Source organism: Pogoniulus pusillus, chromosome 5 (assembly GCF_015220805.1).
Source record: "Pogoniulus pusillus isolate bPogPus1 chromosome 5, bPogPus1.pri, whole genome shotgun sequence".
Lineage (NCBI taxonomy): Eukaryota > Metazoa > Chordata > Aves > Piciformes > Lybiidae > Pogoniulus > Pogoniulus pusillus.
Window position 1 is genome coordinate 20639869 of NC_087268.1, and position 284903 is coordinate 20924771.

At 46.6% G+C, this 284903-nt stretch overlaps 8 protein-coding genes across 22 annotated transcripts; 4 read left to right on the forward strand and 4 right to left on the reverse strand.

Annotated features, from left to right (window-relative positions):
- Positions 1-47062: 47062 nt before the first annotated feature.
- Positions 47063-78733, forward strand: PHC1 (polyhomeotic homolog 1). Of its 8 annotated transcripts, none has more exons than XM_064143450.1 (15): positions 47063-47273; positions 52178-52333; positions 52951-53061; positions 54454-54531; positions 56442-56591; positions 57516-57671; positions 58758-59256; positions 59570-60318; positions 73047-73194; positions 73304-73512; positions 74077-74191; positions 75511-75619; positions 76198-76348; positions 76919-77150; positions 77478-78733. In XM_064143450.1, the coding sequence occupies exons 2-15, from the start codon at positions 52220-52222 to the stop codon at positions 77630-77632; spliced, it is 2976 nt and encodes a 991-aa protein (XP_063999520.1). In that variant the 5' UTR covers positions 47063-47273; positions 52178-52219; the 3' UTR covers positions 77633-78733. The 8 variants fall into 8 exon arrangements, with proteins under 8 accessions (XP_063999520.1, XP_063999525.1, XP_063999524.1 ...); XM_064143455.1 differs by having other exon boundaries at positions 57540-57671; XM_064143454.1 differs by having other exon boundaries at positions 52183-52333.
- Positions 78734-79642: 909 nt separating this feature from the next.
- M6PR (mannose-6-phosphate receptor, cation dependent) lies at positions 79643-87510 on the reverse strand. Of its 2 annotated transcripts, none has more exons than XM_064143460.1 (7): positions 87234-87510; positions 84979-85152; positions 84607-84779; positions 84407-84516; positions 84084-84214; positions 83403-83529; positions 79643-82428 (listed from the first exon to the last, which is right to left on the reverse strand). In XM_064143460.1, the coding sequence occupies exons 2-7, from the start codon at positions 85149-85151 to the stop codon at positions 82306-82308; spliced, it is 837 nt and encodes a 278-aa protein (XP_063999530.1). In that variant the 5' UTR covers position 85152; positions 87234-87510; the 3' UTR covers positions 79643-82305. The 2 variants fall into 2 exon arrangements, with proteins under 2 accessions (XP_063999530.1, XP_063999529.1); XM_064143459.1 differs by having other exon boundaries at positions 87217-87502.
- A 6768-nt stretch (positions 87511-94278) lies between these two features.
- Positions 94279-108884, forward strand: LOC135175615 (killer cell lectin-like receptor subfamily G member 1). Its single transcript, XM_064143947.1, has 6 exons — positions 94279-94386; positions 98011-98098; positions 103512-103604; positions 104832-104983; positions 107943-108046; positions 108773-108884. Exons 1-6 carry the CDS (start codon positions 94279-94281, stop codon positions 108882-108884), a joined length of 657 nt encoding a protein of 218 aa, XP_064000017.1.
- An 11182-nt stretch (positions 108885-120066) lies between these two features.
- On the forward strand, positions 120067-122362 carry ENOSF1 (enolase superfamily member 1; the record flags this gene model as incomplete). Its single annotated transcript, XM_064143948.1, is given in 5 exon segments — positions 120067-120186; positions 120549-121706; positions 121708-121843; positions 121846-122079; positions 122082-122362. Coding segments are annotated over 5 exon segments (1929 nt in total), but the record flags the coding sequence as incomplete, so codon positions are not given.
- An 805-nt stretch (positions 122363-123167) lies between these two features.
- Positions 123168-161060, forward strand: A2M (alpha-2-macroglobulin). Its single transcript, XM_064143461.1, has 36 exons — positions 123168-123372; positions 125043-125226; positions 127825-127984; positions 128841-128893; positions 129349-129369; positions 129681-129849; positions 131367-131451; positions 132687-132810; positions 135043-135157; positions 135397-135506; positions 135983-136141; positions 139400-139627; positions 139964-140027; positions 140468-140610; positions 141362-141511; positions 142674-142838; positions 143953-144094; positions 146164-146272; positions 146607-146835; positions 147084-147210; positions 147857-147978; positions 148908-148959; positions 150077-150160; positions 152246-152422; positions 152903-152987; positions 154910-155066; positions 155384-155458; positions 155998-156163; positions 156794-157017; positions 157548-157766; positions 158050-158177; positions 158486-158576; positions 158736-158804; positions 159476-159578; positions 160093-160134; positions 160880-161060. The coding sequence occupies exons 1-36, from the start codon at positions 123290-123292 to the stop codon at positions 160903-160905; spliced, it is 4440 nt and encodes a 1479-aa protein (XP_063999531.1). The 5' UTR covers positions 123168-123289; the 3' UTR covers positions 160906-161060.
- Positions 161061-166574: 5514 nt separating this feature from the next.
- On the reverse strand, positions 166575-224235 carry LOC135175395 (alpha-2-macroglobulin-like). Of its 6 annotated transcripts, none has more exons than XM_064143466.1 (36): positions 224042-224235; positions 210030-210213; positions 207860-208019; positions 207029-207081; positions 206413-206433; positions 202588-202756; positions 200253-200337; positions 199463-199586; positions 198017-198131; positions 197768-197877; positions 196619-196780; positions 193953-194180; positions 192786-192849; positions 190037-190179; positions 189409-189558; positions 188792-188962; positions 188014-188113; positions 186777-186903; positions 185444-185672; positions 184321-184447; positions 182614-182735; positions 178953-179004; positions 177249-177326; positions 176955-177131; positions 175738-175822; positions 175063-175219; positions 174559-174633; positions 173307-173472; positions 172453-172676; positions 171704-171922; positions 171300-171427; positions 170901-170991; positions 170673-170741; positions 169899-170001; positions 169623-169664; positions 166575-167262 (listed from the first exon to the last, which is right to left on the reverse strand). In XM_064143466.1, exons 1-36 carry the CDS (start codon positions 224125-224127, stop codon positions 167228-167230), a joined length of 4431 nt encoding a protein of 1476 aa, XP_063999536.1. In that variant the 5' UTR covers positions 224128-224235; the 3' UTR covers positions 166575-167227. The 6 variants fall into 6 exon arrangements, with proteins under 6 accessions (XP_063999536.1, XP_063999537.1, XP_063999532.1 ...); XM_064143467.1 differs by having other exon boundaries at positions 166575-167660; XM_064143462.1 differs by lacking the exon at positions 166575-167262 and adding an exon at positions 167667-169026.
- Positions 224236-240349: 16114 nt separating this feature from the next.
- Positions 240350-249905, reverse strand: ASMT (acetylserotonin O-methyltransferase). The gene is made up of 8 exons (XM_064143949.1): positions 249834-249905; positions 247895-248069; positions 246633-246762; positions 244717-244785; positions 243587-243705; positions 242711-242851; positions 241143-241265; positions 240350-240564 (listed from the first exon to the last, which is right to left on the reverse strand). Exons 1-8 carry the CDS (start codon positions 249903-249905, stop codon positions 240350-240352), a joined length of 1044 nt encoding a protein of 347 aa, XP_064000019.1.
- Positions 249906-256367: 6462 nt separating this feature from the next.
- AKAP17A (A-kinase anchoring protein 17A) lies at positions 256368-264812 on the reverse strand. 2 transcript variants are annotated; one of them, XM_064143469.1, is made up of 5 exons: positions 264711-264812; positions 263127-264331; positions 260901-261049; positions 259560-259800; positions 256368-258325 (listed from the first exon to the last, which is right to left on the reverse strand). In XM_064143469.1, exons 2-5 carry the CDS (start codon positions 263886-263888, stop codon positions 257432-257434), a joined length of 2046 nt encoding a protein of 681 aa, XP_063999539.1. In that variant the 5' UTR covers positions 263889-264331; positions 264711-264812; the 3' UTR covers positions 256368-257431. The 2 variants fall into 2 exon arrangements, with proteins under 2 accessions (XP_063999539.1, XP_063999540.1); XM_064143470.1 differs by lacking the exon at positions 264711-264812 and having other exon boundaries at positions 263127-263869; positions 264211-264449.
- Between the last annotated feature and the right edge of the window lie 20091 nt (positions 264813-284903).

The following is a 284903-nucleotide window of genomic DNA, read 5'->3' on the forward strand; positions in this document are numbered from 1 at the left end:
ATTACCACCCCTAGCACCCAAAGTGGTGTTTGGCTGAAGCAATACTGGGCTGCAGCAATACTGTTCCGCAAGGATCAGTCCTGGGCCAAATCCTGTTCAATATCATTATTGATGATCCAGACCAGGGAATTGAATCCAGCATCAATAAGTTTGCAGATGACACCAAACTAGGAGCAGGTGTGGAGCTGTTGGAGGATATGAGAGCCTTGCAGAGGGACCTGGACAGGCTGGATGGGTGGGCAGAGGCCAATGGGATGAGATTTAACAAGGCCAAGTGCAGGGTTCTGCACTTTGGCCACAACAACCCCAAGCAGCACTACAGGCTGGGGACAGAGTAGCTGAGAGAAGCCAGGAAGAACGGGACCTGGGGGTGCAGGTAGACAGTAGTTGAAGATGAGCCAGCAGTGTGCCCAGGTGGCTAAGAGAGCCAATGGCATCCTGACCTGGATCAGGAGCAGTGTGGCCAGCAGGATAGGGGAGGTTCTTCTTCCCCTGTACTCAGCACTGGTCAGGCCACACCTTGAGTGCTCTGTCCAGTTCGGGGCTCCTCAATTCAAGAGAGATGTTGAGGTACAGGAATGTGTCCAGAGAAGGGCAACGAAACTGGTGAGGGGCCTGGAAAACAAACCCTATGAGGAGAGGCTGAGGGAACTGGGGCTGTTCAGCCTGGAGAAGAGGAGGCTTGGGGTGACCTCATTGGTGTCTACAACTACCTGAAGGGAGGCTGCAGCCAGGTGGGGTTGGTCTCTTCTGCCAGGCAACCAGTGACAGAACAAGGGGACACAGTCTCAAGTTGTGGTGGGGGAGGTCTAGGCTGGATGTTAGGAGGAAGTTGTTGGCAGAGAGAGTGATTGGCATTGGAATGGGCTGCCCAGGGAGGTGGTGGAGTCACCGTCCCTAGAGCTGTTCCAGAAAAGCCTGGATGAAGCATTTAGTGCCATGGTCTGGTTGACTGGACAGGGCTGGGTGATTGGTTGGACTGGATGAGCTTGTTGGGAATGGTAGGACTTTTAGTGTTGTGCAGCTGCTTGATCTTGACACACTGGAACATAAGCCATGGGTTCAGAATGTGTAAGTGGAAAAGTACTGGGAAAGTGGAAAATAGAGGGTTGAAACGACCTTAGAGGGTGTTGCAACAGGTGAAACAATGTAAAGCATGAACTTGCTGTTTTTGTTAATCCTTTCTTACCTAGTTGCTAAGGTACGAGGTCTGTCTTGATGTCTGTACTGAGGTCTGTCTTAATGACTAATTAGGATTTGGCACTATCTTTTAGCTTGTATGTTAAGGTTTATAGCCCAGTGCTGAAAGTGTAATAAAACGGAACTTAGCTTGCATCAAGCTGCTCCCCATCTCTCATCGCCGCAAATGGTGACACTCAAGTGACACAGGAAGGAAGACCGCCTAAGCTAGGCGACCAGCTGTAAGTCCCTTGGAAACTGGAATCAGCTGCTGAGAGGAAGCAGGATCGGGCCCAACTTCATTGCCTTTCCAGAACAGAGAGGTGAGCCAAGGGAAACTACGGGGAATCAAGCCTCCTCAACAGAAGGAGACATTTATCAACTGATGAAAGAACTCCTTAAAAAGCACGGCAAAGCTCTTTCTGGCCATGACTTGAAACTGGTCATGAAGTGGGTATAAGTTAAGACCCCTTCCATTTCTGCCTCTAATATCTTCACTACAGAGCTATGAGATCAGGCAGGAGTAATGCTGTGGAATGCAGCTACAAAGGGTGATACTGATGTACAATGACTTCTCCCTCGGTGGCGAATTATCTCTGAAACATTGAAAACCCAAGAAGGGAGAAGGGGAACAGAAGGGACCAAGGACTTGGATGAGTCACCCACAATGCCCGCAGCCCCGCCTCTGCTCCTGGAACCTAAGCTACAGCCACAGAGCTCAAAGCTGTGCCCAAAACCTAAGCCTCGTTCAAAGATTGTTGTTACTGCTGTGAAAAGATGCCCCCCTGAGGAAGATTCCTTTGATCTGGGCCCCTTTGATCCTGAAAAGGAGCCTGATCTTTATCCCCCTGATCCACATGAAATGTGGGCAAACATTACACGAGAGGCTCTTAAGGAAGGAGATATGGAAATAGCTAATCTGATCGTTGCTCCAGTAATACACCCTGGATGAGAGGGTAACATACAATGGGAAGCCCTCTCATTTTCAGTTGTTAAGGAGCTCCATTGCACAGTGTCAGAACACAGACTCACTTATCCCTACTTCAAGAGTCTCCTTACATCTGCTTGTGATGCGCATATTATGAATCCCTATGATCTTATATCCTTGGCTTAGCTCATCCTTACACCTACACAATTTATATTGTGGGAGTCACAGTGGGAGACAGGGACTCCAGGTGTTACAGCTTACTTTTGTGGGTCACAACAACCCAGTGATGCAGGCTTTAACATTAGACCACCTCATGGGAATGGTTCCGCATACAGATCCTGCAGCACAAGCAAGAGATTGCCCCCCAAGAAGCCCTAAAGGCTGTCTGAGAAGAATCTAAGAAGGGACGTCACTATGCCAATCAACGTCATTCTAAGTATGATTTACAGGGCCAACCAATCTCAGGAAATGCCCAGCAGAGTGTGGGATGGAGCCGTACTCAGACACAAGTTTCATGGCTGAAGAATCATCAATAGGCAGGACCATCAGCGCCACCATCCTCTGCCCTGCAACTAAAGGAAGCACAGGAGTGGACTTGGAAATCTCCTACAATGCAACTTTACTTGATTCTTCTGTGCATTTACTAGAAACTTATATTTCTGGTCCTTTACCCTTTAATATATGCACATTGCTTACAGGTAGATCCTCTACAACATTGTCAGGACTTTTCATACTTCCTGGAGTAATTGATTCAGATTCCAAGGAGATTAAGATCACGGTGTGGACACCATTTCCACCTTGCACAATACGCCAAGGTAGCAAAATAGCACAGTTAGTGTTATTTCCCCAAAGCATAGAAGAGTCTGACAGTGACTTGGAAAGAGAACTGGGTTTTGGGTCAACAGGTATCCCAGAAATATACTGGGTGCATTTTATCTCTCAAACATGCCCCACATATCAATGCACACATGTTAGGGGGTCCCAAGAACTTGTTCTAAGTGGAATCATAGACACTGGAGCCGATGTCACTGTTATTTCCCAAGCTAAATGGCCTCCTCAATGGCCGCTAACTAGGGTCTCTCAGCTAGAAAAGGGTCATATTGTTCCTTCCATGAATCCATGGAATTCCCCTATCTTTATTATTAAAAAACAATCAGGCAAGTGGTGCTTGCTCCATGATCTCAGGAAAATTAATGATGTGATGGAACCTATGGGGGCTTTGCAATCTGGCCTCCCCTCTCCAACTATGATCCCAAGACATTGGCATTTGACTATTATTGATCTTAAGGATTGTTTTTTCAACATTCCACTGCATCCAGATGATGCTCCTAAATTTGCTTTCTCAGTTCCAAGTATTAACATGCAATCCCCGTTGCAAAAATATCAGTGGGTTGTACTGCCTCAAGGGATGAAAAACAGTCCTACGATTTGTCAGTGGTATGTGGCTAGGGCTCTTAGCATGGTATGAATGGAAATACCTGAAGCTTTGCTATATCATTACATGGATGATCTCCTTGTGGCAGCACAATACCCAGAGATCATGGAGAAAGCTGTAGCCCTTGTCATGTCCACTGTTTTTAAAGCTGGTTTGTGTACTGCACCTGAAAAGGTTCAGACAGTTCCCCCATGGAGGTACCTGGGGTGGAAAAACAGAAGCCAAACAACTGTACCACAAATGCTGCAAATTAGTGAAAAGATTGAAACACTTCACGATGCACAAAAACTGCTAGGAACCATTAACTGGGTCCAACCCCTATTAGGAATTTCTAACTCTGACTTGTCTCCTTTGTTTGAACTACTCAAAGGAGACACTGACTAACAATCACTTAGGTCATTAAATTCAAAATGTCAAGCTGTTTTGTAACATGTCTCGACAAGCCCATAGGTTTTCTCCCGATTTACCCTTTCTGTTGATTCTTCTAAATACTGACGAACAACCTCATGCTTTAGTATTCCAACGGGATTTGGAGAAAGATGATCCTTTGCTTATAATCGAGTGGATCTTTTTGCCTCACCAGTCTCCCAAAACTGTTTTTTCACAACAGGAGATGTTTGCAACATTGATCTTAAAGTCTCGCAGTAGACTCCTCACTCTTGCAGGATGTGACCTTGAAATTATCTACCTTCCTGTAGTAGATGTTTATTTGCAGTGGCTGCTTAGGCAGCCTCAAGCCTTTCAGATCGCCCTTGAAGCATACCCAGGGCAGCTTTCAATGCACCCTCTTTGCGGTGAGGCAGATCTCGCGGAGAAGGGCTAATCTCAAATATGCAAGGACACCGCACAATCCAATGTGGATCAAAAGCGAGTGACAACTTTATTTAGTAGACGCGTGCTTATATGTGTTACAGATAATATATGCATACATGTAAAGAGCTAAATGGCTGAATATCTAAATACCCCATTTGCATGGTGCACCTACTTGCTACGTGCAGCTGCAAACAGCAAACTACTTCTTATCTTATTCAGAGTTAGCTGTATCCTGCTCTGCTTGAGTTGTCCGCCGACTCATCAAGGACAGTGCCTCCCTAGCTAGCTGTATTAAATGCTGCCTTTGTTTATTCAATATGTCTTTGTTTCTTCAATGTGGCCTTTGTTTCAGTGTGGCCTAGCACAGCCTTAATTTAGTTCCATATACTCATCCTGCTTGCCCACCTCTAAGTCATGTCCATTTTCCTTTAGCCATTCTGCAACACCTCTTCATAAACCTTAACTTTTCTTTAGCCCCACTACCAAAGAGAAGTTCAGTACCTTTGTCTGCTATGACTTTTTTCACCAACAGATTGTGAAAAACACATAAGTCTGCTATCAAATGGTAGGATAAAACTTCTGAACAATTGCTAATGTATGTTTCTAAGGTATCAGGTTCTCAGATAGTGGAGTTAGCTGCATTGGTCAGAGTTTTTCGCAATAACTCTCGACCACTTAATCTTGTTACCAATTCTGTGTATGTGACAGGAATAGTTCAACAAGCAGAAGCAGCAGTTCTTAAGAACCTGGCCAATCCCCAGCTGTTTTCCCTATTACAGGAATTAGTCTTCTATTTAGATATGCACTTGAATCCTTACTTTGTGATGCACATTCACTCACACACCTCTTTACCAGGGTTTATTGCTGAAGGGAACAGGTGTGCTGATTTCTTCACTTACCCAGTTCAAGTATTGTCAAACTGCTTACAGCAAGCAAAATGAAGTCATTCTTTTTATCATCAAAATGCTAAAGGATTAAAATGACAATTTGAAATCTCATCTCAACAAGCTGCTGATATTATTGCCACCTGTCCAGATTGCCAGAGATATAGCTTTCCAACAGGCATTTCAGGAGTGAATCCATGGGGACTTCAAAGCTTACAGCTTTGGCATTCAGACGTAACACATTTTCCTGAGTTTGGCTCTCTTAAATACATATATTCATCCATTGATACCTTCTCTGGTGCTCTTTATGCTTCTTGCCATACTGGTGAGAAATCCAAAGGTGTTTGTAGACACTTTTTATGAGTTTTTGCAACTCAAGGAATCCCTGAAAAAATTAAAACTGATAATGGACCTGCTTACGTTTCAGCAGCCACTCAAACATTTTTTTCCACTTGGGAGATTACTCATGTTACAGGCATCCCTCATTCCCCCATAGGGAAATTGATTATTGAATGTGCCCATCAAACACTTAAACGTCTCTTATTGCAACCGAAAGGGGGAATGGGGGCAGCCATCCCAGAAGAAAGACTACAAAAGGCCTTGTATGCTTTTAATTTTTTTAACTGTTCCTTCATGGATAATAATCCCCCAATCATTGGGCATTTTAATGCCAACGATTCTTTTGAGAAAAAGGAGAAGCCACCTGTTATGGTTCATGACTTAGAATCTGGGAGAATTTTAGGTCTGTATCCATTAATAACATGGGGCAAAGGGTTTGATTGTGTCTCTGCAGAAAAAGGACCTCAGTGGCTTCCAGCAAAGAACGTATGACCATTTTGAGAGGGACTGTCGAACACTGAAGATTGAGTCTTCAAACTACAGGTGAAGTCCCTGGCAAAATGTCATTTGCAGAAGGGAATTTTGTATTATGTATCCTGTCTACACATGTAAAAAAAAAATCTTTCTTCTCCCCTTACCCTTTTCTTTATACAAAACCAATGTTTGGATCACCTTTGCTAATGTAACGGGACAGAGCTCTCTTTGCTTAGCCACTGCATCCCCAGAGAACCCCTTTTCAACATGCCTGGTAGGTTTGCCTTTTGATAATTGGCCTCTTCCAGAATATTTAGCTAGTACAATCTGACAAAATAATCAAAAATTGACTGATGCTTGGGATCTCTGGGTAAGTCAATTACCAAAAGCAGGATTGGAACCACAGGAGCTTGAAATTTTGGGATCTGTAAAAATGGATTATTGTCTGAAGCTGAATTATGTAGGGAAAAATCAATCAAGCGCTTGGGATGTTTCACCACATCATCCTGCAATTAGGAATGCCTCCTTGTGGTGTAACTATACGTCATTAAACACCTCTAAATCATCAAATGCACCCTTACAATTACCTTCAGGATTTTTTCTTATCTGTGGAGATAGAGCGTGGCCTCCATTCCCTTGCATATAAAAGGAGGACCGTGTAGTCTTGGATGACTGTCTGTCCTAACCCCTAATGATAGGCCCATTCTCCAATTCCATAAAAGGTACTTACCACATAAATCAGTACGGCACAGCGCTCACGTCTTTACTTCTGAATGTGATGATAATCTCCATCTTTGGAGCAAAGGCCAACGTTTTACAGCCTCTGTCCTTTTACCATGGGTTGCTGCTGCTAAAGCACTTAAAACTTCAGACCAACTAGGATGCTGGCTTGCTAAACGAGGAAATGCTACCAGTACTGCACTCTCTGGAGTTTTGTTAGACAGTAATAGCACACACAATGCTACATTACAAAAGAGAGCTGCTATGGTTTTTTTACTGCTTGCTCAAGGCCATGGCTGTGAAGATTTTGAAGGAATGTGTTGCATGAATCTATCTGATCACTCAGAGTCAATTCATGCAAGCATTCAAAAGATTAAAACAGGAATTTCTAAATTAAGAGAATCAGATAGGTGGGACTGGCTTAGTAGGATATTTGGAGAATGAGATTTAATGGGATGAATTAAGAGCTTTGTAAAAACTGTCATTCTTCTCTTATTTCTTTTTTTGCCCTGCTTATTGCAATCTATTCAGAAGATGATAGAAGGCTCCACTGCTAAGATCCTTATTGTATAATAGAAAGGGGAAAATGTTGGGAATGGTAGGACTTTCAGTGCTGTACAGCTGCTTGATCTTGACACAGGGTTCAGAATGTATAAGTGGAAAAGTACTGAGTTAAGTAAAATAGAGGGTTGAAATGACCTTAGAGGATGTTGCAACAGGTGAAACAATGTAAAGCATAAACTTGCTGTTTTTGTTAATCCTTGCTTACCTAGTTGCTAAGGTATGAGGTTTGTCTTGATGTCTGTACTGAGGTCTGTCTTAATGACCAATTAGGATTTGGCACGATCTTTTAGCTTATATGTTAAGGTATATAGCCAAGTGCTGAAAGTGCAATAAAACGGAACTTAGCTTGCATCAAGCTGCTCCCCATCTCTTCATCACGGCACATCGTAGCATGAGCTTGGAGGTCTCTTCCAACCTGGTTGATTCTATGACTCTATGATTCAGCATTGACTCCCAAAGCTACTTGAAATGCATGGCAAAATAGTTCTCAGACAGTTATATCTGTCTGTATTAAAAGGTGAAGTTACAGAATGAAGAGATAATTCAATACCTTGTCGCTACAGCAGATGGGCTTCCCACCCCTCTAGACTTCTTTTATCACAATTGAACTTAGCCATTTTTTCCCACCCATATCCTCCTGGTCAGATTTTGCTGGGCTAGCTCACTAATGCAGCAGTGAATTCTGATGTTGTTTTGTTTTGTTTTGTTTTCCTTGAGGTTCTGCCAAGACAGTGACTTAAACTGATTTATTGCAGAGTTGTAGTGACTTGTAAAAGCTAAAACAGAGGAGTAATGATTGGCAGGAACAGTGAATTGCAAACTCACCCTGTACCCTCCCCTTTTGAAAGAGATGGACCCAAGCATTAATGACAGCTATACAGGTACAGCAACATTAACATCTCTTATTCATGTCTGATTGGTCTGCAAAGGCAAAATTTATGTTTAGTACACTTTCTCCTACCAACTGATCATCCTCTTAAAGCATGGCACGAGAAAGAACAGTACTAAACCAATGAATTATGTAAGTGAACTTGAGAGGTGTGATGGTTTAGGTGTTACCTGCCCCACTCCAGTTAAGAAAATCACCCAGACTAGACTCGGTGGCTGGAAATGAAAGAATGAAACTTTATATTTAGAGCTGAGCACAATATCCAAGCAGGGATTTACAATCTCTGCATCTATAGACAGACATAGACAAGTTAAAAAGCAATGCAGCCCTCCCAGAAACCAGAGTCCCCAGCAGGTGCTCCCAACCACCCTTCGACCTCCTTTCCACTCCTCTACCTTATCCCAAACTTTGCCTTACGTTCAAAGTGAGTTTGGAGAATCGGCCAGGGGGGTTAGGAAGCAGAGGGATTAGCAGGTTAGAGAGAGAAGGGAGCAGCCAGAAGCCAGAGAGCAACTCCCTTACCTATATTTATGTTCTTGTTCTTACACATCTCAGCAAGCCAGAGTGCAGCAGACATCACCAATGTTTCCTTTTCAGAGCCTGTAACCTAATTCTTCTCACTAAAATATCCCATCTAGGCTCAAACTAGCACAGAGGTTGAAGCTTGCTGAGTGTAAGGACTAATTTTTCATTCACTATTGTGGGTAATTTTCATTCAAGCAAGGGAAATTTTCAAGATATACTTCCCTAAAAGAAAATAGCACAGTCACTGAATTTGTACGCCAACCAGGTACACCAGTGAAATGAGCCTCTGTCACCTTTTAGGCCCAGAGAGAAACCAAACATCATTCAATCTCTCTCTCAGTCTTCTCCCATGCCCAATGAACTGGGAGAAAAAGGTTAAAAGTTTAACAGAATAAAACAAGCCTGGAAGAAAAACAGCAACAAAAATAATACTGATTAAGTTCTACATTAAGCAAGTGATACATAAAACTGCAACTTGCTGTCCAGCCTCCCAAGCTGGCTGTTGCTCAGGTTATTCATACTTACCCTGACCAGCTCCACCACCACCAACCCCTCCCACCCCCCACTTAGACAATGACAATGGTGTGAGTATGGGTTCTGCACTATGGCCACAAGAACCCCAAGCAGCACTACAGGCTGGGGACAGAGTGGCTGAGAGAAGCCAGGCAGAGAGGGATCTGGGGGTGCTGGTAGAGAGCAGCTGAAGATGAGCCAGCAGTGTGCCCAGGTGGCCAGGAGAGCCAATGGCATCCTGGCCTGGATCAGGAATAGTGCGGCCAGTAGGACAAAGGAGGTTCTTCTGCCCCTGTACTCAGCACCAGGCAGGCCACACCTTGAGTGCTGTGTCCAGTTCTGGGCTACTCAATTCAAGAGAGATGTTGAGGTGCTGGAATGTGTCCAGAGAAGGGCGACAAAAATGGTGAGGGGCCTGGAGCACAGCCCTGTGAGGAGAGGCTGAGGGAGCTGAGGATGTGCAACCTGCAGAAGAGGAGGCTCAGGGGTGACCTCATTGCTGTCTACAACTATCTGAAGGGAGGCTGTAGCCAGGTGGGGGTTGGTCTCTTCTGCCAGGCACCCAGCAACAGAACAAAGGGACACAGTCTTAAGTTGTGGTGGGGGAGGTCTAGGCTGGATGTTAGGAGGAAGTTGTTGGCAGAGAGAGTGATTGGCATTGGAATGGGCTGCCCATGGAGGTGGTGGATTGTCCATCCCTGGAGGTGTTCCTGAAAAGCCTGGATAGTCTGGTTGATTGGACAGGGCTGGGGCTCGGTGCTAGGTTAGACTGGATGAGCTTGCACTTCTCTTCCAACCTGGTTGATTCTATGATTCTATGGTATCAAATAGCCTAGTGGCTGGTTCAATTTGCTATCCTGGCTGTGGCACCTCCCATAGGTAGCTAACTCTATCCCAGCAAAATCCAGGACGTTGTCCACCTCTTAAATTCTATACCATTTGTGTCATGCCCAGATCCTACACTTTCCAACTATTTACCACTACTTTTCTTGTCCTACATAAATACATACATATACACAGATATAATTTTGTAATCTATGGATCTGACTTATGGGAAATGAGACCTCACAACATACAAAGTGTTAATAGGTAAGGCATGTTTATTCAGTGCTGGGCGACAAGGGGAGGTCATCCTCCGAAGCCCTTGCACACCTTCACCTTGTTCAGGTAGAATATTTATGCTACCAAATCATACATATTCAGTACAGAGGTAGGGTTATTACAATTAGTTCTGGGAATAGGTGGAGATATTATAGTCAGTTCCTGGAACTCATTTACATACTGTCCCACCTCTTCACACATGCTCATTGCTACCTGGTGATTGCCTTCTGGGGTCTTTGGGAGTCTGATGTCTTCCTCACTCTGAACTCTCTCTACCTTTCATCCACCTGGCATCAGTTGTGTGTCACATTCTTGGCTGGAGTCTCCAATGATCTCCTCTTTGAATACAGTGTTCTTCCTCTCCATGAGAGTGTTTCAAGAGCCTCTCAAGCTTAACCTCCCTCCTTTGTGTTTATCTGATTGATGATGTTTGTATCAGTGCTCACATAGTTCATTATTTAATTAGGTTCCTACACTCTATGTTCTCTGTCCCTTTTCACTTACCAGATCATGCCTCTAATATGTCCATTGAATTAATTTCATCCATAACTTTGGGGCACCCTCTGTCATTATAGTCTTTCTGGGCAGGACACATGGTGTTGGACTATTGCATGCTGCATCCAGCGCTCAAGGCTGGTGTATTTGTTTGTATTGATTGGTCTACATTGTATATCCTACACTATTCTGAGTGACGTTTGTGCGTGAGAGCAGTGGGTGTTGCTGGGTTTGGTGAGGCTTGGGGGATGTTATGTAGTTTGTAAAGTTCCTTGTTCCGGTGTGAGGTGCTGAACTTTTTCTTTTCAGTTTCAATTTTATGTGAGGGCTTGCCACAGCTATTTCTAAGAGTTTTATTGGGTGTTTTCATAGAATCATAGAATCAGTCAGGGCTGGAAGGGACCACAAGGATCATCTAGTTCCAATCCCCCTGCCATGGGCAGGGACACCCTACCCTAGAGCAGGCTGCCCAGAGCCTCATCCAGCCTGGCCTTAAACACCACCAGGGATGCAGCCTCAACCACCTCCCTGGGCAACCCAGTCCAGCCTCTCACCACTCTCATCCTGAACAACTTCCTCCTCATGGACACTCTGAACCTACCCATCTCCAGCTTTGCTCCATTCCCCCTAGTCCTGTCATCCCCTGAGAACCTAAAAAGTCCCTCCTCAGCTTTTTTGTAGGCCCCCTTCAGATCCTGGAAGGCCACAAGAAGGTCACCTAGGAGCCTCCTCTTCTGCACACTGAACAGCCCCAACTCTTTCAGTCTGTCCTCACAGCAGAGCTGCTCCAGCCCTCTAAGCATCCTCGTGCCCCTTCTCTGGACACGCTCCAGCATCTCCACATCCCTCTTGTAGTGGGGGCTCCAGAACTGGATGCAGTACTCCAGGTGGGATCTCAGCAGAATGGAGAAGAGGGGGAGAATCACCTCCCTGTCCCTGCTGGCCACACGTCTCCTGATGCAGCCCAGGCTCTGATTGGCTTTCTGGGGTTCAAGTGCATACTGCTGGCTCATGTTGAGCTTCTAGCCCACCAGTACTCCCAAGTCCCTCTCCTCAGGGCTGCCATGGAAATGAAAGCTCTGCAACAAAAAGCATCATGTCCAAACTGGAGAAAAGGCTGCTTTGCTCAGTGTACAATGCTAACTAGCCACACTAAAGCACTGCAGTATGAAACTTTACTGTTTATTGAAACTAAATCAGATGTTGGCATAGCACTAGCTCATCATAGAAATATACAGCTTATTTGGTAGGAGCTCATGTGAGACACCGTAAAGGTATCTCAGTGACTTGTGTAAACATACCTAATCCATCACATCCTAACTTGGAGGAAGGGCTGTACCAAGGACTCATATGCAATTATGTGTAGTATAAATGAGTTAACACTATTTATGAAAACTTTCATAGTTCCTCAATCCTTTTCATCTATATTTCACTCTAAACTTTAAAACATCATCTTGCAAGTTGCAATTGTTGCCATATTGCTTTTAAACACTGAACTACGAAACTACTCCAATTTGAAGAAAAATGTAACTAAGGCCAGCACCAAATCAGAATCTAAAGGTCACTGAAGTAAACAGAAATATTCAGAAGACAGCTCATCCACACCAGTAAGAATTTACTTCACAATCTAAGTAGTTTTCTTCCTATACAATTATTTATTATTATCGATAATGTGGCAGCTCCCACAAGCCTGATCAGAAAGCAGGATTCAGTAGTGTTAGGTGTCAAACAGAATGAATGAATGAATGAATGAATGACCGTTACTGTCCCAAGCAGATTGTCAATTAACTAACCGGAGAGCAGCCTTGAGGAGAGGGACTTGGGGGTGCTGGTGGTTGAGAAGCTCAACATGAGCCAGCAGTGTGCACTTGCAGCCTGGAGGGTCACCCAGAGCCTGGGCTGCATCAGAAGTGTGGCCAGCAGGGCAAGGGAGGTGATTCTCCCCCTCTACTCTGCTCTGCTGAGACCCCACCTGGAGTACTGCATCCAGTTCTGGAGCCCCCATTACAAGAGGGATGTGGAGATGCTGGAGTGTGTCCAGAGAAGGGCCATGAGGATGCTCAGAGGGCTGGAGCAGCTCTGCTGTGAGGACAGACTGAAAGAGTTGAGGCTGTTCAGTGTGCAGAAGAGGAGGCTCCTAGGTGACCTTCTTGTGGCCTTCCAGGATCTGAAGGGGACCTATAAAAAAGCTGGGGAGGGACTTTTTAGGTTCTCAGGGGGTGACAGGACTGGGGGGAATGGAGCAAAGCTGGAGATGGGTAGGTTCAGAGTGTCCATGAGGAGGAAGTTGTTCAGGATGAGTGGTGAGAGGCTGGAATGGGTTGCCCAGGGAGGTGGTTGAGGCTGCATCCCTGGTGGTGTTTAAGGCCAGGCTGGATGAGGCTCTGGGCAGCCTGCACTACATAGGGTAGCCATGGCAGGGGAGTTGGAACTAGATGATCTTTGTGGTGCCTCCCAACCCTGACTAATTCTATGATTCTATGATAAAGACATGATTTTTAAATGTGAAATCAAAACATACTAGGATTTCAAGTTTCACTTGCAGCTACACTTAGAACACAGCAGAAAAAATATTTGGAAGATAAAGCAAAACACATAGTGTCATATAAATGTATGACTTGTCTCAACATGTCCCAACATTTTATGACCTGATACAGCAAGACTTTTTATTCATATCAGATTGAAGTTTAATGGTTTCCTCTTTCACCTCATCTTCTTGTTCCTTTAAAAACCTATAGAAAGGAAGCAATACTTCTGAGAAAATTGCAAATATCCTCAAAGAGATCAAAACAAAAGACATTCCAGCCAAGCCTATATTTTTTCCAGAGATGAAGAGAAAATGACAGAATTTTGCAAGCTAACAAGCAAATAAACAAAAAAGTACAATTATAGTGGTCCCACCACAAACTATCTTTATTCAATTATTTATAGAAATGTAGCTGGTGCTAATTGTTAGCATTTATTGTATATTACAGAAGCTCAAGACCATACTTCTCATTTGGTATTTTTGAGATTGCAACAAAAAAAAAAAAAAACCCTGCATCTGCCTACCTAAACAGTTATCAATTATCATTCACATATTAATTCACATCTCACAGTCACCAAATTTCACTAACTTCAGCAACAGTTATCAATTGTCACTCACATATTAACTCACATCTCAATTAACAGTCAACAAATTTCACTAACTTCAGCAACACTATTCAGGATCTGTCAGTGAAATGCCAGTGTTATGAGCTCTGTAAGCAGTTCAGAGGGAACAGACTCACCTATCTTCATGGAAGTTCAAAAACCCACCTCTCCCTCTCTCCCAGGTCCCAGGTAGATAGCAGAATTTGAGACGTAATGAGCAGAGAAAAGGAACACATCCAGTGTTCTGCTGCAAGGGCTCAGCAGCATCCATTTCCAAGCATGTTTCTCCAAACATTCCAGAACTTGCTGCAAGCAGCATCACAACATCCCAGGCCCTCAGCCTGTCCAGTAACAATGATTTTTTTTCTGCAGCTCACGAGAAGCTCAATGTGAGCCAGCAGTGTGCACTTTCTGCCACAGAATGCCAAGTTATTGCAGCCTCTAATATTCTTTTTCATGCCTTTTATCCAACTTTAACTCCTCACATGTTTGTAATTAAGGCATCAGACACCTGGCTCATATTGTGATGTCTGAAATGTCCTGTTGCAGTGTGACATTTGTTAGTTTTTATCCTCTTGATTTGTGATGTTTTAAATACAGTGTCTCAGCTCATAGTTATTCTTTGTTCTGCAGGAGGCAACCAGGGAAAATATACCTGTCTTTTTGTTAGGTAATAAAACTGATTATGAAAAGGAACTTGAGGTCCCTATGGGAATGGGAGAGCATCTTGCTAAGGTGCTATGATGGGATGGGAACTCCTTACAAAACTTGAGGGCAAAAGTTTTAAAACGAAGTGTGCATGTGTCAAAATCCATCTAAATACAGATTCATTTTAAAGCTTTTTTAAGCTTTAATGGTTTTAATTTTAAGTAATTACAGCTTAAGTATTTTTAAGGATTAAGGGCCTCACCACACTGAGTGATGTAAGTGCTGATTATAGCTATTATAAAACTGTCTAAATTTACAAAACAGTGGTGCAAAAAATATTTAAGACTTAATTCTCATCACTCTTTTCTCTCTCTCCTCACTTTTCCTTTGTTATCTCTATTTTTCCCCCCTCCCTTCTCTTTCAGTCCTGCTTGCTTTTCTCTGCAGATGGATTCTTAACAGATAATTTGAAGACCTTTTTCCTCTCCTACCTCATGTAAAACCACAGAAGACCATCTGTTATCTCCTATGATAGAAGGAGAAAACATGTTTACTTTTAGCAACTTTCCATCAAGGAGATAAAATAAGGAGAGTTAACAGTCTATATCTGCCAGAGCACTGGTGATCCACAGGCCATAATTTAAGCATGAAGGGATTGAAAATAGCAGATAATTGTTTCTATTCCTGTGCTTCCATCCCTACTAAAGAAAAATCTCTCTATAAAATGCAATATAGTTTGAACACATCCAGAATATTCTGTTGTTTTTTTTTTTTCAGAAATAAGTTATATCAATATTCCTGAGAAAATAACTGAGCTAGTAAGAATTCGCCTAAATTAAACTACATGTTGGATTTCACATACAGATTTGTTTCTCCTTGGAAAATAGGTTTACAGCTCTGCTTCCTGGTAACCAAAAAAGAGATTTTTCAAATAAATGCAGCTGAAGTGTTCTTACTTTATTGGGAAGATTGCTCCTGGGAACCTCTTTATCGCTGCATATGTTTTTTTCTTTATAATTTGCATATTTGAATCTGCTCCCTGAAGTAGCTAGAATCATAGAATCAGTTAGGGTTGGTAGGGACCAGAAGGATCAGCCAGTTCCAGCCCCCCTGCCATGGGCAGGGACACCCTACCCTAGAGCAGGCTGCCCACAGCCTCAGCCAGCCTGGCCTTAAACACCTCCAGGCATGGGGCCTCAACCACCTTCCTGGGCAACCCATTCCAGCCTCTCACCACTCTCATCCTGAACAACTTCCTCCTCACAGCCAGTCTCAATCTCCCCACCTCCAGCTTTGCTCCATTCCCCCCAGTCCTGGCCCTAGTCCCTGATAGCCTAACAAGTCCCTCCCCAGCTTTTTTGTAGGCCCCCTTCAGATCCTGGAAGGCCACAAGAAGGTCATCTGGGAGCCTCCTCTTCTGCAGACTGAACAGCCCCAACTCTTTCAGTCTGTCCTCACAGCAGAGCTGCTCCAGCCCTCTGCTCATCCTTGTGGCACTTCCCTGGACAAGCTCCAGCATCTCCACATCCTTCTTGTAATGGGGCTCCAGAGCTGGCTGCATTACTCTAGGTGGGGTCTCAGCAGAATGGAGTAGAAGGGGAGAATCACCTCCCTTGCCCTGCTGGATACACTTCCCTTGATGCAGCCCAGGACATGCTTGGCCCTCCAGGCAGAAAATCATAGAATCATAGAATTAACCAGGTTGGAAGAGACCTCCAAGATCATCCAGTCCAACCTAGCACCCAGCCCTATTCAGTCAACTACACCATGGCACTAAGTGCCTCATCAAGCCTTTTCTTGAATGCTACAAAGACTCTGACATTATATGTTTATAGCCATTGCTCTTCTAATTATATAGGACAGGAAAATATCTGAAGACTGGACAGGAGCAGGGGAACAGGCTCTGCTTACTGCTCCCTGCTATAGGACAAGAGCAACAGGTGTAAGTTGCATCACAAGAGGTTCCGCCTCAACACAAGGGGGAACTTCTTTACTGTAAGGGTCCCAGAGCACTGGCACAGGCTCCCCAGAGAGGTTGTGGAGTCTCCCTCTCTGGAGACTTTCAAGGCCTGTCTGGATGTGTTCCTCTGTGATCTGTGTTAGATAGGATTGTCCTGCTCTGGCAGGGGGCTTGGACTTGATGATCTCTTTGGGTCCCTTCCAACCCCTAACATCCTGTGATCCTATGGTCTTTACCTTAGCAACAGTTTGCAACAAAGCAAAGTAGCAATTAAAAGATGAGTGAGCTGGCAGAAATATTTCATTGTTCACAAAGTTCGATTTTCCTGCATCAAAACCTGGAATTATGCTCTAACTTTTTTCATACTGATTTATAGCAATTAGAGATTTGTTAAGATCATACTTTTCTTCATCTTTAGGACCTTGCTTGTTATTTGTTTATGACAATTGTTTCATTTTGTTTTGTTTTTTAAATTATTTCATATGCCCTGAGCTCTTAATTTTCTGAATAAGAAACACTCTTTTCCCTATTAAAACACAGCTTCAAATGATGTGCAGTACAACTTTAGACCTAATTTCCTATAATCTTTAGATGTAACAATCTCTCTTTTCTATTACTGTCTTCTACTTCCATTGAGTTTTTGATTGTTGATGAGGAGGGACATTGAGGCACTGGAGCAGGTGCAGAGAAGGGCGATGAGGCTGGGGAGAGCTGAGGGAGCTGGGCTTGTTTAGTCTGGAGAGGAGGAGGCTGAGAAGGGACCTTATTGCCCTCTACAGCTACCTAAAAGGAGGTTGTGGTGAGAATAGAGCTGGTCTCTTCTCCCTATTTATTAACAATAGGACAAGAGGAAATGGCCTCGAGTTGTGTCAGGGGAGGTTTAGGTTGGCTGTTGGGAGGAAGTCCTTTACTGAGCAGGTGGTCAGGCACTGGAAGAGGCTGTCCAGGGAGGTGGTGGAGTCACCATCCCTGGAAGTGTTTAAAAGGAGAGTGGATGTGGTGCTTGAGGCTATGGTCTAGTGATGAAGGACGCTGGGATGAAGGTTGGATTGGATGATCCTGGTGGTTCTTTCCAAACATAGCAATTCCTAGTGATGAGATGTGCTGAGGGATTTGGTTTAGTCAAGGACTTGTCAGTGTGAAACTAATGATTGGACTCGAGGATCTTGAAGGGCTTTTTCAATCTGAGAAATTTTGTGATTCTGTGATTCTATTGCTTTTCACTGGGGAGAAAAGATCAATCCCGACCTCACTCCAACCTCCTTTCATTAACTGAAGCTACTCAGTGGCATGGGCTGTGATGTTGTTTTCATGTGATTGTGCTAGTTTGAAGCTAGCTAGAATGTTTTGGTGAGAAGAATTAGATCACAGGCTGTGAAACAGAAACAAATGGTGATATCTACTTCGCTCACAGGCTTGTTGAGATTTATAAGAACATAAGTATAAACATAGATAAGGTATTTGCACTTGGGGCACTGCCTGAGCTCTGGCCATTTCTCTCTCTCACCTCAGCTGCCATCTCTCTGATTAATCGATTTGCTTCCTAAGCCCCCTGGCTGAACCTCCATGCTTCCTTGGGGCACAAAGCAACGTCTGGGGTAAGGTAGAGGGGTGGGAGAAGGTGGAAGGGTGGTTGGGAGCCCCTCCTGGGGACTCTGGTTTTCTGACAGGGCTGCTGTGTTTCTGTATTTCCTTTTAACTTGTATATTTCTGTATATAGCTGTTTATTCTGTAAATATCTGTTCGTATATTGTGCTAAACTGTAAATATAAGCTTCATTCAAATTTCCAGAGCTGGCTGAGTCTAGCCTGGGTGATTTCCAAAGTGTGGGGGGGTGGGGAACTGCCAAACCATCACAGTGGTTAAAAGGATGATCCCCAGGAAACTGAACTGCCTACCATAACACAGCATTAGGGCACTAATGTAGATACTACAGCTTTAGGTTTATGAGATGTTGAGATACTGGAAAGGGCAGCAAGGCTGGGGAAGGGACTGGAGCACAGTCTTGTGAGGAGAGGCTGAGGGAGCTGGGGTTGTGCAACCTGCAGAAGAGGAGGCTCAGGGCAGACATCACTGCTGTCTACAACTACCTGAAGGGAGGCTGTAGCCAGGTGGGGTTGGGCTCTTCTGCCAGGCAAGCAGCAAGAGAACAAGGGGACACAGTCTCAAGTTGTGCCAGGGGAGGTCTAGGCTGGATGTTAGGAGGAAGTTGTGAGAGAGACTGGCATTGGAATGGGCTGCCCAGGGAGGTGGTGGAGTTGCCATCCCTGGAGGTGCTCAGGAAAAGCCTGGATGAGGCACTTAGTGCCATAGTCTAGTTGACTGGACAGGGCTGGGTGCTAGGTTGGACTGGATGAGCTTGGAGATCTCTTCCAATGATTCTACAAAAACCTCAGAATGTACACTGATTATGTCTGGGATAGAGTTAAATGTTACTGTAGTAGCTTGTGCAGGGCTGTGATTTGGCTTTGTGATGAAAACAGTGTTGGTAACACACCATTTTAGTTAATGCTTAACAGCATTTACACAGCATCAAGGACTTTTCTGCTTCTTAGACTGACCCACCAATGAGTAGGCTGGGGTGCACAAGAAGTTGGAAGGGGAACCCACCTGGAATAGCTGACCCCAGCTGACAGAAAGGATGGTGGTCTGTGGGTTATTTGATCTTGGGGAACTTTATACTGCTCCGGGTCTGCTAGCAACAGGCAGGGTACATCTGTCTCAGAGTGGGAGAAAGCATCCTGGCACGTGAGCTGGCAGGGCTTGTTGAAAGGGCTTTCAATGCTGGAAGGGGGAGAGGGTTAAACACAGCAGTACTAGTGACAAACCAAAGGAGGCAGAGCATGGTAAGCCAGAGATAGGGTAAAACCAGCAGCCCAACTGAAGTGCATGAACACCAATGCATGCAGTATGGGTAACAAACGAGAAGCTGAAGGCCTTGACAAAAACTATGATGTTGTCACCATCACAGAAACCTGGTGGGATGACTCACACAACTGGAGTGCTGCAATCAATAGCTAGAGACTTCAGGAGAGACAGGCAAGGGAGAAAGGGTGGAGGAGTGGCCCTGTATATTAGGGAGGCTCTGGACATCATGGAAGTAAAGATTAAGGATGATCAGGTTGAGTCCCTATGAGTAATAACTAGGGGGAATGCCAACAAGGCTGACATCCTAATTGGAGTCTGTTCTAGATTACCCAACCAGCAAAAAGAGGTCATCTTGAGTGCAATCACACAGCACGTACAGGATGGCCAAGGGATCAGGCCCAGCCAGCATGGGGTTAGGAAGGGCAGGTCCTGCCTGACCAACCTTATCTCCTTTTATGATCAGGTTAGCTGCCTGGTGAATGTGGGGCAGCCTGTGGATGGAGTCTACCTGGACTGAAGCAAAGCCTTTGACACTCATCTCTTGCCAGAGATAGTGATTGGCATTGGAATGGGCTGCCAAGGGAGGTGGTGGAGTCGCTGTCTGGATGACTGGATAAGGCATTGTGCTAGTTTGAAGCAGGCTAGAATGTTTTGGTAAGAAAACTAGACCATAGGCTGTGAAAAGGAAAACAATGGTGATGTCTCCTTCCCTGAGAGTCTCGCTGAAGAAGAATGTAAACATTAGATAACACTCTCGCCATTTTCCTTTGCACTTTCTGGCTGGGCTCGGACTGAGCTGCATCTCCCTAACCTCACCTTCCACTCACCTTTGCTTCTTAACCTCTTGGCTGAACCTCTTTTCTTCCTTAGGACTGGGGTAAGGTTGAGAGGGGCAGGGGGAAGGTGCAGGGGTGGTTGAGAGCCCCTCCTGGGGACTCAGGTTTCTGGGAGGGGAGTTGTGTTTCTGTATTACTTTTACCTTGTATATTTCTGTATATAGCTGTATATATTGTAAATATCTGCCTGTACATTGTGCTAGCTGTAAATAAATAGCTTCATTTATATTCCCAGAGCCGGCTGAGTCTAGTCTGGGTATTACTAAAGTGTGGGGGCGTGGGTAACACCCAAACCACCACAGGCATTTAGTGCCATTGCCTAGTTGATTGGATAGGGGTGATAGGTTGGACTGGATGAGCTTGGAGATCTCTTCCAACCTGGTTGATTCTATGATTCTATTCCATAATCTATACCAGGAACACAACACTGCCTGTCCAATGCTCTCACTGAGTCTCAAATTACCTCCACAGAGCTCTTGTTAGCCCCTAACAATTTGTTTTCCACTGGTCCCAGTCCCTTCTGGTGCTCCCAGAGTCTTTCTTTGGAGGAGCTGGAAGCAAATGTTTGCATTTTTGAAACGGGCTTTTTTCTCAGCCGAATAGCAACAAAGGTGAACATTGGGGGTTTATAAGCTAAAGGAAACCACCTAGCCCCAGATTTCTTTTTCCAATGCATGAGAATCCTGGCAGCAGTTAGAATGATGAACTATATTCATATCTAACCCTTTTCTTGTAGGAGCTGGAAGGAACTGCATGCTTTCTTAAAATAGGCTTCTTTCTCAGGCAAACAGCAACTAAAGTAAGCATGAGGGTTTATAAGCTAAAGGAAACCACCTAGCCCCAAATTTCTTTTTCCAATGTGTGAGAATCCTAGCAAGGGCTAGAGTGATATATCATATTTGTGGCTACCCATTTCCTTGTAGGAGTTGCAAGCAAATATACACACTTTTCAAACAGGCATGTTTCTGGGACAAACAGGAACAAAGGTGATTTTAGGGGTTAATATTCTAAAGGAAATCTCCTAGACAAGTATTACTTTTCTCAATGTCTGAGGATCCTGGCAAGAGTTCAAATGGTGCATCGTACTTCTGTGTCCAGCTTGCCTTGCAGGAGGTGGAAGAAGCTAAAGCATGCAGTTTGGAAATAGTCTTATTTCTCGGCCAAATAGCAAAAGAGGTCAGTATTGGGACACGAATACAATACATCATTCTAACTGCTGCCAGGATCCTCACACCCTCAAAAAAGAAATGTTCAGCTGGAGGGTTTCCAATAGCATGTAAATCCCCATGCTAACCCACGGTGCTATTTGGCCGAGAAAGAAGCCTACTTCAAAAATGCATAGATTTGCTTCCAGCTCCTCCAAGGAAGGACTCTGGAAGCACCAGAAGGGACTGAACCCAGTAGAAAAGGAATTTGTTAGGGGCTAACGACAGCTCTGTGGAGGTAATTTGAGGCTCAGTGGGAACATTGGATGGACAGTGTTATGCTCCCAGAAGCAGTGTGAAAGGTTTTGGGGATCACAGGAGGAGCTGGGGTTACAGCGGGGGCATATTTGGGGTTTCCTGTGAGCAGTACATAGGGAAGCAGCATGGCTCAAGGGAGGTAATGGTTCAGAATTTGGAGGATGAGGTTTAAAATAGGTTTGAAGCACTTGTGTGGGTGTGGCAGTGTAGAGAGGTTGGAGGTGCTACCGCAGATCAAGCATGGGCATGGCAGTACACTAAAGCTCTCGTGAGGACCAAGAAGTATGGATGCGGTTCTCCAGAGCGGGGTGGGAGCTGTGGCTTTTTTCTCGTCCAAATAGCAACAAAGGTGAACACTGGCAGTTTATATTCTAAAAGAAACCACCTACTCAAAAATTTCTTTTTCTAATCTGTGAGGATCTTGGCAACAGTTAGAATGTTGCATCCAACTCGTGTCTACTCCTTTCCTTGTAGTAGCTGTAAGTACATGCACGCCATAAAGAAATAGGTGTCTTTCTGTGCCAGAGAGCAACAAAGGTTAGCACCACACTTTGGCCACAACAACACCAAGCAGCGCTACAGGCTGGGGACAGAGTGGCTGGAGAGCAGCAGAAAGAAAGGGACCTGGGGGTACTGGTAGATAGTAGCTGAGCTTCAGCCAGCAGTGTACCCAGGTGGGCAAGAAAGCCCCTGTACTCAACATCGGCCAGGCCACACTTTGAGTGCTGTGTCCAGTTCTGGACTCCTCAATTCAAGAGAGATGTTGAGTTACTGGAATATGTCCAGAGAAGGGCAGAAAGGCTGGTGAGGGGCCTGGAACACAAACTCTAGGAGGAGAGGCTGAGGGAGCTCAAATTTTTGAGGCTTCTATTTGTAGCACTTCAATTTAAGGGCTGCCATTTTAAAAATTTCCAAAATTTTTAAGAGCTCCATTTTTTAAGGTTTCCAATTATTTCTCAGAGCTTAAATTTTTAAGGTTTCTAATTTATTTTTTTAGAGCCTCAACTTTTAAGAGACTTCAATTGAGGAAGCTATGTCCTCCTGGGTGGATGTTTGCATTGTGAACATAGCCATAAACAGCAAGAACTTCTGGAAAACTGAAGCAAGTAATTTCTCCTGTCCCCACCCAGTCAGAGTGGCTCTTCCTACATGGGGAAAGCACAGAGGTGAGCAGCAGAGCTACAACAGAACTGCTGCAGGATATAAAGCAGGTGGAAAAACAACCCTTGTACAACACCGTTCAAATTGTCAATTGTCTTGGGTTCACTTGCAAGTTCCCAGAGACTCTAATAAATTTAATGGACCCAATGACAGTTTATAGAATTTATAGAGTGCCCTCCCCTCTTTTCCCTCCTTTCCCAAAAAATAGAGATTAGATACAGGGAGAGAGAGAGGTAAGCACACCCAAATAAATCAATCTCACTCGATTTGGAAGTTAAAAAGGAAAAGTTTAACAATAACTTAGAAAAGGTATTGGAGGTAGGGAAGTTTACAAAGGATAAGGAAGGGAAAACAGCAAAGTACAAAAAAAGAATGGATACAACCCGAGCAATGTGATGGTGTCTCTGCCTCGTGGCTGCCACGTGGTGTGCTGGTATGCAGTGTGTGTGTGTGTGTGTGTGTGGAGAGGGAGCGAAGAAAAGAGAGCGAGCAAGGAAGCTCCTCTGTCTTTTATAGGACAGGAAGTGGGGGGAGTGGGCTAAACGTCACCTGGAGTGTGGCCCACCCCTGGGGAGGGGCCAAGACCCCTAGGATCAGGTTCAGGGTTACGCCCCCCTCCCTGGAGTGTTAACCCTATACATTCCACCCCTTGGTTAGACCACTTCCACCTTCCTACGAACAGTCTTCTTCTCCAAAAATGGGAAAAAGTGTCCATGGGTTAAGAGTTCTTGAAGTCCTTCTTGGTCCCCGGCTGTATCCCGAGGTGATGTGCTTCTCTGGTCCGGTGCAGGTTGGTGAGGTGTGAGCAGGACAGGAACGGAAGAAAAGTCAGTGAAACAGGAACAGTTCTTGTTGGAACTCAGGGAAGAGTCTTTTCCCTCTGTGAAGAAAACATCAGGAACAGTCTCTTGGTGTCTGGCATCAGGGGAACAGGTGTAGATGAGATGGCTGTAGACATCCTCTGGAGGGAAATCAGGAACAGTCGCTCACTGCAGGGCATCAGTGACGAATCAGGTGCAGGGTTCTGGTTGGACGCCTCATTGTGATGCGATGCTGTAGGACTCTGGATAGCTGCTGCTGTGATGTAGGTTCTGTTGAACACCATGTAGTGGTGAGGGTATAACTACAAAAACAACTTGTAACCCCTTATGAACTATAATACAAGTATTACACAACTATGATACAACTATTATACAACTATAATACAAGATAACCTGAAATATCTGGAACACATGGAATCAACTCTGAGATTTCAAAACCTTTTCAGCTAAAGAGAGATTTCTCTGAGGGACACACTCGATAACACCAGTTTCCATCATCACCCAGTATGTGTGACCAGGACCCTCTGCAGATACCACCCCTTTGATAGGTTTTCCCCCACCAGAGGCAGGAGCAACCCACACAGTCTTTCCCAGTAGATTCCTTTCACAGACTACAGGAACTCCATCTCCCTCAACTATGGGCAGTAGGGCAGACTGAGCAGGACCAGCTCTGTTGACTGATCCCCTGCTATTCACCAGCCAAGTGGCTTCTGCAAGGTGCTTCTCCCAGTTTCTGAGAGTTCCACCTCCCATAGCCTTCAGGGTGGTTTTTAGCAGGCCATTGTGACGCTCAATATTTCCTGCAGCTTGAGGGTAGTATGGGATGTGGTAAACCCATTCTATCCCATGCTCTTTTGCCCAGTTGCTTACAAGGTGGTTCTTGAAATGGGTCCCGTTGTCTGACTCTATTCTCTCTGGGGTACCGTGTCTCCACAGGATGTAGCTCCGCAGACCCAGAATGGTGTTACGGGCAGTAGCATGAGGTACTGGGTAGGTTTCCAGCCACCCCGTGCTTCCCTCCACCATGGTTAACACATACTGCTTGCCACTGCGAGACCGAGGCAGAGTGATGTAATCGATCTGCCACGCCTCCCCATACCTGTACTTTGACCACCTTCCCCCGTACCACAAAGGCTTCATGTGCTTAGCTTGCTTTATGGTGGCACAGATGTCACAGTCATGGATAACCTGAGTTATGGCCTCCATGGATATGTCCACGGATGTGTCTCGGGCCCATTGGTATGTGGCATCTCTTCCTTGGTGGCCAGAAGAGTCATGTGCCCACCGAGCTAAGAACAGTTCACCTTTGTGTTCCCAGTCCAGGTCTATCTGGGAGATGTGGGCAGCCAGGTCAGCTTGGTGGTTATGTCGCTGTTCTTCAGTGGCTCTGCTCTTTGGGATGTGAGCACTGATGTGTCAAATTTTAACTGGTAGTTTGTCCAGGCGTGCAGAAATGTCTTGCCAGACATCAGCAGCCCAAAGAGGCTTCCCTTTTCTCTGCCAATCATTTCTCTTCCACTCCTTCAGCCACCCCCATAAGGCATTTGCTACCATCCATGAGTCGGTGTAGATGTATAGCATTGGCCACTGCTCTCGTTCTGCAATGTCCAGGGCCAGCTGGATGGCTTTCACCTCAGCATACTGGCTGGATTCACCTTCTCCGTCCCTTGCCTCTGCAACCCTGCGTGTGGGGTTCCAGACGGCAGCCTTCCATCTCCGCTTGCTGCCTACCAGGTGGCAGGATCCATCTGTGAACAGAGTATATGTCTTTTCCTCCTCAGGGAGGTCACTGTATGGGGGAGCTTCCTCAGCACGGGTCACTGCCTTCTCTTCTGCTGGCTTTCCAAAGTCAGTGCCCTCTGGCCTCTGGTGATGACCTCTACAATGCCTGGGTGCTCGAGAGTCCCCATCCTAGCCCTCTGAGTTATCAGAGCCATCCACTTACTCCAAGTGGCATCTGTGGCATGGTGTGGAGTTGAACCTTTCCCTTTAAACATCCAAGTCAGGACTGGAAGCCTTGGAGCTAAAAGGAGTGGTGACTCCGTCCCAATCACCTCAGAGGCAGCTCTGACTCCCTCATAGGCAGCTAGGATTTCTTTCTCTGCGGGGGTATAATTGGTCTCTGAGCCTTTGTACGCCTTGCTCCAGAACCCGAGTGGGCGGCCTTGTGTTTCATCAGGAGCTTTCTGCCATAGGCTCCAGCTAGGACCATTCTCACCGGCTGCTGTGTAGAGAATGTTCTTAATCTCTGGGCCGGTTCGAACTGGTCCCAAGGCCATGGCATGGACCACCTCTCGTTTGATCTGGTCAAATGCCACCTGCTGCTCAGGTCCCCACCCAAAGTTATTCCTCTTTCCTGTAACATCAAAGAGGGGTTTCACAATTTGACTGTACCCGGGAATGTGCATCTTCCAAAAGCCCACAAACCCCAGGAAGGATTGTGTCTCCTTCCGGTTAGTGGGTTCCACCATAGTGGCCACTTTATTCACCACATCCATAGGGATGTGGCGTCGGCCATCCTGCCATCGAACTCCCAGGAACTGGATCTCTCTGGCAGGCCCTTTCACTTTGCTTCTCTTAATGGCAAAACCAGCATCCAACAGGATATTAATGATCTTCTCACCCTTCTCGAGGACCTCCTCTGCTGTCTCACCCCATACAATGATGTCATCAATGTACTGCAGATGTTCTGGAGCTCCACCCTTCTCCAGTGCAGTCTGGATGATGCTATGGCAGATTGTAGGGCTGTGCTTCCACCCTTGAGGCAGTCTGTTCCAGTGGTACTGGACTCCTCTCCAGGTGAAGGCAAAGCGTGGCCTACATTCTTCTGCAATGGGGATGGAGAAGAAAGCATTAGCAATGTCGATTGTGGCATGCCATTTGGCCTCCTTCGTTTCCAGTTCATACTGCAGCTCCAACATATCAGGCACAGCTGCGCTGATTGGAGGAGTCACTTCATTCAGGCCTCTGAAGTCCACAGTCAGTCTCCATTCCCCATTCTCCTTCCGCACTGGCCATATCGGGCTGTTGAAGGGCGAGTGGCTCTTGCTGATGACAAGCTGCTGCTCCAGGCGGCGAATCAGCTGCTGTATGGGTAGCAGGGAGTCTCTGTTGGTGCGGTACTGCCTGCGATGAACTACACGAGAAGCAATGGGTAACTTAACATCTTCCACCTTGTGGGTACCAACCACGGAAGGGTCATCTGACAGGCCAGGCATGATAGACAGCTGCTCTTTATTGGCAGTCTCTACAGCTGCTATGCCAAATGCCCACTTGTTCCTCTTGGGATCTTTAAAGTACCCTTCCTGGAGAAAGTTGATTCCCAGGATGCAAGGTGCATCAGGGCCAGTTACTATGGAGTGCTTCTCCCACACATTCCCGGTGAGGCTTATCTCAGCCTGCAGCACAGTCAACTCCTGAGACCCCCCTGTGACTCCTGCAATTGTAATAGTTTCTGTCCCCCTGTGGCTGGAGGGGATCAGAGTGCATTGGGCACCGGTGTCTACCAACACTCTGTACTTCTCGGCTTCAGAAGTGCCAGGCCATTTCACAAACACGTCCCAATATACTCTGTTATCCCTGGCCTCCGCCTGGCTGGAGACAGGGCACCTATAATGCTGAGCAGTGTGACCGCATGAGGCACATGGACCTGAGTTACTGGCTTCACCACCCCTTGGGCGAGAGGGCTGCCTGCGGGACACTGGGGCAACCCCTCTTCTGGAGGAGTTATTCCCTGTGTTTGTCCCCTGCAGTTCCCTTACTCTGGCCCATAGAGCTGAGGTGGGCTGGCCATGCCATCTGTCCATGTTTTCCTCATGTTCACACAGTGTTCTCCAAAGTGAACCCCTGTGTGTACCCTGTCTGCTCTGGGCTGGTCTCCTGTGGGGAGGAGGAGTACGGCGGTGTGTGCTCCTGACAGCTGAGACTTGCACCCATTCTGAAGGTGAAGAGCAGTTGTCCTCTGCCTTCTGCAGTTCAGAGAAAGACGCTTTCAGCTCGTTCACTTCTTGGGTGAGGGTCTCTACAGTGGTAATTAAGGTTTTCCTTGACAAACTGTCTTCAAACTGTCTCAGGTCATTCACAAACTCCCTGATTGTGGGAAGGTTGTTGGGGTCTCTGCCCAGCAGCAGTGCTCCCAGTGTAGGGGCATATGTGGAAGGGGCAAACTGGGTCAGTTTCTTTAAGAGGGCTGGCTTCATGCGGACATCATCAGGGTCCGAGGGCATCTGGCCATCTCCATAGATTATCTCCTGTACAGTCATTTGCCTCAGGTATGAGATACCCTGCTCCATATCTGTCCATTTAAGGGGATGGAAAATCATGTCATCCTTGGTGGGATATCGGTATCTCACAGCTATGAGAAGCCTGGCCCAAAGTGAGTGGGTACCATCGAACCTCCCCAGCTCTTTATCTACACCCCCATCCCTCGACAAGGATCCCAGCTGCTTTGCCTCCCTCTGATCCAGGTCCACGGTTTCTGCTCCTGCATCCCAATATTTCAAAAGCCAGGCTAAAAGAGACTGTCCGTTTGCCCTTGCATACTCTTGCCTTGTGTGCCTGATTTCCTTTCTGGGCATGAAGCTGATAAAGATAACTCCATTATCAGGTCCATTTCCAGCTGGTTGCTGTTGCTGGGGGGTGCTGGTTCCCGATGAGGTACTTTGCCCTGGATCTGTGTCTGTGGGAGGGTTCGGGTGTGATCTAACTTGCCACGTGGTGATGGGAGCGAGTTGGACGGGGCTGGGCTGTGTGGGGAGGGTCCAGGGGGCTGCTCTGGGTGGGACTGGAGGCAGAGTTCGGGACGGAGCTGCGCTAGGGGTGGTGCCTGTGCTCGGGGCTGCCTGACCCGTCGGACTGGTCTGACCTGTCGCCCACCCCCTGCAGCTGCAGCCAGGGCAGTGTGCGCCCCTCCCCCTAAGCATCCTAATGGCGGCGCCCACATGAGTTTTCCACACATTCCAGCTCAGAGCTACAATGTAAATTCCCAAAACCACATTTAAACACAGTGAAATCATGGCTATCCAGTACCAGTTTTCCCCCAAAATATCTGGAGCTTCTGTGTCCCAACACACATACTCAGATTGATTCCATGTTCCAGAAACATTTCTAAACACAATGAGATTACTAACAGAATTCAGGAAATAGGCATAGACTCGGACAGGCAAATGCTTAGAAAATTCCCAGACCATATCAATGACTATCCAGAAGACATGGTAACTTATAAACTTTAACACCCAGGACCAAAACAGCCATCCAAAAGCTTGAATGATTAAGACTCTCAGAATATTAATTTTTTAACTTCCAAATCTTCTCTGAAAGAATTCTACCTAGCCCCACGTTGGGCGCCAAATAAATTGTCTTGGGTTCACTTGCAAGTTCCCAGAGACTCTAATAAATTTAATGGACCCAATGACAATTTATAGAATTTATAGAGTGCCCTCCCCTCTTTCCCCTCCTTTCCCAAAAAATAGAGATTAGATACAGGGAGAGAGAGAGGTAAGCACACCCAAATAAATCAATCTCACTCGATTTGGAAGTTAAAAAGGAAAAGTTTAACAATAACTTAGAAAAGGTATTGGAGGTAGGGAAGTTTACAAAGGATAAGGAAGGGAAAACAGCAAAGTACAAAAAAAGGAATGGATACAACCCGAGCAATGTGATGGTGTCTCTGCCTCATGGCTGCCACGTGGTGTGCTGGTATGCAGTGTGTGTGTGTGTGTGGAGAGGGAGCGAAGAAAAGAGAGCGAGCAAGGAAGCCCCTCTGTCTTTTATAGGACAGGAAGTGGGGGGAGTGGGCTAACCATCACCTGGAGTGTGGCCCACCCCTGGGGAGGGGCCAAGACCCCTAGGATCAGGTTCAGGGTTACGCCCCCCTGGAGTGTTAACCCTATACATCATTTTCCCAATGCTCTTTAAAAATAGGCTTCAGCAAAAAATCTTGCCAGAATCATAGAATTTTAGAGGTTGGAAGGCACCCTCAGAGATCATTGAGTCCAACCTTCCTGCCAAGAGATGATCCTCTAAGGTTAGTTTGCTCGGGAATGCATCCAGGCAGGTTTTGAAAGTCTCTGGAAAAGGAGACTCCACAACCTCTCTGAGCAGCCTGTTCCAGGGCTCTGTCACTCTCACTGTAAGTAAGTTTCTCCTCATGTTGAGGTGAAACCTTCTATGTTCCAATTTGTAGCCATTGCTTCTTGTCTTATTGCTGCCAACGAGTGAAAAGAGATTGACCCCATCCACTTGACACACACCTCTCAGATCATAGAATCATAGAATCAGTCAGGATTGTGGCATCTGTACTGCTGTGGGGTTTTTCAGGCTGCAGGGTATAAGAAGGATTTTGTGTCCTGTCTTGCTGTGCTGCATTGTAGCTTGCAATGAAATTTCACCTCTAGTAACAAGCAACCTCTTGGCTGTGCAACTGAGCTGCCCACACTGCAGGAGAAGCTACCACTGAAATGGTATTTCTATGGAACTAAACTGATTTCAGTATAACTATGAGTCTGGGTGCCTGTACCTTCTATACTGGACAGGCCAGAGGTCACAGCTGCACCACTCACCCCATATCAGACCTGGACACTCCCCGGGGAGGGCCAGCAGAAGCTCCCAGGAGCCCTGCCTGCACCCATTGCACTGTGGCAGATGTAGGTCTGTTTGCCCTAAGACCACAAGCACCACGTTGGAGAGAAAAGGGAGCTCTGCCTTTCCAGAGTGTTCCGGCTTAGGGTGGATCCCTCCTCCGGCAGAATAAACTCACCACAACACAGATTGATTTTTTTTGAAAGTCAAGGGAAAACGAAATTGTATTTCTTATAGTTGAAATATAACAGTACAAGGAGAAATAAACTACTAGAGAAATAGAATAACCTTAAGGAAGATGGGGAAGGGGTCAAGTGTCAGCGAAGCAGCAAAAGCAGCAGCAGGGCAAGACAGCAGCAGGTGCAGTTGATGCGGCAGAAGCAGCAAGAGGAAGGTCCAAGCTGTGCTTCCAAACATAAAGCTCTTGATGCTCCAAGGAAATGATATAAACTTACCTGTTGTTGCCATTCTATGGCCTGTCCCTAGAATGTTCACCTCTCCCCTACGTTCAAGCTAGAAATCTAGCCCAAACGGCCACATAGAGGAGCTGCTGTGCTGCACAGGAGGCTAAGCCCACCTGTTTAAGCCACCTGGTCAAGGCCCCGTTCCCATCTTTTAGCCTCTGGCTGTCTGCCTTCAGCTCTGGTAGCTCAGGTTTCAGCTCTGGGAACTCAGGTTTCTGGGAAGGGAGTTGTGTTTCTGTATTACCTTTTACCTTGTATATTTCTGTATATAACTGTATATACTGTAAATATCTGCCTGTATATTGTGCCAGCTGCAAATACAAGCTTCATTCATATTTCCAGAGCTGTCTGAGTCTAGTCTGGGTGATTTCTAAAGTGTGGGGGGGTGGGGAAGACCTAAACCATCACAGCAGGCTAGAAGTGAAGAGTTAAAGATTAGGAGACTTTGTTTGAACTAGATGCACTGATACTTGGTGCTGCAGCCCACAGGCCTCTCAGCAAAAGCAGTTACAGCAGAGTGAGGAAAGTAATGAAATACTTCAAATTTCAGAGAAAAAACTAACACCTTTCCAGCCTCCTTTTTTCTTCTAAATGGACTTCACACCCAAGGTCCTGGATAAAAGCTCAACAGCCTTCATCTAGCCATGGATAAGGAAGAAAGGGAGCCTGATTTGGTTCTTTTCCCTTGTGCATCTTAACAAATGTCACCTCTGCCTTCCAACGAGACCTCAAAGGAACTCCAGGAACATCACAGTGCCCTTTCAAGTCACTGCCTAGGGAGCTGCAGCCTACAGCTGTTAACTCTGTACAAGCAGCCCCACGGAGTGGTGTATTTCCTGGTGAACTATTGCAACAAAAAAGCTGTTGTTGGAATTTAGAGCTTGAGCACAACCCATTCTGCAAACTTCTGAAGAGAAGCTTTAATCACAATTAAACTAACAGGTAGAACAGGTAGCAAGAAAAGATTCTAGAATCATAGACTCACAGAATTGTCAGGGCTGGAAGGGACCCCAAGGGTCATCCAGTGCCAACTGCCCTGCCATGGGCAGGGACACCTCACACTAGATCCGGCTGCTCACAGCCACATCCAGTTTGGCCTTAAAAACTTGGCACAGCTGCACAAGGTTTGGACTCAATGCTCTCCAAGGGCATCTCCAAGCCAAACGCCTCGGTGCTGCTATAGCAGCGCTGCAGCACATGGCGACGGTCCCGGCGCCTCCGCTTGCTGCTTGTCGCCCCAGAGCCGCAGCAGGGCAGCTGAGGGGCCGCGGGGTGTGCCTGGAACCCCCGCTCAGCGATGGGATCTGGAGAGCGGCGCTGCTACGCAGAGAGCAGTGCCACGAGGGTGGTAGGAAGGGGGGAAGTGATGCAATGATGCCACGCCCACAGGCGCAATCTTTGTTTTGGACTTCACCCAACTCCAGCTCGGCAGGGCGGGCAGAAGTGACGCAATGAGTGCACGCCTGAAGGCGCCGTGCCCGCAGTTCTGAGGTCCTGTTTTGGGTGCCGTTGCGTCCTTGGGCAGCCTTTTGCGGTGCTCGATGACCCTTCTCAGTGCAGGCATCTTTCCTGATCTCAAACCTAAATCTTCCCCTGTACAGCTCGAGGCCGTTTCCCCTCATCCTGACCCTCGCTACCCGGAAGAAGAGGCAGGCCCCCACCTGGCTCCAGCCTCCTGACAGGTGCAGAGAGCAGTGAGTTCTCCTCTCAGCCTCTTCTCCTGGCTGAACAAGCCCAGGTCCCTAACCTGCTTCTCTCCAGACCAGCAGAGTGCTTCCAAAAGTGTGGACTTACCTTTAGTTAGTCATTGTGAGAAATGAACTCTAAGTATAAAAGGTTTATTATAAAATAAAGGCAGACAGCACTGGGTGCAGAGCACATAACACAGTTGCTGAGGGCACACAGTAACAACAGGTAACAATGCTTATATATTCTATGGGATAAGCACTGGAAAACATTGCATTAGCTTGGTACATATTCATGAATATTCTTTTACATTTTCTCAGCACTACCCCTAAGCCGCCTTAACCCTCACTCTTTAGTCCTTTTGATCAAAACAACGCTGCTCTTTACAAGCAGAACTTGCCCATTCGTCTTTTCTTTGAACATCAATCAGAGGGGCCTGCTGGATCCTCCTGACACTCACTGCAGCAGCGTTATCTTCGGTCATGGGCACCCTGGAACCTCCCAAGACCACTGGCTGCCTTATGATTGTACTCATTAAGTCTTACCGTGCGAAAGCCAAACCTCCAGGTATCACATCCTTGTAGCAGGATGGGTGGTAAAGCTGAAACAGAATTGAGATGCCTTGAACTAGAGAGCAAGGAAGGAGAGCAGCTGGGAACAGAGCAGCAGCAGCTGCTGGGCAGGCAGTGGCAGGAACAGGCCAAATCTCACTGGGAAAGGACTTTGGGAGCCTTTGGTTAGGAAAAGTGGCCAGACAATCTGCTGGGTGCTGAGAATGTTTTGTGCCCAGATGCAGGGAGAAGTGATGGAACCAACACCCATCCCCATCTGCAGGGACATTCCTTTGTCTGCCAGCACTGCAGCACAGGGGCAGGCTGGGAGCCTGCACTGCTGGGACCAGCACCTGGAAAGCTTCCAGAGGCTGAGATACTGATGTCACTGGAAGGCAGGAAGAGTGAGGTGGGAACCCTTCAGGAGAGACAGAGCACTGGGCCCTGCCCTTTGGCTCTGGCTCCTCAGAGCCTGTGTCACAGCTGAGCATCCCCTGCAGAGCAGGGCAGCTTACCTTGGCATCTACTCTGATGGCACTGCGAAGGTACCACTCTTCCTCTTCATCATCCCAGTTCTGCTCAAACTGCTCCTGGCAAATCTCATAGCTCTGGACAGTTATCAGAGGGACAGAAATCAGTGTGGTTATTGCAGCCATTGCTTCCACAGCTCAGCTGCAAGAGTCTAGTAGCAGGCAGAAAGGATTCTCTGAAGCAGGGCTAAGAGCAGTGAGACTACAACAGCATCTCTCCTCTGGCCTTCAGCCAAGTTTGCGGCCCCGGCAGTGATCACCACCTGCCTGTGAGGACTGTTGTCACCTGGGAAAGGACAGCTCTGCCCTTCCAGCCAAGGCTGCTGCCTGAAAGCACTTCCTAGCAACCTGCTGCTCTTTTCCTGCCCCATCAGACAGTCCAGGGCAGGGGATTTAATCTTTTGCTTTGAGTTTCTTTCCCTGGCATTGTCTTCACTCTCCCTTGTCCTGCAATCTCAAGTCCATGGTAGAACTTTCTGATGCAGTGTGGACAGCTTGAGTGCTTCTGTGCAAAAGAACCACCTGGGAGAAGAAAACACAGAAGTGCTTTGGGAAATGAACCCAAAGGCCTCCTCCATGGCGTGAATCCTGCTTTCTTAGAGGCTCAGCAGGCCGGAGCCAGTGCCCATCCTATCAGCATTTCACCTGGAGTGCTGCATCAATTCCCTGCCCAAACCCCCAGCTAGTGCTGACTCCAGCCTGGGAGCTGTCTTGCAGACTGAGCTGACAATGATGGCTCTGACCCTGTCTGCTACCAAGGAAGACATCTCTGGGTCACAGCACCAAATGCCAGTGCCCCTAATCCTTCTTGGAATGGCAAAGGTCCAGCTCCAAGCCTTTTGCTCTCCTCACTCTCTCTGTGGGAACATTCAGGATAGGACCACATTTGCCCATCCCAGCTCTGCTCCAACAGGACACTGCCCATGGGGGCAGATTTTGTGCAGCTGCAGGGGCTTTCTGCTACCATCTGCCCATGGGCAACAACCACTGCAGGCACAAACCCTGCACCTGCCAAAGGCCTCCACAGGACTCCCAAGAATAAGACTCCTGCTGCCTATGGCCACTCTGTGCCAGAATGCTGCAACCTTCTGGGCACTCTCAGAGGATTCTGTGTCTGGGCTAAGAGAGGCAAAGTGAAGCTTACCTCAGTTGCTCCGTCTGGGACAGCAGGGACACGCTGAACCTCCCCCTTCTTTGCAGCTTCTCGTGCCTTCAGCAGAGCTTCTTCAAATACCTGGCTCTGGGCAGGCTTCTGCAGATCAGCTTCTGCAGATCCAATCCACTCCTGAGGAGAAAGTTGTAACTCACACTCAGACCCTGACAGCAGAAACATCTGCAGAATGCATCCCAAGGAAACCAATAAACAAACCAACAGCAAAAGCCCCACCCTGAAAGTCCCATCTTGAGAAATGCTTCTGCATTAAGGCTAGAGTGAGTGCTCCTCACATACAGCAGCGGCACAGTGCAGCTTCCTCAGGAGGCCACACTTCAGCAAAGCTCTTTTCCTGAATAAAGCCTTCTCCTGCAATTCCATTTGCAGGGAGATGCAAACAGAGGGGGTCCATAGGGTCCACAGTGGTCCATAGGGTCCTTAGGTTCCATAGGATATAGAGCAGTTCATAGGGTCCATAGGGCTCCACAGGGTCCTTAAGGTCTATAGGATCCATAGAGGTCTATAGGGTCCATAGCCTACATAGGAGTCCATAGAGTCCATAGAAGTCTGTAGGCTCCATAGGAGTCCATATGGTCCATGGAGTCCATAGGGTCCTTTGGGGTCTATAGGGACCATAGGGAGTCTATAAGGTTCTTAGGGTCTATAGGGTCCATAGGTTATGCAGAGGTTCATAGGGTCCATAGGGGTCCATAGGGTCCTTAGGAGCCATGGGGTCCATAGGGGTACATAGGGTTCCTAGGATCTATAGACGTCTAGAGGGTCCATAGAGGTCATAGGGGTCTATACGGTTCTTGGGGTCTATAGGGTCCATAGGGGTCCATAAGGGTCTATAGGCTTCATAACGTTACATATAGTCTGTGGCATCCATAGCAGTCCATAGGTCAATAGGGTGCACAGGGTCCATAGGTTCCATAGGGTGCATAGGATCCATAGGGGTCCATAGGGTTCTTAGGATCTACAAGGTCCATAGGTTCCATAGGGTGCACAGGATCCATAGGGGTCCATAGGGTTCTTAGGGTCGTTATGCCTGGTTGATTCTATGATTCTAAGTTGTGCTGGGGGAGGTCTAGGCTGGATGTTAGGAGGAAGTTCTTCCCAGAGACAGTGATTGGCATTGGAATGAGCTGCCCAGGTAGGTGGTGGAGTTGCTGTCCCTGGAGGTGTTCAAGACTGGATGAGGCACTTAGTGCCATGGTCTGGTTGATTGGACAGGGCTGGGTGCTAGGTTGGACTGGCTGAGCTTGGAGGTCTCTTCCAACCTGGTTGATTCTATGATTCTATGGGTCCATGGAGGTCCCTAGGGGTCCACAGATTCCATAGGGGCCCTTAGAGTCCATAGGGTCCACAGGGTTCCATAGGGAACTCAGGGTCCTTAGTGTCCATAGAATCTATAGGTGTTCATAGTATCCATAAGCATCTATAGTCCATAGGGTCAGTATGATCCACAGGCTACATAGAGGTCCAGAGGGCACATAATGTTTCATAGGGTCCATAGGGCCCTAGAGTGTCCTTAGAGTCTATAGGGTCCATAGGATCCATAGGGGTCTATAAGGGTCCATGAGTTCCTTCAGAGTCCAAAGGGTCATTATGGTCCATAGGGTGCATAGGATCCATAGGGGTCTATCGGGTCCTTAAGGTTTTATAGGGTCCTAATATTCTATAGGGTCCCTAGGGTCCACAGGTTCCTGAGGAGTCAGTAGGGGTCTATAGGTTCCATAGGGGTCTGTATGGGTCCACAGGGGTCCATAGGATACATAACGGTCTATAGGGTCCATAAGGTCCATAGGGGTCCATGAGGGTCCATAGGGACCATAGGGGTCTGTAGATTTTGAAGGGTCCACAGGGGACCATAGGGTCTGCAGAATTCGTTGGGTCCATAGGGTTCCATAGGGTCTAAAGGAGTAGAAAGGGTCCTTAGGGTCCCTAGGGTCTGCAGTGCTCCAGAAGAGGCTGTAATGTCCATAGGGGTCCTTAGTGGTCTATAGGTTCCATATGGGTCTATAGGGTCCATAGGTTACACAGAAGTTCATAAGGTCCATAGGGTCCTATAAGGGTCCATAGGTGTGTCTAGGGTTGATAGGGTCCTTAAGGGTCCATAGGGTTCATAGGGTCCACAGGATCCACGGGGTCCATAAGTTTACATAGGGTCTGTAGGATCCATAGGGGTCCAGAGGGTCCAGAGGGGTCACAGGCTCTGTAGGGGTCTATAGGGTTCTTAGGGGTCCATAGGGTTCAAAGGGTCCATAGGATCCATGTGGTCCACAGAGTTACATAGGGTCCATAGGATCCATAGGTGTCCAAAGGGTCCATAGTGGTCTACAGGCTCCGTAGTGGTCCTTATGGTCTCTAGGGTCTTTAGGAGTCCATAGGTCAATAGGGTCCACAGTGTCCATAGTTTCCATAGGGTGCATAGGCTCCACAGCGGTCTATAGGGTCCACAGGGATCTATAGGGTGCATAGGGTTCTCTAGGGCTCTTAGAGTCTACACAGTCCATAGGGTCTATATGGTCTATAGTGTTCTATAGGGTCCATAGGGTCCATAGACTCCACAGGAGTTCATAGCATCCATAGAGGTCCATAAGGTCCATAGGGGTCTATAGGGTCCTTAGGGTCAATAGTGTCCATACAGTCCATAAGGGTCCATTGGGTTCTCTAGGGTCTATTTGGGTCCATATGGTCCACAGTGCCTGTAGGGGTCCATAGAATCCATAGGGTCCTTTGGGGTTGTCCCGGGTTAGGGCAGATCCCTCCCCCGGGGAGAAATAAACTCACCACAACACAGACCCTTTTTTTTGAAAGTCAGGGAAAGATTAAATTGTATTTCTTATAGTATAAATATAACAATGTAAAGAGAGATAATAACTAGAGAAGGAAGAAAAAAAAAACCCAATACAATAACCTTAAGGGAGATGGGGAAGGGGTCAAGCGGCGGTGAAGCAGCAGAAGCAGCAGCAGCCAAAACAGCAGCCGGGGAAGATAGGCAAAGCTGAAGCAGCAGAAGCCAGCGGGAGAAAGGGGGAGAACAAACTGTGCTTCTAGACATTAAGCTCTTGATGCTCCAATGAAATTATACTAATTTATCTGTTGTTGCCGTCATGTGGCCTATCCCTGGAGTGTCCATCTCTTCCCTATGTCTGAGCTAGAGAATCAGCTCAAACGGCCACAGGGGTCTACAGGGTTCTTAGGGTCTACACAGTCCATAGTGTCCATGGGGTCCATAGTGGTCCATATGGTCCATAGGGTCCACAGGGGTTCATAGCTACTTAGGGGTCTATATGGTCCATAGTGTGCATAGAGGTACATAGGCCCATAGGGTTCTATAAGGTCTAAAGTGGTCGATAGGGTCCATAAGGCTCCAGAAGGGTCTATAGGGTGCCTAGGGTGCCTAGGGGTGCACAGGGGTCTATAGGGCCCACAGGGTCCATAGGTTCCATATGGTGCAAAGGATTCATAGGGGTCCATAGGGACCATACTGATCTATAGAGTCCATAGGGGTCTATAGGGTTCTTGGGGTCTATATGGTCCATAGCATCCATGGGTTCCATGGTGGTCCATAGCGTCCAGAGTGTCCATAGGGTGAATAGGATCCCTAGGTGTCCATAGGGTACCTAAGGATCTATAGGGTCCATAGGGCTCTATAGGGTTCTTAGGGTCTATATGGTCCATATCCCATTTCTCACTTTTTCTGGCTTATTGGCCGAGCAAAGGAAATGTTTCAGAAATGCTGACAGGTGCCTCCAACTGCTACAGGGAAAGGCCAAAGCAGGAATAGGGTGCAGCACTCTCACCCTCGCTGGGGTACCCACACACTGGGGAAAGAATTCTGTGCCTAGGTGGTTTCCTTCCCCAACCCTCCATTTCTCACTTTTCTTGATCATTCAGCCGAGCCTGTTTGGCGATGCAGGCAGATTCCTCCCACCCCTCCAGCCAATGGCCTAGGCAGGAATAGGGTGCAGCATTCTTATCTTTTCCAGGGTACTCACACACTGGGAAAGGGTATTTGTACCTAGGTGGTTTCCTTCCCCAATCCTCCATTTCTCACTTTTCTTGCTTGTTGGGCTGAGCAAAGAAGCGTGTTTCAGCAATGCAGGCAGGTGCCTCTGGCCCCTCCAGGGAAAGGCCTAGGCAGGAATAGGGTGGCTATTTAATGCACCTCCAAAGATGAGGCTTCAGCTATGTCCCTGTGCAGCCTGTTGCAGGGTTTGAGAATCCTTTCAGTGAAGCAGTTTCATCTCAAACCACCCCCATGCAATGGAAAGGGCTTCTTCAAATACATTGCAGGGAAAAGTAACACTAGAGGCAATGGAGTCCCACTGCTGAACGAGGTTGTGACAGAGGATACAAAGAAGGTGGAGCTACTGAACTACTTCTTTGTCTCCATCCATACCGCTAGAGACTGTCCTCAGGAGCCCCAAACCCCTGAGGCCCCAGTTGAAGATATGACAGAAGAGGAGGGTTTTCTTGGTTGATGAGGACTGAGTTAGGGAAGAGTTAAGTAATCTGGACTTCCATAAATCCATGGGTCTTGAGGTTGTGGAAGACTTCAGTAGGCTGGAAAGATGGGCAGGGAGAAATGTAATGAAATTCAAAAAGGACAAATGTAGCACCAGTATAGCTTGGGGACTGACCTGCTTGACAGCAGTGAAGGGAAAAAGGACCTGGGGATCCTAGTGCATGGAAGTTTGACCATGAGCCAGCAATGTGCTCTTGTGGCCAAGAAGGCCAATGCCATTTTGGAGTCTTAGAAGGGGTGTAGTCAGTAGGTCAAGAGAGGTTCTCCTTCCTCTGTACTCTGCCCTGATGAGGCTGCATCTTTGATATTGTGCCTAGTTCTAGTTCCCTCTGTTCAAGGACAGGGAACTGCTTGAAAGAGTCCAGCACAGACCACAAAAAATATTAAGGGAGTGGAACATCTTCCTTACGAGGAGAAACTGAGGGGGCTGGGGCTGTTTAGTTAGTAGAGGAGGAGGCTAAGGGCTGACCTCATTCATGTTTACAAATATGTACAGGGTGAGTGCCAAGATGGAGTCAGGCTCTTCTCTGTGATGCCCAATCAAGGGGCATCAAGGGGCAATGAGTGGATGTCGAGGCATAGAACATTCCATGGAAATATGAGGAGAAAATTTTTGCTGTGAGGGTGATGGATTAGTGGAAGAGGCTGCCCAGGCGGGTTGTTGAGTCTCCCTCTCTGGAGATATTTAAAACCTGCCTGAATGCATTCCTGTGTCATCTGGTATAGGTGATCCTGCTCTGGCAGGGGGGTTGGACTAGATGATCTTTCGAGTAACATTCTGTGATTCAGCCTCCCTTGGTGCAACTTGAAGCCACTTCCTCTTGTTCTATCACTTGTAACTAGGGAGAAGAGACCAACACCCAGCTGATTTCAACCTCCTTTCAATGAATTGTAGAATGAGAAGGTCTCCCTTCAGCCTCCTTTTCCCCAGACTAAAGTACTCCAGTTCCTTCAGCCACTTGTCACAAGACCTGTTCTCCAGACCCTTTACTATCTTCATTGCACTTCTCTGGACACGTTCCAGCACCTCAGTGTCTTTCTTGAACTGAGGGCACCAAAACTGAACCCAGTACTCAAAGTGTGTCCTCACCAGTGCTGTGCCAATCACTTCCCTGGTCCTGATGGTGTTTGCTTTCCTGCCCACCTGCCCACATGTTGGCTTATATTAAGGTGGGTAATGGTCAACACCCCCAGGTCTTTCCCTGCTGGACAGATTTACAACCACTCTGTCCCAAACCTGGAATGTTCACAAGGTTGTTGTGACTCAAGTGCAGGACCTTGCACTTCATGGAATCATAGGATCAGAGTTAGAAGAGACCACAAGGATCATCTGATTATCTAGTTCCAACCCCCTGCCATGGGCAGGAACACCCTACTCTACATCAGGCTGGCCAGAGTCCCAACCGGCCTGGTGTTAAACACCTCCAGGCATGGGGCCTCAACCACCTCCCTGGGCAACCCATTCCAGGCTCTCACCACTCTCATGCTCAACAGCTTCCTCCTCATGGCCAGGCTGAATTTCCCCACCTCCAGCTTTGCTCCATCCCCTCAGTCCTGTCACTCCCTGACAGCCTAAAAAGTCCCTCCCCAGTAGGCCTCCTTCAGATACTGGCAGGCCACAAGAAGGTCACCTGGAAGCCTCCTCTACTGCAGACCGAACAGCCCCAACTCTTTCAATCTGTCCTCACAGCAGAGCTGCTCCAGCCCTCTGCTCATCCTCATGGCCCTTCTCTGGACATGCTCCAGCATCTCCACATCCTTCTTGTAATGGGGCTCCAGAACTGGATGCAGTACTGCAGGTGGGGTCTCAGCAGAGTGGAGTAGAGGGGGAGAATCACCTCCCTTGCCCTGCTGTCCATGCTTCTCCTGATGGAGCGCAGGCTCTGGTTGGCCCTCTGGGCTTCAAGTGCACACTGCTGGTTTATGTTGAGCTTCTCCTCCACCAGCACCAAGTCCTTCTCCTCACGGCTGCCCAGCCTGGATTTGTGCTTTGCATTGCCCCAACCCAGATGCAGGACACTGCACTTGGTCTTGTTGAACCTCATGAGCTTGGGTTGTTCCCGCCTCTGTAGCCTGTCCAGGTCCCTCTGGATGGATCCCTGCCCTCCAGCCTGTCTGCTGCACCACTCAGCTTGGTGTCGTCAGCGAAGTTGCTGAGGCTGCACTCAATGCCTCTGTCCATGGCGCTGACAAAGATGTTGAAGAAGTCCCTGAGGGACTCCGCTTGTCACTGGCCTCCACTTGGACATTGTGTTGGGGAGGGGAAATTAATTAATTTGAGATTATATTTTCCAAAATTAATATTGTTTATTAATTTTGCTATTCAGAACTCTGCCACCCCCAACCACTAATTTTAATAATATTTTGGTTCTTACACGGTCATGGAAGCATTCTATGGATAATATCTACATCTAATGTAACCAGCAAAATATATAAACATTAATTGAACTGGAAGAAAAGATTCCTGTGGTCAAATGCCGCTTGCGGTCAATACGCCATGTGCCCAGTAGATGGGCCCAAGCTCTTCCTGCTCTTTGCCAGAAGGCAGTAGAGAATTACAAAGAGGCATTTAAGCATTTACTCACAAATTATTAATATTACCCTCGTGGGGGCTAGCCACAGTCCAGACAGTGCCCAAATGCTTTCAGGGGGCTCTGTCTTATTGGACGTTGAGGCTTGACTCTTCCCAGCTTCTGGGGAAAGGACGCAGACAATCTCTGATCTCATTCTCCTGGCTTCTTCTGGACAATCTGTGTATATGTCCAGGAATTCTAGGCAGGACCTTCAGGTGCAGAAGGCAGATGTTGTGCAGTCTCAGCATGATGTCACTCTGGCCACACAGGCCAATCACCTGCAGACATCCAGGGTCTACTCCTGGTAACTCGCGGCAGTGGAGTTTACCAGGCAAGCAATAAGGCAGTGTGCAATAGCAGCACAGCTGGGCACAGCAGAGAGAGCAGGCAAAGAGCAGGGAAGCAAAGCAGGGAAGCAAAAGCAGGTTGTTCACCTGCGTATCTCCTTTTATCAATGTGGGCCGAGATTAACTGCCCCTTTGGACACAGAATAGCCAATCAGGGTGGCAGTTAGCCAAACCATACCATATTAGGCAAAGCCACAGGCTCACTTTTCCCTAGTTTTGGAAAAGCACAGGCCTTGCACTAGGCAGGCACAAGCTAAGTGTGTGTACCTTACACCACAGGACCCTGGGCAGGCCAGACTCAGTGGTTCCAGGTCCTTTTGTGTCTGTTTCCACCCTTGCCTCTCTGGTGGAGCAGAAAAACATGCCTAGGCAAGGCAGGACATGTATAAGCCTATTTTGGGCCTACGAGGCCTACCACAACACATGGACCCATTAACAGCCACTCTTTGGGTGCGGCCGCCAAGCCAGTTCTTTATCCATCTTGTGGTCCACCCATCAAACCCATGTGCCACCAGCTTGGAGACCAGGATGTGGTGCGGGACAGTGTCAAAGACATTGCTCGGGTTCAGGTAGATGACATCAGTTGCTCTCCTCTCATCTATGAATGTTGTGACCTGTTCATAGAAGGCCAACAAGTTTGTCAGGCAGGATTTGCCCTTGGTGAAGCCATGCTGATTGTACCAAATCACCTCTTCACTATCCTTCTGTTTCAGTAGTGCCTCCAGGAGGATCTGCTTCATGATCTTACTGGGCACAGAGGTGAGACTGACTGGCCTGGAGTTCCCCAGCTCCTCCTTCCTAACCTTGTTTGAAAATGGGAGTTCTGTTTCCCCTTTTCCAGTCAGTGAGGACTGCTAGGACTTTTGGAATAGAATAGAGAGGGATTTAGCAACCTCATCTGCCAGTTTCCTCAGCACTTGTGGGTGTATCCCATTGGGTCCCATGGACTTGAACACTTTCATATTCTTCAGGTGATCACGAACCTGATCTTCACTTCTGATGGGCATCTCTTCCTTCCAGCTCCTGCCATTATCTTCCATGGCTCCAGGAGTGTGGCTGGAGTCCTTTTCAGTGAAGACTGAGGTAAACTTGACTTTGTTGAATCTCATAAAACTCACAGACAATGTGAATCCAGATGGCACAATATGCAGACTCAACCTTATGCAGTGCTGTTTACATACCGAGGTTCATTTGCTGTTATGGCCTTCCTCATAAATTGGAAACATCACGAACACAAAGGGTGTGCTTTTCCTGCGAGTCCACTGAGTGTCACCATTGCTCCGTGGCTTGCTCTACTAAGATACTGCTACTCCAGCAAAACTACTTTGCTAAAATGGGCTGAAATAGAAAAGGGGAAAAAAAATCACAACGAGGCAATGGAATGAGAACAGGCCCTTTTTTGGTGAGGTGCTGGGAAGATCTGCATTTAAAATGTGAGCAAGTGATCCTACCTATGAAATAAATCCTGGCTTGACAGGTTTCCAGCCAGATCCTATAAGCTGGTCTCATAAAGGGTGCTATGAACCTCAAGGACAACAGTTACAGGATGGAACAAGTGCTTCATCAACAGATGCTGAAAAGGCTGTGATTCCCCCATCTGGTGAGCGAAATGATCAGAATTTGGTGGTCAGATGAGGTGTCTGGGATGTACAAAAATAATGAAGGTGGTAGAGAAAGTCAATGGAAAGCTGAAAAACAATGAAGGTGGTAGAGAAAGTCAACGGAAAGCTGTTTGCCAGCAGATCTTCCCATGCCAGACTAGGGTGTGTGTGTGAGAGAGATAAAACTCATTGTAATCAATTTAAATCAAACAAAAAGGTACTTTATAAGAAGAGGACTTATCAAAGTCAATAGTATTAGCAACTTCGCAAAGTTCATAAACTAAAGGAAAAACTGGGAGTATGTTGTGATGTGTGCTCCACATACCATGCTTGGATGTGGGAACAGAACAAGGGGAATTGACTGTAGACATTAGTCAGGTGCACTTGCTTTCCCTGAATCTGGTGGGATGAAAGATCCAGATGCTTCTTTTCTTCCTGGACCAACAGAGATGGGTGGGAGGTCCTTACTTCAAGTAGGACAGTACTTTAGCATTATTGTTAGGGTGGTGTCCAGCTTGAGAACAGATGTGCACATACATGGGTGTACTGACAGGAGACAGTACTTAAAAGACACAAAAAACCCCACAGGCAGACTCAGGAGCCTGATTCTATTCCCGAAGTGTAATAGGTGATTGTAAATTGTTTAATAAAGAAACATTTTAATAGAATTGTAATAGGTGTTCGTAATTGTTTAATAAGGAAACATTTTAATAGAATTGTAATAGGTGTTCGTAATTGTTTAATAAGGAAACATTTTAATAGAATTGTAATAGGTGATCGTAATTGTTTAATAAGGAAACATTTTAATAGAATTGTAATAGGTAATTGTAATTATCCAATAAATAAATATTTTAATAGAATGTTAAGCATGCTTAGCTGCAAAAGGCAGTGTATATACAGCTGTTGCAAATCAGGAGATATGCCTAACCTAGAGGTCATGCTATAGATGGTAATGTGCAAAGAATAAGCTAGTTAATTGCTAAGTATTTCAAAGACTAAAACTTTAGGTACATCCTTAATTTTGAGATAAGAAAGAACATGCCATATGTGGGACTCGGGACATTAATCAGTCATACTCCAAGGACTAAGCTTTAGGTGCATCCTTAATTTTGAGATAAGAGAAAACATGCCACATGTGGGACTCGGACATTAATCAGTCATGTTCCAAGGACTAAGCTTTAATTTTGAGAAGTGGGATTCGGGACATTAACCAGCCAGAGGAAGTCCATATATGGAGATGGGTTAATCAGAGGACACCTGAGGAGGACTGCTTACTTCATCTTCAACGACCACCAGAAGGGAAGGAAGACCCCAACCCAAAAGAAGGAACATGCGCAGAAAGGATGGATTTATGTAATTTGCAGGGCGGAACAACGCAGACAACATAGTATAAATATAGGCTAATTGAGAGACTTGTCACGGCAGTTGGCGGAGCGGTGACTCCCCTGTCGTCCAGCGCTGTAACTTTGCTCATATTCTACTTGCCTAATTGAATAAATTTGTAACCTGGACACTTTGATTTTGAGTCATTCTCAATTTATAACAGAAGGACTAGAGCACATAGAAACGTGGCCTTCACAGGTCACTTGGGATACTGGGCCCGTAAACTATTCATCCTACTTGCTGGCCACACAGACCACAGGTTGTTATTGTATCACACAAACACGCACACAGTAAAGATCATAACCACACAGGTGAACCGATTGCATGCGATGCAGATTAGGTCACCCATCTCCATTGTCACACACTTCTTTCCCAATCCACCTTGATCCCCTCATTTCCCTGCCTGCAATTCTTTACCCAACCATACCAACGCAGTCTTCCAAATTCTCAGATTCTCTTTAATCGTTCCAACATCCGCCAGTAGCACAGATGAAGCACTCCCCTATCAAGTCCTAAAGCTTATGCATTGCAATAGTTCCCCTTTGTTTGCACAAACCAGCATTTCCTCCCTTGAATATACTTCAGTGGAGTTTGGAACAGAGACAAATGGCTGTGCCATTCACCCAGTCGTTAAAGGGTTTTAGGAATGGCTGTTTCACAGAGATTATGCTGTCTGGGTTCCCCGCCTAGACATTGTCACTTTGATCACTATCTGACTTTTTATTCTGAACAGCTTTAAAAGTCTTTGCCCTCTCTCCCCCGGCATGCTCCCCCAAGATAACCAGCCAGATTTCCATCTAAATTAGAAAAGACACCCCCACACATCTATTATAGAATCATAGAAACATTTTGTTTGGAAAAGATCTTCTAAGATGATCAAGTCCAATTACTTTGAATCCAACCATTATTTAAATCTACCAAATCTGATGCTAAACCATGTCCCCCAGCACATCTCTGTGCCTTTGAAACAGAATGGGGACTCAACCACCTCCCTGAGGAGCCAAGGCTCGAGAACCCTTTCAAGTGAAGAAGTTTCTTTTAATAGCCAACCTAATCCTCCCTTGCTGCAACTCGAGGCCATTTCCTCTTGTCCTATCATTTGTTGTTAGGCAGAAGAGACCAAAACCCAGCGGGAGCTGTTTAGTTAGTAGAGGAGGAGGCTAAGGGCTGACCTCATTCATGTTTACAAATATGTACAGGGTGAGTGCCAAGATGGAGTCAGGCTCTTCTCTGTGATGCCCAATCAAGGGGCATCAAGGGGCAATGAGTGGATGTCGAGGCATAGAACATTCCATGGAAATATGAGGAGAAAATTTTTGCTGTGAGGGTGATGGATTAGTGGAAGAGGCTGCCCAGGTGGGTTGTTGAGTCTCCCTCTCTGGAGATATTTAAAACCTGCCTGAATGCATTCCTGTGTCATCTGGTATAGGTGATCCTGCTCTGGCAGGGGGGTTGGACTAGATGATCTTTCGAGTAACATTCTGTGATTCAGCCTCCCTTGGTGCAACTTGAAGCCACTTCCTCTTGTTCTATCACTTGTAACTAGGGAGAAGAGACCAACACCCAGCTGATTCCAACCTCCTTTCAGGGAGTTGCAGTGAGCAATGAGGTCTCCCCTCAGCCTCGGTTCCTTGTATCAAGTTCTTGGTGCCTCGGTTTTCCTCCCCGACAAGGTTCTGCAGGAGGCCTGTACCGGCGTACCGAGTCCCCCTTCTCGGCAGGGCCAGGAGGCTGAGCGGAACGATCCCCACTCGCGCACTAGACGACGCTGCAGCCCGGGCTCTCTCGCCAGGCCCCGGCCGCCGTCACCGGGGCAACGACAAAGCGGCGGCCGGCGGCGCGGGGGTGTGGCAAGGCGGTCAGGTGACCGGAGGTGCTTGGCGGGAGGAAGTGACGCACCGGGGGGAGCCCCAGACGCCAAAATTAAAAGAAAGGCATTAAAGCTGCAGGGAGCCCCCAGAGCGCCCCCAGGCAGAGCAGGGACGTGCACAGGCACTAGTGGACAGGAGAAGCCGAGTCGGCGGCCGGCTCTAAGTCCCGCGCAGCACCGTCTTGCCAGCCCCTGTCTCCGAGGCTGCTGCTGCAGGCCGCGGCCGGCCCGGGCCCGCCGGGCGCCTCCTCGAGGTAACGCCCACGGCTCCGCCTTCTCCCAAACAACGGCACCCCCCCGCCGCCGGGCACTGCCCGCCCCGCCCCTCCCGGCCCGTGTCCCGTGTCAGGGGGGCGTGTCAGGCGGCGGCGGCGGCCTCAGGGGCTCCGGTAACGCCGCAGCGCGGGGTGCTTCGGGCGGGCAGGTTCGTGGTGGTGGCGGTGGCGGCGGCGTTGCTGCGGCAGCCGTGCGGAGCGGGGCAGTGCCGTGGTGGCTGCAGGTGAGGCCGGGCCCGGGGAACGCGGGCGGCTGCGGAGGGGAGAGTATCCCGGGGCCGAGGCGAGCTGGAAGTTGACAGTGGCGGCAGAGCGGCCATTGTCTGCCCGTCCCCGGGAGCAGCGGCCGAGAAGTGCCCCCCTCGCAGCCCCAATTCCCGCTCCCAGGCAGATGCCGCCGCCGCTTTCCCCCGGCAGGTAGCCGTGCATTAAACACGCGCCTTTCTTTAGCTCCCTGGTGGCGGGCATCCTGCCGTGCATCCCCGCCTCCCTTGTTGCGGGCAGGGTTCCTGCACGCTCCCTCTCGGCTTAACTTTGCTGTTGGAGTTGCCGGCGGCCTAGAAGGCAGAGCTGCCCTTACCGCCCACCCTGCCGGGCGGCTGCAACAGTCCCGCTCGGCAGGGAAAGGCGTCCGACGGGCCAGGCACTGCTCTGGTTTGGGGAACAGGTTTGTACATGGGTCCGTGCACCTCTCGGGAGTCTTCAGCTTCCAGAGCATCCCAGAGCACAGTGGATGTGCTCCGGCGAGTTTACATGCCTCTGCTTTAAGGAGCTGAGAGGCTGTTGTAGAAAACTACGGTTAACATAGCAAGGAGTGAACTGTGGTCGTGGTTGCTAATTTTCTTTCTCCTCAAAATATGTAGGCAGACCCGTGCAAACGTTACTTGTTCGTTAGTTTTTCATGGATGAAACAATTTATGAGATTAGAAAATGTTCTGCTGGCAACAGTTGTACACTGGGGGAAAGGGATGGGGTGAGCCAGCAAAACTTTGCTACTTTCTACCCTGTGTTGACTAGAGTAGATGTTTGACCAGATTCTTTTGCTCTTGCACTTGAGAAAGGTCAGGAACTCGTAGATCAGCCAGCTGTGGTGTATGCTAAGGTCACACAGGGTCTGGACCGGCCCATGTTGTCATACTGCTTCACGAGCTAGTTTTCTTCCTTCCCACTGTGCTGTCATTCGTGGCTTTTTATCCTTCCCTGTCATTTTTAGGGATGCAGTTCTAGCTGCTGTTGATAGGTTAATTTAAAGCAGTAGACACGTTGTTACTCTATGTTGTTGGGTTGTTTTTTTTTTTTTTTTTGCTTGAGTGAGGACTACTAGTTACTTTTGCTAGGTGAGTTGGTTAACTAAATATTTTGGAAAACTCCTGGTTTAGTCATCATCACTAGGTTATCCAAGTTACGGAGCAGCAGCTAGAGGAGTCAAATGAGCTGATAGCCCAGGGATCACTACATTTTTGGAGGGTGCTAGAAGATGCCTAAGGAGGAAGGGAGTGTAGTCTGTGCTGTTTTCAATGGGCATAGCTTGTATTTAGATTGGATTACACTATCACAGAGCTGCATCTTTAGGTGAATTCTTTTCATTTCTGTGTTTGAAGAGTTTTGCTGGATAGCCCTGCTTGTTGCAAGCAACTTTGAATTCTTACTGCCCTCTGCAAAGGGAGACTGATGATCCATGTCCCCCCAAAGCCATCTCCCTACACTGAGATCAATGTTTTTTGATGTCTCGTCCCAGAAACATTTCTGCAGGTTTGTGCTAGAACCTAATTTTAAGAAGAAAAAATGCTGGAAGCTTTAAGAATCAATTATGCTGTTTGCTGGGAAGCACAGATTGGTAGACCAGAGCACCAGAAGGCAGGTTTCTCCTCATGCAGCTGCTAAGCTGTTGATATGTGCTACAGCTAAGCTGAACCTTACTTAACTTCCTTTCTCTCTCAGTAACACTTTCAGCATCCCAAGTGAACTAATTCAACTTGCTGACCAGGCAGAAAATGCTCTTCGGTGTAGCTATTCTGAAAAGTTACCAGATTGATCTAGTGAACACCAGAAGCAAAATAAATGTTGCGATGCTGAGGGTCACAAATTCCTTCTTAATCATAGAATCAAACAGGTTGGAAGAGACCTCCAAGATCATCCAGTCAACTAGACCATGGCACTAAGTGCCTCAGCCAGGCTTCGCTTGAACACCTCCAGGGATGGCAACTCCACCACCTCCCTGGGGAGTCCATTCCAATGCAAATCACTCTCTCTGGCAAGAACTTTCTCCTGACATCCAGCCTAGACCTCCCCTGACACAACTTGAGTCTGTGTCCCCTTGTTCTGTTGCTGGTTGCCTGGCAGAAGAGCCCAACCCCCACCTGGCTACAGCCTCCCTTCAGGTAGTTGCAGACAGCAATGAGGTCTGCCCTGAGCCTCCTCCAGGCTGTACACCCCCAGCTCCCTCAGCCTCTCCTCACAGGGATGTGCTCCAGGCCTCTCACCAGCTTTGTCACCCTTCTCTGGACACCTTCTAGTATCTCAACATCTCTCTTGAACTGAGGAGCCCAGAACTGAACACAGTACTCAAGCTGTGAGTGGTAGCTAAGCTACTGGTTGACTTGCTGTAGCATGTGTAACCTCACTCTGACTTGCATTTAACCCTCCCTCAAAGTACTTAACTTACTGACCACAGTTTTTCTTTATTCTAAAAAGTCTGTTCTCTCCCTTCTCAAATTCTTTCCAGGCTCCATTTACATTTTGAGGTGCTGCCCCCTGAGAAAGATATTTAAGGCAAATTGTTTTCTCCAGAGCTTTTATAGCCTAGATATGACCCACTGTTTTGACCTGTAATAGGGTTGTGTCTGAAGATGGCAGTGGCCTGGTAGGAGAGGGTGCCTCTCAACTGAGATGACTGTAGGTCAATTACCAGTGGCTAAAACTGAAGCCAGTGATGGATTAGGAGGGAGATGCCTGGGCAGGACTTCTGAGTACAAGTAAAGGTGTATGGGGAAGACAAGAATGGGTCAGAAGTTATCTGCTCGTCCATGACAGAATTTTCCAGATATTTAAGGAGCAGGTTTGTAGCATCAGTTCCCTGATTGAGCCAGCCATCCTCTGCAGCGGTACGGCTGCTGCCCTACTTTAAAGTCACCTGTTGCTCTTAACACCATTCCAGAATTTTAACAGTTGTCTGGTTGAGGCTATTGTTGGACCTCATTTTCTATGCTGCTCTGTTTTTTTTGTTTTGTTTTGTTTTTTAATGTACCTGGAAAAAGTTGTGTTTGGTGAAGGCTGTGAAGCTCAACCTCTGGGTTTGAAAAGGTCTAGACAACAGGCTCTCATTTAGAGGCCTCTCGATATGTTGCAGGGGAGCTGGCTGGTGTTTTGGAAACCAACAGACCGACAGTGATACTGAGACTACCAGAGCCTGCTTTTTTGTTTTTTCCCATATGGTATAGTAGTAGTATTATTCTAAAAGGTTGGGGAAAAAAAAAAAAGGAAAAAAGATTTTGGTACAATTATGTTGAATAAGCACTTCTGCACTTTCCCTTTAGAATCATAGAATCAACCAGGTTGGAAGAGACCTCCAAGATCATCCAGCCCAACCTAGCACCCAGCCCTGTCCAATCAACCAGACCATGGCACTAAGTGCCCCATCCAGGCTTTGCTTGAACACCTCCAGGGATGGTGACTCCACCTCCTCCCTGGGCAGCCCATTCCAATGCCAATCACTCTCTCTGCCAACAACTTCCTCCTAACATCCAGCCTAGATCTCCCCTGGCATAACTTGAAGCTGTGTCCCCTTGTTCTGTTGCTGGTTGCCTGGCAGAAGAGCCCAACCCCCACCTGGCTACAGCCTCCCTTCAGGTAGTTGTAGACAGCAATGAGGTCACCCATGAGCCTTCTCTTCTCCTGCCTAAACACCCCCAGCTCCCTCAGCCTCTCCTCATAGGGCTATGCTCCAGGCCTCTAACCAGCTTCGTTGTCCTAATTAACGATTCTAACCCTTTCTATTCCTTATGTAGTCTGTGTTTCTTGCTATGGGAAATGCCTTGATCTTGCCAATGTCGTAATCTCTTTCTAAGCATTCTCAGTGTTGCTTCTTTACCCTTTGGCTGTTGAAAGCCTTCTCCAGTCCTGGTGATAGCCCTTTGTCAGTCTTGTGTTTCACTGCAACTTGTCTTTCTATTGCTGGAAGATCTCCCTCTCCCAAACTGTTTTTTTTAGCAGCTTTCACCTCCAAGTGTTGCCAGTGAACCCTTCATCTCCTCTGCTTCTAATTATCTGCCTTCTGGAAGCAACTAGACACCATGGATATCAGCTTTCAGTCTGATATTTAAGTTAGTTTCTGCCAGGAACAAGAATTAGCTAGAAAGTCCATGGGATCAGAGAATTAACAAAATAGTTGAGGGCTGGGGGGTAAAATGGGAGACGGAGGACTGAATTGTTACAGCTGCAGCAGGGCACTGGAGTTTGGGGAAATTTATAGATCTCATGGGACTGGAGGAAGAGCAGATCAGAAGTTGCCAAAGTGCAGTTCACCTCAGTTCAGTAGCCTCCTTTGAAGGAGAAGTGATCAGGTTTGTTAACTGTGGTGATTTTCTACATGGGCTGCAGCTGCTCCTTTGCTGCCTTTATGAGAGTTAAGGGTGCTGTAGATTCCAACTGTAGCATGGCAATAAAAATATGAGAATGTGTGTTACATTCCTGAGAATGGAAATGAAAGATTTTAAACAGTATAATTTCTGGGTGCTTTCAGAACCCTGTCATACCCAGTTCCTGTGATACAGCAGAGCTGCACAAGGAGCCTGGAACTGAGATATTCCAGTAAAAAAGCTGTATAATGCAGTGAAATATGCTTTGGTTCTTTCTCTAGCCTGACTTAGTTTCAATTCTTTCAGTGCAGATCTGGAGTCTGCTTGAGTTCCTGGGATCCTGTCACCATGGAGACTGAAAGTGAGCAGAACTCCAGTTCCACCAGCGGGAGCTCCAGTTCTGGAGGAAGCACCCGTCCCCAGATATCGCAGATGTCTCTCTATGAGCGACAGGCTGTACAGGTGAGATAAAATTGTGTTCTGGAGTGGTGTGTGCATCAGGCGAAGGTGGTGGTAAGCCCTTTGGTGTTCCTCTGAGTTGTGTATTGAGGTGGGAGCATGTTTGAGGGACAGCTGTGTGTTCAGTTTTAGAAATCCTTGTGTTAGGCCAAATGTTTAGTTCCCATAGGCTGATACTCTGCTTCATAATTTATAGACCACTCCTCCAGTGTCCAGCCTCTTAGATTTAATCCCTGCTATGATCCTGCCTGATTTTAGCCTGCTGTTGTAGAGCAAATCATTCAGTTTATCATGCCAGTTCCTCTGTGTAGCATATATCCTCCATATATCTAGTACACTGTAACACTTGTCTGTCTGCTTGAGCACACACATCCCCAGATTCCTGGAATTTATTGAAGTCTTGCCAGTGTGCTTCCTGCTGCCTTGAAATACACCTGGGATTCAGTCTGTTACCAAATTTGTAGCTGTACTACATATTTTCATGTGCCAATCTAGTCACTTTGCTTTTTTTTCATAGGTCTAGAAATGGTCTTGTGGCTGTTACTTATTTCTTCATTGCTCTCTAATTGCATTTCAAGGGCATGCTATTTTTGACAATTGGATTTTTCCTCTATCTCTAGGCCCTGCAAGCACTCCAGAGGCAGCCCAATGCAGCCCAGTACTTCCACCAGTTTATGCTCCAGCAGCAGCTTAACAGTGCTCAGCTTCACAGCCTGGCTGCTGTCCAACAGGTGAGTTGCCAAGGGGCAGAAGGAGAAGAATTAGGTTGTTTGCCGAGATCAGAGATTTTTCTGCCTGTACACCAACAGGTGTTCCTGATCCACAGTGAGACAATAAGTCCTCAGACACTTTGTTTAAAGCTAATACAAACAGCTGGTAAACTGGAAGCCTGATTCAAAGAGGTGTTTGGGTTACAGGTACAAAGCAAGGTGTGCTAGTTTGAAGCTAGATAGAATGTTTTGGTGAGAACTAGATTACAGGCTGTGAAAAGGAAGCAGTGGTGGTGTTTACTTCACTCATAGGCTTGCTGAGATGGATAAGAACTGAAACATAGATAAGGCAGTTGCTGTCTGGGCTTTGGGGCTGCACTTCTCTCTCTAACCTAACCTGCTGTCTGTGTGACTAAATCCATCTGCTTCCTAAGCCCCCGGGCCGACCCTCAAACCTACTTTAAACATAAGACAAGATCTGGGGTAAGGTAGGGGAGTGGGAGGAAGGTGGAAGGGTGGTTGAGAGCCCCTCATGTGGACTCAGGTTTCTGGAAGGGCTGTTGTGTTTCTGTATTAACTTTTAACTTGTATATTTCTGTATATAACTGTATATAATGTAAATATCTGCTTGTATATTGTGCTAAGCTGTAATTATAAAGCTTCATTCAATTTCCAGAGCCGCTAAGGTGTTTTTTTCCAAAGTCAGGGCGGGGGGTGGTGGGGTGAGGAACACCCAAACCATCACACAAGGGAAGATAAAATTTGGCATCCACATCAAGAAATTTTCTCTGACCAGCAGCTGCGCCTTCTGTAGATACACAATGGATGATAGTGGTAGATGCAGTAGTGTTGAAAGACTGTATTAACGTGAGCCATGGATTGTTACTTCTCTGAGAATAAACGTGGTCTTGTGTGAGTGAAATTCCAGGCAGTATCCACTGAATTTTCTGTCTTGAAACTTACAAGCCCATGTTTTCTTTTTCCAGTTACTAGCTAGAGGAGCATGTGGTAGATCTTGTCCAGCCAGGAGGGTGTTTCTCTGAGATATACAAATCATGATAATTTATGAATGCTTAATTGTTGAGTGATTTTATTATTTGTGTTCTTTAACAACTTTGCTCACCTGTTTCATCCGTTAAAGGTGGATTATGTCTGATATGAATACAATTCTGTCTGTGTAACGCTATTTCCATCAGTAGCTGTTCCCTTTGGCTATTAGTCCCTGTTGCAGTGGTTCTGAAAATCTGTGGAAGGGTCTGTTGTCCACTGCCTTGCATAGTGTATAGAACTGAACTGGAGAAGAGGAGTTACCTTACTGAGTTGGTGCACCTGATCTGTAGGGCACAACAGACATTTGTAGTGGTTAGAAAAGTTTGTTCCAGGTATTCATTTCTCTGTTAATCTCTCTTGCAGGCTACGATTGCAGCCAGTAGACAGGCCAGCTCCCCCAACACCAGCACCCCCCAACAGACCACCACCACTCAGGCCTCTGTAAGTAACTGGTCCCTCACATATGTATCAAAATTGCCCTGCTGTCCCCTGCCTTGCTTTTTCTCCCGTTTGTGTTTTAGGAGGGTAGGTCAGCCAGGGAAACACAGCTTCTGAGAATGCTGGGAGTCCTCAGGATGCAGATAACTTTGAGGATTTGGGGTGCTGGCATTGTTGGAGGGGGTTGAGGAGATCAGAGGTTTCCAAGTGGGAGAGGCCTCTTAGCTGGAAAGGTAGACACTGATCTCTCTTTGCTGAGGCCTTGGGGATATGTTGTCATGGATTAGAAAAGGATTAGGACTTTGAAGGAGGAGTCAGGAGCAGCTTGAAGGGGAAAGCTTTTGATTTTTGTTTTTGTCTTGGGCATAGTAGTTGTGGTGTGGTTTAACCCCAGCTGGCAACTATGCACCATGCAGCTGCTCATCCTCCCTGCTTCTGGTGGGAAAAAGACAGTAAAACTCATGAGATAAGAACAATTTAATAATGTAAATAGATAAAAATATTATGATAATAATAGTAATAATAGAATATACAAATGAATAATTCACAGTGCAATTCCTCAGCACCCACCAGCTGAGGCCCAGCTCATTTGTGGATAGCAATTCTTGAGGAGAAAGTCCTGAAGCTATAGCCCTGGAAGGGAGAGCTCCAACGTCCCAACTAACCTGTGCTCAACTGAGCATGGTCTTGTATGATACAGAATATTCCATTGGCCTGTTAGGGAGTATAGCCAAAGCAACAGATCCGGCCAGCTTCTGGGGCACTTGCCCACTAGCAAGACATGGGAAACTGAGAAGTCTTTGATTTCTTAGCAACAAATAAAAACATCAGTATATTATCAACATTCTTTTCATACCAAATTCTAGTCTGAAGCCAAACCACAGCACTATTCTAGTGTTCCTGTTTGGGCCACGAGCATACCTAGTTCTGGAGAACAGAATTGACTCTTACTGCTTTGCAGAAGCAAGAATGAGAGTACTGTACACTGATTGGAAGTTTAGAGAGAAATTCTATTTATAAAAGAGCATATATATATATATATATATGGCAATCAGGTAGAATTAGTATAAAATCCACCAGACCCAAACTGGGATTCTAGAATCCTCCACTCCTTCCACCTCTAAGGTAAACTGAAGCTGCTCTCCCTCCCAGGCTGGGCCTACAAGGCCTCAGTGGCCCAACTCACTGCTTGCCAGCTCCCCCATGAACCACAAGATCAGAGGAATGCATGCTGTTCCGAGAGAGGAGAAATGGAAGCAAGGAAGGCAGGGAAAGAACGGAATACAAGTGCAGTCAGGCACTATCTTTTAAGCTGTGATAGCAGAAAGGGACTAGAATAACAATATTACAATATCCTGGGATGAGCAGGTCCATCCCCCTGGGCTGGGCTTCTGTCCCTATGGTTTTGTTTAAGGGGGACCCAGAAGCCCTCAGACTACCACATCTAGCTACTAAGAATTAAAAATTATTTCTGTCCTAGCTGAAAGCAGGATGAGTAGTTTGCTGAATGACAGCAAATCTGATTTTTGTAGTGACTGTTGAGGAACTGGGATTCGTCCAGAGAGCAGGTTGGTAGAGTAGAGATTGCTTCTTGTGGTTTTTTTTTCACTTTTAGTTGAGAGGCTGGAGAATATGTATTGCTTTTGGATGCTTTATTACAGTTGCATGCCAGCAGTGATACTTGGGCTTAGCGTACAGATGAGGTTAGCATCCACAGCTTTGGCTAGTTCAGATTCCGTAGCCTCTTACAGAAGCCCTCTAAGACAAGAACTCTTCTTTTGTTCTTGGTCCTCCTATGATATACAGGAAGAAACTGAAATGTCTGCTCAGGCTGTAACTCACTAAGAGAACTTGTAATTATTTCTTTGGCTTTGTCTCTTCATGTATGATTTGAGGCTTTTCTCTGTCCTAAGATCAACCTAGCCACCACATCAGCTGCTCAGCTGATCAGTCGATCACAGAGCGTGAGTTCTCCCAGTGCCACGACCCTGACGCAGTCTGTGCTCCTTGGGAATGCCACCTCGCCTCCTCTCAACCAGTCACAGGCCCAGATGTATCTCCGGGTAAGAGATGTGTACACAAAATGTGGCCTGACTATGACCTCCACTTCCTGGCCACATCAGTCGTTTCACTGTTTGGAATTACAAATGGTTTTGCACTAACTCTAGCTTTAAGGATACCTCAAATTGGAACGAGGAAACCTCTTGTCCATGAAACCAAAAATTTGACTCTGGGCTCAGCTTTTGAGGGTGGATAAGCTTTGTATTGTGTGGCTCAGGTGGGATGGTTAAGAACCATTTTTATCTCTGCTCTGTATAGATGTTAAAGATCCCTTGGCACTTCTCACTAGAACATAAATGTGAAATATATGTCTTAGAGAAATCAGCTACTCTTGGTTCAATGCTGGAACAGATGTATCAGTATATCAGGTGTAACAGTAAATCACTCTCTTCTACCACAGCTGAGCTCAGCATGTAAGTCAGAATTCAAGTAGCTCTAGAAACAAAAATCAACATGAACAGTTGCTTTGATGTGCTGCTAAGTAGAAAATATTAGGCTTGACTCTATAGTCAGTCTGGGCTTTGGTTACACACTTGAAAAATATTTTCTGTGCCTCAGTTGACAGGTTGTAATCAATTTCTTTTCAAGCAACCCTGGTCTTGGATGTATGTCTTCTATCACTGTTTTTCAACCAGTCCCAGATACACATCTGAACATTCAGTAGTACCTTAGTTTAGTCTTCTAGCTAGTCTGTGAGAGCTGGCTCAGGCCCATGTTTGATAGAAGAGTGCTCATTTTCATATGGAAACTGTTTTCAGTTTCTTCCTCCTCCAGGGTTATGTTACAGTGCAGTGGAGTTTGGGGGTTTTGCAGTGTGTGCCATTGCAGCCTAGTGTTGCTTTGTAATCTGTTTGCTTGTGGTTCGCTGTCTGTCTTTCTTCCCCTCCATTGCTTTCATTCCACATCACCTGACCCTCCCTCAACAGCCACAGCTGGGGAACCTGTTGCAGGTAAACCGGACCTTGGGCCGCAATGTGCCTCTTGCCTCTCAACTCATCCTGATGCCCAACGGGGCTGTGGCCGCTGTCCAGCAGGAGGTACCACCCACTCAGTCTCCTGGGGTCCATGCAGACACAGACCAGGTCAGTGACACCCCCTCCCCTTCCCTTGTTCCTCCATCACCCCACACTCTGGTCTTTGTCTCCAGCCATCTTTCTGTAGCAGATTAGCTGTGTTTTATTAACAACCTGTGTTCCTATGCAGGCAGGAGATTCTGTTCTCTCTTGCCCACCTTTTTTTCATGATTGCTTCTGCCTTCAGACATGGGATTAATTTTTGCTTAGATTTTCTGGGCTGAGCCACAGATTAGTCCTGTCTTCACAGTGTCTTGGTGTCATGTGTGAAAAGAATTGAGTTCTATGTCCAGTTTTCAGTCACTCTGCAATGGATAGTCTTTGCCAGTGGTAACATTCTTTAACCCAGTTGATGTGTTGTAAAAATGCCAAAGACCAAAGAGGCCACAAAGTCTTAGCTGCTGCATTCATCTATCATCTGTAAGTAATTCTCCAGGTCAAGTTGCTGCCATTGCTTCCCATTTCCATTGTCCTAGCCTAGCCATTCATGGGACTTCCAGTTAGTTCATCTTTTTTCTTGTCGCAGACTTGGGACAACCAAGTCAACCATGATCAAACTTAAAGATAACACTGTATTTGGAGGAGGAGTAAATGCAGAGGGTGGCAGTATCTAAATGCAGAGGAACTGTTGAAATTAGAAGGGCTACATGCCATGAGTAGATGTGTGGGCCTGCTGAGTGGAAAGCCCTTCACAGGGAGAGGAGATAAGGTGGCACAAAAAAATGAAATGGAGTGGCTGGTCAGCACTTTCAGAGCTGTGTTAAACTGGGTCCTACCAATGCAGGTGCACAGTGGGCAGGTCTGAAGGCTGTACCATGCCTTGGAGAATGATAGTATGTTCATGTGTTCTTCAGAAAGTGCCAGGAGATCTTTAACTTCCATCAGAGATGGGGTCAGAACGTGTTGAGGATGATGTGTTTCCTGGGGAGGGCTGCACCTGAGCTTTGTCCTGCAGCATTAGGTAGCTGCCCATGTGAGATTTAAAGCATCACTTTAGCCTGCATCCCTGTAGACTGCTGCTTATGTGTTTTCTGCCAAAATTCTAGCAAGTAACCTGCATAAAGCAAACAGGTTGTTTTGTATATGTGTTTCTAGGTGCAGAACTTGGCGGTGAGGAGCCAACAGACCTCAGCCACTAATGCCCAGCTCCAAGGCTCTGCTCAGAAAGCAGCTCTGCCAGGAAGCTCCCAGGCTTCAGGCTTGACACAGTCCACCAGCACAGGCCAGACCTTGGCAGTGGCTCAGGCCTCTTCTGTCAGCACAGGCCAGTCCATCAATTTGAGTCAGGGAGCAGCAGGCAGCAATGGTGTTTCTGGGGGTGTGGTGGCAAGTGGTGGGAGCCAGACTTCAATGGGATTGAGCCAGACCTCTTCGGCAGGTGTTCCTGGTAGCTGCCAAAGGAAAGGCACGGGGGTGGTTCAGCCGTTACCCATAGCAGCTACCCAGGCTGTGACTGTTAGCCAGGGGAGCCAGACAGAGACAGAGAACGCAGCCACAAAGAAAAGTGAAACAGACAGTGGTGGACAGCAGACAGTGGGCATGAACCTGACCAGGACTGCAACGCCAGCACCCAGCCAGACGTTGATCAGCTCAGGTAAGGGCAGACCTATTCCTTGTTTCGGAGCCCACCGGGCCTTCACAAGAGTGAGAAAAGCCCAGAGATGAGAGGTTTTCCAACATATCTCCCAGCCTCTGGGCTCCAGGAGGCTTGCCTCTAGGGATTATATCTCTGTATTAGTAAGACAGATTGATTTAGTGTCCCTTGTCCTCTGCCAGTAAAGCTGTCAGTCCTTTTGGAGCTTAATGATTCAAACTAGTGCAGTGGCTGCTTGAGTTTTGTTGCTCTTCCCAGCTGCAGCACTGCTAACTTTTGTGCTCCTCTCTTTTCCAACTCTGTGTTTGTATAGCTACGTATACACAGATTCAGCCACACTCTTTGATCCAGCAGCAGCAGCAGATCCACTTGCAGAAGCAGGTGGTGATTCAGCAGCAGATTGCCATTCATCACCAGCAGCAGTTTCAGCACCGTCAGTCCCAGCTCCTTCACACAGCCACCCATCTTCAGCTGGCCCAACAGCAACAGCAGCAAGCACCATCTCTAACACAACATCAGCAGCAAGCTCAAGCTCCGCAGCAGCAAGCTCCACCTCAAAACCAGCAGCAGGCTCAGACGCTTGTGGTGCAACCTATGCTGCAGACCCAGTCTGTGCAGCTCCAGCAGGACAGTCCTTGCCAGACAGTCACCAAGTCACCAGTTCCAATTCAGTCGAAATCTCTGGTCACCCCTATCAAACCACCTCAGCTTGGGCCTGCCAAAATGTCAGCAACACAGCAGCCTCCACCACACATCCCAGTACAGGTGGTGGGTTCTCGGCAGCAGGGCTCAGGCCAAGCCCAAGCACTGGGTTTAGCACAGATTGCTGCAGCCGTGCCAACGTCACGGGGAATGCCAGCCGTGGTCCAACCTGTTTCCCAAGCTCATGCTGCTTCCCCATCATCATCTTCAGCCCCAGCTTCTTCACAGGAAGCTCCTCTCAATACAGGGGTGAATTTGGCACAAGTTCAAGGCACAGCCCACATGGTGAAGAGCCCTGCCTCCTCTCCAGTTGTAGCTCAGATGCCAGCCACATTCTACATGCAATCTGTCCAGTTACCAGTAAGTGATACCACCAAGAATGAGAATAGTGGTCTGGGCCTGGGTCAGTGGGGTTGCGTGGTTAAAGGGTTTGGGTAACATGATGTGGAGACTTTTCCCTCTTGATAGCGCTAATTCCAGTCCAAGCTGTGGGGTTACTGACTAAAAGCATTTCTCTTCCACATTCAGCAGTTCACATGAAGTAAATAGGCGAGATACAATCCCTGTCCCAAGTGGAGCAGGTGTTCACATCACATACTAAATGCTACTTTTAATGGTGGAGTGGTTGAGCTTGGGTGGCCTCCAGGTGGCCTCCAAGCTGCTCCCCATCTGTAACAAGGCAGATGGAGAAAAAATGCGATGAAAAGCTGGTTGGTGGAGACAAGGACAGGGATGTTGAGAAATAAGAACAAATCTGAAAAATATCTCACCTCCTTCATGAGCTCAACTTCTCTCTATGCTTTTCTACCTCTTCCTACTGAGCAGTGCAGAAGGATGGAGAATGGGGGTCATGGTCAGTTCATAAAGTATTGTCCCTGCAGCTCCTTCCTCCTCATGCTTTTCCTTTGCTGCAGTGTGGCATGTCTGTTAATGCGATACAGTCCTCAATGAATTCTGCAATGCGGGTCCTTCCCACAGCTTGCAGTTCTTTCCAGACTGGTGTAGTTTCCTCAGTGAATGGGATGGAGCAAGACTCTTGGCACTCACAGGGCTCATGCTCATGTATGGTGGGTCCTTCATGGGTTTTATAGGCGCCACAATCATCTGCAAAAGAACTCATGACGTATCTACATTCTTTCTGCCAATGTCAAGTTCTTTTATGGAACACATTGTATTTCACCATTCTTTTGCATAACCCAGTATGTATGACCAGGTCCTACAGCAGAAACCACCCTTTGGACTGATGTAGCCTCCCCTGAAGGGTAGAATACCCAAACAGACTTCCCCAACAAATTCTTTTAATGAATGACAGGAGCCCTGTCACCTTCTACCTTTTGTAACACATCTGAGTGAGCTGGACCTACTTGGTTGGTAGAACCTCTACTGTTCACTACCCGGGTAGCTTGGGTTCTCCCAATTCTTTGAGGTTCCTCCCCCCATTGCCTTTAAAGTTGTTTTTAGCAAGCCATTGTAGTGTTCAATTTTGCCTGAGGCGGGTGCATAATAGGGGATGTGATAAATCCACTCAATGCTGTGCTCTTTGGCCCAAGTTTTCATGAGATTATTTTTTAAGTGGGTGCCATTATCCGATTCAGTTCTCTCTGGAGCGCCATGTCGCCACAGGATTTGTCTTTCCAAGCCCAAAATGGTGTTACGTGCAGTAGCACGGGAAACTGGATAGGTTTCCAGCCATCCGGTGCTTGCTTCTACCATGGTCAGCACATACTGCTTTCCAGTCCGAGAACGAGGCAGAGTGATGTAATCAATCTGCCACACTTCACCATATTTGTACTCTGCCCATCGCTCATCGTACCACAAGGGCTTCAGATCCTTGTCTTGTTTAATAGCAGCACAAATATCACAGTCATGTATAACTTGTGTTATAGCATCCATGGAGATGTTGATTGCTCTATCCCGTGCCCATTGGTAGGTAGCATCTCTGCCTTGATGTCCTGAGGAATCATGGGCCCACCGGGCTAAGAACAGTTCATCTTGGTGTTCCCAGTCTAAATCCAAGTTACAATTTACATTGGTTTGAAACACCTTGGCAGCCAAATCTGCCTGATGGTTGTGCTGATGTTCCTTAGTAGCTTTACTCTTGGGCATGTGAGTGCCTATGTGTCGTATTCTTACAGGGATTTTCTCTAGACAGGTAGCAATGTCCTGCCATAAGTCAGCAGCCCAAATTGGCTTCCCTTTCCATTGCCAATTATTTCTTTTCTGGTCCTTTAGCCAACCCTATAAGGCATTGGCCACCATCCACGAATTGGTATAGAGGTAAAGCTTGGGCCAATTCTCATGCTCAGCCACATCAAGAGCAAGTTGGATAGCTTCTACCTCTGCAAACTGGCTTGACTCACCTTCTCCAGCTTTTGCTTCAGTCATTGCTCGTATAGGGCTCCAAACTGCAGCTTTCTATTTTCGCTTGTTTCCAACAAGGTGACAGGAACCATCAGTAAATAGAGCATAGTTCCTTTCTTCTTTAGACAAATCACTGTAAGGAGGAGCTTACTCAGCCCGATTTATTAGCTCCTCTGGAGGATTTATACAGTTTGTGTCTTCTGGCCAGTTGGTGATCATCTTTACTATGCCAGGTCATTCAAAACTCCCCATGCGTGCTCGCTGTATCATGACAGCCATCCACTTAGATCAGGTAACATTGGCTGCGTGATGTAGCAATGACTCCTTCCCTTTAAACATCCAGTTCAAAACTGGTAATCTGGGAGCCAAGAGAAGCTGAATATCTGTTCCAATTATTTCAAATGCAGCTTTTACTCCTTCATAAGCAGCAAGGATCTCTTTCTCTGTTGACATATAGTTTGCTTCTGACCCTCTATATCCTCTACTCAAGAAACCATGTGGTTGGCCACGTGTTTCTCCTGTTTTTTTTTGCCAGTAGGCACCAGGTTGGATCATTATCACTTGCAGCCGTATACAGAATGTTCTTAATGTCTGAACCAGTTCGAATAGGTCCCAAACCCATTGCATGAACTACTTCCTGCTTTATCTGATCAAAGGCTGCTTGTTGTTCAGGTCCCCACCTAAAGTTGTTCCTCTTTCAAGTCACATTATACAAAGGTTTTACAATTTGACTGTATGCAGGGATGTGCAGCCGCCAAAGTCCTAAGAAAGATAACATATCCTTCTTATTTGTGGGATTTGCCATGGCAGAAACTTTATCATATCCATTGGAATGTGGCAGCGACCAACTTGCCAATGAATTCCCAGGAACTGGATCTCTCTAGCAGGTCCTTTCACCTTGTCTTGCTTTATGGCGAAACCTGCCTTCAGCAGAATGTCAATTATTTTGTTGCTTTTCTCAAAAACTTCTTGTGCTGTAGTCCCCCAGACAATGATGTCATCAATGAACTGCAGATGCTCTGGAGCTCCACCTTTCTCCAGTGCATCATGGATCACTGCATGACAGATCATTGAGCTGTGCTTCCACCCCTGGGGCAAATGGTTAAATGTATACTGAATCCCCCTCCAGGTGAAAGCAAATTGAGGCTTGCGTTCCTCTGCTATTGGAATAGAGAAGAAAGCATTAACAACATCTATGGTTGCATACCATTTGGCCTCCTTGGATTCCAGCTCTTACTGGAGTTCTAACATCTCTGGCACAGCAGAACTCATGGGCGGAGTCACTTCAGGCCATGGAAGTCAACTCTCAGTTGCCATTCTCCATTTGCCTTTTGCACAGGCCATATTGGACTGCTGAAAGGTGAATTTTTTTTTAATGACCTCCTGGCGCTCCAGACAATGAATCAGATCATGTATGGGCACTAAAAAGTCACAGTTCTATATTGCCTATGATGTACAGTTTGAGTGGCATTTGGCAACTTCACATCCTCTATATTATGCTGTCCAAGAACTGCAGACTCATCTCAGAGCTCAGGCCTAGCAGACAACTTCAGTCTGTCTCCAGCAGCTTCTATAGTTGTTATTCCAAAGGTCCATTTAAAACCTTTGGGATCCTTGAAGTGCCCTTCTCTCAGAAAGTCAACTCCCAAAATGCAAGGTGCATTTGGACCCATTACAATGGCATGCCTTCATCAATCACTCCCAGTCAAACTTGTCTCTGTCTCCAACCTTGTCAATTCTTGAGATCCTCCTGTGATTCCAGAAATAGTGATAGACTCCATTCCTTTACAATTTGAAGGCATCAATGTACATTGAGCACCTGTGTCCACTAGAGCCCTATATTTCTGAAATTTCAAGGTACCAGGCCATCTAATATATACGTTCCACTATATTCTATTCTATTATCTTCCTGTTTCCTGGCCTCCGCCTGGTAAGAGGCAGGGTCCCCTAGTGTTGACCATTACAAGAACAGTTAGAATCATAGAATCAACCAGGTTGGAAGAGACCTCCAAGATCATCCAGTCCAACCTATCACCCAGCCCTATCCAGTCAACCAGACCATGGCACTAAGTGCCTCATCCAGTCTTTTCTTGAAAACCTTCAGGGACGGCGCCTCCACCACCTCCCTGGGCAGCCCATTCCAGTGGGAAATCACTCTCTCTGTGAAGAACTTCCTCCTAACATCCGACCTATACTTTCCCCTGGCACAACTTGAGACTGTGTCTCCTTGTTCTATTGGTAGTTGCCTGGGAGAAGAGGCCACCCCCCACCTGGCTACAGTGTCCCTTCAGGTAGTTGTAGACAGCAATGAGGTCACCCCTGAGCCTCCTCTTCTCTAGGCTAAACAACCCCAGCACCCTCAGCCTCTCCTCACAGGGCTGTGCTCCAGGCTCCTCATCAGCTTTGTCGCCCTTCTCTGGACATGTTCCAGCACCTCAACATCTCTCTTGAATTGGGGGGCCCAGAGCTGGACACAGCGCTCAAGGTGTGGCCTGACCAGTGTTGAGTACAGGGGCAGAAGAACCTCCTTTGTCCTACCGGCCACACTGTTCCTGATGCAGGCCAGGATGCCATTGGCTCTCTTGGCCACCTGGGCACACTGCTGGCTCATCTTCAACCTGCTATCTATCAGTACCCCCAGGTCCCTTTCTTCCTGGCTGCTCTCCAGCCACTCTGTCTCCTGTCTGTAGTGCCGCTTGGGGTTGTTGTGGCCAAACTGTAGAACTCTGTACTTGACCTTGTTAAATCTCATCCCATTGGCCTCTGCCCACCTATCCAGCCTGTCTAGGTCCCTCTGCAGGGCTCTCCTACCTTCCAACAGATCAACACCTGCTCCTAGCTTGGTGTCATCTGCAAACTTACTGATGCTGGACTCAATCCCCTCCTCCAGATCACCAATAAACAGGACTGGGCCCAGCACTGATCCTTGGGGAACACCACTAGTGACAGCTGCCAACTGGATGTGGCACCATTCACAACCACTCTCTGGGCTCTGCCATCCAGCCAGTTCTTGATCCAGCACAGAGTGAATCTGTTCAAACCATGAGCTGCCAGCTTGACTAGGAGCTTCTTGTGGCAGACAGTGTCAAAGGCTTTGCTGAAATCCAGGTAGAGTACATCCACAGCCTTCTCCACATTCACCAGGCAGCTAACCTGATCATAAAAGGAGATCAGGTTGGTGAGACAGGACCTGCCCTTCCTAAACCCATGCTGGCTGGGCCTGATCCCTTGACCATCCTTTAGGTGCTTTGTGATGGCACTCAAGATGACCTGTTCCATGACCTTGCCTGGCACTGAGGTCAGGCTGACAGCTCTGTAGTTTTCTAGCTCCTCCTTACGACCCTTCTTGTGGATGGGTATCACATTGGCCAGCTTCCAGTCTTCAGGAATCTCTCCAGTGAGCCAGGACTGCTGATAAATGGTGGAGAGTGGCTTGGCCAGTTCAGCTGCCAGCTCTCTCAGCACCGTAGGATGGATCCCATCTGGTCCCATGGACTTGTGAGGATCCAAGTGTCTCAGCAGGTCCCTTGCTTCTTCCTCATGGATTAGAAGGGGACTATGCTGGTCCCTGCCTCCATCCTCCATTTCAGGATTCCAGCTGTCCTGGAGACAACCTGTCCCACTATTGAAGATTGAGGCGAAGAAGGTGTTAAGCACCTCTGCCTTTTCCTCATCCTTTGTCACTATATTCCCCTCTCTATGTAATAAGGACTGGAGGTTGTCCTTGCCCCTTCTCTTGCCATTCATATATTGAAAGAAACATTTTTTATTTTCCTTGACAGCCGTGGCCAGCCTAAGCTCCAAATGGGCTTTTGCCTCTCTAATTTTTTTTCTACAAGACCTAGCAACTTCCTTAAACTTTTCCTGGGACACCTCCCCTCTGTTCCAAAGGCAATATACTCTCTTTTTAATCTTTAATTCCTGTCTTGGGTTCTAATTTAAATTCCCAGAGACTCTAATAAATTTGATAGAACCAATAACAATTTGTGGAATGCCCTCCCCTCTTCCCCCTCCTTTCCCAAAGAGAGGGATTAGATATAGGGAGAGAGAGAGGTAAGCACACCCAAATAAATCAATCTCACTCGATTTGGAAGTTAAAAGGAAAAAGTTTAACAATAACTTAGAAGGGTATCTGAGTGAAGGGAAAAAATAGCAAAATACGAAATGTATAAACACAACCCGAGTTGTGTGATGGTGGCTTTGTCTGCCTCGTGTCTGCCACGTGGTAAGGCAGCTGGTAATGGTGATATGCAGGGAGAGATGTGCAGTGAGAGAGAGAGAGAGAGAACAGGAAGTCTCCCTCTTTTTATAGGACAGGAAGTGGGGGGGAGTGGGCTAGCCATCACCTGGTGGTGTGACCCACCCCTGTGGAGGGGACAAGACCCCTAGGGTCAGGTTCAGGGTTACTCCCCCTGGCAGCTCCCTGCCCATTCAGTCTGGCTGCCTCCCTTGTCGGCTCATCTTCCGGCACAATGGCACAGCCTGCTCCGGTGCCTTTGGGAGTTCTTTCTTGAAGTAGGTCCAACCTTGCTGCACCTCTTTATTTTCAAGGGCTCTTTCTCAAGGAACTTTCTGACTTAGTTCCTTAAATAGGCTGAAGTCTGCCCTTTGGAAGTCCAGTGTGGAGGTTCTGTTGATGCCCCTCCTGGTTTCTCCATGTATTGAAAACTCTATAATTTCATGGTCACTGGACCCCAGGCAGCCTCCAACCACCACATCCCCTACCAGCCCCTCTCTGTTTGTGAGCAGCAGGTCAAGCAGGGCTGCCCCCCTAGTAGGCTCATGTAACAGCTGGGATAAGAAGTTCTCCCACACACTCTAGAAACCATCTAGACTGCCTCTTCTCTGCAGTGTTTAAGTCCCAGCAGATGTCTGGTAGGTTAAAGTTGTCCACCAGAACAAGGGCAGGTGATCTTGAGGCAGCCTCCAGTTGATTAAAGAGTATTAAATCAACCTCTTCTTCTTGATTGGGTGGTCTGTAACAGACTCCAACCAGGATATCGGTCTTGTTGGCCTTCCCCTTAATTCTCACCCATAAAGACTCAACTTGATCATCCTTGATTTCTACCCCCATGACATCCAAAGCATTCCTAATACAGAGCCACTCCTTCACCTCTTCTCCCTTGCCTGTCTCTCCTGACGAGTCTGTAGACATTGATTACAGCACTCCAATCATGTGAGTCATCCCACCACGTTTCAGTGATGACGACAATATCATAGCTTTCCTCCAGCACCAAGACTTCCAGCTCCTCTTGTTTGTGACCCATATGGCATGCATTAGTGTACATGCACTTCAGCTGGGCTGCTGGTTTTACCCCTATCTCTAGCCTACCATCCTCAATTTCCTTTGATTTATCTCTAGTGCTGTCATGTTTAACCCCCTCCGCCTTCCACTCTAGTTTAAAGCCCTCTCAACAAGCCCAGCCAGCTCATGTGCCAGGGTCCTTCTCCCTCTCTGCGTCAGTTGTATCCCATCTGTTGCTTGCAGACCTGTGGCAATATAAAGTTCCCCAATATCAAAGAATCCGGAGTTTTGTTGAAGGCACCAGCCTCTGAGCCACTTGTTAATCAAGTGTGCTTTCCTATTCCTCTCTACATTCCAACCTGTGACTAAGGGTAAAGATGAAAAGACTACCTGTGCCCCTGCTCCCTCAACTGCTTTTCCCAGTGCCTTAAAGTCCCTTTTGATAGCTTTTAGCCCTCTGTTATCAACCTCATCATTCCCTGCCTGTATAACTAATAACGGATAGTAATCAGAGGGCAGTTGGCACAGTGTTTAATGGTATTAGCTGAATCATTGCCAGAACTGTCTGAGTCGTGTGGGGAAACCAAGGCAACTACTTTTTTAGTCTTCTCACTCTGCAACTCTCTCTTTTTAGGAGAAATGAGGTAGGTTTCCCATCCCACTTATCCATGTTTTCACCAAATTGGTCAGAAAAGATTACCCAAAGAGACCCATGTGACTGTTGTTTATTTCTGAGTGAGTTAGTTTGAATTTGTCTTCTGGGACGATGCCTATCTCTGATGGCCAAGACATGTACCCACTCTGATGGGTCCTCTGTCACATAATCTCCATAGATTAGCTCTCTTCTGGCGGTCTCTGCAAGCACTGAACCCCTGTCCAACTGTATTCCAGTGTGAAGGTCTCCAGGGTAAATCATCTCTGTTGGGGTACTGCAGTACCCACAGCTGTCAATATGCATGACCAGAGGTTAGAATTGCTGCCGAGATGTCGTAAGTGCTTATCTATGCCGTTGTCTCTCCAGAAAACTCCCAACTGCCTCACTGTCTGAGGGTTTATTTCTCTGGTGTCCATGCCTCCATCCCAGCATCTGTTCAGCCAACTCATCAGCAGTTCTCACTCTTTCCGGGCATAATCTTGCCTAATATGCCTGACTCTTTTCTTGGCAATGGGGCTCTCTCCTCATCATCGCTATCATCTATCTCCTGAGTATATTTTCCTTTAGCTCTAGCCTTTCCATTCCTTTTACCCACAAGGGTACTAGCTTTCACACCAGCTGATGTACCCTCTCCTGGATCCTCCTCCCTTTGCTTTATGAGTTGAGCAGACTTCTGAGCTCTTCAACTGCAGCAAAAGGGTTCCTGACATTACCCTCGTTGGGATTACCCTGCTCTGGTTTATCCCCATCGTCATCTGAGCTATCTTGACCCCCAGTGCTAGCTGCTATTTTTCTCCTGGGTTTAATTGGAGCAAGGGAGATCTTAACTCTTAACTCATTTGAATCTTCCTGCTCACTACCATCTGTCTGAACTTCTTTGCCTAAAGTAAACCCTGTCTTACTCTGGGAGGTGCCTTCCATTGAGTCATTTAAATTTTGTTTGTCTGTCTTGCTCTGTTCTTCACGTGGTGGTGGAACTGGGACTGAGGCAAAAGGACCCTTTCCCACAGCAGCCGGCTCAGCAGAGACAAGTGGGGCCGAGGCAGGAGCAGCGGAATTAGCAGGCTTGATGGCATTAGTGTGCTCACTCTCCGAGGACCCTGCCGCCTCCCCTGGTGCTGTTTCTGGTCCCCTGGTTGCAGGCAGAAGAACCTTTACCTCAGCAGCCCCTCTCATGGCAGAGGCTCCAGTGTCAGCGACTCTCCTACAGATCAAAACGTTCGAGCTGCATTTTCCACAAACAAGTTCTTCAACTTTATCCATCCGAGGGACTTTGCCATAGCCCACACCGTCTGCAGCCAGATCCGGCACTGCCGCCGCAGCCCTTTGTGACTGCACTCCCACAGGGAATCCATTGCTTCTACCCTTACTTTCCTCCCTTCTATTCGTAACGAACGGGAACCAGATAGTTTCCTGACTCCATGCTTCAGGGTCAGTGGGGTGCAGGCCATGACCAACTATTTTTTCTTCTTCCAGAGGTCCCGAGGCAGGACGTTTTGCTGCTCTGCGAGCAATCCGTCTGCCTGGTGCCGTGGCCTTCCCTCCCCTGCTTCGGTTGCAGACTGTGTCTTTAACCCCTAACTCCCTGCTACTACCTCCGGAAAAATTATAAACCTCACTTACAGTGAATTTATTCCTGCATCTCCCTTGTCTCCAAACTACAATCAGACCTACAATAGCAGCCAGAAACATCAAGTTCAAGCATACTAGGCAAGCCACTGGGTAACTCAGCTCTCCCAAATAACTCCTAGTCTCTGACACCAGCATAACATATGGCATACCCTCAGCTACATTTCCTGAACCCTAAAACATCCATAACAAAATCTTTAACCTTTGCTAACACAGCTCTTACCGAGCTCCAGACCATCTTAGCAAAGAAAGGATGCACCTGGTAATGCACCATATTGGTAAAACACTGCTGAACTGATAAAGTAAAAATTGAAGCAATAATGGGCCAAAATATACCAAACAAATTATTTTTTCCTTGACTTCCATATGCTAATTATCAATCAAAAGAAAAAAACAAACCAAGATCATGCCCCACTGTTGCGGGTGGGGTATTCTGCGACCTACACCGATTAGGCGGAGGGAAGAAATTAATTAACACAAGAGGATGTTTATAAAAATAGATATATTTATTAACTTCCAATATTTCAACTCTCACCACCCCCAACCACTGAACTTTAATATTAAATTGTTCTTTACACAGTTATGAAGACATTATGGGAATATATATCTACAGAAACTTATTAATAACCAGCAAACTTTGAAACTATTAACAGAGAGAGAGTTTTCCCCACGGCTTAATGCCACTTGGGGTCTTAACACTGTAATCTGCTTTATGGCAGAGGTAGCAGAAATTACAGAGGCATTCAAGTATTTACTCACAATTCGGATTAATAAGAAATCATCCTCCAGAGCTATGTCACAGCCTATTGCAAGTGTCCAATTCTTCAGAGTCTCTGCCTGTGGGCTTTGAGGCTGGAATCCTCCAGCGTCAGGGGAATTAAGAGTCTCTGACCTTGTGTGGCTGGATCCTGCTGGCTGCTCTCTCCAGGGATATGCAGGCAGGATCTCAGGTGCAGAGGCAGGATTCCGTGCAGTCTGAGCACAGGTCTAACGCTGGCTCCTCAGGCTGAATGCAGACAAGTGGGTCTGCTCCTGGCAACCCGTGGCAATGGCGCACACCAGGCAATCATATAAAGGCAGGCATAAAGCTGCAAGCAAGTGCGCAGGCAGGCAAGCAAGCATGTGGCAGAGCAGCAAGTAATGTGGGGAAGGCTGCACGTGAGTCTGTGCACCCCTATTTATTAAATGTGGGCTGAGAGTCAATGATCTCATTGGCCCCTAGAATGACCAATCAGGTTGGCAGCCAGCCAAACCTTACCATACTAGGTAAAACCTACAGGCCTGGACTCCAAATATGGGAATCACGTGGGCCCAGCACCAGGCAGGCACGAGATGGGCGTGTGGGGACTTACACTATCAGGTGTCCTGGGCAACTGACTTTATGGCCCCGGTCTGTTGTGCCCCTTAGTGCTCATTTACCCCTGGTGCAGGCAGAGAAACATTTCCAGGCAGAGGAGGCATAAATAAGCCTGCTTTTGGTCCTACAGGCCCCTGTGTTTGGAAAAGCGCCAAAATTAATGTCCTGGGTTAAGGTGGATCCCTCTTCCGGTAGAATAAACTCACCACAACATGGATTTTTTTTTTTAAATTATTTTTTAAAGTCAGGGAAAGATGAGGTTGTATTTCTTATAGTGTAAGTATGACAGTATAAAGAAAGATAAACTACTAGAAAAAAAATAGAATAACTTAAGCGAGATGGGGAAGGGGTGAAGTGGCAGTGAAACAGCAGAAGCAGCAAAGGGAAAGAACAAGCTGTGCTTCCAGACATAAAGCTCTTGATGCTCCAATGAAATTATATTAACTTACCCATTGTTGCCATTATATGGCTTATCCGTGGAGTGTGCACCTCTCCCCTATGTCTGAGCTAAAAAATCAGCTGAAATGGCCACAACCTCCTGCCAGGAGCCCACTCCCATGTGGGCTGGTTCTCCAGGGTGGTCAGTGATTCATTCAGAGAATACCCACCTGCATTGGTGTGGGGTCTTCCATGGGCTGCAGGTGGATACCTGCTCCACTGTTAACCACCATGGACTGGCGGGGCACAACCTGTATTACCATGGTCTTCACCACAGGCTGCAGGGGAAACTCTGCTTGGGCACCTGGAGCATGTCTTCCTCATTCACTGACTTAAGTGTCTGCAGGGTTTTTTCTGTTAGACAATCTCATGGCTGCTGTTGCACAGTATTTTTTTTCCCTTTCTTAATTGTTATTACAGGGGTGCTACCACTGTCACCAATGGCCTCAGCTTTGTCCAGCAGCAAGTCTGTCTTGTAGCCAACTGAAACTGCCTCTATTGGACATGCTGAACATGAACCAGCAGTGTGCCTGGGTGGCCAAGAAGGCCAATGGCATCTTGGACTGGATCAGGAATAGTGTGGCCAGCAGGACCAGGGAATTTGTAGGGTTTATGTGGAAAGGTTGTGGTAGCAAGGTGGTCTGCAAGGGTGATGAATCACTGCCCAGCCTGTGTTTGTGCTTGGGATTGCCCCGACTGAGATGCAGGACCTTGCACTTGGTCTTGTTGAACCTCATGAGGTTGGCTTATGCCCGCCTCTCTAGCCTGTCCAGGTCCCTCTGGATGGCATCCCTTCCCTCCAGCCTGCCTGCTGCACTGCACAGCTTGGTGTCATCAGCAAACATGCGGAGGCTGCACTCAGTGCCACTGTCCATGGCACCCGCAATCCTTAGCCAGTTGATGAGACTGTCTCCAAACTCTAACTGCTGCTTCAGGATGATGTCATAATTTGTTTGAATTCTAGAGGGAGTATGAGAATTCTGCTTTCCTCCAACATTTGTTTTGTACTATTTTGACTGGCCTTCATTGATTGATTTAGCCAAAAGGCTCTTTGGAAACTGATGGATTGACTGCCATTCTGTTTGTTTCTTCCTGGAATAGTCTTTTGAGATTCACATAACATCTTCGTATTATCTTAGTGTATCAAAATTTACTGCGACACCAGCTCCTAGGCATAGTGGTGTGGTAATGAGTCTAATAAAGTTTTGCTCCCTGCTAGGTAAATACCCCAAAGTAGAGGTATGTGCTGTGTACCTACTGCTAGAGATATCTCTGAAAGAAATTGGGCTGGAAATGAAGTATGATGGAGCAGGATGCATCTTCCTTTTGTCTTTGATTGGTTTTGTTCCTTTCCCTAGAACTTCTCTCTCTCTCTTCTTACTTTTTCCTTTCTGTTTGCACAGGGTAAGTCTCAGAGCTTAGGGGTAAAGCGCAAGGCAGAGTCAGAGGAGGAGAAGGAGGAGTCCCCCAGTGTCACCACAGTCCTGCCTGCCAGGTCCTCGCCTATAACAGACAGCCCCAAAAACATGGAGGAGAAGAGCAGCCTTGGAGGTGAGGTACAAAGGAGAGCTCTGCCTGTGTATGCTAATGATCTGATCTTGGTTTTCATTTCAAGCAGATGGATCAAAAGTAACCAACTCCTGTGCTTCTAACTCTGCAGATAAATCTGATCCTGCTGCTATTGCAACCCCAAATACTGCCTCAAGTGAAGGAGCAGCAGCCACGCCCACCACTGCTCCTGCTCCAAACCTGGTGATGGTGTCACGTCAGATGGGAGATTCCAAACCTCCACAAGCCATTGTGAAGCCCCAGATCCTCACACACATCATTGAAGGCTTTGTCATCCAGGAAGGAGCAGAGCCTTTTCCAGTAGGGATTCTCTGCTGTGGGGAAAGGACATGTAGCATTGTCTTGGGATGAGGGTGGGCTTCCATTTTTGGACAGGATTTTCTTTTCCCATATTCCAATTCTGCAGTCTTATCCCGAGGAATGGGAAGGAGTTGTTGTACAAGAAGCAAGATATTAAGTGGTGGTATTAAAGAGAATTAGTTGGAAAGGAGTAAAACAAGTGTAATGGGAATTGTTTTCTCCAGTAGTCTTGAAAGCAATTGTTTATGCAGGACTTGTAAGGTTCTTTTCTCTTGTTTTTAGTGAAGTGCACTGCAGTTTGAACAGTGAGCAGGTAAAGTGAAAGCAAATAAGGGGAAATGCAGTTACATGGAATTGTAGGCTATCCAAAGACAGATAGTACTTTGATCTTTGAATGAGCCACCAAGCCTGTAAGTCAGGAAGGAGTAATAACTTTATTCAGCAGCTCTCCTTCCCTAGTAGTCAGAGGGATTATTCTGAGCTGTAGTAAGGTGTGAGCTGGACAGGTGGTGCTGGACACAGAGTCCTTCACTGATGAGTTCAATTCTTTATCTTCCTGTCCAGGTGGGTTGCTCCCAGTTGCTGAAAGAATCTGAGAAACCACTGCATGGAGAAGCTCTTTCAGGTCAGAGTGAAAACCTCTCCAGCAATTCTCCAGGAGGGGACAGTGCTTCTATGGGTGAGTTGCAGCACGAGGAGGCCTAACTATTGTTACTGAAAGCTTTTGATGTCTCCTACTGTATTAATAAACTTTATACCTATAAATATACCATGTATATTTTCCTCCCTTCCTGCTAACTCTTTAGAGACTCAAACTAGAGATCTTGAATTTCCTTTTCTTGAGTACCAGCAGACAATACTTTCTTGTAGTTATGATCTAACATACTCTGTTTGACAAGGCTAAATGCTGGGTCTTGTACTTGTGTCACTGCAACCCCATGCAATGCTTCAGGCTTGGGTCAGAGTGATTAGAAAGCTGCCCAGCAGAAAAAGACCTGGGGGTGTTGATCGACAGCCAGCTGAACATGAGCCAGGGTGTGCCCAGGTGGCCAAGAAGGCCTACAGCATCCTGGCCTGTATTAGGAATAGTGTAACCAGCAGGACCAGGGACTGTCCCCCACTACTCAGCACTGGTAAAGACACACCTTGAGTACTGGGTCCTCCCTACATGAAAGACATTCTGGAGCATGTCCAGAGAAGGGTGATAAAGCTGGTGAAGGGTCTGGAGAACAGATCTTGTGAGGAGCATATGAGGTAACTGGGGTTGTTTAGTTTGGACAAAAGCAGGCTGAGTGGAGACCTTTTCACTCACTACAATCCACCTGAAAGGAGGTTGTAATGAGGTGGAGATCAGTCTCTTCTGCCTACTAACAAGTGATATCTCAAGAGGAAATGGCTTCAAGTTGCACCAGGGTGGCTTTGGATTGGGTATTAGAAGAAGCTTCTTGACTTAAAGGGTTTTTGAGCTCTGGAACAGAGTTCCCAGTGGAGGTGGTTGAATTCCCATCCCTGAAGGTATTCAAAAGCTGTAGAGATGTGGTGCTGAGGCGCATGGTTTAGCACCACACTTGGTAAGAGGCAGGTAAAGGTAGATTTGTTCATTTAAAAGATATTTTCTAACCAAAATGACTCTGATTCTATGTCAGCAGCAAGCAGAAGAATCTGAACTGTACCTATCTCTAATGACTGAAGGATGTGTGGACATAGCATAGAGTGCAGATTTCCCCCACAGCCTCGTAGGATATGAGAAATCTGCTATTTTTTGCTTGTTCAGCAGAACGGTACTCAAGGAGAAATCAACTGCTCTGTTCACTATCCTGAATCCCTAATTAGTGGAGTTTCTTCCTCTTTTTTTCCCCAAGCTTACTGCTTAGTAGTTAGAGTAATGAATAGTGCTTGGAATCTCTTTGCTTAGAAGAAGAGTGGAGGAATGGGGAATCATTGTGTGTGATCTGCTTCAGTTCAGGTCAACTGGTGTGTATCTCTCTATCTCACTAGAGCTTGATAAGAAGGCAAACTTGTTGAAGTGTGAATACTGCGGGAAGTATGCCCCAGCAACACAGTTCCGTGGCTCCAAGAGATTTTGTTCCATGACCTGTTCTAAAAGGTATTAACAAGACGTAATCTTGCTTTTCTCTGAAACTATGCATGTAACCCTTTGTCAGGCATCATACAGCACAGCATTGTCTCTTCCCTCAGCGTGAATGCTTCTAGGTCTGGAGAGGTGGATGTGGTGTGGAGGGATTCTGACTTGCTCAGAAAATGAGGTGGAATGGGGGAAATTCTGGGGCTCAAACAAACTTCAGTCAAATGTGCATTTAACTCACTAAGCATATATTTGTAGCTGTCTGCTTGCATTGTTAGTAGACAAAGACACAAAGGAGCACTGGGTTAAAAAGCCTGGTGGGAAGGTAGACTAGTCATTGCTGCCTCCAGTTGATAGCATGGTGCTCATTATGGGTTTTTCCCTTAGGGGAATAACTTAATTGACCCTTCAGATGTTAGATCAAGCCTCTGGTGTCCAAATATTGCTTGTGTCAGAAGTCTGGACTGGTTGCTTCCAAGGAGGAGAAGGAATAAACCTGATGGTAAAGAGGACTTTAATCCCCATCTAAAGGAAGCAGTAAGCACTAGTTTTAGGTAGTTGCTGTTTCCTAACTGCTGCTCTGCTTCTGCTTACTCGAGGTACAATGTCAGCTGTAGCCATCAGTTTCGTCTGCAGAGAAAGAAGATGAAGGAGTTCCAGGAAGCTAACTATGCTCGTGTGCGCCGGCGGGGATCGCGACGCAGCAGCTCAGAAATGGCACGAACCAAGATGCAGGGCAAGCGCCACAGGGTAAGGGCATGGTCCTGTCTGCCTCAAGGAAAGTCTCTGTGTAAAAGCTGACACTGCTGGATTGTAACAGTGGATGGAGTCATTCAGGACATGCTGAGCACACACTGATACGGTTGTTACACAAGGCACAGTGAGCAGTTCTAATCACACTTCATCTGCAGAAAGGGGATTCACATTTGTACATGTTCACTCCCATGCGTGCCTTGAAAGTCTCAGGGAATGAGATCAATATGACAGCCTTGGTAAAAAACAATCCACTTTTCCTGCTCTCCACATGACTGATTTGAACCAAGTTATAGGAGAATAGAATGATTTAGAGAATACTGACTTAGGGAAGAGGAATGGACTGGTAGAGGATGGGGAGAGGGAAGAGCAAGGGAGGCAAGAAAAAAGTCTTCCTTTTCTGGTATCAGGGAGCTTATATGTCAGCTTCCCTTGGACCAACAGCTCAAGACTGTTGTCCCAGACTGTTCAGACAACTTTGGCTATTTCCAATTCTTGTTTTGCACCCAGTAATTGTGACTTGCTTATAAACACCTTTTGTTTTCTTTCTTTGCTATGGTCTTGTAGGGGCAGGAAGACTCAAGTCGAGGCTCTGATAACTCCAGCTATGATGAAGCTTTGTCCCCTACGTCTCCAGGACCCTTGTCAGTAAGGGCTGGGCATGGAGAGAGAGACCTGGCAAACTCTAGCATGGCTCCACCTACCCCAGATCTACATGGCATCAACCCAGTCTTCCTGTCCAGCAATCCTAGTCGTTGGAGTGTGGAAGAAGTGTATGAGTTTATTGCATCTCTGCAAGGTGAAATTAAGATCTTCTGCTGTACTTGTGTGATCCGGTAGCATGGGGAAATCTGTTGCCTCTTTCCAGAAAGAGTGGTATCAGTGGTGCCTGGTGCTTCTGTTGTACTTTTGTACACATTTCTGAGGTGGAGTAGGTGATACAGATATGGGGGATTTGTACTTCTCACGTAGCCTGTGTCCTCAGGCATACTATGGAGTGAGGTTGGTCAGATTCCTAGCTTGTTTTCTGTACGTGCCAAAGGCTCAATGAATGGGAATGAAGGGATTGACCAGGACAGGTCTGTTTCTCAGTACTGGTTTGTTGACTTTTTGTTTTGTTTCACAGGATGTCAGGAGATTGCTGAGGAGTTTCGTTCACAGGAAATTGATGGCCAGGCTCTGTTGCTTCTGAAGGAGGAACACCTCATGAGTGCTATGAACATCAAGCTGGGACCAGCTCTTAAGATCTGTGCCAAGATCAATGTCCTCAAAGAGACATAAAAACTCCAAAGCCAGATATCTAGACTTTGCTTTGACCCCAGGATAGAGCATCCTTCTGGGGCAGGGAAGAATGGGACAGTCCCCTGCGGCCTTGCATACCAGAAGCATGAGAAGGTTCTCTGATTTGAATTGCTGTGCAGAAGCCCATGTCTTGGTCTCTTAATGGTGCTACAAGGGGGAGGAAAACTCCCACGTGGGCCTTTGAAAAGATCTTTCCTTCTTAATTTTGAATACAGCTCTCCATGTAACACATTGTTATGGAGACCTCTTTCTGATTTAGCAGACTTCTGAGAGGGAACTGCCTTTGCCCCTTTTTTCACTACAGCAGGTCTGCTAGATCTTCATTTTGAATGTCACTGTGCCAGAACTTGAGGCATAGGAAGAGCCAGTCCCACAGGGACAGTAGGAGCAGCTATGGTTGGAGCATTTAAAAAGGGGAACTAGTAAATTCCAAGTGACAGAGGTGGACAAACAAGAGTTGAGCAAAAGGGCTGCTGCTGTTCCGTTCTTAAATAGGCTGCTCATTAAGTGGGTGTAATAGCCATTCCAGCATGCATACCAAACTTTGAAGGCCCATAGCAATGGGAGCTGCCTTAGCTTTACTGTCTCCTGTAGAGATGCAGAGTGAAGACAAAGTGTTGTGGCAGCTATTCACTCGGATGCTCTTCTCAGAACCGAGCAGAAGAGAATTCATCCTGAGTACTTGCAACAAAGCAATGGGAAAATCAAAGGGGAAGGGATTGTCTTACACGAGGGAACCCTGCAGTGCTAGGTTTCTCACCCTATTGTGCTAAGGGCATAATTTAGAGATCCAAAGCAGTCTCCAAGAGCACCAAGGCTCTTCATAAAATTGGCTGGGGTTTTGGATTTGGGTTGTCTGGGGGTGGGGGGGTGAGTTGGGTTTGATGTTCTTTTATCAGTTTGTGTTTTTGTGTCTGTCTTCATTATTCTCAGGAGAGCTTATGGGACAAAGTTGAAGCTGGCAGGATTGTATTGCCTGCCTCAGGCTCCTTTTTTTATTCTTTTATTGGTGTTATAAAACAAGCATTTCTTTTCCTCAGACAAAACTACAAAATAAAAACACACCCTCTGACAACTGAATACTAATCCTTTAATGCTGTTCCTCCTTTCTAAGGGGTAGAATGATGTTACAGGCTGAGTCTATCCCCTTCAGACCCTCCACGTTTCAATGTAAGGACCAAATATGGAATCCTGCAGTTTTGTTACCAGCTTAGTGAAGGTGGAAACTTGGGCAGGAGTTCCCTTTCAAAAGCACCAAAAAAACCAAACCTGAGATGACATGGAAGAGGTAAGTGCCTTACAGCCACACACCTGAGAAAGTGAGTTTATAAACCATGTATCGGATTTTCTGATTTCTTTAGTTTCACGTGACTATTTCAGTGGAACGTAAAGACTGTTGTGTGTGGAAGGCACCTACTGTTACAGAGGAGCTGTAGTGGCATGGGAGAAGGCCTCACAGCACATGTAGGAGAACAGTAGAGAGCTTCGAAATGGGCTCTTAGACCATGTGAGAAAGAGGAGGCAAAGTGGTCAGGAGGTGAATAAATAGTGGCAGCAGCTTTAGCCTTAACTGTTCTAGTGAATCTCCCTTTAATGACATCCTTGCTCCTGGGAAAGCCTCGAGGCTGCTGAAATGAAAACGGGCCCATGCTTGTGCCCTGATAATGCAATGTGAGGGTGGTTACAGTCTCAGTAGCAATCAGCAGAGGAAGGCTGTCCTTTAAACCATTTTATCCTTAGCAGGCTAGGTGTGATAAAACTTCTGTTTGGCTTGATCCTTAGCAGGGGAGGGTTGTTTAGCTTCTTCTGAGGACCAGATTTTATTCCAGTCAAAGTAGAAAGGCACCTTCATGTTCAGTGTTCTTGGAAAAAAAACCCAAAACCAAACCCCACAACCCCCACCAAATTTGTTCAGGCTTTGCAGAGGTCTGGCTGCTTTGTAATCCCCCTCTCCCCAGCCTGAACATTAAGTGTCTGAGAAGTACAATCTTCATCAAAAAGCTACTTTTGATTTTTATTGTTGCAGAGAAATACACAGCATAGGAGACTTTTCCCCTCCATTAACTACCTGAGTGTCTCAAGTTTCAGTTTTGAAAGATGTGTGTATAATCCCCCTCTCTCTTCCCTGTGGGGGGAAATGGAGTGATACAAGGTAGCAGCAAAAAAAACCCCATGCACTAGCAAAGAAGAGAGATGTGTTCCAACCACAAGGCACCACACCTGAAGGACCCTTCACCTTTGGTGTCAGAGACTCTTATTTACCCAAGAACAGCTCCTGTTCCCTCAGCACAACGCTTCACCACGGGTTTTGTCATTTTATTTTTGAAAGTTGTGTTTTGTACCAAAAAATCCACCTTAATCACCACCATGAGAAACAGTAACAGACTTGGCAGCTTCCTATGTTTCCTGTCTTACAAAGAAGATTGAGAACATAACAAAATAAATATACACAGCAAGATCTGGACAGATCAGAGCTGGGCAAGAGGGAACCTCAATGAGGTTCAGCAAGAATAAGGGTAAGGGTAGAGTCTTGCACCCGGGGAGGAACACCACCACGCACCAGTACCGATGAGGGGTTAAAAAGCAGCTCCATGGAGAAGTACGCTGGAGTTCCAGCTGGCAGATGGCAAGTTCTCCATGGGACAGCAATGTGCCCTGTGGCCAAGAAGCCAATGGTATCCCAGGGTACATTGCAAAGAGTGTCAAGGGAGGTCCTCCTCCCCCTTTACCCCAGTTAAGTCCACATCTGGAGTAGTGGGTCCAGTTTTTGACTCCCCAGTTCAAGGAGGACAGGGATAGAGTAGACTGAGTCCAACAGAGTTATGAAGATGATTAAGGTTCTGGAAAAATCTGTCTTATGAGGAAAGGCTGAGAACCCTGGGGCTGTTTCATCTGGAGAAGACTGAGGGCTTTTTACTAATATTTACAAATATCTGAAGGGTGGGTGTCAAGAAGAAGGGGCCAGTCTCATTTCAGTGGTGCCCTGTGATAGGACAAGGGGCAATGGATACAAACCAGCATACAGGAAGTTCCACCTCAACATGAGGAAAAGCTTCATTGTGAGGGTCACAGAGCACTGGAACAGGCTGCCCAGAGAGGTTGTGGAGTCTCCCCTGGAGACTTTGAAGACCTGTCTGGATGTGTTCTCGTGTGACATGCCTGCTTTGGCAGAGGGATTGGACTCTTATCTCCAGAAAGCAGAAATTGCTTGCCCACTCTAAAGCCCGCCAAGACAGCAGGGCCACCCTTTCCCCCCTTTATCAGTTCAGACAGCTTTAGCAGTATTAAAAACACACAAAGCTTGTCTATACTCTACTGTTATCAGTAGTGGCTTGCTTATTCACAGTCCCTGCCTTTAAGAGAGGACAATTTTCTGGCTGTTTACAACAGGATGAAGTAAAATTGCTTAGTTTAGCCCCTCAAATAAAAAGCAATTGGGAAACAGTACCCAGTGTCCCTGAAGGTTCCAATTAAGTCTTGCAACTCAGTTGTACCTGCTTTACACCAAAGCCCTAGCAGAAGGCTTCCTTCACTCCCAGCCAGTAGCAGTAGGCAAGTACCATGTGCACAGGGTGTGGAACTGGTCTGCATCATGCTTAAGGGGACAGTGATTTAGGAAAGCTGACCAGTCAGTGCAAGAGTAAAGCATTATCCTTGGCTTCTATGGTTCCTTTTTCAGATAAATTAATTCTGGTAGCAGCATGGGAAAACCTTCTGCCAAAAAGGGAACTTAGGGAGAGGAGATCGGAAAGCTGATGGTGAGTGAGCTGTGTGGGCAGTCAGCTCAGGGAGCATGTAACAGAATTCAAGTGGCAGCTGCCTGTCTTTATTTTCCTTTGATGTCTGTTTCATTATATATTTCCTTTACTCAGCAGGACATAATTTCCTTTTGTTTCTCAGTAACTGAGAAGATTTAGGCAGTATTTTGACTGAACTAGAAAGTCAAGCTGCATTTAATTCCTATGTTTTCTTGGGTGTTTTTTAGCATTGCCCCTCTCTAGTCTGAGAGGATGGCAAGCATCCCTTTACAGTTACTGAAGGAAAACTGGTGTATAGCCATTAGGAAAAAAAAAAGACTGCAGAGGTACTAATGACTTCTCCACCCTCGCAGAGTCTGATGCGGAGCACTGTGCAGGTTATGCTGGCAGAAACAGCGTGTAACAGTGCAGAAGCTAGAAAAGCTGAAAGAAAAGTAATTCCAGTGTCTTACAAATCCTGTAACCCCTAGACAGGGAGAAAAAATGCAAATGCAAATCACAATAGATCCTTCCTAGTCTCAGCTGTTTCAACTCATGGTCCCCTTTTACTTCCCTTTCCTGTACCCGTCCATGGCATATTCACCTGTCAGTGATCCAGCTCCTATTCTTGCTCAATGCTCTTATTGCTTTCTTGCTGTCTTCTACTTAACTCTCAGTACTCTTCCCCATGCTCCACCTCTGCTGCTTTTTTAAAACCCTCAAACAGCAATATATTTGTAAGATATGCCATCAAGGACCAGCCAGAGGTGTCCACGGGACTTGACACACCAGAGATAGTGAAAGCAAACAGCATAAAGAAAATCAGTAGTGAGAGAAGGAGAACTGGCTGGGAGGCACCTGCCTAAACAAGCACTGGGAGAGGTGAGAAGAGAAGAACTCGTTGTTGAAAGCTTATCACATTGGTAGCAAGTGGTCATCCCGTTCTTCAGACTCCTCACCCAGCTGGTCATCACCCACACCACGGTATGCAGCTGGTGCATTTCGAGGCTTAGATCTGCAGACAAAGTCACAGCCATCCTACAAGCGAAGGATATTGCACTGGGATCAGACTGTATGCACCTGGCTTAGTATCTATAGCAAAACAACTGCTTAGAATAATTTCAGTTGGAAAAGACCTTTAAGATCATTCAGTCCAACCATTCTCTAGTTCAACCAACTCTGGTGCTAAACTATGTCACCCAGCACCACAGCGCTGCATTTTGCTCCGGTGATAGGGATTCAATCAGTTCCAGTTTTTGAGACCTTCTTCTACTATTCAACCTAAACCTCCCCTGGTGCAACTGGAGGCCATTTCCTCTTATCCTATCACTTCCTTCTAGAGAGGAGACCACCATGCAACTCACTACAACCTCCTTTCAAGTAAAGAGTGAAAAAGTCTCCCCTCAGCATCCTTTTCTCCAGACTAAACAATCCCACTTCCCTCAGTCACTCCTTAGAAGACCCATTCTCCAAACCCTTCACTAGCACCATAATGTCTTTCTTGTAGAAGGAACCCCAAAACTGAATCCAGTACTCAAGATGTGGCCTTAACAGTGCTGAGTGCAGGGCAACAATCACTTCTCTGCTCCTGTTTCTGTAATTTCTCCTTGGCTAAGGAAATATACCTATCCTGATGCTGAGATAGGTCCCCAGAACTTGTCTTGACAAGAGAAGCACATATAGAACATGCTCCATAGCGCTGAAAGCTCTAGGCATACTGATTTACAGTATGCAGCAACATCAAGCCAGTATGAGCATTAAAGGTAAATGGCACTACCTAAAGTGACCAAGGAAGGGTTTCAGGGAGATGGACATAAACATTTCACAGTCCTCAGCATGTGTTCTGGTTCGTTACGTAGTAGTTGCAAGGTATGTGTAGGGAATAAATGTCAGCAAGCACTCTAAATAAGAGTAGTCGAGAGAATTAAACCAGCTCTCCTCTTCTGCCTCAAGGTACACGACCCTGCTGCTAGCTCTACCCAAGGTGGGAATATGCAGGGAGTTTCACTCACCGCCACCAAATTGCCAAGATCTTGCCAGAAGGCAAAGTGAGGAAACTGCTCCATACCCTTTGCTCCCACTACAAGGCGTTGGTAGAGGAAGCCACCAACGATGTAGACTGCAATCAGAGAAGTAAATCTGGGGGCAGAATTTTAAAGAGAAGTTAAAAAAACCCAAAGCACACAAAACAAACAACCAAGTATTAAAGCTAAGGAAATCCTATAGATGACCTCTTCTGAGCCAGCTACCTACCTCATACTGCTATTAGAACAAGTAGATGAGCATCACTCAAGAACAGAGCTACAGAGACCAGACCAGAAAAGGTCCCAAAAATACTGATCTGTCAATATCAATCTTTCAGCAGCATGAAGTAGTGCCTCAAAGCATAAACATAGAAAGTGACTCATGACTCCTGGTCTGAATTCCCAGCTCTGGCAAAGAGCTATTGCACAAGTTCAGGAAATCATGTCTTCTGAGCCTCACCACGCTTGTCTGGAAATTTTGAGGGGGGACATCTAAAGGGAACAGAGCAGCTCTGCAGCATCATGCCTTGAGCAAGAGCTTTTATCCAAAATGCTCAGAGGCACAGTAACATCTAACTACTTGTTGATATTCTAGTACAGCATTTGCAATGTTTCTAAACAGCAGTGGAGACTTTGGCTCGGGCATGAAGAGCTTTTCCAATGACTCACATGATCAGTAGAATAGAGCCAACGCTGAGGCGGGAATCTTCAGCTGGACAAGCCACACTGCTATCCATCTCAAAGAGGTAGAAACAGTCCTGCTCCTTTTCCCGCTCTTCCGAAATAATGCTGAATGAACTCTGCCATTTGGGAAAAAGTTAAGTCATGTGAAAAAGACACCCAGGCAAGACACAACTGCACCAGCAGACAGTTAAGGTAATGGACTCCAGAGGAGGGAAGAAAACCTTTCTGCCTCCTCAAAGCCTTTCTGCTTATAAAGAGCTGGTTAACTGGTAGCCTCCTACTTCTCTCCCACCTCATATGTCACTCACCGCTGTAACTCCCCGTTTGCAAGAAATCATTATCACAGCTCTTCTCTTCTCACCACTGCAGTGCCTACCATATGAGTCACCTCCTTTATAAATCAACATGATCCAGTCACCTGCCAAGAAAGAAATAACACAGGCTGAGAATTCAGATCAGCAAAAGAAAGGCAGATGCTGAGTAAGAGAAGCATGAGGTTAAATCTTACTTCCATTGAAGACCTGGGTTTCATTGATTCTTCCTATGACAGTGGTCTTTCCATTCTGTCTATCTGTTTGCACTAGGCCACCAAAATCATACAAGGTGCTGTTGACCTCCCTGCACACCCTGAATTGGTAGATGTAATTTTCTGTTTTGCCTTTCTCCACAGTCAAGTTAAACCTGCAACAGAAAGAGGACAGAACAAATGGCCTATAGGATGACAAGGAACAAGACTTAGAGCAGCAGACAGGCAAGCCCTGGCAGCCAAGCCACAGTCCACACTACCAGAGGAACCCATTTTGCAGTCTGTCTCCAGATCTTCCCCTTTGGCATAAAGGGACTGCACAGCCTCGTGGCCTGCAGAGTGTTGTTACTGTACCTTATTTGGCTCAGGGGCTCTAGTTTCTTCAGCAGGGCTCTTTCCATTTGTGATTCACTGCTTTCATCACCGATCACATCACAGCTCCTCTCTTTCAGCTGATCAGCCCCCACACCAAAAGCAAGGGCCATAAAGACTAGGAGCACAGTAGAGGGATGGCATGGTGATGACATCCTAGACACACAAAGGATTAAATGTTTCAGCCCCTTTACAAACTAACTTCAGAGTCAAAGAATCAATGATTGGCCACCTCCTCACTCATGACTGCAAGGAAAGAGAAAGCAAAATTAGGAACACCTCATAGCTCCCAGGAGAAACTAAATTTGAATCTCTTGCACAGTCAAAGACAATGCAATGGTCCAGTTTGAGATTCTTTTCCCAATTTTGCCTCGGGGCCATAAAAGGTTTTGCTACTGAGCGCATTAATTAGCATTGATTTAATCAAAGCAGAGCCCAGCAAGCCAACTGCTGGTGTAAGTTGCAGAAATAAGCCATTGTTTGTTATCACATCACACCGAGAAATCATTCAGCAGAAAATTATTTACCAGGTCTTTAATCAATCCTCTTTGCAGCTCTCATGTGAAGAGCCACTGTGATTAGTCAGGCTGTTTGTTCAAGCACCTTAACAGTGATGTTATCTTTCTAGAGCTACTTTAGCCGAATATCTAAAAACGTTTAATACTGCTAAGCTGCAGCTTCACAGAACAGTTTTCTTCTGTTTCCATGGGGGAAGAAGGAAATTGAGACATCCTACATAGCAGAGAATCACAGAATCACTTGGGTTGGAAAAGACTTCTAAGATCATTGTGTCCAACCATTATCTAGTTCTGCAAAGCCTGATGCTAAACCATGTCCCTCAGCACCACATCTCTGCATCTTTGAAACACCTCCAGGGATGGGAATTCAGTCACCTCCCTGGCAAGCTTATTACAGTGTTTGAAAAACCTTTTAGTCACAAAGTTTCTTCTAATGTCCAACCTAAACCTCCTCTTGTGTAACCTGAGGCCATTTCCTCTCATCACTTAGAATCAGTCAAAGCAGCAGTAACGAATAATAAATAATGGAATACAGAAGGTTTAGCTTTTTAGCTTCAAGCAGGAATTGTGTGTAACACTCATTGCTTGCAAAAGCCAACGACAGTGGCACAAGACTCCCCTCTACTTTTCCCGTTATGGGGTTCAATATATATAAGCCACCAGCATGCCCAGAAGGACAAGGGATGTGAACCACTGGTGAGGCCACACCTTGAGTGCTGTTCCAAGCACACTGAGGTGCTAGAGCCATGAGATTGGCAACAAATCTGGTGAAGGGTCTGGAGGTGTTACGAAGACCCTCACAGCTGAAGCAACTGTGTTGTTTAGTCTGGAGAAAAGGAGGCCGAGTGGAGACATTCTCACTCTTTACAACTAGCCAAAATAAGGCTGGGGCAAGGTGGGTGTTGATCTCTTCCTAGTAACAAGTGATAGGATAAGAAGAAATGGCCTCAAGTTGCACCAGGGGAAGTTTAGGTTCGACATTAGAAGAAACTTCTTCACTGAAAAGGTTCTCAAACACCGTAACAGGCTCCCCAGGGAGGTGGTTGAATCCTCATCCCTGAGGTGTCTAAAATACACAGATGTGGTGTTGAGGGACGTGGTTTAGCACCAGACTTGTCAGAGTTACAGAATGGTTGGACTTGATGATATTAAAGGCCTTCACCAGTCTATGAAAGCTGCAGATGGTAGGAGGAAGGATACACCTGAGCTGCAGCTGGACAGATAGCCTGCTATCACCTATTTTGCCGAATTCAGCAATTGCCTCCCAGGCTCTACGGAGTCCTCCGTGACTGTTTACAGCCGCCGCTCCAGCTGCGATCACCAGGGCAGCCAGACGTGACTATGAGTGGGTTAAAAAAGCCGAAATGAGCCTGTGACACAAGAACTCGTGATTCACCTCTCGTAATACCAAAAGCAGAACCTACTCCTCGGGCCAGCGACAGCTTCTCGAGACAGCTTAGTGGCAAACACCTGGCCCGCACCACAGGCTGAAGCTGATCGGTTACCCCTCTGGCTGACATTCCCGAAGGCAGCCTTTCGTTGCCCAGTACCGGGAGTGAGCAGCCCGCCCAGGGCAGGCCGCGGTTTCTTCCCAACGACGGTCCCTAGGGTTTCGGTGCCTCTCCACTGGAGCATCACCTCCCCCCGTGGCCCCTTCACCCCATCGGCCGAAGCCCACCCTGCCGCCTCTGTCAGCCCCCACCTGCTGCCGCAACGGACCCGTCCGGCGTCCCCACAGAGGGCACGGCCGAGCCTACAGAAGAGCGATCCGCCGATCAGGGGCGTCCCATGCTGCGCGCTCGGCGCTGGCGGAGCGGCCCAGGGACCGCGGACGGCGCCGGCCTACAGCAGCCCCCTCCGTGGTCCCGACCGGCTTCCTCCACCCGCTCCGCGAACCGGAAGCAGGAAGAGCGCAGCAGAAGCAGCTCTGCCCGTGATTGACGCGCCTGCTGGCAATTCAGGAGCGGTGCTGGAAAGAGGCGGGAGCCTATGAGGAAGGAGATTGCGGCTCAAGAGCCCGCCTCCTGCCCCTGCTGCCTCCAGCAGGCGGTGAAACGAGACCCAGAACCCGCTCCGCTCCTCGCTGTTCTCCCAGTGAGTGCCGCGGTCTCGGCCGAGCTGTGCGACTGCTCCGCGGAGCGCGGCCGCGCGCGGGAGCCGCTCGCCCAATGGCGAAGCACGGCCCTGGCCCCGCCCCTCGCCCCCTGACCGGAGTCCCTAGGCGCCGGTGGCCGCAGAGGCTGCTGCAGCACGGCCGCCTCCTCCCTCGCCTTTCCGCGTAGAAACCGGATTCTTAGTCACAGAACCATCCTGCTTGGGAAAGTGACCAGCCACCAGCCACTATGCCCATTAAACGACGTCCCAAAGTACTGTGTCCGCACGTTGTATGAACACCTCCAGGGGTGGTGACTCCACTACTTCCCCTGGGCAGCTGTCCTAGCTTGGGAACTATAGGGTTAAATCATCTTTAGGGATTAGAGGTGTCTAGGAGTGGACATAGGAAAGTGTAAAGTTGTCATTCAATCTCATCATTCTGTTCTCTTTATAAACTGGCAGTGAGGCTAACTTGCCCTCCTGTTATAGAATCAGCCAGGTTGGAAGAGACCTCCAAGATCATCAGCCCAACCTAGCACCCAGCCCTGTCCAATCAACCAGACCATGGCACTAAGTGCCTCATCCAGGCTTTGCTTCAACACCTACAGGGACAGCAACTCCACCACCTCCCTGGGCAGCCCATTCCAATGCCAATCACTCTCTGGCAAAAACTTCCTCCTAACATCCAGCCTAGACCTCTCATGGCACAACTTGAGACTGCGTCCCCTTGTTCTATTGCTGGTTGCCTGGCAGAAGAGACCAACCCCAACTGGCTACAGCCTCCCTTCAGGTAGTTGCAGACAGCAATGAGGTCTGCCCTGAGCCTCCTCTTCTGCAGGCTGCACACCCCCAGCTCCCTCAGCCTCTCTTCACAGGGCTGTGCTCCAGGCCCCTTATCAGCTTTGTTGCTCTTCTCTAGACACATTCCAGTACCTTAACATCTCTCTTGAATTGAGTAGCCCAGAACTGGACACAGCAGAATAACCTCCCTTGTCCTACTGACCACACTATTCCTGATCCAGGCCAGGATGCCATCAACTCTGCTGCTCACCTGGGCACACTGCTGGCCCATGTTCAGCTACTATGTACCAGTGCCCCCACGTCCCTCGTCCAGATCTTTCCCTGCAGCCTGCTGTGTCTGACGGGAGCTACTTATGGGGATAAACATGTAAGGAGTAGGCCTGTTTTGGGAGCTTCCAAGGCTTTGTTTGGGCCTATGGATGGCATGGCAGAGGCATTGGGGTGGAAGGATTTGAGCACTGGGGAGCGTAGATTAGCTTTGGGTTGGGGGAAAATTCAAGGGGGTCGCTATGGATTTTGTATCTGCTTTGTGCTTTCTTTCTGTGTCTTTCCTTGGAAGTACAATTCTGAATTTCTCTCTGTGATATTTGGAGTTTGGCTTTCGCAAAATAAAGTATTCATAGGACTTAATCAGTACAATCACAATGCAGCCAGTGATGTTAGGAGTTGCTAGGATGTCCAGGACAAAATCTAACAGTGCTGCAGTGAGCATCAGGAGCATTCAGGTAGTGACAGGACTAGGGGGAATGGAGCAAAGCTGGAGGTGGGGAGATCCAAACTGGATGTGGGGAGGAAGTCGCTGAGCATTAGCGTGGTGAGGGCCTGGAATGGGTTGCCCAGGGAGGTGGTTGAGGCCCCATGCCTGGAGGTGTTCAAGGCCAGGCTGGATGAGGCTGTGGGCAGCCTGCTCTAGGGTAGGGTGTCCCTGGCCACGGCAGGGGTGTTGGAACTAGATGATCCTTGTCCCTTCCAACCCTAATTGATTCTATGATTGTATGATCCAGGAGGCCCCTCGGATTGATGTTCAAAGAAAACACATGAGGGCAAGTTCAGCTTGTAAAGAAAAGCAGCTGTTGTTCTGATCGAAAGGACTAAGGGGCAGGAGCTAAGGGGGGTTAGGGGTAGTGCTTAAAAAACATGTAAAAGAATATTCATGAATATGTATCAAGCTAATACAATGTTCTCCAGTGCTTATCCTATATAAGCATTATTACCTGTTGTTACTGTGTGCCTCTAGCAATTGTGTTATGTGCTCTGCACCCAGCACTGTTTGCCTTTATTTTATAATAAGCCTTTTATACTTAAATCTTAGAGTGAATTTGTTTCTCACACCCCCAATTCATTTGAGAGAGTCTCATTCTGTCGGCTCTTTAAAAAACATGATGGCAGCCTGTTCTAATGCTAGTAAAGTAGTTTTTCTTAATGTCCAACCTAAACCTCTCCTCTCAGCCTGTGGTCTGTCATACAGGCTTGGATCACCTGACTCTGTAAAGGTGAAAGGATTCCCCATATCATTGTCACCTAGCTGCTGCCTGCCTCATTCCTTCTGTCAAAGGCCATCACCATCCTTGGATTTTGTCATAGAATCATAGAATCAACCAGGTTGGAAGAACTTCCAAGATCATCCAGCCCAACCTACCACCCAGCCCTGTCCAGTCAACTAGACCATGGCACTAAGTGCCTCATCCAGGCTTTGCTTGAACACCTCCAGGGACGGCGACTCCACCACCTCCCTGGACAGCCCATTCCAATACTAATCACTCTCTCCATGAAGAACTTCCTCCTAACATCCAGCCTAGACCTCCCCTGGCACAACTTGAGACTGTGTCCTCTTGTTCTGTTGCTGGTTGCCTGGGAGAAGAGACCAACCCCCAACTGGCTACAGCCTCCCTTCAGGTAGTTGCAGACAGCAATGAGCTCTGCCCTGAGCCTCCTCTTCTGCAGGCTGCACACCCCCAGCTCCCTCAGCCTCTCCTCACAGGGCTGTGCTCCAGGCCCCTTACCAGCTTTGTCGCCCCTCTCTGGACACGTTCCAGTACCTTAACATCTCTCTTGAATTGAGGAGCCCAGAACTGAACACAGCACTCAAGGTGTGACCTGACCAGTGCTGAATACAGGGGAAGAATAGCCATGGGGTCACTTAACTTCATGTGCCTCCAGACTGTCTTCTCATTAAACAAGCAGGGGAAATAATTGTTTAGGTTGGACATGAGAAACAATTTATTCTCCAAATGGATTGTCAAGCTCTGAGCAGATTTATCTGTATTCTTTCCCAGCTAGTAACTATATGCTGCCTGCATGCCTTTTATGGTGTAATTGTTTCATCCCTTTATTGCTGTCCAAGCAAAGAACTCAGCTTATTGCTGATAAGTGAGAGAAAGTAGTTAACAGGTATCAAAGCAGGGTCCTTTGTTCTTTCCTGACTGCCTTTACCACTCCGTTTATTCACATTGACCCAGCAGGCAGCCTTCACAGTGCCTTTGGCCACAGCCTTTTCCTCTTGGCCTGGAAAGGGGAAAGCTTCTGTGCTCTCTTCTGTTTTCCTCTGCTTCTGAAGACTCCTTGTCTTGCTACCCACAAGCCCTACCCAGGAATGGAAGGAAGAGTCTGGGTGCAGTATGCCACCCTTTGAGGCAAATGGGCAGCAATATCCAATCCATGCCTTTCTAAATATGTGCATTGTAACTGTTCAGCTGCAAGCCTCTATAATAAACTAAGCATCCTCATGGGCAATCACTACTCAAATTTATAGCAGGTCACCAGGATAAGGAAAGATCATCCCTGTCCTAGAACTGAGAAACATGGCAAACTCCTTTGTTGAGAATACCTGGGCAGTTAATGTAAACAAACTGTACCAGTGAGGAAGATATGCACCTTCACCCTGGCAAACAGGGTGAAGGAATTAACACAAATCAGCCAACTATGCAGCTGTTTCTCAGGATCAGTACTCCTCACCATTCTCATTAATAGTCAATCTTCAGTACTTCAGAAGAAAGCAGCCCTTTCTTGTTATTGCTCTTCGCAATCACCTCTCAAGGTCTTCTGGTCCAACCTTCTGCTCAAGCCAGGCCACCAACAGCTAGTTACCCAGGATCATGTAGGACAGCTAGTAGGATGAGGGAGGTTATTCTTCCCCTGTACTCAACACTGGTCAGGCTACACCTTGAGTACTGTGTCCAGTTCTGGGCTCCTCAATTCAAGAGAGATGTTGAGATACTGGAATGTGTCCAAAGAAGGGCAACAAAACTGGTGAAAGGCCTGGAACACAAACTCTATGAGGAGAGGCTGAGGGAGCTGGGGGTGTGCAGCTTGGAGAAGAGGAGGCTCAGGTCGCATCTCATTGATGTCTACAACTACCTGAAGGGAGGTGGGGGTTGGTCTCTTCTCTCAGGCAACCAGCAATAGAACGCAGTCTCAAGTTGTGCCAGGGGAAGTATAGGCTGGATGTTAGGAGGAAGTTCTTCATGGAGAGAGTGATTGGCATTGGAAGGGGCTGCCCAGGGAGGTGGTGGAGTCACTGTCCTTGGAGGTGTTCAAGCAAAGCCTGGATGAGGCACTTAGTGCCATGGTCTAGTTGATTGGATAGGGCTGGGTGCTAGGTTGGACTGGATGAGCTTGGAGGTCTCTTCCAACCTGCTTGATTCTATGATTCTATGTCCAGAGGGCTCTTTGTGGAGGGGACAATACCAGCTTTCTGGCTAAACCATACTAGCGTTCAGCTATCCTCCAAAAAAGTGTTCAGCCATCCATCCAAATAAGTCTTTTCTGCTGTTCAGAGGGAACCTCCTGTATTTCAGTTGGTGCCTATTTCCTCTGGTCCTGTCACTGGGCATCAAGGAAAAGACCATGGGCTTTCTTGTACTTTTCCTTCAGGTATTTATGTACATTAATAAGACACTCCCCAAGTTGTCTCTTCTCTAGCCTAGACAGTCCCAGATGTCTCAGCCTTTCCTCAGAGGAGAGATGCTCTAGTTTCTTCATCATCTTTGTGTCCTTTTTGCAAGACTGTCTCCAAGTTTGTCCTTGTCCCTCCTGTACCGATGCTGTTGAGATGCTGACTTGGAAGGTGTTGAGGAATGCCAGCTGTCAGTGCCCACCTTTGCCTCAAGCACATTCACACTGGGTGTGGAAAGAGGTCCCAGTAGAAGTATTCACAAGGCTTCCTTCTCAAATCCACAACGTCAACGTCAACCTTCATCTCCCTTTCAAAAGCAGTTGGGCTTCCAGTCTGCCATAGCCATTGCTTATCTCGTACTCTCACTGTTCACCCTTTTCACTTTGTGCTCTCACTCTATCTGCTTCTGTCCTGAGAAGTTGTTGCACTTCCACTGCTCTCCATTCTGTTGTACATTTGATTCTTTTGAGCAGCTGGAGATAGAGATTGCATCTTTGCACTTGACTTCTTAATGTAGCCTCAGGCTTCCTGTTTCACAGGCGTTGAGCCCTGTTGCTCATCAGCCTGATCGAAACATCTTGTCATGTAGACTGCTCTGGCATGGAAGGAAGCAGGTCAGAAACTTCTGCAGCTGAAGCAAGTGAGGAAATAATTTATACTTCTGTAAAATTCTCTCAGACATCTCTGCCAAAGGCTAAAGCTGTGCAGGAAAAAAGAGGTAAGGCAAAACTTCTTTCCTCTAAGGATGTTGGAGCACTGGACCAGGCTGCCCAGAGAGGTTGTGGAGTCTCCTTCTCTGTAGACTTTCAAAACTCACCTGGACATTGCAATCCTATGCAACCTTATCTAGACAAACCTGCTTTAGCATGGGGGTTGGACTAGATGCTCTCTGGAGGTCCCTTCCAACCCCTACTGATCTGTGAGTCTGCGGAGGTGGGTGAGGTAGGTCAACAAGAGATTTTGAGTGAAAGCAAGATCTAACAAACCCACTCCCTTTGTGTACCAGTTTGTGGTACTGTTGCTTTGGTTCTAAAATCATCGTGAGTATTTTAATTTGATAAAAGCTGATGGCTCAGACACCCATCATTGTTCCCCTTCTCTCCATCAGACCCCTTTCAGTGTCTGTCCCTGGGCATTCAACCTCGACATCCTTTTATCTGAACAAGGTTTACAATTTTAAAGTTGTCTCCTTGTCAGCAGTAAGAAAAAGATTGTCAACAATAGTTCTTGGAAGGGCAGACGAGATGTGAGTACAGATAAATTAAAGGTGTGTGCTAATCAGAGATCAGAGACAGAGGAGGTATATGAAATCGTCTGCTTTTTCTCCCATGAGGCTCTGCAGGATTCTTTTGTGATACATTTTTTCCTATGTTTTCTCTGTTCTAATTTTACAGACCTCCTGTTGAGCAAATTTTCAGCTTTTGCCTTGAGACAGTTCTGCAGGGGGGGTTTTCTATCAGGAAGAGATTCTGCTTTCTTTAAATTCTCTCTTCCCTTTCCTCTGCTCTCTTCCCTCTGTTTGGGCGTTACAAGTGTCACATTGAGCAATTGCTTTCTCTCCTTAGCTTAGAAAAAAAACATAGAAGTCTAAGATTTTGCATTGGTGTTCACTCTTCATGTCTCCTCATTAACTGGTTGCTCTTCCTCTAAATGCCCAGGTGCTTTACACAATTTATGTCGCATTTGTTCCAACAATATATGCCCAGGTGGATGCATTGCTGGGTAAAAACTGGCTGGATGGTCAGGCCCAATGAGTGGTGATGAATGAAGTTAAAGCCAATTAGTAGCCAGTCACAAGTGGTATTCCAAATAGCTGAATACTGGGGCCAGTTCTCTTTAATGTCCTTATCAGTGGTCTGGATGAGGGGATCAAGGGTCCCTCAGTAAGTCTGCAGAAGACACTATACTGGGAGGAAGTGTTGATCTGCTGGAGGGTAGGAAGGTTCTACAGAGTGACCTGGACAAGTTGGATTGATGGGCCAAGGCCAACTGGACCTGAGCAAGGCCTTTGACCCTGTCCCACATCACATCCTGGTCTCCAAGCTAGTGACACATGGGTTTGATGGGTGCACCACAAGATGGGTAAAGAACTGCCTTGATGGCTGCACCGAAAGAGTGGCTGTCAACATGTCCATGTCCAAGTGGAGACCAGTGACAAGTGGAGTCCCTCAGGCACCAGTCTTGTTCAGCATATTTGTTGGTGCCATGGACAGAGGCATTGAGTGCAGCCTCAGCAGGTTTGCTGATGACACCAAGCTGTGTAGTGCAGCAGACAGGCTGGAGGGCAGGGATCCATCCAGAGGGACCTGGACAGGCTGGAGAGGTGGGCACAAGGCAAGATCATGAGGTTCAACAAGACCAAGTGCAGTGTCCTGCATCTGGGTCGAGGCAATGCAAGCACAAATCCAGACTGGGCAATGAGTGGCTGGAGAGCAGCCCTGAGGAGAGGGATTTGAGGGTGCTGCTGGTGGATGAGAAGCTCAACATGAGCCAGCAGTGTGCACTTGCAGCCAGGAGGGCCAACCAGAGCCTGGTCTGCAGCAGGAGAAGTGTGGCCAGCAGATGGAGGGAGGTGATTCTCCCCCTCTACTCTGCTCTGCTGAGACCCCACCTGGAGTACTGCATCCAGTTCTGGAGCTCCCATTACAAGAGGGATGTGGAGATGCTGGGGTGCGTCCAGAGAAGTGCCACGAGGATGCTCAGAGGGCTGGAGCAGCTCTGCTGTGATGACAGACTGAAAGAGTTGGGGCTGTGCAGGCTGGAGAAGAGGAGGCTCCCAGGTGAACCCTCCAAATTTGAGGTACAGTGACTGGAAAGCTGACCAGTAGAAAAAGCCCTGGGAGTGCTGGTCATCAGCTAGGTAAATGTGAGCCAGCAGTGTGCCCAGATGTCCAGCAAAGCCAACAGCATCCTGGCAGGAAGAATGTGACCAGCAGGACCAGAGAAATAATTGACTCCCTGTATTCAGCAATGGTGAGGCCACACCTTGAGTACCATATTCAGTTTTTGAGGCCCTGAATACAAGAAAGACACTGAGGTGCTGGAGCACTTCCAGAGAAGGGCAACAAAGCTGGTGAAGGGTCTAGATAACAGGTCTTGTGGGGAGTGGCTGAGGGAGCTGGAGTTGTTTAGCCTGAAGAAAAGGAGGCTGAGGGGAGACCTTGCTCTCAACAACTCCCTGAAATGAGGTTGGAGCCAGATGGGTGTTGGTCTCATCTCCGCAGTATCAAGTGAGAGGATGAGAGGAAATGATCACAGTTGCACCATGGGAGGTTTAGGTTGTGTATTAGAAGACACTTTTTCACTGAAAGGATTCTCAAACACTGGAATAAGCTCCTCAGTGAGGTGGTTGAATGCCTGTCCCTGGAGGTGTTTCAAGGGTGCAGAGATGTGATGCTGAGAGACATGTTTTATCACCAGACTTTGACATAGTTAGATAATGGTTGGACTCCCTGACCTTCATGTTAATCTTGAGAAGTTTAACAAGGCAAAGTGCAAGGTCTTGCGCCTGGATCAGGGCAATTCTAAGCACAAATACAGGCTGGGCAACAAGTGGATTGAGAGCAGCCCTGCAGAAACGGACTTGGGGGTGCTGGTTGATGAGTTCCTTGACACGAGCCAGCAGTGTACACTGGCAACCCAAAAAGCCAGCCATATCCTGGGCTTTGTCAAATGATGTGTGGACAGCAGGTCAAGGGAGGCGATTCTGTCCCTCTGTTCTGTTCTTGTGAGACCCCATCTGGAGTGCCATATCCAGCTCTGGAGACCCTGACACAGGAAGGATGTGGATCTTTTTGGAGAGGGTCCAGGGGAGTGCCATAAAATTATCAGCGGGGTGGGACACCTCCTAGAAGGGCAGGCTGAGGAGGTTGGGTTGGTTCAGTCTGGGGAAGAGAAAGCTCCAGGGAGACCTCGTAGTGCTCTTTCAATACCTGAAGTTACTGGAAAGGTATGGGAAAGGTGGAGAGAGATGGATCATAAGACTGTATGGTGATAGGAAAAGAAGCAATAGCTTTAAACTAGAGCAAGGTAGATTTAGGTTGGACATTAGGAAGTTCTTTACTATGAGGATGGTGAGATATTGGAATGGGGTGCCCAGTGAAGTTGTGGATGTCTCATCCTTGAAAGAGTATGAGACTAGACCTCCCCTGGCACAGGTTGAGACTGTGTCCCCTTGTTCTATTGCTGCTTGCCTGGCAGAAGAGCCCAACCCCTCCTGGCTACAGCCTTCCTTCAGGTAGTTGTAGACAGCAATAAGGTTTACCCTGAGCCCCAGCTCCCTTAGCCTCTCCTTACAGGGCTGTGCTCCAGGCCCCTCACCAGCTTTGTCGCCCTTCTCTGGACACATTCCAGTATCTCAACATCTCTCTTGAATTGAGGAGCCCAGATCTGGACACAGCTCTCAAGGTGTGGCCTGAGCAGTGCTGAGTACAGGGGAAGAATAACCTCCCTTGTCCTACTGGCCACACTGTTCCTGATCCAGGCCAGGGTGCTGCTCTCGTACCTATGTAGGCAGGAGCTGAGGACAGCTGTCTGGGACAGTGCAAAATCATCTTTCAGGCTGTCCTAGAAGACTTGAGTTATAAAATGCTAACAGCTTTCAGTTTTTGAGCTGAACTGGACTCTCAAACCAAAAAGTATTGGATCATGTTACTTTCAGATGAATGCCACACATCACAGTCACGGAATCCCAGAACGTTAGGGTTTGGAAGGGACCTCTGGAGATCATCTAGTCCAACCCAGTCATTTCTCCAGAGCAGCCAGAAACCATTAGGGGTGCTTTGTGTATTAAAAAGTTCTAATGCTGTGTATCTGCATGAAATGCTCACTGACCTGCTTCTCCCTTCTGAGAAAACTTCTTTACAGTTCCTCAGACAAATACAAGAACATATTTCTAGATGCTCCAAGCAGATTTCCCACTCACGTTTCACACTCCTCCCAGGTACTTTTCCCACCCTCTTCTACAAGAGCTTCACATGTTGATCAGGGGCTGAGGATCAAGTACAGACCTTTGAAACTGTTTTAAAAAGGAGAATCTGCAGGGATTCCCTTTTGGAAGGAGTAAAAATCCCAATTTATGAGTGTTTTTTTCCTCACTTGCCTGGGCTGATCACTGCAATTCCAGTTAGGCTTAAATTAATTTCAAACATGAATACAACTTCACTTTCTTCATTTCAATATAACTTCACTTTATTTTTTCTTCCCTAAACTATCTAACAACGTCATTTTTCACTTTTAAGAACTGGAGTGGAACTCCCCCACTGCTCTGGCTGCGGAGGTGCTTCGGTATTTTGTTTCGATGCAAAAGCTGAGTCAGTTCCCTTTTTTCTGCAGTTGATTGGAAACAATAGAGCGTGAACTGCTCTATTCATTGCCAGGAGGAACCAGCTCCAGTGCCCAGTGCTGACATTTGAGGATTAACCATTTCACTATCATTCCATCTGCCTTGTCCCGAAGTAGTTTTCCCTAAAAACAGGAACAGTGATCTGGAGGATGCAGGAGATAGCTTTTTTGAGAGGCAAGACAGTAAAGATAACAGGGCTTTAAACGGGATGTGAAGGGGAAGGGGGATAAAGTCATCAGGCTTCCACGTGGTAAGCTGTGGGAGGACACACCGGTGTGAGAGCAATGGGGGACAAGTAAGGGCTCTCAACCTGCTGCCCAGAAGCATTCTGGGGACAAAATAATGCAGTCAAAATCTTGCAGAGAGGAGGCAGTAAGGAAAGGGGGCCCAGGAGAGCTGCTCAGTGTTCAAGGATCAGGAGCAATGCATCCCAAAAAAAGAGGAAGGCAGGTAAGAATGCCAGGAGGCCTGCATGGATGCATAGAATGCTCCTGGACACACTTAGATGCAAGAAGAAAGCCTATAGAGAGTGGCAGCAAGGACAGGGAACCTGCGATGAGTACAAAGAAATTGACTGTGCCACCAGAGCTCAGGATAGGAAAGCTAAAGCACAGCTGAAATTGAGTCTGTATGGGGACAGTAAGGGGAACAAGAAGAACTTCTTCAGGTGTATTAGTGAGAAATGGAGGACAAGGGAGAATGTGGGACCCTTCCAGAAGGCAAATGGAGAGCTGGTGACAAAGGATGTGGATAAGGCTGAGGTGCTCAATGACTTTTTTGCCTCAGCCTTCAATGGCAGGGGCTCCAACCACAATGTCCAAGTCCCAGAGGGCAAAAGTAAGGACTGGGAGAAGGAAGAGCTGCCCACTACAATTGAGTACCATGTTCATGAGCACCTAAGGGATCTGAACACGCACAGGTCCATCGGAGCTGACGAGATCCACCCATGGGGCCTGAGGGCACTGGCAGATGAAATTGCTAAACCACTTCCCATCATATTTGAAAGGTCCTGGCAGGCTGGTGAAGTTCCTGCTGGCTGGAAAAGGGCAAACATAAGGCCCAGCTTCAAGAAGGGAAAAAAGCATGACCCTGGGAACTACAGAGCAGTCAATTTCACCTCTGTGCCTGACAAGGTCATGGAGCAAATCCTCCTGAAGGCTCTGCTAAGGCAAATGGAAAGCAAGCAGAGGTGATTGGTGGTAACCAGCAATGGCTTCACCAAGGGCAAATCATACCTGACTAATTTGATGATGAAGTCACAGCAACAGTGGACAAGAGAAGGGCAACTGACATCATCTACCTGGACCTGAGTAAGGCATTTGACTGTGTCCCACATGACATCCTGGTCACCAAACTGGGAGAACACAGACGTGATGGATAGAGCACTGCTGGATAAGGAATTGGCTGGATGATCGCACGCAGTGAGTGGTGATCAAGGGCACAATGTCCACCTTGACACCAGTACCAAGTGGCTCCCTCAGGGGCCAGTGCTGGCACCAGTGCTGTTTAACATCTTTGTCAGTGACATGGACAGACGAATCAGTGCACCCTCAGCAAGTCTGCAGATGGCGCCAAGCTGTGTGGCACAGTCGACTTGCTAGAGGGCAGGGATACATCCAGAGGGACCTGGTCAGGCTGGAGAGGTGGGCCCAGGCCAACCTCATGACATTCAAGAAGGCCAAGTGTAAGGTCCTGTGCCTGAGTCAACACAATCCCAAGCACAGATACAGACTGGATGGGGAATGTCTGGAGAGGAGCCCTGAGGAAAAGGACCTGGGGGTCTGGGTTGATGAAAAGCTCAACATGAGCCTGCAGTGTGAGTGTAGCCCAGACAGCAACTGTGTGCTGGGCTGCAACAAGAGAAGTGTGGCTAGCAGGGCAAGGGAGGGGATTCTGCCCATTTGCTCTGCTCTCCTGAGACCCCACCTGGGGTCCTGTGTGCAGTTCTGGAGCCCCCAACACAAGAAAGACATGAAACTGTTAGAACCAGTCCAGAGGAGGACCTCAAAAATACTCAGAGGGCTGCAGCATCTCTGCTATGAGGGCAGGCTGAGAGAGTTGGGGCTCTTCAGCCTGGAGAAGAGAAACCTTCAAGGAGACCTTGTAGTGGCCTTCCAGTATCTGAAGGGGACCTACAGGAAGGCTGAGGAGGGACTAATGACAAGGTCTTGTAATGTCAGGATGAGGAGTAATGGGTTTAAACTGGCAGAGGGGCGATTTAAACTAGATGTTAGGAAGAAGTTCTTTACAGTGATGGTGGTGAGACACTGGCACAGGTTGCCCAGGGAGGTTGTGACTGCTCCCTCCCTGAATGTGTTCAGGACCAGGTTGGATGAGGCCTTGATCAACCTGTTCTAGTGGGAGGTGTCCCTGCCTGTGGCAGGGGTTTGGATGACCTTTGAGGTCCCTTCCAACCTAAACCATTCTATGATTCTAAGATACCAGAAGAATGTTGCTGACAATAAAACTCACTCATGCTCTCCCTCATTACCTGAGAAACTTCTTTTAGACCAAATAGCAGGTCTAAATACATTGCTATAAGCCAGAAACTGGTCTTAAAGCTGGAGAGCCCACAAACCAATCTAAGATCAAAACTGATTCTTACTAATTGATTGATCTGCTCCATTTCCTGTATTTAGACAACGCTTGAAGGAGGTAGTCTTGTCTTTAAGTGAAATCTCTTCCCCTTTTGTTTTAACACTGGCTTTCTTTCTCCTTCACACAATACTCTTGCTATGCGATGTGCTGAAAACACAGCCTCCATTGAGAGATCAGAAAGTCTCCCCTGCTGCTTACAAATATTTAATTGCTTTAGCCATCCCTTTTAATTTCTCAGAACAAGCTCCCTCATTTCCCTGTAGTTTTCTATTTTCAAATTATTCTAGCACAGTGCCTTTTTTTTTTTTTTTTGTATTCTCTTGTTGCTGTTGTCGGGTTTTTGTTTCAGCTGATTCTCAACATGCTTGTGTTCACTACTGCAAAGAAGCTGCTGGATGGAGCTGTGGGGAGCTGTGGGGAGCATAGCTCAGAGAGGTCATGAGCTGCTTCACTTTCTCTGTTTCCTAGCCGTTGATGATGCATTCTGTCTCAGCATCATGCCCTGACCTGGCATGTGCATAATTTAATGTGGTTAGTTGACACTTGTCATCACTGTGTTTCCCTCAGAGTTGCTCCAGATTTTTTTGCCAGTTCATGCATACTGTCACCACAGGGCAAGGGGTTATATCTGCAAACTGGAAGAAGCTGGGTTTGGATTAGACATAAGGAAGAAATTCTTCTTCATGAGGTTGTTGGGACACAGGAACAGGCTGTTCAAGATGTTGTGGAGGCTCCAAGCCTGGAGGTGTTCAAAACCAGGTTGGATGGGGCCTTGAGGAACCTGGTTTAGTAAGAAGTGTTGCAAGGGGGTAGGAACTTGATGATCTTTAAGGTCCCTTCTAAAAGAAACCATTCTATGATTCTGGAAGTTCATAAAATATTTCCAGCTTTTGCATTTAGTGGCATGTGCCTAGTCTGTGGGGACAGTGCTACTGCGTCTTCTTGATGTGGCAGGTTATTTAACTTAACTGGACTGTAATGGTGCTTGAGCAGAGAACACTCTATTGATTGTACTCTATTGATGTGACATCCTGCTGACAGCCCTTCTTCCACCCAGTTTTCTCTGTGCTTGCTGTGGTAGTGTCATTGGTTAAAGCTATTCTTCTCTTCCTTCATCTTATTCCTTAGCCTCCTAGCCTTTTTTGGGAGTACAAATCTATCTCTCTGGATCTTGTGACATGACCAAGAGAGAAGCACCTTAGATTTCATGAGCTTCACCACATACTGTGCCCCTGGATTTGGATAGAAGATGTTGGAGCACCACAAGAGCAGGATGGCCCAGGTGGCCAAGAGAGCCAGTGGCATCCTGGCCTGCATCAGGAATGGTGTGGTCAGCAGGAGCAGGGAGGTCATTCTGCCCCTGTACTCTGCACTGGTTAGACCACACCTTGAGTACTGTGTTCAGTTCTGGGCCACCCAGTTTAGGAGGGACATTGAGATGCTTGAGCATGTCCAGAGAAGGGCAACGAGGCTGGTGAGAGGCCTTGAGCACAAGCCCTATGAGGAGAGGCTGAGGGAGCTGGGATTGTTTAGCCTGGAGAAGAGGAGGCTCAGGGGAGACCTTATTGCTGTCTACAACTACCTGAAGGGAGGTTGTAGCCAGGAGGAGGTTGCTGTCTTCTCTCAGGTGGCCAGCACCAGAACAAGAGGACACAGCCTCAAGCTACACCAGGGGAAATTTAGGCTCGAGGTGAGGAGAAAGTTCTTCACTGAGAGAGTCATTGGACACTGGAATGGGCTGCCCAGGGAGGTGGTGGAGTCGCCGTCCCTGGAGCTGTTCAAGGCAGGATTGGACGTGGCACTTGGTGCCATGGTCTAGCCTTGAGCTCTGTGGTAACAGATTGGACTTGATGATCTATGAGGTCTCTTCCAACCTTTATGATACTGTGATACTGTGATACTGTGATGTGGCTTTTGGGAGAAGCACAGGAAAATCCTGAGTTTGACGTCAGTGACTATCAGTTGTACATTTATTGCTTCTTAGGGAGTCTTGCTGTCTGTGCAGCTGTCATACTGTGGTTAGTAAAACAAGCAAACTAAACTGTCCTGGAGCTCATCTGTGGAACTAAGGATCACTTTCTTCTTGGCCTGGGAGAGAGGAGATCTTAGTGCTTATATTCCAAATGGCATATGAAAAGTAAATGCCTGTATGGTCAAACACAACTCTAGGACAATAGGAAACGAAGATGTAGCCCGGATGGTTAGCACATAGGTGCTGTAAGATGAGTGTTAGTCCTGCTCCACCCCTTGAAAGGACACTGTGCAGAGCTACAGTGGAGGTTACTTCAAAGATTCACCCTCTGCCACTGGCAGCAAGTGAACAGCAGATAATGGTGGCGAAAACATGAAAGGACATCCCAAGGTCTTCAAGGCTAGCCTGCTACCCTGCCAGAAGCAGAAGAGAACATAGGACTGATTTGGGAGTGTCCTGGGAAGAGGTAACACAATCAGGCAACCAGCAATAGAACAAGGGGACACAGTCTCAAGTTGTGCGAGGGGAGGTCTAGCTGGATGTTGGGAGGAAGTTGTTGGCAGAGAGAGTGATTGGCATTGGAATGGGCTGCCCAGGGAGGTGGTGGAGATACCGCCCCTGGAGGTGTTCAAGCAAAGTCTAGATGAGGCACTTAGTGCCATTGTACAGGGCTGGGTGCTAGGTTGGACTGAATAGTCTTGGAAGTCTCTTCCAACCTGGTTGATTCTATGATTTTATGTGCCTAAACCTGTGAACAGGATGCTGAGATTAAATCTGTTGCTGAGAGAGTTAGGGGTGGGAGGGGGGTAAAGCTGTGAGTTTCTTTTTCACAGCAAAGTTGGAACATGATGGCTGCGGCAGTGCACTGTGTTTTTATCCCATGCTTCAGTACTGAAGTACAAGCGGGTCTGCTGGAAGGCTCCTGCCAACATGAGGTGCCATATGGTCCCAGGGACCCCTGCCTGCCTGACATAAATGATTCCCTCCTGGGGTCAGCATCTGCAGGGGCTGGGCCAACCAAATTTGGGGCCAGGCATAAGCAGAGCTGTGGCTGACCTGGAGATAGGTACATCCATTGGGAAGCTCAGGCAGAGGCTGATGTCCCTGAGCCCAGCTTAAATGGGGCCCTGAGAAGATGGGACAGGGATGGCAGTAATGTTCAGACTGTAGACAGACAGGAATGTTCTAAATTTTTCAGTTCCTGATGGAAATGCCCAGGACATAAGCAAGCCACATAAATCTGTCAGTTTTCATGTGGTTCCAGTTCACTATGGTTTCTTTTCTTTTTTACAGCTTCCTGTCGGTGGCCAGCAGTTGTGTCAGGCTTGTCTATAGGCTTTGGGATACTGAGCATCTCCCTGGCAATTGCTTTGATTTGGAAGCTGAGTAAGTGCACAAAGGGGTGCTGAGGTTGAACAACCAACAGCAAAGGATCAGATGACTCATCTAAGCACAGGAGCCCTAAAGTTGAACTCCATTAATGTGGAGATAAACCAGAAGCTATTCTAGGTTTCTACAGCCCTAACTACCTACTGCCTAGCTGGAATATTTTGAAGAACATATTCCTTGTATAGATCCCAGGCAACCCATTGCAGATCTGGTAGCAAAAAGCAGTGAAATATACTGAAAGGTTTTTGTAGGCTTGCCTGTTGTAATTGCAGTGGTATACCACAGAATGAGTTTTCAAGGTCACAACACTGGGAAGGAGAGCCTACTCTTTGCTGCTCAAAATCCATTCATGTGCTTCATGACATGATCACACAATGCCAACAGAATGATGTCTTTTTTAACTCCTACTATTTTCACGCCCAGAGTGTTACCTGCTTCCAAACATATATGAGTCCATCATCAATAAGTTTGCAGATGACACCAAGCTAGGAGCAGGTGTGGATCTGTTGTAGGGTAGGAGAGTCCTGCAGAGGGATCTGGCCAGTCTGGATGAGTGGGCAGAGACCAATGGGATGAGATTGAACAAGGCCAAGTGCAGGCTTCTACACTTCAGCCACAGCAACCCCAAGCAGCTCTACAGGCTGGGGACAGAGTGGCTGAGAGCAATGAGGAAGAAAGGGACCTGGGGGTGCTGGTAGATAGTAGCTGAGCATGAGTCAGCAGTGTGCCCAGGTGGGCAGAAGAGCCAATGGCATCCTGGGCTGGATCAGGAACAGTGTGGCCAGTAGGACAACGGAGGTTATTCTGCCCCTGTACTCAGCACTGGTCAGGCCACACCTTGAGTGCCATGGTCTAGTTGATTGGACAGGGCTGGGTGATAGATTGGATTGGATGACCTTGGAGGTCTCTTCCAACCTGGTTGATTCTATGATAGGAAATTTTGGTTCTCAGGCATCTGAGTAATTCAGAGGAAACCCGGTGGAGGTGTATGTATGGAGGGAGTTGCCTCAACATCAGTGTCTGTGACTCTTGCAGGAAGGTCTGGAGATTGTACAGAGTATCTGAAGTTTAGTGTTTATGCATTGTTAGCTTTAAGTGACTATTCTGACTTGTGTTTTTTTCATTGCAATTATCCAGAAGAGTTGCTTTTCAGCAAGTTCTTGTGGACAACAGGCTTTTGTCAGCCAGTGGTAAGAAAAAGGTGACATTTTGATTCCTTTACAGGTGACTACCAGGCACGCTGCCCTGAGCAGTGGGTGGCCTACAGAGGGAGCTGCTACTCCTTCTCCAAGGAGAAGAATGACTGGCATTCCAGCCAGGAATCCTGCCAGAGACAGGGAGCTCATCTCTTAGTGATCAGTGATACCAGCGAAATGGTAATGGCTCTCTTGTTCTTTCAGGACCTTCTGTTTCCTTGCACTCATCTCGGTAACTGACATCCAAGCAGTGCTGTCACTCTGGCAGTGTTTTGACTTTAAAGGAGAGGAAGGATCTATGACTGTGTCTTGGGTTCTAATTTAAATTCCCAGAGACTCCAATAAATTTGATAGAACCAATAACAATTTGTAGAGTGCCCTCCTGTCTTGAGTTCAAATGCAAGTTCCCAGAGACTCTTATAAATTTAATAGTCCCAATGACAATTTATAGAATTTATAGAGTGCCCTCCCCTCTTTTCCCCCTCCCTTCCCAGAGATAGGGAATTAGATGTAGAGAGGGAGAGGTGAGCACACCCAAATAAATCAATCTCACTCGATTTGGAAGTTAAAAAGGAAAAGTTTAACAATAACTTAGAAAAAGGGATTGGAGGTAGGGGAGTTTACAAAGGATAAGGAAGGGAAAACAGCAAAATACAAACAGGGATGGATACAACCCGAGTAGTGTGATGGTGTCTCTGCCTCGTGGCTGCCACGTGGTGTGCTGGTATGCAGTATGAGTGTGCGTGGTCATGAGTGAATGCAGGAAAAAGAGGAAGAGACGGGAAACTCCTCTGTCTTTTATACCACAGGAAGTGGGGGGAGTGCGCTAACCATCACCTGGAGTGTGGCCCACCCCTGGGGAGGGGCCAAGACCCCTAGGGTCAGGTTCAGGGTCACTCCCCCAGGAGTGTTAACCCTATACACCTCCCCTCTTCCCTCTCCTTTCCCAAAGAGAGGGATTAGATATAGGGAGAGAGAGAGGTAAGCACACCTGAATAAATCAATCTCACTCGATTTGGAAGTTAAAAGGAAAAGTTTAACAATAACTTAGAAGAGGTATCTGTGGTAGGGAGTTTACAAAGGATAGAGAAGGGAAAATAGCAAAATACAAAAGGTATAAATACAGCCCGAGTTGTGTGATGGTGGCTTTGTCTGCCTCGTGTCTGCCACATGGTGTGCTGGTATGCAGGCAGAGCTGTGCAGAGTGAGCTGTGTGGCGAAAGCGAGAGAGAGGAACAGGAAGTCCCCCTCCTTTATAGGACAGGAAGCGGGGGGGAGTGGGCTAACCATCACCTGGTGGTGTTACCCACCCCTGGGGAGGGGTCAAGACCCCTAGGGTCAGGTTCAGGGTTACTCCTGGGGCATTAACCCTATGCAGACTGTGATGTTGTAGTGCGCTTTCAATGTCAGGTACACATCTCAGAAGTTTCCAGCAGGCAGAGAAGCAAAGGGCAGGAGAGAGAGGTGAGGGTCACTGTCAGCTACTCAGAGTCATCCTGTGAAGGATGTAAGGAGACAGCTTTCCCACTGCCCCCCTCCACCTATCCAAATAATGATGATGTGAATGATTACAGGACAAGATGGTGGCACTGTGTAGTCACTGTATGTGTTGTCTACAACTCCCCCACTCTCCAGAAATGTTTCCTTTGCAAAGACAATGCCTTTCCTTCCTGCAACTGCTTCTCTTGCTCAGTGACCACTGCCAGGCCCTGACTTTGTGCGTGGGCATTTCTTTCTTAGCCTGCTTTCAGCACTTACTTCCTCTGTCGGCCAAATAAACTCAGCTGTGTTGGTGACATCAAAAAGCATCTGTTCCAATGTGTATTTTCCAGCAGGTGCTGACTAGGGGTAGGGGCATGTATGACCACTACAGAGATGGGCAGAATTGATCACTGGGGAGGTGAGGCATGTCTGCCTAAGTTGAACAAAAGTGTTTGTTCTGATTTTGTTCAAACCACAGCTTATTAGCTCAGGTCCAATGAACGTGGATAGCTTCCCGTTCCTGGACAGAAGTTGCATTGTTCTGTGGAGGTTTACAAAGCCAGGTCTCTGCTCAACTAGTAGTATGCACCAGGCTCTCACGCTTGCTTAGGCAAATCCCATTCCTTGGGAAATAATCATCTGCCCCCCATGACCCATTTCTCTGGGTGGAAAAAGCCTCCCTGGGCCAGCTGCTTTCTTACTGCTGTCTCTCTGTCTCTGCTACTAGAATGTTACCCATAATCCCTCCTAAAACTTCCCCATATAAGCAAGATTTTCCAAGCCATCCATGTCCTAGGCTGCAAAGGCTGTGACTGTTCAACCTCCCTTTGCCATGGAAAGTACAGTCACCTTCACACTACCAGTGATGCTCAATCAAGCGTTCCTCAAGATACTCCTAATTCTATTTCAAATGCCAGCTTTGTTAATGCTTCTGTGTGAAGATGGCTTTATGGCAACAGGAGATAAGGAAGAAGCCCACTCATAGCACTGAAAAGGCTGCTGCTGTTGGACATTATTGCACATGTGTACCAGAAAAACTCTTCTCTTCCCTCCCCCTCTCCCTCTCCCATCCTCTTCTCTCTTTTTTTTCTTTCCTCTTTCCTCTTTTCTCCTTTCTCCTTTCTCCTCCCTCCCCTTTCCTTTACCCTCCCCCTCCATCCACCCCCCCTTCAACCCTGAACAAGTGCAAAACCCTTACAAGCTGGTGAAGTGTTTGGAAAAAGGGTGTTGTCTGCCCAGAAGTTCCCAAGAGACAGAAATTACTGTGATGTGTTTGGGCCTGACCCATGCCTACTGAACCCTTTTCATCACTGGTCAGAGCACACAAAAGCAAGGCAAGGTCTCTGGACCTTCAGGCAGACTGGTAGGCTACTCAGACCCTAACAGCAGGCATGCCAGCTGCACCAGAGACCCAGCCTGTGTTAACCCAGGGCAGCACACCTATCTTCCTGTGAATGTTCACAGTCGTTATTCTAGACATGATCTGCAGGACTGATCTTTCTGATTAGAAAGTGTGGAGAATCAGTGTAGTCAGGAATAGCCAGGCAAGGGATTGTATGTTGCTCTCTGTCCTCTTTACTCCTTGCCTTCATTTTCAGGCTGTCTTTCTCTTCTTAATTCACTTCACTTTCACTTCATAATACACCACAATTTCTAGGACCTGTTCAAGAGTATTCGGACAGAATGTTTCTGGATTGGACTGAGGAACAGCACAGACTCTGGCTGGATTTGGGAAGATGGTTCTATATACAATGGTACCAAGTGAGTTTAATTCTGCTTTAAAAACAACAATGCTAATTCAGATTGCTTAGTGTCCCACAAGACCCACAGTCCTTGCACCACATCTCAGGAGCTTTCTTCCTGGGAAGATTTTCTTCTTACCATCACCTCTATGGCACTGAACCCAGCTCTTTGCTGTATTATTGGTGTAACTTTAAGTCAGAACCTTGATTTTGGCTCACTCTTTACTTGGATGAAACTCAACACTCTGCATGAGGGAAAATATTATGACTTAGTCTAGTGACTTTTCCCAGCCCTTTCCTTTTGATAACAGTTCAGACAATAACTTAGTCTTTTAACACTTCTCTAGCAAGAAAACTCACACAAGATCTTGCTGTCAGTAGCACTCCTAAGCACTTCAGTCAGTTCCATTCTTAAATTCATTTTTCTGTTGTTAAAAACTCCTTGGAGGTGATCATCTTTCCATGAAAGTCTCAGCACTGCCATTCTCATGCTGGTGGATATCACAGCCAATGCAGAACACTGTGTCTATCTTTGGTTCTGATTTTAGTTCCACAATAGCAAAATCACTCAGTTGTGTAATCTCAGGGCAGACAGGGGTTTGGGTACATTTTGTTTTCAACATTCAGAGATCAGCTTTTTCACTTCCTCTGGGTTCCACCCTTCAAAATCAGATGGTTTTGATTTCTTGTCTCCAGAAGACAATCTCAATTATTTTCCCTCACTTCTGTTTCCTGTCTCTTGCAGAATACTCTCTAACAGCCCTGTGCAACACTGTGTTGTCCTGATGAAAGACCATCTTCAAGCCTCCAGCTGTGAATTTCCTGCTCCATGGATCTGTGAGAAATCCCTAAGATAAATCCCGTGATAACCATCTCATCAATGGTACTAGTGGATCATTGTCCTGCAAACCAAAGGTCTACACAAGACCAAGGACTTTCCTTTTCCACACCCTCACAAAGGTGTTTTACAGGAACAGGTTTGTTATCCATCAGGGCTCACTGTCCTCAGTAGAATTTCACAGAATTCCTTCGATTGGAAAAGCCCTTCAAGCTCCTCGAGTCCAATCATTAGTTTCACACTGACAAGTCCTTGACCAAACCGAATCCTTCAGCACAACATCTAAGCACTATGAATTGCTATGCTTGGAAAGGACCACAAGGATCATCCAGTCCAACCTTCATCCCAGCATCCTTCATCACTAGACCACAGCCTCAAGTACCACAGCCACTCTCCTTTTAAACGCCTCCAGGGATGGCAACTCCACCACCTCCCTGGTCAGCCTCTTCCAGTGCCTGACCACCTGCTCAGGAAAGAACTTCCTCCCAACAGCCAACATAAACCTCTGCTCATGCAACTTGAGGCCATTTCTTCTTGTCATATCATTAGTAATCGGGGAGAAGAGACCAGCTCCAGCCTCGCTACAACCTCCTTTTAGGTAGCTGTAGAGGGCAATAAGGTCCCCTCTCAGCCTCCTCTTCTTCAGACTAAACAAGCTCAGCTCCCTCAGCCGCTCCTCACAGGTCATGTTTGCCAGACCTCTCCCCAGCCTCATCGCCCTTCTCCCCACCTGCTCCAGCACCTCAGTGTCCCTCCTGTACTGTGCTGACCAAAACTGGACACAGTACTCGAGGTGTGGTTTCACGAGTGCTGAGTACAGAGGCATGAGCACCTCCCTCCTCCTGCTGGTCACACTATTTCTGATCCAGGCCAGGATGCTGTTGTCCTTCTTCACCACCTGGGCACACTGCTGGCTCATGTTTAGCCAGCTGTCCCCAGGTCCTTTTCCACCAGGCAGCTCTCCAGCCACTCCTGCCCCAGCCTGTAGGGCTGCTGGGGGTTGTTGTGGCCAAAGTGCATGACCCGGTAGGAGATCCATTCTCAGTCCACATCAGGTGAACTACTTAGAAGAGACTTCAGACATATTCCTGTCCCTAATCTTACCTTCCAGACCCTGACTTTCTGTGATTCTGTGATTCTTAGTTGTCCTATAAGGGCCAATAAATTTTTTGTCAGAAACAGATGCTGGGTCTTCATGTCTCTGAGGGTGGCATGGCTACACTGCTCCATTCTTGAGCACCAGATTTAATTTCCATTCCCTGGATCTCCATTATCTAGTGCCAGCAGGACTGTGAAAATGGACCCTACTTTTCACTGTCAGAAACATAAATAGACTTCTCCCAGTGGCAGCCTCCTCCTTTCCAACCCAATACTCTGAGTGGAAGAGAATAGGGCTAAGTGAGACTATGACTGTAAATCCAGCAGTAAGAATAAACCTCCTGTACTGCTCTAGACCAAAAGTATACACCCATGTCATTACTTCCTTCCATCGGAAGGGACAAGCTGCATGCCATGTTTCATAGGCCAACTTCAACAAACTGGCCAAGTAGCAGGACATCAGGAGTCAAAGCAGTACAATTAATTGTGTGTTATTATTGAAACAACCAAGTTGCTTCCCCCTCCACCTCTGCCATTTCTTATTGTGGATAGAAGAAGCAATGAACAAGTGCTTACTGTGGGGAGCTCCCAGTTGAGAGCAGAATTGCACAAAGAGCGTGATCAGTATGCCTGCTGTTACAGGCTGAGGGCCTGCCTGTACATGCCCAGGACATTTGCTGCATACCTGGGTGCACATGGCCCAGCTTTTATGAACAGTCTCTGCAGCACACACAGCAGTTGTAGCCTGCTCTGATCATCTGCCTCACTATGATAGAATTGCTTTGGTTGGAAAAGACCTTTAAGATCACTGAGTCCAAACATTATCTGATTTTACCAAGTCTGGTGCTAACCCATGACCTTCAGCACCACTTCTCTGCCTCTTGTTAAACACTTCCAGGGACGGGGATTCAACCACCTCCCTGGGGAGTCTCTTCCAGTGTTTGAGAAAGCTTTCAGTGACTATGTTTCTTCTAGTATCAAATCTAAAGCTCCCCTCATACAAATTGAGGCCATTCCTCTCATCCTATCATCAGGGAGAAGAGACCAACACCCACCTCACTCTAACCTCTTTTCAGGGAGTTGTAGAGAGCAAGAATGCCTCCTCTCAGTCTTTTTTTTCTCCAGGCTAAGCAACCCCAATTTGCTAAGCCTCTCCTCACAAGACCTGTTCTCCACACCAGCTTTTTGCTGGACCCACTCCAGCAGCAAATGTTTTTCTTGTAGTGAGTGCCCCAAATCTGAATCCAGCACTCAAGGTGTGTTTTACCAGAGCTGAGTGCAGGGGCACAATCACTTCCCTGTTCCTGTTGGCCATACTATTGATGATACAGGCCAGGATGCTGTTGGCCTTCTTGGCCACCTGGGCACATGCTGGCTCATGTCAGGGAACTGCCAACCAACCCCCCCCAGCTCTGTTATTCAGCCACTCTTCCCCAAGCCTGGAGTGATACACAGTATTTCCATGGGAATTTTCCATCAAGGAAGTCATAAGCCTTGGCAAACATCAGGTTAGTGATGGATGTTTTGAGGTGTGTGTTTGTTCTGGGAGAGACAGATGGGAGAAATGGACTGCCTGGAGAAGAGGAGGCTCAGGGGTGAGCTTATTACTGTCTACAACTACCTGAAGGGGCATTGTAGCCAGGTGGGGGTTGGCCTCTTCTCCCAGGCAACCAGCAATAGAACAAGGGGACACAGTCTCAAGTTGTGCCAGGGTAGGTATAGGCTGGATGTTAGGAAGAAGTTCTTCACAGAGAGAGTGATTTCCCATTGGAATGGGCTGCCCAGGGAGGTGGTGGAGGCACCGTCCCTGGGGGTGTTCAAGAAAAGACTGGATGAGGCACTCAGTGCCATGGTCTAGTTGACTGGATAGGGCTGGGTGATAGGTTGGACTGGATGGTCTTGGAGGTCTCTTCCAACCTGGTTGATTCTATGATTCTATGATTCCTGAATTTCATTAAGGAGAAGGTCAAAGTCCTGCAGTTGGAGAGGAGCAGCCCCATGCCCCTGTAAAACTAGAGGTGACCCGGATAGAAAGCAACTTTGCAGGAAAGGACCTGGGGGTCCTGTTGAACTTGGAGGACCCAGCAGTGTGCCCTCGCTGCAAAGGGCCAGTGAGGCAAATGGTAAGCTGGAATGCATTAGATACAGTATTGCCAGTTGGTCAAATAGGTCAGCACTGAAGAGGTTACACCTGGGCACCTGTATCCAGTTCTGGGCTCCTCAGTACAAAGAGACATGGACATACTGGAGAAAGTATGGCAAAGGGACACAAAGATGATGACAGAACTGTAACATCTGAAATAATGCTAAGAAAATCACCCAGACTAGACTCAGCCAAGCTGAAAATTAAAGAATGAAGCTTTATAAGTACAGCTGAGCACAATATCTAAGCAGATATTTACAATCTATTCAGCTATAGACAGACATAGACAAGTTAAAAAGTGATACAGAAACACAACAGCCCTCCCAGAAACCAGAGTCCTCAGCAGGGGCTCCCAATCACCCAATCACCCTTCCACCACCTTTCCACCCCTCTACCTTATCCCAGACTTTGTCTTAAGTTCAAGGTGAATTTGGAGAATCGGCCAGGGGGTTTAGGAAGAAGGATTAGTTACACAGACAGCAGGTTAGAGAGAGAAGTGCATGCAGCCAGAGCCAGGGAGAGCAACTCTGTTATCTGTATTTATGTTCTTGTTCTTATCCATCTCAGCAAGCCTATGAGTGCAGCAGCCATCACCACTGTTTCCTTTTCACAGCCTAACATCTAATTCTTCTCACCAAAATATGCCAGCTAGGCTCAAACTAGCACAGACAGCTTGGATGATTTATTCTAGAGAAGAAAAAGCTGAAATGAGATCTTAGGAAACAAGTATGGAGAAGAGGCAGAAATTAAGAGATAGTCAAGAGCTAGGCAGTGTGATAAATAGGAGCATGATTCGTGTTGGGAGGAAACAAAAAGCAGGAGGGGGGAGATGTGCCTCCCTAGGATGGAGAATTAGCATGGGAACTGGCGGAATTAGCGTGGGAACTGGCGGATGGGGGGGGGTGTTAGTTGTGCTTGCGCTGAATGGGGGTCAGAGTCAGGAGGACACACAGAAAAGATAACTCCTACGACCATCAGAGGTGATTGGATGATGCAGGCACACGAAGGATCTTTGGCACAGCAGGAATTTCAAGGACTCTTTTCCATACTTGATACCCATTCAAAAACTGAGTGTATAGATGGGAGAGGATGCCGTGTGCTCATTGCACGAGTTAGTAGAATGCAGACTCCATTCTTTCCCAGTGCTGCTTGCTTCCCTTTTAACAAATAATTATTATATTGTCTTTGGTATAGACTTCTGCTTAAGGTCATTTAGAATAGCAGCATGGCACATGGGCTGGAGCAGCTCTGCTGTGAGGACAGACTGAAAGAGTTGGGGCTGTTCAGTCTGCAGAAGAGGAGGCTTCCAGGTGACCTTCTTGTGGTCTTCCAGTATCTGAAGGGGGCCTAAAAAAAAACTGAGGAGGGACTTTTTATGCTCTCAGGGAGTGACAGGACTCGAGGGAATGGAGCAAAGCTGGAGATGGGGAGAGTCAGAGTGGCATGAGAAGGAAGTTGTTCAGCATGAGAGTGGTGAGAGGCTGGAATGGGTTGCCCAGGGAGGTGGTTGAGGCCCGATGCCTGGAGGTGTTTAAGGCCAGGCTGGCTGAGGCTGTGGGCAGCCTGCTCTAGGGTAGGGTGTCTCTGGCCATGGCAGGGGGGTTGGAACTAGATGATCCTTGTGGTCCCTTCCAGCCCTAACTGATTCTATGATTCCATGATTCTATGGTGGGGAAGGACCATGGAGAAACTAATTGACCCAAACTCAATGGAGGTTTCATCTGAAATTACTAGTTCAGAGGTTCACAAAGCCAGTGGAATGGGCTGCCCAGGGAGGTGGTGGAGTCACTGTCCCTGAAGGTGTTCAAGCAAAGCCTGGATGAGGCACTCAGTGCCGTTTTCTAATTGATTGGCCAGGGCTGGGTGCTAGGTTGGACTGGATGAGCTTGGAAGTCTATTCCAACCTGGATGCCTGTTCTGGTAAGCTCTCCAGGCAAATTCAGGGTGCAAAATGAGGCAGCAGCAGCCCCCATGGTACCTCCTTATCTCTTTTATCAATATCCACCCTAAGACTAATGGGACACTGGACATAGATTAGCCAGTTCGAATGGCACTTTGCCAGGCCTCACCATATTAGGTGAAGCCAGGGCTTTCACCCTCCTCTCCCATGGCTGCCTCCCCCAGAACAGAAGCAGGGGGATCAGGGGAACATGCCTGGGCAAGCCAAGATGGATAAACCTGTGTTTGCCCCATCAAGCCTACCACCACACTGAGAGAAATCCAGTAGAGAGGATACTAAAACACACCCTCCTCCTGGATTTCTTGAGGTGCTTAAAGTTAGATGTTAAAAATGTAGCTAGAAAGTTCTCTAAAGCTGTTAGCCTTCTAAGTTGTACTCACAGCAGGCGGAAATGGCAAGAGGGACCAGGAAACCTCATTGCCACTGTCTTGTCATGCGAGCTGAATGTCATGGTCCATGCAGAGACCCTTGAAGTCAGGCTGCAGGGACCCACACTACTCTTGGGAATGGGATGGCAGACAAGTAGCTTGAGGACAGATTTTAAAAGTCAATTCGTTATCTGTGCATGGTCACTAATATCTACTGGGATTCTCAGGCCTTTAAAGACTCGCCCACCCTGCAACTGAATGAAAACATTTCTCTTCATTTTTTGGCTACACAGCACATTTTTGATGACGGTCCTAATGATCTGGCTAGCTTTTGAGCCATGTGAACTGGTTGTCTACTTGCCAGAAAGGGTAGCCCTAGCTTCCTCTGCTGGATGCTGCTCTGAACCTCTTCCCTGCAATGTTTGTGTTCAGTCTGCCTTCTAACCTGTTTGAAGCAGTGTAAGGTGTTATCTTCTAAAAGGCTTTGGCCACCCCATGTACAAATCCTCTTCTTTGTGGCTATGACAGATCCTCCTGGGTTATATTTCTGATGGGCAGACTCCCAGTTTGGGCCAAGAGCACACCTGATTCTGGAGAATGGAATCAACTCTTACCCTTCTGCAGGAGTGAGAATGAGGATACTGCACATTGATTGGAAGCTTTAAAGAGAAATTCTATTTACAAGAGCATATGTACAAAAGGCAACCAGGTAAAATAAGTATAAGACTCACTGATGTCATTTACCTAGACCTGAGCAAGGCCTTTGACACTGTCCTGTGCCACATCCTGGTCTCCAAGATGGTGACACATGGGTTTGGTGGGTGGAGCACTGGATGGGTAAAGTGCTGGCTTGATAGACGCACCCAAAGAGTGGCTGTCAATAGCTCCATGGCTGAGTGGAGGCCAGTGACAAGTGGAGTCCCTCAGGGATCAGTCCTGACACCAGCCTTGTTCTACATCTTTGTGGGTGCCATGGACAGAGGCACTGAGTGCACCCTCAGCAAGTCTGCCGATGACACCAAGTTGTGTGGTGCAGCAGACAGGCTGGAGGGCAGGGATCCATCCAGAGGGACCTGAACAGTCTGAAGAGGTGGGCACAAGCCAAGATCATGAAGTTCAACAAGACCAAGTGCAAGGTCCTGCATCTGGGTCGAGGCAATGCCAAGCACAAATCCAGGCTGGGCAGTGAGTGGCTGGAGAGCAGCCCTGAGGAGGGGGACTTGGGGGTGCTGCTGGACCAGAAACTCAACACGAGCCAGCAATGTGCACTTGCAGCCTGGAGGGCCAACCAGAGCCTGAGCTGCAGCAGGAGAAGTGTAGCCAGCAGGGCAAGGGAGGTGATTTCCCCCTCTACTCCACTCTGCTGAGACCCCAACTGGAGTACTGCATCCAGTTCTGGAGCCTCTATTACAAGAGGGATGTGGAGATGCTGGAGTGTGTCCAGAGCAGTGCCACGAGGATGCTCAGAGGGCTGGAGCAGCTCTGCTGTGAGGACAGACTGAAAGAGTTGGGGCTGTTCAGTGTGCAGAAGAGGAGGCTCCCAGGTGAGCTTCTTGTGGCCTTCCAGGATCTGAAGGGGGCCTACAAAAGAGCTGGGGAGGGACTTCTTAGGATATCAGGGAGTGACAGGACTAGGAGGAGCGGAGCAAAGCTGGAGATGGGGAGAGTCAGAGTGGCCGTGAGGAGGAAGTTGTTGAGCATGAGAGTGGTGAGAGGCTGGAATGGGTTGCCCAGGGAGGTGGTTGAGGCTAAATCCCTGGAGGTGTTTAAGGCCAGGCTGCTCTAGGGTAGGGTGTCCCCGGCCATGGCAGGGGTGCTGGAACTGGATGATCCTTGTGGTTGCCCCCAACCCTGACTGATTCTATGACTTGGCCCAAAATGGCCTTCTAGAATCCTCCACTCCTTCCACCCTCAGTCAGCTTAAGGATAGGCCTAAACCACCCCCCCAAAGCTGGGCCTATAAGGCCTCAGCGGGTCTGTTCCCTGCCTGCCAGCTCCCCCATAAACCATGAGATAAGAGCACATCTTGCTCAGAGACGTGGAAGCAAGAAAGGGAAGAGAAGGGGGAGAGATCAAGTCAGGCATCTTTTAAGCTGTGACACCAGAAAAGAATAGAATAACAATATTACAATATCCTTGGACAAGCAGGTCCATTCCCCTGGATGGGCCTCTGCCCCTATGGTTTTGTTTAAGGAGGACCTGGGAGCCCTCAAACTACCACAGGCAGGCAGAGCAAACTTTAGGCATTACATGGAGAAGGAAGAGCACAAGACTGGGCTGTCTTTTGTGCCGTCCCCAAGGTAGGAATTGGGGTTGTTTAGCATGGAGCAAAGGGAGGCTGGGGAAAAGCCTTCTGTCTCTCTACAACTGCCTGAAAAGAGGTGGGAGTCAGGTGGGTATCACAGTATCACAGTATCACAGTATTATTAGGATTGGAAGAGACCTCACAGATCATCAAGTCCAGCCCTTTACCACAGAGCTCAAGGCCAGACCATATCACCAAGTGCCATGTCCAATCCTGCCTTGAACAGCTCCAGGGACGGCGACTCCACCACCTCCCCGGGCAGCCCATTCCAGTGTCCAATGACTCTCTCAGTGAAGAACTTTCTCCTCACCTCGAGCCTAAATGTCCCCTGGCGCAGCCTGAGGCTGTGTCCTCTTGTTCTGGTGCTGGCCACCTGAGAGAAGAGGGCAACCTCCTCCTGGCCACAACCACCCCTCAGGTGTTGGCCTATTCTCCTGTTCAACAAGCACTAGGATGGGAGGAAAATTATTGTGTGATTCTCTAAGATGCACTACTGTCCTCTCCTTTTCCAAGGAGGTAATTTCAGGGCAGAATGAGGCCTGTAATGAAAGTTTGTTATCTCATTGCACTTGAATGTCTTAACTCCAAAGTCCCTGACCTTACTGAACTTCAGATGGTAGTTGTAGGAGAGAGCAAGGGCAGCCAGATCATCATTTTATCCAGCACCCTTTTTAATCTCTAAATTATACTCTAACACAGAGTTTAGGTTTGCAGTTTAGTTTCACATTTAGGTTAAGGCTATAAATATGAGAGCTATTCTACTGCCACTTCTAATAGCAGTCATTGCAGCTATTGATCTTGCTGCTGCTGCTGCTGGCCAAGGTAAAGACAATGGCTGAAAAGCAATTTCCTTCTGTGATACATCACCTGTCACAGTGCTTTACATGGGTTTTCACATAACGAAACTATGAATGACTCCATCAAACAGCCATGTCTTGATCTAGATGTACCAATAACTTGACCTGGAACGAGAACTAGTACAGGGAAAGCAAGATTCAGGCCACGTTCGTTCTGCTGTGTGAGCGTAGCTGCTGCTTCGGGGAACTGGTTAATGTGTTACGTGCTGTTAATGGGTTGAACTTTTGGCAGCTTCCCATCATGTCACTGTCCCTGTTTCTGTCAGGGTGAAGGTCAAATTTCCTTTGACAATTCATTTGTCTAGGCATTCTCTGGCCTCATTTCCTGGTATTAGCCCTGGTGAGACTGGAAATGGACAGCACAAGAGAATGGGGTGAATGGAGGGTAAGGTTTTCAGTTCGCAATCCCTGTTCTCAGATCCTGCCCGTAAGTGGTGGTTAGGAACACCTGCTCTTGTCTCCCAAACCTTCGGCCCATCTCCTGCTCCCAGTTCGAAAGAAATCAGCCTGCTCCTACTCCTCCTATTTGGACTTTCTGGGCCTCCTTGGGAGCTGTCTGTGGGCAGAAGAACCCCAGGGGAAGGGCAGGACCGGTGAGAGCTGTCCTCAGCACACCTGCTCACAATGTGATATAGCTGGGGGATGTTGCCAGGGGACCGCGCGGAATTTAAACAGCCCAATAGCTCAAGCCTCTCATTCCAAGGCGAGGTCAGCAGAGGGAGAGCCAACAGCCTGCTCACTGCAATGAGGAGAGCAGCGCCTGAGAGGTGGGGAAAAAAAACAACAAAACCCCAAAAACCTTCACTACCCACACAACCCAAAGCCTAACCTGCTCGCCTATAACCACATCACCACAGTAGGTAAGCATAATGGTCTCCACCTGACAGAATAAAGCTAGGCTTCTGGTGCCAGCTAAGATGGAAATGAGAACACAGACAGAGGCTGAAACGAAACAGGCTAAGACGCAGACCACAGGCTGCAGTGAATGCCTCAGTCTCTCCTCTGTACCAGGGAATTGTATACACTGTGAACAAGTATATTTCCTACTCAGAAGTGCAGCGCAGCTGGAGGATGAAGTTGAAAGATTGGAGGATGAAGTTGAAAGATTGAAGGATGAAGTTCATAGGCTTAGAAACATCAGACAAATGGAAGAGACAGGTGGTACCAGACTCTGGCAGCCCGATGGAGAGATAGGATTACCCGTTATCAGCCACTGAGGGTCAAGTACCCCCTGTATCCACCCCCTGTCAGATTGAAGCCAGTAACTTAAAGGAAAAGAGGGAGGGAAGGCAACTCCATGGTCAAGACAGTAAAGAACTCCTGCCTTGTCCATCTCCCCCCCCCCTCCGAACTCTGCCTACCAAATCAATGAGGGGCTGTGGCAACAAATTCCCACCCGCCATGGTGGGAGTGTTGCTTCAGTTATTAACAGTGCTCCCCAGATGCCTTTGCAGAACAGGTTTGATGTCCTGCAGGTACAACTGGCTAGAGAGGAAGTGAACCGTGGCTTGGAGGAATTCTCAAAATTAAAGCAGCCTAAGCCTTTCATACAAACATCTTGCATCAAAAAAAAAAAGAGAAGAGTTATTGTCATAGGAGACTCCTTTTTGAAGGGTGCAGAAGGCCCAATATGCAGACCCGACCCACTCCAAAGGGAGGTCTGCTGTCTACCAGGGGCCCAGGTCAAGGATGTAATAAGAAGGTTTCCCTCCCTGGTACGGCCCATGGATTACTACCCATTGCTAACCTTCCAGAGAGGCTATGATGACCTTGGAAGAAAACAATTCAAGGATATAAAGAGAGACTTCAGGGCCTTGGGTCAAGTGGTCAAGGGACTGGGAGCCCAGATAATATTCTCTATCCTCCCTGTTGAAGGGGAGAGAGAGAGGAGGACTCACATGCTCAACACTTGGCTTCAAGACTGGTGCCTCCTGCAGGATTTTGGCTTCTTTGACCATGGGTCCCCCCACATGACACCAGGTCTGCTGGCAGCAGATGGGGTGCAGCTCTCTGCAAGTGGAAGGAGGTTTATATCGCAGGGGTTGGCTGGGATCATTAATCATGCTTTAAACTAGGTTGGAAGTGGGGGAGGGTGGAAGCCAGGCTTACTACAAGCCAAGCCTGAGACAATTGTGGGGCCATGTGGCAGCTCCACTGGCAGCTCCACTGGTGGTTCGGGGGAGGTAGGTAACAGTGAGTTGTGTTCTGGAGAAGAGGCAAGATATGGCATATCAGGGAGGGAAGCTAACAGGAGCCTTCAGCCTGTTATGCTGCAGCACACTGGAGACACACAAGAACTCTTTAAATCTTGCAGAGATGGACCACGGGGATCAAGCAATGAGGAATCAGCACATGCAGAGCTTACTGCTAGGTTGGGGGCATGGAAGGGGCTGGGAATGGTGAGACAGCAAGAGTGGAAGCTATTGGACTAACTCCCTCCCTGAAATGCTTATACACCAATGCATGGAAAATGGGGAGTAAGCAGGAGGAGCTGGAGATCTGTGTTAGGATGAATGACTGTGATATAATTGCCATCACTGAAACATGGTGGGACAGCTCCCACGACTGGGATGTTGTCATGGATGGCTCTGTACTGTTCAGGAAGGATAGATCATCAAGACGAGGTGGGGGAGTTGCCCTCTATGTCTGAGAACAACTGAAATGTGCTGAGTTCTGCCCAAGGCAGGAGGCAGAACAGGTTGCAAGCTTGTGGGTAAGAATTAGGGGATGTGGAAAAGGAGATGAAATTGTTGTAGGGGTCTACTATGGACCACCAGACCAAGAGAAAGATGTTGATGATGCCTTCTACAGACAGCTGGAGGTAGCCTCTAGAGCTATCTCCTTGCTACTCATAGGAGACTTCAATCACCCTGGGATTGAAGAAGATCACACAGCCAGGCACAGACAGTCCAAAAGCTCTTGCAGTGTATCAACGATAACTTCTTGATGCAGGTAGTGGAGGAGCCAACAAGGAGAGGTGCACTGCTGCATCTTGTATTAACTAATGAAGAGGGACTGGTTGAGGACATTAAGCTCGGGAACAGCCTTGGGGACAGTGATCATGACATGGTGGAGTTTAGTATTCTAAAGGGTAGAATCAGTGCAACAAGTAGAATTGCAACCCTGGACTTCTGCAGAGCTAACTTTGTGCTCTTCAGGGACATGCTTGCAGAAATCCCATGGGCTAAGGCTCTGGAGGGTAAAGGAGCCCAAGAAAGTTGGCTAATTTTTGAAGATCATTTCCTCCAAGCCCAAGCCAGGTGTGTTCCCCTGAGTGAAAAATCAGGTAGACCTGCTAGGAGACCTGCATGGCTGAGCAAGGAACTCCTGAAGGAAATCTCAGGGAAGAAGGAATCTTACAATTCATGGAAGAAGGGATTGGTCACTTGGGAGAACTATAGAGGAGTAGTCAGGGTTTGTAGAAAAGCAACAAGGAAGGCCAAAGCCCTCTTGGAACAGAAGCTGGCAAAGTAAGTAAAACAGAACAAGAAGGACTTCTTCAAATACATCAGCAGAAAAAGGAAGCACAGGGAAGGTGTGGGGGCACTGCTGAACGAGGAGGCAGCCTTGATAACTGAGAATGCAGAGAAGGCAGAGTTGCTGAATGCCTTCTTTGCTTCAGTCTTTACACCTAAGGCTGAACTCCCCTATGTACTCTAGACCCTGGATGAAGGAGAAGAAGCCAGGAGGAGGGAATGCTCCCCACTGATCAGTGCAGACTGTGTTAGGGAACACTTACACAAATTGAACATTAACAAGTCCATGTGCCCTGATGAGATGCACCCAAGGGTGCTGAGAGAACTGGCTGGTATTATTGCTCTGCCACTCTCCATCATCTTTGCCAAATCGTGGCAGACAGGAGAGGTGCCTGAGGACTGGAGGAGAGCCAATGGCACTCCAGTCTTCAAAAAGGGCAAGAAAGAGGTTCCAGGAAACTATAGACCAGTCAGCCTCACCTCCATCCCTGGAAAAATGATGAAGCAGCTCCTGTTGGAGGGCATCTCAAGGCACTTGGAAGAGAAGACGGATATCAGGAGTAGTCAGCATGGATTTACCAAGGGGAAGTCATGCTTGACTAACTTGATAGCATTCTATGATGCCATAACTGTTGAAGGTAGATTCAGGGAAACCAGTGGATGTAGTCTACCTTGACCTTAGCAAGGCCTTTGACACCATCCCCCATGACATTTTAGTGAGCAAGATGAGGAAGTGTGGGATGGAAGAGCACACAGTGAGGTGGGTTAGGAACTGTTGCAAGACAGAGTTCAAAGGGTGGTGATCAATGGTGCCAGGTCCAGCTGGGGAGCTGTGACTAGTGGTGTCCCCCAGGGATCAGTGCTGGGGCCAGTCCTGTTCAACATCTTCATCAATGACATTGAGGATGGCACAGAATGTCTGCTCAGCAAGTTTGCTGATGACACCAAGCTGGGAGGCTTGGCTGATCCAGCTGAAGGATGTGTGGCCATGCAGAGAGACCTGGACAGACTGAGAGCTGGGCACAGAGGAACCAGATGAAGTACAACAAGGACAAGTGCAGAGTCCTGCATCTGGGGAGGAATAACAAACTGCACCAGTACAGGCTGGGAGGTGATCTGCTGGAAATCAGCCCTGTGGAGCGGGACCTGGGAGCGCTGGTGGCAAACAAGTTACCCATGGCACAGCAATGTGCCCTTGTGGCCAAGAAGGCCAATGGCATCCTGGGGTGCATTAGGAAGAGTGTGTCCAGTAGATCAAGGGAGGTTCTCCTCCCCCTCTACACTGCCCTGCTGAGACCTCATGTTGAATACTGTGTTCAGATTTGGGCTCCCCAGTTTAAGAGGGACAGGGATCTGCTGGAGAGGGCCCAGCAGAGGGCTACGAGGATGATTAGGGGACTGGAGCACTGCCTGATGAGGAGAGTCTGAGGGACCTGGGGCTATTTAGTCTGGAGAAAAGAATACTGAGAGGGGATTTGATAAATGTTTGTAAGTATCTGAGGGCTGGCCAGGAGAGGGGGGGACAGGCTCTGCTCACTGCTCCCTGGGATAGGACAAGGAGGTGTAAACTGCAGCACAGGAGGTTCCGCCTGAGCACAAGGGGGAACTTCTGTACTGCAAGGGTCCCAGAGCACTGGCACAGGCTGCCCAGGGAGCTTGTGGAGTCTCCTTCCCTGGAGCCTTTCAAGGCCTGTCTGGATGTGTTCCTCTGTGACCTGTGTTAGATTGTGTGGCCCTGCTCTGGCAGGGGGGGTGGACTCGATGATCTCCTTGGGTCCCTTCCAACCCCTAATATCCTGTGAGCCTGTGGTGCTGTGATCCAGCGGCCTCAATGTCCAGCACTTCATAGAAGGAGCCCTATGGGAAGTGGAAGCCTTCTTTGCTTCTCTTCTTTAGCTGCCTCTCTTCTTTAGCTGCCACCTTTTGTCGTCCATTTTCTGCTGCCCTGCCCCAAAAGCCAGGCAGCTCCAGCCTGCTGGGCGCACTCCCCTCCCTCTCCCTGCCAGCCCCTGGCCTCCTGCCCAGAATCAGAGCTGCTAGTTCCAGCTCCTCCTCACTGCCTCTCCCGGTTTCCGGATCGGCCCTGGCCCGTAGCCCTTATCTCCTCCAGCCTCTGTTTGCAGAGGAGACTATAAAGGGGTTGACTCGGAGAGCGAAACAGGAGTACAACGGACCAAGTTTGGTGTCCGCTTGGCTCATCACGTCCTGGTCTGCACCATGGTGAAGCTGCTCATCCAAACAAACACCTTTCTCCTTCTCCTCTTCTGCCTTCCTGGAGACACCTCACCCACCACAGAGCCGTAAGCTATGCGAGGGGGTGTCTGGGCAGGCAGGAGACCCGGGTTGTGTTCCTCTGCCTGTTGCTTTGTTTCTTTGTCTGCTGCCTACTTTCTTTTACCCAGAAACAAAACCACCGTGCCTACATAAAGTGTGTTCTGCGAGCAGCAGCTCCAGAGCCCCAGGGGGACCCAAAACAGCTCATAAAACTGAAATAACAGTAAAACTTCAGCAAAAAGAGTATGGAAAAGAAAAAAGAGGGAAAGGTCTGTGAGAATACCTTTGCTGCTTCAGTGAACTGACAGGATGTCAACAAAGTTTTTCTGTGTAAATTGATTTTCCTTTGAAAGACATTTTTTAATGACTGTTCACACATTCAGTTCTTGTTAGAGAAAGAGACAAACTTGTTAACAAAAGCCAGTGAAAGGTGTCATTTTGGGTTGACTGCTCTGCTTGCCAGCTTCAAATGCCCAGGAGATGGGACTGGGTTTTAAATTCTTAAAGAGAGAAAAGAAGATCAGGAACAGATAACAGATCTGGCATGAACAGAAACGTTTTCATTTCTTGATTCACATTTTTCAGCTCAGCCTATGGAAGGAAAATTCCCTTCTTACCCAGGAGTATGTGGCACTGTAAGATCTTTAAGGTTTTTTCCAACCAAAACACTCCTACAAGTCTATGATGCTGTGCCTGTGACTGTTAAGCTCTGTGAGGGTATTTTGTGCTGCGTTACTTTTTTGCCTCCTTTTGCCCTCTTTGTATGTGAAGAGAGTGTGTGTTGTGTGCATGTATGTACATGTATGGTAGGAGTCCTGACATCTCCTCTGGCTTTTCTTTGGCAATGTCTTTTCCTTCCCAGCCCAACAACCCTGTGGTGCAGCACTTTGGTCTAAATGCAGAGTAAGCAGATAGCAGGGCCAGATTTTTCTCCCTTCAAGCGAACTGATGAACATGAAATCGTTAGAGCCTCTGCTACCACTAAAAGGTGATGCCATTCCTTACTTGCTGAGCTGTTAAGGGCTCTTATCGCAGGTGCTTGCTGCTCCAGGGGTGCCAGCCCTCACCCACCCAAAAGAAAGCCCTGTTGGCATTAGGCAGATCAGGTTTAGTTCTCAGATGCAGTTGCTGGGCACCTGGGACACCACTAGCAAGCCGCTTCATTTGGATTAACACTGCGTAGGGATGAGCAGAGTCCCCATACTTGGGCTGAGACTGAGGGGCTTGCTTCCCTGAAAACCTGAAATGATCTCCAGTGGTTTTGCTGAAGATCTGGCACCACGGTGTGGCAGTTACGGGTTTCTGCGAGGAGTGAGAGTAGTGCTACAGTTGGTTTGCAGCATGCGTTCACTGGGTGCCAGCACTTGTATGGCTCCTGAATCCTACCCTGTTTTCAGAGTCTAGCAAAGGTGACAACCGACTTTTCTTCACTGGCATTATTCAGAGCCACAGGAAGACGTGCTACTGTTGTGCCAGAACCTAGAAAAAGATCCAAACATTTGCTCTGAGGATTTCCTGTGGTATTTTACTTTTGAGACGGGCCCTTCTGCTTTCCCCTGCTGTTACTGACATCCTGGAAATCTTGTTACACTTCTGTACAGTGAAGGCTGTGATCAAACTGGTTTGTTTGTTCTTTCTTTACAGCTCCTGTTACCTGTGCTTGCTCCTCTGACCTGTTCCTCTTCCTTGTCCCTAGGCAGTACATGGTGCTGCTGCCCTTTGTGATACACACCGATTCCCCTGAGAAGCTCTGTGTTCAGCTGACCCACCTGAACGAGTCTGTGACGCTGAGTGCCACCCTCGAGTACCAAGGGGAAAACAGGAGCTTGATTGATGATGTTGTGTCAGAGAAGGACGTGTTCACCTGCATCCCTTTCTCTGTGAGTATCTCATCATTCCAGGCTGATCGCTTGTACCAGGGATAAACTGTAAGGTTGCTCAGTAGTAATGACCAGAGTAACACTGTGTAGGTATTAATTTCCCTTTTGGCCAAAAGTATGTTCATGTCCACCTTCCACACCTTCTCACTGCTGAGATCTCTTTAATGTGCTACCTAAATGAGAAAGACCGAATCCTAGAAGCCCAGTGTCTCTCTAGAACAGGAGGAGGAGAGGCCAGGGAGAAAGATGTGAGTTTAGCATTGATGCTTTTGATGGCTGTTCAGTGAATGGCTTCTCCAAATGGCTCTCCACATCATCCTTCAACAGCCACAGTCACCTGAGTGCCTTAAAACTGGGGTAGAGCTTCTGGACTTTGCCTACTCTTTGCCTTGTAGTATACTTTAGTAGTATACTGTAGTAGTAGAATTAACACAGGACTATATAGCTGTGATTGCCTCTGGAAAAGAGAGTGAACGAGAAAATTCATGTAGCTGGTAGTCCCTGAAACTAAAACAAGTCACAGGAAATTATGAAAGTTGATTGTCTAGCCCAGAGCATAGATTATGTCCTTGGCCTGAAGTCTGAAGAAATGGTGTTCAAGACACTGATAGGCATCAATGTTTCAGTTAGAATCATAGAATTGTTTTGGTTGGAAAAGAACTTATTGAGCTGAACTGTTACCTAACTCTACCAAGGCTGGTGCTAAACCATGTCCCTCAGCATCACATCTCTGCATCTGTTAAACACTTCAATGGATGAGGATTCAGCCACCTCCCCAGGGAGCCTGTTTCAGAGTTTAAGAATGCTTTCAGTGAAAAAGTTTCTTTGAATATCCAACCTAAAACTCCTATGGTGCAACTTGAAGCCATTTGCTCTTGTCCTGTCACTTCTTACTAGGGAGTAAACCCACCTTGCTACAACCTCCTTTCAGGGAGTTGTAGAGAGTGAGAGGTATCTCCTCAGCCTCCTGTTCATCTGAAAACACAGGGGGACAGTCTCAAGTTGTGCCAGGGTAGGTATAGGCTGGATATTAGGAAGAAGTTCTTCACAGAGAGAGTGATTTCCCATTGGAATGGGCTGCCCAGGGAGGTGGTGGAGGCACCGTCCCTGGGGGTCTTCAAGAAAAGACTGGATGAGGCACTTAGTGCCATGGTCTAGTTGATTGGTTAGGTCTGGGTGATAGGTTGGACTAGATGATCTTGGAGGTCTCTTCCAACCTGGCTGATTCTATGATTCTATGATTTCCTCAGCCATTGCTCAGAAGACCTGTTCTTAAGACCTCTCACCAGCTTCATTGCCCCTCTCTGGGCACACTCCAGCACCTCAGTGTCTTTCTTGTAGTGAGTGCCCCAAAACTGAACCCAGTACCAAAGGTGTGGCCCCACCAGTACTGAGTCCAGGAGGACAATCACTTCCCTCGTCCTGTTGGTCACACTGTTCCTGATATAGGCCAGGATGCTGTTGGCTTTCCTGGCCACCTGGCACACTGTTGGCTCATTTTCAGCCAGCTGTTGATATGAGATTCATAAGACATAGGTTGAAGAGGTTTGTTTTGCTTGGAGAGAGATTTATAGAGATCTAGCATATCTAGTATGGAAAAAGAAATGTTCTGCAAGAACTGGGTGCTGGTGGTTGAGAAGCACAACAGGACCCAGCAGTGTGCACTTGCAGCCAGGAGGGCCAACCAGAGCCTGAGCTGCAGCAGGAGAAGTGTGGCCAGCAGGGACAGGGAGGTGATTCTCCCCCTCTACACTGCTCTGCTGAGACCCCACCTACAGCACTGCATCCAGTTCTGGAGCCTCCATTACAAGAGGGATGTGGAGATGCTGGAGTGTGTCCAGAGAAGGGCCACGAGGATGCTCAGAGGGCTGGAGCAGCTCTGCTGTGAGGACAGACTGAAAGAGTTGGGGCTGTTCAGTGTGCAGAAGAGGAGGCTCCCAGGTGAGCTTCTTGTGGCCTTCCAGGATCTGAAGGGGGCCTACAAAAGAGCTGGGGAGGGACTTCTTAGGATATCAGGGAGTGACAGGACTAGGAGGAGCGGAGCAAAGCTGGAGGTGGGGAGAGTCAGAGTGGCCGTGAGGAGGAAGTTGTTGAGCATGAGAGTGGTGAGAGGCTGGAATGGGTTGCCCAGGGAGGTGGTTGAGGCCAGGCTGGATGAGGCTGTGGGCAGCCTGCTCTGGCGTAGGGTGTCCCTGGGCATGGCAGGGGGGTTGGAACTGGATGATCCTTGTGGTCCCTTCCAACCTGACTGATTCTGTGATTGTATGACTTGGGACATTATCTTCAAGAAAAGTGGGATTATTCCATTGGCTCTGTGAACATCAAAATGAAAAAGGACAGAAAGGTTTTGTTCAGGACAGCAAGAATTTCTTAAATCTGGGTGTCAGGGCTGTGAGTTCCTTTGCATGCTCACTGTACACCAATAATAACAAGTAAGAAGATAGATCAAAACAGATGAGTTTCTTGTTCTTGATTACAGTTTCACCTCTATGTTGGATTCATCTGGGTTAGATTAGATTTCTTACTTTGTGAAGGCCATTGCAGTTCAGGAAGCCTTTAAATTTGTTGGGTAACATTAGCTGCCTTCTTACTCTTCAGCTTCCAAAATCAAGTAGCCTGTCACCAAACACATTTGTCACCGTGATGGTGAAAGGAGCAACACTGCAGTTCAGGAGCCGCAAGTCAGTGGTGGTCAAGAATTCCGAGAGCTTGGTCTTCATTCAGACAGACAAACCCATCTACAAGCCTGGACAGACAGGTACTAGGGAAGGGGTGGAGATCTGTGTTTGAAGCAAAAATTTGTCCTTAAACTGTTGGACTGCACTGGCCAGATGCTGGCTGCTTGTAGTGGGGGTCAGAACCACAACCTCAGAGTGGAGGATTATGTTTTTAATGCTTCACATGGGAAGAGTTTGGGAAACCTTAAAATTCACATATGTGTCTGGAGCATCTGCACACAGTTCCTCTGGCACTGGGTGTCTGTTGTTGTGGCCCACATTAAAATCAGAGAAAGACTGGATATTTACCCTTTAGAGAACAGGGCCAAAATTCGCACTAAGTCATGAAACAGCTTTCAAAGCAGCAGCTGATTTTGCCCAGTGAAGACAGAGAGAACTATATAAGCCATTTATTTCTTCTGGGCCATTGATCTCCTAAATTTGGCGTGCATAGAATTGAATGCCCTAAAAGAGGCATTGAATTCTCTACCCAGCCAGAGCCAACAGAAACTTACAGCCAAGTGCTGAAATAATTGGCTTGCATTCCTCCTTCCTAAGAAGCCAGTCTAGTTATAACAAAATTAGAAGACTCATGTGAATTCCAATGTAAAAAATTATCCTTGTAAAGTAAACAAGGACAACTTAAATTTAACTTTGGTCCCAAGTGATGAGATTCATAATCAGGAAGATGCTCACATTGCCACAGATTTGCTCTTAACTTTTCCATCTAATTTCTTACATGGGTAACCTTATAGCATAATTTAGCTTTCCAGTGAATGGAATTTGCAGAAGAGAACAGCTCTGTTCTCTGTTGTATCATTTGTTTGTTGCAACTCATATTTTCTGCTTGGTGACTGCACTGTGGAACCAACCTCACTGTCTGCCCTTCTCCATCAGTGCTGTTCAGAATCGTTTCTCTGGATAAATACTTCCGCCCCTTGAATGAGGTGGTAAGTATGATACTTCCTTTTCACTAGTTGACCCTAAACTATCTATGAGGGAAAAGGAAGGGAAGAAATGGCTTTTGGAGAGAGCTCTCAGTGCAGCGAGATCATTGTGCAGTCCTTGGGTTACCTCAGATCTTGTTAACAGGGTCTGTTCTTCAGATTTCTGCATAAAGCTGCCTTCTGCATTCTTGGAAAGAAAACTGCACGTGCTAGTGTAAACACCTCAGCAGTGAGAAAGTCTGCCACTACTGTGGCATACACCTGCTCTAATTAGCGTTGTACATCACATAGCATTAGTAATTTCTGCTCAGATTACTTTTCTGCCTGAGACAAAGGATTATCCCTTCTCAAAATGTTGTTGCTCCATACCAGGAACTTTTTTCCTTCTTTCTTTGGTCCCTGAAATGAGGTTGCTGGGACTCAGTCTAAATATGCTTTTTCTTTTCTTCTTTTTCTAGTTTCCGATGGTGTATATGCAGGTATGTACAAACATTCACTTTGTGTTCCAGTTCTCTTACACCTCAGCTGAGGCAGAATACCAGTTGCCTCAAGAATATCCATGATGTTCATCTGAATATGCAGAGCTTTTCATTTATATGGTGGCAACCATGTACTCTGGGCCCAGGTTACAGCTCCCCACACAACTCTGCTAGTGCCTCCCACTTCAGGAAGCTCAGCCTCCTGAAACCCTGGGGCTGGGCCTCCTCTCACTGCTTGCACTAGTGCCTTTTAGCTCTCCTTGTAGACTCCTGATGTGCTCAATGTCTTCTTCTGATTTCATTGTCTGTAGGACCCAAAGAAGAACCGTTTGTACCAGTGGATAAAGGTAGAGTTGAAGGGAGGATTAACACAGCTGTTCTTCAACCTCACCTTTGAACCTATGCAAGGGACCTATACAGTAGTGGCAGAGAAGGCCTCCGGCAAGACGATTCAGCATCCATTCTCAGTGGAGGAGTATGGTAACTGTTGCTGTAGTTTCAGGTTTCTAACAGCTAGTCACATGTTTCATGAAAGCTTAACTGAACAAGGTGGTAGATCTGTCAAGGACATCCAGCATGTCTAGAAAAGTGTCTCTGTGTCCACTCCCTCCCAAGACTGAAGGACTTAAGTGACTTTTCTCCACTCCTCCCTAAGCCTGAGGCCATTTAGATCTTCTGACTGTCTCACTTCAGCAAGGTTCCCATAAGGAGGAGTGATGTGTTTGGATACGTCTGTGCTGGCAGCCACAAGCTTCACCTCCTTTCAGAAGTGACTTAAAGCCACAGATTCACCTTCAGTTGGCCGCATGTCTGTCAAATGTCATGATATGAGTTTGGATTTCCCCTGCTTCTGACCTGAAACCCTGACCTTTTGGTGAAGTGTGGGGCTGTCTGTAAATGCAGACTTTGCCTTTATTCACCCACATGCTAAGCCTGTGGCTTACATGACACCTTAGTGCCTTAACCTCCCACTGGTGCTCATTCCATACGCTAGGCTAGAAAATGGCATCCAAATACAGACCTGCACGTGGTGACACCCAACAGAGCTTTCCAACCTAGCATGCCAACTGCAGCCCTTGTTGCATGGCCTGATACAACCTGGTTTATGCAGCTGAGATGAGTCCCAGAAGCTAGCTGACCTCTTTCAGTCACAAAACAGCTTCTAAGTCCAGAATCCTTCCTAGTTCTCCCAGGACAGGCACCGTCCAGTTCCCTTCCTGTAGCTGGGTTTGGATATGATGTCAGCCTGTGCAAAGTCACTGGGGACGCTATTTTGTAATTTGGTAAGATTTATGTGCTTTGGAAATGCACAGGCCATACTGCAGTCCCAACTCTATATGCCTGTGGGGATATGTCTAGTAACTTATTTCTGTTTTACTGTGTCCTACTGCCTTGAGACGGACAGCTCATGTGTTATCAAAGAAGTTGCAGTGTTTTAATAGCTGGCATAATAATCCTGTCTTCTTACCTGGTACAGTGGTTGGCTGACTGCCTGCAGTCTTCACTGACTTCAGTAGCACATGTCCTAGAATCATAGAATCAGTCAGGGTTGGAAGGGACCACAAGGATCATCTAGTTCCAACCCCCCTGCCTGGCCTTAAACACCTCCAGGGATGGAGCCTCAATCACCTTGGTCATGAAGCCATTGACAGCCACTCTTAGGGTGCAGTCATCAAGCCAGTTCTTTATCCATCCAGTGCTCCATCCATTAAACCCACGTGTCATCAGCTTGGTGACCCACAAAGACCAGGATGTGGTGCAGGACAGTGTCCTAGGTGATCCTGCTTTAACAGGGATCTTAGACTCGATGATATCCAGACATCCCTGCCAATCTCTACCATTCATTGATTCTATTACTCTATGAAACATCTAAAATCTCATGATTTAGACATGATAGGGATTCAGGTCACTTGTAAGAATAACCTTCAAGCAGCCTTTGTGTCTCATTCTTACATTATTCCTCACCATAATGCCTTTTTTCTTTGTTTCTGCTTTAGTGCTGCCAAAATTTGAAGTCACAGTGAAAATGCCCAAGGTGATCACCATTCTTGATGAGAAGCTGAAGGTGACAGTTTGTGGTCTGTGAGTGTCCTGCTTTCAAGTTTCTGATCTCAAGTTTGTTCTTCTGGTGCTGCTGAATGTCTATCTGGGAGACTAAGATGTGATATCATATTTCTCAATTATTTTGGGGGCCAGGACCAAACAGACTACACCTACTATTAGACAAAAGGCAACAGTTATTTGCATGGGGGACTTTGTGTGTAATATGCATATAGCTCTTCCATGTTTTGAGAGGGTCTTGAAGCTAGTGAAGTGTCTAGACAACAGGTCTTGTGAGCAGCCACTGAGGGAACTGGGGTTGTTTACCCTGGAGAAAAGGAGACTGAAGGTAGACCTTCTTGCTATCTACAATTCACTGAAAGAAAGTCGAAGTCATCTGGTTGTTGGTGTCTTCTCCCTAGTAAGATGTGATAGAACAAGAGGAAATGGCCTCAAATTGCATCAAGAGAGGTTTGGATTGACTGTTAGAAGAAAATTCTTCCCTGAAAGGTTTGTCAAGCACTGGACCAGGCTGGGCATGGAGGTGATTGAATCCCCATCCCTGGAGATGTTTCAAAGAAGCAGATATGTGGTGCTGAAGGATATGGTTGGTAGTCAGATAATGGTTGGACTTAATGATCTTAAAAATCTTTCCCAACCAGAATGGTTCTTTGAATCTATGATTTCAGAGCAGCTACAGCAAGTGGTCTCATTTGCCTGGGAATCATGTTTTGACTGTTTCTATTTCTCATTGCTGAGAGGGAACCCAGCTGCTCTCTTTCCCTTGGGCCACCTCATTTGATTCTAAATAGCAGTGTACCATGCATCTTGCAAGCCAAGTCAAGACTCAGGCTGAAGAACATGCTAAAAGACCCAGTGCACATCCACACACAAAATAATTCCATCAGAATTGGACAGTGGGGTAGATAATGCAACATGTTCTCCAATGTGAGGGGTACTCTCAACTAAATCAGTATTAGAATGAAAGTATTCTTTTGGTTGGAAAAGACCTGCAAGATTGAGCCTGGCTTTCATCTTAGCCTGCCAAGTCTGGTGCTAAACATTATCCTTCATGGGGGCCTCTAAGAATCAGTGATCCTACCCTTCTCACCAAACTTTGCCCTCAATTTTTACCAGATTACTTCCTGTTATGACCTTGCTGTATCCCAGAGGCAGCTCTAGGGAAGAGTCCTGGATCCACTGGGGATGAGCTCATAACGTTTCTCCATCCCTCTCACATTCCTAATAGCTCTTTTTTTCTTCTTTGCTGCTGGTAGCTACACATTTGGGAAGCCTGTTCCTGGCCTTGTCAGCTTCCGCGTCTGCCGGAATTTTGAATATGCAGCTACCAGCTGCTATGGTGAAGAGTCTAAAGCAGTGTGTGATGAGTTCTCTGGACAGGTGAGGCATGAATACTGTCTTGGTTCTAATTTAAATTTCCCAGAGACTCACATATAGTTAATACAACCAATAACAATTTCTAGGATGCCTTTCCCTTTTCCCCCTTCTTTCCCAAAGAAGAGGAATTAGATGTAGAGAGAGGAAAGGTAAAGCAGACCCAAATAAATAATCCCACTGTGATTTGGAAGTTAAAAGAGGAAATGTTTAACAATAAATAAAAGGTATATGAGGTAGGGAAGCTACAAAATGTATAGGGAAGGGAAAATAAGATATGAAATATATATTTACAGCCAGATTTGATGGCAATGGTTTTGTCCCCCTCATGGATTATGGCCACGTGTTAAAACAAAGGGTACCAGGAAACAGGATGGTGATGCCAGCAAGCAGGGAGGCAGGGAGATAGAGTGAGAGAAACAGGAAGTTTCCCTGCTTTTATATGGGTCTTAGACAGGAAGTGTTAGTGGGCTAACCACCACACCTGGTAGTATTTGGACCTACCTCTGGGGTGGGGTCAGGACCACCTGGGTCAGGGTCAAGACCACTCCCCCAGGAGGGTTAACCTTTTACAAGTACCCTTGTAGGTAGGGTTATAGGAGAAAATGTTGTTTATTGATCATGCCTTGTAGGCATGAGGAGGGAAGAGAGTCCTTGAAGAAGGAGAGAAGCTTGAGTGCAAGAAGAAATGTGAAAAATGAAAATAGGGGGAAGGTCCTGGCATTAAGAAAGAGTTGTGTAAAGGCCAGAAGCTGATGGATAAGTGAAAAGATGAAAGAAACAACAGTGAAAAAGGTCAGGTTTTAGAATATCGCATTTTAGGATATCAGGGAGTGACAGGACTGGGGGGAATGGAGCAAAGCTGGAGGTGGGGAGAGTCAGAGTGGTCGTGAGGAGGAAGTTGTTGAGCATGAGAGTGGTGAGAGGCTGGAATGGGTTGTCCAGGGAGGTGGTTGAGGCCCCCTTACTGGTGGTGTTTAAGGCCAGGCTGGCTGAGGCTGTGGGCAGCCTGCTCTGGGGTAGGGTGTCCCTGGCCATGGCAGGGGGGTTGGAACTAGATGACCCTTGTGGTCCCTTCCAACCCTGACTGATTCTATGATTCTATGCCTTGTAGGCGTGAAGAGGGAAGAGTCCTTGAAGAAGGAGAGAAAGTTCTGTAATTCTATAAGGTTGGGTGCAAGATGAAATGTGAAAAATGAAAATAGGGGGAAGGTCTTTGCATTGAGAAAGAGGTGTGCAAAGGCAAGAAGCTGATGGAGAAGGAAAAGATGAAAGAAACAGCAGTGAAAAAGGTCAGGTGAAGAGTATGAGAAGAAGAGAGAAAAGATGTGAGCCATGAGAGTAGAGTTGCAGTTGGCTTACACTGAAGAACTTGGTGCTAGAAGCAGGAAAGGAATAGAAACGATGCAGTTTGAGTAAGAAGAAAAGGAATATGAGTTCAGCAGTGGGTAAGACAGAAAACTTCCCATGCTTTTTTCACTCTTCAGATTGACAAGTTTACAATAGCAAAGCTAAATGGTGTTTGAAACATGGATAGGTGCAATAATTGACAGAAGATGGGGTAAGAACACTTGTGGAAATACACCAGGACAAGAATGAATGCAGAAGACATTCCTGTGGCCCTTGGGGTCTGCTACAGTATGACCCCCACAATAGCAGTTGCCTCTGCCACTGCTGTTACCCGTGTTAAGGTGTTACCCGTGTTAAGGTGTTACCTGTGTTAAGGTGCTACCCATGTTAAGCTGTTATCCACATTAAAAGTAAATATGAACACTGCAATGCTAAACAGCATTACATGCCTCTCTTCCCCTTTCTGTGGAGACCAGCCTTGCACAGGAAGATGCCAAAGAGAGGCTGCAAACTTTGGAGATACTTTTGCAGTTTTCATCTTTCTGTGCACACGGAGGCTTTGGTTTATGTATTGCTCGTAGGGCTTGTGCGTTTTGAGTCAGCAGTGCCTGATGCCTGGCAAACTTCTGCATAGCATACACTTGAATAATTCCCTGTACGCAATTTTAAACTTCACACACATACAGAAAAATCTCAGTAGCAAACTCTTTGTCCTGATGCTGCTGCAAGTACTTCAGAATGCTCTTTGCCAAATGATTCATCTGCTTTTCCAGTTTTGATCAAAACAGAAGAGGGAATGAGATGATGGTTTCTCTTTCAGTTCAGAGCAGGATGGACTCACAAAGCTGGATAAACATTATAAAAATGAAACTTGCTTGTTTTCCTTAGACAGACAACTATGGCTGCATTTCTGAAGTGGTAAAGACCAAGTTATTCCAGCTCAAGAGAAGTGGATATGAGAATAAGCTCCATGTGGAGGCTAAGATTAAAGAGGAAGAGACAGGTATGAATCATCTGTATCAAAGACCTGTGTAATAAGCCCAGGAGAGAGCAGCAGAGAAACTTGCCAAATAGGAATGACAGATGAAAGCAGACCCTTGCATTTCTGGAATTTTGAAGTTTTCCTACCTGGAGGCCAGGAGGATCAACAAAATTGCTTGTCCAGCAAAGGAGGGTTGGCCTGGAGTAAAAGTAACTCTGGTCAGGCAACAGCAAATTATTTCTTCATGCTTCTCCCTGCAGGAGTTGAGTTGACTGGAACAAGCTTCTCTGAGATCACAACCACTATCAGCAAAATCACCTTTGAGCACTCAGATTCCCACTACAAACCTGGAATTCCCTTCTTTGGGCAGGTAGGAAAACAATCCAGCATCGCCAAACTGTAGTACTGAACCTTCTACATGCCTACCCCCTCTGCAAAGCTGCCAAAGCTCAATGCTGTTAATCTTTGTGGGCCCCCTGTCCTCTGCAGGCTCTTCAACTGAGCAACAGCAGCTGAGATCACAGCCCTCATTCTGCTTTACCTCTCTGTCCTTGTGCTTCCACTTCTCCAGTCAAGCAGAAGTCTATTTTTCCAGTCACCTGTTTAATAGGAGACCTAAGAGGTGTGAGTGCGTGTCAGTCTCCACGTCCTCCCCTCTAACCCAAAGGTGAAGATAAGAAAGAGCCTAAAAAATAAGATTCAGAAAGTTTGCAGCTCTCTCTAAAGGAGACAGATGGTACACATGTAAATTGCAGTGGAGACCTAAGCCAAACAATCTTAGCTTGGTGTTCTATCAGATGGCAGATTTTCCTCTCCTTATATACTGTACTATTTTTGCCCCTCCAGGTGAAACTAGTGGATGGATCTGGTGCTCCAATGGCCAATGAAACTGTGAGGATTTCTTTACAAGGAGACCAGGAAACCAACTACACAACAAATGAAGCGGGCAGGGCATGGTTTTCCCTGAACACTTCTATGCTGAACTTTGATTCTGTTGGAATTAGGGTGAGTTCTGTGGCCAGAGGAGGTGATGAAGTGACCCACAAGGCTGGAAGCACCTCTGGAGTTTCTACTATATAGAATCATAGCATCAGACAATCAGTCAGGGTTGGAAGAGACCACAAGGATCATTTAGTTCCAACCCTCCCTGACATGGGCAGGGACACCCTATGCTAGAGCAGGCTGCCCACAGCCTCATCCATCCTGGCCTTAAACACCTCCAGACATGGAGACTCAGTCATCTCCCTGGGAAACCCATTCCAGCCTCTCACCACTCTCATGCTCAACAACTTCCTCCTCATGACCACTCTGACTCTCCCAACCTCCAGCTTTGCTCCATTCCACCCAGTCCTGTCACTCCCTGATATCCTAAGAAGTCCCTCCCCAGACTGTTTGGAGTCTGTCCTCACATCAGAGCTGCTCCAGCCCTCTGAGCATCCTCATGGCACTTCTCTGGATGCACCCCAGCATCTCCACATCCCTCTTGTAATGGGGGCTCCAGAACTGGATGCAGTACTCCAGGTGGAGTCTCAGCAGAGCAGTGTAGAGGGGGAGAATCACCTCCCTCCATCTGCTGGCCACACTTCTCCTGCTGCAGCTCAGGCTCTGGTTGGCCCTCCAGGCTACAAGTGCACATTGCTGGCTCATGTTGAGCTTCTGGTCCAGCAGCACCCCCAAGTCCCTCTGCTCAGGGCTGCTCTCCAGCCACTCACTGCCCAGCGTGGAGTTGTGCTTGGCATTGCCTCAACCCAGATGCAGGACACTGCACTTGGTCTTGTTGAACCTCATGATCTTGGCTTGTGCCTACCTCTGCAGCCTGTCCAGGTCCCTCTGGATGCCATCCCTGCCCTCCAGCCTTTCTGCTGCACCACACAACTTGGTGTTGTCAGCAAGCTTGCTGAGGGTGCACTCAGTGCCTCTGTCCATGGCACCCACAAAGATTTTGAACAAGGCTGATGCCAGGACTGATCCCTGAGGGACTTCACTTGTCACTGGCCTCCACTTGGACATGGAGCCATTGACAGCCACTCTTTGGGTGCAGCTATCAAGCCAGCTCTTTACCCATCCAGTGCTCCACCCACCAAACCCTTGTGTCACCAGCTTGGAGACCAGGATGTGGTGCAGGGCAGTGTATATATGCAAAAGCACTTAGCTTCTTCTTCCTGGTTCATGCTAAACTTGACCCCAGTCCGGTGGAAGTGGTCGCATAACAAACCAGGTTGCTATGTCCCAATTGCACTTAGTTTGCATATTACTTTTGCTTGCAATAGCAATATAAGGTTAGAAGAAACACCAGGAGACCCAAACAGTCCATTGTACTCCAAGGGATCATCAGTTCTACTTAGACAAATCTATTTCAAGAGCGGTGCTAGTTCCCATGGTGCATTTCTGCCAGTGCTTTGTTAGGTTTTTGATTAAATGTTTTCCCATGTATCTCAATATTCTTTGTAGTCAGGTAGAGCAATCTGCATCTCTTAGAGGTTTATTTACCATTCTGAGTTTCTAAGTGGTCCTCTTTATTTTGTTGTTGTTTTTTTTTATGTGTGCGGGTTTTTTTTTCTTTCTTTTTCCTGTCATAAAAAGAAAAGGAGTAGGAACCATTCATAGGCATTCTCTCCCTAATAATTAGTTTCTCTGAGGACAGTGATAGTGAGCATCCCTTGGTTAATGGAAAATGCAATCTTTCCATTGTGTATATGCATAAGTATATGTGTAATACCCATGTTTTGTAATACCTCACCCTAGAAGAGGGTAGATTGTCTAGAATCCTATTTGCTCTTCTTCCTGAAATTCTCTTGTCCATGATTAAAATCATTAAAGGTTGTCCAGAAGTTACCCACTAGGTGCTTGAAGCTTTCAGAACTGTGCAGTGTAATGAAAAGGCAAGAACTTCCAAGGGCAGTGAAATACAGAAATAAGGGCATGTGAAGCAGACAAAAGGTCATGGAACAGGTTGTCTTGAGTGCCATCACAAAGCACCTACATCAGGCCCAGCCAGCATGGGTTTAGGAAGGGCAGGTCCTTCCTGACCAACCTGAGCTCCTTTTATAGTCAGGTTACCTGCCTGGTGAATGTGGGGCAGGGCTGTGGATGGAGTCTACCTGGACTTCAGCAAAGCCTTTGACACCGTCTGCTACAAGAAGCTCCTAGCCAAGCTGGCAGCTCATGGTTTGAACAGATTCACTCTGTGCTGGATCAAGAACTGGCTGGATGGCAGAGCCCAGAGAGTGGTGGTGAATGGTGCCACATCCAGTTGGCAGCTGTCACTAGTGGTGTGCCCCAGGGATCAGTGCTGGGCCCAGTCCTGTTCAATATATCTATTGATGATATGAACAAGGAGATTGAGTCCAGCATCAGTAAGTTTGCAGATGACACCAAGCTAGGAACAGGTGTGGAGCTGTTGGAGGGTAGGAGAGACCTGCAGAGGGATGTGGCCAGGCTGGATGGGTGGGCAGAGGCCAGTGGGATGAGACTGAATGAAGCCAAGTGCAGGGTTCTACACTTTGTCCACAACAACCCCAAACAGTGCTACAGGCTGGGGACAGAGTGACTGAGAGCAGTGAGGAAGAAAGGGACCTGGGGGTAGTGATAGACAGTAGCTGAGCATGAGCCAGCAGTGTGCCCAGGTGGGCAGGAGAGCCAAAGGCATCCTGGCCTGTATCAGGAACAGTATGGCAAGTAGGACAAGGGAGGTTATTCTGCCCCTGTACTCAGCACTGGTCAGGGCACACCTTGAGTGCTGTGTCCAGTTCTGGGCTCCTCAATTCAAGAGAGATGTTGAGATACTGGAACATGTTCAGAGAAGGTCTTTGAAGCTGATAAGGGGCCTGGAGCACAGTTCTGTGAGGAGAGGCTGAGGGAGCTGGGGGTGTGCAGCCTGGAGAAGAGGAGGCTCAGGGCAGACCTCACTGCTGTCTACAACTACCTGAAGGGAGGCTGTAGCCAGTTGGGGTTGGTCTCTTCTTCCAGGCAACCAGCAATAGAACAAGGGGACACAGCCCCAAGTTGTGCCATGAGAGGTCTAGGCTGGATGTTAGGAGGAAGTTGTTGGTAGAGAGAGCGACTGGCATTGGAATGGGCTGCCCAGGGAGGAGGTGGAGTCGCTGTCCCTGTAGGTGTTGAAGCAAAGCCTGGCTGAGGCACTTAGTGCCATGGTCTGGTTGATTGGACAGAGCTGGGTGCTAGGTTGGTCTGGATGATCTTTGAGGTCTCTTCCAACCTGCTTGATTCTATGATTTGTTTGTGTATTGTCTTCTTTTCCAGGCAATTCACAATGTGCACCCCTACTGCTATGAACGTTCCTGGGTTTCTCCACGTTACGAGGAAGGCTACCTCTCACTAAAGCGCTTCTACTCTCCTAGCAACAGCTTCCTCAAAATTGAGCCCAAGTCTGAGACACTAAACTGTGGCTTCTCCACACTGGTCCGGGTGCACTATATTCTGACTCCAGAGGCTGTAGGAGAGCAGAAGAAAATTGTTTTTTACTACCTGGTAAGCTTTCACCTGAAATATGTTGAGGTTGTCAGTGGTAACTGTAGGGCATATGGAGACAGAAATAGTAGTTTGTCACAGCAGGCTTTATACACTTCGCCAACATTCTTCATATGTATTTTCCCACAATAAAAAAGAGAGAGAAAAAAAAGATAAGGGCTAGGAGCAGCAGAGTAAAGAGTGGGCACTGGGATTCTGCTGCAGGAAGGCAGAAATGAGCTGAGCAGGGTGTAAGCAGCAGGCATACACTTTAGTTGCTCTCCTTTCAAGTTCCTCATCTTTAAGGTTTGGCTCATGCACAACCTTAATCACAGCAGACTTTCTCATTCCATCCAGGTGATGGCCAAGGGAATCATTAAACATGCAGGCACTCACATTCTGGATTTGGACCAGGAAAGTGGTGAGTTCCTCTCCCCTGCCAAACTGCCACTGTCCTGGGAAGCTGGGAAATGCTGGCAGGCATACACACTGCTTCCATGTAAATGCAGGGATCTACATCTCCATGTCCCCTAAGATATGTGAAGAGTTTGAGATTTCTTTCCTCTGCCTCTGTTTAGGCTTGGAGCAGATGTACTGTAATTCCATGTGCCAGCCATCTTTCTGCTGACACTACATTTCTGGGGCTCCAGTGCTCCTAGAAGAGACTGAAGGTCTGTTTTTCAGAAGCTGAACCAAAATTCCACAAGCTTATGAACTGGAAAACAGGACTTACACATTTCTGTTCATCCCACCTGGAGGTCTGCAGTTTTGTCGTGGCTAGGATGAAGTTCAGCTTGAAGTAAAACTGAGAATTTTGGCTGCTTCCTGTACCTTAACTTTTGCTCTCGTTTTGTTTGCTAGCCAATGGGGTCTTCTTGCTCCAGCTGCCTGTAGAAGCTGATATTGCTCCTGTGGCCCACGTGCTTGTCTACACCACTGCCCCCAGCAGGGAAGTGATTGCTGATTCAGCCAAGTTTAGCGTAGAAAAGTGTTTCACCAATAAGGTAAGTGTCTGCTTCTTGAGGCAGCAGACATATGGTCAAGTTCACTTACTTGGCCTGCCTAAGCTCCTGTCTTTAGATTCTGGAATCTAAAGACAATGGAATCCAGCTGCTTGTGGAGTTATAGAGCAAAAATGATCAGAGGGCTGGAGCAGCTCTGTAAGGACAGACTTGAAAGAGTTGGGGCTGTTCAGTCTGGAGAAGAGGAAGCTCCCAGGTGACCTTCTTGTGGCCTTCCAGTATCTGAAGGGGCCTACAAAAAAGCTGGGGAGGGACTTTTTAGGCTCTCAGGGAGTGCCAGGACTAGGGGGAATTGAGCAAAGCTGGAGGTGGGGAGAGTCAGAGTGGCCATGAGGAGGAAGTTGTTGAGCATGAGAATAGTGAGAGCCTAGAATGAGTTGCCCATGGAGGTGGTTGAGGCTGCATCCCTGGTGGTGTTTAAGGCCAGGCTGGATGAGGCTGTGGCCAGCCTGATCTAGGGTAGGGTGTACTGCCCATGTCAGGGAGGGCTGGAACTAAATGATCCTTGTGGTCCCTTCCAACCCTGACAGATTCTATGATTCTGTGAAAAATGAAACACACAGCCTCAGTCTAGTGGGTGAAGATGATTCTTGTAAAATGTTTTACCTCCTGTACACCTCATCTCAACAATGAGGGGATTGTGGAACCACAACAGTTCTATGACTTTTTGAATTGGAGGGAAAAGTTCTGCAAGGGTAGAGCATATATGACATAGCTTTTCTTGTGGCTACAGGTGGACTTAAGCTTCTTTCCTTCTGAAGGCCTGCCTGCCTCTGATGCTCACTTGCTGTTCAGAGCCTCACCAAACTCCCTCTGTGCTGTCCGTGCTGTGGATAAGAGTGTTCTCCTCATGAAGCCAGAAGCTGAACTGTCACCCAGTTCTGTAAGTCTGTGGAGCAAGGCAGAGTGCAGTCAGAGTAAGGGCAGCCCAGTGCTGGAGTGGACATTGAACAACCCCTTTTGTCAGTGCTGACCTGGCAAAGCTGCCTCGTGCTCTTTCTTTCCTCCAGTGGGCAAAAAAGAGAACTGGGCAGCAGCTGTTTCTTTGGTGTTTTGTGTAATCATAAGGGTAGAATGAAGACGCTTTTTTAAGGGGTCTGCTTCTCCTGGAACCACAGCCAAACACTGTTGTGTGTTCCATGAATATATTTCCTTCATGTCAAGCAGCAAATAGCAATCCCCGAGTAAGGGCAAAGTACTGCTGTGATGGTTTGAGTGTTACCTGTCCCCACACACTGAAGAAAATCACCCAGACTAGACTTGGTGGCTGGAAATTAAAGAATAATGCTTTATGTTTCCATCTCAGCACAATATCCAAGCAGAGATTTACAATCTCTACAGCTGTAGACAGACATTGACAAGTTAAAAGGTGATACAGAAACACAACAGCCCTCCCAGACACCAGAGTCCCCAGGAGGGGCTCCCAACCACCCTTCCACCTCCTTTTCACCTCTCTACCTTATCCCAGACTTTGCCTTACATTCAAGGTGAGTTTGGAGAATCGGCCAGGGTGGGGTTGGGAAGCAGAGGGATTATTTACACAGACAGTAGGTTAGAGAGAGAGAAGGGAGGCAGCCAGAGACAGAGAGCAACTCTGTTATCTATGTTTGTGTTCTTGTTGTTATCCATCTCAGCAAGCCTATGAGTGCAGCAGCCATCACCATTATTTCCTTTTCACAGCCTAACATCTAATTCCTCTCACTAAAATATCCCAGCTAGGCTCAAACTAGCACAATTGCAGATGGAAGGGATGCAGTAATTGTTTATATATTTGAGCCCTAATAACCAGAGTAACATTCTGACCATGGTAAAAGAGGCAGAATCTCCAAATTTGGATCTCTTGTTTGACTCCCAAATTGCCATTGCTCCCACCAGAGGCATGCAGGTGATGGGACTGTTACAGTGTTTGAATTCAGCTCCCTCTGTTGTGTTTTGTGACAATGGACACTGAAAATGGAAATACCCTGCCCATTTCAGGGGGGTTGGAGTAAATCATCTCTAAGGCTCCTTCCAACCTAAGTCCTTCTATGATTCTTTCTGCCTAGGTGTATAGCTTGCTGCCAGGGAAGGAATTGCATGGTTCTCTCCATGGTCCATTCTTGGAGGAGCCCCAGGAGAATTGCATCCCCTTGAAGAAGATAGTCCTGAATGGAATCACATATTCTCCAGTAGTGGAGATGAATGAAGAAGACACTTATACCATCCTAAAGGTATAGACCTCTTGCATAGTTAATGGGCAGAGTGGGAGGAGGACTGAGAATGCTTAAGCCTTCTTTAGCAATGTAACAAGGGAATACTTATTTTTAACTAGAAGCAAGGTCAGTGAGTCATAAGCTTCACCTGTCTTGCCAGCATTGCTCCCCAGTTGGTGGAAAAGGAGTCAGTTTTCCTCTTACAGGAAAAAGTTCAAAGTTGACTTGAAATGAGGTTCTAATGAGAAGTAAATACTCCTGTGCCATTACAGTTGCCCCGGATAGCTCAATACATCCTTGAGCTGCATAATAGACACAGACATTTCCTCACAGAGAGAAAGCTCTATCTACTGTCTGGCTCATCTTGACTCCTAGAGGCTGGAAATGGACTGGAACAGGGTCCTAGAAACAGAGGGGATCTATACTTTGTTTCCTCTGAGTCGTCCAGACACCCAGACTCAAGGTTAGCAGGATCATTTCAATACCCAGTTGTGATGGTTTGGGTGTTACCTGCCCCCCACACTGAAGAAAATCACCCAGATGAGGCACAGTTGATCTGGAAGTTGAGTGAAGCTTTATATTTACAGCTTAGCACAAGATACAAGCAGGTATTTACAATCTATACAGCTATAGACAGACATAGACAAGTTAAAAAGTGATACAGAAACACAACAGCCCTCCCAGAAACCAGAGTCCCCAGCAGGGGCTCCTAACCACCATTCCACCTTCTCCCCACTCCTCTACCTTACCCCAGACTTTGCCTTACACTCAAGATGAGTTTAGAGGGTTGACCAGGGGGATTAGGAAGCAGAAGGATTAGTCAGGCAGCAAGTCAGGGAGAGAGAAGTTCATGCAGCCCCAAGAGACAGAGAGCGACTCTGTCATCTATGTTTATGTTCCTATTATCCATCTCAGCAAGCCTATGAGTGCAGCAGCCATCACCACTGTTTCCTTTTCACAGCCTAGCATCTAATTCTTCTCACCAAAATATGCCAGCTAGGCTCAAACTAGCACACCAATCTGCAGACAGCAACAGCTTCTCCTTTCTTAGCAGTAAAATACCACATCAGGTCTACTGTGTAAACCTGAACAGCAATCAGTAAGAAATAAATGTTTGGTTTCTCTCCCATAGGAAATGGGTTTAAAGATTTTCACAAATACCAAGGTGAGGAAGCCTTGGTATTGCAGCATTGGGAACATCGTGCCCGAAAGCATGCACTTCGGATCACCTGCGGTCATGTCTGCAGCACCAACCTATGCTATGAGGACAGGCGGTAAAGGAACTGGGTTTTGTTCTTACCTCTGTTCTGAGCAGATTTCCTGTCTGTTTTTCGGGGTGAATACTTTTGGGGTGAATAGTGGGGATGTGAACTGAACCACTGCAAGTAGTACTGAACTGGTGAGTTCACAGATTTAAGGTTCTGCATGAGTGTGGGGCTTATCTCGGTCAAGAAGGCCTATAGGCAAGTTCAGTGACTCCACATGGGAAGTCAACAGAACAAGGTACTCTTCAAAGACTCTGGCAGAGTGGAGGATATTACTTTGCTGCTAAGTTCTCTAACCACTAGGCTTTTAAGGCAGACATATTTTCCTAGATATCACTTAAGGGATTTCCAATACAATTTTCAGTCTGTCATTGACTCATCCTTTATTATGTATGGCCAAAACCAGATGAAGTGGATGACAAAATCGGCAGTGCTAACATGGTGTGCATTTGGAACTAAGAGTGATATGCAAGTGTAGAAATTAATTTAGCCAAAGTAAAGGTGACCAAAACTGGAGTTGAGTTACATTTTTTTTCTTCTTTACCATAGAATCCAACCTGTTTGATTCTACAATTCTATGAATGACCAACCCCACCTGGCTACAACCTCCCTTCAGGTAGTTGTAGACAGCAATGAGGTCAACCCTGAGCCTCCTCTTCTCCAGGTTTATGTGCTTGGGGGGATTTTTCTTTCTGTTTATAAAGCCAAGTAAACCAAGTTGTTCAAAACCAAAGTAAAAGAAAAACATCTTTTTTTCCTGAGGTTGCCCCAAACTCAAGTTATTTTCTTGGGAATATTTTTTGTATGTGGAAATGTAGGTTTAGTAAAACTTTCTGGCCTTACCCCTCCAAAATTCCAGTTGCATGTTTTCAGTTTGAACATTTTCAACCTAGTTCTTGAGGAGGCTGTAGTTTTGGCAAAGGAAGATAGTTATGAGAGTCACGAAGACCCTACGCAAAACACTGCAAAGAAGGATGTTGCAGCACTACAGTCTGGGGACAGAGTGACTGAGAGCAGTGAGGAAGAAAGGAACCTGGGGGTAGTGATAGATAGTAGCTGAAGATGAACCAGCAGTGTGCCCAGGTGGGCAGGAGAGCCAATGGCATCCTGGCCTGCATCAGGACCAGTGTGGCCAGTAGGACAAGGGAGGTTATTCTGCCCCTGTGCTCAGCACTGGTCAGGCCACACCTTGAGTGCTGTGTCCAGTTCTGGGCTACTCAATTCAAGAGAAATGTTGAGGTGCTGGAACATGTCCAGAGAAGGGCAGCAAGGCTGATGAGGGGCCTGTAGCACAGCCCTGTGAGGAGAGGCTGAGGGAGCTGGGGGTGTGCAGCCTGCAGAAGAGGAGGCTCAGGGCAGACCTCACTGCTGTCTACAGCGACTTGAAGGGAGGTTGTAGCCAGGTGGATTTGGTCTCTTCTCCCAGGTAACCAGCAACAGAACAAGGGGACACAGTCTCAAGTTGTGGTGGGGCAGGTCTAGGCTGGATGTTAGGAGGAAGTTCTTCACAGAGAAAGTGGTTGGCATTGGAATGGGCTGCCCAAGGAGGTGGAGTCGCTGTCCCTGGAGGTGTTCAAGCAAAGCCTGGCTGAGGCACTTAGTGCCATGGTCTGGTTGACTGGCTAGGGCTGGTTGCTAGGTTGGCCTGGATGATCTTGGAGGTCTCTTCCAACCTGGTTGATGCTATGATTCTATGATTCTATTGCTAGCTTCCCTGATGGACTGGACAAGTCATGTTGAGACTTCCCTTTCCCATGAAAGGGAAAAGGCTGCTTGCACAGAAGGTTGTAAATAGCTCTTTCTCTAACATCCTTGTTTTATCCTCATGGAAGTTCTGCCTCGCAAAATTTGAGGTTCACTGGAGACCAGTTGTAAATAATGCCAGGCTGGCTCTCCTGAAATATGTCCTGACCTTTAAACTTCACTACTCCTGGTACCTGTGCTCACTACAGCCAAAGCAAACATCTGCTGCCAGCACAGCCTCTGATTGCCACTTAGCCTGAAGGATGATGCTAATGTAAATCTTGCTTATTTGGAATTATCAGTAGTTATTTCCTTTTCCATTTCATCCCATTCAGGCCATCTGCCAGCTAGACACAGTGACATGTTAAACACTCCTGACAAGCTGACTGAGGCTGTCCGAAAGTATTTCCCGGAGACGTGGATTTGGAATTTAGTGCCTATAAGGTGGGCACATTGAACTAGTTCCTTCTTTTCTAATAGTACTGGGGGTTTAAAGTGAAAACTTGAACCTTCACATGTTTGTCAAGGCTTTTTCAGTGCCAAATAGTCCTTACTTGTTTGCAGAGATCTTATGGTAATCCAGAGATGGAATTTTCTTCATCTGTGTTTATATTTATCCAATGAGTAGGGCCGGAAGTAGATGTGCTGTGGTCCTACAGAAACAAACATACTGTGTTCCCAACAGCTGCACAGGCAGTAGGCTAATAAAAGGGTAAAAAATGTCAGCTAAATGCCATAAAAAATGATCCCTCTGTCCTTGCTATCTGTGCTTCACCAGTTCTGAGGGAAATGCTGATCTAGATGTGACAATCCCTGACACCATCACCGAGTGGAAAGCCAATGCATTCTGCACTTCAGCAGACACAGGCTTTGGTCTGTCACCAACAGTGTCCTTCAGAGCCATCCAGCCCTTCTTCGTAGAGCTTACCATGCCCTACTCTGTGGTGCGTGGTGAGTCCTTCACGCTAAAAGCCACTGTCTTCAACTACCTGACTGCCTGCATCAGGGTAAGGAAAGTTTAAAGCCTGTATGTACCTTCTTGTGCATCTCTTGCCTTCACTTAGCCTTCTTGTCACTAAGTATCCCTAGGTCCCTCACCCCTGAAATTCTTACATTATTCCACCTGTATATTGCAAACACAGAACCCACAACTCCATCTCCTTGCTCTTCTGCTATTGAAAATGTAGCTGTTGCTATGGCTTTCTAGCTCCCATGGTCACCCTTCCCTCATTGAGCCTCTATTTACAACTGGCAGGTCAGTGTGACTCTGGCTCAGTCTACTCACTTCCTGGCTGCTCCAGTGGAAAAAGAAGAAGAGTCTCATTGTCTCTGCGAGAGTGGAAGGAAAACTGTGGCCTGGATGGTGACTCCCAGATCTCTAGGTAAAAATCTCAGGGTGCTGAAAACTTCAGGAAGAGTTTCTCTGTGATGTTTTCCTCATTTAGTATCAGGTGTTAGAGCAACAGAATTTCCTGGGAAGCACTGAAGCTGAGTGCCTGTAATATGTAAGATTATTTAGGAGGCTGGTGGACTCATAGTGTCCAAGGCTGTGTCTGGCACCACATGCAGTACCATCAAGCCTTGCATCACTTGGCCAACGTCTTCTGAAGCCACAGATATTACTGGTCATCAGAGATGCTCCATTATCTCTATTCCTCCCACAGATTAGATGATTACCCCATGGCAATACTTTGTTTTCATTGTTGCCATTATGAGTTGTGAGAACATCACATGTGGTGCGCATGCGTAGTAGCACTGTGATGAGCAGCAGTGGGGCTGGTGAGTCTTGTCACTGTGGTGTCCTGAAAAGAGTCACCAGTATGGAGTCACCCTTCAATGGCAGTGCAGCCCATCTCCTCCAGCATGGCTTCTGATATAGAGAGCTCTGTTCTTATGGAAACGAAGCAGAGCCTAGACATGACAGAAAATCCCTATCCATGAGCCTGCAAACTGAAATTGCTTGAAGTGGCAGTGACTCCCGTTGTCTGACCCTGCCTAGCTGAGCTGGCTGACCCCTGTTTCATCCAGGTCAGGTGGAGTTCTCAGTGAGCAGTGAGGCCCTGCAGAACCAGCAGCCCTGTGAGAATGCAAATGTGGAGACTCCAGAGAAAGGACAGAAGGACACAGTCATCAGAAAGCTGCTGGTGGAGGTATGTGGACTGTGGGAAGGAGGCCTGAGATTTCCCACAGTCTGTGATGCCATGGGACAGAAAGTTAGATAATCTCATCTAGGCTCCCTTTCCCATGCAAGGCTGAACCAAATGATCTTTTGGAGCTCCTTCTAACCTGGGCTGGTCTATGACTCTAGGAGATCACTACACAGCATGGCAATATAATCAGACTTTGGCAGGCCTGGATAAAGACTGTAGCTTTATAGTGTTGTGCAGTATGTCTCCCATTGCTCTAAACTTTCCCTGTCTTCTGCTGTAGCAGGACTCCTACTCTTTAGCTCCTACACATCACCTCTGATTTCATTACACACTCTTTACAGCCTCTCTTCCTGTGGAAAGAAGAGTTGTTAATGTGGTGTTGTACAGAAGGAAATAGTGTGTTGCAGCATTGTACATCCTTCATAGGACAATGCTACCTTATTGTGCTGGGTGTGGTAATCTGGCAGGTAGATTCTTAGCTTTTCTGTGTACCATAAACCTCCCTTCTCTGTTGCATGGCATCAGTAATGTCACTTGTCAGATATTACAATGTACAACATTTTTCCTCACTGGATGTGCCTCATCCAGTCTTTTCTTCAACACCTCCAGGGATGGCGACTCCACCACCTCCCTGGGCAGCCCATTCCAATGCCAATCACTCTCTCTGGCAAGAATTTCCTCCTAACATCCAGCCTAGACCTCCCACACCACAACTTGAGACTCTGTCCCTTTGTTCTGTTGCTGGTTGTCTGTGACAATGATCTTCAGAGATCCCTTCTAACTTCTATCATTCCGTGTGATCCTGTATGCCTACCTCTCCTTCAGTTTACACATCTGTCACTTACACCTTTGTCCTTGTTAAAGATTCCTCTGTCCACCTGTACTTCATGTCTCACTAAGTTCTCTTGTTTTCCTTCATGCCACGCAAGCCGGAAGGAATTGAGAAGGAAAACTCCCAGAACTCTGTGCTCTGTGCCAAAGGTAAATCTCCATCTGCCCACTCTCTCCATTTGTTCTGATGTGGCTTGATGGGTGGGACACGCTTGGAGGAGGGAAATAGTGCTGCTTTTGTCATATTCCAGATAGGCTGATATTTTAGGCAATTAAAACATGTCCTGTTATCTGGGACCCTGACACCTAAGACAGAAGAAAGCTCTAGAGAATGGACCATGGGCTGGAAATACAGCTGGCTGAACAAGAGTCACCACTGTGCCCAGGTGGCACTATCAGGAACAGTGTGACCAGCAGAACCAGGGAAGTGATTGTCAACCTGTACTCAACACTGATGTGTTGAGTGCTGTGTTTAGTTTTGGGACATCCACTACAAGACATTGATGTGCTGGAGAATGTCCAGCAAAGGGCAACAAAGTTGGAGAAGGGTCTGGAGGCAGATCTTGTGAGATGCAGATGGGAAAACTGGGGTTGTTTAGCCTGCAGAAAAGGAGGTTGAGGGAAGCCCTTCTCACTCTCTACAGCTCCCTGAAAGGAGATTGTAGTGGGGTGGATGTTGGTGTCTATTGCCAAGTAAGAAGTGATAGGACAATAGGAAACAGCCTCAAGTTGCACCTTAGGGGATTTTCTTTGGCTCTTAGAAGAAACTTTTTCATGGAAAGGCTTCCCAGGGAGGCAGTTGAATCTCCATCCCTTGAGGTTCAGAGATGTGGCACTGAGGGACATGGTTTAGAATCAGACTTGGCAGAGTTAGACAGTACTTGATAATCCTAAAGGTGTTTTTTCCACCAAAACAATTCTTTAATTCTATGATCTTCCCTAAGTCCCAGGATACATGTTAGGACAAATTTAGTGTGACTGTTTGCATCCACGTTCTCTTGTGTGATGACAGTGGAATTACAAATGCTCTCTCCTGTTTTCTAGCATGCCCAAGAAGTTGTAGAGATGCAATCTACAGTGCCTAACAGGGGCTTTGTGTGGTTTCATGCAGAGATTGTCTAATAGCCAGAGAAAAACAAAGCTACTGAAGATTACGTTTCTAATAGAATGTGTTCCTGTTGTTTCACTGAGACCCCCATGACCTCCCCTTCCGTTAGCCATTTCTTAGGCCTGCACTGAAGTTCTCTGGGTCTTGTTTTCCTCATAGGAGTGCCTGTGAAAGAGACGTTTTCTCTGTTGCTACCCTCAAATGTAGTTCCAGACTCAGGCAGAGCATATTTCTCAGTGCTGGGTGAGTGCACAGCCTGGCAGAAGTGCCATGTGTTGTTTCTGCCCCTCAGTGTTGGCTTCCTACCTCACAGCTTTTCTCCCTAGTTTCCTCCACATCTAATCCCGGTCATTTATCTGTTCTGACTTGAACACTTTCCCTTCCAGTTGTACTCTTCCCCTTTCTGCATGTACTTCTGGTAAAGGTTCTCTGCCAGTTCCCTAACCTTTCTCTGATTTCCTTGTTTTCCTTTCCTGTACTGTTCTGTGATCCCAGGATTTTTATCAATCCAGATTTTGAAGACAGCAGAGACAATACCTGTATGTGGTACAGCCAGGCAAATAATCTGCTCAGCCTGGTGGCAGAGATGAAACAGCAGGTGGAAAGGCTAAGAAGCATCAAGGAGTCTGAACAAGAAATACACTGCTGGAGCCAGGCTCTGCCCTCCTCAAAACAGAAAAGGGAGCACCTGTCAGAAAGTACTCAGGATCAAGTGGCCCCTGTATCCTGACATGAACATACGCAAGTCTATGAGATCTGATGAGATGCATCCCAGAGTCCTGAAGGAATTGCCTGATGTAGTTGCCAAGCCACTCTCTGTGGTACTTGAAAAGTCATGACAGTCAGGTGAAGTCCCTGGAGACTGGAAGAAGGGAAATATTGTGCCCACTTTTAAGAAAGGTAGAAAGGAGAACCTTGGGAACTACTGACCTGTCAGCTTCACCTCTGTGTCTAGGAAGATCATGGAACAGATGCTCCTAGAAGCTGTGCTAAAGCATGTGGAGGACAGGGGCAGCCAGCATTGCTTCAACAAGGACAAGTCCTACATGACCAATCTAGTGGCTTTCAACAATGGAGTGACAAGGGTAGGGCAATGGATATCATCTATCTGGAATTCTGCAAGGTCATTGACATAGCTCCCCAAAACATCCTTCTCAAAATTGGAGAGATATGGATTCAGTGGGTAGACTGCTCAGTGGATAAGGAATTGGTTGAACGATTGCATCCAGAGGGTAGTGATCAATGGCTTGATGTCCAGATGGTGATGGGTGACAAGTGATGTCTCTCAGGGGTCCATATTAGCACCAGTGCTGTTCAATATCTTCATCAATGATATAGAAAGTGAGATTGAGTGCATCATCAGCAAGTTTGCAGGCGACACCCAGCTGAGTGGTTCAATCAACATGTCAGAGGGACAGGATGCCTTCCAGAGGGACCCGGACAAGCTGGATAAGTGGGCACAAATGAACCTCATGAGGTTAAATAAGGCCAAATACAAGGTCCTGCACCTGCATCAGGACCATCCCCATTATCAATACAGACTGGGAGAGGACACAGTGAAGAGCAGGCCTGAGGAAAAGAACTTCAGGGTACTGGTGGATGAGAAGATGGATGTGAGCCAACAATGCGCAGTTGCAGTCAAGAAGGAAAATTGTACCCTGGGCTGCATCAAAAGGAGCATGGCCAGCAGACAGAGGGATCACACTGCTCTGCTCTGGTCAGACCTCACCTGGAATACTGTGCCTGGCTTTGGGGCCCGCAATACAAGAAAGACATGGACCTGACAGAGAGGGTCCAGGAGAGGGCTACAAAAATGGCAGAAGGCTGAAGTAACTTTCCTATGAAGATAGGCTGAGGAAGCTGAGGCCTGTTCAGCATGGAGAAGAGAAGACTCTTGAGAGGCTTTGCAGTACATACAAGAAAGCTGGAGAGGGACTATTTACAAAGGGACAAGGAGCAATGGTTTTAAACTAGAGCAGGGTAGATTTAGATTGGATATTTGGAAGAAGTTCTTTCCTCTGAGGGTAGTGGTATACCAGAACAGATTGCCCAGGGAGGTGATGGAGATGCTGTCTCTGGAGACATTCAAGGTCAGACTTGATGGGGTGTTGAACAACCTTATCTAGTTGGAGATGCCTCTGCTCACTGAAGAATGGTTGAACTAAATAACTTCTAGAGGTCCCTTCCAACGCAGTGCATTCTATGATTCTATGATTTTCTTTTGTTCTTGCCTGTCATCTTCTATTTCTTTCTTTCAGTAGCTCACTCTGACTGTGATATCCAGCCTTGAGTTTTGTTAATATCTGTCTGATACCTCTTGCTTCCCAGGTGACATTATGGGCACTGCCATGCAGAACCTGCACCAGCTCCTCCAGATGCCATTTGGCTGTGGGGAACAGAACATGGTCCTGTTTGCACCCAACATCTATGTCCTGGACTATCTGAACAAAACAGGGCAGCTGAGTGAGGAGGTGAAGTCCAAGGCTATTGGATACTTAGTGAGCGGTGAGCTGGGACATGAGTTTCATGTCTGTTTTGGCTTTTTTTCAGAACCTGAGTGGAGTGATTCTGCCAAATGTTGACCAGATTTGGAAAGAAACCTATCCTCATGCACAGATGGTCTTTGCTATATGCCTGAAAAAATCCTTCTTTTTTTTTTTTTTTTGTTATTTTCCATTGCTTAATGATCAGGGTATCTAATCACTGCACCTACTTTTCACTAACTGGGCTGCCATGCAGTGCAGAGTTCTCAGGTGATCCACTACATTGCTCATTCTTGCTAATATGGCCTGCCTTTCTTCTGAAGGAAGGCAGGAGCTGCTTCTCCTCATGCAGCACAAGCAATACATGAAGGTGGTGATGTCCCAGTTCTTACTGGCTAGGATAGGACTCACCTAATCCTCTAACCTTTGCTGTTCTTCTGTTCATCCATTCTTCAGCAGATTTTCTCTGGCATCTGAATCTTTCCTTAATTCTCCATTGCAGGGTATCAGAGGCAACTGAACTACAAGCACCCAGATGGCTCTTACAGTACCTTTGGACCACGTTATGGACAAGCAGGGAACACCTGGTGAGTACCCAGTGTCACCTATTCTTCCTCAATGTGCTCCTCTTTCTCACCTACTGTTCTTTGTAATGCTGCACGACAGTAAATTAGCAATGCTGTCGTAGACCAGAAAGCTTTGCAGAACTGGTGCACTGGTGTGGTCCCTGTGGATGATTTCATCACAGAATCACAGAATTTCTTAGACTGGAAAAGCTCTTCAAGCTTCTCGAGTCCAATCATTAGTTTCACACTGACAAGTCCTTGACTAAATCAAATCCCTCAGCACAACATCTAATCACTATGCATCACTATGCTTGGAAAGGACCACCAGGATCAACCAGTCCAGCCTTCATCCCAGCGCCCTTCATCACTAGACCATAGCCTCAAGTGCCACATCCAATCTCCTTTTAAACACCTCCAGGGATGGCGACTCCACCACCTCCCTGGGCAGCCTGTTGCAGTGTTTGACCACCCACTCAGGAAAGAACTTTCTCCCAACAGCCAACCTAAACCTCCCCTGTTGCCAGACCTCTTCCCAGCCTCATCACCCTTCTCTATACCCGCTCCAGCACCTCAGTGTCCCTCCTATACTGTGCTGACCAAAACTGGACACAGTACTTGAGATGTGGTCTCACAAGTGCTGAGTACAGGGGCATGATTTCCTCCCTCCTCCTGCTGGTCACACTAATTTTGATCCAGGACAAGATGCTGTTGTCTTTCTTGGCCACCTGGGCATGCTGCTGGCTCATGTTCAGCCAGCTGGCCACCAACACCCCCAGGTCCTTTTCCACCAGGCAACTCTCCAGCAACTCCTGCCCCAGCCTGTAGGGCTGCTGGGGTATGTTGTGGCCAAAGTGCATGACTTGGCACTTGGCCTTGTTAAACTTCATGCAGTTGGCCTCAGCCCATGGCTCCAGCCTGTCCAAATCTCTCTGCAGGGCCTTTCTATCCTCCAGCACATTGACACTTCTGCTTCGTTTGGTGTCATCTGCAAACTTGCTGAGGGTGCATCAGCTTCAGTCTGCTTCAGTTTTAGTTTTTTTCAGAAACCAAAAGTTTCTGAAACAGTACTTGGCTCCTGACTGCGTGTGGACTTCTGCCCACAAGCCTGTTTCTTTTCAATGACTGCTTGTAATAACTCTAGTATAACTCTTTTAGCTAAACTCTTTAAAGTTGCTCTTTTCTTTAAAATTCCAGGGAGTTCTGGGAAACCTGTGAGGCAAGGATTTCTAGTGTGAGAACCCTGCCAGCAGTTCATACACTAGCGAGGGTGTTATTTTGAGTGTTAGGGGTATGCAGATTCTGACATAATTGGCCTGCAATTCCCTACTTTTTTTTCCAAAGGGAGTCTTCTTAGATACAGGTCAGTAATTGCTCTTCTTCAAGCTGTGGTGTCAAAACAAAGGGATCACAGGGGTTTATGAGCCAAGAAAGGGACAAGGAATCTACAGCTTCCTGAAAGGGGGCTGTAGCCAGGTGGGGGTTGGTCTCTTCTGCCAGGCCACTAGCAACAGAACAAGGGGACACAGTCTCAAGTTGTGCTGAGGCAAGGCTAGACTGGATGTTAGGAGGAAGTTCTTGCCTGAGAGAGTGATTGGCATTGGAATGGGCTGCCCAGGGAGGTGGTGGAGTCACCGTCCCTGGAGGTGTTCAAGGCAAGACTGTATGAGGCAGTGCTATGGTCTGGTTGATTGGCCAGGGATGGGTGCTAGGTTGGACTGGACGAGCTTGGAGGTCTCTTCCAACATGGTGGATTCTATGATTCTCTGAAGGCAGGAAGCAGATTTTAAAGTATTATTTGGAGGTGGAGATATGCTATACATGTGGTCTAACTGGCCCACAGTTCCCCAGGCTTTCTCCAGATAGATGACATGCACTCAGGCCATGCCACCTCAGACAGGTAACCGGCCTGCTCAGACCCTTTCACTGCTCTTTTTCCCTTTCAGGCTCACAGCCTTTGTCCTCAAGTCCTTTGCTCAGGCTCGGCGTCACATCTTCATAGATGAGAAGCACATCCAGGATGCTTTGGTCTGGCTGTCCTACAAACAGAAGGAGAATGGCTGTTTCCGTAGCTCTGGGACACTCCTGAACAATGCCATGAAGGTGATGTGCCTGCCTGGTTGGGTATTTTTTGAGTCTAGAACTTGATCATTAGTCAGATGGGTCTGGTTGAGGCTCTTAAGCATACAGGAAGATGAGAAATTCCCATTTCCATGGCAAACACTATGGAGCCAGACATCATTCTATATGACCACCACAATATGAAGGAGAATGAAGGCTAACCTGCACTCCATTAGTGGCACTAATATCTCCAAATCAAGTGCAATGAGAAAGCAACACAGAATAAAGTATGCCCACTGGATAATATGGAAGACAAAAAGCTAGGTGGGCTCAGCATCTATGTTTGTTATTCCCTGCAGGGTGGAGTGGAAAACGAAGTTTCCCTGACAGCATACGTCACTATTGCATTGCTGGAAATTCCTCTGCTTGTAACTGTAAGTAGCTGCACCTTAAGTCAGATACATTCTATTAGTCTACAGTCACACATCCTATGGCCTGTGGTTTGCTTTGGATTAAAAAGGTGCTTGGTTTTTTAGCCCTGTGACACAAGATTTATTACAGTTTGGTAATATATTGTACCCTGATTGTAGTTAGCCATTGTTCTGGTGAACCCCTCCTCCAGCTTCGGTGGAATGATGGGCCATTAGCAAAGCAAACCCTTCATTTGTCCCCATCCTTCTAATCACAGGTTATCTCTCCCCGCGTTGTTAAATCAAACTGTGAAAGAAACACTACAAGATGTGTTAAAGAAAGCCAGACACAAGCTAAAGAAAAGCCTTTGGCTGGCTGCAAAGGAGCCCCTGGCTTCATTCTAGGGGGGTATTAGACTTGAAGGGGAGGAGAAACACAATGATATAACCGTTGTCACACAAGAGAGCGGAGATGTTCTTAGGTGCCACAGGATTGCTGCTGCTCTAAGATGGGCCTCGGTGTGGGCTCTGGCTGCTGCAGCTCAGTCTCTCTCTCCTGCCAGCACTCCGTGGTGCGTAATGCTCTGTTCTGCCTGGAAATGGCAGCAGAGAAGGAAGAAAGCCATGTGTACACCAAGGCACTGCTGGCATACACCTTTGCCCTGGCAGGGAAGGAGGAGAAGCGGAAGGCATTGCTTGGCTCACTGGAAAAGGAAGCGGTGAGAAAGGGTGAGTGCTGCAGGTGGGCACTTCTGTTCACTGGACTCACATCTTCCGTTGCTAAAATGGCTTTTGTTGTGCACTGGCTGCAGGAAATGGCTCCTGTGGGTAGGTGGGGAAAGGTGAGGAAGGGAAAAAGCTTGCCCAGAGGGCTGGCATTTCTCAGAACTTCCTCTTAGCGCCCAGTGTTACTTCTGTGCTCGGAGAGAGGCTGTTGAGAACCACCAGACCCCATTCCCATCAGAGCTGACCCAAAGGATAGCTCTGTGAGCATCTCTCCTCAGCCTGCTGCTCGCTGCCTGGTGGCAGCACCTCTACTGCACGAGGGAAGGAGAGCCAGCCTGGTGCTCTGCTGGCGCTCAAGCCCATGAACGTCTGTGAGAACCTGGAGCCTAGGACAAAGTGGTATCTGTGTGAGAACAAAGGCCTGTGCCTCAGCAGCAGACTCCTTAGGCTTGCTCTGGCTGTAAAGCTGTGACAACAGCAAACCTAACCCTTCCCACTTAGTCCCACAAGACAGATGCACCCTGGAGGCTCTTCCGTCCTCTCAGCTGGACCAACAGCGCCTCGAGACCTGCCTTGCAATAACTGCTGCTAATGGCTTCTTGTCTTGTCCCCACCCGCCTGCCTCCCGTGAAGATGGCTCCGTCCATTGGCAGCGGCCTGGCAAGGAGCCAGAGGAGGATCTGCCACGCTATCGCTCCCGAGCTCCCTCTGCAGAAGTGGAGATGACAGCCTACGTGCTGCTGGCTCACCTCACCACGCTGCCAGCACCTTCCCAGGAGGAGCTCTCGTTGGCGTCTCTGATCGCCAAGTGGATCATTGGTCAGCAGAACCCCAGTGGGGGCTTCTCCTCCACCCAGGTGAGCTGCTTCCCTCCTGCAGCCTCACACATCAGTGTCAGCAGACAGAAGCATCAGAGGTGCAGCTGGGGGCCAAGGCAGATTTTCCAGGGCAGGGACTGTAGCCTCGCAGTGGAGCCCTGCAGTAGCTCTCCCGGTTGCCAAGTTGCCAGGGGGCCAGCGCAGCAGGAGGTGCCTCTAGGGACGACCACACTTTGGTTAATGACCTGCTTTGCTTGAGGCGGTGGGGCAGAATGCCAGAGACGCAGGGCACCTGTGTCTGTGCCACTGGAGAGTGCTCCCACTGCCATTGCTTTGTGCACAGGGATGCAGGCTGTGCAGAGCTGCAGGCCAGGCCGTTCAGGCAAGATGCCAGCGCCGTGCAGAGGAGCCTGCAAAGGCCACTCTTGCCTCTGTCCTTCCCAGCCAAACTGGGAGACAGTGAGGAACAGAGGGCAGGTGCCTGCCAGCAGCAAGGGGCAGGCTGTGGGAGGACAGACTGGGCAAAGGCTAACTGCACCCCGCTGGGTGCTGGGACCCTCCTCTTTCAGGACACGGTGGTGGCTCTCCAAGCCCTGTCCCTGTATGGAACTGCCACCTATGCCAAGAGCGGAGCAGCCTCCAGAGTGACCCTGCGATCCGCAGGGGACTTCCGGCACGACTTCCAAGTGGATCCCACAAACCGGCTGCTGCTGCAACGCCTGCCCCTGCCCCAGGTGCCAGGGCAGTACATCACAGAGGTGTCTGGAGAAGGATGTGTCTACCTGCAGGTGAGGGTGATGAGGGGAGGTGACGTCCTGGGAGGGGAGCCTTTGCCAGGCAGGAGCCAGGTAGAGGGCAGAAGAGAGAGGAGAGAGGGTCAAAGTGGGAGGGAAGGCTCTGGGAGAGGCAAGAGGAGAAGAGCAGAGCGATGTGGAGGAGAAAGAGTGGAATGGAAGGGGCAAAAATGTGCAGCACGGAGGAGCTGTGAGAACGGGAGAGGTGGGCAGGCTGGCTGGGGGTGTGCCGAGCACACATGCACAATACTCTGACAGAGCTGCTGCTCTGCCCTAGACAAGCCTGAGGTACAACGTGCAGCCCACGCAGGAGGATGCCCCCTTTGTGCTCCATGTTTACACGGTGCCAGAGACATGTGTGGACTCCAAGGCTCACAAGATTTTTGACATAGGCATAAATGTCAGGTGAGTCTGCCTTGGGATCTAAGCCTCTGTCAGAAGGCACAGGAGTTGGAGCAGGGCTGGAAGCCACGGAGAAGCAGCATGTCCTGGGCTGGGAGGAGAGCCTGCGGCGGAAGGCCATGTCCTGCAGCGGTGCAGCTGTGTGTGGCTAGCGAGAGGCCACAGACAGATGACTGGGAGGCCCTGGGGTAGCTGGAGAAGAAGGTGCTGGACTGCCAGGCCATGGCAGGGTGACAAGTGACGTGCAAAAGCTGGAAGTGCCCTCGGCTTTGAGTTGAGGTGTTCTGAACGTTCACTGCTTCTTCCCTCAGTTACGCTGGGGAGCGCAACGGCTCCAACATGGTGATTGTTGATGTGAAGATGCTGTCAGGATTTATCCCCTTGAAGTCCTCTGTGAGGAAGGTAGGAACCTGTATGCCCAACAAGCAGCATTGTGCATCTTAGCGCCAAGACCCCTCCCAGGGGTCTGCAGCAAACTGGAGAGTTTCAGGCCCTGAGCCAGCTCTGTCCTGCCGCTGTCCCCTGCACAGCTGCAGTAACCTATCGGCCTTCTTCCTGCAGCTGGAAGGGCACCCCGTGATTGAGCGCATGGAGATGAGTAACAACCATGTCCTCCTCTACCTGGAGAAAGTGAGTACCCAGCTGCCCCGAGGATGGGTCAGAAGCCCCTTGGCCTGGGGCCTTTGACCACAGAGCAGAAGGTTGCAGGATCACCAAACATAAGGGGTTGGAAGGAACCTGGAAGGATTGTCTGCTCTTGCTGCCCTCCCAGAGCAGGATCTCCTAGAGTAGGTAACACGAGAACGGTTCCAGGCAGGGTTTGAATGTCTCCAGAGGAGGCTCCTCGACCTCTCTGGGCAGCCCCTTCTGGTGTTTTTTGCTCCACCTTCACAGTGGAGCAAAGCTTCCTTATGTTCACATGGAGCCTCCTGTGCTGCAGCTTGCAGCCCCTGCCTCTTGGACATCACTGACAAGATCTGGGACCCAAAACTGCCCCAGCTCTGACAAGATTACCGCTGAGTCACATACTGATCTTTGCTCCTTTTTCACAGCTCTCGGGAGGCTTTTGCTCTGTTCCATGCTGCAGTTGGGCCCTGCCCTATCCTGCAGCCAGACCCTCCCTCAGTGTGGCGACAGGTCCCAGGGCTTCCTCTTGCCCCTTGGCCAGGCCTGCGGTTCTCATACCTTGCAGGGCCTAGGGCCCAGGGGAGAGCCACTGATTCCAGGGCAAGGTGGGGAGGGTGGGGCAATGTGGGACAGGTCAAAGCCACCCCTCAGCCTCCTCTGCTTCCTTTAACCAGCTGAGCGGTGAGACCCTCAGCTTCTCCTTCACGGTGGAGCGGGACATTGCTGTGCAGGGCTTGAAGCCAGCTCTGGTGAAGGTCTATGACTACTACGAGACAGGTGAGTATGCGGTGGGCGTGCCCACAGCAGGGAGGGGACTATGGGGGGAATGCACTTTGAATCTGGGACCTCTGGGGCAAATACAGCAAGTCTTCTTTTTCTCCTTCCTGTTTCCTCCTCTCCTGCCCCTTTCCCGTCTCTCCTGCCTGCTTCTCTCTTCTCTTGCTCCTTTCTCCTCGCTCCTGCCTGCTTCCCTCTTCTCTTGCCCTGCTCCCCCTTCTCCCTTCTGGCTAGGCTCCCCACTCTCTGCAGTGTGCTCTGAGAAGGTGCCCAAGCAGCCCTTGGGCACACTGGCGTCTAGACCTGCTAGGGCTGCTTTTTCAGGGTGGCTCTGCCTTACTGCTGCAGCTTCTGCACAAGGTTGTGGCTGGAGTCCCCTCCAACCCAGTTGAGAGCTCTAGGGGGAAGCTGGGACTGCTGTCAGTGGTCTGTTGTGGGGAAAAGTGTTGCTCTGGCAGTTGTCCCTTTGCCAGGAGAGGCTCTAACTGCCCAATCTCTTCTTCATTTTTTCCAGATGAATTTGCCACCCAGGAGTACACTGCTCCCTGCAGCACAGGTAAGGTGCATAAGAACAGCTGAAATGTTCTAGCATGGGCTGTTGCAGCTGGTTTCAAATGAGAGTCTTGGCACTTCTAGTGTTTTCTCAGCCTGTGTGTACTCTCAGCACTGATCTTCACTGTGCCTGCTGCAGTCTCTAGGCATGCCTCACTATAGAGGAGAAACGCACTGCTCCCAACCAATGCCCTGTGCAGGACTGGACTCAGCTTTCATTTTGGCTCACTGAGAAAAGTAATCCCAGTGTTACTGCCTTCATTTGTACAGAGGCACTTAACTTTTCCTGCATGTATGTGTTATGTTGTACAACTAAGATTTAAATCTCCCTTGGCCTGAACACCACATTCAGCCTTTTGTGTCTCTGCCCTTGTGTAGGGCCACGTTTGCCAGGTTGCAAATGCAGAGTGTACTGAGGAGCTTGATCAAACGCCTTGGTGAAACATTCGTGTTATTCACATCTTGGGTGGCAACCTTTCAAGTTTGCCATGGGTTATTGTGTGTCATCTATAGGGATAGCTAAGATATCCCCAGGATATTTCTACCTCTCCTCTCTGTAGCATGGATATCTTGAACTTTGTCCAGCCCTTCCCATTCAGTTATCTGTCTGCAACTGGGCATTTTTAAGTGAAGCAGTTCCATGGATTTTAACTGAGCTTGCACATTGCCACTAGAACATATAGAGAGTGTCCAGGGCTCTGGACACCACCTCTTCAGGATACTCACCTCTGCCCTTTCCACAATTCCAGCCAAGGCTAAACAGGAAAATGCCTGAAGACCACATCTTTTCTAAGCCTTGCTGGATCAGCCTGTGTGTTTCTGCTCCTAGAAGATCTTTTTGTTGAGAGAGGCTGTAATACTGTTAGAGGAGGACACCTCAACACCAAAAAAGGAAGTAACAGCATAAATAAAGTCTGGATTACCATCAAATGCCTCTGGCCTTATTTTTTTGCTACTGTGTTTGTCTCTTCTCCCATCCATGTGTAATGGGTCTGTAAAGATCAAAGGCTGGCATGAAGTTAATAGTGAGTGAGCCAGGAAATTAACAACAATATAAATTATTTATTAATTCAAAACTATGCACAAAGTCAGGGACAAAATTCCAGATTCGAGTGTCTGGTTGGGAAATATTTTCACAGTATGTATATAAGCAACAGCAGTTTAAGGAAAACAGGAACTGGGAAAAAAGATAAATTCATAAGGAGTGAATATTTCCCCACTAACAAGCAGCAGGCAATCCCCAGAGACTCTAGGAAAATATCCAGCATGGTACTGGTCTACTGCTTCCAGGAAGCCTTCCAGAAACTGCAGTTTATAATCCACAAAAGCCAAAACTGGAGGCAGTGAGCCACGAGGTCACTTTGCAGCCAAGAAAGCTCTTTACAGCCATAGAGCTTTGCAGCATGGAGCAGCACATTGCTGGAGGGAAGCTTTTCAGCAGGGAGAAGCAGCAGTATGGAAGCAAAGCACACAGCCCACACTCTTTTCCTCACTCTGTTTATTAACTGTGAGAATAATTGTGTCAGAGACACCAAAAGAAGCAGAAAACCCCAACCTATTACACCCCAGGCTTGCCAAAGTGCAGGGATTCTTACACGCAGCTGGGCTAGGGTCCATGTGGGCCGACGCCGGCCCTAGGCAGAAGGTGTCTTCTCCTGCCCTCTTTCACACCATTTCTCTTTCCTCCATCCCAACTCCACAAGATGGGGGGGATGAAGAGGGCTTTTCCAGCACACTACCACAAGGGCAGCCTTGAATTGTGTGACCATGAAATAGCTGACTTCATGATCCCTAGGACAACAAGGAGAGTGCATATGAAGTTATAGAATCATGGGATCATAGAATCAGTCAGGGTTGGAAGGGACCACAAGGATCATTCAGTTCCAACCCCCCCTGACATGCCCAGGGATACCCTAGATCAGGCTGGCCACAGCCTCATCCAGCCTGGCCTTAAACACCTCCAGCCATGGGGCTTCAACCACCTCCCTGGGCAACCCATTCCAGCCTCTCACTGCTCTTGTGCTCAAGAACTTCCTCCTCATGTCCACTCTGACTCTCCCCACCTCCAGCTTTGCTCCATTCCCCCTAGTCCTGTCACTACCTGTCATTGGTAGCCTGGACATCAGGAGAGCAAACTTTGAATTCCTCGAGGACCTGCTTGGTAGGGTATCATGGGATAAAGTCTTGAAGGGGAGAGGGGCCCAAGAAAGCTGGTTAGTATTCAAGGATCACCTCCTCAGAGCCCAGGAGCAATGCATACCAACAAAGAGGAAGGTAGGCAAAAATGTCAGGAAGCCTACATGGATGTCAGGGAACTCCTGGACACTATTAGCTGTGGAAATAAAGCCTACAGAGGGTAGAAGCAGGGACAAATAATCTGGGAGGAATGCAAAGAAGTTGTGGAAGCAGCCAGGGTTCAGGTCAGGAAAGTTCAGGCCCAGACAGAATTAAATCTGGCTGGGGACATCAAAAGTAACAAGAAAAGTTTGAATAAATACATTGATGACAAAAAGAAGAGCAGAGAAAATGTAGGCCCTCTCTGAAAGGAAACAGGGCACTTGGTCACACAGGATACGGAGAAGGCTAAGGTACTCAGTGAGCTTTTTGCCTTGGTCTTTAGTGCTAAGGGCTCTAACAACAGTATCCAAGCTGCCCACAATAAAAGATCAGATTTCAGACCATCTATGAACATGAAGGTGCACAAGTCCGTGGGACCCGATGAAATCTATCCCTGGGTCCTGAGGGAACTAGTCGCTGAAGTTACAAAGTCACTTTCCATCATATCTGAAAAGTCACAGCTGTCTGGTGAAGGTCCCACTGACTGGAAAAGAGGAGGAAACATAAGGCCTATGTTGAAAAAGAGAGGTAGCAGGGAACTACAGGCCAGCCAGTCTCACCTCTGTGGCCAATGAGATAATGGAGCAGATCCTCCTGAGGACTGTGCTAGAGTACATGGAAAGCAAGGGGGTGGTTGGTGGCATCCCTGAAAATGTTCAAGATCAGGCTGGATGAGGCTTTGAGCAGCCTGGTCTAGTTGGAGGTATCCCTGCTCATGGCAGGGGAGAGGATGGGACTAGATGATCTTTAAGATCCCTTCCAACTCAAACCAGTCCATGATGATTCTCTGAAGTCCTGCCCTACAAATTTGGTGGCTTTTTATGATGAGGTTGCATCATTGGTAGATAAGGAAAGAGCAACTGACGTCATCTTCCTGGAGCTGTTCAAAGCATTCAACACTGTCCCACACAACAGCCTGGTCTCTAGATTGGAAGGACACAGGTTTGATGTATGGATCACTGAATGGGTAAGGAATTGGCTGGATGGCCACTCTCAAAGAGTTGTGATCAGTGGCTCAGTGTCCAAGTGGAGACCTAAGATGAGCAGAATCCCTCAGGGACTGGCACTGGGACCAGTGCTGCTTAACACCTCTGTTGGTGACATGGACAGTGGGATCCAGTGCACCCTCAGCAAATTTGCCACCACCACCAACCTGTGTGGTGTGGGTGACACCCTAGAGGGAAGAGATACCATCCAGAAGGACCAGATACTATCCAGAGGGGCCTTGACAGGCTGCACAAGTAGGCCCATTTCCATAGCTTTTGGCAATAAGGATGTTCATCTCCTTACTTTCCAGCTCTCTGGGAGAATAAATACTACCTGACCCATTATGCGCTGGAAGTTTCTCTCGGCTTCTAAAAGCAGGTGATTTGTGCAAGATAGTCTCTGGACATAAGCCTCTGAGCACATACTGCTTTTGGTGGAATGGAAGAACCAAAGAATTGGTTTGTATGGAAAAAAACCTTTAAGATCGTCAAGTCCAACTGTTAGCTAACTCTACCAAGTGTGCCAGTTTGAGCCTAGCTAGAATATTTTGGTGAGAAAGAATTAGATGCTAGGGTGTGAAGAGGAAGCAATGGTGATGGCTGCTGCACTCATAGGATTGCTGAGATTGATTAGAACAAGAACACAAACATAGATAAGGTAGTTGTTTGCTCTCTGTCTTTGGGGCTGCACTTCTCTCTCTCTAACCTAACCTGCCATCTGTGTGACTAATCTTTCTGCTTCTTAATCCCCCTGGCTGACCCTCCAAACTCACCTTGAACATAAGGCAAAGTCTGGGGTAAGGTAGACAGGTGGGGAGAAGGTGGAAGGGTGGTTGGGAGCCCCTCCTGGGGACTCTGGTTTCTGGGAGGGCTGTTGTGTTTCTGTACCACTTTTTAACTTGTCTGTCTATAGCTGTATGGATTGTAAATACCTGCTTGGATATTGTGCTCAGCTGTAAATATAAAGCTGCATTCTTTAATTTCCAGCAGCAGAGTCTAGTCTGGGTGATTTTCTTAAGTGTGTGGGGGCAGGGAACACCCAAACCATCACACCAAGTCTGGTACTAAACCATGTCCCCATCCAGCATCACATTGCTGTGTCTTTTAAACACTTCCATGGATGAGGAATCCACCACCTTCCTGGAGAGCCTATCCTAGTGGTTGAGAACCCTTTCCACAAGGAATCCAACCTAAACCTTCCCTGGTGCAACCTGGGGCCATTTCCTCTCACCCTGCCACTTGTTATGAGATCTCAATGTGGAATCCCTGTTATGAGGTGGAAGGAGATGGTGAATCTGGTCTTTGGCAAGATCCCAGACAGAAATGAAGAACTCTGGGCTTTTCTACTCTAGTCACAAAGGCATACTCTGCTTTTTTTATGAACAGTTGAAGTGAAATCTGAGAGAGACTGGAAATTTAACAGTGTCATTGGTCAGAATTTCAACCAAGAGCTACTTGATGAATCATAATCCTTGCATTTTTCCTGAGAACTTTATCCTCCTCCCCTCAATGGAGGTCTGTAGATCTCTTGGCTTTTTAGAATAATTTTAATACAGTTGTTTTTTTCCCTCCCTGTTCTCCAGACCCTTCTCTGGACCTGCTTCAGCACCTCAAAGTCTTTCTTGTAGGGAGCAGCCCAAATCTGAGCCCAGTAGCCAAGCTGTGGCCTCACCAGAGCAGACAAAAAGGACAATTCCTTCCCTGCTCCTTCTGGTCACACTGTTACTGATACAGGTCAGGGTGATGTCGGCCTGGCCCCCTGGGCACAGTACTGCCATGAAAGACACAATCCCTGCCAAGACTGTTAGTTAGGGGCAAGAAGATTGAAAAATGTCACATAAGCAAACTTGTGCCTACCTGTGGGAATAGAAAGTGAGAAGAATAATAACAAACGAGTGGTGGCCTTGGTTCCCAGCAGCTGCTGGCTATCTTATCTCAGAAAGGAGAGATAAAGGACATCTCGTTAATGAGAAAAACAAGACAGAGTTTATGCAGAGGACTGGGTTGTTCTTGACTAATTATGCTCATATGTGGGTGTGTGCCCTAATGCTCAAGACTATATAATGAGAGCCAAAATGATCAGTAAAGAACTTCTGGTATAATAAACATTGAATTGGTCTGGAGTCCGTGTGGCATTGCTCATGATCACATTGATCTGTGAGGGCTCTGACCATGTCTCCCGCAGCATCTGACAGATAGCTGCAACAGCCACCGACACAGATCAAATACAGACCCTCCTTTATCAGCAGGCTGTAGATGAATGGTAACAACTCTTGCATTTTCATTTACTGGTTATGGTGCTGGATCATAGAACCAACCAGGTTGGAAGAGACCTCCAAGCTCATCCAGTCCAACCTAGCAACCAGCCCTGTCCAATCAACCAGACCATGGCACTAAGTGCTCCATCCAGGCTTTGCTTGAACACCTCCAGGGACAACGACTCCACCACCTCTCTGGGCAGCTCATTCCAGTGCCAATCACTCTCTCTGCCAACAACTTCCTCCTAACATCAAGCATAGACATCTTGCAGCACAACTTGAGACTGTGTCCCCTTGTTCTGTTGCTGGTTGCCTGGCAGAAGAGATCAACCTCACCTGGCTACAGCCTCCTTTTAGGTAGCCTTCCAGGATCTGAAGTGGCCTACAAAAAAGCTGGGGAGGGACTTTTCAGACGCTCAGGGAGTGACAGGACTGGGGGGAATGGAGCAAAGCTGGAGGTGGGTAGGTTCAGAGCGGCCATGAGGAGGAAGTTGTTGAGCATGAGAGTGGTGAGAGGCTGGAATGAGTTGCCCAGGGAGGTGGTTGAGGCCAGGCTGGATGAGGCTGTGTGCAGCCTTCTCTAGTGAAGGGTGTCCCTGCCCATGGCAGGGGGCTTGGAACCAGATGATCCTTGTGGTCCCTGCCCACCCTGACTGATTCTATAAGCAATTGCCTCATGCTGAGCAATAAGATGACTTCACTATTTCTAAATAAACCAAGATGCAATTAGCATTGATGCTTGATTGGAAATTTCCTTCAGCTTCCACTGAAGCTAGTTCATTCCACAGACTTTTCTGAGCATGAGGTATCAAAAAGGTCTTGAGTGAGTGCCAAAGCCCACAGAAGACAAAGTGAAACACAAAGCAAAACAGATGGCCTTTATTTGTTCTTGATAACACTGTACATGCACCTAACAAAAATCCTGGATGGAACAATTAGACATGATACACAATAGGCCATGATACCTAACAAAGCATTTCTTGAGAGTAAACAAGTCACCTAAGATCTTTCTGCCATTCACATGTCAAAACCAGATATGAATGGGACAGAAAGCAAAAAATGAGGAGTATTTCTGGAGAGATCTAAGAGGACTATAGCTTGTTTCACCAAAGCAACTCTATGATTTATGTAAATGTGCCATTTAAGCTAGACTTCAGTAAGTAGGTTACAGGTGAATGTCATTCATTTCTCCTTTGGAGTATCCCAGAAGAAGCAGGCACAAGTGGAAGTTTCCAGAAGAAGACCCGAGCCATTTAAAGTTAGCAGCTGAAGGTAGAATGTATGTACACATTCCTCCTGCCTTGCACAAAGGACACTCTTAAGAGGAAGGCATACTGTGAATCCCCTCCCACTCTTCCACAAGGGAAAAACAATCCTGGAAAGGTTGTCTATGGGGACACACCTCAGATGTTGCATTTCATATAACATTAGCTCATTGACTGATCATCCACTCTGCCTTCTGGTGACTGACGTGTCTAGGCACAGCCAGTGAACAATTCCATCACAGTTATGGTTTCTACGCCAAGGGAGAGAAACTGTTCACAGAAGTACCTGTCAGATGAAAGTTCAGAGTCCATAACACTAAGAGGGCTACATTAGACCTCAGCTTAAACCATTCGATCCTTGGTTTATTTTTCTGTTTTTTGGTTGTTTTTTCTTAAACCCTCACTTGTCAGCCTTATTGCCCTTCACACAGGCATGGCTATGGAACCTCTTCACCTTAAAAACCATGGCTGATTAAAGTTGTGATTGGAGGCTCAGCAGGAAAAACAGAATTGGGAATAAACAGTTAAAAAAAATTGATGAGTCCAGTTAATTTATTTGTAAAGTTAATTTCCCGTTCCTTGCAGGCGTTATTCATCTGTCACTCCATAGGTGGTGGTTGGAGCAAAGCAAGTGGGTTCCAGCAACTGTGAGTATACCTTATGGATTGCCCTGGTCTACTTTCTCTGCAAAGATGGACGACAGGAGGGTATAGGAATTAGTCAGACATGTCACTTCTCTTGCTCAGGCTGTGAATCATAGAAGCAACCAGATTGGAAAAGACCTCCAAGATCATCCAGTCCAGCCTAGCACCCAGACCTGTCCAGTCAACTAGACCATGGCATTAAGTGCCTCAGCCAGGCTTTGCTTGAACACCTCCAGGGACAATGACTCCACCACCTCCCCGGGCAGCCCATCCCAATGCCAATCACTCTCTCTGACAACAACTTCCTCCTAACATCCAGCCTAGATGTCCCGTGGCACAACTTGAGACTGTATCCCCTTGTTCTGCTGCTGGGTGCCTGGCTACAGCCTCCCTTCAGGTAGTTGTAGACAGCAACAAGGTCACCCCTGAGCCTCCTCTTCTCCAGGGTAAACAGCCCCAGATCTCTCAGCCTCTCCTCATAGGGTTTGTGTTCCAGGCCTATCACCAGCTTTGTTGCCCTTCTCTGGATTCATTCCAGTATCTCAACATCTCTCTTGAATTGAGGAGCCCAGAACTGGACACAGTACTCAAGGTGTGACCTGATCAGTGTTGAGTACAAGGGCAGAAAAACCTTTCTTGTCCTACTGGCCGCACTGTTCCTGAGCCAGGCCAGGATGCCATTGGTTCTCTTGGCCACCTGGGCACACTGCTGGCTCATCTTCAGCTATTATCTAACAGCACCCCCAGGTCCTTTTCTTCCTGGCCGCTCTCAGACACTCTGTCCCCAGCCTGTACTGCTGCTTGAAACTGAGAATGAGATGTAAGTTTGGAAAGCCGGACTGTGTATGAAGCACAGAACAGGAGAGTGAATTGCTGTTTGACTAATGTTGAAGGTGATCTATATCACTGGTGTTAGTTAGGGATGTCTGATCATGGTGTCTCCCCTGCCAGGTAAGTATACTCAGGATGCAAAGGATGAGCCTCGCCCTGGGAAAACCTGCCTGCCCCTACCTTGCTCTTAAATATAAAAATTCATTCCATTTCCAGAGCGACTGAGTTCAGTCTGGGGGATTTTCTTAAGTGTGTGTGGGGGCAGGTAACACTCAAACCATCACATCACTCAACACTCAGATCACTTTCAAAGCTATGTGAGGTTGAGGCTCTTTCTGACACACAAGGAGAGATAACTAGAGTGGGATTTAATTTACTACTAACAGGAGACAAAACACTTTTGCATTCCCCCAAGCCCACACAACTTTTTCTTTCCTCTGAAATGCCACAGCCAGGCCCTGTAAACAAAACAATTCCCAAGATCCTGGTGCTTTCCAGATCCTCCATATTCCAAGAACTAAAGGTGGAGAACTGATGGGAAGCCTGACCTGCCAGCCTTCTTCGTGGAAGACTCCCTATAGGACAGGGGAAGTATCTCTGGTCAGGGTGTTTCACAGGCCTGTCAGGCTTGGGCAGGAGATCTGGAATGCAGCACAAAATCACAGCAGGCCAGACCATGACATGCTGCTTTATGAGTTATGTTTGGGTGGCCTTCATATGCTCTGTTGCTTCAGACCAGTGCTTTTTTTGGTGAGGTGTACCAGGTGATTTGAAAGAGCGAAGTCCCCTCAACATGGTGCCACAGCTCCATGAGCTGGAACTCATAGGGGGGACCAGACAATACCTCAAATTTGAGACAAGGATAATGATATAAAAAAGTTAAACTAAAAAAAATGTCCAAGGGGCAGTGGGAGAACAATAAGGACACAGCTTGCATTGAAGTCAGGAGAAAGCAACTGTGGACATCACTCCTGAGACTTTAGGGATGAGGGATTTTGAACAACACAACTGTGTGCCTCATGCACTTTCAGATTTGTATACAAGATCTGTGCCTGAGTGGGGCCAGACTCATCCAAATGAAGCAGAAAGAGATAAGCACGGGCTGGAAAACTGAAAAAAGAATCGCCATGCAGGGGAGGGTGAAGAAGGGAAGGGCTACTCATTCTCCTACCAGTGGTGCAGGGAGCGTAGTACTCCTGCGTGGCAAACTCATCTGGAAAAGAGAAGGGAAGGGAGAGAACAGGCTATCAGACTTCCTTACAACTACTGATGAGACAGGTGCTAGAGCAAAGCTGCTTCCAGCCCCCAAAGCAAGCCACTGCCAGCATCCCCAGCTTCTCCATAGAGACCTATCTCAGCAGGAGAGGAGGAGATTCAGACCCTGTTCACCATCACAATTCCCCCCATAGTCCCCTCCCTGCTGTGGGCACGCCCACCGCATACTCACCTGTCTCGTAGTAGTCATAGACCTTCACCAGAGCTGGCTTCAAGCCCTGCACAGCAATGTCCCGCTCCACCGTGAAGGAGAAGCTGAGGGTCTCACCGCTCAGCTGGTTAAAGGAAGCAGAGGAGGCTGAGGGGTGGCTTTGACCTGTCCCACATTGCCCCACCCTCCCCACCTTGCCCTGGAATCAGTGGCTCTCCCCTGGGCCCTAGGCCCTGCAAGGTATGAGAACCGCAGGCCTGGCCAAGGGGCAAGAGGAAGCCCTGGGGCCTGTCGCCACACTGAGGGAGGGTCTGGCTGCAGGATAGGGCAGGGCCCAACTGCAGCATGGAACAGAGCAAAAGCCTCCCGAGAGCTGTGAAAAAGGAGCAAAGATCAGTATGTGACTCAGCGGTAATCTTGTCAGAGCTGGGGCAGTTTTGGGTCCCAGATCTTGTCAGTGATGTCCAAGAGGCAGGGGCTGCAAGCTGCAGCACAGGAGGCTCCATGTGAACATAAGGAAGCTTTGCTCCACTGTGAAGGTGGAGCAAAAAACACCAGAAGGGGCTGCCCAGAGAGGTCGAGGAGCCTCCTCTGGAGACATTCAAACCCTGCCTGGAACCGTTCTTGTGTTACCTACTCTAGGAGATCCTGCTCTGGGAGGGCAGCAAGAGCAGACAATCCTTCCAGGTTCCTTCCAACCCCTTATGTTTGGTGATCCTGCAACCTTCTGCTCTGTGGTCAAAGGCCCCAGGCCAAGGGGCTTCTGACCCATCCTCGGGGCAGCTGGGTACTCACTTTCTCCAGGTAGAGGAGGACATGGTTGTTACTCATCTCCATGCGCTCAATCACGGGGTGCCCTTCCAGCTGCAGGAAGAAGGCCGATAGGTTACTGCAGCTGTGCAGGGGACAGCGGCAGGACAGAGCTGGCTCAGGGCCTGAAACTCTCCAGTTTGCTGCAGACCCCTGGGAGGGGTCTTGGCGCTAAGATGCACAATGCTGCTTGTTGGGCATACAGGTTCCTACCTTCCTCACAGAGGACTTCAAGGGGATAAATCCTGACAGCATCTTCACATCAACAATCACCATGTTGGAGCCGTTGCGCTCCCCAGCGTAACTGAGGGAAGAAGCAGTGAACGTTCAGAACACCTCAACTCAAAGCCGAGGGCACTTCCAGCTTTTGCACGTCACTTGTCACCCTGCCATGGCCTGGCAGTCCAGCACCTTCTTCTCCAGCTACCCCAGGGCCTCCCAGTCATCTGTCTGTGGCCTCTCGCTAGCCACACACAGCTGCACCGCTGCAGGACATGGCCTTCCGCCGCAGGCTCTCCTCCCAGCCCAGGACATGCTGCTTCTCCGTGGCTTCCAGCCCTGCTCCAACTCCTGTGCCTTCTGACAGAGGCTTAGATCCCAAGGCAGACTCACCTGACATTTATGCCTATGTCAAAAATCTTGTGAGCCTTGGAGTCCACACATGTCTCTGGCACCGTGTAAACATGGAGCACAAAGGGGGCATCCTCCTGCGTGGGCTGCACGTTGTACCTCAGGCTTGTCTAGGGCAGAGCAGCAGCTCTGTCAGAGTATTGTGCATGTGTGCTCGGCACACCCCCAGCCAGCCTGCCCACCTCTCCCGTTCTCACAGCTCCTCCGTGCTGCACATTTTTGCCCCTTCCATTCCACTCTTTCTCCTCCACATCGCTCTGCTCTTCTCCTCTTGCCTCTCCCAGAGCCTTCCCTCCCACTTTGACCCTCTCTCTTCTGCCCTCTACCTGGCTCCTGCCTGGCAAAGGCTCCCCTCCCAGGACGTCACCTCCCCTCATCACCCTCACCTGCAGGTAGACACATCCTTCTCCAGACACCTCTGTGATGTACTGCCCTGGCACCTGGGGCAGGGGCAGGCGTTGCAGCAGCAGCCGGTTTGTGGGATCCACTTGGAAGTCGTGCCGGAAGTCCCCTGCGGATCGCAGGGTCACTCTGGAGGCTGCTCCACTCTTGGCATAGGTGGCAGTTCCATACAGGGACAGGGCTTGGAGAGCCACCACCGTGTCCTGAAAGAGGAGGGTCCCAGCACCCAGCGGGGTGCAGTTAGCCTTTGCCCAGTCTGTCCTCCCACAGCCTGCCCCTTGCTGCTGGCAGGCACCTGCCCTCTGTTCTCCACTGTCTCCCAGTTTGGCTGGGAAGGACAGAGGCAAGAGTGGCCTTTGCAGGCTCCTCTGCACGGCGCTGGCATCTTGCCTGAACGGCCTGGCCTGCAGCTCTGCACAGCCTGCATCCCTGTGCACAAAGCAATGGCAGTGGGAGCACTCTCCAGTGGCACAGACACAGGTGCCCTGCGTCTCTGGCATTCTGCCCCACCGCCTCAAGCAAAGCAGGTCATTAACCAAAGTGTGGTCGTCCCTAGAGGCACCTCCTGCTGCGCTGGCCCCTTGGCAACTTGGCAACCAGGGGAGCTACTGCAGGGCTCCACTGCGAGGCTACAGTCCCTGCCCTGGAAAATCTGCCTTGGCCCCCAGCTGCACCTCTGACGCTTCTGTCTGCTGACACTGATGTGTGAGGCTGCAGGAGGGAAGCAGCTCACCTGGGTGGAGGAGAAGCCCCCACTGGGGTTCTGCTGACCAATGATCCACTTGGCAATCAGAGACGCCAATGAGAGCTCCTCCTGGGAAGGTGCTGGCAGCGTGGTGAGGTGAGCCAGCAGCACGTAGGCTGTCATCTCCACTTCTGCAGAGGGAGCTCGGGAGCGATAGCGTGGCAGATCCTCCTCTGGCTCCTTGCCAGGCCGCTGCCAATGGACGGAGCCATCTTCACGGGAGGCAGGCGGGTGGGGACAAGACAAGAAGCCATTAGCAGCAGTTATTGCAAGGCAGGTCTCGAGGCGCTGTTGGTCCAGCTGAGAGGACGGAAGAGCCTCCAGGGTGCATCTGTCTTGTGGGACTAAGTGGGAAGGGTTAGGTTTGCTGCTGCCACAGCTTTACAGCCAGAGCAAGCCTAAGGAGTCTGCTGCTGAGGCACAGGCCTTTGTTCTCACACAGATACCACTTTGTCCTAGGCTCCAGGTTCTCACAGATGTTCATGGGCTTGAGCGCCAGCAGAGCACCAGGCTGGCTCTCCTTCCCTTGCGCAGTAGAGGTGCTGCCACCAGGCAGCGAGCAGCAGGCTGAGGAGAGATGCTCACAGAGCTATCCTTTGGGTCAGCTCTGATGGGAATGGGGTCTGGTGGTTCTCAACAGCCTCTCTCCGAGCACAGAAGTAACACTGGGCGCTAAGAGGAAGTTCTGAGAAATGCCAGCCCTCTGGGCAAGCTTTTTCCCTTCCTCACCTTTCCCCACCTACCCACAGGAGCCATTTCCTGCAGCCAGTGCACAACAAAAGCCATTTTAGCAACGGAAGATGTGAGTCCAGTGAACAGAAGTGCCCACCTGCAGCACTCACCCTTTCTCACCGCTTCCTTTTCCAGTGAGCCAAGCAATGCCTTCCGCTTCTCCTCCTTCCCTGCCAGGGCAAAGGTGTATGCCAGCAGTGCCTTGGTGTACACATGGCTTTCTTCCTTCTCTGCTGCCATTTCCAGGCAGAACAGAGCATTACGCACCACGGAGTGCTGGCAGGAGAGAGAGACTGAGCTGCAGCAGCCAGAGCCCACACCGAGGCCCATCTTAGAGCAGCAGCAATCCTGTGGCACCTAAGAACATCTCCGCTCTCTTGTGTGACAACGGTTATATCATTGTGTCTCTCCTCCCCTTCAAGTCTAATACCCCCCTAGAATGAAGCCAGGGGCTCCTTCACAGCCAGCCAAAGGCTTTTCCTTAGCTTGTGTCTGGCTTTCTTTAACATATCTTGTAGTGTTTCTTTCACAGTTTGATTTAACAACGCGGGGAGAGATAACCTGTGATTAGAAGCATGGGGACAAATGAGGGTTTTGACTTGCTAATAGCACATCCAGGAATGGGGATTCAACTACCTTCCTGGGCAGTGTGTTCCAGTGTTTGATAATCATTTCAGTGAAGAAGTCTCTTCTAACAAAAAGCCTCTGTACAGTCCTTCTGCTGCAGTTCACAGCTCAGTTTTATCAGCACCAGAGTTTTGTTTCATAATGAGGAGATCACAGATTTTACCATGAAAATGACCCAAGTGTAAGAGGTTTCAGACTTTCCTCAAACTACTTTTTATGGTTTTCTTTGTAGGTATACCTTATTACCTGCAGCTGTGCCTTATGCCCAAGCCTTAAGGATGGAAATTTTTCATAAAGACATCTCAAAGATGAAGAAAAAATTAAAATGAATCCCTTTTTTTTCAGACTTGTGCTCTTGTGCCAGTACAATAGGCCTGTCAAGTAGTTCAATAGGAGCATGTTATTCTAACAAAGGGAGGTTTCTCCTGGTGTAAATATCTGGTTTGGCTCATTTCAGAGACTTAAATGTTATTTCATTCATTATTTGTCAGCGCTGTCCTCTTTTAAAGGAGGAAAGAACTCAGGGAAAGATTAAGTGAGATGTTTACACGGAAGAGAGGACTGGACAGTGGAGGAAGAGAGAGAAAAAAGGTTGTATATGTTAGTGTAGGCTTGAATTGAAAGAATATTCAAACAGGATTTCTCCTTTCAAAAGTTAAAGGGACCTGATAATCTGAGGTTGTACTGGTAGGGGAGGTTCAACACCACCTGTGGCTCAGAGATGCGGACACATACTGTTACAGGCAGACCAATCTCCAACAGTGTAATCATGATGTAGGCTGTAAGTGTGATCTCATCATTCACTCCACCCTGCAGGGAACCACAAAAGCACATGTTGATCCCGGAGAGCACCACTGGCTTCTCCCAGTGCTACCTATCTACATCCTCATGGTAAGTCCCTGAGAAGATGCTATAAGCTTCTACCTGCTCCTGTAATAGCTCTCATATACAACTTCACAGAATCACAGAATTTCTTAGATTGGAAAAGCCCTTCAAGATCCTTGAGTCCAGTCATTAATTTCACACTGACAAGTCCTTGACCAAACCAAATCCCTCAGCACAACATCTAATCACTATGAATCACTATGCTTGGGAAGGACCACCAGGATCAGCCAGTCTGAACCTCCCCCTCCTCCCCAGCCTCCAAGTGTTGAAATATCCCTGTTGGTCTGGGATTGACTTATGGTCATGTTCCAGACTGACAGAGCCCATGAGGTGTCAACCAGGCTGGCAGATTACCTTCATGGCATTGTTCAGAAGTGTCCCAGAACTGTGGAAACAGCCATTCTCCTTCTGCTTTTCAGTGAGCCAGACCAAAGCATCCTGGATGTGTTTCTCATCTATGAAGATGTGACGCCGAGCCTGGGCAAAGGACTTGAGGACAAAGGCTGTGAGCCTGGAAGGGAGAGAGGGAACTGAGAATTCCTGAGCAGGTCCTGTATACATCAGAGGTCACAGGACCTATATGAGCATCACTTTTCTGCAGGAAAGCAGAGTCTTGATCACAATGGGCTGGTTTGCCATCATGATCTAGCCTAGAGACTGGGTGAGATAAGGATCAGTGCTAAACGGAGCTCTGGTTCTGCAAGAAAAAGAGCTCCGAGGGCTGCAGGTAGGGGGACTGTGGCACTCTGGGGTTTAATCAACATCTTCAAGCACTAGCTAGGACATCCTGTAGGTCACCCTCACTTGAGCTGAAGGATATCAGGGGAGGTAAATAGCTATTAGTGCAACATTGCAAACCTGAAAGACATCTCCTCCATCATCCTTCCCTACTCCATTGTGACATGTGGTTATCCTATGGTGTCATGATATTTTCATCTCCACCTCCGCAATGACCAAGCACAACAGAACACTGAGGAAAGGGAGGGCACACAAAGCAGAAATGACAAGCCACTGGTACTGGAGTCTTACCAGGTGTTCCCAGTTTGCCCATAACGGGGCCCAAAGGTGCTATAAGAACCATCCCAGTGTTTGTACTTCAATTGCCGTTGATACCCTGAAATGGAGAGCGCAAGAGCATTGCAGCTGTCACAGTGACTTTCAAGGAGCCTTAAAAAGGAACTGGAGTACGCAATGTGAGCTATGCCACTCAGTGTTACAGAGGAAGCTTACTCAAATCCACAGCTCCAAGTACCTCAGTCCTTGTGCTGCTCTTCTCTCCTGAAACACCTGGAAACTGGATATCTATGTTCATTGTAGCTTTCTACCCTAAACTTGATGAGGAGAGGTAAATGAAGCAGAAAAGCAGTTCCCAGGGGAGAACTAAATACAAAGATGAGCTTCACACAGGGAAAGGGATGCAGAAAACAGGATAATTTTCATCACTGGAGGTGCAATTTTCCTGCAAAATAACTGAGTAAAACTAGTCCCTTCATCAGCAGCAGATGCCCACCATGTCCAGAGGCACCAGTGTTATGTCTGACAACGCATTCTAGCTGCTGTGTTCAGTTTCTGTTCTAGTCAAAGGCCATAGAATAAAGCAGGTTGGAAGAGACCTCCAAGATCATCCAGGCCAACCTAGCACCCAGTCCTATCCAGTCAACTAGACCATGGTACTAAGTGCCCCATCCGGGCTTTGCTTGAACACCTCCAGGGATGGCGACTCCACCACCTCCCTGGGCAGCCCATCCCAATGCCAATCACTCTCTCTGACAACAACTTCCTCCTAACATCCAGCCTAGATGTCCCATGGCACAACTTGAGACTGTGTCCCCTTGTTCTGTTGCTGGTTGCCTGGCAGAAGAGACCAACCCCACCTGGCTACAGTCTCCCAGGTGAGTGACACTTTCTCAATCTTAATGCTAAAGAGAGTCTGAGATCTACGTAAGCAGCTGCCATGATTAATGGTCAGCTGATTTATGGATTTCATATAACCCTTTTCTTACATAGACAGCTCTTGAGTTACTACCAGTCCTGGACTTTTTGTATGTTTGTCTTTGGATGCTGTCCCCTCTCATCCTTCACCTGAGTGCAGAATTCTCTCTGTTATAAGCTATTACATACACCTGACCCACCACTGTATCACTTTCTCTTCTACAGAATGCACCAAGACAGTGACCAATAAGTGTCCTCATCCATTTGCCAAGGGAAAGAATGAACAGAGGAGCAAAAGTCATGTCCCAGCTCACCGCTCACTAAATATCCAATAGCCTTGGACTTCACCTCCTCACTCAGCTGCCCTGTCTTGTTCAGATAGTCCAGGACATAGATGTTGGGTGCAAACAGGACCATGTTCTGTTCCCCACAGCCAAATGGCATCTGGAGGAGCTGGTGCAGGTTCTGCATGGCAATGCCCATAATGTCACCTGGAGAAAAGGAATATTTCCAGACTAAATTAGCACAGTTGGAGGCTTGGCAGTCAACTGAGCACAGTCTGAAGAAAGTGTTTCAAAGCAGCGGTGCTTAAGGAAAGCTTCACTTACCTAGCACTGAGAAATATGCTCTGGCTGAGCCAACCACCACAATCTCTGGTAGAACCAGGGAGAAGGGCTCGGCCTTTTCTGGTATTTAAAAAAAAAACAAAAACACAACACAAAACCAAACAATTTGGTTACAGTTCCAGATATGGCTACATAGAATCATGGAATCACTTTGATTAGAAAAGACCTTTAAGATCATCAAGTCTAACCATCCTCTAATTCTACCAAGTCTGATTTTAAACTATGTTCCTGAACAACACATCATTGTGTCTTTGAAACACCTTCCTGGGGAGCCTATTCCAGTGTTTGAGAACCCTTTCCATAGAATCATAGAATCAACCAGGTTGGAAGAGACCTCCAAGACCATCCAGTCCAACCTAGCACCCAGCCCTGCCAATCAACCAGACCATGGCACTAAGTGCCTCAGCCAGGCTTTTCTTGAACACCTCCAGGGATGGCAACTCCATCACCTCCCTGGGCAGCCCATTCCAATGCCAATCACTCTCTCTGTGAAGAACTTCCTCCTAACATCCAGCCTAGACCTACCCCGACACAACTTGAAAGAAGTTTCTTCTAATGGGCAACCTAAACCTCCTCTGCTTGAGGCCATTCGCTCTTGTCCTGTCACTTGTTACTAGGGAGAAGAGACCAACACCCACCTCACTCCAACCTCCTTTCAGAGATTTGTAGAGAGCAAGAAAGTCTCCTGTCAGCCTCCTTTTATCGAGGCTAAACAACCCCAGTTCGCTCATTTGCTCCTCACATGACCTGTTCTCCAGATCCTTTTCCAGACCCTTCTCCAGCTTCACTGCCCTTCTTTGGACAGACTCCAACACCTCAAAGTCCTTCTTGCATGAGTGCCCTAAAACTGAACCCATTACTAAAGGTGTGGCCTCACCAATGATGAGTACAGGAAGACTATCATGTCACACATTCTGTTGGTTACAATATTCCTGCTGTAGGCCAGGATGCTGATGGACACTTGGGCACATGCTGGCTCATGTTAAGCTGGCTGTTGGCCCCTGGTCTTTCTCTGCTGTGCAGCTTTACAGCCACTTTTCCTGAAACCTATAGTGTTACATGGGGTTATTGTGGCTCAAGTGCAGCACTTGGCCTTGCTGAATCTCCTACATGCACGTGTAGTAGCCAAGAGGGTGAGACACCAGTCTCTGCACAGGGCTTTTCAGCCTTTAACAAATCCTTTCACCTGTAATTTTGTTGCCAAAGCTTCCCATTCCCCAAATTCTGTGTTGAGTCTGCAATACTTTCACACACAGACTGTCATGGACTTCTGCATGGCACTCCAGGTGGTGTTAACTGACAGTTATATTTGCAGCCTATATTTCTGGCCTCTTCTGCTTTGGTGATCAGACACAGCTTACTGTGAAGCCCAGTTTGCGATTTTACACCCAAAGACTGTAAGATATTAGTGGTAACGCTGCTAAATCCCAGATGTTCTTTCCCCATAGAGGCCTGACTAGCCTTAGTTACTGAGAGATATGCTTCTGCTTCTGTAATTGCAGAGACTTCCTTCTCCTTTAGGAAGAATTAGTTTCACTACTGGCTGGACATACATCCAGTTTATTCAGTTTTATTAGATCCCTGTACCTCCCTGCACAGAGTAGTGCATTCACAAACCTTCTCACCTCTATTAGTCTTTAATCTCTACCTTGGCAAAGGAAGTTGTAGAAAGAACAAGGCTCTTACCAGATGCACAGCGTACAGAGTTGTAGGTAGTTTCCACCTCCGTCCCTTCTGGCTTGGGAAAAAAGGTAAAAAAAAAGGCTAAAAGTCACAGAATCATTTCAGATGGAAGAGATCTTTGTAATCAAATAACCATTAAGGTTTGAAAAAGACCTTTGAGATCATTGAGTCCAATCATTACCCATCTCTACCAATTCTGCTGCTAAACCATGTCCCTCAGCACCACATTTCTGCATCTTGGCCACACCTCCAGGAATTATGGCATCAATCACCTCCCTGTGGAGCCTATCCCAGTGTTTGATAACAATGAGAAATATCAATGTGCTGGTTTGAGCCTAGCTGGGATATTTTAGTGAGAGGAATTAGATGCTAGGCTGTGAAAAGGAAACAGTGCTGTCTGCTGCACTCATAGGCTTGCTGAGATGGATTAAAAACAAGATATATATATAGATAACAGAGTTGCTCTCTGACTCTGGCTGCCTGCACTTATCTCTAATCTTCTGTCTGTGGAACTAATCCCTCTGCTTACTAACCCCCCTGGCTGATTCTCCAAACTCACCTTGAACATAAGGCAAAGTCTGGGGTAAGGTAGAGGGGTGGGAAGAAGGTGGAAGGGTGGTTGGGAGCCCCTGCTGGGGACTCTGGTTTCTGGGAGGGCTGTTGTGTTTCTGTACTGCTTTTTAGCTTGTCAATGTCTGTCTACAGCTGTATAGAATGTAAATACCTGCTTGGATATTGTGCTAAGGTGTAAATAAAAAGCTGCACTCTTTAATTTACAGCTCATCTGAGTCTAGTCTAGGTGATTTTCTTCAGTGTGTGGGAGCAGGTAATACCCAAAATATCACACTGGAAAACATTTGGTCAGAATTTTTTTCTGTGAGATTCCCCACATCAATTATTTTAACCTCGAAAGCCCCGACTGCTTAGATATTGGCTCTCACCAGCTGGCTTTTGTTCATTCTTCAGTATAAAAAGACAGTGGAAGTGTCAAAGAGTAGTGGAAATAAAAGTTAAAAAATAAAAAGGCTTTTAGGATAAACTATGAGAGATCGCAATGTTTCTGTTTGAAAAGCCAGTGTCTTGTTTCAGCATGTCATTCTGAAATGCAGCTGAACGAGATTGTTTGATTTTGGGCATTTAAACAGGAAATTAAAACAGGCATACTGTAACTATTTGAACTATTTCCTTTCCATCTGACAGATTTCTTGGTGAAAAAAACATCCTGTTTCTCAATTAGCATTCATTGGCTTCTTAAGGAGCAAGACAATGCCCCAGGCACTCTCTTTCATCTGGGATGCATTGCCTGCTGCAGGGAATATGGACATCTGTGTGTCTGGGACAATGCAGCTCCACCTGAAGAAAGTTACAACATATCACAAAATCAACCAGGTTTGAAGAGACCTCCAAGCTCATCCAGTCCAACCCAGCCCTATCCAATCAACTAGACTATGGAACTAAGTGCCCCATCCAGGCTTTGCTTGAACACCTCCAGGCATGGCGACTCCACACCTCCCTGGGCAGCCCATTCCAATGGCAAAAAAATTATCCAACCCTGCTAATTAGAGGGCCAATGGCATCCTGGCCTGCATCAAGAATGGTGTGGCCACCAGGAGCAGGGAGGTCATTCTGCCCCTGTACTCTGCACTGGTTAGACCACACCTTGAGTATTATGTCCAGTTCTGGGCTCCTCAATTTAAGAAGGACATTGAGATGCTTGAGCGTGTCCAGAGAAGGGCGACGAGGCTGGTGAGAGGCCTTGAGCACAGCCCTATGAGGAGAGGCTGAGGGAGCTGGGATTGTTTAGCCTGGAGAAGAGGAGGCTCAGGGGTGACCTTATTGCTGTCTACAACTACCTGAGGGGTGGTTGTGGCCAGAAGGAGGTTGCTCTCTTCTCTCAGGTGGCCAGCGCCAGAACGAGAGGACACAGCCTCAAGCTATGCCAGGAGAAATTTAGGCTTGAGGTGAGGAGAAAGTTCTTCACTGAGAGAGTCATTGGATACTGGAATGGGCTGCCTGGGGAGGTGGTGGAGTCGTCATCCCTGGAGCTGTTCAAGGCAGGATTGGACGTGGCACTTGGTGCCATGTTCTAGCCTTGAGGTCTGTGGTAACAGATTGGACTTGATGATCTATGAGGTCTCTTCCAACCTTGGTGATACTGTGATAATTAATAGTTCAGCCTTGCATGCTAATCTCTGTGTCTATCCAGAAAATCATAGAATTGCTTTGGTTGGAAAGGACCTTTAAGATCATCAAGTCAAACCATTTCCTAACTCTGCCAAGTCTGGTGCTAAACCATGTCCATTGGGCATCACATCTCTGTGTCTTTTAAACACCTTCGTGGATGAAGATTCAATCACCTCCATGTGGAGCCTATTACAGTGTTTGAGAACCTTTTCAGTGAAGAAGTTTAGAATCATAGAATCATAGGACACAGTACATTTTTAAATTGTAATAAAATCAAATTGAAAGAGTGATAGCATTTTTGTGTGGAAACATTTATATCTTATATCTGTTTATATCTTATTTATATCTGGTCCATATACTAGACTACTGGTCTTGGGCTGGAGGACATTTCTGGCAAATGTTCCTTTATGACCTCTCCCTGTAATTTATTATGGGTAAACTCAAGAAGTTCTCATTTACTTTCCAGATAATATGTCTAGGACAAACCTGTCATTATTATGTGCCTTATTATTTTTGTTATACTATGACACAATTTCAAGTTGTGCCAGGGCAGGTCTAGGCTGGATGTTAGGAAGAAGTTCTTGCCAGAGAAAGTGATTGGCATTGGAATGGGCTGCCCAGGGAGGTGGTGGAGTCGCCATCCTTGGAGGTGTTCAAGAAAAGCCTGGATGGGGCACTTAGTGCCATGGTCTAGTTGATTGGACAGGGCTGGGTGCTAGGTTAGGTTGGATGATCTTGGAGATCTCTTCCAACCTGCTTGATTCGATGATAATGTAATACAATGTTCTGCTTTTACTATGAGATATGGGCAGAATAACAGTCACACAAACCATTATTGCTGCTATCATGGCTAAACCAGGAAACCTTTAAGAGATAGCAATTGTTTTTGTGAAGCATAAAATTATTATAATATAGAAACATAGAAATATTATGTTGGAAAAGACCTCTAAAATAATCAAGTCCAACTGACAACCCAACACCACCACACCAACTAAACCATGTCTACATGTGTTTTTGGAACACGTGTAGGGATGATAACTCAATCACTTCCCTGGGCAGCCTGTCCCAATGCCTGACCATCCTTTCAGTAGAGAATTTTTTCCTAGTATCCAATCTAAACCTCTCTTGCAGCAACTTGAGGCCATGTGCTCTTGTCCTATCACTTGTTACTAGGCAGAAAAGACCAACAGCTACCTCACTACAACCCCCTTTCAGGAAGCTGTAGAGAGCAAGGTGGTCTCCCCTGAGCTTCCCCTTTTCTGCAAGCTAAGAAACCCTAGCCACTCCTCACATGACCTGTTCTCAAGATCCTTCACCCACTTCTTTGACATTCTCTGGATGCATTCCAGCACCTCAAAGTCCTTCTTGTATGAGTACCCCCAAACTCAATCCAGTACTCAAGGTGTGGCGTCGCCATTGATGAGTCCAAGGGGACAATCTCTTGCCTGGTCCTGATGGCCACACTGTTTCTGACACTTACTTCCACCAGCAGCTGTTGTACAACTGTGTCCTTCCTCCCTTTCTCTGGGGTCTCCTCAATAGTATTTCCACAAGGCTGGTGGTTCTGCAGGGCCTCAGTGCTTACCATGAACTCCACCTGCCCTGGAAGAAACAGGAGTGAGCCACAGTCCCAGGTTGGGGTGGATCCCTCCCCCCGCAGAATAAACTCACCACAACACAGATTCTTTGGATAGTCAGGGAAAAATGAAATTGTATTTCTTGTAGTTTAAATATAGCAGTATAAGGAGAGTAAACTACTAGAGAAATATAACAATCTTAAAGAAGATGAGGAAGGGGTCAAGCGACGGTGAAGCAGCAAGAGCAGCGGCAGCCAAAACAGCAGTGGGGGAAGGTAGCAGTGGGTGCAGTGGAAGTGGCAGAAGCAACAAGGGGAAGGTCCAAGCTGTGCTTCCAGACATATAGCTCTTGATGCTCCAAGGAAATTATCTTAACTTACCCATTGTTGCCATTATATGACCTGTCCCTAGAATGTTCACCTCTCCCCTCAGAGCTTCTAAGTTTCTCTGTTCCGAATATTTTAATGTCTGAGCTAGAAATCTACCTCAAACAGCCACAGCCAGCTGGGCACTGCCAGAGAAATGTGGGTTTGTGTTGGTGCTGGTCACACTCTGGTGCATTACAAAGAAGTTTTCTAAAGGGGAACTAAATTCAAGACAGTCTTTTATCTTCATCCACACCTTCATTACAGCAACCTGAGCAGGTGTTAGTCCACCAGCAAGAAGAGTAGTGGAGAGGCAGCTCTTATAAATCAAACAGTCTTGTTCTGAGAGGCATCATAGAATCCTATGAATCAACCAGACTGGAAGAGACCTCCAAGATCATCCAGTCCAGCCTAGCACCCAGCCCTATCCAGTCAACCAGACCATGGCACTAAGTGCCTCAGCCAGGCTTTGCTTGAACACCTACAGGGATGGCAACTCCACCACCTCCCTGGGCAGCCCATTCCAATGCCAATCACTCTCTCTGCCAACAACTTCCTCCTAACATCCAGCCTAGACCTCCCCTGGCACAACTTGAGACTGTGTCCCCTTATACTGTTGCTGGGTGCCTGGCAGAAGAGCCCAACCCCCACCTGGCTACAGCCTCCCTTTGGGTAGTTGTAGACAGCAATGAAGTCTTCCCTGAGCCTCCTCTTCTGCAGGCTGCACACCCCCGGCTCCCTCAGCCTCTCCTCACAGGGCTGTGCTCCAGGCCCCTCACCAGCTTTGTTGTCCTTCTCTGGACACCTTCCAGTACCTCAACATCTCTCTTGAATTGAGGAGCCCAGAACTGGACGCAGGACTCAAGGTGTTGCCTGACCAGTGTTGAGTACAGGGGCTGAATAACCTCCCTTGTCCTATTGCAAGCTTTGATTAAAGTATTTGAGACCCAGACACACAAAGTCACTCCAGGGCAGGAATGTCCAAGTGCTTTGCATACATCGAGTGAATTTGTGACTTCTATTCAAATGTTAAGCAATCAATAGCTCAGAACACTTCAATGGTTTGTTTAGGACCTGGAAACTGCATCCCAATGCAGTGCTCAAATGCAGGCTTGGACTTCTCCCTTCTGGCACAGACAATGTCCTTCCAAGCAGGTTTGGAGTCACCTTAGCTCCTCACACCAAAGATCTGATATCATTGACAGAAATCTAATCCCAGTATTTTCTTGTTGTCCAGTCTCTTACCTAGAGATCTTGGTGTTACTCCCCAGGCCACAGTTTTCCTTTCATTCATGCAGATACAGTAGGATTCTTCCTGCTTCTCTATTGGTGTACTCAGGAAATTAACAGATTCAGCCAAAACCACGCTGACCTGCCAGTTGGAAAGAGATATCCTGAGGGTTGGAACTGTAGAGATGCCCTGCTTGTGTGAGACAGTACAGTACATTGAAATGGGTGGATAGAGAACTACTAGAAAGAATCCAATGGAGAGCCACAAGGATGGTTAAGAAATTGGATCCATCCCCTTAAAAGGACAAGCTGAGAGACCTGGGGCTCTCAGCCTGCAAGTAGAAGTCTGAGAAGGGATCCTCTCAATGTTGACCAATATCTAAAGGGCAGGAGTCAAGAGGATGGGGGGAACAATCTTTTCAGTGGTTCCCAGTGACAGGACAAGAGGCAATGGGTGCAAACTAGAACACAGGAGGTTTCAATTAAGCATAAACAAAAACTTCTTTCTTGTGAGGTAGTGATGGTTTGGGTGTTACCTGCCCCCCTTCCCCCCCTTAAGAAAATCACCCAGACTTGGCTCAGTCAAGCTGAAAATTAAAGAATGAAGCTTTATATTTACAGCCCAGCACAATATCCAAGCAGGTATTTACAATACATACAGAAATATACAAGTTAAAAAGTAGTACAGAAACACAGAAGCCCTCCCAGAAAGCAGAGTCCCCAGGAGGGGCTCCCAACCACCTTTCCATCATCCTCCCACCCCTCTACCTTACCCCAGACATTGCCTTACATTCAAGGTGAGTTTGGAGGGTCGTCCTGGGCGGTTAGGAAGCAGAAGGATTAGTCAGACAGTAAGTTAGGTTAGAGAGAGAAGTGCAGCCCACAAATCCCAGAGAGAGACTCTGTCATCTATGTTTGTGTTCTTGTTCTTATCCATCTCAGCAAGCCTATGAGTGCAGCAGCCATCACCACTGTTTCATTTTCATAGCCTAGCATCTCATTCTTCTCACCAAAATATCCCAGCTAGGCTCAAACTAGCACGAACATACCAGTCGTTTCCACCTATATGAAATGGGAAGTGGCCCATTGTAGCTTTCCCTAACCTGTCAGACTGAGGAAAGCTGTGAATATCCCTTACCCTGATGCAGGCAGTCAGGTAGTTGAACACGGTGGCTTTTAGAGTGAAGGACTCACCACGCACCACAGAGTAGGGCATGGTAAGCTCTACGAAGAAGGGCTGGATGGCTCTGAAGGACACTGTTGGGGACAGGCCAAAGCCCATGTCCACTGAAGTGCAGAATGCGTTGGCTTTCCACTCGGTGATGGTGCCAGGGACCGTCACATTTAACTCAGCATTTCCCTCAGAACTGGCAAGAGACATAGAACAAGGTTTCAGTTATACTCTGGTCATCATCTGTAGCAGCTACCAGTTGCTTCTGGGAGAGAATGTGATCAAAGCCCACACAGATCAGTGTGATCAGAGGGGTGCCACATGGACTCTGGACTATTCAATGTGAATTATACCAGAGACTTTTATTGATCGTTCTGTCTCTCATTATATAATCTTGAGTATAGAGCACACACCTACACATTAGCATAATTAGGCAAGAACAACCCAGTCTTTTACATACATCATGCCTTGTTTTTCTCATTAACGAGATGTCCACTTATCCACCCTTCTCCCCAGATAAGGTAGCCAGCTGTGGGAATCAAGGTCAGCGTTTGCTTGTTATTATTCCTTCTCACACTGCATTCCCACAATCATCTGTTTTTCTCAGCCAACTGAACAACATCTACTGACATCGAACTCCTAAGAAGTTGGGATATGGACACTGGATTTTGCATGTCCTCCTAAAGCATCCTGCACTTAGTGATCTTGACAAATCTGTCTACTAGCAATACCCTTCTCGTTGAAATAGCAATACCTCCTTTGAGGCATAGTATCTTCTGAGGTTTTGCCCCAGAGAACCACACTTTACATGTGGACACACTCTACATGCAGACAGGCTGGAGAGAATCCAGAGAAGGACCACAAAGATGACCAAAGTACAGGAAAGGTGCCATATGAGGAAAAGCTGAGAGAATTTGGTTTGTTTGGCCTTGAGGAAGGAAGGCTTAGGGAATATTTTATCACCCCTGTTCCAGTACTCAAAAGGTGACTACAAAGAAGATGCAGACTAACATCATTTTACAAGGAGCCACATGGCAAAGGACAGACAACAGGTGCACAGCACTCCTAAGGACATAAAAGGAAACTTTTTCATAATAAGAACAATCAGCCATTGGAATAATCTCTGCAGGTAAGTGGTGAAGTGTGCAGCATTGGACACTTTTAATACTCAACTGGAAAGGATGATGAGCCACCTTGTCTAGACCATGCTTTTGCCAAGAAAGGTTGGATGATATGATCTTTGAGGTTCCTTGCAAGCTGATATTCTGTGATTCTCTGACACCTTCCCATAAACACTTACTTTACTGAAACTGTGTCCCAGATCCATGTCTCAGGGAAGTACTTTCGGACGGTCTCCAAAGGACTGCCAGCATCCCTGTGTTCCATTATTTCATCATCAAAATCTTCAAGCAGATTCAGTGCAGTGACTACCAAATTTGGTCAAGGACAGGAAGAAAGGGAAAGACGTGTCAAACTCCATTCTAAGTCAGAAAGATACATTCAAGTAGTGGTTATTTTTCACTAAAATTCTTAAACTGAGAGAACAAGTCTGAAGCCATGCCTACTGGAAATGAATGTATCTCTGCTGTCATCTCAATACTCCATTTTGCCTAAAGTCACTGCTCTTCTTACCCAGATTAGATGAGTTTGACCATTCTTCCTTTACAGCAAATCCAGCAGTGTCAAAAGAGTCATGCATGATGATATTATTGAGGGCCTATTTCTGTTGCAATAAAGAGTCAGATGTGGAACTTCCTGCCTCCAGGTATTAACTACAGTTGCACATAGTTTATTACATTTGAAGGGCCAACCAGAGCCTGGACTGCATCAAGAGAAGCTTGGCCAGCAAGGAGAGGGAGGTGATTCTCCCCGTCTACTCTGCTCTGGTGACACCCCACTTGGAGTACTGCAACCAGTTCTAGAGCCCCCATTACAAGAAGGATGTGGACGTGCTGGAGCATGTCCAGAGAAGGGCCACGAGGATGCTCAGAGGGCTGGAGCAGCTCTGCTGTGAGGACAGACTGAAAGAGTTGGGGCTGTTCAGTCTGCAGAAGAGGAGGCTCCCAGGTGAGCTTCTTGTGGCCTTCCAGGATCTGAAGGGGGCCTACAAAAAAGTCTGGGGAGGGACTTTTCAGGCTCTCAAGGAGTGCCAGGACTAGGGGGAATGGGGGAAAGCTGGAGGTGGGGAGAGTCAGAGTGTCCATGAGGAGGAAGTTGTTGAGCATGAGAGTGGTGAGAGGCTGGAATGGGTTGCCCAGGGAGGTGGTTGAGGCCCCATGCCTGGTGGTGTTTAAGGCCAGGCTGGCTGAGGCTGTGGGCAGCCTGATCTAGGGTAGGGTATCCCTGGCCATGCCAGTAAGGTTGGAACTCAGTGATCCTTGTGGTCCCTTCCAGCCCTGACTGATTCTATGAATTAGATGAGTACATTGGAACAGAATCTGATCTGTTTATCGCAATTAAAACTCAAAGTAGAAGGAAGGAAAGAAGTAGGGTAGTAAATTTTAGGTAGTTCTGTGGAGATAAAATGAAGCAATTACTAGAACCACTGTAACTCCTTTCCATCACGTGTTCTGGGTAATGCTGGCAGATTTCAGGCTTGTGGATCTTGCTGTTAGTGAAGACTTTTAAGCCCAATTCCTAGTAAACAAAGAGAAAGAAGAACAATGAATATGCAAATACATGTAAATAAATTATGTTAATATGTAAAGAATAGATGTGTTTTAATCTGATATCAATCCAAATAACAAAGGCTTGCATATAAATGTCAGACAGATGAAATGTTCAGCACAGATTTTGAGACTTTACCATACTACTCTTATCCTTAGGCTGAACTCTGGCATGATCAGATAGAAAGCCAAGACCCTGAGGATAGCTGCCTAGGTCAAAAAGAAATGTGAAAAGCATTGGACTGAGGGTAGCCAGAAAGTCTTGTGGAGGGCTCTCTAGTTGGTTATAGGTGAGTCTGTGAGTCACCAAAGTAACTGACACTTTATTAAATAAACACTTAGCTACAGAAGGTAGAGAGAGAACATGCATGACTGAGGAGGAGTTTCTAATGTTGTGGCACCAGAATTCACTTCACAGGACTGTTTCTTTCCTCAGGCCTTACTCATAGGTATTCCTATTAGCAATAAGAAGCAGAGAAGCACTCAGATACCAGTGATGGTCCATGTAGATGCAGGGGCTTGAGCCTAGTTATTTTCTTGCATACAAAAGCAAGCAAATTCACAGCAGACTTCATTAATGAGTCCTTCAGGACAGGTGAGAAGAAGAGAGAAGCCTGAATTCCAAAGAAAAAGAAAGGCTGGCACTTACCTTGAGAATGTCATAGGCATCCCCTTCGCCATCAGGAGAAATGGGTTTGTAGACAAATCCATCTAATAAAATGTTGTCAAGTGACACACAAGGTTTTACTTTGTCTTCTTCCAGGTAGTAGCCCTTGAAGATATAACCTCTGACTTCTTTCAGTGGAAGAAGATCATAAAGCTGAGGAAATGGCCAGGGAAAAATGTGGCAAGTCAGCACTTATAAGGACACAGACACTACATAATGATCTACTGATAAAGACTGGCATCTAAAAAACATGTGTAACTATAAAAATACACAACTCCACATCTACAGTGGTCTTAATAGGTACTTGACTGGTTCACCATTCCTGTCACTCCCTGAGAGCCTAAAAAGTCCCTCCCCAGCTCTTTTGTAGGCCCCCTTCAGATACTGGAAGACCACAAGAAGCTCACCTGGGAGCCTCCTCTTCTGCAGACTGAACAGGCCCCAACTCTTTCAGTCTGTGCTCACAGCAGAGCTGCTCCAGCCCTCTGCGCACCCTCGTGGCCCTTCTCTGGACATGCTCCAGCATCTCCACATCCCTCTTGTAAAAGAGGCTCCAGTTTAATCAGACTTGCTTATTACCAGAAATAGCCAAGACTCACAGAGGTGGGAGAGAGTTCATCTTCAGGCTTCATAAGGAGAACACTCTTGTCCACAGAACGGAGGGCACATAGGGACCTGGGTGAGGTGTGGAGTTGCAAGTGTGTGTTGGAGGTAGGAAGACCTTCCTTGGGTGCAAAACTCAATCGGACCTGCAATCCCAAGAGGAAATTAAAGCAACCACCTCCAGATGTTGTTACATGCTATTATAGTGAGGCACCTAGCCTTGTGAACTGAGATCTGCTGGTGCCTTGTAGCTTTCCTATTTTGTAAATCCTTTCACTGATGTGACTGCTAATAACCAGCAATTCTCTTTCTTCTTCTGTCTCGCTCCACTTTGTGTGGTTATGGCTTTGTAAATTATCACACAGACAGAATCACAGACTGCTAGGGGTCAGAAGGGACTTCTGAAGATCATCTAGTCCAACCCTCCTGCTAAAGCACTCTTGCATTGTGAATAAGTGCTGAAATCCACAACTTGTTCTAGAGTTTCAGTCATTAACTCTTAGTCAGCATCTGCTCAGACCATGTAATGAACTGATTGTGAATCCTTTCTTCACTCTGGAACTCATTGCTGAACTGCTGGCAGCAAGGTAAGCATGGCTTACATAAACACTGTCTTATACTTACTTTATTGGGGAGGCAATTTTCAATCTGGAAATCTGCTGAGCTGGCAATTACTTCCCCACTGGGTAAAGTGGCATACACAAGCATGCGGGCCAGGGGAGAAATTGCTGTCTCCACAGGGAAGATCAGCTGAAATGTCCCATAACCTAACAAAGGAGGAAAAAACAGGCTAAGCAACATCCATGAAATTACAGGAGATGCATTTTGGCTTCCCTCCACATTAAAAAAGTCAAATTCACTCCTGCTGAACATTTTCAGTTTGTCAGGGCAGGAATACTGATACATAACTGAAGTCAGTGGCTGTGATTGAAGACATCTGTGTTCAAACATTGATTGTGTAGTAGACAAATGAGATGAGTTTGGTGGGCCTCGATTCTCCTCAGTTAACATCTGACATAATCATAGAATCAACCAGGTTAGAAGAGACCTCCAAGATCATTCAGGCCAACCTAGCACCCAGCTCTGGCCAATCAACCAGACTACGGCACTAAGTGCCTCATCCAGGCTTTGCTTGAACACCTACAGGGATGGCAACTCCACCACCTCCCTGGGCAGCCCATTCCAATGCCAATCACTCTCTCTGCCAACAACTTCCTCCTAACATCCAGCCTAGACCTCCCCTGGCACAACTTGAGACTGTGTCCCCTTATACTGTTGCTGGGTGCCTGGCAGAAGAGCCCAACCCCCACCTGGCTACAGCCTCCCTTTGGGTAGTTGTAGACAGCAATGAGGTCTTCCCTGAGCAGGCTGCACACCCCCGGCTCCCTCAGCCTCTCCTCACAGGGCTGTGCTCCATGCCCTCACCAGCTTTGTTGTCCTTCTCTGGACACCTTCCAGTACCTCAACATCTCTCTTGAATTGAGTAGCCCAGAACTGGACACAAGTACTAGTAGCAGGACACAATTACTAGTAGTTACTGGTAATTTGTGCTTCTAGTGAGGATCCAGATCTTTTAATGAATATATGACACCCAAGATCTTTTGCTTCTATGTACTGTTTATTTCCCCTACAGTGCATCTCCTGATAGACATCCAAAAAGTCTCCATGGCCTCATTGTTGAAATACTTTCAAAGATAAGGCCAATGGGATCCTGGGGTGTATTAGGAAGAGTGTATCCAGCAGATCAAGGGAGGTTCTCCTCCCCCTCTACTCTGCCGAGACCTCATTTTGAATACTGCATTCAGTTTTGGGCTCCCCAGTTGAAGAGGAACAGGGATCTGCTGGAGAGTGTCCAGTGGAGGGCTACGAGGATGATGAGGGGACTGGAGCACTGCCTGATGAGGATAGGCTGAGGGGCCCAGGACTGCTTAGTGTGGGGAAGAGAAGACTGAGAGGGGATTTGATAAGTTTCTAAGTATATGAGGGCTGGCCAGGAGAGGGGGGGACAGGCTCTGCTCACTGCTCCCTGGGATAGGATAAGGAGCAATGGGTGTAAATTGCAGCAAAAGAGGTTCTGCCTCAACACAAGGGGGAACTTCTTTACTGTGAGGGTCCCAGAGCACTGGCACAGGCTGCCCAGAGAGGCTGTGGAGTCTCCTTCCCTGGAGCCTTTCAAGGCCTGTCTGGATGTGTTCCTCTGTGATGTGTGTTAGATAGGATTGTCCTGCTCTGGCAGGGGGTGTTGGACTTGATCTCCTTGGGTCCCTTCCCATCTCTGATATCCTGTGAGCCTGTGATTCATTGCAGTCACCCTGAGTTGCTGGAATGCATAACTCATGGATATTTATATCAATAAAGTAAAGAATGGGTTAGAATATTGGTCTGTGTGTGAGTGCTCATAAAGGAGAATCAATTGAGGAAAAAAAATTAAGCAAAGTGAGAGACAGAAAGGAGGCTTCTCTCTTCCTTGCTCACTTCACAGGGTAGAGAGGTTGGAAGAAAGTGTTTGGTTTATTAAAAAAAATACCTAATCACGATGCCTTTTTGTGCTAGTTTGAGCCTAGCTGGGATATTTTGGTGAGAAGAATGAGATGCTAGGCTGTGAAAAGGAAACAGTGGTGATGGCTGCTGCACTCATAGGCTTGCTGCGATGGATAAGAACAGGAACACAAACATAGATAACAGAGTTGCTCCCTGGCTTTCATTCTCTAACCTGCTGTGTGTGAACATAAGGCAAAGTCTGGGATAAGGTAGAGAGGCGAGAAGGAGGTGGAAGGGTGGTTGGGAGCCCCTGCTGGGGACTTTGGTTTCTGGGAGGGCTGTTGTGTTTCTCTGTCACTTTTTAACTCATCTATGTCTGTCTATATCTGTATGTATTGTAAATACCTGCTTGGATATTGTGCTAAGCTGTAAATATAAAGCTTCATTCTTTAATTTTCAGCTTGGCTGAGCCTCATCTGGGTGATTTTCTTCAGTGTGGGGGGGCAGGGAACACCCAAACCATCACACTTTTCATTGCTGAATTTTCTCCTCAGCAAAATAATACCTGACAGAACTCACAGCAAACAAAACTAATCCAAGCCATTTCAGAGAATCATAGAATCAGTCAGGTTGGAAGGGACCACAAGGACCATCTAGTTCCAACCCCCCTGCCATGGGCAGCGACACCCTACCCTAGAGCAGCCTGGCCAGAGCCCCATCCATCCTGGCCTCAAACATCTCTTTTTCACTTAAAAAGTTTTTTTTTTTAAATGCATTGAAATTCAAACACTGAATACTTGGATTGAAATAATTTCTCACCACACACATACCTACACACCCTCCCCCACCTCCTCCATCATCAGAGATGCTAAAAGCACATAGCTCGGCTCACCATCTCCAGGAGTCACTGTCAGATTATAGGTGTTTGCTAAGGCAATGCCTCCCTTGGCCATTACCTGTAGGACAGAGAAATCTTCCTGTAATTGTTGCTGCTGGCGTTGAAGGGAAGGAGAATGGATGTTCATTGTATTAACCACACTGTGTGAGTGTGAATCACACAGACACTGGTTTGCAAAATGAAGAGGATATTAAGCAAGTGACAGATTAGAATTTGGAGGCAGAGATACTCACTGCTAGGATGACAAATGCTTCCCTATTGGTCTGATTTTCCTTTTGTACTATAATTGTCTCAGTTCTAATTTAAATTTCCCAGAGACTCCAATATAGTTGATAGAACCAATAACAATTTCTAGAACGCCTTTCCTTCTTCCCCCTTCTTTCCCAAAAGAAAAGCCCAGACCTCCCTGCCACAACTTGACTGTGTCCCCTTGTTCTGTTGCTGGTTACCTGGCAGAAGAGACCAACCCCACCTGGCTACAGCCTCCCTTCAGGTAGTTGTAGACAGTAATGAGGTCTGCCCTGCCTCTTCTCTTCTGCAGGCTGCACACCCCCAGCTCCCTCAGCAACTTTGCTGCCCTTCTCTGAACATGTTCCAGATCTTAACATCTCTGTTGAATTGAGGAGCCCAGAACTGGACACAGCACTCAAGGTGTGGCCTGACCAGTGCTGAGTACAGGGCAAGAATAACCTCCCTTGTCCTGCTGGCTGCACTGTTCCTGAACCAGGCCAGGATGCCATTGGCTCTCTTGGCCACCTGGGCACACTGATGGCTCATCTTCAGCTACTATCTACCAGCACCTCCAGGTCCCTTTCTTCCTGACTGCTCTCAGCCACTCTGTCCCTGGCCTGTAGCACTGCTTGGGGTTGTTGTGGCCAAAATGCAGTACCCTGCACTTGGCCTTGTTAAATCTCATCCCAAAAATATTTTGTCTCTCTTCTGATCTTAATAAAATGTGCACACCCTACCCTTGCTTTCACACAGAAGCCAACGTCAGAAACATGTTTAAATCCCACTTCCACAGGCCAGAATTTGTGTTTCTGTCATTACAGACTCAGGACTAACCATAGCTGTGCTGCGGTTGCTCATCAAGAAGTGTAGCTACACATGTTACAGTGCTCTCTGTGGCCATAGATCCAAGTAACCACAAATAATTCTTACCAAATAGTAAATGACAATTTTCTTCTGCTCTTCTATGCCCTCTGGAGTGAGGATATAATGCACCTGGATCTCTGTGGTGGAACCACACCGTAAGGTCTCAGGCTTTGGCTCAATTTTGAGGAAGCTCTTGCTGGGGGAATAGAAGCGGCTTATTCTACGCAAGGCGTGTTCATGGGAAGGTGAGATCCATTCACTCTCATAGCAGATCAGCACAGGTTTATGGTCAGCCTGAGAGAGAAGAATCAAAGGGTCACAGATGACCAAAATGAGACAACAATTCACAGAACAAGTCCACAGAAAACCTCTGCATATTTTCTAGTATTCCCAGTCTTCAAAGTATCATAAAAGCTGTAAAATACCTCCAAGATCAACAAGTCCAATTGTCAACCCAACAATACCATGACCAATAAACCATCTTCATCAGTGACATGGACACTGGCATTGAGTGCAGCCTCAGCAAGTTTGCTGACAACACCAAGATGTGTGGTTCAGCAGACAGGCTGGAGAGCAGGGATCCATCCAGAGGGACCTGGACAGGCTGGAGAGGTGGGCACAAGCCAAGATCACGAGGTTCAACAAGACCAAGTGCAAGGTCCTGCATCTGGGTCGAGGCAAGCACAACTCCAGGCTGGGCAGGGAGCAGCCCTGAGGAGAGGGACCTGGGGGTGCTGCTGGTGGATGAGAAGCTCAACATGAGCCAGCAGTGTGCACTTGCAGCCAGGAGGGCCAACCACAGCCTTGGCTGCAACAGGAGAAGTGTGGCCAGCAGGGCAAGGGAGGTGATTCACCCAGTCTACTCTGCTCTGCTGAGATCCCACCTGGAGTACTGCATCCAGTTCTGGAGCTCCCATTACAAGAGGGATGTGGAGATGCTGGGGTGTGTCCAGAGAAGTGCCACGAGGATGCTCAGAGGGCTGGAGCAGCTTTGCTGTGAGGACAGGCTGAAAGAGTTGGGGCTGTTCAGTGTGGAGAAGAGGAGGCTCCCAGGTGAGCTTCTTGTGGCCTTCCAGGATCTGAAGGGGGCCTACAAACAGTCTGGGGAGGGACTTCTTAGGATATCAGGGAGTGCCAGGACTGGGTGGAATGGAGCAAAGCTGGAGGTGGGGAGAGTCAGAGTGGCTGTAAGGAGGAGGTTTTTCAGGATGAGAGTGGTGAGAGGCTGGAATGGGTTGCCCAGGGAGGTGGTTGAGTCTCCATGCCTGGAGATGTTTAAGGCCAGGCTGGCTGGGGCTGTGGGCAGCCTGCTCTAGGGTAGGGTGTCCCTGCCCATTGCAGGGGGGTTGCAACTCAGTGATCCTTGTGGTCCCTTCCAACCCTGACTGATTCTATGATTCTATGTCCTGAAGTGCCAAATCTACACATCTTTTGACACCTCCATGGAGAGTGTCTCCACCTCTTGGCAGCTTGATTAAATACCTGATCAGTCTTACTCACACGGGAGACACAGAGAAGAGAGGTGACATGACAAGATACTTGCTTTGTCTTCCTGTTGGCAGAAAGGCTGAGAACCGACAAACAGAATCATAGAATCAACCAAGTTGGAAGAGACCTCCAAGATCACCCAGTCCAACCTAGCACCCAGCCTTATCCAATCAACTAGACCATGGCACTGAGTGCCTCATCCAGTCTTTTCTTGAAGAGTGCCTCCACCACCTCCCTGGGCAGCCCATTCCAATGCCAATCACTCTCTCTGTGAAGAACTTCTTCCTAACATCCAGCCTATACCTACCCTGGCACAACTTGAGATTGTGTCCCCTTGTTCTATTGCTGGTTACCTGGGAGAAGAGGCCACCCCCCACCTGGCTACAATGCCCTTTCAGGTAGTTGTAGACAGTAATAAGATCACCCCTGAGCCTCCTCTTCTCCAGGCTGAACAGGCCCAGATCCCTCAACCTCTCCTCATAGGATTTGTGCTCCAGGCCCCTCACCAGCTTCGTTGCCCTTCTCTGGACATGTTCCAGCACCTCAACATCCTTCTTGAATTGAGGGCCCCAGAACTGGACACAGTACTCAAGGTGTGCCCTGACCAGTGCAGAGTACAGGGGCAGAATAACCTCCCTTGTCCTACTGGCCACACTGTTCCTGATCCAGGCCAGGATGCCATTGGCTCTCTTGGCCACCTGGGCACACTGCTGGCTCATCTTCAGCTACTATCTATCAGTACCCCCAGGTCCCTTTCTTCCTGGCTGCTCTCCAGCCACTCAATCCCCAGCCTATAGCGCTGCTTGGGGTTGTTGTGGCCAAAGTGCAGAACCCTGCACTTGGCCTTGTTCAATCTCATCCCATTGGCCTCTGCCCACCCATCCAGCCTGGCCAGGTCCCTCTGCAGGGCTCTCCTACCTTCCAACAGATCAACACCTGCTCCTAGCTTGGTGTCATCTGCAAACTTACTGATGCTGGACTCAATCCCCTCATCCAGGTCATCACTAAAGATATTGAACAGGACTGGGCCCAGCACTGATCCTTGGGGAACACCACCAGTGACAGCTGCCAACTGGATGTGGCACCATTCACCACCACTCTCTGAGCTCTGCCTTCCAGCCAGTTCTTGACCCAGCACAGAGTGAATCTGTCCAAACCATGAGCTGACAGCTTGACTATTCCCACTGATGGTCAGAAAAGACAGAGGCTTACCCCAATCCATCTGCCCTGTATCTGTCACTCACTTGGATTTCTAGAGAGGCTTCTGTGAAGGTGGTAGTGTCTATGGAAAACCAGGATTGTCCGTGCTCATCTGTAGTGTAATTCCCTTTGTATCTGTCTCCATCCACAGAAATCATGATGGTTTCATTGACCATTGGAGCATTGGTGCCATCTACCAGTTTCACCTAACAGAGGGGGAAAAAAAAAATCAGCAGTAGCTTCAGATTTTAAACAAATAACCAGAAAACAGTTCCCAAGTCATAGAATCAATCAGGTTGGAAGAGACCTCCAAGATCATCCAGTCCAAACTAGCACCCAGCCCTGTCCAATCAACCAGATCATGGCACTAAGTGCCTCAGCCAGGCTTTTCTTGAACACCTCCAGAGACAGACACTCCACCACCTCCCTGGGCAGTCCTATAGCATCTTCCCTTTTTTCCCCCTCCTTGCCAAGCCGGATGTTTCTTTATACATAAGAACAAAGCATGAACGTGGACACATGTGAGGCGAGTCCTGAGCTGCTTGAGTTTTCTGAGAAAATTCTCAGCAAAATGATCTGGTTGGCTGAGGAAAATTATCTGTTAGGGCTCTACGGTCCTCAGTAGTTCACTCTAGCGAGTATCATTTATGATCTTCCCTACATTATCTTCTTGCCTCTTGGTTCAGAAAAAAGTTCAGTCTCATGCCTTGCCCCAGACTAAAGCTGCACTGAAGATAAACCTATCGTTTCCATCTGGCTACCCTGAACTTTGTTGTTTGAGCTCAGGCCTGACTTATCACCTCACCTTATCTGGTGGTCACTGGATTGTTGGCAGAACCTGTTACTGCCATGATTCCTGCTCTGCTCAGCGTGGTTATGTACTGCAAGACTGTACCTTTGTTGAAGAGGCCACCATGGCTACGTATATTGTGATCACTCTTTGCACCAGGATAATGTCCCCCTGTGGAACAGCCCGTGCTTGCTGATCCCTGATGTTATTCTCATGTGTCAGAACAACATGCCTTCTATCCATTACCGGGCTGACTGCCAGGAGGTTCAGGGTCATGTGTCTGCTAGCATGCCCAACTATCATTGGTTCATCTGCCCATGCAAAGGCAGAGAAAGTGGACCAAGCCATCTGCACCCAGTGCTATACCATCTGATGGGGCTCAGAAACCTCAGAAATTCCCTACCCTCCCAAAGAGTGGGATTCCTGGTCTGTACTGAGAGTCCAGAAGGTCAAAGCTGATTTTGCTCATGATAGATGTGATTCCACAAGAGCCTGTTCCAATAACCTCTGTTCCTGAGAGAGAGAGAGCATAGTAAAGAGAGATTATCAGTGAACAGCATCATGTCTAGACACATTGCTTCATCTTCTCCATCTTTGCAAGGCCCTCTTGTTACAGTCTGCCATCACTTTGACATCTCCATGTGACACATACCTGTGCCATCTTCTGTCATCTTGCCTTGCACCTCAATGCTCATTTCATATCCCCTGCGCTGGAGCTGAAATATCTTGGTCTTTACTATACTCGAAACACATCCATGAGCGTCTGCCTAAGGAGGAAATTGGAGGGAAAATCGGAATTCTGTGAACAAAATTGGTGCCTTTTGAGACGACGACTGCATACCCCAAACCCAACATGCTTAACTTCTGCTTGCAAAATCCCAGCCTTACATTCTGGTGTCGTCTCCAAGGGCAGAACTTGCTTACATCTATTTCCTAGTGTTTCATCCACACTTAGTCTGTGTTCTGTGAGGTACTTGGCACTCCATTCACCAAGGCTGGTTTCCCTTCCTACCTTTTTCCTGCTTTCCCTCTCATTTCTTCTTTTTTCATAGAATAAGTCAGGGTTGAAAGAGACCACAAGGATCATCCAGTTCCAACCCCCGTGCAATGGGCAGGGACACCCTACCCTAGAGCAGGCTGCTCACAGCCCCAGCCAGCCTGGCCTTAAAGGCACCTGGCACCTCCAGGCATGGAGACTCAACCACCTCCCTGGGCAACCCATTCCAGCCTCTCACCACTCTCATGCTCAACAACTTCCTCCTTACAGCCACTCTGACTCTCCCCACCTCCAGCTTTGCTCCATTCCACCCAGTCCTGGCACTCCCTGGGAGCCTGAAAAGTCCCTCCCCAGACTGTTTGTAGGCCCCTTTCAGATCCTGGAAGGCCACAAGAAGCTCACCTGGGAGCCTCCTCTTCTCCACACTGAACAGCCCCAACTCTTTCAGCCTGTCCTCACAGCAAAGCTGCTCCAGCCCTCTGAGCATCCTCGTGGCCCTTCTCTGGACACACCCCAGCATCTCCACATCCCTCTTGCAATAGAGGCTCCAGAACTGGATGCAGTACTCCAGGTGGGGTCTCAGCAGAGCAGAGTAGACTGGGTGAATCACCTCCCTTGCCCTGCTGGCCACACTTCTCCTGTTGCAGCTGAGGCTGTGGTTGGCCCTCTGGGCTGCAAGTGCACACTGCTGGCTCATGTTGAGCTTCTCATCCACCAGCAGCACCCCCAGGTCCCTCTCCTCAGGGCTGTTCCCTGCCCAGCCTGGAGTTGTGCTTGCCTTGATCCAGATGCAGGACCTTGCACTTGGTCTTGTTGAACCTCGTGATCTTGGCTTGTGCCCACCTCTGCAGCCTGTCCAGGTCCCTCTGGATGGATCCCTGCTCTCCAGCCTGTCTGCTGCACCACACATCTTGGTGTTGTCAGCAAACTTGCTGAGGCTGCACTCAGTGCCTCTGTCCATGCACCCACAAAGATGTTGTACAAGGCTGGTGCCAGGACTGATCCCTGAGGGACCACACTTGTCACTGGCCTCCACTTGGACATGGAGCCATTGACAGCCACTCTTTGGGTGTGGCCACTGCATTTTAACCTTGGACTCACCTGCTTAGTGAATTCTTCACATACTGCTTCTGCTTCTTTCCCATAACAATTTGAAGCAGAATGGGAAAATTTCCGGCATACTTGGACATTCACCAAACCAGGAACAGGTTTCCCATAGGAGTACCTATAATCACAAAGCATTCTTGTATCACATGATGAGATCATCAGGGTCACATCCAGACAGATCTCCTTAAAGGCATCTGTGGTTGACTTCCTAATAGTTCTTCTTAAAGGCTGACTAATCTGATATTTGAATGATCCTAGTTGATCATGTTTCAATCATTTCCATGGTGAGCCTCTTCCATCATTCATTTCATCTGTCCCAGATGGGAGGTCTCTGTGAAGAACAATGTTGTCTGAAGAAAATTATTTCAGTCAGGAGCATTCTTTTATCACAAACTGCTGAGGGTCCAGTGAAGTGGAAAGGCAGCAAGTGGCTCAGAAGGAGCAACCTGCAAGTTCAAATGAGAACACTGGGCTTGGACCATCTGGTTAAAGGGTGTCTGACCTGACATCTCTGACTGTTTAAGGGTTCGTGGTTGGTAAGCTGTAACCGAGGAAAGAGAAAATGGACAGTAAACTGGGAGGAGATAGCTGCAGATGGGTTTGGCATCATCTTTTAAGGAACATGGAAAAGACACTTTGCTTTGAATGTTCAGGACTGATAGGATGGAGCAAGCCTGCACTGGATGTCTGGGCAAAGTATGAAAAGCCTTCCCTGGCTGTAGTTTCAGATTGAGAAAGGAGTGAAGGATGAGCAAGAGAGATTTACTCCAGCTCTGTGACTTACAGACCACAGACGGACACTGGAAGTTCCTTGTCCTTAATAGTGATCATCTTGGGCAGCTTCACCAGGACCTCGTACTTAGGCAGCACTAGATGGGAGAGAGAAGCCTGACTGGGGAACCATAGAATCACTGAATAGTAAGAGTTGGGAGGGATCTCTGAAGACCATCCCATCCAATCCTCCTGCTGGACAGTAAATGGCACAGGAACACATTCACATGGGTTTTGAGTGTCTCCAGGGAGAGAGACTCCACAACCTCTCTGGGCAGCCTGTTTCAGTACTCTGTCACCCACATAGTGAAAAAATGTTTTCTTATGCTTAGGCAGAACCTTCTATGCTCCAGCTTGCACTTGTTGCTGCTTGTCCTATCACTGCACATGACTGAGAAGAGCCTGGCTCCATCCTCCTGACACTCACCTTTCACAGATTTATAAGCATTGCTGAGGCCTTCCCTCAGTCCCCTCTTCTCTGAGCTAAAGAGACCCATTTCCCTCAGCCTTGTCTCAGAAGGGAGATGTTCCACTCCCTTAATCATCTTTGTAGCTCTGCACTACACTCTTTCAAGAAGTTCCCTGTCCTGCTTGAACTGAGAGTCCCAGAGCTGGACATAATAGTCCAGACCCAGCCTCATCAGGGCAGAGTAGAGAGAGAGGAGAATCTCTCTCAACCTACTAACCATACCTATTCTAACACATCCTGGGATGCTATTGGCCTTGCTGGCCAGCACACCCCAGAATGGCATTGGCCTTCTTGGTCACAAGGGCACATTGCTGGCTCATGCTCATCCTTCTGTCCACCAGGAGCCCCAGGTCCCTTTCCTCTATGCCGCTCTCCAACAGATCAGTCCCCAGCCTATAGTGGTTCATGGGGTTGGTCTTTCTGAGATGAAAGACTCTACACTTGTCCTTGGTTTATCTCATTAAATTTCTCCCTACCAAACTCTCCAGCCTGTCCAGGTCCCATTGAATGGCAACACAGCCTTCAGGTGTGTCAGTCACTTCTCCCAGCTTTGTGTCATCAGCAAAGTTGCTAACAGTGTTCTCTGTTCCCTTATCCAAGTAACTGATGAGTACATTGAATAGTACCAGTCCTAGCTCCCGAGGGGCTCCACTAGATACACATATTGAGGGGAAATGACTCAACCACTTCCCTGGGCAGCCTCTTGCAATGCTTGACCACTCTTTCAGTAATGATTCTTTTCCTAACATCCCATCTAAAGCTCCCTACTGCAAATCTAGGGCATTTCCTCTCAGTCTTAGGTGAGCACAGTCTGCTCCCACAAGTGCCCCTTCACCCACACAGACAGGAGGGAAAATAATCCAAAATAATGTGCTTTGGGTTGGGGTAAAAAGTTTAATTAGATGTACAATTACCTGAGTCTTATTTCACAGAAAAGCACAGCAATGCAAATCAAGCAGCAGATGCCAGTAACAGAACAGTTCCTGGAACCCAAGCGTGCAGCAGCCAAACCCAGAAGCCACAACCAGTACAGGAAGTCTCTCATATTACAGTCTGAACTTCAAGCCCCATGATACTTTGCTCCTGCCAGCACTTTCATTTTGAAGCTGACATGACATCAGCATGGTATTGAATACACACCAGCAGACTCAACTCAACCCTTGCTACTAAGACAGAAAACACCAGCATCAACTTCACTACAGCCTCCTTTAAGGTAGTTGTAGAGAGCAAGAAGGGCTCCCCTCAGCCTCCTTTTCTCCAGGCTAAACAATCCTCATGAAATTTGTGCTCTGGACTCTTCACTAGCTTCATTGCCCTTCTCTGATCATACTCCAGCACCTCAATGTCTTTCTTGAGTGAGGGGATTCTATGATTTTTGGAGTGTTCTTCAAACTTAAGTCTCATACCAAGCACGTTTTCTAAGCTTTTGCAGAGACATGAGAAGAGGAGGAAAAAGAGAAAGGACTATGAGTGAAGAAACAGAACTAATGCAGCTGATGAGTTGCAAGCCAGGGTCACCAAAATATTAACATCTCTTACTCTGTATCTGGTGCTTCTTACAGCAAGCCACTGGATTGAAAAGTAACTAAAACAAGGTCAGCTGAAATTGGTGCCACAAGCCATGCACAGGTAGCCTGTCAGACCCTACACTCCCAAAGATGCTGTGAGCAAATACAAGCTCAGATAGATTGCAAAAATGTCATAAAGTGAGCAAACTGCTCTGATACACAGCATCTTGTGGGTAGGTCACTCTGAACCCCACTGCCTGTGTGTTCAGTCCCTCCCTTCTCTATGCAAACCCCAGATAATCCTGAATTGAGAGGTCTCAGAGAAAGGCATTATTTTCAGCCCCAGTTGCAGCCCACACTTCTCTCCTTACCATATTCCTCCACGCTGAAGGAGCGCTCCACAGGAGATGAGAACCTCTTCTGCACGACTATCTTGTAGGAGCCTAGAATGGGGTCTGAGGCGAGGGGAAAGGAGAGCTGCGTAAGGCCAGTCTTCAGTTCCACCCCTTGCCACTGGTACACACGGTTCCTCTGGGGATCCTGCAAATGAAGATAACTCAGGGTCACAAGACAGTGGAGAAGGCTCTCAGGGTCAGAAAAGTGGAGTGTCAAGTGTATATAGATCACTGAATGATAGAACTGTTTCAGTTGGAAAAGACCTTTATGATCATCAAGTCCAACCATTATCTAATTCTCCCAACCCCGGTACTAAACCATGTGCCTCTGCACGACATCACTGCCTCTGTTCCACACCTTCAGGGATGGTGATTCAACTAACTTCCTGGTGACTGGCATGTAAGAAAGTTTTTTAATCATGGAGGTCCTGTATTGTCTCCCCCTTATCTCTACCTGCATGCTTACAAGCCAGGAAGCTGGAAAGACAGGCTGGCAATGTAACAGATAAAGAGATGGACAGCGGGAGTAAGTGGATCACAGGGAGAAAGGAAGGACATTTCAGTCTCCTTTACTTGCTATACAGACTGCTAAAGGTCTTTTTCCATGTCTGAAACAGAGACCAACTGAGTGGTGGTGCATAATCCTCTGAGGAATGAAACAATCATAGAATCAACCATATTGGAAGAGACCTCCAAGATCATCCAGTCCAACTTAGCTCCCAGCCCTATTCAGTCAACCAGACCATGGCACTAAGTGCCTCAGCCAGGCTTTGCTTGAACACCTCCAGGGACGACGACTCCACCACCTGCCTGGGCAGCCCATTCCAATGCCAATCACTCTCTCTGGCAACAACTTCCTCCTAACATCCAGCCTAGATCTCCCCTGTCACAACTTGAGACTCTGTCCCCTTGTTCTGTTGCTGGTTGCCTGGCAGAAGAGACCAGCTCCACCTGGCTACAGCCTCCCTTCGGGTAGTTGTAGACAGCAATGAGGTCTTCCCTGAGCCTCCTCCTTCCTCTAATCATGGGGTTGAGAAATGTATGTGTTGAAGAGTCCATATCTGTGGTGGAATGGTGGAAACAGGAACAGAGAAAGTATATCCCACACATGTCCATCCACATGAGACCCCTCCTTTCTTGTCTGCTTCTGACACTGAAGCTAAAATCACATCGTTACTACCTGTGAGTATTGCCCATTATGAGCTTTCAATTGCAAACTCTCCAAATTCATCAGATTAACCCCAAATTTATTGTAGAAGACACTGAACTAGCCCAGTGATGCTGCATAGATGGATGAACCCCTTTCAGGCTCCTTCAGCAGGATGGTTTAAGTTTACAGCCCTTCATTTTCTGCATGTTCTTTGCATTGTACCTTGGCTGTCACCAAAAGTCTATTTACTCTAGATAGTTGTGTGACTCAAGGGATGTGACTGTGTGCATTTACTTCACTGAGGTTCTATCTCAGGTCCTAGGGAAAGGGGGATGTGAATGACCTCCTCTGGTTAGAGGTAACCAGTCAGGGGGCAGAAGTGCAGAAACAGTCCAACAGAGGGGATAGTGAGGGGACTGGAGCCTTATGAGGAGAGGCTTAGAGACCTACAGCTCTTTAGACTGGAGAAAACTGAGAGAGGATCTTATCAATGCTCACCAATATCTAAAGGATGGAGGTCAAGAGGATGGGCCTCAGTGATAGGACAAGGGACAACAGGTACATATTAGGACAGAGGTTGTTTCACTTGAACACAAAGAAAGATTTCTTCCTTTGAGGGTGCCAGAGCAGTAGACCGGACTGTGGAGGAGCAATGGAGAAGGTGTGGAGGAGCAATGGAGGGATTCCAAACCTGCCTGCATGCATTGCTCTGCAACTTAATCTAGACAAACCTGTTTTAGAAGAAGGATTGGACTAGATGATCTCCAGAAATCACTCACAACTCCTACCAGTCTGTGATTCTTCCCAAGAAGCATCCTGTGAGGGAGGCAGAGTTGATGATTTGGCTTGGTCTTTTCCAACCAAAATAATGCTGTGAAATGGATCCATGAGTCAATAAAATGTACCCCATGGCTCTGACCATATCCTCTTCATTTTCACATTTTGGCTCATCACTTATCATGAGGGACACTATCAGGCTTCCTTGGAAGAAGAGTTCAATTCCTGGAGTTTATTCTCTTGAACTACTGGCTGGAAAGCAACCCTGAGGAGAGGGAGTTGGGGGTGCTGCTGGACCAGAAGCAAAATGTGAGCCAGCAGTGTGCACTTACAGCCCAGAGGGCAAACCAGAGCCTCGGCTGCAGCAGGAGAAGTGTGGCCAGCAGGGCCAGGGAGGTGATTCTCCCCCTCTACACTGCTCTGCTGAGACCCCACCTGCAGCACTGCATCCAGTTCTGGAGCCTCCATTACAAGAGGGATGTGGAGATGCTGGAGTGTGTCCAGAGAAGGGCCACGAGGATGCTCAGAGGGCTGGAGCAGCTCTGCTGTGAGGACAGACTGAAAGAGTTGGGGCTGTTCAGTGTGGAGAAGAGGAGGCTCCCAGGTGAGCTTCTTGTGGCCTTCCAGGATCTGAAGGGGGCCTACAAAAAAGCTATACCACTCCACACCCCACACTCTTAATCTTCTTTATCCAAATATTTACAGCTTGTCAGTGGCCCAGCAGCTCTTATGAGGCCTTATCTTGGAAGTTTGCTGACGGGAAGAGAGAATGACAGCACTCTGATAGGAAGATAAAAAAAGAGGAACCTAATCTGTTTCTAGCCCACCTTATGCCTCTTGCATTGTAACGATGATCTCTGCTCTAAACTGGGACGGTGCAGAATGGAGACAGCAACTTCAAGCTGTACAGGACTGACTACATAGGACAATCAGGCAAACCCACTAAAGATTCGTGGATATTAATTTCAGCACTCTTTGTGCTGCTATCATAGCTTCAAGGTCCACCACTGGTCTTTCCCCTCTTTTTTTTTTTTTTCCCTAAAAGATGTCCCAGGTAATAATTGCAAATTCAGGTTTCTCAGATTAAACCAAACAACCAAATAAAAAGGTACTTGAATCATTGACAAAAACATCTTTCCCATTAAGTTTCGTCTGTCAGTGAAGATCAGCCATACAAACAGAGGGGAAAAAAAAGATAAAAAGGGCATGCTTGAGAAGACAGAGGATGTCTGCTTATATTGTTTCTTTGGTTGATAGTTTGACACTCTTCTGGGGTTTTGACTGCAACTGACAGACATGAAAATCTTAGTTCTGCTTGGGAAGAGAGGGACATTGAACTGCTTGAGAGAGTCCAGAGAAGAGCCACAAAGGTGATGAAGAGAATGGAGCATCTCTCTTATGATGAGAGCCTGAGGGAGCTGGGGCTCTTTAGCTCAGAGGAGGCTGAGGGGTGACTTTATTAAACATGTAAGTGGTGAGTGCCAGGGCAATGGGTGGAAGTAGAGGCATAGGAAGTCTCACATAAACATGAGTAAAGCTTTTCTCACTGCGAGGTTAATAGAACACTGGAACGACCCAGGAGGGCTGTGGAGTCTCCCTCTCTGGAGGTATTCAAAACTCACCTGGATGCATTCCTGTGTGATTTGCTATAGGTGATCCTGCTCTGGCAGGAAGGTTGGACTAGATGATCTTTGGAGGTGCCTTCCAGCCTCTAATATTCTATGATTCCCCATTCAAAGTACCACACAAAGGAAAAAGGTCAAACAAGTGTGTTTTTTCCATTGCACCTCAGCCTGGAAACACCACAGGTGGAGACTTCTCCCTCAGTGCCTGCGCATTGTGCTGAAATAGCACACAGGAAGTTATCCACTCACCTGAACATAGACCAATGGAAACTGTGGGGAAAGAATAAAGGAAAATCAGCATTAGAAACAGGAGTCACACATCAATAGAAGTCATTTCCAAACTGGGTCTTAACGTCACAGGAACAGTGTTATAAGAAATCTTTTTGGGTTCTTCTGGGTTCTTCTTTTTCTGTACTTGCTATTTCCTTAGTTCTTGATGGTTAAGGGATCTCATCTGTATTTTAGTGTCCCAACTTTTTCTTTTACTACAGTATGAAAATGTAGGATTTTTCAAAGTTGTCATCTGCATGAAGAACTGTAGTCAAATAAGATCCTTGTCATGCTGCTCTCTCTGGCTCTGAGGATGTGCCTCTACTGCCAGAAGCAACAGCACATCTGGTGCTTTTAATGGAAGTTTGTCCCAGGCATGCCTACCACAGATGTTCCTTTGCACATCTGGCTTTGATTCCCAGTCAGTAAAGACAGATGGAGTATGTCCCAGGACAAGCTATTTAAAGGGTCACAGGTGGTGTGAGTAACAAAGGATCATACACTTTGAAGGTCATCTTCAGTGGTTCCAGATGATGGTGGAGATTGCATTAATTGGGAATTCAATCTGGTTAGCAACAAGGAATTATGGCTTTACCTTCTCATTCAGTGGATAGAAGTCTTTGTCCAGGGAGATGATCCGAAACAGAACTGAAAGGTGTAATGGAAAAAAAGGAATTTTACTGTTAATTTTGTACTCATTCACAGGCTCACAAGATGCTAGGGGTTGGAAGGGACCCAAGGAGATCATTGAGTCCAACCCCCCTGCCAGAGCAGGACAATCCTATCTAACACAGATTACAGAGGAACACATCCAGACAGGCCTTGAAAGCCTCCAGAGAAGGAGACCCCACAACCTCTCTGGGCAGCCTGTGCCAGTGCTCTGGGACCCTCACAATAAAGAAGTTCCCCCTTGTGTTTGGCGGAACCTCATTACTGGGCAATGTCAGTGTTTCAATAATTTATAACTCCTACTCAGTCCTTGGATCACAGTCTCTGAACTGGGATCTCTAAGCTAGGGATGTAATTACTTCAGGCTCTTTCTCTTGCAGATGGTAAGAGGCAAATACATTTAGAAAGATAATCAGGTTTTGGCTGAACTGAACTGTCCCTTAGGAGTGCTTGTCCTGCTTTGTTGATTCAGGTGCAGCCACGGGAAACTATGCTTTGAAGTCATCCCAGATTCGTGTCTCTGGTTGAGTACAACCAATCTGAGCCTGTGCTTACATCTGGCTGAGATGCTGTGCCTGGAGCACAAAGAACAGGAATGATGAAGGTCCCACACGTCCTCAGATCGCAGCTGACAGAAGTAAGATTTAAAGGGTGCTTTAATTCTCCCCGTGAAGAAGACTGGAAACTTTAATAAAAGGGAGTGCAAGCCTATAATATTATCTGCTGTCAGAGTCAAGGCCAACCTGATCCCCTGTACCTGTCTGTCCAGGCTTGTACATGGGTTTGTCTGTCTGGATGAAGACCAAGCTCTCAGAATCCTGGACCAGCATGGACTTGCGGCTCCTGAACTGCAGTGTCGTCCCCTCCACTGTCACAGTGACAAATGCCATTGATGTGCTGCTATTCAATTTTGGAAGCTAAGGGAAAGAAAGAAGATAACTGCTTTAGTGACCTACCCCACTGTGCTAAGCCTTTGAAGGAGGCTTTGAGAAGGAGATAGGTCTCTGATTTGCCTGAAGAGACTCAGTGCTGGATGGAAGCATGAGGGTTTTGATAGGAACTTGGACGGTTTGTCTCCTCTGCCTTAAGAAAAGCTTTTCCCTTTGGAGTTGTTACAATGATAGATCTTCTCTATATCCTTTAGTTACCTTCATGATGCTTCCTCCTCTCCTTCCAGTACTGGAAATCTTTTCCCTTCTTTCTCTCCCTTTCCTTAGAGAAATAGAGAATCTGATCTTGTTCCCTCCTAGGATTTATCAAAAAGGAAATCAGGCCAGATCACAGGCTCACAGGATGTTAGGGGTTGGAAGGAACCCAAGTGGATCATCGAGTCCACCCCCCCGCCAGAGCAGGACAATCCTATCTAACACACATCACAGAGGAACACATCCAGACAGGCTTTGAAAGTCTCCAGAGAAGGAGACTCCACAAGCTCTCTGGGCAGCCTGTGCCAGTGTTCTGGGACCCTCACAGTAAAGAAGTTCCCCCTTGTGTTGAGGCAGAACCTCTTTTGCTGCAGTTTACACCCATTGCTCCTTGTCCTATCACAGGGAGCAAGTGAGCAGAGCCTGTCCCCCACTCCTAGTCAGCCTTCATTCTAGGTGAGGCACTTAGTGCCATGGTCTAGTTGACTGGATAGGGCTGAGTTCTAGGTTGGCCTGGATGATCTTGGAGGTCCCTTCCAACCTGGATGATTCTATGATTATCCTTGTAGCACTCCACTGGACTCTCTCCAGCAGATCCCTGTCCCTCTTAAACTGGGGAGCCCAAAACTAAGCACAGTATTCAAGATGAGGTCTCATCGGGGCAGAGTAGAGGGGGAGGAGAACCTCCCTTGATCTGCTGTACACACATTTCTTAATACACCCCAGGATGCCATTGGCCTTCTTGGCCACAGGGGCACATTGCTGTGCCATTGTTTAGCAGCTGGGACCAGTTGCTTACGTTACTCACCAAGCAGCTCTCTGCACAAAACAATCATGAATAAGCTCCAGGAGACAAATGACATCATGTACCTCACTTCTTTTAAGCACTCCACAGTTTCTACTTCACTTGTTTTCCCTCTAAGGCTCACACACATATTACACAGACACAGGGTACGCTCTGTCAGTCAGAGCTGTACGATGATGTCTCAGTTCTAATTTAAATTTCCCAGAAACTCAAATATAGTTAATAGAACCAATAACAATTTACAGGATGCCTCCCCTCTTCCCCCCCTCCTTTCCCAAAGAAAAAGAATTAGATGTAGGAAAAGGAAAAGGTAAGCAGACCCAAACAAATAATCCCACTGCAACTTGGAAGCTAAAAGAGGAAAAGTCTAACAATAAATAAAGGGTATTTGAGGTAAGGAAGCTACAAAAGGTACAGGGAAGGGAAAACAAGATACAAAATATGTAAATACAACCAGATTGATGGCAATGGATTTTCCACCTCATGGGTTATGGTCACACAGGAAAAGAAAGAGGGACAGGAAGATGTTACTGGCAGGCAGGAGGCAGGTAGGAGAAAGAGAAATAGGAAGTTCCTCTGGGTTTATATGGATTTTAGATAGCAAGTGGGAGTGGGCTAAGCACCACACCTGGTAGTGGTCAGACCCACCTCTGGGGAGGGGTCAGGACCACCTGTGGTCAGGGTCAAGACCACTCCCCCAGGAGGGTTAACCCTTTACAGATGAAGAATTCTAGAAGAGTTCTGTAAACCTTGTAAGCACAGACATATCACCTGGGATGCAGATTCTGGCTAACAGTGGAAAGTTCTTCCTTATGAGGCTGTCACAGTCTATTTTCCACATGAAATTAATTTTTCCTTTGGCTTTGCTTAGAAGTCTTTGCTCGCAATGTGTCTTGTTTCCCATTTCAGGACTGTTTAGATCTACTACACCACATCAGCTGGTACAAGCGATCAGCCTGGAATGATGAGATACTCACAGAGAAAGGGATGCAGGTGAACACGTCCTTCTCTGACACTACATCATCAATCAAGCTCCTGTTTTCCCCTTGGTACTCAAGGGTGGCACTCAGCGTCACAGACTCGTTCAGGTGGGTCAGCTGAACACAGAGCTTCTCAGGGACATCGGTGTGTATCACAAAGGGCAGCAGCACCATGTACTGCCTAGGGACAGAGAGAAGCAAAGATCAGAAATATCAAAAACGTGAAACACTTTTAAAGAAACAGGATTAAGTGAAAGATGAATCAAGAACTGGCTGAATGACAGAACACAGAGGATTGTGATCAGGGCTGTGGCAGGGTCAGTTTGGAGGCCTGTGGTAAGCAATGTTCCTCAGGGGCCAGGACTCAGTCCAGTCTTATAGAATCATAGAATCAAACATGTTGGAAGAAACCTCCAATATCATCCAGGCCAACCTAGCACCCAGCCCTGTCCAATCAACCAGACCATGGCACTAAGTGCCTCAGCCAGGCTTTGCTTGGACACCTCCAGGGACAATGACTCCACCACCTCCCTGGGCAGCCCATTCCAATGCCAATCACTCTCTCTGGCCACAACTTCCTCTTAACATGCAGCATAGACCTCCCCTGGCACAACTTGAGACTGTGTCCCCTTGTTCTGTTGCTGGTTGCCTGGCAGAAGAGACCAACCCCAACTGGCTACAACCTCCCTTCAGGTAGTTGTAGGCTGCAATGAGGTCTGCCCTGAGCCTCCTCTTCTCCAGGCTGCACACCCCCAGCTCCCTCAGCTTCTCCTCATAGGGCTGTGCTCCAGGTCGTGTTCAATATCTCCATCCATGATCTGGATGAAGGAACAGAGTGTACTCTCAGAAAGTTTGCTGATGATACAGAAGTGAGAGGAGTGGCTGACACCCTGTCAGGTTGTGTTGTCATCCAGCAAGACCTGGTCAGGTGGAGAGTTGGGTAGAGAGGAACCTCATGCACTTCAACAGGGACAAGTGTAGAGTCCTGCTCATGGGGAGGAAGAACTCCCTGCACTAGTACAGGTTAGGAGTTGACCTGCTGGAAAGTGAAGAAGGACCTGGTAATGCTGGTTGACAACAAGGTCCCCATGAGGCAGCCATGTGCCGTTGTGGCCAACGAGGCCAATGGTATTTTTGGGTGTGTTAAGATGAGTGTGTCCAGCAGGTCGAGGGAAGCTATTCTCCCCCTCTACTCTGCCTTTGTGAGACCACATCTGGAGTATTGTGTCCAGTTCCACATAAACATAAGGAAAATGTTCTTCCCAGTAAGGGTGGCAGAGCACCAGGCTGGGCTGCCCAGAGAGATTATGGAGTCTGTCTCTGGAGGCATTCCAAACCCTCCTGGATTAATTCCTGTGTGATTTACTCTGGGTGATCCTGCTGTAGCAGGTGGATTGGACTAGATGATTTCCAGAGGTTCCTTCCAACCCCTACTAGTCTGTGATTCTGTGAAAGGAAATTAGCAAACCATTATGCCAACCCCATTCCTGTCCCTCTGTGAATCACAGTGCACATACACATTGGCACTTGTTTTATTTGGGGTTTATACATATTAAACTGCTTAACTAATTAGCCTAAAGGAAGGACAATGCTTGCAGTGGAAGGAGTAATTTCTGTGGCAATGGAGAGTCCTTTACAAAGGATTCTTTCTTCAGTATCACAGCAGGGAGTAAGGATGGTGTGAAAGGCTACAGGTTCTTGATTGATATTTTTGGTATCCCACAAACTCCTATTAAGGCTCAAAGGCACTAGCTAAATATATATATATATATGTATAACCATAGAATCAACCAGGTTGGAAGAGACCTCCAAGCTCATCCAGTCCAACCTAGCACTCAGCCCTGTCCAATCAACTAGACCATGGCACTAAGTGTATCTGAAGGGGGCCTACAAAAACGCTGAGGAGGGACTTTTTAGGCTCTCAGGGAGTGACAGGACTGGGGGAAATGGAGCAAAGCTGGAGGTGGGGAGATTCAGAGTGGCTGTGAGCAGGAAGTTGTTGAGCATGAGAGTGGTGAGAGGCTGGACTGGGTTGCCCAGGGAGGTGGTTGAGGCCCCATGGCTGGAGGTGTTTAAGGCCAGGCTGGCTGAGGCTGTGGCCAGCCTGCTCTAGGGTAGGGTGTTCTGGGCATGGCAGGGGGGTTGGAACTAGATGATCCTTGTGGTCCCTTCCAACCCTGACTGATTCTATCATTCCGTGTGGTTGCCAGAGCCAGAACTGGAAATTCCTCCCCTTTATATAGAGAGATAGGCAGGAAATGGAAGGGAATAAACATGACTGAGAGATCCCTCGCTTGGGGGTCAGGCTTTCCATCCACCTCTCATCAGGTTTCCCATCCACCTAGAGGATTTGGATTTCCACCCACCCACCTGGTAGCTCTTAAACCACACCACCAAGTTTCCAAATCCTACTCATGCTGAGGAAAACTGAGTGCTTGCAATTTGGCATCTTGTCATGCTGAGCACACCAAAGTTTTCAGAGAGCAGTGTTTTATTGTCACACAAGAGTGCTTGGACCCTAAGAGAGCTTTTCACAGAGGACCTCCCAAAGAATCCTTCTTAAACTAAGATGCCATACAATAAAAAGAATCATTTCAATAATTCTTTCCTAAGAAATTCTGATCTGGATGAAGTGATTGGAAGATAGACTTCTAAATGACCCGGGAAGTGTGATTCTCTGATTGCCTGTGGAGCACCTGGGTAAAATGACTCTTGGTTCACCGATGTGGTTAGGTGGTCATTCTCCCCCTTGATTTCCATATACAGTGAGTTATCTGCTTTCTTGCAAGAGGCATGCACGACTAAGATTGGTACATGTGGAGGGTACAGGGTCACAAGTATGGCATGGATAGGGTGATATACAATAACATTCTGAGGGGTCAGCCCCTAGGCTGGCTAACCCAGCCCCCTTGGGCTGGCTAACTCTGCCCACATGCAGCTGACACTCCACCCCCTGCAGCTGCATGTGGGGGGTGCTACCCAGCGTTTGGTGTCTTAATCCCAAGATGGACTCAAGGACACATCCCAGCACGAGTTGCTCATGTTTATCATTTCATGTCCTCTTAGCAAAAATCTCTCCACATCTGATAATTTTCCAAGGTAAGAAAATACCTAAAACTGATTAACCTATTAGTGCAAAGCTTTTGGCATGGTGGGATTCTGAAGGAAAAATGGTAAAAATCATAGGATCATAGAATCAAGCAGGTTGGAAGAAACCTCAAAGCTCATCCAGTCCAACCTAGCACCCAGCCCTGTCCAGTCAACCTAAGTGCCTCTCCAGGCTTTGCTTGAACACCACCAGGGACATCAACTTCACCACCTTCCTGGGTAGCGAATTCCAGTGCCAATCACTCTCTCTGGCAACAACTTCCTCCTAACATCCAGCCTAGATCTCCCCCACCACAACTTGAGACTGTGTCCCCTTGTTCTATTTCTGGTTGTCTGGCAACCCCATCTGGCTACAGCCTCCCTTCAGGTAGTTGTAGACAGCAATGAGATCAGCCTTGAGCCTCCTCTTCTGCAGGCTGCACACCCCCAGCTCCCTCAGCCTCTCCTCCTGCAGTCCACAGGAGGAAAGGGACCTGGAGGTACTGATAGACAGTAGACTAAAGATGAGCCAGCAGTGTGCCCAGGTGGCCAAGAGAGCCAATGGCATCCTGGCCTGCATCAGGAATAGTGTGGCCAGTAGGACAAGAGAAGTTATTCTTCCCCTGTACTCAACACTGGTCAGGCCACACCTTGAGTGCTGTGTCCAGTTCTGGGCCCCTCAATTCAAGAGAGATGTTGAGGTGCTGGAACGTGTCCAGAGAAGGGCAACAAAGCTGGTGAGGGGCCTGGAACACAAACCCTATGAGGAGAGGCTGAGGGAGCTGGGGTTGTTTAGCCTGGAGAAGAGGAGGCTCAGGGGTGATCTTATTACTGTCTACAACTACCTAAAGGGACACTGTAGCCAGGTGGGGGGTGGCCTCTTCTCCCAGGCAACCAGCAATAGAACAAGGGGACACAGTCTCAAGTTGTGCCAAGGGTAGGTATAGACTGGATATTAGGGGGAAGTTCTGCACAGAGAGAGAGTGATTGGCATTGGAATGGGCTGCCCAGGGAAGTGGTGGAGGCACCGTCCCTGGAGGTCTTCAAGAAAAGACTGGATGAGGCACTTAGTGCCATGATCTAGTTGACTGGATAGGGCTGGGTGATAGGTTGGACTGGATGATCTTGGAGGTTTCTTCCAACCTGGTTGATTCTATGGAAGGTTCTATGGAAGGCTTTCTTGGCCACCTGGGCACACTGCTGGCTCATGTTCAGCTACTCTCTACCAGCACCCCCAGGTCCCTCTCTGCCTGGCTGCTCTCAGCCACTCTATCTCCAGCCTATAGTGCTGCTTGAGGTTGCTGTGGCCAAAGTGTAGGACGCTGAACTTGGCCTTGTTAACCCTGACATCTGCTGGAGGGACAACACAGCAAGGCATCAGCAACCCAGGATTTTCCTGGCTTGCACAGATGACAAGTTCCTCTTCCGAATGGTAGTGGAACCAACAAGAAAACATGCTGGACCTTGTTCTGGCCAACAGCAAAGGGCTGGTGACTGAGGCTCAGGGACAGGCTTGGCTGCAGTGACCATGATGCAGTTGCATTTCCGATCCTCAGAGCAACCAGGAGGACATATTCTAAGCTTATGATCCTGGACTTTGGACATGTAGACTTTGATGGCTGACCAAAGTACCATGGGATGAAGACCTAGAGGAAAGAGGGGCCCAGGACAGCTGGTCACTGTTCAAGGATCACCTCCTCTGTGTCCAGGAGCAATTCATAACAACAAAGAGGAAAGCAGGGAAGGAGCAAGGAGCTCCTGGACATGCTGTCACACAAAAAGAAACGCTACAAGGAGTGGAAGAAAAGACAGATGGAATGGGGGGAATATAAGGAAGCTGCCCCAGCAGCTAGAGATCTGGTTAGGAAAGCTAAGGCAGAGTTTGAATTGAATCTAGCCAGGGAAGTCAAAGGGAACACCAAGAATCTATACAGGTATATTAATGCTAAGAAGAAGCCTAGGGAAGTTTGGGCCCCCTCACAAAGGAAACAGCTGAAGTGGTCATGAGTGACATGGAAAAGGCTGAGGTTCTCAATGACTTCTTTACCTCAGTCTCCACTGCAAAGGCCTCCAGCCACACTCCTGGAGCCATGGAAGATAATGGCAGAAGCTGGAAGGAAGAGCTGCCCATCAGAAGTGAAGATCAGGTTCATCCTGAAAGTGTTCAAGTCCATGGGACCCAATGAGATACAACCACAGGTGCTGAGGAAACTGGCAGATGAGGTTGCTAAACCCTCTCTATTCTATTCCAAAACTCCTGGCAGTCTGGTGCAGTCCTCACTGACTGGAAAAGGGGAAACAGAACTCCCATTTTCAAACAAGGTAGGAAGGATGAGCCAGGGAACTCCAGGCCAGTCAGTCTCACCTCTGTGCCCAGTAAGATCATGGAGCAGATCCTCCTGGAGGCACTACTGAGACAGGAGAATAGTGAAGAAGTGGTTGGGTACAATCAGCATGGCTTCACCCAGGGCAAATCCTGCCTGACAAACCTGGTGGCCTTCTATGAATAGGTCACAACATTCATAGATGAGGGGCGAGCAACTCATGTCATCTACCTGGACCTGAGCCAGGCCTTTGACACTGTCCCACACCACATCCTGGTCTCCAAGCTGGTGACACATGGGTTTGATGGGTGAACCACGAGATGAATAAAGAACTGGCTTGATGGCTGCACACAAAGTGGGACTGTCAGTGGCTCTATAGCCAAGTGGAGGCCATAGACAAGTGGAGTCCCTCAGAGATCAGTCCTGGGAGCAGTCTTGTTCAAAATCTTTGTGGGTGCATGGACAGAGGCATTGAGTGCAGCCTCAGCAAGTTTGCTGATGACATCAAGCTGTGTGGTGCAGCAGACAGGCTGGAGGGCAGGGATCCCTCCAGAGGGACCTGGACAGGCTGCAGAGGTGGGCACAAGCCAAGATCATGAGGTTCAACAAGACCAAGTGCAAGGTCCTGCATCTGGGTTGAGGCAATGCAAGCACAAATCCAGGCTGGGCAGTGAGTGGCTGGAGAGCAGCCCCGAGGAGAGGGATTTGGGGGTGCTGCTGGACCAGAAGCAAAACGTGAGCCAGCAATGTGCACTTACAGCCCAGAGGGCAAACCAGAGCCTCGGCTGCAGCAGGAGAAGTGTGGCCAGCAGGGCCAGGGAGGTGATTCTCCCCCTCTGCTCCGCTCTGCTGAGACCCCACCTGGAGTACTGCATCCAGTTCTGGAGCCCTTATGACAAGAGGGATATGGAGATGCTGGGGTGTGTCCAGAGCAGGGCCACGAGGATGCTCAGAGGGCTGGAGCAGCTCTGCTGTGAGGACAGACTGAAAGAGTTGGGGCTGTTCAGTGTGGAGAAGAGGAGGCTCCCAGGTGAGCTTCTTGTGGCCTTCCAGGATCTGAAGGGGGCCTACAAAAAAGCTATACCACTCCACACCCCACACTCTTAATCTTCTTTATCCAAATATTTACAGCTTGTCAGTGGCCCAGCAGCTCTTATGAGGCCTTATCTTGGAAGTTTGCTGACGGGAAGAGAGAATGACAGCACTCTGATAGGAAGATAAAAGAATAAAGATCTCTGAAGTCCCTTCCAAACCTCATCAGTCTGTGATTCTGTGAAAATAATAAGCCACAGGCTTAATAATAGTGAATGGTGCCACATGCAGTTGGCAGCTGTCACTAGTGGTGTGCCCCAAAGATCAGTGCTGGGCCCAGTCCTGTTCAATATCTTCACTGATGATCTGGATGAGGGGACTGAGTCCAGCATCAGTAAGTTTGCAGATGACACCAAGCTAGGAGCAGGTGTGGAGCTGTTGGAGGGTAAGAGAGCCCTGCAGAGGGATGTGGCCAGGCTGGATGGGTGGGCAGAGGCCAGTAGGATGACATTTAACAAGGCCAAGTGCAGGGTTCTGCACTTTGGCCACAACAACCCCAAGCAGCACTACAGGCTGGAGACAGAGTGGCTGAGAGCAGCCAGGCAGAGAGGGATCTGGGGGTGCCGGTAGATAGTAGCTGAAGATGAGGCAGCAGTGTGCCCAGGTGGCCCAGAGAGCCAATGGCATCCTGGCCTGCATCAGGAGCAGTGTGGCCAGTAGGACAAGGGAGGTTATTCTGCCCCTGTACTCAGCTCTGGTCAGGCCACACCTTGAGTGCTGTGTCCAGTTCTGGCCCCCTCAATTCAAGAGAGATGTTGAGGTGCTGGAACGTGTCCAGAGAAGGGCAACAAAGCTGGTGAGGGGCCTGGAACACAAACCCTATGAGGAGAGGCTGAGGGAGCTGGGGGTGTGTAGACTGCAGAAGAGGAGGCTCAAGGGTGACCTCATTGCTGTCTACAACTACCTGGCAGGCAATTAGCAGCAGAACAAGGGGACACAGTCTCAAGTTGTGGTGGGGGAGGTCTAGGCTGGATGTTAGGAGGAAGTTGTTGGCAGAGAGAGTGATTGGCATTGGAATGGGCTGCCCAGGGAGGTGGTGGAGTCGTTGTCCCTGGAGGTGTTCAAGAAAAACCTGGCCCAGGCACTTAGTGCCATGGTCTGGTTGACTGGACAGGGCTGGGTGCTAGGTTGGACTGGATGATCTTGGAGGTCTCTTCCAACCTGGTTGATTCTGTGATTCTATGATTCTATGAAAAACAGAAGGGAGCAGAAACTTCTGGAAAACTGAACTGAGGAACATATGCTACCAGATGCTGTGAAATCCAAATGTATAGTTCTGGTATGACCAGCCTGTGGCTTTTGAGCCTCTAACACTGTCAAAGAGAGATGGTATGCATACTCAGATTGCACCAGGAGACAGACAACACACAATTGTCCTTCCCTGAGTGGGAAACAAAAGACCTCTGAGTTGGATAGTCAGGGCCTTACCTATATGTTCAGCCAAGCACAGGTTGTTAAAAGAAGTTGAATTCCCATTTGCCAGTATCTCTCCAGGGCTTATAATATCTGCCCTTTGGCACCAGCTACATCAAAATCTGCTACGAGTCTCATAAGGGAAAGATCAGCTACTCGTGGTGCAAAGGTTACTACAAATGTCCTGGCTAAATTGTTGCCCAGAACTGGCTGGAAAAGACAGCAGCAAAGGTGTAATCACTGCCACAGTAAAACCTTGAACCTCTGGTAGAAGCTCCATAAGACTGCAGCAGATGGGAAATTAATTTCAACAGTACTTCCCTTGCTCCTCTGCTCTGGCCCTCAGTGCCTACAACTGACCAGAAACACAGACAGAAGTCATGTAGTAGTGTAGTCCTCTGGACTGATGCTGGACTGTATTTATGAGCCTAGTATTTCTTTTTCCCTGTGTATGTTCAAGCTGTGTTGATGCAGCAGCAGGAGGTTCTGGTGGCAATTCAGTTTTCCCAGTGTATTAATCCCTGTATGCATGAGATGAAATCTGTGGTCAGCACTGCTCATAACACTTCCTTATAGGACCTCCAGTGAGGACGGCTAATGTGTGCCATGCCAGATTGTGCCAGTTTGAGCCTAGCTGGGATATTTTGGTGAGAAGAATTAGATGTTAGGCTGTGAAAAAGAAACAATGGTGACGGCTGCTGCACTCATAGGCTTGCTGAGATGTGTAGGAACAAGAACACAAACATCGATAACGGAGTTTGCTCTCTGGCTCTGGGGCTGCACTTTTTCTCTCTCTCTAACCTGCCATCTGTGTAACTAATCCTGCTTTCTAACCCCCTTGGCCAACCCTCCAAACTCACCTTGAGCATCAGGCAAAGTCTGGGGTAAGGTAGAGAGGTGGGAAGAAGGTGGAAGGGTGGTTGGGAGCCCCTGCTGGGGACTCTGGTTTCTTGGAGGGCTGTTGTGTTTCTCTATCACTTTTCAGCTTGTCTATGTCTGTCTATAGCTGTATAGACTGTAAATACCTGCTTTTGTATTGTGCTAAGCTGTAAGTATAAAGCTGCATTCTTTAATTTACAGCTTGGCTGAGTCTAGTCTGGATGATTTTCCACAGTGTCTGGGGGCAAGTAACATCCAAACCATCACACAGATGGTGCCAGCCCTGGGGAAAGAGACAGCAGTGCATGTCTAGAGTTATATTATTACTTGGACTCTGAGCTTCTGGATCAACCTACAGCTGCTGTGAAGGCAGTGGGACCCAAGCAGGTGAGGGGTGCCCCAGCAGCTCTAGGCAGCTCATGCTGCTGGAGAAGCAGTGAAAGGAGGGAGCTCCAGCCACTCAGAGGTGATTACAGCTCACAGAATCATAGAATCAGTCAGGTTTGGAAGGGACCACAAGGATCACTGAGTTCCAACTCTCCTGCCATGCCCAGGGACACCCTGTCCTAGAGCAGGCTGCTCACAGCCCCATCCAGCCTGGCCTTAAACACCTCCAGGCATCGGGCCTCAACCACCTTCCTGGGCAACCCATTTCAGCCTCTCACCACTCTCATCCTGTACAACTTCCTCCTCATGCCACTCTGACCCCCCCCACCTCCAGCTTTGCTCCATTCCCCCTAGTCCTGGCACTCCCTGAAAGTCTGAAAAGTCCCTCTCCATCTGCTTTGGAGGCCCCCTTCAGATCCTGGAAGGCCACAAGAAGCTCACCTGGGAGCCTCCTCTTCTGCAGACTCAACAGCCCAAACTTTCAGCCTCTCCTCACAGCAGAGCTGCTGCAGCCCTCTGAGCATCCTTGTGGCCCTTCTCTGGACACGCTTCAACATCTCCACCTCCTTCTTGTAATGGGGGCTCCAGAACTGGATGCAGTACTCCAGGTGGGGTCTCAGCAGAGCAGAGTAGAGGGGAAGAATCACCTCCCTTGCCCTGCTGGCCACACTTCTCCTGCTGCAGCCCAGGCTCTGGTTGGCTTTCTGGGCTGCAAGTGCTCACAACTACCTTCTCGCTCCAGTGCTCCACTTCCTTCGTAGTCCTCTCACCACAGCTTCACCCTGTGCCTCCTCCCACTGGGTCTGTTTTCCCTTCCACTGCCAGCAGCACTGGCAATCTGTCTGTAACATCAGTTACAGTGCCAAAGGGACAGCATGACCTAGTTTGTAGGGAATTTGGCTCATTCCTTTTCCTATCCACTGTCCTGCTGAAGTCCTGGCCAACACGCAGAACTTCCCTCTGAACTAGCTTTCCTGCCTTTGAAAGCAGGATGTGAAATGTGCTGCTTATAAATCTCTCTTCAGCAGTTTTGGGATATTGGTGCAAAGACTTAGGTGAGTTAAAGAACAATGAGAGCTTTAAATAACTTAGATCACAAATTCTATGTATAGGCGTTTCAGGATACATAACACCTGAGCTGCCAAAAGAGACCTCAACAATCTCCCTACATGCAACAAACTTCTGACAACACAGGTGGTGATTGTCAGCAGCAGACATCAACAAAGGATAGGAGACCCCAGAGGAAGTGGCTGAGGTGAAAATGATGAGATTCTTTATGTACACAAAGGGAATACTCTATCTTAAGATGTACTACTGTCTGTGTATAGATTCTCAGCTTCTTCTGAGGACAAATACTCAGCCAGAGAAGGCAGTGACGCACAGAATCACAGAATGGTAGGGGTGGGAAGGGACCTCCAGAGATAACAGAATCACAGAATTAGCCAGGTTGGAAAAGACCTCTGAGATCGTTGAATCCAACCTATCACCTAACCCTTCAAATTAACTACATCATGGCACTAAGTGCCTCATCCAGCCTCCTTTTAAACACCTTCAGGGATGGTGACTCCACCACCTCCCTGGGCAGCCCATTCCAATACCAACCACTCTCTCTGCCAACAACTTCCTCCTAACATCCAGCCTAAACCTGCCCTGACACAGCTTGAGGCTGTGTCCTCTTGTTCTGTCACTGGGTGCCTGAGAGAGGAAACCTACCCCACCTGGCTACCCTTCAGGTAGTTGTAGACAGCAATGAGGTCTGCCCTGAGCCTTCTCTTCTGCAGGCTGCACACCCCCAGCTCCCTCAGCCTCTCCTCACAGGGCTGTGCTCCAGACCCCTCACCAGCTTCAAAGCCCTTCTCTGGACATGTTCCAGCACCTCAACCTCTCTCTTGAATTGAGGAGCCCAGAACTGGACACACTACTCAAGGTGTGGCCTGACCAGTGTTGAGCACAGGGGCATAAGGACTTGCCTGCTGGGCACACTATTCCTGGTACAGGCCTGGATGCCATTGGCCTTCTTGGCCTGGGCACACTGCTGGCTCATGTTCAGTCAGCTGTCCACCAGCACTTCCAGGTCTCTCTCTGCCTGGCTGCTCTCAGCCACTTTGGTCCCAGCCTGTAGCACTGCATGGGGTTGTTGTGGCCGAAGTGCAGAACCTGACACTTGGCCTTGTTAAAACTCATGGCACTGGACTGTTCTGTTCTGCGCAGCCTCTCCAGGTCCCTCTGCAGATGGGACTACAAGAATCATCTACTTCCAACATCCCTTCCATGGGCAGGGACTTCCCACCCTCGAGCAGGTTGGCCAGAGCCCCATCCAGCTTGGCCTTTAACACCTTCAGAGACGAGGCTTCAACCACCTCCCTGGGCAACCCATTCCAGCCTCTCACCACTCTTATGCTAAACAACTTCCTCCTCGTGTCCAGGCTGAATCTCTCCACCTCCAGCTTTGCTCCATAAAAAGAAAGGGCAGCATGTTGCTCACAGCAGGAGACATCTGAGCAGCATGCATTCATTCCCTTGCCTTCTGATCTTGGGCAAGGATGAATTAAGATGACTGAATTTTCACAGAATCATTTTGGTCAGAAAAGACTTTTCAGACCATTGATTCCAACCATTAATTACTTATCTAATTAATTTTTGTTACTTAATTACATCAGATTACTGTAAGGGGACCATAGAGCTCTGCCTGACCCCAAAGTAGATTTTGTTGGCTGATCTACCCCAGAAGCACCCAAAGAGGGCAAGTGAATGAGGAGTTGATGGTATAGTAAAAGTGAAAATGTCTGAGGTGGTCACTACTTCACCTCTGACCAAAAAGTAAGTGGTAGTAGTAATACTATGCCTTCTGCTATGGCTCCTGTGGGCACTAAATCTCTGTAGGAAACATTACAAGATCTGTGTTGGTAAGAACTGTGCTTCTGCCAGCACAGCAAGAGGCACAGTATCATAGTATCATAGTATCATCAGGGTTGGAAGAGACCTCACAGATCATCAAGTCCAACCCTTTACCACAGAACTCAAGGCTAGACCATGGCACCAAGTGCCACATCCAACCTTGCCTTAAAGTGCCCCAGGGACGACGACTCCACCACCTCCCCGGGCAGCCCATTCCAGTGTCCAATGACTCTCTCAGTGAAGAACTTTCTCCTCACCTCAAGCCTAAATCTCCCCTGGCGCAGCCTGAGGCTGTGTCCTCTTGTTCTGGCGCTGGCCACCTGAGAGAAGAGAGCAACCTCCTCCTGGCCACAACCACCTCTCAGGTAGTTGTAGACAACAATAAGGTCACCCCTGAGCCTCCTCTTCTCCAGGCTAAACAATCCCAGCTCCCTCAGCCTCTCCTCATAGGGCTTGTGCTCAAGGCCTCTCACCAGCCTCGTCGCCCTTCTCTGGACACGCTCAAGCATCTCAATGTCCCTTTTAAACTGGGGAGCCCAGAACTGAACACAATACTCAAGGTGTGGTCTAACCAGTGCAGAGTACAGGGGCAGAATGACCTCCCTGCTCCTGCTGACCACACCATTCCTGATGCAGGCCACTGGCTCTCTTGGCCACCTGGGCACACTGCTGGCTCATGTTCAGGCGGGTATCAATCAGTACCCCCAGATCCCTCTCTGTCTGGCTGCTCTCCAGCCACTCCGACCCTAGCCTGTATCTCTCCATGGGGTTGTTGTAGCCAAAGTGCAGCACCCTGCACTTGGAGCTATTGAACCCCATCCCATTGGACTCTGCCCATCTGTCCAGGCAGTCAAGGTCCCGCTGCAGAGCCCTTCTGCCTTCCAACTCAGTCACATCTGCCCCCAGCTTGGTGTCATCTGCAAACTTGCTGATGACTGACTCGATGCCCTCATCCAGATCATCTATGAAGATGTTAAAGAGGATGGGGCCCAGCACTGATCCCTGAGGGACACCACTAGTGACAGCCACCAGCTGGATGTGGCACCATTCACCACCACTCTCTGGGTCCGGCCCTCCAGCCAGTTCCTAATCCAGCACAAGCAGCCAGGGTCTGAAGAAGGAGGCTGCTTCCATCCAGACTAAAGGCTCTCGAGCTTTGGTAGGTGAGGTTGGGGAAGCCAGAGTCCAGTGAGTTTGTGCCATCCTGGACTTCCCCTCCTCTCAGGACCTCAGGGTGGATGCCCCTGGGAGGGTGCCAGCATCAGGCTCTGTGCCAGAGGAGAAGAATCTGGGTCACAGACCCTCTTTGGGAACAAGTACATTTGATGCTGCCAAGGGAAATGAACTGACTTGAAAGAAACAGGAGGAAGGCAAAGCAAACTGGCAAGAAAGCAGCAGGAGAATGAGAAGTAACTCAGTGATTGAAACAAGGCTACTACAGGAAAGGAAAGTGCATGTGTATTCTAACCTCATGCCCACAAACTCCCAGGCACCTGAAGGTTTCTAGGTAGGAATACAGTTAGGCAAAGATGTTGTGAGGATCCAGGTCTCAAACATTAGGCAGCTGCAGGGCAGGAGTGTTGGCAGAGCTCTGCTGAACCAGGGCTGAACTGAGAGGGAGTAGCAAGGTAGATGAGAATGGAGAGCAGTGGCAGAGCTGTGCTGGACCAGAGCTGGACAGATAGTGGGTGGCAGGGAGGGTGGGAATGGAGAGCAGTGGCAGAGCTGTGCTGGAGCAGAGCTAGAGAGTAGAGGGTTGCAGGGTGGGTGGCAATGTAGAGCACTGGCAGAGCTGTGCAGGAGGCTCAGGGTTTGGCTAGTGATTGGCTGCAGGGCAGGAGTGGAAGAAACTAGCAGAGCTGTGTGACAGGAAGAAAATGGAAGCAAAAAACCTAAGACCTCCCTCCCCCCTCCATATATGTAGCTTACAGTTCTGTGGTGGGAGAAGTAGTTCCAGGAAGGAAGAAGAAGAGAAGGAGGAGGATGGGTTTGCTGGGCAGCTTGTCCTTCACCATAGTGCAGAGCAGTTTCTGGTGAGTCAAGCAGACAGCCAGGCTGGTTTGGTGCTGCTGTTTCCTTGTGCCTTGTGATTCCCTCTATGCTAGGCCAGCCGCTTTATAGCTTCTCTGTAAACAGCCCAGGGGCTGGAGGAGATAAGGGCTGGGGGCCAGGACCGGTCCGGAAATGGGGAGAGGCAGGAAGGAGGAGCTGAAACGGAGGGACAGTATTTGCCAGGGACTTTTCAAGCACAGAGAGCAAATTTATTGGATAGTGCTTTTATGAGGAAACTTCATACCCATCCTTCTTTAACCCATCAGAAAGCCACAGTGCTGGGGAAATTAAATATGCTCAACACACAGCAATGTTCCCTGTGAGTGGCATCCAATCACAGCACAACTTTCACAGAATCACAGAATTCCTTAGATTGGAAAAGCCCTTCAAGATCCTTGAGTCCAATCATTAGTTTCACACTGACAAGTCCTTGACCAAACCAAATCCTTCAGCACAACATCTCATCACTATGAATTGCTATGCTTGGAAAGGACCACCAGGATCATCCAGTCCAGCCTTTATCCCAGCATCCTTCATCACTAGATCATAGCCTCAAGCACCACATCCACTCTCCTCTTAAATGCCCCCAGGGATGGCAACTCCACCACCTCCCTGGGCAGCCTCTTCCAGTGCCTGACCACCTGCTCAGGAAAGAACTTCCTCCCAACAGCCAACCTAAACCTCTGCTCATGCAACTTGAGGCCATTTCCTCTTGTCCTATCATTAGTAATTGGGAAGAACAGACCAGCTCCAGCCTTACTACAACCTCCTTTTAGGTAGCTGTAGAGGGCAATAAGGTCCCCTCTCAGCCTCCTCTTCTTCAGACTAAACAAGCTCAGCTCCCTCAGCCGCTCCTCACAGGTCATGTTTGCCAGACCTCTCCCCAGCCTCATCGCCCCTCTCCCCACCTGCTCCAGCACCTCAGTGTCCCTCCTGTACTGTGCTGACCAAAGTTGGACACAGTACTTGAGGTGTGGTTTCACGAGTGATGAGTACAGAGGCATGAGCACCTCCCTCCTCCTGCTGGTCACACTATTTCTGATCCAGGCCAGGATGCCGTTGTCCTTCACCGCCTGGGCACACTGCTGGCTCATGTTCAGCCAGCTGGCCACCAAATGGTGTTTCAGGTGCTGTGATCACTTGCAGCCAAAAGCCAGGCTTGTAAATATTTTAAGAACAAAAGGATGCCCATAGGTGGAAACATTGCCCATGTTATGTTAACAGAATAATACAGTTGTTTGCTGAGGCCATTGCTGAGAGAGCTGCTGTGGGTCAGACAATTAATCTGTCAGGTCTATAGCCCAAAATCATAAATTTATAAAATCATTATGGTTGGAAAAGATCTTTAAGATAATCAGGTCCAACCATTATCTTACTCTATCAAGTCTAGTGCTAAACCATGTTCCTCAGCGTTGCATCTCTGTGTCTTTGAAATGCCTCCAGGGATGGGGCTTTAACCATCTCCATGGGGAACCTGCCCTAGTATTGGAGAACATTTTCAGTGAAGTGGTTTCTTCTGACAGCCAACCTAAACCTCCTCTGGTGAACTTGAGATCATTTCCTCTTATCCTATAAGAGCTGGAGTGGGTGCAGAGAAGGGCAATGAGGGTGGGGAGAGGTCTGGCAAACATGACCTGTGAGGAGCGGCTGAAGGAGCTGGGCTTGTTTAGTCTGAAGAAGAGGAGGCTGAGAGGGGACCTTATTGCCCTTTACAGCTACCTAAAAGGAGGTTGTAGTAAGGCTGGAGCTGGTCTGTTCTTCCCAATTACTAATGATAGGACGAGAGGAAATGGCTTCAAGTTGCATGAGCAGAGGTTTATGTTGGCTGTTGGGAGGAAGTTCTTTCCTGAGCAGGTGGTCAGGCACTGGAAGAGGCTGCCCAGGGAGGTGGTGGAGTTGCCATCCCTGGAGGCGTTTAAGAGGAGAGCGGATATGGTGCTTGAGGCTATGATCTAGTGATGAAGGATGCTGGGATGAAGGCTGGACTGGATGATCCTGGTGGTCCTTTCCAAGCATAGCAATTCATAGTGATGAGATGTTGTGCTGAAGGATTTGGTTTGGTCAAGGACTTGTCAGTGTGAAACTAATGATTGGACTCAAGGATCTTGAAGGGCTTTTCCAATCTAAGGAATTCTGTGATTCTGTGATTCTATCACTTTTCACTGGAGAGAAAAGATCAACCCACACCTCATGCCAACCTCCTTTCAGGCCATGATCTAGAGCAATAAAGTCTCCCCTCACCCTCTTTTTCTCCCGGATAAACAACCCCAGTTCTCTCAGGCATTTCTTGTTCTGCCACCTCATGGACTGTATGTAGCACAATGTTCAACTTTAAAAGCCAAACCAAGGCAATATGTTGAACTTCAACCTTAACCTTTCAGGAAGATATGTGTGTGTGTGTGTGTGTGTGTGTCTGTTAAAAGAACAAAAGCTGAATAAACAGTTCTTAATAATACTAGGATTGTGCCTAAGATGGTCCATGCACTTTCACTTTGGAACCTGTGGTGGACACCAGCAGCTTTACCAAAGGAATGTCTCTCTTTGACACTTACATCACTTTTGCACAAGGACAGGTGGGAAACGGTCATTATAAAACCTGAGACTTCTATAACAGCTCTGATTAATAGAATTATGTTAACTCTTCCTGCTGAAGGCTGAAAAAAAATCCTTCAATAGAAAAAAAGATAAAAGAATTTGGTTGGTTGTTGTTGTTTTTGTTTTTTTTTTTAAATAGAAATTCAAATAATTATATTAATTTCTCTGCCCTATGTATCTAAAGCAACTTTTTTCAAATGCCTGAAAGACATTATAGGAAAAAGGTGATTCTTCCCCTGTACTCAGCACTGGTCAGGCAACACCTTGAGTGCTGTGTCCAGTTCTGGGCTACTCAATTTAAGATGGATGTTGAGATACTGGAACATGTTCAGAGAAGGGCAATAAAGCTGGTGAGAGGCTTGGAACACAGCCCTATGAGGACAGACAGAGGGAGCTGGGGTTGTTTAGCTTGGAGAAGAGGAGGCTCAAGGGTGACTTGATTGCTGTCTACAAGTACCTGAAAGGAGGCTGTAGCCAGGTGGGGATTGGTCTCTTCTGCCAGGCAAACAGCAACAGAACAAGGGGACACAGTCTCAAGTTGTGCCAGGGGAAGTATAGGCTGGGTGTTAGGAGGAAGTTCTTGCCAGAGACAGTGATTTGCCATTGGAATGGGCTGCCCAGGGAGGTGGGGGAATTCTCATCCCTGGAGGTGTTCAAGAAAAGACTGTATGAGGCACTTGGTGCCATGGTCTGGTTGACTGGATAGGGCTGGGTGCTAGGTTGGACTGGATGATCTTGGAGGTCTCTTCCAACCTGGTTGATTCTATGATTCTGTGATGTGATATTGATTCCAATCTTTATATCATTATGAAATTAACAGACTGATGTTATCACACTATCATAATACCTCCTGGAGAACTTGATTCTCTTCTTGACCATCCCAAAATGTGAACTGTACAAATGTTTCAAAATCCAGCTTCAGGTTTTTATACCTCATTTGCAGCTGCATAGAGGCATAACATTCTAAATGCAGTATCAGATAATGTCCTGTCCAACCAGATGTAAGCAATGGCTGAAATAACAACATCTGCATGTTGCATATTGAGTCCTATTCCATCCAAAGCCCTTGAGCTGAAAGGTGGCCAATACCTTTGAGAGATGGTTTGAGTAGTCTCTGTAGCCTATACCTGGCTAGTGCCATTCAATGTTTCTGCAATACATAGCAGTTCAAAAGAGATGTGTTTGTTTCCCAAAACCCTAGTTCTTCCAGGTTTCCAGGTCTTACAATCCTTCCAGGTCATACAGGTTCACAGACACTGGCAGGGATAACTTTCTTCCAACAAATTTTCAGCTTGAATTGAAACAATGTGTAAAAACACCCAAGCGTCTTGCTAAAGGAAAGCCTGATGGATGTTAACAACACAGTATTGTGCATTCGGAAGCGTGGCATGTCAAAATGAAGATAGTTTCTTCTTCTCTGACTTGGAGACCAGGCCTTGACAAGGCAAAAAATCCCTACTTCTTATACTCATTGCACCCTTATACCTTGCTAAGAAATTACAGCTGCTGCAGCTTCTACTAGCATTCAAACCACATGCACACATACTCACTTCTCACCATCACCTCCCAATACTTCCTACATCAGGCATCTAGGCTATTTTGAGCTGCATTTCACCAAATAATTTAAAGAAATTTTAGATGGCAAGTGGCAGAGAGATCCCTGATGAATAATTAGATCCTCCACTACTTCCCTCTGCCTCACAGCTGCTATTCCCTGGGCTCTCAAAAGTGTTACAAGTGCATAAACATCGCTGCTCTCCTCAGAATCATCAGGCTAGGCTGTGGAGTTCTCTTTTTCAGAAGTTAAAGTGTTCTAAAGGAAGTAAAGAATCACTGCTGTCTACAACTACCTGAAGGGAAGCTGTAGCCAGGTGGAGGTTGGTCTCTTCTCCCAGGCGAACAGCAATAGAACAAGGGGACACAGTCTCAAGTCATGCCAGGGGAGGTCAAGGCTGGATGTTAGGGGGAAGTTCTTCACAGAGAGAGAGATTTGCCATTGGAATGGGCTGCCCAGGGAGTTGGTGGAGTTGCCATTCCTGGAAGTGTTCAAGAAAAGACTTAGTGCCATGGTGTAGTGGTTTGGGTGTTCCCCACCCCCCCATACTTGGGAAATCACCCAGACTAGACTCAGCCAGCTCTGGAAATTTGAACGAAGCTTGTATTTACAGCTTAGCAGAATATACAAGCAGATATTTAGAGTATATACAGTTATAGACAGAAATATACAAGGTAAAAGGTAATACAGAAACACAACTCCCCTCCCAGAAACCTGAGTCCCCAGGAGGGGCTCCCAATTGCCCTTTCACCTTCTCCCACCCCTCTCAACCTTACCCCAGTCCCAAGGAAGAATGGAGGTTTGGCCAAGGGGTTAGGAAGCAAAGTGGACTAATCAGAGAAACGGCAGAGAGGCTATAGAGAGAGCTGCAGCTCAGCCAGTTCCCCCAGAAGTACCTTATCTATGTTTGGATTCTTGTTTTTATACCTCTCAGCAAACCTGTGAGTGAAGTAGACATCATTCTGTTTTCCTTTTCACAACCTGTAATCTAGTTCTCCTCACCAAAACATTCTAGCTAGCTTCAAACTAGTGCACATGGTCTAGTTGATTGGATAGGGCTGAGTGATAGGTTGGACTGGATGATCTTGGAGGTTTCTTCCAACCTGGTTGATTCTATGATTCTGCAATTCTAAGACAAAATGTTTTTCAGCTGTATTACTAGGCTAGATCCTAATCTTTAGTTTCAGAAAGAAGCAGACTCTACGTTAAGTCTATTTCAGCATCACAGAAGGCAACAAGAGTGAAAGCGTCAGTGTGCTTCTGCTTGGCTACCTAGGTACCAATGTACCATGGCTGAAGGGGATGCTATGGCTGCATGTGCTGGTTTGAGGCTAATTGGAATATTTTAATGAGAGAAATAAGATCATTGGTTATAAAAAGAAAATAATGATGAAGCCTGTATCATTCATTGGTTTGTTGAAAAGGAAAAAAACCAAAATGTAAGTGATTTGTTCAAGGATGCTTCTCCCTTTCATACCCCCTTTTCTCCACTCTAATGTCCACTAACCTTTGCTAACAACTAAGTTTTGCTGGTTGTTTTGGTTTCTGTCTGGGAAGGAAGAGAGATAGAAAGGGTGTCTTTGAGCTCCTCCTGGGCTTCTTTTGGTTGTCCGGGAGGGGGTTTGGATTTCTGTATTATTTCTAATATAATTGTAAATACTTGTAAATATATCATGTATGCATGCTTGGGATTTTTCCTTTGCTGTAAATACAGCTTCGTCTTACTTCCAAGCCATCTGAGCTGGTATGGTATATTTCAGTAGCAGTGGTGGTAAATTCCTACCCCACCACTGTGCAATGGGAATTTTCCCATTTCCCCCATCCAAAATCCACAGTAGCTTGCTGATTTTGCTGATGACGTCTGTATGCAGTCTTTTCAAAGTTCTGAGGGTTTGATGTGATGTTTAACAGGATTTTTCCTGTGATTCTCACATTTGTCTAACAGCACAGTGCTACAGCACATAGATGACATTTCCTCCTGAGGATAGTTATTTTAAAGCAAACATCCTTCCAAGAATATTAAGTTTTAGAGATCTCATGTAATTGCCTTTTGCGGAAGGCACAAACATTGTAAAAGACATTAGATAATCACTGTTAGGTTTCATTATCCTGAAAAACATGAGCTTAAAAAGATGGCATCTGAATCTGCAGTATGAAGCCACTGCAGAGTCTCTTCCCTTGGGGAAGGCCAACCTCAGCTAGGTGTGCATATGGAGACCTTGCAGCCAGACATGCAGACACAAAGTTCACAAAAGCACACAGGAAAACATTAGTGAGAGGTAAGTGAACTATGTCACCTTCAGTCTAATGGTGACACTCTTAGTGGCCCTCTGTAACAAAATGCACAGTCTCAAGGCTTTGACATATGTAGTGTGCAAGAGGCCACTGCTCATCTTTCCACAGTTATAAAAAAGTGAAAAATAGACCCACTAAACCAGATGCTGGGGAAGCAGTAATGGAGGCCACAAAAGAGCCTGACAGCTCCCATTCATCCTGACAGTGCTCAGCAGTGCTGGGACAGCACCACAAGAGACTGCAGACAATGAATGAAGGGAAGGAGGGAAAGACTCCGGTATCATAATGATGCATCAAGCAAGGCAGGAAAATGTGCCAAAGCTGCCATGTGCACAAGAAAATAAGCCATTACTCAGGCAAATGACATTGTAGAGAAAAACATTTAGCTCCCTAATGCTCTCATAACTCTCACATTTATCTCTTTAATCCAATAAAGACAGTAGAACACAAGATTCTGAGACATCCTTTCAATTGTTGTACCTTTCAGATAACAGGAATTGTTTTTCTCCTCTGAACTTGTAAAATCAGATGTACCTGAGACTTGTTAAAGATCTACTGATGCTCACCTCCCAGGTCACATGGCTGCCTGAAAGGGCAGAGGTCAAATGCAGCAAGAACATCTCTACCACACTTAGCTCATGTTGACTTCTAACCAGCTTGGAATGTCAGCTTCAGCTTAATTTGTATATATCAGGTTTTATATCCTTATATTGTGCCCAACACTGAACACAGTGCTCGAAGTGAGGCCATACCAATGCTGAGCTGAGTGGGACAACAGCTTCTTTCAATAGGTTAACTATGCTGTGCCTAACAGAGCCCATGATATAGTTGGACATTTTGGCTGCCAGATCATATTGTCAACTCATACTGAGCTTACCATTAACCAAAACTATCAGATCCCTTTCTGCAGGGCTACACTCAAGCATCTTGTACTCCAGTCCATAAATAAATTCAGGATTACACCATCCCTGATGCAGATTCTAGTATTTGTTGTTGTTAAATTTCATAGGGCTGATGCTTTTCCTGTGCTCTCATCTATCAAATCTTTTTTGTAAGGCCTCTCCATATTCAAAATAATCAATAGTTCCTCTTATTTCAGTACTGTCACTAACTTTGTTTACTGTCATTGGTAAACGATTTTGTAACATCTATGAAAGGGAAATCTCTTGTCTTCTGTAAGAATATGGTTGAGATTACTTCTCAAAACCATGAAATGAATGTAAATGTTGGAAGCACTGAAGAGTCTAAATGAGGAAAATTAAAACTGAAATTGAATAGAAGAATTTTACGCAAACGCACATACACATAGGAAAACAACATCAGCAGACATTAAGGAAATTGAAGCCACTGTCTGCTTAATGATGTGCTGTCTGGAAGACAGTCATCATAGCACATTCAGTACTCACACTGCTTACAATCTAAAGTGACATAATATACAGATGATATCAAATTCAGGCTGTTGTGTGGTAAGTTCAGGCAGGGGAGAAGATATTTGAAAACTGTATTCCCTGCATGGTTGAAGAGAGGGGGGAAAAATATAATTCAGGTCCGTGCTCTGATACCTTCACGAATACTAGGCTGTATCAGGAGGAAGAATGTATTGATCGTGACTGGAAGCTTGTTGCACATTTGGGAGGTAGTGACCCACACCACAGCTAAACTGAACAGGTGCAAGCCCATATTGCACCAGCCTGGACAAATAAAGTGGTCTTCAGGTCCATGCTGTGCTGCTCACACCCATCTGTTGCAAGAGAAACTCAGCCAGGTGTCATGGAGGGGTTTCTCTTATTCCTCCTCTGTTAGGGGGAGGTGAGAAATTAATTTGAGGTGGTATTAATTTTTTATAAAATTATTTATTAAAATTAATATTTACTAATTTGTACCACTCCCAACCACTACGAAATTAAGTCTGTTGTGCAAAGTTATGAAAACAGTTGGGATATATTTACAGGGATTGATTATTAAATGGAAATATCAAATTATCAACAACTGTAGACAGAGAGAAAGATTCCCTTAGGCTTAATGCCTCTTAACAACTATACTGTCTGCCCAGCAGGGCTGAAATTGTGTCTGCTCTTAAGACAGAGGTAACTTATTTTACAAAGGAATTAAAGCTTGCTTAAATGTGTTGCTCTTAAGTATTAATCATTAATCACCCTCCCGGGATTGTGTCACAGCGTGTGCCCAGTATTCAGGTCTTGGTGAGGCTGGAATCTGTCCCGGCTTGCAGGAGAATGGTAAGTGTTCCCAGTCTCTGGGGTACACAGGATTTCTCTGACCTTCTCTCCTGGTGAAGTGGTCTGTGCCTTGGTGCTGCTGCTTCTGGATGCAGTGTGTCCAGGGATGGTCAGCTGGCAGGATTTCCAGGTGCAGGAGAAGGATTTGTCCGTGCAGCTTCTGACACGGTTGTCTGTACAGCTAGCAGGCTGTGTTTGTAGGTTAGCAGACAGTCTGGAAGGGTCTGCTGGGCCTAGATTTTTCCAGGCTTACAGGACAGCTGGCAAGCAGGGTCTATGCCGGGCTGCAGGGAGACTTGAGCTCCGTAGATAAATGCAGGATAGCAAGCCAGTGTGTACGGCTGCTCTAGGCTCAGGCAGGGGGCTCTCAGCTCCCCATATATGTATGCAATGCAGGCGTGCAGGCGCTCTGCTTCTCAAAGGGTTTGCAGGCAGCTTAACTGTGCCTTGAGATCAGTGCAAGAGGTCTGAGCCTCAGTAATGTTTGCAAGAGAGTAAGGGCCTGACTCTGTGTCTAGGCCATGCAAGCAGGTCTGTGCTGCTATGTGGATCAGAGAGCTGAGTCTGAACCTCTAAACGCTCTGAATGCTCTGAACACTCTGAACACGTGGTGCTCTTTTGCACTCCTCTTTATAGACTCTGAGCTGAGATTCATGGTTCATTTGGCCATCTAAAGTGACCAATCAGGTTGGCAGTAAGCCCAAACCTTACCTTAAAAGGCAGTAGCGGTTTGCCTGGACCCTCCCGGACCCCAGGGGTACATGGACTGGGCGTGTGTTTGTTACACAACCTGTTTACTGCCATGGGTCCTGGCAGAAAAACATGTCCAGGCATGTAGAGGCATAGAGAGGCCTCAGTTTTGGGGCTGCTGCCCCTCCACCACACCAGCCAACCCTAAAAGAAGACTGAAGGTAGCTTCTGCTCATTGCCAACAATTATACCATCTGTGTGGTCTTGCCTATATCTGACAGTGCAGCAACAAGTTCTCACAAACACATATTTTTTCTTGCAAGAAAGTTAAATAATAACTCGAGTCACACAAATGGAGCACTGCTGTGGTTCAAGAGCTACCAGATGGATAGGTGGAAATCCAAACTCGCTAAGTGGGTGGGAAACCAAAACCCTGGAGGAGGGGTCCCCCAGTCATGGTTATTCCTTCCTATTTCCTGCCTTTATATAAGGGGGAGGAATTTGTGGATGGCTTGCTCTCTCTGCCCTTGGCCTTAACACCTGCTGACCTGCTGATAGGTCATGCCTATCTCTGGGAAATCCATTGCCATCTGTAAACTGTTTCTCTATATACCTGTTTATGGGACCTTCCCTAATATCTCTGTCTATCCCTTTTCCCTAAATAACTTTCTTTGTTAAATTTACTCTCATAACTTTTAATTTCTGTTCAAGACCCTTTGTTTACCCCTTTGTTTCCCCTGCCAACTTTTTCCCTACAGGGAAAGAGGGTGGTGGGAGAGGGGAGTAATGTAAATTCTGTCCTGGGAGATTTTGCCCTGGAACCTGAAATGGCAGCAAGCATTCACCCCTGTGGATAGGATCTGTACAAAGTACTGTGGGGAAAAACGCGTGCTCCATCTAATGCTGCATGGTCATGGGTGCCTGGCATCCAATGGGATTTACTTGCTACGTCTATTTCTCTTGTTAATCTGTCTTATTAAAACAGTTAATTTTATTAAGCCTTTTGGTTTGAGCCTTCCTTACTGAGATCCAGAAAGCACTCCCCACTGTCTCTCTTCTCACCAGAGGCAGCTGCTCTCACTCAGCGCAGCAGTCCCAGGGCACAGCTAGTCTCAGATTGCAGTCTATGTTTCCCACTGGGTGCATTCTTCTGCTTTTGGCTGATTCACTCCAACTATTGCCAGGCTTCACTCATAACTTCTAGGTCATCGTGGGAGCTTTAGAGTTTAACTCCATCTATATGGGTAGAAACTCCCTGATGGTGGGAAAGAAGACTTTTGATAAGAGCTATCCGTATCAAACAGAAAACCTCTGATGCCAGTACCATAGAAGTGTCTGAACTTGGGAATTCCTTTAATTTCCAAAAGCACAAGCAACTTGGAAACCTCCACCTTATTGCTTTGTTCCTATGCAATATTTTTAAACACTAAAATATCCCATGTCAAGAAAAAAAACCACAGCTGAAACACCCCATATGTAACACGGTGTCATCAGAAATGCCTCCTGGGGCATTGAAATCATAGGACAAACGGGTTTAATTTGCCTGCACTTAGTAAAGCACTTATTTCAGGTCTTCTTCACAGTATTTCCCATTTAGGAAAAAAAGAAAAGGAAGGGGCTCTGATGAGAGCAGCTATGCCCTGCTTTGTCAAAGCATGTCTTCAGCTCAAATGACTTTGGGATTATTTTCTAACTCTGACACTGATTTATACTGTGCTCACGGAACAACCTTCTCTTTGGGTCAGGAAGGAAGGACTAAAGGATGGACAAAGGTCAAAGGCACATGTAAGAAATAAGAGGCTTTGCAGGAATAGGAGGTTAAGCACATTGTGGAAGAAAGGGCAGGAAGTCTAAGAATAGGGAAATAAGAACCAAATAGATAAATAAATGTAGTCTCATGGAAACAACACAAATCCTCATTACATTATCTTGTGGTTTCCTGAGTCTGGTCCCTGAAGGTGAATATAGTATATTAATATCTTTCTTCAGCATATTCCAGTATTTGCTTGATCATCTAGCATGAAAGAGTAGCTGAGAGTGCTTTAACATCCCACCAGAAGCCAGATGCTCAAATGCCAACCAGCAAATAAGGAATGAGCAGCTGAAACTATAGCCAGCTGGGGGTTCTTTGCAGTGAAGGCACATTGTGATTGTGTGTTAGTATTTAGCTACTTTTATACAGCATTACACCCAACCTTTAAAAGTCATTTAAATAACAGTGGTCATTAAATTCTGTAATACCCCTCCTGCAATTAATAAATTTCCATCTGCATTCCAGGTAACAATGGGTCAATCCTGTTCTTTACAGACACAGCAGCTTCAAACTTTGAAACAGAGAAAAGACATGTTAGAACCAGGTGTGCCTCTTGCCTATTCAAGTTGTGCCCAAACCAGTCACTGGCAGGCTAATGACATGCAGAGTATGTATTGAGTCACAGAATCACAGAATATATCTGGTTGGAAGAGGCCTTGAAGAGCATCCAGTCCAATCTTCAACCCAGTACTGAAGAGTCAACACTAAACCAGGTCCCTAAAAACAAGGTCCACACACTACTTACCTCCAGCTATTGTCACTCCATCACTGCCTTGGGCAGAAGATTCCAGTGTTTGATAACACTTTTGATGAAGAAATATTTCCTAATATCCAGCCTAAACCTCCCGTGGTGTAGCCTGTAACCATGGAAAAGGATCTGAGATGCTGGTGGATGAGAAGCTGGATGTGAGCGGATAGTGTGCGCTTTGCAGCCCAAAAGGCCATTCACATTCTGGGCTGCATCAAAGGTGCATTGCCAGCAGACCCAGAGAGGTGATTCTGCCACTTCACTCTTCTCTGGTGACACTTCACCTGGAGTACTGCATCTAGCTCTGGAGCCCTCAATATAGGAAGGACACAGAACTGATGGAGCAAGTCCAGAGGAGGGCCACAAAAATGATCAGGGGGTTGGAACATCTCTGCTACAAAGGCAGGCTGAGGAACTTGAAGCTGAGGAACTTCTCAGCTTGGAGAAGAGGAGTCTCCAGGGAGACCTAATGGCCTTTCACTATTAGGAAGGAGCCTACAAGAATGATGGAAAGAGACTCTATACAAAGGCCTGCAGTGATAGGATGAGGAGCAATGGCTTTAAACTAGAGAAGAGCAGATTTAGATTGGATGTTGGGAACAGGTTCTTTACCATGAGGGTATTTGAACACTGGAACAGGTTACCCAGGGAAGTGATTTGGCATCATCCCTGGAGATAATCAAAATGAGGCTTGAAAGGGCTCTGGGCAACCTGATCTGCTGACAGAGGGACTGGACTAAATGAACTTTGGAGGTCACTTCCAATCCAGACCATTTTATGATTACCTCTAGTCCTGTTGTTTGTCATCAAGAAGAGGCTGGCACCACCCTCACTCCAATCTCCCTTCAGGTGGTTGTAGAAAGTGATGAGGTCTCCCCTCAGCTTCCTCTTCTCTAGACTGAACAACACCAGCTCCCTTGGATGCTCCTCACAGGTCACGTATTCCAGGCCCTTCATGAGCCTCTTTGCCCTTCTCTGGGCATGCTCCAGCACCTCAATGTCTTTTTTGTAGTGAAGGGCCCAGAGCTGATTACAATACTCCAGGTGTAGCCTCATCAGTGCCAAGTACATGGGGATGATCACTTCCCTGTTCCTGCTGGCTGCAGTGTTTCTAATACAAGCTGGGATGCCATCGGCTTTCTTGGCCCCCTGGGCAACCTGCTGTCTTATAATTAGTCAACACTCAACCAGTACCTCCAGGTCCCTCTCCAAGTTGCAGATTTACAACCACACATCCCCAAGTCTGTAAAGCTTACCATGGGGTTGTTGTGACCAAAGGGGAAGACCTTGCACTTGGCCTCGTTGAACTTCATACAATCAGCCTTGGCCCATTGTCCTAACCTGTGCAGATCCCATAGTAAACATTCCCTACTCTGTAGCACACCAACACAGCCACCCAGCTTGTTGTCACCTGCAAACTTTCTGCACATTTACTGAGGATGCACTCAATCCCCTCACCCAGACCACTGATAAGGATATTAAAGAGGACATGCCTCAGCACTGAATCCTGGGAGACACCACTAATGACTGGGTGCCAGCCATATTTAACTCCATTCACCACCACTCTTTGGCCCAACCATTCAGCCACTTTTTTACCTAGTGCAGAGTGCCCCTTATCCAAGCCTTGTGCCATCAGTTTCTGAAGGAGAATGCCGTGGGAAAGAGTGTCAAAGCCTTTACTAGAGTCCAGGTAGACAATGTCCACAGCCCTTCCCTCATACACTAGGAACATCACCTTATTTTAGAAAGAGGTCAGATTAATCAGACAGGACTTGTCTTTCATAAACCTATGCTAACTGGGCTTGATTGCCTGGTCGTCTTGTATGTGCCAGGTCATGGCACTCAGGACCAATGCTGAGCTTTCCTGGCATTGAGGTCAGACTGACAGGACCATAGTTCCCTGGATCAAATCAGTGCAGAAATACTGTATTTAAGGAATTTGTTCTGATAAACCAAAATGAGCAGCCAGGCAGAAAGGGACCAGGGGGTACTGGTGAATAGTAGGCTAAACATGAGCCAGCAGTGTGCCCAGGTGGCCAAGAGAGCCAATGGCATCCTGGCCTGCATCAGAAAGAGTGTGGCCAGTAAGGACAAGGGAGATTATTTTTCCCCTGTACTCAGCACTGGTCAGGCCACACCTTGAGTGCTGTGTCCAGTTCTGGGCTCCTCAATTCAAGAGAGATGTTGAGATACTGGAACATGTTCAGAGAAGGGCAATGAAGCTGGTGAGAGGCCTGGAACACAAACCCTATGAGGACAGGCAGAGGGAGCTGGGGGTGTTTAGCTTGGAGAAAAGGAGGCTCAGGGGTGACCTCATTGCTATCTACAGCTATCTGAAGGGAGGCTGTAGCCAGGTGGGGGTTGGCCTCTTCTCCCAGGCACCCAGCAATAGAACAAAGGGACACAATCTCAAGTTGTGCCAGGGGAGGTCTAGGCTGGATGTTAGGAGGAAGTTGTTGCCAGAGAGAGTGATTGGCATTGGAGTGTGCTCCCCAGGGAGGTGGTGGAGTTGCTGTCTCTGGAGGTAGGTCTGGGTGATAGGTTGGACTGGATGATATGAAGGTCTCTTCCAACCTGACTGCTTCTATGATTCTGTGATCTGCTCTTCCTTTTTTTTTTTTTTTTTTCAAAATCAATGGCAGAACTGCCACTGACATCAGCCAGGACAGGAATTCTCTGACTCATAAAGGTTATATTATATGTCAGTTTATGCTTGCCACTGCAGCATGCTGACCATGTCTCGTCTGTCTACCTGGTTCAAGAAGCAGTGCAGCCACATGAGCAATCAGTGGTCCAGGGGTATGCAGAGAAACTCCAAACAGTTTTGAGTTTTTTTCTCTCAGCATACTCCATTTACTGCTTGGTACAGTTAAAGTAGCAAAATAACTTGTCTCAACATTTTATTTTTGGGAGGTGGAAGGAATCAGTGACCTGGTCAGTCTTATTTCATAATTTGCATTCAAAGTCCTGGTCAGTCTTATTTCATCATTTATATCCACGCCTGGCTGCTGCAGGATGTAACACCTTGCTTTGTTTGGAAAGCAAGCATTCAGAACACATTACTTGCAGGCTGCAGCTTCTGGCAAAGACACTTTCATGGCAGAACTCACAGATGGGGAGCACCACACGGTGACTGCAGCTTAAATGGGAACTTTAAAACCAGTTGCCTCAACTCCTCATAATATCCTGTAAATACCTGTAGGGCAACATCCTACTTGGGCATAAATCTATTGCTTGAACAGTAGCTCATTAACTGCTCCCTGTTGCTTTTAAGGATGAGAAAGGCCCTGGCAGCCTTGTGATTTCATTTTGAGATCATAAAATGTGACAAAAGACAAAATTTTCCCTACTGAGACTATTTCCTCCCTATGCTCCTCCTTCTATCAAAGGAACTGTAGGCTGAATACTGAGACAACTATCTCAAGATCCTCTAATACTCAGCTGAATGTGAAAGAGAGTGACTTTCTGGTGCCTTCTCCAAATCCAGCAATCTGTAATTCTGCTTCCAAGAATGGGGTGGGTTATGACAGGTTTTTCTTTATCAAATTAAAGAAATAGCAGGAGGCATGTAATAAGGGCTTCCCCAGTGAGTAACTGCATTACTTGGCTGTATCTCTTTTCCTCTCAGGCCATCATCTCAGGACCTGTCCTGTAAGTAGTACCCCTGGGCTTTCAGCCAGTCATCAAGGTACAAAATTCCTTTTTGTAACTGAAATCAATGTCTAGAAGAAATAAAAATTAAATAGAATTGTTTGTATCCAACTCCTCAATTCTCAGACACGATTTTTTCTGGAACTCTGAAAATACTAACCACAGGGAGACATAATTACATAATTTCACCTGTTTATACTGCATCAGTTCCCCAGGAATAAAAATTCATTTAATAAAGCTCACTACAGGGATCAGTTTTACTTTGCAAGAATTTAAGTAAATATTCAGCTTTGCTATTATCAGATATAGTGTTAAAATTGGAAAGAATGAAAGAATCTGAAGCAGACATACTCCACATTTCTTTTGTGAGTTCTTTCTTGTGGAACTGGTGTTTTCTTCCTCTACCAGCCAGATCCAAAAGAAAGCCCTAGTCAGGCTGCCAGACTCACAATCTGTGCATGTTCAAGACTTGTCGTTAGTGATTCTCTCAGCTTACTAAAATGGTGGCTGCCTTAACTAAAAGCTAACCTGATGATTTCCACCTAAGAAGAAAATAACATACCTCCACTTGTTTTGTCTTGTTAGGTACATAAAAGGGGTACTATTGTTTCCTCCCTAAAACAGCATCATAGAGTTTTCCAGTCCTCTTGACTTGAATCTCTCCAAAGCCAGCTGCCTCAAGAAGCTTGCTGTACTCTGCTGAGGTTCTCTCTTTCCCTTCTGTCTGGACCAGCATATTCATTGAATATAGTTGGGTTTCTAAAGGCCCACTTTTATCTTCATTTAGAAGTGATTCAACCACCAGCACTCCACCTCCTGGTTTAATAAAGAGAAAGAAAACACATACTGAGCCTTGAAAAGACACAGTATTTTTAATCTGAGTTACTAGACCAGATCATAAACTTCAGTTTCAGGAAACAGGCACTACATTAAGTTTGTTTCAGCATCACAGAAGACAAAAGAGCAAAAGCATTAAAGTGTGCTTCTGCTTGGCTCTCTAGGTACTAATGCACCATGGCTATGGCTGAAATGGAAATTTCTCATTTCCCCCAGCTGAAATCCAAGAGATCTTGCTGATTTTGCTGACAACCTGGCTTTGCACACAGTGTTTTCCAAGCTCTGAGGGTTTGATGTGATGTTTAATGGGATCTTTACTATGCTATATATACCTACGCAAACAATACTCCATATTCCCTGCCCTTACATCTGAAGGACACTAAAAATGTGAGGAGAACTTAAACCAGCCTCTGTTTGGCTCAGATGCCCATGGGTGGCTTAGGAACACAAAAGGCTAAATCAAGAAACCCCTACACTGAAAATCTGTCAAAGAAATGAGCATCAAGACTAACATGCTCTACATGACTGACACGAGCTCTTCAACAGCTCACACATACCAGGTTTGCAAGCATTGTAAACTTTTGCCAGTAGTTGCCTGCATTTGTTGTCATCCCAATCATGCAGTATCTTGGATAAAATATACAATTCAGCTTCTGGAATCGAATCGTTAAAGAAGTCTCCTGTAAAGAAACAATAAACATATTAAATAAAAACCCTAAAACACACAATTCAGAGGGCTGAATTAAGCAAATAGTGTCAGTTCTGTCCAGTTTTGAAGACTCAGGGCTTGCCATGCTCATCACCCACATCAGACTATGACAGTTACCAGGTAAAAGTTTTCAGTGGCACTGAAAGGGGATTTTGTTCTTGTTCAGTTTCAAGGTCTGAAATGTTTAAGAGCATCAACTCATCTGAAACAACCTTGGATGCAAGGGAAAGCATTTCAGTTCTAAGTTTTTTCCAATGACAGGAATTCAGATTCATAAAATACTAAGAAGAAGAAGAAGAAGTTTCTCATGGTGTCTGTCATGCAAGGAAAAAGGGAAGGCATTTTTTTTTCTCTAGCAAACTTTAAAACAATGTAGAGAGCTACACCATAAATCCATAAGGAAAAAGTACACCTTTCGCCTACTAGCATTAGCTTCATCATTGTGCCTTTTATTCAGCACCTAGTATACTGCATGATTTCTGCATCTTACTTTGTCATTTCCACCCCCTTTTCTTTGCACCACTGGCACACACCACATTTCTTGTGTTTCTTCATGTTTTTTTTTAAATAAATTCCCTTCCTTCCTCTTTCTGAGCATCAAAAAGTATCAAGTAATTTTTACAGCTTTTGTAAACATTTAAAACTCAATCTCCCTCACTGTTTTTCATCATAGGTGGTGCAAAGACCACATAAGACTGGGCAAGAGGAATATGGGGTAATTCACCCACATTCAAAGCCTGTGTCCTAGATTGAGACTTATGTTTTTAAGGACTATGGAGTATAGACCTCTAAGAGGTCCAGAGCTGCCATGGTTAGACAGGAAATTGTAATCCTGATGTATTTCACTCCCATAATACTTTTGTGGTAGTTTATTTAGGCCAGCGGCAGAGGCAGCTCTTTCTCCTCTTTTCCTCTCTTCCCAAGGAGATAACGTTCTCCTATCTGGTAAGTGAAGACAGCCTGAAGTACCTTTGGCCTTAAAAGTCAATCAAGTGCAAGCAGAGAAGGAAAATGCCTAGCTCGGAAGCAGGCTGGCATCCAGCACATCTGCCAAGGAGTCTGCACAGGAGAAAAGGGAGCATTAGAAAGATTTCTGACATGGCATGGCTCTTTTTCAAAACTGCAAAAGATTTTTTTTTTAAGTATCCTTGTTTTGAAGACAGCAGACCTTATCTCCTCCTGGTGAGGAGTGAAGAGCTCTGGATTGCTGAATAACTTTGTGTCTCTGATAGGCGGCAGCTGAAGATGCACAGCTGGAAGAGTCTTGTGGTGGTAATGAACTGTAGGCCTGGGCTGGGGACACTGCCCACGCAAGGAGCAGCTGGAGACCTGAGTGTCCAGTATGGTACCTCTGAGCAGAGACAAAAGGCTCAGAAATCATAGCTGTGACAGCACTACACTGCTGTCTGTACTTACCTGAATGGAAAGAGATTCGGCACTCCTCACGGGGAATAAATTGCTTTTTGGCCACTTGTACAACTTTTGGCAGATCATAAATAGTAACCCTGGAATTTGGGTACAAAGAAACACACTCCTGGGCCAAAGCTCCTCCACCTCCTTTGGGGAGAGGAAAAGAAGGTCAGTGCTGATACAAACCACATGGTTGTAACTGAACAAGTTGAAGAGATGCAGGCAACAGTGCTTTCAGTCTTAAGGAAGCTGGAAAAGCATTTTTGCTCCCCAGGTGTTGCTGAAAGTGAAGCGGAGGGACAGGATAGGTCATTGTCTTAGTCTGCTCTGCAGGAAGCCCCAAGGCCTTCAGCACACAGGCCTATTGGGACAGCCTCAGGGCCCTTACAACTCTTGTGCACCACTCAACCAGACCCCCTCGTGGATGCAGGAAGCTGGGAAATGAAAAGCAGAACCAGGCACTGGGGACGCAGTGATGGAGGCCGCAGCAGAGCCACTCAACCCATGAATCCTGACAGCACTCAGCATTGCTGGGACAGTGGGGTGCTGCAGGGTAAGATGTTGCAGATGATATCTCAACAAGACTGACTGAAGGCAAGAAGTGAAAGAGCCTGGCACCAGAAGAATGTATTCAATCAAAGCAGGAGAAAATGCCAAAGCTGGGTCACTATTCAAACAAATGAGACTGTAGAGAAAAGCATTTAGCTTAGCAATGCTTTCATGACTCTCACATTTCTGGTTTTAACCAAAACAAGTCTGCAAAATACTCCCTTTACAGCTTTCTGTTGTGTTGCCCATCATATAACATTGGAATTGCTTTTCTTTTCAGAGTTTGTAAAAGATGGCAGTTCAGAGCCTTGTTAAAGATCTATTGATGCTCACCTCCCAGGTCATAGATCTGTGTGAAAGGGGAAAGGTCAAATGCAGCAAGAACATCTCTGCCACATATACTCCATACTGAGTTCTGACCAGCCATGAATTTCAGCATTTCCTCTTCTGATCTAGTAATGCAGACACAGTACATAGAAAAAGCAACTTGGTGATTCCAAACATGAAACTGTCATTACAGCTTTTGGCTTAAACATTAACTTCTCTTTTTCTTGACACAGAAAACATTCTCTTTGTGTATTGTGCTAGTTTGAAGCAGGGTAGAATGTTTTGGTGAGAAAAAAAGTAGATCACAGGCTGTGAATGAAAAACAATGGTGATGTCTACTCCCCACAGAGTCTTGTTGAAGAAGAAAGGAAAACATTAGATAACACTTTCGCCATTTTGTCACACTCTGCCTTGAGCTTCTGACTGAACTGCATCTCCCTAACCTCACCTTCCATTTGGCCTAACCCACCTTTGCTTCATAACCTCTTGGCTGAACCTCTCTTCTTCTTTAGGACTGGGGTAAGGTTGAGAGGGGCAGGGGGAAGGTGAGGGGTGGTTGAGAGCCCCTCCTGGGGACTCAGTTTTCTGGGAGGGGAGTTGTGTTTCTGTATTACCTTTTACCTTGTATATTTCTGTATATAACTGTATATACTGTAACTATCTGCTTGTATATTGTGCTAGCTGTAAATAAATAGCTTCATTTATATTCCCAGAGCTGGCTGAGACTAGTCTGGGTGATTTCTAAAGTGTGGGGGGGCAGGGAACACCCAAACCATCACAGTGTATAAACCTATCCTGAGTCTTATTGTAAAATAGAGCACAGGTGTGCAATCATGCATTTAAACAGACTAGTAAAGAATAGTGAAGTCCAACAGTGTATTACGCTTCTAATTTTTTTCCCTTCAACTATCATTGCCCTGTGCCAGAGATCTGTGATTTTTTTTTTAAGAATAGGAAGTTATGTACTTCTACTCAAAATATCTAGTGTCCCAATAATGGATATTGCTGAGAAAGGAAAATATTGCATGAAGTTTCTGATGACCGTGATTCTCAAATCATCATATTCAACTATCCTGAGCCATAATGAAAAACATTAATTTTATATATAAGAACATTTCTGTATATTTATAGATTACCTGTACATTGCTCCAAAAGGGTCATTAGAAGAAATGCCAAAAGATCTTTCATATTGGTTTCTTCCTTCTCTAAAATAACAACCAAAAAATGCATGTGAGTGTGGATGTCTTTTTCTGTTAATTCAAGCACACCTCGAGGCTGTATTTTCTGCTAGTTCATCACTGTGGAATATATGCCACCCTGATTGTACTGGCGATATGGGTGCCCCATCCCAAAATATGCAAATATATTTCTCAACTTTTCACAAGAAAGGTCTGCATTTCAAGGCCAGGCTGGACAGGGCTTAGATCAGCCTGGTTGTGCAGAAAGTATCTCTGCCCATGACAGGGAGACAGCAACTAGATGACCTTCAAGGTCTTTTCCCACCCAAACTCCATTTTATGGGCACACATCTTAGGTACAAGACTGGTACAACCTTTGCCATCACACACACCATATTTGATCATTAGTTGCATAGATTAGAACAAGTGAGACTCCAGCCCTATAGCAAACTACTCCCATACACCTTTGCAAGAGAATTAACCTTAGTACTTGTAAAACCATCTAGCTTGCCATGGGACAGGGAGGTGAGCTGATTTAGTATGCCACAAGACCATAGTCCTTCACAATCAGCAAGTGTTTGTGTTGAGCGAAGCTTTGCCAAGCTGGTCTGCCAAAGAGCTGAAGGAGGGAGTCTTATGAAGACAAGATGGCTCTGTTTTGGCTGAAACTGATGAAACAGGGCTCAAATAAACACCCACCTTCAAAGCTGCTTTCAAGGGCCAGGTTGCCCAAAAAACAACCTTTGGCCAATTAACTCTAATTTTAAAGTTGATACCCCTCAATATGCTAATGAAGAAAATCAAATACATGCTAAATATATATATGACTATCTTACTCAGGTTTCCTAGTAAATCATGTTAAACATCACCTATGAGACAGGGACAACCTGGGCTTGAGTATAAAACCCACGAGAGGGATTTTTCGGTGCTCTGCCTCTGGGGAGCATGCATGCTGCTAACACTGGTGCCAGAATCAGCAAATGACAGTGCAGTGTGGGCCAGCAGAAGCACCACCAGCAGCTTCAGCGGCAGTTGAGACTGGAGGAGAAGACAGACACAAGCACAATCAATAGACTTTTCTTCCACCCAAGACAGGGACACCTTTCTTGGTGAGAACTGCACCTTCAATACGCAGCTGAGCTTTTGCTGCGTTACTTTTAGAGCCATTGCAGAGGTTCACACCTCTGACTGTGTTGGATGTTACCCAAAATTTATTAATCCTGAGATTCTCTATGCTAATATTTCTATTATATTGAAGATACATCAAAGGTATGCATCTCTGACTGTGTCAGATGTTACCCAGGATTTATTAAGCCTGAGATTGTCTTGTGGTCAGTGCCTCTATCACCAGCAACCCTGAATCTGTTGTATCCATTGCTTTGGACAATTAAATCATTTGAACATTTTAATTTCTGAGCTGAGTCAGAATAAGTCCTTATTGAGGTACTGAAAAGTGGAGGCAGAAATTATTTTTTCCAAATAGTTCCAGCAAGGGTCCTGGGCTCTGAGACAGGCAAACATTTGCGGTCTTTTATCTGAATGTGACCATCATTACTCATTATTTACTTTGTTGATGTCTCCTCAGGTAAGAACTTCTGCGGCGACTAAATGCTTTCCTGAAGGTCAAACACACAGAAATCTCTATATCTTCTCTACCATCAGAAGGAAAACAAAATCAGGAACACACAAAGAGAAAACAAGTTAAGAATAAGAACAGGTGTTGGCTGTGTTAACAGTCAAAATGATCTGTTGTTTTTTCTTTCTGAGTACCAGCTAGCATCTTCGTTGTGCCCTTGCTTAAAAACACACCACTCAGAGCAGACGTGAAGGTGCTGCAAAGCAGTCTGCAACAGACAGTGCACAACACTCCTTACCTCACAGCATCAGCCAGGTAGTGCCAGCACAAGTAGACTGAATTGGAGTAATATGTAATAATATGATACTGAGACTTGGGACTTGATTTTGCAAGGTAGATGTTGGAAATTTCTGTGTTTCTGTAGAAAGCTGAAGGGTGAAATAAATATCTTTACTAACACATATGATACACCACCTTGCCAAGCCAATTGTGCAGCATTGTATTTATCACCAGATGTCTGCATGACTAAAGGCACAACCACGTTGATTCTTGCTCAATCTTTCCACTGCACTGGAAATTTGAGTACACCCTATCTATCTATCTACACTTATTCCAGCATCAAACATTTATTTCAAGAACAGAAAGAGGAATGCATTACATGTGTCGTGATTTACCTATAAGCTTCTGTTATCAGAGGTAGCTTTTGGTTTGCCCTCTTTAAATGAGAAGCCTTTGCAAACAAGGTTTTTTTTTTTCCAATCAACAAGGTCAGCAGGTGCAAGACAAGTCCACAGAACATCATGCCAGCCACACTACCCTCTCTGTTCATTAGAGCAAGACCTCCCAACAGCTGAATTCCTAAAGAACTCTCAGTAGTCACTCCCTTTTCACCAACTCATGTGCAGTGACACCAGTCACCCACAGGGCTGACATACCAAAAAGTAATTTGAAAGATAGATCTACTCTCCCTAAAGTCATTGGGAAGCGACTGTGAGGTCAAAAACAGGGCAAGGTAACACAACTCAGGGGACACAACTTGCAGTGCTCTACCTAGTCCTGATCAGCTATCTGGTGGCCATAGATATGTTCTGACCACAGGGACTCAACAGTTCTGATCCAAGGGCAAAGCTACATCGCCTCTCAGTTCAGATCAGTAATCTACCAAAATACTCATCCTGTAGGAAAACAAAACATGTTTTAAGCCCATTTTGTCTTCCATCCACTCTGGCATTTCAAGGTTTAGAATCATGCCAAGACCTCAGAGTTTTCTTGATAACAGCTCTGAAGAGATTCTGGATATGTTCTTCAAGGCTGTTGCACAGAGACGTTTAGGCATACAGAGCCTTTCACCTGGGCTTTACTTTGCACTTTAATCATGCTGACATTCACTGCTTCTTTCATCTGGAGAGAGGATAGTAGCTCCATGTGATTCTCTCCTCCTTCTAGCTACAGTACTGGCCTAACACTAGATATCACCTCTCCCCATACACTTTGTCTCACTTTCAAAACCATCAGAAATTTAATACATTTAGCTTCTTTCCCTTCTTCTGCATTTATTACCTCCTTCTTGCGTCAGCTCTACTGTCAGGAGCTTCAATCCCACACAGGCATCCAACAGTCTTTCCATCCCTGTGGTGCTGGTACCCAAGCGTGCAGCAATGGTATCTGAAGACAGAGCCTCTCTTGTCTCCAGCAGAAGATCAAACACCCCCAATTCACAAGCAGTGAACATAACCTGAGGATAGGGAAAGGTGGGAGTGAGAGATCAGGTGAAAGCACCAAAGCCTATTGCATTGCTAAAGATGTTTGGGGTTTTTTTTGAGAAAATACACCACTAATAATACTTTATTCATGTAAAATTACATTTCCTATAAGGAAGCTCAATCTCTAAAATATCTCTGAACACAAATAATATCATACAGTGTTCCTAGTGCAGCTTTTTCACATTTATTTTTGTTCTCTAGTGAAGTCAGATCCGGAGATACGGATCTGGATGTGAATATTCCTGACTTCTCCTTAGTTTCAGAGCATATTCTTGCAGTGTCTTGCTTTTTGCAAGGAGAATACAAAGACAAGACTGGGTGATGGACAGCTTTGCTGTTGTTGTTTTTGTTCTTTGATTAAGAATCTAACCTATGTTCCAGTGAATCCTGAAGACTCTCTTGTGGCTTGTAGCAGGAGAGAGTATCTCACTGAACAGACGCTATTTTCAGGAACTGACATGCATGATTAGAGTGGTCTCCCTGAGGCAAGGAGGTTGCTTTCAGACAAAAGGAATGTTTCATCAGAGTGAGCAGAAGTTCCTTGGATTCTCATGGAGAAGGTACATAACATCTCCAGGAACAAACCTCAACTTTCAGATATATGTAACAATGCATTAGAAAAACATCCTTCTTTGGTTGAGCACAATCAAGTTTACAAGTATTAGCCTACTTCTCTGTCCACAAAAACACTCCTAAAACAGTAACAAAGGCATCAACTCAATTGACTTCCTGTATCTACAATGATTTGATAACGTCCGTGGGAACCTTCTTTTGTCTTAAGTAAGAATATTGTTTAACCAAAGCTGAGATAATTTCTCAAAGTCATAGTACCAGTGTTAATTTGAAAAGCAGTGGGTACTCCTCTTTCTCACCAACCAAAAGTATTTTTCCTCTAATGTTAGCTCTGCCTTTCAGGAGCCTTGGGGTATTTGCACAACCCGGAGAGCATTTCTTCTGTTACTATGTTGGCCAGAAGTGCGGTAACGGACAATAGGAAAGGTAACTAAACAGTAAATGAGGAAAAAAAACCTCCACAGTTCATTGGATATTATAATTTCATGCCCACGTGTTTACAAATACAAACAGGCAAAATACATCAGTGAACAATAAGGAAAGTGGAACAACTAGTTCTATCTACCTTTGTGCCTTAATCAAATGCTATATCAAATCACTATACCACACTTTCACCTGAAAAGAGGCAATACATGGAAGTTCTCAGACTCAGCATACTTCATAAACACATACAGACAAACTGTGGTAGAGGAAAGAAAATTATTTGGGAAGTTATTTAGAAAATCACGTTCTTTGACTGGGTTAACTGGGAGGGGGAAAGGTAGTTCAAGCCATCTCTGTTTCTTAAACTCCAAAAAAGAAAAGTGTGAAGTAACCCCACTGACAAAGGAACCTTCCACATTTGAGCAGTCAGACAGTGAGCGCTCAGCTTGCTTGTAAAGAAACTGCTCCTGAGGTTTTTATAAATCCTCATGCAGTGACAAGTTCTGCTTATCCAAGCCCTCAGAGGTGAGAGAGATTTCAATACAAGCTATATCTATCCTGAAGTGTCAGGTCGCTTTTGAATATCTTTTCCTATCAAATTTCCATCCTGTCTAGATGGGATGCTTCATATGAGATGGTTTCCATTCTAAAGACATAATTCAGGACCTAAAGTGAGATCCCTGAATATTTATGTCTGCATAGTCTTAGACATCTATCCAAGACTGAGTTATAGTTCTTACCTTTGAGACTAAAAATCCACTGTTGTATTGTAATATTAGTCGAGGATAGTCAAGGTCTTCCATGGAACCCATCTTCTTTCTGGACTGAGGCAGAGACTCTCTAGTCCTCTTATTTTAAATAAGCTTCTTTCCACCAGGCACTGAGCACACCAGCTTATCCACTTAATCTTACTGCTTCTGAGAAACACACTGGTTACAAAAAGTGTTAGCTAAGTTATTTGGCTTTAGTGGGTCTTTCTGACAGGTTCAGCTGTTTCTTTGGCTCTTCCATCATCAAATACAAGGCTAAGAAGCAGTGCGGATTAAAGTCTGCATTGTCAGCTCTGCAGTCAGTTAAGACGCTGGTACTTCAGAAGCACTTGGAAGCACTTATAACAAGCAAAACAGGAATCAACACAGAACAGCATCAAGAACCTGACTTCAAAACAATGCATCCGAGTTCATAAATCAAAGCAGTGTTACTTGGGGTTTGATCAAAAGCAGCTCTCTTCCACTGGGGGGAATTTTGCTGCTGGGAGATCACCCAAGAAAATCTTTCATATGTTAGTCAGTCCAATGACATGACCCCAGAAGAAAGATAACAATTTGGCAAGACAATTCTTCAAGTGAAATGGGGACATTCTCAGTGCTTTAAGAGTAAGGGACTATCAGCTCAGCTCAAAGCACTCACTGCATATTCCTAGCTAAGCTTGGCTCCTCCCATGGCCCCAGTACCACTCAATATTCACTGAGGTGTATGTCTCTGCATACCTAGCATCTTAGCTTCAATACACCGAAACACAGGCTCTAGGTCATGTACCCAGGTCCTCAGAACATACCCATGGAAGGGAAATGACTGTCATTAACTGCTACATACAAAGCAAGAGCTACCAAAGAAATGATCTCAGAGCAATGTCCACACAAGTAGTTGAAGTAGAAGAAAGCATACCGCTGTAATATGTGCCTGGAATAAGTTGCACCCAGGGCATGCTTCCCTGTCCTGCTTTGCAACAATGCCCACAAGAAGCACAAAAGAAATACAGGGACATAGCCAGATGGAAGATGAAACTTGCTGTGTTGGACGCAGGTTCAGGCAACTTGTGGAGCATGTCCCATGCCCAAGTGCAGGAGGAGCCAGTCCCAAGAGAATCTGTAAGAGTCTGTTCTGCTGCTTTCTCTCAGCGACTAGTTTGCTCTGACAATGATCACTCAGGTGAAGCCTACATGGCTACAGACCACTTTCATCAAATGACTGAGCCACACACTGGTAATCAGATATTACTATGTCATTTAGTACAGTTGCACTAAAGATTCATGAGTACAAAAACTCAGCCCTTAACACTTGTAGTTTTCACTAAATAACAGACACTTATGTGCACTTCTGTAGGCTAGTATATCCTAAAGGGCCATAAATTCACTTTACTTAAGGCAGTTGTAGGGCACAAGATGCCCTGGTAATAAAGTGACCATACATTTAATTAGATCCACTTGAAGTGCTTTTTCAGTTATGACTAAATCTGTCTGTTGAGGACACCACATGTAAGCATCTAATGGGATTACTACTGGTGGCGTGATGCAGGGGAGGACAGTCGCAGATAACCCACACCAGACTGATGCAAAGCCACAGACAGAGTGTTAATTGTTTCAAAGTAAATTGTTTGCGAGGCTTAAAGTCTAAGCCTCTTATAAGCTGCAAATGCATTCATGAAGATGAAACTGCAATGGATCGTTTTGTCTGAAAATCCCATCAAGGTTTTTGTCAAACATGCAGGCTAAAGCTGTTATTTTACCTCCACAGTCCCATTTTGGTGATGAATTTTTCTTTGCCTGAGTGACTCACTACAGACAACTACCAGGCGAAACCCAAAACAGGGCACTTTGGCATAACACTTGAAAGGAAGTATCTATGAGCAAAGCAGATTCAGTAAAATGAATGTCTGTCAGTAAGAAGTGACAGATGAAACTATTCACACAGGCAACATTCTTTTAAGCAATGAACACAAATCTTAGAGATGTGAGTACAATAATGATTTTTGGTAATGCCAGTATGAAAACAAGCATGCCTCACTATCATCCCTTAAGTATGCCCAGATTATATCAGATTTGCATCAGCTGGCCTGGAAGTGCACTAAAATAATCCAGTTTGTGCCCAATTTTGCTTATTGGGTTTCCTTTTAAGAATCCTAAAAGCCATGATGCTCAAGTACCATGTTAGAAACTCCAAAGAAAACACAAAATGTCCATTTTCTGTAACATGACTACTAGTTCAGTCAGTTTTTCACATCAACTGTTTTTACTTTTTTCCTGCTTAGATCACAAATACTACTGGAAGGCACTTGAAGTGGGCAAGAAATCTCATCCTTTAAGCAAATTCTCACTTCTCCTCAGTTTTCCTTATCCTAAAACTCTTAGTGAGGATGTCTTTTGAAGTCTATTATAAGCAATTCAAAATTGTTCTTGGTTAAGCATTCTGGCCTGCAAATAATCTCTGAACAAATAATTCAACCAAATACTCAAGATCTCTGCCACAGGGAGGTCTCAGCAGGTAAGTGGCATAGTCTCCTTGACTCTCCAGTCAATTCACTAGCTGAAACTTTAAGACAGAGGTGCAAAAATTAAAACAAAATAGAGAGCAGCTGAAGGCAGAGTCTCACGTTAGAAGACTTGGGCTCTGTCAGGCATCACAAAGGCAAACAGTGGGCATTCAACTACCTTGCGCAGGCCATTTAATGCTTTCCAATCTGATAATCTTCTTCATTTCTTCAAAAGACATGCTTCAGAAAGAAGTGTTCTTGTGATTTGGCCTGGACAAGCAACCCTTTTACCTGGTGTCTCACCTCAAATGTTTTGAATAGGCTTACGCTGTTTTCAAGTGCACTGGTTTTTGGCTGGGATAGAGTTCATTTTGTTCAGAGGAGCTGGTGGGGGCTACACTTTGGATTTGTGCTGAAAATGGTGTTGGTAACACAGAGAAGTCTTAGTTGCTGCTAAGCAGTGTTTGAACGGAGGCAAAACCTTATCTGTCAGTCATCCCACCAGTGCACAGGCTGGGGGTGCACATGAAGTTGAGAGGAATTATGGCTGGGACAGCTGACTCCAACTGACCAAAGGGATATCCCACACCATATTCCATCGCACTTAACATATAAACCTGGGGGAAGGAAAAGGTAGGAGATGTTCAGTGCTGGTATTTCATTTTTCCAAGTGAGAGCCCAGCTTTCGACAGATGGATGAACATCTGCCTGCCAAGGGGAAATGGTAAACTAATGTTTTTGCTTTGCTTGCACGCAGTTTTTGCTTTCCTTATTAAACCATCTTTATATCACCCACAGATTTTAACACTTTTGCCCTTCTATTTTGCTCTTATTCCACCAATATGGAAAGAGTGGCTGGATGGTGATTAGTTGCTGGGTGGATTTAAACCATGACAGTGAGCCATGTCAAGCACAGTGAGCAGAGAACACTTTGCTGGCCCTGTATTTTCCAGTTAAAACAGAAAATAACAGAAACCAGTAGGCAATTCTGAGGGCATTTACAGATACATGTCTAAGATTGTACGCAGAATTGTAGGGAAGACCTGGTCTGAGGGTGATGAGTAACTGTTCACTTTTTTGCCAGGTTGAGACTGTTATTTGGGAGTGACTGTGATGCTATCACACTATTATCCCTTCACGTTGCCCCACAAATAGTTCCATTTCAAGGGCTGTGCTCCCTGTCATGCTCACTTCACAGGTGCCACAGTGCACATGCAATTAGATTAGGTATCACTTAGAAAACAATTACAATCAGTCCCAGCTCCTCAAAGGTTTTATAATCTGCTACTATGGCAAAGCACCTGCTTGAACTAATCAGATTTAATTTTTTGTGAGGCAGCAGGAGATTCAGGGGATGTAGCACGTTTTAGGGAAGCAGATCAATTTATTTTCTGCACTGATTAAAAGAAGTATGGAGATGCATACCATCTCAAACCAGCCTCTAGAGTCCAGTACCAGATTAAGTAAAAAAATCAAAGGTATACTTTCTTTTAACAATAATAATACTTACACATGTGAGAATGTAAGACACCTGAGGAATCCACTGTGCACATCCAGCTCTGAAGGATCAACTCTAACTAGATTGCTGCTTTATACACACACTAGAGACAACCCTGAAAATGCACTGTGAGGTAGCAGAAGATATATTTTGCAAATAATATGCTAATTGGACTGAGGAAGGGCCAGGTCAACAGAATGCAACATGAAATTAACAAAACAGCTCTTCTATCCAGATTATAACCAAAATTCAAAGGAAGGATGCCAGATTAAAACACAGGAAATAGAGGTATTTCCTCTTAATTATAAAAAAATAAAAACCAAAACCAAAATCACTCTTATCCTGCATAGCAATACATTAGTGGTTGTTTTTACTTAAATAAATTAAGGTATCTGCCAAACTAATTGCTTTAATTGCTGTCATATAGAATCCAACATCTCAGCCTCTCCTATCAAACCTGAGCAGCCACACCAGTCTGTTTACATAGACATGTTCAAGAACTACCCCAAAGGTGACAATGGTGAGATGCCCAGGTAGCACTGCCAGTGATCAGCTCTACCTGGTTTGTGTTTATAGTCTTTTAGTACAGTCCTGTACACACAATTTTGGGAGCACTGCAAAAAAATCCTATTGTCTGACACCCAGGCAGTCTTGGGGCAATGGCTACCTTGGAAAGACAAAAGTCTATTTTTACTTTTGAGTGTGATGCCATATGACACAAAATAACTCTTTGGTCAGCTGGGGTCAACCGTCCCAGCTGTGTCCTCTCCCAACCTCAGCCTACCCATTTTGGTGTGCACAAAATGAGAAAGCATGAGAAATGCCTTGACACTGAACAAGCCTTGAACGGCAACCTGTGTCCTATAAACCCTGTCACAAATGCAAAACACAACTTGATGTGCTTTGATGCAAAACCACATTCCTTTAAGCAGCAATACCACAAAGTGTTAGACTAGGTGAAAGTCTGCACAGAGCAAGTCCAGGTACTAAGTGGTTTTAATTGGGTCTGCTGGCCAGCTGAAAGAGGACTTCTTCCACAGTCCTTCTGCATTTTGGAAAGTAACCACTTACAAGTAGCTTCAAAGCACTTTAAGTCTTTTCCTCCTAAAGCTGCTGTGAAAAGAAATAATACAAGCACTATAAACAACTGAGCTACTTTAACTTACTGTGTTTTAGGACACTGTATGAGGTCAGTGCTGGATATGGCGTGTTAAGCTGAACGTCTGTCAAAGCACAACAGCTGAACATCCTCACCACAATTAATGTCTCTGGTCTCCTAAATTGCCCTGAAAAGCAGGGGAGCTTATGGAATTTACTAATTTTAGATGCAATATGAAACCTGCTCTTGGTGCTTTCTCTGAAGACAAAAAAACCCACAAACAACCCTAACAAGTGCAGGCTTTATTTGTAACAGCTAACAATACCTGTTGGATCCTTCTAGTATGACTCTCTCTTGGGTGACTGCCACTGCTTTAACTACTTTCAGCCTTGGTAATGACAGTGCATTCATAGCTTGACAACTTCCTTAAAGTAGCATTCTAAGCTAGCATCTCACCTATTACTTACATTAAAACATCAAGACTGCCACCCAAGGTATCAAAGGCAGTGAAAATCCACAGCAGAAATAAACAGCAAACACACTAGTAGGAGTCTGAGGTGAGAGTCATTGGTGATCTGTTAGACACTATTGTCCTGTCCTGGCAGGGGGGTTAGGGCGGTTGGACTCGATGATCTCCTTGGGTCCCTTCCAACCCCTAACATCCTGTGATCCTGTGACCATTCACCATGTGCATTTTACATGTAACTGCAGATAGAACACTTTTTTTTTTTTTTAAGTGGTGTTACCACAGACAATATGTCAGTATTTAAGAGCAGGCTAAGCAGAACTGCATGTATTTACACACTGGCATCTCATTAACCTTCTTGAACTCAACCAACATTAGGTTAGATTCTAGCTAAAACATTCTTAAACATGACCTTATCTTCAGTTAGATAGGCTTTTAACACTTAAGCAGATAGAAAAATTGACTACAGAAAGCAACTGCTCAGATTTCAAGATTTTGGTGGTGTTGAGGTGATAATCATTGTAGCTCCCAGTTCCCAAGAATATGGTGAAACTCACCAGAGATGTCAGAGAAACTCGAGAAGCAACAGAATTAACAGAAAACCTTTAAAAACATGAATTGCCAGGAAAAGAATATCTACCTTTCCTTTCTGTAACTAGTAACTACAAAGATTTCAGCTGCATAGTCCATGAACACTGCATGGATTCACTGAAAACAGTGCAGACACACTCAGCCAGCCAGGAATCCAGCTGAGCTGAAGCAGTAAGATGCCCCTCAGACATTCCAGGAAAGGGAAGCACTTATTATGCATCAGTCTGTGGAAAATGGCATCTGAAGGCTGTACATAAAGAGCACACATCCTGCTCAATTAACAGGTGATACAGCTGCGCACAACAAGAAGAGTGGCTGATCTTCATCATTCAAACGTGTTGAGTGATTTTTTTCTTAAACAAATGTGTTCTTGTACAACACTTCAGCAGATTTTAATATTCAGACATGAAAACAGCAACTTCAGTTCACTGGAAACAGTTTTCTTTTTAATTTTACCACAAAAAGGCAAAATAAACTCTTTCACTGCAATGTTATAGCTTTTAATATTCCTGAGCTGCATTTCAGAAGCAAAAGTATTTTTACATGGAATTAACAACAGACACTGCAGCCTTAGTTTCCAACAACGTGAGTAAAAATAACTTAGCAAGAAGGCCCCTTATTCAAAAGACAATGGCTAGCTCTGTATGAACCTGAAAAAATGTTAAGTGGCTGTATACCACCTGAAGTTATTACAAAGCCAAATATATCAACAGACTAGCAGAACAATTTTTCAGCCATTTAACCACTGTTCCTTGCTTTCTACATCAGTGTGCCTCTCCCACATGGAAAGTATTACTATACAAACCGTATTACTTGCCAGAATAATTTGGGCTACAAAGCCTGGCATCAGACAGACACATGAAGGAACTGGAGCATATCTTTACAGTTTGTTTTAAACACTGTATCAAAGTCTTGCTATACATCTCAACCAGTAAAAAAAACTGCTTTGTTAAATATGATTTCATTGAATGCACCAGAAAGCATTTTAAATTAAATCAGTGTATAATAGCTTGTCCCATCTGGAGTTCCTATAGGTGGTACCCTCGTATTTCCCAAGCCAAATTAGGTGGTAAGAGATAAAAACTAAACCGACTAAAATTACAGTTTAGAAATCAGAATATGAAGAAAACAGGCTGGCCTTGAGCACTGTAGAAACTTGAGCACAAGCAAGGTGTTTGTATCTACTCCGTGGTATAAACCCAGAAAGAGACAAGCATGAAGAATGTCAGAAAAAACAGGCATCTAATATCTTGATTTCAGGGACTAGAGATGCAACTTAAGCATTGGTTGAAACAAACATATTTTCTACAGCAGTCACACCGACGAGGTCTCGTTCACAACTTTCTGGCCCTTTTGTCCAACCACAGCCTTTACAAGGAGCCAGGGCCTCCACTACCCACTCCAAGTACTCCTTTGCTTACTCGGTGATCTTCACCGGTGCCTTCGTCTCCTGCTCACGCTCCTGCGACTACGACTTCTTTCTCTCCTGTCTCGTTTACGTTCAGTACTATGAGTTCTTCTGTACCGTGAACGTCTGGGGCTTATACTCCTTCCACGAGGACTACGGCTTCGCCGGGGACTGTAACTTCTGCTAGAGTGTCTGTAATACCTCCTTTCTTTCCTGTGCTTTTCCTCCTGGTAACTCATGTCTCTTCTGTGTCTGCTCCTCTCTCGTTTACCCTTACTCTCATCAGTATTTATGCTGCTACCCGATCGGCTCTTTCTTCTTCTTGGCTCTGTGCTGCGTTTGCCCTGCTCACAATGTGTGTCCTTCCTGTAGGTATTCTGGTCATAGCTAGAAAGGCTCTTCTGCTGCTGGTTACTGGTGGGAACATATGAAAGTACTCCTGAACTACTTTTTTCAGAACACCTCTCAGTGTTTGTAGTATGAAGTTTCTGACCTTCTTTGACATGAACTTTGTCATGAATGTTGCCATTCAAGTACTTGCACTGAGTGTTTACACTCTCAGGGGATGCTACTTCTCTCTGAGAGACAGAAGTCAGTTTGCCTGCAACAGCCTGTCCTGAGGTAGAAGTGATGCAGCTGGATGACACAGTGTGTGGAACACCACTAGGAATTTTTGGCATGTCAGACTGAGATGTTTCGGTTTCTTCTTTGTTTTGGTTAACTGCATCCATTTTCTTGCTCAGAAGATTGTTCAGCAGCTTCTCCCTCAGTTCCTTTTCTTTTCTCTGCAACCCCAGTGCTCTCTCTTTTTCCTCTTCCACACGTTTGAGCTCAGCCTCTTGAAGCCTTCGCCTCTCCTCTAACTGCTGAAGACGAATCTTTTCTTCATTATGTTCTTGCTCCAAAAGCTTTACTGTCTGGAAGAGATTCAAGGAAAAGGTAAGAACAAATTAAAAAACAGACTTTCTTATGCTTACAAATCATAGAATCAACCAGTTTGGAAGAGACCTCAAAGATGACCCAGTCCAACCTCTCAACCAGCCCTGTCCAATCAACTAGACCATGGCACTAAGTGCTCATCCAGTCCTAGCATAACACAAAAGTAGCAATGTGGCAAGAAAACAAAATCTAACAAACAGATCCCAACATAAAGCTACTGTTTCCCTCTTGAAGGAAAAAAAACCAAGCCAATCAAACAAAAAAACCCTGTCTAACACACAACTGTTAAGGTGAAGTACTGCTATTAGTCCACAAACTTTTATGGGGGTTAATTTATCCTGACTGTTTGACCAGGCAAAAATAAAGCCTGGATTTTATAACTATTTAATACAACAAGAGTGGAACAGAAGCTATAATGACATGTGAAATTTGAAGTACTATAATACATCTATCAAGGGCAACACCTGAAGCTGTTGATCAGACAACCTTCCTATTTCAGAAATACAAAGCTAAAAAGCTTGGGATAAGTATTTCTCTGTTCTCCTACCATTTAACTGACCACATAGCACTGTTGAGTTCAAAGCCATTCCTGAGGCACACTGGTATAAAGGAAAAAAACCATACCTGCGCTCTACCACAGTTTGTCATGTCTACATAAAAGTTTTAAGTGAATGGCACTCTGTTTCAGTGATAATTTACAACACTGTTAAAGACACAGTGTAACATTTGAAACCTTAGCTGACAGAACTCTTCCTACAGAAAAATCATTTTGCACATATGAAAATATCAAATAATGGAAGCTTATTTTCTGAAACTGCAAAGAACAGTTAATGGAACTGCTGAAATCCACATAGGAAATGGCACCAAAAGTGGAATTAGATATAAGGAGTCTTGTATTTTATCCTCTGTGTTTACCTGACTTTATCATGCTTACACATTCCTTCACTGGACTTAAAAGCAAGCCCACGAATTACCTTACCTGTGTCAGGACTAGAGGTTCAAGTTCACTCTCCATTTAACTACATGTGCATATTTTAACAAGGGAGAAAAACACTGTTCTATTGCTTTTTTTTTTGTTTTGTTTTGTTTAAGGAATAGCAACTGAACAGCCATCTGTTGTTTAATGAACAGCACTCCTCACCCCCTCCCTCGTCAGAAAGGCTTTGCTCTGCTAGGTTCTTCATTAACTTCTGAAATAAATATTGAAGTTACCTTTGCCCTGCTTAGCAGTTCTGCAATTAGTCTAATGGACTGAAGATTTCTTTGAGCTAACAGGAGCTTCCTTTCTTCTAACTTTATCTTCTCTTGCAGTTTTTTCTGTTCTTCAGCTTGAAGCTTTTCGAGCTGCTTTTTATTTCGTCGAACTTCACGATCTTTCTGTTTCTGTTCTCTCTTACGCAACTTTTCTTCTCTTTTTCTCTCTCGCTCATATTCTTCAAGCTCTTTCTGCTTCCTAAAAAGAGATTAATGTTTTTTACCTTTTACCTTTAGTTCTTCTCTACATAAAAAAGTTATTTCATACTCTGAGTAGATTTGTTTCTAAGTAAGCTTCAGTGGTTATTGAAAAACAGAAGCAGGGAACAGTGAACACTTTAACGTTTAGTTCTGAAAACATAAACCACCAGCCTATCAATATTTAAAACCAAGTCGGAATACAAAAATAAAACAGGAATACAACAAAAAATGATTTTTTTAATCCAATCAGACTAGAAACAATAATAATAAATCAGGTATCTGGGCAGTCAATCTTCACAGTGAGAAGAAAATTACCATGCCAATTAATATGTATAGGGTTGGTGGTGTTTATTTCAGTCATTAAACCAAAATGGTAGTTTACATAAAAGGCCAAGAATTTCCAAGGTCAGATGTCTAATGGCATAACTGTCAGGAAATTGAGTATTTTGCAGATTTAGTATTTTGAAATAAACATAAGCATTGATGATAATCTAAATAACTTTACAGTTTCAGAAACTGTTTACTATCTAAACATTAAGCAATGAGAATTTATATGGATCAAGGCAAACTGGCACCATATGATCTCTGAAACAATGTGTTCCATTTGGGTTTATATTCTGGATAGATGTCTTACAATGTTTGCTCCCCTAAACCCTTTCTTAAAATGTCACTGTTAATATATGCCCGTATGCCAACCTTTTCTTGGAAAAAAATACTGATGTTAAGACTAAATGAGCTTTAAAATATCAGTAGTAGAACTATTATTTTCAGTTCTTTACTTACACTGCATGTTTTTCCATCAGAATGACTACACATCATGTAAGTTCTCAGCTCTTGGAATTACAGTTCAAGGAAAAAAAAAAAGAAAAGAAGTGTAAAACATTTTTTTTTAAATTTCATAATCCCTGAATCCTATTCCCTTTGAAGGACCACGATATTCTCACTCAGTTTCAGTGCTTCACTTCAGCTACAGGAGTAGAACTTTGAAAGGAAACTCGCATTTAGTTATTTTTCATCTACTATGATGATGTGAAGGAGCATTCACAGTTTTGTTATGCCTGACTGCTAAAACATAATTCAGCAATAAGCAATATATACCTTTCTTCCTCTTTTTGTTTTTCCTCAGCTTCTTTCTCTCTACGTTTTTGTTCTTCTCTCTGTTTTTCAAGCTCTTGAAGCTTTTGCCTTTCGAGCTGACGCTTTTTTATTGATGCATCACTAAGGTGTTTTGTCGAGTCAAATGAAACCTTTACAGGACAGGATTGAAAACAGTCTTAAGTAAACAGAGAGATAAATTCCCTACAGCCTAAACAACCCAGTACAGCATCATCCAAACCACAATATAAGTACAAACAGAAAGTTATAATGTTTTTCAAAACGAAGGGACCTTCTCCATGTGCCTAAAGCAAGCACTGAAGTACTATAACCAGGTAACTGGGAACTAAATGCCTGCACACTAACACAATCAAGCACCAGTTTACAGTTTTGTGTGTCTGACATCCAGAAGTACATCCTTGTGTTGTTTAGGCCTTGACTGTCCAATATTTTCTACCTGTCTGAACAGCAACACACAGAATTCTTTTACCTTACATATGCTCACTAGGGACTGCACAGCACTATGTAGAAACAGGCCTAAATAAAGGCCTCCCTTTCTAAAACTGCAGTACTTAAGTTCAGAAGAAGAAACAGTTCTGCAGTATTCGGCTGCATCTGGTTTAACTGCATCCCCACCAATGCTAACACTAAGATTCCCTAACTGAGGTAAACTGGGATGAAGCTCCAAGTCTCAGACTGGGTACACATGAGAAAAGGAAGTTACACACATGTGAGAAATGAGACCTGGGAAAATGATCAACTTACAGGACATACAAGTACACCTTGGCCATCTCCAGCTGCATGCTGGAACAGGACATCAGCAGACATCACAGCCCTTGTGTCCTACACTTGCATCCTATGTAATCCACCTGTTCGCAGACAGGCAGGGGTCTGTGATATATTCCCACAGGCCCATCATCGTGAACCAAGGAGCAGAGAACAAGCAGCACATACTCTGCAGTTGAATTCACCCAGGTTCTATGCAAAATGACATTTCACTAGCAGGCTAAAAGGACAGAAAGGAAGAAACAGACAAGGTGGTATGACCTTGTAAGAAATAGATCTATCCTGACAGCACAGTCACAAACACAGCCCTATCTCTTTCCTATCAATATCCAAGGGCAGCTGCTGGGAAGGGATGCTTCTGTTTGCATGGAAAAACTAAATTTGGAACCTTGATTCCCTGCATGTACGTGGCAGCTTGAATTTCACATCCCTTTGAAAACTTTTGAAAGTGCAAAAAGTTTCTATGCTCCAGCTTACAAACTTTAATAACAAGACGAAAGACCATGGTATTTAACTTATACTGGCTAATCTACTATTTAAATAACTATCTGCATACCCACATCACAGAGAGAAGCACTCAAGATTTTTCCTGCAATACACTTTCAACATTCACAATCATTTCACTCAACCAATATGCAAATGAACGGACCACCTCCAAACATACCAGAGCAAGTTTTCTTCACACCATGCTTTCACAGATACTACATATGAACAGACTGTCTTGTTCTCTCCTGCCATGGTTCTATTTTCTAAGACAATAAGGTTATGGGAAAAAAAATCTGGAAAACTCAGTATGTAAACATTGAGCATGAGGTACATTGCATTCGTAGGAAACTGTGTTACAGATTAACATTATAATTTAAATTTTCATGAGACTTTTCTGTGTGTGAACTGCACCAATGCTTAACTGTGTATTCCCCAGACCAAACAGGCCACAGGCTACTGAACTGCATAATTCTGACACTTGTTTGGCAGACCTCATCGTCAACAAAAAGACCAAACACAGAGGCTTTGAAATTCTCTTCCAAAGTTTCTATTCGTAAGGAACACAAGAAAGAACAATGAGCTTTCAAGTCAACCTTCTGGTACAATACAACTGAACTTGGGCAGAATAAAAATTTTAAGTGAAATGATAAGATTTATAAATCCCTATCAATTTCATGTTCATGTACTTGGTCCTTCAATCAAGTGGTTCTCATTTTCAGAACTGTATTGTTAAAAGAGGAAAATCCCCACTCGCTTTGCCTAACAATACATTTTTCCACTATGATGTTCCTCTAAAAATTCTATTGCAGCTGTTCCATAAAATTACAGTAGTGCTGTTCAATCACCTGTTGCCTTACCACACTACACAGATGTGGGTTTTAAGCACTAGAGAAATAAGAGAGTGGTACTTTGTTTTTCACACGGGTTCCCATTAAAAAAGAAACTCTAGTTTCTCACCTTTATATTGCAAGCCACTGCTTTGCCATCATCGCCTTTATACATCAGCTTCATCCCTCGCAGGGCATTCATGGCCTTAATGAAACCAGCATATTCTTGATATTGAACATAAGCTTCAAAATTTAAATGGCCTCCAAAACTGAACGTGTGAAAATTTCTGCCAGTCATTTCTTCTCTGTAAGGGTCCAACATGGGTATGTCCACGTTACGTATCTCTCCAAAACTCTTGAAAACTTTTATAAGTACTTCCTCACTTGGCTTTTCCGAGCCGGAGTCCTTTGCTGCAAACCACTTACAAGGTAAGCCCTCTAAGTGAATAGTATCTGGCCTTTCCCCTGGCAATGTTTCGTTCATATCTTTTGCATCACGGAAAAATGAGTCCCAGTCGTGTCTGGTTGGAAAGTCAATCTTATATTCTGCAGCACGGACTTTCAAAATATCTGAGAAGCCGCTGAGCTTTATTGTTTTGCCATCAAGGCATGCCAGAAAAGACTTAACTAAACTTTTGTTTTCAACCTCTCCTTCAAACCGGATGAAATCCATCGTGCTTTTAGAAATCCGCAGAGTGGAAAACTGATGAGCTTGCACCATCCCTTTCAATCTTTCCATCACTTCCCAGTTTGAAATGGATTTTCCTGGTTGTTTCAGCTGAGGAAGTGCCACACTGATGGTCATTTTTGTAATGGGTTTAAGGTATAACCCACAGGGAGCACAGAGCTCTACAGCTTCTGATGTATCATGAACTATAGTTGCAGCAGCCATAACACAGAAAAAGCATAGGATAAAAAAAATAAAAGATGCAAGTTTAAGTTGCAGGCCAACAGCAGTCAAATAAAATAGCCCTTATGCGTAAATAATAGAACTTTTTGGCCACTTAACCATTCCCAAGATAAAACAATGTTTCTTAATGCAAGAGACAATTAGAGAGTTAAAACTGAGTAATACAAACATTTTAAATTACTTTATAACCACTACACCTTTTAAGTAATTAAATCTCAGCAAGGTCTTAGAAGAAACCCTAAGAAGCTGATGACAAGCTTAGGAATACATGAAGTTGGTATGTGATGGCTCAGAAAGCAGCTACCCTTTCTCAAGAAGGAAGGAAGGAAGGAACTGGTGGAGCGATGCCACACCGCTTTGAAGTCTACTTAACAACCAGTAAACCCCAGCAGGCTAGCGCCGAGGCGGATCCCACGTTCTGGTGTCTGTAACGAGAGAAAAACGTCCCTTTTATGTAAATGCCTTAAGCCCCACCGCCCTCCCTCCGAGCAGCGCTGAGGAACCTCAGTAGTACAAAGCGAAGAACGCCGTGATCCACGCCGGAGCCAGCGACCACCACCGGTCGCACAATCTGAGCGCGGGAAGGCTGGCAGCTGCCCTGGACGGGATGAGCCCAGATGGCGGGGCGAGATGCCGGGAAGACGCCTGCGAAGAAGCCCCGCTTCCCTCTCCGACACCAGCGGGCCGGCCCGAATAGGGCGCTTGCCGCCGCCGCCTCCCCTACACGTTACCCGGCCGCCAGAGCCCAGCGGCTCCCCGCCAGCCTCCAGCCCCCCGAATGGACCTTCCCGGCGCCCGCCTCACCCGCAACCGGCGAGGTGGGCCGACCCACGGGCAACAGCTACAGCACCCGGGAGCGCTACCCCATCCACCCCCGGCCCCGGCCGGATCCTGCCCCTGCACTCTTCCCCTGGGCCGCTTCCGCTTCCGCTTCCGCCTGGAGGAACGCTCCTCTGCCGGCAGGAGGGCGGGCACGCTCTCTATGGCAGGCCTCTCTATGGCAGCGGCGTGACAGCGACGCCTAGCGCAGGGGCGGGAGAGTGTGGGCTGATAAGACGGCTAGAATGGGTGCCACAGTACCGCCTGTTCCTTGCTTTCCCGCAGAGACATACAATACGGACATTGAGATTCTGCCGGAAGGATGGAGGACAGAGATGGTGTGCTGGAGTTAACCAACTACCAAGACAGATAGCCTCCAGCTTGCTGCTTACTGCACATTTCCAGTACTGTGTGCTCTTTTTGAGAACAAACCCAAAGCCTGTACTCATGAAAGACTAGCACAAACCAACCCTGCATAAGCTAGTTGCATAAAAACGAGTGCCTAGTGCTGTTTGAAATGCTGGAAGATATCCAAGCCACATACATCTTGGAAAATATGCTACATGACCTACAGGAAATCTGTCTGTGCTTTCAGCTGAAGGTTACTCTGGACACCCTATAGCATCCCAAATGGCAGTAGGCATGTGAGCTGCCAACTCTCGGTCTTCCATGTCATCATTTTACTATCAGCAGATTCCTGATACTTGGGGCTTTGCAAGTTAGGGATTCTCGTGGAGGGGTTTCTCTTATTCCTCCTCTGTTAGGGGGAGGTGAGAAATTAATTTGAGGTGGTATTAATTTTTATAAAGTTATTTATGAAAATTAATATTTACTAACTTGTACCACCCCCAACCACTATGTAATCAAGTTCGTTGTGCAAAGTTATGAAAACAGCTGGGATATATTTACAGGGATTGGATTATTAAATGGGAGTATCAAATTATCAACAACTATAGACAGAGAGAAAGATTCCCTTAGGCTTAATGCCTCTTAGCAACTATACTGTTTGCACGGCAAGGGCTGAAATTGTGTCTGCTCTTAAGACAGAGGTAACTTATATTACAAAGGAATTAAAGCTTGCTTAGATGTGTTGCTCTTAAGTATTAATCATTAATCACCCTCCCGGGATTGTGTCACAGCGTGTGCCCAGTATTCAGGTCTTGGTGAGGCTGGAATCTGTCCTGGCTTGCAGGAGAATGATAAGTGTCCCCAGTCTCTGGGGTAAACAGGATTTCTCTGACCACCTCTCCTGGTGAAGTGGTCTGTGCCTTGGTGCTGCTGCTTCTGGATGCAGTGTGTCCAGGGATGATCAGCTGGCAGGATTTCCAGGTGCAGGAGGAGGATTTGTCCGTGCAGCTTCTGACACGGTTGTCTGTACAGCTAGCAGGCTGTGTTTGCAGGTTAGCAGTCTGGAAGGGTCTGCTGAGTCTGGATCTTTCCAGGCTTACAGGACAGCTGGCAAGCAGGGTCTATGCCAGGCTGCAGGGAGACTTGAGCTCCGTAGATAAATGCAGGACAGCAAGCCAGTGTGTACGGCTGCTCTAGGCTCAGGCAGGGGGCTCTCAGCTCCCCATATATGTATGCAATGCAGGCGTGCAGGCGCTCTGCTTCTCAAAGGGTTCGCAGGCAGCTTAACTGCGCCCTGAGATCAGTGCAAGAGGTCTGAGCCTCAGTAATGTTTGCAAGAGAGTAAGGGCCTGACTCTGTGTCTAGGCCATGCAAGCAGGTCTGTGCTGCTATGTGGATCAGAGAGCTGAGCTTGAAGCTCTGAACACTCTGAACGCTCTGAATGCTCTGAACTTCTGAACACTCTGAACACGTGGTGCTCCTTTGCTCCTTCGTGGCTCATTTGGCCATCTAAAGTGGCCAATCAGGTTGGCAGTAAGCCCAAACCTTACCTTAAAAGGCAGTAGCTGTTTGCCTGGACCCTCCCAATAGGGGATCACCTGGGCAGACCCCAGGGGCACATGGACTGGGTGTGTGTGTGTTACACAACCTGTTTACTGCCTCATGGGTCCTGACAGAAAAACATGTCCAGGCATGTAGAGGCATAGAGAGGCCTCAGTTTTGGGGCTGCTGCTCCTCCACCACAGGGATGCAGAAGTTGCCACATACGCACAGGAGAACACTTATCTCCGTTCCCTGCACCACCACTGTCTAGGTATGTGGCCTCATGTTTTTGGAGAACTCTGGTTTTGACAAAGACACTAGCTGCATGCCCCCACCTATCTATCTATCTATCTATCTATCTATCTATCTATCTATCTATCACAATTTTCTTATGCTCATCCTTAGCCCACAAGCTGTTCCTCCTGCTGCTGTCAATCTTCTGCTTTCATCCAGGAACTCACCCACTACAGCACCTTCCTGCCCTTGCTCCAATGTTAAACAGGCACCAGGTGCCACCTTTGATAAACTCCCACAACTTGAGAAACTGGAACTGCAGTAACTTTCAGTGGCAGACTGTTGCTAACCGCTCTGTGGAAACAATTACTTTGAAGCATCAAAGAAAACACTCAGTGCCAGACATACCCATCAATCCTGCAGCTGCAGCAAGACCACAGTTGTGCAGAGGTGCTATTTCACATTGCAGCTGCTGGTAACTGCTGGCCCTATGCTTTTCCTTTTTTTTACATTATAGTTACGTACTAGTGTAAAGGCAGCATCATAAACTACTGCTACTATACAAGAGCTTGAAATAGTTTATGCTTTGTAGTCTGATGCACCTGCATAGTATGTTGCACCTTGTTCTACAAACTTGTGCTTGAGAGTACACAAAGCAAGTCTAAGTTATGCTCCAGAGAGTTTCAGTGGCAGTGCAGTTAGACACTGCATATGGTGAAGATTTTGAATGCTGTGCATAATGATAGCCCCACTCCTCAAGACTGTTTCAGAAATGCTCTGTACTTTAAATTGAAAGAGTAAATCAATACTCTGAAAAGTTACAAACTGTCAGAACTGATGTTACCCATGCCCTGACATCAGCCACAACCATGGCAGCTTCCATAAACTAATTTTCTGGCACACTTGGAAGAACTGTTACAAGCTGTACGTTTAGTAGTTTTGTAAAACATACAGGCAAGAACAATTAGTGATAATTTTAAAAGATGTGATCAGACATCAAGACTGCAGTGTGGAGAGTAAGCAGTGTCTCTGCTCAAATGCAGTCCTCTGTATTGAGCATATATGTGCTGGTTTTTTTTAATTTTTTTTTTTTTTTCACTGCAGTAGATACCTGTATGATTAAATAAAATATCTTTCTTTAGGTTTCAGAATCTGAAAGGAAGGTCAGTAAAACAAAAGCATCACAGCCACCAGGAGCAGGAAGGATGAACAGACAAAGGGACTGTATGCAAGTAAAGCAGTGTATATAAATCTGGTTTGTACTGTAAGACATTGTCTTTCCCTAACTCTGGCAAATGCATTGTACTACCCACTTTAAAAACTATATAAGCATGTCTAAAAGCTTGTACTTTTTTTTTTCTGACTCCAGCAGAGCATCTAATAGAAGATACCACTACATGTCTATAAACTTTCCCATATGTACCTTCACTGGTTACAGCACCTGATCTCCCAAAAGTTCACTAGAGGGAGTGCTTGTATCTGCATATGCTTGAGAGACCCAGTCATAAAAACAAATAAAATAGGCTAAAAGCAACGGCTGCTAGTTTTGTGTTCATGCCAGACTACACATCATTATTCCTTTCTTGAATGATAATACAATTCTCCCATGGTCTTACCTGTGTAATACTTCTCTTCCTGAAATGCACAATTTTCTTAATAGTCATTTGTGGTAATGCATGCAAGACATTGCATGGATGTTCACATTAAACAAAACAACAACCCAGCATAATTTAATTTCCTTTCCTTCCACCTTCCATCCTCTCCAAAACACACCAAAGAAGAAGAAAATCTCTTTTTATTTTAAAACTTACCTGTGTCTGTTGGAGAATCATTTATCTCCTGCGTTCATCTGAATCTTTTGGTCAGAAATACTCCTAGTACACATCCTTTCATCCTTTAGAAACAGCTGAAGTACATGGCACTCTGCGTTTGCTTTCAATATGATTTCTATTTTTTGTTGTCATTGAACAGGAGTTATCTCTTTATTCTCTCACACACTTCCCAGAATTATTCACTGGGAAGTCAGACACTTTATGAATGGTGTTTGGAGGCACAGTCAGCAGCACAGAAGAATCTCTTGCATGACAAGATTGCATAACTGTTAAAGAGCCATCGTAATGTTGTTTTCAAACTCTAAATAGCCTCTCTCCACAAAGCAAAATTAAACCCTGAAGTGGGTAGGAACAGAGGAATAAACCTAGATATATTAGTTTATTTCCCATGGTGGGTATGATTCTATTTCCTTTCATTGGTTCTACTGTTTTTCTCCTCTCTTTTTATTTATTTTAATTTACCTTTTCTCCCCCCTAACTGAATGCTATGTGTCCATGAAGTGTGTGTATTTGATGAATTGTCTCCTTTGAAAGAATATATAATATTGGAAGTAATGCATGTACTGATGCAGGACCATCAACAATTAAGTGGAATTAATTATCACTTCCTGTGGACAGTTCTCCATAGGCCTAATTGTTGTATTGTGCTTAGAGTGGTAGAATACAACAATATACAGAGACATTTGCACTCTCTCTGATTCACCTTTGGTCTTGCTAGCACAGTTTAAAAGCATGCAATTCAGAACAGATCCTCTACTACCAGTTATCTCAGCACCCTGTGCCCACTACTAACTATCTTACACTAGACATAAGTGGCAGTATTTTTGCTTTTTGGTTTCATTTAGGAGGAATTAGCTTCTGTAGTGGTACTGATTTATAAACTGTCTGGTCAAACCAGAGTGTGCTGTAGCCTGCAAAACATAAGAATCAGATTTAAGTTGCAAAGACACATTGGTCATTCTAGTGGCCAAAGAGGCCATTAATCTTGGCCCACAGTCAATAAATAGGGGTGCACAGGTAAACAACGTGCTCTGACCCTACCCGCAGATCAGCTCAGACCCCATTGCAGTGCACAGCTCAGCTCTGACTCACCCGCATGGCTCAGACACAGCTCTGACTCTCACTTGCAGCACTCAGCTGCTGAGACCCCCACGCTCGGATGCCATTGCATAGCTCCAATGCTCAGAGGCTCAGACCTCATGCTTTGACTTATTCGCAGCTCACCTGCCTGCGTACCTTAGATGCAGAGCTCATTTAAGCCTGCACATAATATATGTATGTAAGTAGCCTACAGCCTCCTAAGCCAGCTGTGCACATCTGCACACTATCGTGCTATCAGGATCAGATCCTGTATTGCCTTTACCTACGGAGCTCAGACTCCCAGCAGCCACGCACACTTTGCATGCCCGCTGCCTATCGTTGCCTGGTAAGCGCCATTGCTGCTGAGATAACCAGGGAACAGACTCTGGATTGTCTGCACACACACACGGCCTGAAGCCACGAAGAACTGTGCCAGAGACAGCACGATATTCTTCTCCTGCTCCTGAAGTCCTGCCAGATGATAAGCCCTGGACACAACACCCAGAAGAAGCCAGGAGCACCAAGGCAGAGATCATCCCTCGCCAGGAGAAAAGGTTAGAGAAAACCAGTATTTCCCTAGAGACTGGGAAGATTTATCCTTTCCCCTCTAGCGGGGAAGATTCCAGCCTCCAAGTTCATGGGCAGAGACCCTGGAGAATTGGACATTAGGCACAAGCTGTGACACAGCCCCGGAGGGTGATTAATAATTGATAAAGAGTTGTGAGTAAAAGCTCCAATATCTCTGTAAAATCTGTTGCCTCTGCCATAGAGCAGAAAGAGTTTCAGCCCGCTCTGCTGGGCAAATAGCATAAAGATCCCAAAGGGCATTAAGCTGTGGGGAAAACTCCTCTCTCTGTTTATAGTTTAAATGTTTGCTAGTTGATTAACAAATTCCCTGTACATATTTTATCCTAAATTGTTTTCATAACCGTGTATGAACTTTAATATTAATATACAGTGGTTGGGGGTGGTGAGAGTTCAGAATGTTGAATTTAATAAATATAATTTTTTATATAAAATTTATATCACCCCAATTAATTTCTCCCCTCCACCAAATAGGTGTAGGTACTGAGAAATCCCCCTCTGCAGCAATACTGCATATAAGTACAGCAATCCTTGGTACCTATAGCTGTTTCTTTGTTGAGTTAAAGGCTCTTCCTTTCAATTTCTTGTGCGCTACTGTTACTAATTCAAATATCTTGTTTCTATTATAGCTTTCTGTAGTAAGGCTAAAGAACACAGAAACTGTAGGGTGAGTTTTTTCTAAATTGCTCATTTCTGTGGTCAGTGCAGCAGCTTTGATTCTGTCCCTTGTTTTTCAACTGATTCTCAAGTGACTTTGAGCAAGATACTTCCCTGTCTGACCACTGCTTTTACTTAGTCTATTGACCAGAGTAGACCAATACTAAGCACGTATTTTAATTTTGCAGCTTGCTTTGAAGTGTCTAAAATCAAAATGTAAAATAAAATCGATTGTCTAACATTCACAAAAAATGCTTATTCCTATGACAAATAAATGAAGATGTTTCTGCAGTATATGTGTGTGGTAGTTTAAGGCTTATTGGAATATTCTAATAAGATAAATTGGTGCTTTTCCTGAAAGTTCGGTGCAGAATCTGAATGAGCAGGGCATTGGTTGTGAAAGAATAACAATAATAAAGTCTGTACCATTCGTTGGTTTCCTAAGAGGTATACAAAGACAATGTATAAATAATTTTATTCTCTTGGCTCTTGGGCACTAGATCTGTTCGCTGTTCCTTTGCTTCTCTCTCTAACTCCTCCACTACTCTTGACTGACCAGATAAGATGTGAGCTCTGCTGGTTGTTTTCTTATCTCAGGAGAGAGAGGGTGGCTTTGGCCCTTTCTGGGTTTTCTTTGTCCAGGGGAGGAGATTGGATTTCTGTATTACTTTTAAATTGCATATAATTATAAATACATGTAAATACATTGTGTATATTTAGCTTTGCTGTAAAATATTGCTTTATCTTACTTCCAAGCCATATGAACTGGTCTGGTAAATTTTAATTGCGTGAGGGAAGTTCCAAACCCACCACAACGTGTGATAGAGTATGAGAAATCAGCTTTTGCATGCCCAAGCAACAATCAGTAATATATTGAAGCAATCATTAATTGTTAGCCATCTTTATCATAGGACAGATACTTAATAGTATATTTTCATCTGCAGATGCTACAGTCTAATTGTTGCCTCTCTTCTAATTTGGTATGAAATAACCGTATGAAGCAAGTTTTCACTAAAGGAAAATTTGTTTAGGTTGCTGCAAGGAGACCTAAGTATGAGTCACAGGACATGATTTAGAAAAGGAAAAGGTCATGACTGCAAGATCCTTGGACTATAAAATGCAGAAGTCATGATAACAGACAGATTGTTATATTTCAAAGACTTTGTAGGAAATAAATGCCTGGGCAAAGCTGTAAAGCCTAATAACCTTTTGTCTGTAGCTTCAATTTCCCAGTTTCCCCTTTGCTGGGAGACTTAGGTGGTATAATAATTTGGTATATCCACTAGATTTCAATATTTATGTGGTTTCACATGCTTGCTAGCATTCCAGAGCTCTTGTTCCCTCTTTTAGAAAGCCTTTGTTTAATAAGCTAAGGGATGGATTCTTTCATGCATATTTCCTACTGATTTTCTGTTTAAATATTTTATGTATATATAGCTCATTGTATGTTGTAGATTATAGTATTGTAAAAAGGCTTTAAGTACTTAAATTCTATGTCAGCAATTACTTACAATTTTATCATCCATCCCTACAGAGCTAGGCCACCCCAATTTTCTTTACAATGATGGATACAAAATTAAGTGCTATGGTTGATAAGATTGAAGGACAGGATGCCATCCAGGGGGATATGGTCACAGGATCACAGGATCACAGGATGTTAGGGGTTGGAAGGGACCCAAGGAGATCATCGAGTCCAACCCCCCTGCCAGAGTAAGACCACACAATCTAACACAGATCACAGAGGAACACATCCAGACAGGCCTTGAAAGTCTCCAGAGAAGGAGATTCCACAACCTCTCTGGGGAGCCTGTTCCAGTGCTCTGTGACTCTTACAGTAAAGAAGTTCCCCCTTGTGTTGAGGCAGAACCTCTTTTGCTGCAATTTACACCCATTGCTCCTTGTCCTATCACAGGGAGCAAGTGTTCCCCCCTGCTCCTGGCCAGCCTTCAGATACTTATAAACATTTACCAAATCCCCTCTAAGTCTTCTTTTCTCCAGATTAAAAAGGCCCAGGTCCCTCAGTCTCTCCTCATAAGCCATGCACTCCTGTCCCCTAATCATCCTCATAGCTCTCCACTGGACCCTCTGCAGCAGATCCCTGTCCCTCTTAAACCGGGGAGCCCAAAACTCAACACAGCATTCAAGATGAGGTCTCACCAGGGCAGAGTAGAGGTCAGGCTGTTGATGTGGACTCAGGAAAATCTCATGAAGTTCAATAAAGCAAAGTGCAAGGTCCTGCATGTAGGTCAGGGCAACCTTTGATATCTACGCAGATTGAAGGATGATGAAATTGAGAGCAGCCCTGCATAAAATGACTTGGAGGTACTCATGGATGGGAAACTGGACATGAGGCAGCAATAAACATTTGCAGCAAAGAAGGCAATTCACATCCTGGATTGCACCGAAAGAAGCATGGCCAGCAGGTTGAGGTGATTCTGCCTCTCTGCTCTTGTGAGACCTGGAATATTGTATCCAGCTCCAGGGACCCCAACACAAAAGAGACATGGACCTGTTGGAGCAGGTTCAGAGAAGGGCTACAAAGATGATCACAGGGCTGAAGCACCTCTCCTTTGAAGACAGGTTGAAAGAATTAGGGCTGTTCAGATCAGAAAAAAGAAGGCTCCAGGGAGGCTTTATAGCTGCACTTCAATATTTGAAGGGGACCTACCAGAATGCTAGGGAAGGACTGTTTAGAAGGGGCTTATAGGAATAGGATGAGGGGCAATGGATTTAAAGTGGAGCAGGGTAGATTTAGGCTGGACGTCAGGAGGAAGTTCTTTGTGAAGACAGTGGAACAGGTTGCCCAGGAATGTAGTTGAGGCCCTGTCCCTGGAGACATTCAAAATCAGACTCAATGTGGCCCTGGGCCACCTTCCAACCCAATGCAATCTGAATCTGTGAGCCTCTAGATGTGATTCCTGTAATCTCAACCAGTTTTTGAGAGACCATGACCCTCTTTAAGCAAGTTCTGCCAATTAAAAGACTGTTGAAAAAATACAAAGCTTGCAAATGTAGGCAGCTGCTCTGACTCAACTCAGCACTCACTTTTTGTGCTTTGCGTGACTTTCACTGACATCCTTGAGTGTTCTTACTAAAATAGTCAGTTTAGCATTATAGGACATTGGTTTGTAAGAATAAACTCTTGAGGCCTCCTGAGTCCAAGACAGCTTGTAGTAACTTCCTGCATTAGGCAGAAGAAAGCAGAATGATAGCTGAAATGTTTGTCCAAGAGACTGAAATTGGATTTTCCTCCCTATAAAAATTTCTGTATAAAGCCTTTCTGACTAAAGGAACAAAGCACAGTGATGCTTACATTTTAACTGTGAAGCCATTGCTCCACAGGGGCACACCTGCACACAACACATGGAAAGAGTCAAACACTTTAGGTGAGCTTCTAAAGAGACAGTTGGAAGGAGCCTAAAGTAGTCAAAACTGAAGTCAGATATGTATTTTGGGTCTTCATCTCAGCTCTCAGCAGGAGAGAAGTACTGAAGCTCTTTCTCCTGAGGATCTGCAGGTGGCTTTGGGTGCTGCACCACTGTCAGGTACAAAATCAATTCAGTCAAACTGTGCACTAGTTCAAAGCAGATCTGAGAAAGATCAGAAAGTTGAAACTGAAGTGGTCCATTCTCCATCTCCCCCTCACCACTTCTCTGTGCAGGAAAATATCTACATACATATTATAACGCTGCAACAAAGCAAAGAAAATTGCTTGTATAAAGTGGTGTATAGAGTATGATGCTGGCGTTACTGACCACCATGCATAATCTATAAACCCCAGGTATTCAAGCAGTGTGCCCCAGAGTAACTAGGCTCTCACAGCAGCAGGTGAAAAGAGCTGTTTCTGATTTATGATAAAACAAGAAAGTGGAAAGGATTGAAATACAGGCAACACACAAAGGATACATACATGACAATAGTGTAATATTTATCTTATATACATAATGACCAAGCAAGAAAATAAGTATCAGTATTCAAAACTGAAGTTTCACCTTGAATGTTATGAACAGAACAGCCTAGTAGCAGAAAAAATCAAATGTAGCTTAAACTTAGAGATTAAACTTCAAGGAGAATCACAGAATCACAGAATTAATCAGGTTGGAAAAGACCTCTAGGATCATTGACTCCAACCTATCACCTAACCCTCCTAATTAACTTAACCATGGCACTAAGTGCCTCATCCAGCTTCCAGTCTAAGGAATGCAAGGCATGGGCACTGTACCATAGACACTAACTCAATAAGAGAGCAGCATACATAAAGTAAAGCCATTTACTAAATAAGAATTGTATTAATTAGGGCACTATTTTTTACTAAGTACTCATAATTGTTTTCAAGATTGATACACTTTAAAATAATATGGAATTTTCACCCCAACGAGTGTGCAAGACGAGCCACAGTGGTGCAAGAAAAAAAGTATTTTTATACCATTAATAAATAGAATAAAAATATATGACTTTTTTCTTTCTTTTTTAAATAGGGTTTATTTAATATTTTTCTCATCCTTTTTAATTTATATTTTTGTAGATTTTGTAATATACATGACATGAATACAGTAGTATGTGTATATAAATTATTTATAAATAAACATACATATTCTGGCAGGGGATGCTCAAAAGCATTTTCCTATTAAGGATACATGATCAAAAAAAGTTTTGAAACCATTGCTTTGTGTCATGTTAGAGCCATCTTATACTGGTTGTCTGACCAGCTGCAGAGCACAAGTCTCAGTACAGCTTACAGCATCCCATGTGGCTAATCTCAAATAAGAAGAAGTTTTGAAACAATTTGCTTATTTTTAATGGATTATTAATCTTATGGGTGAATGACAAATGATCCTGGTAACATGGAGACAAACATATTGCTCCCCTGATACTTGTGTTCATCTTCTACTTGGATTGCATGTAATATTGTCAGAGATTTCAGAAAGTCTTTGCAGCTTTCCTTGCTTTAAATGGAAGGTGGATATACACTGGAATGTCAGTGTTGCAAAACCGTATGTCCATTCTGGAAAAATATCTCTGCTAGTGCCTCCAGCATTTGTGATGCAAGACAAAACAGCCATACAGTGCTCCATTACTAATGGATGCATCTTACAAAACCAGAATTTTGAATCAGGGAAAAAATGTGCATACATGTAGCGAATCTGCTAAAATAGCTTTGTTAGTGACTAAAAGAAATGAAAAGAGGAAGTGCGTGCTGCAGAATAACATGGTTTTATTGGCATCTTAGAGCAGAAATGCATTCAATGAGGAAAGACTGAAAGCATTCGTTGTGTAAGGTAAGAAAGGAAACTACTTATTAATAAGTTATTAAGTCATTAGGAGCAGAAGTAACTCTTTTTACATGTTGTTTGGCTAAGAGGAGTGTTTGATTTGTGTTAGTATTTGGCTGTTGTAGTTTGAAGAAAGTGAGTTTGTCTAGCTCGAACAAAAAGAGTGTTTGGAGGGCTTATGTAGGAAAGGGCTCATTCTCTGTGTTCAGGATGGGTAAGAGAGGAGTCCTAGGCTCCAGATTGGGTTAAAAAAAAAAAAAAAGAGTCACTTGTAGAAGATTTATTTTTCTTTTGTAACTTAAAGAAATTGCATAAGGAAATTATATTCCTCGTCATTCTTTCTAAGAAGGCATTTGCTAAACATTTAATATCTGCAATTGAACTGATTCTGCTGTATTCTGCCTCAGGGGAAGGATATGAACATTTATGACCACATCTAGCCCTATTTGTTTTGTGAAGTTGTGATTGCTGTCTCTTATACTGTGTTTTGAATTATGCAAGTTTAAATCTTGGTTTTGGTCTTTCTTTACTTTGTCAGTGAGATAAATTCCAGAAGAGCAAAACACTCTCGACAGATATTTAATTTATAAGTTCCTCAGTTTCCCCTGGATTATGTGATGTGGTTTTATTTTGCTACATTAATTCTATGATTATATAAAACTGTTGAACTGAGTCCTTGAACAAGCCACATTTTATGGAAAAAGTTAGTATGGAATTCAGGCCAGACCATGGTTAAAGCCAGACACCTGCTCAAGTTATTTTACCTGTGCTGCACATGCATTCAGTGAGCTTCCAAGCGGAGAACTGAAACTGGTGTGATGAGAGTGAGATGCTGGAGGGACAGTGAAGCAGAAGAAGGTAGTGGTGTTGACCCACCATGGCTAGCTAGTAAATATGGGGAGAAAATGGACTTTTCTGCAGAGAGTGGTCACTTTCCTGGATAAACAGTTCTGACTTTAGACACTGAAGAGGCATCTGCATGTTTGTGTAAAGCTAGAGAAGATATTATTGAATCAATACTGCATTCAGAGTTTATGAATACTCAGGCTGACAACATACAGAGGTTTTCAAGTATTTCAGGTGAAGCTAATCAGCAATAATTGGGCTAAAGGTTCTCTCCACAGAGAAAGGCTATTACATAAATGGATTTTTTGGGTGTCTTTTTTTTTTCCCTGTGGAACACATAGCTTGAAAAACTCTGATTTCTGTCTTCCCTCCTCTGTTTTCATCACAGACCAATTACTTAACAGCTTAGCATAAAGTTCAGGGAGCTCCTGGAAAAGTACAGTGGTTTTCATCAGTTTCTATATGACTTGTTTGAGAAGGATGACATCTTATTTAAGGGAACTCATATCTTCTGTAGAAAGTCCCATTAAATAATTGAAACAGAACCTGACTTTTTAAATAGGTTTTCCTCTGTGTGTTTGATATCACACTGTAGCCAGAGAGTTCAACATGTAGCATGATATCTGTACCTTTCTACTGAGAGGATCTCCCAGCAGAAAATGTCAAAAATACTTCCTTTTCAATTCATCTGTGCTCTTTTTATCAAGTGTTTGCACAAACATAGTAACTGTATTCAGATTTTTTTCCTCAGCTTTGCTTCTTAGATTTTATTTAGGAAATTACTGGAGCCTGTAAAACTCTGTACACAAATTAGAGTAATTAAAAAGTGAACAGAGTACCCTTTTTGTTTTCACTGTCCCATAAGGATGTCACAGGGGTTGTGAGGGTGCACTGCCCAATGGGAGCAAGCCAGGAATCAAGAGTGACTGGGAGGCAGGCATAGCCTGGCCCTCCCCAGTCAGAGTCCATCCTGCAGCACTCAGCAAGGGAGCAGGGTTGGGATGGAGATGCTGACCAGGGCCAAACTGGAGCCATGCAACCACCCAAGCATGGCCACGGTGACAGGGCTGTGGCAAAGTCTGGTGGGATGCAGTAGATAAGTGTAGCTCAGGCAAGGACCAAGACTGATGAGGTAGTCACAAATAGTTCCCAAGGTAAATGTGAGATGTAAATCTGCCCCAGTGAAACTTCCACCTCTCTCTGCCCTGGCTCTTTCCGAGTGGTATGAGCCCAGGTTACCAAGCTGGGCTGCAGCAAAGCTGGCCTGAGCAAAGGCAGCCCAGCCTCAATGCCTTGGAGATTCAGGGAACAGCAGCTGAGCAGCTCTGGATGTTTTCACTGAGAAATGCTGTTGTTTTGCATAAAACGCTTTCTTGGAAGTGTTGCACTATCAACAAAATCCCTTGGTCCCAGGCAGGGTCCTGGGGGTGGGACCAGCAGCATGAAAAGCTCTAGGGTCCCGCGGGAGCCCTGGCAGGGGCCAATGTGGGCATGGCCTGAGGAGCCAGCGCTGAATGGAGGCTTTGATGTATTTGTCGGTGCAGCAAGCAATGAGTATACTCAGTAGCTCAATAAAATCCTTGAGGGTTTGCTGCACCAAATAAACATGAAACTTTCAGAAACATCAACCTTCTGGAAGCACCCAAGGTGTGTTTCATCTGAGGGAACATAATAATTTCTTTTTAATCTTTGGTTTATGGGAAATTAAAAAGGGGGGGGGGGGGGAAGTATGTGGTGTGTAGTTTTGTTATGGCTCAGACCAAGCCCAAATCTTGAAAGCATTTTGACTTCCCAGAAACCTCAGAACTCTTTCTGATCATCTTGTAAGCATGTTCACTCTGCCACTCACCATTTTATTTCTTGGGACAGAGGAAAAAAATAAATGATATTAGCAGAAATTTGGTTGGTTGGTGTGTTTGGGGGTTGTTCCTTTGCTTTTTGTTTGTTTTGGTTTGTTGTGGTTTGTTTGTTGGTTGGGTTTTTTTTTTTTTTTTTTTTGGAAGCACATTGTTCTCTTGTGGCTATGGCTGAACTTCTCAGAACAGAACAGAACAGAACCAAAAAATAAAGCTTTCATACAGCCACAAAGATAATGCTTTTTGTAGTGTGGCATGCATTTACTGGTCTCAGGAGTGGACAAAGACAATTTTGCAATATCTTGCTCTAGAGGCAGTGGTTAGACCATAACAGAAATGTTAGTTGATAACAATAGGGCCTATTTGTATTCCAATAAGAAGTTTAAATGCTCTATTTGATACTTCAATGCACTAAAATATTGCTAAGGATATTACTGACATGACCATGAAAATTATCTTTGTATCACTTGGTTTAAAGTCATTCCAGGCAGTGATGTAGCTCAAGTTACAGACAGGTAAAATATCTCACCTGACCAGTGTAGAACTTTTCCTCTTCTCATGAGAGGATGTGGTGGTTTGGCTGTAACCCACCCCCTCCACTCTTTAGAAATTGCCCCAGCTAACTCAGATGGACTCTGGGAATATAAATGAAGCTATTTATTTACAGCAGCACAATATACAAGCAGCTGTTTACAATATATACAGTTATATACAGAAATATACAAAGGATAAACAATACAGAAGCACAACTCCCCTCCCAGAAACCTGAGTCCCCAGGAGGGGTTCTCAACCACCCCAGCACTTCCCCTTGCCCCTCTCAACCTTACCCCAATCCTGAGAAAGAATAGAGGTGCAGCCAAGAGGTTAAGGAGCAAGGTTAGTGGCAGCGAGGTTAATGAGATGTTGCTCAGTGTGAAGCCAAAAGCAGAGTGAGACAAAATGGAGAATGTTATCTAATGTTTACTTCTTGTTCCCATACTTCTCAGTGGGACTGTGAGAGAAGAGACACAACCATGTTTTCCTTTCATAGCCAATTATCTACTTTCTCTCACCAAAACATTCTAGCCTGCTTCAAACTAGCACAGAGGATGAAATCGCATCAGAGGTATTTATTATTTATTTATCACTATTTATTCACAGGCAAATACAGAGATGTGATTTAGACTAAATTTTCTATATACTCACAGCTGCCATTCCAAGACTGTCTCAACATAAAAGTCCCAATAGATTGGTCTGTACAGTCTGTCTGACTCCTTTTAAATGTTTTTTTTTTTTGTGCTTTGGGCAGTTCCATATAGGGAGATGTCTTTATCTTCAGCTGGGCACAACAAATCAAAATTCAGAGTGTCTGGTTTCTGGTGAGATCCTGCAGGCAGAAAACAGAGCTTTGATGACATCGTAAATTTCATTTATTAAATGAGCATGTAACCCATGGAACCTGTAAAGGCAAAGCTGACACACTTGGCTCCCTGTTGTCTCACACATGTATGTGCAACAGAAATGTCCTTTCCTATGTGTGAGGTAGGAAATAAGTCCTGCCTTAAATAAATTGATTGACTATTGAGCTAGTTAAATTGTTGTATGCCCTTGCTTGAAACACTGTTTCATGCGTTGAGCTGAATCTGCTGCTGACATTCAATACTATGGTGCCACCATGATAGCTTCAAAATTGAAGTGCTAGCTGGAACGAAGTATCATAGGGCTTGATGTTGAGATTGGAACATGAGAGGCTTGCGATTCCAGTTGCTGCTTCTGTTTTCTGGGATTTGGGGTGTTGGTCTTTTCCACTGGGCTAGCTTCTGTGTGCTTGGGTGGGGGGAAGTCATTTTATTGCTACTTTATGCTGCTGCTTCTGCATTTTGTTGCACTTTTCTGCAAATAGCTTAATGTAATTGTGCATTGTATTATTTCCAGTCATAGAATCATAGAATCAGTCAGTGTTGGAAGGGACCACAAGAATCATCTAGTTCCAACTCCCCTGCCATGGGCAGGGACACCTCACACTAGATGAGGCTGTCTAGAGACTCATCCAGCCTGGCTTTAAACATCTTCAGGGATAGGGCTTTGACCACCTCCCTGGGCAACCCGTTCCAGAATCTCACCACCCGCACAGTGAAGAACTTCTTTGTCACATCCAGTTTGGAGCTACTCATGTCTAGCTTTGATCCATTCTCCCTAGTCCTATCACTACCTGACATCCTAAAAAGTCCCTCCCCATCTTTCTTGTTAGGTCCCCTTAAGATACTGAAAGGCCACAATAAGGCCAGCTTGGAGCCTTCTCTTCAGACAGAACAGCACAAATTCCCTCATAGGAGAGTTGTTCCAGCTCTCTCATCATCCTCATGGCCCTTCTCTGGACATGTTCCAACACATCTATATCCCTCTTGTAATAGGGGCTCCAGAACTGGATGCAGTACTCCAGGTGAGGTCTCACCAGTATGGAGTAGAGGGGGAGGATCACTTCCCTCAGCCTGCTGGCCACACTTCTCCTGGTGCAGCCCAAGATCTGGTTGGCTTTCTAGGCTGCAAGAACACACTCACAGCTCATATTGAGCTTCTTGTTCACCAGCACCCCCAGTTCCTCTCTTCAGAGCTGCTCTCAAGACAGTCACTGCCCATCCTATATTTGACTTCAAAAAAGCAGATTTCAACCTCTTCAGGGACCTCCTTGGCAGGGTGCTATGGGAAAAAAAAAAACCTCTGGAAGGAAGGGGGTACCAAGCAAGTTGGTCAGTGTTCAAGGTTCACCTCCTCCAGGCTCAGGAGCAATGCATCCCCCAAAAAAGGAAGGCAGGTAAGAACACCAGGAGGCCTGCATGGGTGCATAGAGAGCTCCTGGACACACTTAGACGCAAGAAGAAAGCCTACAGAGAGTGGAAGCAAGGACAGGGAACCTGGGATGAGTACAAAGAAATTTGTTCATGTAACCAGAGCTCAGGATAGGAAAGCTAAAGCACAACTGGAATTGAGACTGTATGGGGACAGTAAGGGGAACAAGAAGAACTTCTTCAGGTGTATTAGTGAGAAAAGGAGGACAAGGGAGAATGTGGGACCCTTCCAGAAGGGAAACGGAGAGATGGTGACAAAGGATGTGGATAAGGCTGAGGTGCTCAATGACTTCTTTGCCTCAGCCTTCAATTGCAGGGGCTCCAACCACAATGTCCAAGTCCCAGAGGGCAAAAGTAAGGACTGGGAGAAGGAAGAGCTGCCCACTATAATTGAAGATCATGTTCATGAGCACCTAAGGGATCTGAGGGTGCACAAGTCTATAGGGCCTGACAAGATCCACACGTGGGTCCTGAGGGCACTGGCAGGTGAAGTTGATAAACCACTGCTCATCATATTTGAAAGGTCCTGGCAGACTGGTGAAGTTCCTGCTGGCTGGAAAAGGACAAATATAACACACATCTTCAAGAAAGTTAAAAAGGATGACCCTGGGAACTACAGAGCAGTCAGTCTCACCTCTGTGCCTGACAAGGTCATGGAGCAGATCCTGAAGGCTCTGCTAAGGCAAATGGAAAGCAGAGTGGAGGTGACTGGTGGTAACCAGCAATGGCCTCACCAAGGGCAAATCATACCTGACTAATTTGGTGGCTTTTTATGATGAAGTGTTGCGGAGGGCAGGATTTGATACGTGGCCGAGTCGAGAATTTATCAAAAATAGATATTTTTTATTTTTACAAAACCCGCCCCCACAACTATATATACAAAGATTAATTTAGTTTAATAAACAGGTTCAGTTGCATGAGAATTAATCTACGAGGATACCATTAATAATCTGACTATTTTGGAAGTCAGAGGTTGGAAAAGGACTCAGCTATTAATTAATAGCGTTTTCTTACTAAATTAAGCTAAGCCAAATAACTCACTCAGGCTGGCGCGTGCGGTCTGTCCTTCTCTTCCTTTCCAGCGGCTGCAGGAGTCGTTAAGGGTCGTTAGGGTCGTTAGGCACACAAAGGTGTCGACAGGAAAGCGAATCCTTGGTCTCTCTGCAGTCCAGGCACAGGGGAGTGTGTGAGCTCAGGCAGACACATACGTGCAGGCACGGGCAAATCCAAAGCGGGAACCCCAAAGGCGGGAAGACCCCCAATATTTATAACCTTCGCTAGACAAAGGGCAGAGTTACCACACCTTAGGCGCAAAAGCGCACGGCCAATCCCAGCCTGGCTCCAGCGCGGGAACTCACGGGGCAGTCGCCCCCTTCACGGCTGCAGGGCAGGCGAGGGGGGGGGAAACCAGGTGGCTTTTCCCCTTTCCCCCCGAAGTCCGGGCAGGAGAGGAATTTAGGGGTACAGGACTCCAGGACACGAAGTCACAACAAGAGTGGACAAGGGAAGGGCAACTGACATCATCTACCCGGAGTAATGTGTTTGACTGTGTCCCACATGACATCCTGGTCACCAAACTGGAAAAACACAGACTTGATGAGTGGAGCACTGCTGGATAAGGAACTGGCTGGATGGTCACATGCAGAGAGTGGTGATCAAAGGGACAATGTCCACCTGGAGACCAGTGACAAGTCACACCCCTCAGGGGTCAGTGCTGGGACCAGTGCTGTTTACCATCTTTGTCAGTCATATGGACAGAAGAATCAAGTGCACCATCAGCAAGTTTGCAGATGACACCAAGCTGTGTGGCACAGTTGACTTGCTAGAGGGCAGGAATGCCGTCCAGAGGGACCTGGACAGGCTGGAGAGGTGGGCCCAGGCCAGCCATCATGAAATTCAAGAAGGCCAAGTATAAGGTCCTGCACCTCGATCAGCGCAGTCCCAAGCACAAATCCAGGCTGGGTGATGAATGGCTGAGAGCAGCCCTGAGGAAAAGGACCTGGGGTTCTGGGTTGATGTAAAGCTCAACATGAGCTGGCAGTGTGCACAGGCAGCCCAGACAGCAACTAGTGCTGGGCTGCATCAGAAGTGTGGCCAGCAGGGTAAGGGAGGGGATTCTCCCCTTTTACTCTGCTCTCATCAGACCCCACCTGGAGTACTGTGTGCAGTTCTGGCACCCCTAACATAAGCAGGACATTGAAATATGTGCTAGTTTGAAGCAGGGTAGAATGTTTGGTTGAAAAGAACTTGATCATAGGCTGTGAAAGGAAAACAATGGTGATGTCTCTTTCCCTCAGAGTCTTGCTGAACAAGAAGAATGTAAACATTAGATAACACTCTTGCCATTTTGTCTTCACTTTCAGGCTGGGTTTTGACTGAGCTGCATCTCCCTAACCTCTCCTGCCACTCACCTTTGCTTCTTAACCTCTTGGCTGAACCTCTATTCTTCCTTAGGACTGGGGTAAGGTTGAGAGGGGCAGGGGGAAGGTGCAGGGGTGGTTGAGAGTCCCTCCTGGGGACTCAGGTTTCTGGGAGGGGAGTTGTGCTTCTGTATTACTTTTACCTTGTATAATTCTGTATATAACTGTATATATTGTAAATATCTGCCTGTGTATTGTGCTAGCTGTAAATAAATAGCTTCATTTATATTCCCAGAGCCTGACTGAGTCTAGCTAGGTGCTCCTAAAGTGTGTGGGGGTGGATAACATCCAAACCACCACATATTTTATTTGGCACCCAATGTGGGGCAAATTCATTTGAGTGACTGTTAATTAACTCTGGGAATCAGAATGAAACTAATAAAGCAGCTATTTTACTTGGTGGGGGCTATTGTGTGTCCTGTTTTCTGTTTTCTTGTGTACAATTGAATCAAAGACCAAATTGGTTATTTCTTGCTTAATGTAGTTTTTAAGAAGTTCAAAGCTAAAGTCACAACCATTTTCTGGTCCTGGGGCGATCTCATTCTAGGGTATGCTGGTTTTAATGTAACTGAAAATCTTACCAGTAACATTACAGGGGTATTTGCCAATATTACAAGCAATCAAAATACTGCTTTAACTACAGCCCTCTCATGAGGGTAATTTACCCCCAAACTGAG

Excerpts from the sequence above, each read along its gene's own strand:
- LOC135175615 (XM_064143947.1), top strand. The coding sequence starts at position 94,279 with ATGGGCCAAGGCCAACTGGACCTGAGCAAGGCCTTTGACCCTGTCCCA. Across the intron at positions 98,099-103,511 it reads CCAAAAAAAGAGGAAGGCAG|CTTCCTGTCGGTGGCCAGCA; the intron begins GTAAGAATGCCA and ends TCTTTTTTACAG. Across the intron at positions 104,984-107,942 it reads TCAGTGATACCAGCGAAATG|GACCTGTTCAAGAGTATTCG; the intron begins GTAATGGCTCTC and ends CACAATTTCTAG.
- AKAP17A (XM_064143469.1), bottom strand. The coding sequence starts at position 263,888 with ATGGCTGCTGCAACTATAGTTCATGATACATCAGAAGCTGTAGAGCTC. Across the intron at positions 259,801-260,900 it reads AAACAAAAAGAGGAAGAAAG|GAAGCAGAAAGAGCTTGAAG; the intron begins GTATATATTGCT and ends ATCTCTTTTTAG. Across the intron at positions 258,326-259,559 it reads AACTGCTAAGCAGGGCAAAG|ACAGTAAAGCTTTTGGAGCA; the intron begins GTAACTTCAATA and ends AATCTCTTCCAG.
- LOC135175395 (XM_064143462.1), bottom strand. The coding sequence starts at position 224,127 with ATGGTGAAGGACAAGCTGCCCAGCAAACCCATCCTCCTCCTTCTCTTC. Across the intron at positions 202,757-206,412 it reads TTCCATTGGTCTATGTTCAG|GATCCCCAGAGGAACCGTGT; the intron begins GTGAGTGGATAA and ends CTTCATTTGCAG. Across the intron at positions 185,673-186,776 it reads TGGGACACAGTTTCAGTAAA|TTCTGAGGGAAATGCTGAGT; the intron begins GTAAGTGTTTAT and ends GTCTCTTGCCAG.
- M6PR (XM_064143460.1), bottom strand. The coding sequence starts at position 85,151 with ATGTCATCACCATGCCATCCCTCTACTGTGCTCCTAGTCTTTATGGCC. Across the intron at positions 84,215-84,406 it reads GCAAACGGGGAGTTACAGCG|AGTTCATTCAGCATTATTTC; the intron begins GTGAGTGACATA and ends CCCAAATGGCAG. Across the intron at positions 83,530-84,083 it reads GGCTCTATTCTACTGATCAT|ATTTACTTCTCTGATTGCAG; the intron begins GTGAGTCATTGG and ends TTCTGCCCCCAG.
- ASMT (XM_064143949.1), bottom strand. The coding sequence starts at position 249,905 with ATGGGTTCCATGGAAGACCTTGACTATCCTCGACTAATATTACAATAC. Across the intron at positions 246,763-247,894 it reads AGAGCTGACGCAAGAAGGAG|CTTTCTACAGAAACACAGAA; the intron begins GTAATAAATGCA and ends TTCACCCTTCAG. Across the intron at positions 241,266-242,710 it reads CCGAATCTCTTTCCATTCAG|GAGACTTCTTTAACGATTCG; the intron begins GTAAGTACAGAC and ends GTTTCTTTACAG.
- PHC1 (XM_064143450.1), top strand. The coding sequence starts at position 52,220 with ATGGAGACTGAAAGTGAGCAGAACTCCAGTTCCACCAGCGGGAGCTCC. Across the intron at positions 60,319-73,046 it reads TGCAATCTGTCCAGTTACCA|GGTAAGTCTCAGAGCTTAGG; the intron begins GTAAGTGATACC and ends CTGTTTGCACAG. Across the intron at positions 74,192-75,510 it reads AGGGGACAGTGCTTCTATGG|AGCTTGATAAGAAGGCAAAC; the intron begins GTGAGTTGCAGC and ends CTATCTCACTAG.
- A2M (XM_064143461.1), top strand. The coding sequence starts at position 123,290 with ATGGTGAAGCTGCTCATCCAAACAAACACCTTTCTCCTTCTCCTCTTC. Across the intron at positions 135,158-135,396 it reads GATTAAAGAGGAAGAGACAG|GAGTTGAGTTGACTGGAACA; the intron begins GTATGAATCATC and ends TTCTCCCTGCAG. Across the intron at positions 144,095-146,163 it reads CTATGCTATGAGGACAGGCG|GCCATCTGCCAGCTAGACAC; the intron begins GTAAAGGAACTG and ends CATCCCATTCAG.